This window comes from Talpa europaea (assembly GCF_964194135.1).
Source record: "Talpa europaea genome assembly, chromosome: 3".
In the NCBI taxonomy this organism is placed as follows: Eukaryota; Metazoa; Chordata; class Mammalia; order Eulipotyphla; family Talpidae; genus Talpa; species Talpa europaea.
In genome coordinates, this window is record NC_140069.1 from 149,328,392 (window position 1) to 149,615,005 (window position 286,614).

General features: G+C 52.3%; 3 protein-coding genes across 5 annotated transcripts; 2 read left to right on the forward strand and 1 right to left on the reverse strand.

Annotated features, from left to right (window-relative positions):
- Window positions 1-2,396: 2,396 nt before the first annotated feature.
- On the forward strand, window positions 2,397-13,426 carry GALNT11 (polypeptide N-acetylgalactosaminyltransferase 11; the record flags this gene model as incomplete). Of its 3 annotated transcripts, none has more annotated exons than XM_084229972.1 (11): window positions 2,397-2,682; window positions 4,437-4,560; window positions 5,854-6,020; window positions 7,314-7,439; window positions 7,601-7,850; window positions 8,504-8,621; window positions 9,667-9,819; window positions 10,777-10,995; window positions 11,851-11,955; window positions 12,981-13,118; window positions 13,295-13,426. In XM_084229972.1, the coding sequence occupies 11 exons, from the start codon at window positions 2,397-2,399 to the stop codon at window positions 13,424-13,426; spliced, it is 1,818 nt and encodes a 605-aa protein (XP_084086098.1). The 3 variants fall into 3 exon arrangements, with proteins under 3 accessions (XP_084086098.1, XP_084086099.1, XP_084086100.1); XM_084229973.1 differs by having other exon boundaries at window positions 7,604-7,850; XM_084229974.1 differs by lacking the exon at window positions 7,314-7,439.
- Window positions 13,427-20,720: 7,294 nt separating this feature from the next.
- KMT2C (lysine methyltransferase 2C) lies at window positions 20,721-201,718 on the reverse strand (the record flags this gene model as incomplete). Its single annotated transcript, XM_084230748.1, has 59 exons — window positions 20,721-20,813; window positions 21,814-21,922; window positions 22,097-22,170; window positions 22,423-22,539; window positions 24,604-24,772; window positions 24,971-25,113; window positions 26,094-26,230; window positions 26,756-27,875; window positions 29,067-29,171; window positions 29,502-29,641; window positions 30,659-30,908; window positions 31,661-31,797; window positions 31,891-32,069; window positions 33,599-33,746; window positions 33,864-34,005; window positions 36,122-36,325; window positions 39,339-41,030; window positions 43,803-44,035; window positions 45,833-45,896; window positions 47,392-47,470; window positions 49,607-49,718; window positions 50,733-52,537; window positions 53,554-53,846; window positions 54,244-56,148; window positions 56,498-56,680; window positions 57,743-57,816; window positions 59,348-59,562; window positions 59,801-59,933; window positions 61,586-61,711; window positions 61,813-61,845; window positions 62,024-62,152; window positions 63,496-63,600; window positions 65,831-66,011; window positions 69,702-69,832; window positions 72,848-72,967; window positions 75,363-75,491; window positions 78,025-78,237; window positions 79,115-79,180; window positions 79,643-79,752; window positions 80,579-80,743; window positions 80,952-81,133; window positions 85,593-85,697; window positions 85,899-86,000; window positions 86,610-86,726; window positions 88,722-88,841; window positions 96,527-97,131; window positions 98,615-98,686; window positions 100,071-100,184; window positions 100,961-101,112; window positions 101,500-101,669; window positions 109,943-110,057; window positions 111,876-112,047; window positions 116,066-116,228; window positions 130,140-130,249; window positions 131,267-131,415; window positions 134,732-134,932; window positions 136,941-137,079; window positions 155,053-155,141; window positions 201,558-201,718. The coding sequence occupies 59 exons, from the start codon at window positions 201,716-201,718 to the stop codon at window positions 20,721-20,723; spliced, it is 14,601 nt and encodes a 4,866-aa protein (XP_084086874.1).
- A 6,004-nt stretch (window positions 201,719-207,722) lies between these two features.
- Window positions 207,723-209,504, forward strand: CCT8L2 (chaperonin containing TCP1 subunit 8 like 2; the record flags this gene model as incomplete). The annotated part of the gene is made up of 1 exon (XM_084230749.1): window positions 207,723-209,504. The coding sequence occupies one exon, from the start codon at window positions 207,723-207,725 to the stop codon at window positions 209,502-209,504; it is 1,782 nt and encodes a 593-aa protein (XP_084086875.1).
- Between the last annotated feature and the right edge of the window lie 77,110 nt (window positions 209,505-286,614).

The following is a 286,614-nucleotide window of genomic DNA, read 5'->3' on the forward strand; positions in this document are numbered from 1 at the left end:
GCGATCTGGATTTCCAGGCAGCACCGCGCGTTTCTGTTTTTCTACGCGTTTGTCCGTTTTACCTACTCTGCGCCTCTGTTTCCTCCCCCTTGCGCATCTGGCAGCGCTGTCCGGGCTTGCTGGGGCCGCCGGGGTGTGCCTGTGTTGGTCTTTCAAAGAATCGACTTTGGCCTCTTGTTTCATCTTCATTTTCTGTGAATGTCTGACTGTGGAGTGTTCTTTTAATTTCACTGAGTTTATTCAGTTTTATTTTTCTAACTCGCTTTGTGTTCCGTGTTTTCTAACTTGACCACCCAGGGCTGTCCACTGCGCTTTGGCGTCACCCACTGGCTTTGAAAAGCAGCGTCTTCGCGCTCGGGCTCCGGGTGGGCAGCCCCGCGCGTGTCCTCATTTCTGTAGCTCGCTTTTTGTCACGGTGGGGTCTGAGGTGGGCTGGGGGCTGTGCCAGGCAGACTTGCGGGGCCTGGGTGGGCCCCTGGGGGGGAGGAGAGGACTTTACCCTCTCGCCCACTGCCCGTCCCAAGGTGGGCGGTGCTCGCTGTTCGGTTCAGCTCTGACTGTCACCCTGGCCGAGGGGCCTCTCCAGAACCCATCGAAAATCACACACACACACACACACCCACCGCACCGGCCTGCATGGTCTTTTCTCCTCAGCACTAACATTCAGCGTCCCTGCCGTGGGCGTCGCTTCTGGCCCGGGAGGGAGGCTGGGAGCAGACGTGCTGTGGCGGGAAGGACAGGGCAGCGAGGGTGAGGGCACAGCTGGGCAGCCGGTGGTGGTGGAAGGATTTGGATTTAAAATTGAAGCTGTCATTCTCCCAGTTTTGGTGAGATCGGGTGGGGAGTGTGACTTAGGGGGAGCATGAATCTAGAGGTTTTGAAGCTGGTTTGAAGGGTTCTGGACACCACCCAGTGCGCTGGGGCTGGGGCCCAGGGATACGGGAGCCCAACAGCATGTCCTCTGACTGCTGTGTCGGGGGAGGGACTGCCTGGCCTGCCGTCCTCTCGGAGCCTGTTGCTCTGGCTCCCTTCCATTCCGTTCTCAGGGTCAAGGAGGCCACAATGGAAGCGAAGGGACTGGGGTGCTTTGGGGAGGACAGTAGCCGTTCTGGAGTGGAGGGACTGGCTCTGGATGCGCTGCCTAAGAAGTCGGGCACCCGTGGGGACAGCCTTGTAGTGGGGGTGCTTCCTGGCCTCGGGGGAGGCTTTGGTTTTGTTGTTTATTTGCCTACCCCCCAAGCGGATCTTTTAGGAACTAACAACGGCTGTTTTAGGTGAAACCTGGTTCACTTGAACGCTGCTCTGCGTTCTTTGCGGCGCTGCTGTCTCTCCCTCTGCAGCAGGGCCCTTCCCCTGGCTCAGGGGACGCGTCTTCTCACGCATGGTCTGCTTTTCTGGGCTGCCCCCACGTGAAGAACGCCCGAGCTGGCGCTGCCGGCTCCCCCTCCCCCTCCTTCTTTGCGCTGGAGTCTTTTCCAGCAGCCTCTGGTGTTACCGTGGGGCAGACTTTAGTTGAGTGCTGTTTTTTAAGCTTCTGCACCGCATCAGCGAGGTCACGACGACTGGGCAGTAGACAGTCAAGGAACTGAGCTGTTTACCGACTGCTTTATAAAACTGCTCAGCTTCTGAAGGGAGGGTGGCTGGATGTTGATTGGGGATGGATCATCCTGCAGAGAGGCTGTCTGCATGGCGTGGCTCTCTAGGTTGCGTTCTCCTGCGCGTCCGCAGCCCTGTGCGCGCCTCTGCCCGCCTGCTGAGTGAGACTGCGCCCCGCGCCCTCGGAGGGCACCCGGGGAAACCTCCGAGAAGACCCGGGGTTCCCGGGGTGCCTCGGGGCAGTGCTGCTGCTCAGCTCATTATTTGGGGCCATCTAAGAAGGAAGATGGACTTATTTGAACTCTTCTAATTATGCTTTTGAAATGTAACTGCTGGATCTAGAGCAGGCGTCACAGCGGGTTTAATCTTTGCTCGGGAAGTGGAACGATTTTATCGCGTTGCTTGTTTTTAATAGATTTTTACGACCCTTGGGGGTAAGGGAGGCTCCGAGGGTCACGGTGAAAGGACCGGGACGGCCTGTCGCCCCACGTAGCGGCTGTATGGCCCGTGCCGGTGAGAGCCCGGGGAAGGAGGACCCGCCTGAGCCTGCGGGGATGGAGAAGGGTCCGTCCCTGGTCTGCCGGGCGCCGACCCGCGGGCCTGAGGCTTCGTTGTTGGGTCCCTTCTTTTTCTGCTCAGTGACCCTGGCGCACTGCTGGGGATCGGCTCAGGCGCTGCCCTGTGGCTTGGGCTTGCCGACTGCGGACTGGGCGAGTGATTCGCGGGTCACGGGGTGTCTCACCGCCTGCCCTTCTCTTTCAGGAAACTGAAGATGGCCCCCCCGCGAAGCTAGGTCTAGGATGGGAAGCGTCACTGCGCGCTACTTCTGCTACGGATGCCTTTTCACCTCGGCCACCTGGACCGTTCTGCTTTTTGTCTATTTCAACTTCAGTGAAGTGACTCAGCCACTTAAGAATGTGCCCATCAAGGGGTTTGGGCCCCACGGGCCATTCCCCAAAAAAATCTACCCCCGTTTCACTCGGGGTCCCGGTCGAGTGTTAGAGTCGCAGTTCAAAGCCGGCAGAGTGGACGGCGCGCCGGCGGATGGAGACCCCGCGAGAGGCGGCGTGAAGTTCTCCGAGCTGGGTGAGTGCGGGTGCTGCTCGGCCTCCGCGGGCTCGGGTGGAGCTCCCCTGAGTCCCGCGCTGCGGGGCCGCGGGAGCCTGTCCTCGCTTTCCCCGCGGATCTAGCTCGCGTGCTCTGGCGGGGTCCTGCGGCTTCTGCAGACTTAGTGGCGAGTGACAGCTGGCGTGTCCAGGTCTGACGGCCTGTTCGGGTCCCCGGGAGGAAACGAGCAGTCAAGTGGCTGGAAGGAAAACGGAGCTTGTGGCCGAAGATGCTGGCTGCCGGCATTATTTAACAAAGGGAAGAAATAGTTGACAGGTGACTTGGCTTGTAACATGACCTGAGAGGCCGAGTGAAGTAAAGCAGAACGCGGAGCAGAGAACAGAGGGCTCGCGGCCAGTAAGATGACCACTTACACCCCTGAGGTCTGGGACAGAGCGTGTGTGAAAACTCATGAAATCTTAGTGTAAAATCAACTTTTTTCTCAAAAAGTTACACTCGGAAGCAAGACCCCCCCGTGCATGTCTTTGCCACTGTAGTCCTCGAGCCCTCTCTGCGAACATTTTACGTTCGGGGTAAGTGAGCCGAGTCGAGCCCCTGCAGCCTGTGCGCAGCGCGCTGCGGCGATGAGCCACAGCCAACGGAAAGTTGAAAGTGGCCTCTCGGCTCCAACCCGCAGTCACTGACAGACAGTGGAAGCGGCTCCTCCGGGGCCGGCCGGGCTCGGGCGTGCCCTCCCCTGAGCGGGCAGCGAGAATAAGCCACGGGCCTTCCCCGGGGTTCAGTCCCAGCTCACGCGGGACACCGCCGAGGGCTGAGGGGAGGGCTCGGGATCTCCCCCAACGCGCGCGGTGTCGCTCTGACTCGCGGCGGTCGGACCGCACCATGCGGTGGTGCTGCCTCTGCCCGGCGGGCCGCCCCGCTGCGGTGTGAAAGCCGCCGAGTTCAGTTTTTTCTTAAAACCCGCCCGTAAACGAGACACGTCGTGACGGTTGTGGTCTCTGTACCTGACTCGTCAGCAGAGCGCCCTCCAGGCCCGTCCGCGGCACACTCGGCAGAGTTCCTTTCTCAGGGTAGAGCAGCGCGCCGCGCAGGTGACGCCGTCTGCCGGGCAGAACGTGACGTTGTAACAAGAATCATGTATCAGGACATCTTTATCAGAAGCTGATCTTTCAGAATTCCGTAGGAGCGAGGCCCCCATTTGGAAACTGATGCACCGAGGAGTATTAATTGATAATCTGATTTGTGCCAACACGCTCGGTGTTGGGTGCCAGCAGCTTTTATTTATGTTGACGAGGAGACAGTCTCACGCCCTGTGAAGGGGTTCTTTCTGACGGTCTCGGAACCGTTGGAGCAAGACTGTTCACGACAGGGAGAGGGTTAGCCTGTGCAGGGGTTCCTGCCCGGGAGGTTAATCCGAGACCGGATTTGGACTTTCATCAGAAAGGTTTCTCAACGGTCTTGTTTAGGGGAGAGGTTCATCTCAAAACTCGCCTGTAACTGTGGCCTGTGAGTCCACATGGATTAGATGGTAGTTTTTGTGGAAGAATCATCTTTTCTCTCGTCACAGGTAAGTCTTGAAAATACTCGTAAGATCGTGCCTGGTGGGCCGGGGCCGTTTATCCCTAAGGTACGACTGTCTTTCCACTGAGACTGCTGCAGGGTCTGCTGCCCTTAGAAGGCGGGGGCCACCCGGGCCGAGAGCCTGCTGCTGCCGGACTGGCGGGGTCGCCTGCCACGGGGCTGCCTCTGACTGCGCCTTTGCTCTCCTGCAGGCATGATTTTCAGTGAACGTGACCAGGAGCTGAGGGACTTGGGCTATCAGAAGCATGCCTTCAACGTGCTTGTCAGCAACCGCCTGGGCTACCACAGAGATGTGCCGGACACCAGGAGTGCAGAGTATGCTTCCCGTCCCTGCGGGCCCGCGCGCCAGGCGAGAGGGTGGTGCTGTTGGCGGCAGCCTCCATGGCTCGGGAGACGGGCCCGCTTAGGCTGCCCCCTGCCATGCTGGAACCAGAGGCCTCAGAGCTTGCTGTGTGGCTTTGGAAATTTAAGACTGTGGGACAAGGGGCCTCCCTGGTGACGCAGGGGTTAAGTCTCGGCGCTGTGAAGCTGTCCGCAGCCCCTGCAGCACAAGTTCCATCCCCAGCCAGGGAGTGAGCCTCAGGGCGCAGCAGACCTCTCCTGTCTCCCCGCTGCTCCGCTCAGCACTGGATTTCAGTCAGTCTGCCTGTTCTGCTCCCCGCTCTGTCTCTGGGGAATCCTCTCACCCCAGACCTCTGACCTGCAACCCAGCTCTTTATGCACAAATAAATACATCTTTAAAAAAGATTAAAGTTCGTGGAATGAGAAGCGCTCACTGCACTTAAAAGGAGCCCCTGCGCGTACGCTCGGTGTCCAGCACGTGTCTGTGACAGGGAATTAAAATCAGCGCATTTTACTCCTTTCACTTTCTGTTTTGTTTCTTCAGAGGCTCTTTATTTGCGTGGCTGGTCAGTCAGCCATCCCCACACAGGCCTTTGTGAGCATCTTCTCTTTGCTACATGCTCTGCTAGGCCTGAAGGACATGGGAGAGGTGGTTCCTGCATCCCCAGGACTTAAAAGTCTGATGGGGGAGGTGGCGGCGCGGGCGCAGGGTGAGGGCTCCGCTGGCAGCTGGCGAGCTGGGGACCCAAAGCCAGAGCGGGAGGCTTCCCAGAGGGCGAGGTTGAGTGGAGCTGGGTGGCTCGTTGGTTTTTCGCTGTGTGGGGTGTAGCACTGGGGCCGAAACCCCCATAGCTTGTCACGGGCTCGCACAGTTCGCCGGGCTGTAGGGGAGGGCGGGAGGCAGGGCGGGAGGCTCGGGTGCCCGGAGCACACGCAGCTCTGGTTTGCTGTTGCTTGAAGCCAGCTGGCGCCTTACCAAGGGCTGCTTACCTGGGGTCATCCAACTTATCTAGTGAGCAAAATAAAAATTGAAAACACAGAGCTTTATATTTGTTACTTGCTGTTGAAACGATTGAGAAGCTGAACGTCAGCCCCAGGGCTCCGTGGAAAACATGTAAGAACTTCCATAAGCAGAACACATTTGTACGGCGGGTACACCAGAAAAGAGAGGTTCGTTTTTCTAATGTTGACTTGAAAATAAGCCGAGTGGCAGGTTGGGACATGTGGCCTTTTCAACTGTTGGCATTTTCTGGTGTGTGCGCGCAGGTGCAGAGACAAGGCCTACCCGGCGGACCTGCCCGTGGCCAGCGTGGTCATCTGCTTCTACAACGAGGCCCTGTCGGCCTTGCTGCGCACGGTGCACAGCGTCCTGGACCGCACGCCGGCCCGGCTGCTGCGGGAGGTCATCCTCGTGGACGATGACAGCGACTTCGGTGAGGGGCCTGCGGGTCGCGGGGTCTGGTGGCTGGCCCCCTCCGGGGCGGACCCGCTGCAGCGCTGCCCGTTCTGTGGGGCGCGTGATCCCAGCGGAGCCACCACCAGCGGGTCGACGCCTGCTCATTGATTTCAGGTTAATTTCAAAGAAATTGCATGGTTTCTTCCTCTGCTTACAAACTGCTACCCAAATTTGGCCCTGAAAATTTTCCCCTTGGCTGACCTTTAAAAAATACCTTGTTTCAAAGTCGTATCAGCTCACAGTAAGTCACAAAGAGGTCGGGGTGCCGCTGCACCTGGTGTCCCCCCGTGTTCCCCTCTGAGGTGATCAGCCTGCAGTGTGCAGGCAGAGATTGCAGGGTGCCGTCATTTCACCCCGGACGTGGGTTCGGCCAGCACCCTGCCATCTGGGTAGCGGCTGCCCCTCCACCCAGAGATCTCCCTCGTGCTGCCCCTTAGATCACCCCACTCTCCTCGCCCTGACTCTTCATGGTCCCTGGCGCTCTGCTCTGTGCGTGGCGTCACGGAATGTGGCCTCATGCCTGCTCTCCCCAGACCGTGCTCCGACAGCCCTTCAGTCTGAGTGTTGGTGATTCCACACACGTTTTACACACCTTTCTTCACCGTAACATGGATCCTTCCTCAGAACGGGTTCATGTACACCACAGGAAGCAAGGGGTTTCATTGACGCTATTCATTCAGCTGTCGGCAGCCCTGCGAGAGCTACTGGCCCCCCGTTTCACGTGTGCAGGCGCTAAGTGACTTGCTCCCGGTCCCGTGCAGCTGCGCGTGAGCTGGAAGAGGCCCCTGGCCCCGAGCCCAGCCCCGCGCTCTTCACTACCGCAGCTGAGGGGGGCAGGTTACAACGTGCGGGGCTCCTGCTCCCCACGCCTCCGCTCTCGTCCACAGCAGAGCTGGTGTCCAGTGAACGTCACACGTCATTTGACCATAAAAGACACAGCGTGGCTCCTCTTGGGCCGCGACTCTCATGTGGTCTGCGGCCTGCTCGCTACACACACTCACCTCAGACGTCCTTTACGCCCGGGGGCAGCTGCTCTGACAGCGCAAGTGAGCGGAGAAGGTAGCGGTTCTGGGCGGGCGCTCCGGCCCGCCCCGTCACTTCTCTCCTTTCTCTTCCTTACGGGCGCTTCTACACTGGCCTTTTAAAATAAAGCACAAGGTTCTTCAGTATTGACTTGGCAGTTCGTTGCTACAAGAACCAAATGCAGTGTGAGAGGAGCTGTGAACTCTGTGCCTCTGTGCCTTGACCAATGATGGGCTCTCTGTTGCAGACGATCTGAAGGGAGAACTCGATGAGTATGTCCAGAAGTATCTCCCTGGGAAAATTAAAGTGATAAGAAACACAAAGCGTGAGGGGTTAATTCGAGGCAGAATGATCGGAGCCGCACACGCGACAGGTATGACTTCCTTCCCGGGGCGCTTCTCCAATGGAGGGCGGCCGGTCTGTGCTGGGGCGGGCCTGTGGCCGCGCCTGCTCCCATCCCTCCTGGCAAGAAGACCCCGGAAGAGGCAGCGAGGGAGGGTTTGATGTTGGGGTCGGTGTCCATTGCCTCCCCAGGAGACGTCCTGGTGTTCCTGGACAGCCACTGTGAGGTGAACGTGATGTGGCTGCAGCCCCTGCTGGCAGCCATCCGTGAAGACCGGCAGACCGTCGTGTGCCCGGTGATCGACATCATCAGCGCCGACACCCTGGCCTACAGCTCGTCCCCTGTGGTGCGCGGCGGCTTCAACTGGGGACTGCACTTCAAGTGGGACCTCGTCCCCCTCTCCGAGCTTGGGGGGCCAGAAGGAGCTACTGCACCGATCAAGTAAGACCCCCTTCTGTCTGCAGGTCCCACTGGGACTGCCGCGAGAGAAAATGTATTTTAGGAGTAACTCCTCCTCTGCAAGGAGCCACGGTGTTGGCCTAGTTCGTCCGCAGAAAATGAGTGCTTCCCAAGCCCTGTGCGCTCAGGCAAGTCCCAAGGAAAGAATGAAGACAGAGACGTCATCTGTGCCCTTGTCCGGGGTGGCTCGGGAGCCAGGTGGTTCTTGTGCCGCGTCCCTGGCCTCAGCCTTTCAGATGCAGTAGCACCCCTACCCAGTTGTGCCCCGATGGTAGCTGTTCGCTAGAGGGCAGACTCTTGAGAACCGGCCTCTGCCACACGCTTGAGTCCATCTCCAAGTGTGGACACGTCGCCAGGTCTCCCGTGGGGCCGTTGGTTCCAGCGGTTCTGAGACTGGACTCTCGAGAGGCGCTGAGTGATTCATTTCAGGTGAATTTCTGTCAGGAAAGTGGCCTTCCTCTGCCAGGGGTCTGGTGTGTCGTCGTGATCTAGAAAACGCAGTTGGTGGCCAGCGCGTTCCCCGGCAGTAGATGAAATGTGCCTCAGGGGTGTCCCAGCTGTGTTGAGTTTTGGGAAGGAAACCAGGTAGCCGGCTGGCCTTGCGGGGTCGGTACAGCGCGCCTCTCCTTTTCCAGGTCACCCACGATGGCTGGAGGGCTGTTCGCCATGAACAGGCACTACTTCAGTGAGCTTGGGCAGTATGACAGTGGCATGGATATCTGGGGAGGAGAAAATTTAGAAATATCATTTCGGGTAATTTTTTTGCATGTTCACTTACTGTGTGTTCAGTGGGATAGAATTTGCGTCCAAGGGGCCGTGTCCTCTGTAAACCCTCTGTGACAAATTGCCCGTAACGAATGCCACTTCCCCACGGGATGGCACAAGCGTACAGGAAGCCTTAGCTTTGTAACCTTTAAGAGGCAAGGAGCTGTGATAAAGTGGTAGCTGCGGGTACGGGACGTTTCAGCAGGCAAGTAATCTAGAGCTTTGTTCTTCATCGGTTTGTCTTACTGGATAATCCTGAAAACACGCGTGTCCATGTGTGTCAGATTGCCCAGCACCGCCCAGGTTCACGCCTGCTCTGGTCAACTGTTACCCCCCATTTCCCTCGCAGAAGTAGCCTAGTGTACATGGCAAGCCTGTCAGCACCCCATGAATGGCTTGCTGAATCCTTCGCAGGCACAGGAACCCCCAACCCGGGGAAGAATATCACTCCCACAATCTCTGCGGTTGCCGAGGCTGGGCCAGCAGCAGGGGAGTGGGGCCCTGGCGGGGGGTTGGGAGGGGTGGGCCACAGTCTCACAGCCTCCTTGCAGGCGTGCTCACGCCAGCAGCGCCTGTCTACACGTGTCGTCTTCTGTTTTCATGTGTGTGCCGACCAGTTTTTCAAAGGCGGTTTTTCCTCTGTAATCCTTAACCATTTTTAAGTTGCATTGATATCATTAGTTCAAGGTAATTAATTGAAATAACTGTAAGGTTACCTCAGAGTCAGGAACAAACTCTAGAGCAGAACTGAGGTCCTGGAGGTCTTCTGGACATTCCGCAACCCTGCGTAGAAAGCACGCGTGGATGTGCGCGGAGCGGACCCGCCCGGGAGCCTCCTGGCCTGGGCCCGAAGATCAGGTTTCCTGCTTTGCTGAAACTGGACTCTGGCCCCGGGTGGGCAGAGGACAGGGCTAGACTTACCCTTGGGTTTACCTGAGCAGTCGTCTCCAACAAGGGGAAGCCCCGCAGTTTCCTGAGCGCCTGTTACCACAGACTCGCCGCCGGGCGCGCTCACGGCCCTTGCTCCCAGCAGATCTGGATGTGCGGCGGGAGGCTCTTCATCATCCCCTGCTCCCGCGTGGGCCACATTTTCCGGAAGCGGCGGCCCTACGGTTCTCCCGAAGGCCAGGACACGATGACGCACAACTCCTTGAGGCTGGCGCACGTCTGGCTGGATGAGTACAAGGTGCGTGGGCGCTCCCTCCCGCAGGCCGGGGCCAGCCCACCGGCCCACCCGCTGCTGCACGCTGGCTTGTGTCCGCTTGACCTTTGCTCTTTTTCTCTCATTCCGAGTCTCTAGTTTCCCGACTGGCCACTCCCTGGAAGGTCACAGTTGACTCAGGGGAGACTCTGGTTTACTCCTGGTCCTGCGCGTGACTCCCACAGACCCGGGCCCCGTGGTCCCCCCGCTCCTGTGGCCTCGCACAGCAGGGTCTTACCTTGCCCGCCACGTGCAACCCTGTAGCAGTGATGCTTCACCCCTCCAAAAGGCGGTGTCCCCAGCCCTGCACTAACCTCCACCTGCATCGCCAGGGCAGCCGTCGTGGCTGTGGCGGAGGGCGTCCCGTCGCCCACGGTGATCTTGTGTAACCCTCGTCTTGCCTCAGCCCAGGGCGTGGCCTGCGAGGTCGGGCAACGGCTGTGCTCCGTGTCGTGAGGCACTTTCCTCCTTGACCAAGACGCCCCCCCCCCCGTTTCTCTGCCGATATGGGAGAGGCTCACAGTGGTCTCACTGTTGCCACTAAAGGCTTTTGGTTTTAGAAACTTACTTTTGTTGAAGGCATTTATGTCGCGGCGTGGAAGTCTATGATTTTTAATGAATAGATGTTTTCAATTTTAACTTCTACTAAAGTAGCAGCCGTGACACATCCACAAACCCTTGGGTCCCTGGGGCCAGAGTCGGGCCTGCCTGGCTCCCGGAGCCACCCTGCTGGCCTGACGTGGGCGCTGCGTATCCGCCATTTCTGAATCTCAGCGCCATCTTCCTTGTCGGCGATGACCAGCTGCGTGAAGGCTTTCTGTGGACATTTTTTGGCCATGTTAAGAAAACACTGACATAAATAATATTTAATCCTCGCATAGAATGACCTAATATTTATTAAAAACAAAAAAATGCCTGTTATCTGGCTTTTTTTAAATCCAGGAACAGTATTTCTCCTTGAGGCCCGACCTGAGGACCAAGAGCTATGGAAATGTCAGCGAGCGCGTGGAGCTGAGGAAGCGGCTGGGCTGTAAATCATTCAAGTGGTACCTGGATAACATTTACCCAGAGATGCAGGTGTCCGGGCCCAACGCCAAGCCCCAGCAGCCCATTTTCGTCAACAGGGGGCCGAAACGCCCCAAGGTCCTGCGGCGTGGAAGGGTGAGTGGCGCTGTGGGCGCCCGGCGTTCACGGCCGAGGTGTGCAGTCTCCCGCCGTCCTCTCGGGGGGCGGCTTCTGTGAGGGCGAGTCATTGCTCGCTTCCCAGAAGGCAGACAGGTGGTCCGCACGTGCAAGTACAGAGCGTCGGGGTAACGTGCGGGTGGCCGAGACAGTCGGGCGGCTGTGGACTGCTGGCACCGCTCTGGGCACTGCGCGGCGGGCACGGCCAGGCAGTGCCCAGTAGCCTCGGTGCTCAGTGCCGGAGACCCACCCTTCACGTCTCAGTTTCACGTCGCGTGTAAATTTTAGGGGCCTAGACGTGAACGTGTACGTTCCTACATCACTCCTCAGACTGGGCTTCTGAAGTGGAGTGTGGATATTGGGGTTGTCTGGTTTCCTCTTGTCACGGAGACGATGCTTCCCAAGGCTCTTTCAGGGAGTTGCCGCCTCTGGCAGTGGGAGCAAAACGTCCCCCTTCCTCCGGGCTAAAGACCGCGTGTGTCCTCACGGCTGAAATCCCCACCGCCCCGGCCTGACGCTTCAGCGCGGGTGTTGCACGGACGGGTGGTGCTGGGCTCTGCCTTTCTTGTTTCCTGGATTTCACTTTTAAGGCTCTTCGGGGCAGAGGTTTTAATTTTCTTCCTTGTGGATCAGTCAGCTTCTGTGTGTCTTGGTACAGGATTAGATTCTGTGCGATGCGCGCGCGGACGCAGTAAAGGGCCGTCTCCGTGGCTTCGGGGCTCCCGCCCTCCCTCCTCTGACGGACAGCCCCTCCAGCCTCCTTTTCTAGCACGAGGGGGCCGCTGGCCTTGTCCTTCCCTGGTGCGGGTTGTGAGTGCAGCCTCTTCGTTACAGCTCTATCACCTCCAGACCAGCAAGTGTCTGGTGGCCCAGGGCCGCCCGAGTCAGAAGGGAGGCCTCGTGGTGCTGAAGGCGTGCGACTCCGGAGACCCCAGCCAGGTGGGTGACGCCTCTGGGCTGGCGGCTGCTGACAGCTCACTCCCGAGGTGGGGGCCTGGGAGTAGCCCCCGAGATCATCTGATAGAACTGCTTTAACAGCGCTGCTCTGTCCCCTGGAACACCGTCGTCCTTTCTAGTTACGTAGAATGAACGGGTTAGAGTCGGCAAAGGAGACGCAGCCTTCTGGGCGGGAACATCCCTAGCGAGTGGACGTGCACGTCCTCAGGACACTGCAGCTCAGACACCCCTTTCGTGCGGGTTGGACCTGCTCACCGGCGCTGTCTGGTGCCCTCGGAGCTGTGGCGCAGAAAGCGCTGTCCTGGGCAGCCCATCTGCCTGGCAGCTGCTGTCACAAGACAGAGGCTCTCGGAGTAGTTTGTGCTGACGCCTGGGCGGGGGCTGCTCGTGTTGGCGGGGTGCGTGCTCCACGGGGTTCACGCCCGGTAGCTCAGGTCACGGGGAGGCGAGATGGTGGGATTCGTTCCGGAAGAGGTAAGTAGTTTGGGGGCACGGGCTCAGGTGTGGTCTGCCCTGTGCACACTGGCTGCTGGCTCCCACGTGGGGCGTCCGCGCAGGGAACCCCGTCCCGGCGCCGGCAGCGAGCCGGTCCAGCAGGCCTCGGGGGGAGGAGCAGGAGTGCTGAGGAGGGGGAACACGTCCTCCTGCCGTTTGCCCTTTTTGGCCAGTTTAGGCCTTTGTGCCTGGACATAGGCTGAGGCCGTAAGGGAGACTCTGTGAAGGATCACCTTCTACGGAGACGCCGACGCCGGGGTGTCAGGCTGAAATCCCAAGCTCAGTCCTAGGGAGCGCAGAGCACAGGCCGACGGCGTCACAGCCTGTGGCCGTGGCCGCCCGTCCTGAGCAGGGGCGGCCTGGCCTGCGCCCCGCCGCTCGTGACTCCAGTGTCGGGTTCTTACCCGGCAGCCCCCTGGGTCTGGCCTGCCCTGCCAGGCCCCGCAGACGAGACTCGGGGCGCGGTGCCGTCCGGACCCCGGAGCACAGCGTGGCTTTGCTTTTCTCCTTAGATCTGGGTTTACAATGAGGAGCACGAATTGGTCTTGAATAACCTGCTCTGCTTGGACATGTCGGAGACGCGCTCGTCAGACCCGCCGCGCCTCATGAAGTGCCACGGCTCGGGGGGGTCGCAGCAGTGGACCTTCGGGGTGAGGAGCTGGTGGCGGGAGGCTGGGAGTGTGGCCTAGGGGCCCGGCGCAGCCTGCTGGTGGAGTGGGCTGCCGGGGGAGGTCTCCTAAAATGTTGGCCTCTCCTGGATTTCCTGGCCGCTCTGGCTGTGTTTAAAGCGAACCCCGGTGCCGTCTCCCCCTCGTGCCTTTTCCAGAAGAGCAACCGGCTGTACCAGGTGTCGGTGGGACAGTGCCTGCGCGCGGCCGACCCGCTGAGCCACAAAGGCTACGTCGCCATGGCGATCTGTGACGGCTCCTCCTCGCAGCAGTGGCATCTGGAAGGTTGAGGGGGACCCTGTGGCCTGGATGGGCACCAACAGGCAGTGCGCCTCTGGGTGGCGTGTGCTCGAGGAGGACATGGCACCCCCCTGGGAGGACGAGGGCTGGTCGCCGGTCCCCTGGGTGCTGCAGGACGAGCGGGGAGTGTGGGGCCGACGGGGGAGCCGGAACGCAGCTCCGGTTGGCGCAGAGCGTGAGGCCCGGGGAGTGGACCCCCTCTCCAGACTGACTGGGGCGCCCCCCAGCCCTCTGAGCAGGGAGCAGCCGCCACCCGCGCAGGGCGCCGCCGGAGGCTGGTCCTGGAGCCTCCTGTCGCGAGAGCGGAGCAGACGGCTTTGCTTTTAACTGCAGGAAAAGGCATTTACAAGGTTATATTTAAGAGGCAGTAACTGTTATAAATTATTTTGTTGAATCACGGTACCCTCTGCATTAGAAATAAAGGATCCTTTTGATTACTTACCTGGCGGTTTCTGGCGTGCTGCCTCTCTGACCCGGCGTCCGGCCTTCCTGGCCTGCGCGCTGCGTGTGACGTGGCCACAAGCTTCTTGCCTTGAACGCTGAAGCCGACGTGTGGGAGCCGGGGTACGCTCAGCAGAGCCTCTAGGCAGACGCAGGGCGCCTCAGAAGATGTGCCTCCCATACAAAGAGGAACTTACGAATCCTCTGCTGTCGCGCCTGCGTTTCAAGGGAGGTTTTCATTTTTCTTCATAATCTCCCCTCAGAGCTCCCTTCAGCAGGCCAAGCTGTAGCAGATACGTGTTGGGTGTCGGGCGTCCCGTCCAGCCTGTTGTCTAGACCAGGTGGCACGGAGAGCAAGCTGGAAGAGCAGGGATGGCACGTTCGACCCAGCAAGCGCCATCACGTCAGCTGTGGCACGCCCGTGGCCTGACCGCCGGTTCGCGGCAGAGCGCGCCAGAGCAGACAACGCAAGGCCGGCGCTGCTGGCTGCGGGCAAGTCCCTGCACAGCTGAAGGCACAGCTGAGCTGACAGGACGGGAAAGCTCACGCGTGGCTGACAGCGAGGGAAGCTCCCCGGAGCCGTTCAGCAGCCCCGGGCAGGGCGGCTCACGGAGAGGGAGGGCCCCAGGTGCTCGGGCCTCGGCACAGCCCAAGACCGTATGGCGGCAGCGGGTCGTCGCCAGCTTGAGGCGGGCACCCTCGTGGCGCTGCCCACCCAGCGGAACAGACCACCTTGAACCCCACTGGGCTGGGCCAAAGGCAGCGCCCCCGTCGCGAGTGGACATGGACTCCCGTCCTGGAGAGGCATGGAGGGGGGGGCAGCTGGGCTGGGGCAGCGGGCATGCGGGCGCCGCAAGGCAGACGCGGGCTCTCGCTCTGGCGTGGCTGGCTGAGGGCATGAGGCGAGGCCGCAGCGGTGGCATCCGCAGCCAGGGAGCAGGGACGCTGGGCGCCGGCCCCCCAAGCCAGGGCCTCAGCCCGGGTCCCCTCCCCGCCCCCCTCAGCCCCCGGCCCCGCCCCGGCAGCCCCGCCCCCAGCGCGACTGTCCCGAAAGCGAAGGGTGACCCGGAGCCGGCCCCGCGTGCGCAGAGCGCCTGATCCTTTCCGTGTCCCCAGCGCCGACACCCGCCAGGAAACGGGCACAGCAGGTGCCTGCGGCCACACACAGCCACGCGAGTCACCCCCGGCCGCTTGTCGGGGCTCGCGTGGAACCAGAGCCCGTGCTCAGCTCCTGCTCGCCTCGCCTGGCTTCAGGGGCCTCCGGTGGGGGCCGCCGCCGCCCCAGGGACCGCTCCAGCCACTTTCCCGGCCGCCTCCGAAACATTCTCCCGGGGCGTGTGGACGCTGGAGCGTCTGAAGCCGGACTCGGGTCCGCGCTGCGCCTTCGGGGGGCGGGAGCGACAGAAGCCTGGAGGCTGCGGGCCACGCGGCTGCCCGCGCCGACGCGAGACTGGGCCTCGTGCTGCTGGACTGCGGGTCAAGCTCGGTGGAGGTGAACTTTGCCCTGAAAGGTTTGTCTGCGGGACGCCGCGGTCACGAGAGAACCCGGGGCCGGCGCAGCTGCCTCGGCTGGGGCTGGGGCTGGCGCGTGGCGGAGCCGGAGCGGCGCCGAGGACTGGCGCGAGGCGCGGCCTGAGGCGCGAGGGTTGGGGAGAGCCGAGCTGGTGCCCGGGAGACACGAAACCGCAGGCCGGAGGGCGGGAGCCCGGCGGGGCGCGGGTGCGGCTCACCTACTGGAGCCGGAGCCGGCCAAGGTGCCGAGGCGAGCATGAAGGCCGCACAGCCCGGCGTTAAGAGGAGGCGATGAGGGCGGCCCCGACAGGGGCGGGTGCACTCGGGGTTCCAGAGGGAAGGGGGTCGGCGGTGGCCGACGGGCTGGTGCTGGGGCGCCCCCCCGCGCCGTTCCCGCACGCGGTGGCACAGGTCGCGTGACTGGAGCCCCCGGGCCCGTGAGCAGCACCCAGCGCCCAAGGCGCGCAGACAGGCGTCCGGTGCCCGGACTAGAGGCCCGCGCGGGGGTCGGGCTCCGCAGCGCCGAGGCAGACGCGGGGCTGTCCGCCTGGCCCAAGGGCCTCTGCGAGCGCCTGACGACGGCCCGGCTGGAAACCGGGGGATTTCGCCCCCTCCAGGCTGACCGGAGGCCCGGGGTGGAAGGTGTGGGGGGTGGGGTCAGTCCTCGGGCGCCGGGCAGGCGAGCGGGCCCTGGAGGAGGCGGCCTGTCCTCCCGAGCCGCGACGCGAGGGTCTCGGAGACCAGCGAGTCCTGGAAGCCGAGTGGGCCGGGCCCCGGGGGCAGGGGGCAGGGAGCGCCTCGCAGCTGCGCCATCAGGAACCCCATTTTCAAAGTGGACGACGGCGCGAGCGAGTCACAGCAGCGCGGAGCAGCCGCCTCTGTCCAGACGGGCAGGCGACGCCTCGGCCCAGCGCCCGCCCGCCCGCGCCACGCCGAGAGCCACGTTTTCAGTCTCTGGTGACGAACGCGGCTGTGCCAGCTGGAGCCCAGCGCGGGGGAGGGGCAGCCCCGCGTCCGGCTGACGACGAAGGGGCGCAGCGGTGGTGGGTGCCGGCCCGGGAGCCCATGCCAGCCCCGCCGGTGACCCCGCATGTGGGGGTGAGCCCGAGACCCTCACTGGGCAGGAGGGACCCCCAACTCCGGTGGGGGAGCGCAGTAGCCTGAGCGCTTTGGGGACTGGCCGCTGCGGCTGCTTTTTAGGGCACAGCCTGCAGGGCGGGGGCAGGATGGCACCGGGCCAGCCTCAGGGCAGCGGAGGGGCCGGGCCAGGCGCCTCGTCCCCAGGGGGCCGCGCCGCCCACCAGTTCAGGGAAACTAAATTCTCAAGGAGCGGGTGCCAGGCCGGAGGCGGCCCCCTGACCACGTCACCTGAGGGGAGCAGCAGCCCCTGGACGAGGCCCCTGGGCTGGGCCCGCTCCCTGGGGCCTGTGGTGCCGTCGCCCAGCGGGGAAGACTCAAGGGGCAGGACCTGGAAGCCCACGGTGACAGCGCAAAAACTCCAGCGGCGGCAGAAGGAGTCTCGAAATGAACCTGGGCCAAGAGACAACCACTGAGGCGTCGAAGGAAACGGACCCGGGCGGCAGGAGAGGTTCCGCCGGGCCAGTTTTGCGGTTGGCGTCCGGGGGGCGGGGGCGGCTGGCTGGGGCCCCGGGACCAACCCCGCCACAGGGCCGGGAACGCAGGACAGCCTCCCGCGGGCGGCGGTCCCCTGCTGCCCAGAGACGGCCCAAGCCCCGTGAGGCGGGGACCCCCGGAGCCGCGGGTCAGGAGCGTGCGGCGTCCGCGCAGGCGCCTCCACTTGAGTGCGGCCGCGTGTCAGCCTCCGCGGGCCAAGCGAGGCTCGCGGGACGGCCAGGCGCAGTTGCGGGGGCCACACGGGCCGCCATCGCTCAGCCGCGAGGGGCGCAGGCTGGGCCCGCGGGGCAGCCCCCTCGCCGGTCGGCAGCACGGCTGGGGAACCGAACCGCCTGCAGGGTCCAGCGCGGGGCGCGCGCCCCAGCCCCACACACAACCGCGCTCAGCAGGCGGGGAAGCTCTCGGGCCGGCGGTACCGGCAGCAGCAAGAAGCCGCGGTGCCCAGTCGGGGAGGCCGCCCGAGCAGCCCCCGCCCCCACTCACCTCCAGCCGCTCCCCGAGCGCGGGCTCCGCCGGGTCCTCGCCACGCCTGGTGCCGTGCGGGTAGCGCTGGCCGGGCGCGGCCTGTCCGCAAGCAGGAGTGGGCCCGGCCTCTGCAGCGCTCCGGGCCCGCGTGGGTCACAGGCCGGGCTCCGCGTGCTGGAGGCCCGGCTCCTCCCGAAGGGACATCTCGGTCCTTCCACTCGAGCAGAAAGGGCAACGCCAGGCCTCTCCGCGCACCTCAGTGTCCTCGCAGGTGCTGCCGCGGGGCTCTGGTGGGGCTCTTTTCAGGGTGCCTGGAGCCGGAGTGCCCCGATGTGCTCCCCCACGGGAGCGGTTTTTCACAAAGGCCCTCCAGCGCGGGGAGACGCTCCCGGGGAAGGCCGAGCCAGCCAAAGACCTGGAGCGGCCCCGGGTGGGTGGGGGGACCAGGGGCAGCAGCGCAACTGCCTGAGCAGCCCCAGGCCACCACCTCCCGTGCCCTCCCCCCTGCATGCCACCCCCAGCCCCCCTCCCCCCCCGGGGCTGGGCTCGTAGCCTCGTCTGGGGTGGCCCAGGCACTTGGGTCCCCCACACTCGCCTGCTGGCTCCTGGCACAGGCCCTTCGTGCTCCGCTCCACGGTGCCGCCCTTCCTCGGGGCCTTGGGAGACCCGGAGACCAGGCTCTCGGGCTCCGCGGCAGCAGGGGGTTGTCCTGGCACTGCCACTGCGCGATCCAGGCCTCGAGGGGGCTCCGACCTGCATCCCGGGGGTGCTCCCGGCGCTGCTGCAGGAAGACGGGGCCCGGGGCGGCTGCCTCCTGCGTGCCCAGGGCCCCTGGGCTCCTTGGCCTGGCGGCAGGCGGCACCGGGAAATCTCCTGACTCGACTCTTGACGGTACAGGTCAGGTCTGAGGCCAAAGGCCAGGCTACCGCCAGGCCCGCCCAGCCAGGGCTCCCCGCGGGCTCTGGTTGGATGGCAGGCGCCCCGAGAGTCTACACAGCTCAGCAAAACAAAGCTTGTTGCTCTCGGGTGTTCACGAAGCCCAGAGGTGAGAGTCTGTTTAGAAACGGAGCGGGGTGTTCAGAGCAATTTCTCGTTCTTTAAGCCTCCTGAGACGCGTCCACACCCCCACAGCCAGCAGGCGAGCGCGTCGGGAAGCGCTGCCTCGGGGGGAAAAAGTCGACCAGGGCGCAAGGCCTACAGGCATCAACCGGACCTCGGCAAACACCCCCAAAAGTCGCCAAGCCCCGGCCTGCTCAGGCGCAGGAACAGACGCCCTCGTCGCCGCGAGCTGCGGACTCTCCTGGGAAGGGGCTGTCCGAGCCAGGGCCGCCGGGCGCCCGCCCTTGCGGGCCGAACGGGGACAGGCGCAGCCGAAAACCAAGCCCCGGACGGGAGGGCAGGCCCGCACCCCCGGCCGAGGGCTGCTGGAGGGGCCGGCGGCACAAGCCCGACCTCGGCGGCGGGCCCCGCGACGGAAACACCCCGAGGCGTCGGAGAGGCCGGAGGCCCAGCGCGCCCCGGCCCCACGGGCGCCGGACAGTAAGAGACGCAGGCGGCTCTCCGTAGATGTAAAATATTTTATTTGTAAATGGTGATCTTCTAAATCTGTCCACAAGTTCCAAAACCCATAACACTCTGTATACTTCAAAAAGGCCCACTTCGCCCACACGACGCACTATTATACAGAACGCAACAAACACTGGCGGGATGGCGGGCGCGGTACACGGGACGCGGTCCGAACGGCCGCCTGGGGGGAGTATGTACAGTCGGGCGCTCTGCCAGGTAGGGACGCGCCGGGCGGCCCGGGCACAGGCGCCCCCGCGCCGCGGCCCCCCCCCCCCCCGAGCGCCAGTACCAGAAATTTAAGTACAAAATAAAAAGCTAACCTGGTTCAAGATGCTGATTAAGTCTCTACAAGCAAACACAAAACAGTGTGTCCTTTTTTATTAAAGAAATGTAAACAAACGTCCATACAAACACATTTTAAAATTACATCTTTCAAAAGCCCGTCGCGGACCCTGCAGCTGCGAGCGAATCACCTGTGGTTTTTTTTTTTTTTTCGTTTTCAATTTCTGTGGAACTAGAAGGCTAGAGATTCCGCTTGCGCTCCTGCTACATGATCCTGTCGTGTTTACATGATTCTCGGCGGCTTGCAACGGAGTTCTACTCAAAACTACTTTGCTGAAGAAAATTTCAGCTCCATTTGGGTGTCTTTGAAGCAGTTATTCACAGTTATCACAAATTGTAAGCACAAAAAAACCTGACTCAAGAGTAGGGATGCGACAATATAATATGAAAAAATTAGTTTCCGTTACCAAAACAGCTAGAAAAGTCGTCGTCGGAGCAGACGCTCCGCCCCGACGGAAGGGAGGTGTATAAAACAAGTCAGTCCTAGTAGACCCCGGTTTCCAAAAAGCCCCCAAACGCTCCAGGTTGACATTTTGGTTATTACAGAACCAGAAGGGCGTGTTTAATAACAAAATTATATTGTGACATCCCCAGGAACATCGTGTAAGCACCCGCGCTGCTGCAGAGCCTGGTAGCATTTGGTCAATAACTATTTTTATACTGTCATTTTTCTCAAAATATTTACACGTTTGTACAAAGTAACAGGGTTGGTTAGTTCTGCAGGTAACAGCAGCAGCTTGGCTTTCCTCTAACTTTTATTTAAAAATAGCTTCATTCACTTACTCAATAATAAATACAAAAAGTTTCTCTTATTTTACAGAAATCAAAAACTACAATAAACTGACTCATGGAATCAAGTATTTAAATGTATTTAGTGCAAGTTATTATCCCTTAGCTCTAGCCCTAAGGAAGTCTCCCCGGTACATTCCTTGTTCAGTGGCGTCGACGCGTCTGCGACGGGGTCGGAGGGCCCGGCCCCTCCGTAAGGCCGCGGCCAGCACCCGGGCTCTCGCTCGCTGGTGATCTCAGTCTTACATTCATAGAGGCGCCCCGCGCGGCGGCAGGGCGGCCTTCGGCTCTTTGCCCCAGTAAGTTGCTCCTTAGTGAGACGAAAAGACGAAACGAAACAAACCCACCCACGGAAGAAAGGGAAAAGGAAAGAAGAACGAAAGTGCTGGGCCATCTGCGGCGCCCGGCCCGCCGCCGGGCCATGTCTCCCGAGGCCGCGGGGCCGGCGCCCAGAAGCGCGTTTGCAAAGTCATCGAGGGGGAAGGACAAGTCTGTCCGCCGAGCGCGGAGGGCGCGACGCTCCCGCCGGGCCGCTCAGTTCATCCACTTGCGGCAGTTGACGGCGCCGCAGTGGCAGGGGATCTTGTGCTGGTCGTCCTCGAAGTCGAACTTGTAGTCGTAGCAGAGCTGCCCACGCAAAGACACGGGTCAGCGGCCCGGCCGCCCCCCCCCCCCGCCCCTTCCCACCTCCCCCCGCACCCCCGCCCGGCCCTGCGCGCCGACGCCCGGTCAGCGGCCGGCAGAGGGGCGGCTCCGGGCCCGTCCACCCGGGAGCGGCTCTCGGGGCGACGACCACCCCCCAGCGCGTCACGGCAGCCTGAGGCGCACGGACTAGAGGCGCCGAGCACAAAGGGGCAAGACGCGGCCGCCTGGCGGGGTCTGCACCCACCCCGAGGCCGGGGTGCTCTGCGGCCCCCGCCCCCGCCCGGGCTCGCGCCTGCTTTCACGCACTTTCTCATCAAGGGGGACGCCGGAGACGGGCCATGGGCCTTGGGGTCGATTCTTGATTTAAAAAGGGGATCCCACAAAGATCACCGACCACACGCCCAACCCCGCAGCTCGGGGCACCGAGGGCTGCGGCGCCGGCCGAGGGAAGACCCAAGCTGGTCACCCCAGCAGAAACCAGGGCGCTGGCCGGGGGCTCCTGGCGGCCCCTATCCTAGGCCCACAGTCCCCAAGGCCCTGAGATCGGTGCTGACCGCATCTGTGAAAGACGAAGTCCAGAACCAGAACCAGAACCGTAACGAGCGGGGCCATCAAGACCCACAGCCTCAGCAGGGGAGCGGGTGGGCCGAAGCCACCCGGGGACCAAGGCTGCAAAGGTCCCTTGTCCAAGGACAAGGAGCGCCAACCGGCCAAAGCCCGAAGTCTGCTCCCGCGAGACCCGCGTGGGCCCCGCAGCGGCGCCCAGGAGCCACCAAGGCCCAGGACGCCCGCGCCAGCTCGGCGACAGCAGCGGGGCCGGCGCCGCCCTGCCCGGCGGGGAGCAGCCAGGGATGCCCTCCCGGGGCGTGGGGCTGACCCCGGGGCCGAGAGCGGCCAGCCCGGGGTGGGGGGAGGGGGCGGGTGCTGCGGGAGGGAGGGAGGACAGGGCGGCCAAGGGCCCCCCCCAGAGCCCACACGGTACCTCTTCTCCTTTCTGGATCCTGCGGTTGGAGCTGATGATGATTTTGTGACCTCGCTCGAAGGTCACCACTTCGGCCACGCAGTTGGGCGCACACGAGTGGTTGATGTACCTGCGGCCACCGTGCGGAGAAGGGCTCACTGTCGAGGCGGGCGGGGAGCTGCCGCTTCCAGCTCCCGGGGTCTCCCCGCGACACCGCCTGCCCACCGAGGGCTCGGCAGGAGCGCAGCCAGCCCAGGGGAGGCTTGTTCCCACCCCTCTGCCCAGGCCTTGCCCGCCGGCTCACCTGGCAGGCCCCCCGGTGAGGGTGGCGTCAATCACGTGGTCGTTGTCCATCCGGAACATGTACACGCCCCGGTTCTGCAAGACAAGGCGCACGTCCACGCTGGAGCCGAGGGCTGCCGAGCCAGAGCCGCGGCTCCCGACAGGCTGCCAGTCAACAGCGTCCACGGGGACGAGGGGACCCGCCGGCCGGCAGGGCCATAAGTCCAGCCCGTCCACAGCAGGTCTCCGGGAAGTGGCAGTGACCGAAGGCCAGGCTGGTGGCAGACACGGGACTCCAGGCCGTGGGGTCCATCCCGCACCTGCCAGGTGAGTCCCCGCCGCACGCACCTGGGACTCATAGAGCTTCTCCTTCCGGTTAGCGACCTCGTTGCGGATGATGGTCCCGATGTACTCGATGACCATGGTGTGCTTCTCGATGTCTCTGGCCGCGTACAGTCCCAGGCCCTGCGACAGCCCAGCGTGAGTGCGGCCCAGGCCCCGCGCCCCCGCCCCCAGGTCCCCCTCGCTGGACAAGCCGCGCCAACGCCAGCTGGCCAGGGCCTGACAGCGGCCGGGGCTTAGTCTATCCCACTGTCTCCAGGAGGGTTTCACAGAACTGATAGCTAGAGGGGAACCCCGGTGGGAGTCAGACAGAGTCCAGAGATGACCGGGGGTGAGGGGGGGGAGAACCTGGGAGCCGTCGGCTCCGGCACCCCCGGCCTGACCTCACGTCACGGCAAAGGCCATCCTGGGCGCGCGCTGGCCCTTTCATGCGCAGAGGAAGCCCACATGGGGTGCTATCCCCTTAGAAAGTGCCCAGAGGAGCCTCCCTGGTGGCGCAGCGGGTTGACCACAGCACTGTGCAGCTGTCCCCGGCCTCTGCAGCGTGGGTTCGATCCCTGCTGGCCAGGGAACTACCCACAGGGCGCAGCAGACCTCTCCTGTCTCCCCGCTGCTCCCCTGAGCAGTGGACTTCAGTGGATCTGCCTGTTCTGCTCCCCACTGTCTCTGGTGAATCCTCACCCTCCCAACACCTATGGCCCGTACCCTGGTTCTCGTAGGCATAAATAAATAAATCTTTAAAAAAAAATAAAAAAGTGCCCAGAGGCGCAGGGGCCGGCCCCAACACCTAGCCCAGCGTGGATCCCTGGTCATCACCAGGGTGAGGGGCCCGGCCATCCTGCAGGCCATGCCGCAGCGTCTTGGCCCTCAGGTCCACGCGGACAGCATTCCCTTGGGTGGGCCAGAGCAGGGGCGTCCCAGGACGCTGCGGATGTCCACTCCGTTCCCAGGCTGCACAGCGCAGGCTGACCCAGCACTGCCCACACCGGTGCTGGTCTCAGGTCTGGCTTGGCCCCTGGAAGCCAGAGACGACCAGGAAACACGCTTTGCTCTGAAGCCCAGGGCGCGATGAGAGGGAGTTGACCCCGGGGCAGAACCCGAGGCTGCCGAGGGAACACCGCAGGGCTCCCCGCCACCCCACTATACGCTGCACGCTCCTGCTCAGCGTCCAAGTGCCGGACAAACACCACGCTGACAATGGGGGTGGGGGCGGGGGCGGCCGCATCCGCGCCCTATTCCAGCCGGAGCCTCCCAACACAACAGTTCCCGCGGCAACAGGGCCGCGAGGGGCAGCCCCGCAGGGGAAGGATGCGCACGGGCTCCTGAGGCCACCCCCAAGCACCGGGCGTGGGCCCTGAACCGTCCTCTGGAGACGTCACGCGGCTCATCCGCTTCGGGCGGAGTCGGCGGAGAGGAAGCGCACCCTGCGTAGGCCGTGCGGGCGCAGGCGAGGATGCGGAGCAGTGCCCCGGCGGGCGGACAGCAGGTGCACAGCGCGACGCGGCACCTCCGCAGGGGTTGTGCACGGCGCGGAAGAGCACAGCCCCACCCGGCCAGAGCTGAGACGACGCTGCGCTCACACAGGACAGCCTCTGCGCACAGACTGCGTGGCCCGGATGGACACAGGCCACTGTATGGCCCGCAGGAGGGCAACCAGCTAGCGGCCAGCAGCCGGCACACTGCAGGGCCAGGACAGTGTCCACTGCACAGGGGAGAAGAGCCGCTGCCAGGGGGACTCATGGCCTCCACACTGAAACCTCACCAGGGGGACGTGGCTGGCCTAGACACCCCAAGGATACAAGAGACCCCCAAGCGCCCTGTGAGTGGGGCTGCGCCGTGAGTAACATGACCCTCGCCAGGGGCGCGACGGCCGACGACCTGCCACCGACACGCGGGGCGTTGCAGGGCCCAGCTCAGGGAGAAGCTGCTGCTGCCGACGGACACACTGCTGGGAGCCCGGGGAGACGGGCCTCCTGCCCATGGACGCAGCTGACCGGCAGGCAGGTGGGAGGAGAAGCAGATGACGGACGACGGAACTCCCCACGAGGCTTCAGCTCAGGGCTGACCTGAGCACGAGGAGAGCCCGGTGGGGGTGGGAGGCAGCACGGGACGGGGACCAGTGGGACTGATGGCAAGACCGACCCGTAGCTGGGGCCTTGCCACTGTCCTGCTGGCCTCCCCCCTCACCTGGATGCGGGACCGGGCCAGGTACACGTTGGACTTCCACTCGGTCTTCATCTTGCGGTACTGCGAGGACTTGGAGTGCACGAACTGCTTGCTGTAGGGCGCGTTCAGCTCCCCGGTGACTGTGCTCTGGAAGGACTTGGAGGTGCTGGTGCTGTTCAGGGTGTGGGGCCTGCAGACCACGGGCGCGGGGGACAGAAGGACAACTGAAGCTCCCCCGACGGGCCCAGCCAGGCCGCCCGCACCCCATAGCCCGCGCCCACACGGGCCCAGCGCAGCTGACGGCAGGGCTCGTAAGCGGCAGACAAGCCAAGCAGGAAGCCGCGCGCACGGACGCTGGGCTGCACTACGTGAAGTGAAAACAAAATACCTTAACACAAACCTCTTGACGTGCGCGCTCATCTTGGGCTCGGCGCGGGCACAGCCAGTGGGGTTGACAGCGAGAGGCAGCTCCATGAGGGGGTTCCGGCCGTAGCGGAAGGTGTAGTGCTCACACGCCTCCACCCCGGGCAGCTGCGGGAAGCACGGGACAGGGTCACTGCCTGCCCACGTGGCCCCAGGCTGACGACGGTCCTGAGAGCGGGCGGATGCCGGCCACCCGCTCGGGCCCCGTGGGCCACTGCTGGGGACACACCGGTCCCCAGCTGAACGCAGTGGGCCTGGCCCTGCACCACGCAGAAGGCAGGGACCATGTGCGGCTCGAGCAGCTGCCACCTGCCTGTGTCCCCCAGGGCTGCGGGGGCCACCCCTCCCGTGGTGAGGAACGCACACACTCACGCGCACACTTGCGCGAGTGACTCCAGCTCCCCATCCCTACAGCTTGGGCACCAAGTGCAGCACGTGTCATCTGCCTCCCTCAGCTCGGCTGGGGCTGGGGGCGTTGCTCAGTCCTGGGGTCGAGGTGGAGACGCAAGGTCGATTGGCAAACTAAGCTCTGGGTCGGCCTCCTGCGGCACGTCGGCCTCCTGCGGCACGTCCTAGGAGTCTGGCTCCCTGCAGACATGTGCAGTGCGTGTGCGCAGGTGGGGTCGTGCCAAGACACGATCAGCACGTGACTCAGTGAGGCCTTCCGGGTGTCCCCTCCTTCTCCAGGAGACAGGATCCCCCACCAGGACTCCCTGTATTCCTGGAAATGACGCCTTACTCCCACGCAGGTACCTACAGGTGCATGTGCAGACATGTCGCCAGACACACTGGTCTTGCACAAGACACCAGAGTGGCCATGGTGCCCACTGCCTGCTGGGCAGCTGCCACAGCCCAATGGCGGGACCTCCGCCGCTTGGGTGCAGAGCATGGCGTGGGCGGCAGCGGAAGGACAGAGGAGACAGCACCTCAGTGTTCTGCCAGGCCAGGTGCCGGCCCCCGTGCCCACAGCCTGGACCTGAGGACGGAGCCTGTCTGTGGGCCCCTGCGGACCGCCGGTGCCCACCCACACCTGCCGGTCTTTAACCCAGGCCCCAGGCGGTGTGTAGGGACGCAGGCGCAGTGCTCACCGACTCGGCGATCCGAGCCACCGCGGAGACCGTCAGGCCAAACAGGTCTTCGCCTCGCAGGTACGCCGGGAAGAGCTGGAGCATCTCCGACTTCTTCCTCACACAGGCCACGGGCTCCAGGATTTTATCCCACACACCTATGGGCGACAGCGCGGATGTCAGGACCAGGCCGCTCTTGGTGATGGGGAAGGGGCCGGGTCAGAAACAAGAGCAGGATGACGGGGAGTCTGGGGCTCCCGGCCCCCGGGGCAGGCGGGGACGCAGCCTCAGCCGCCTGGCGCCTGCTCACCACGGGGCAGCTGACTTTCAAGCCTTTACGGACTTCCAGGGAGGAGGAGCCACTGCACTGGGAGCGCGGGGCAGCGAGAGTGGCTGAGAAGGGGACTGTGTCTGGAATCCTCACTTCGCAGCGGCCGAAGCAGACCCCGGCAGGCACCCCGCTCCTCCTCCCTGGGTCGAAACACAGGACTCCGACGCTCCCGCTGGGGTGACCTTCAGAGTCACCTCCTACAGCCTTTAAATCAGCCACGGTGTGCCGCTGCCCACGGGGAGCCCCTGGCCTATGCCCAAACCCATGCGAGACGGTAGCCGCCAGCCCCCTGCGAGGCTGGGCTGAGCAGCGGGGGGGGGGGGGGGGACATGCAGCCGGTGGGAGGCCCTACCTTTCGGCGAAGTGTCGCTCAGGATGAGGTCCTCGTGGCCCTGCTCCACCACCCTGATGACGAAGGCGGGGCGCCCGTCCCGCTCCTCGATGGAGCACAGGTAGCGGCAGCGCCGGTTGGGGTAGCGCGAGCTCCAGTACAGGCGGCTGGCCTCGTAGCCCACGGGGAAGAGCGCCTTCGGGGAGTGGAAGGCCTGCATCTGCTGCGGGAGCAGCTGGCCGATGGCGTGGAAGATGAGGCTGCCCACCCGGAAGGTGTGGTCGCGTTCGCCGCGCTGCACGATGCTGGCGATCTGGCGGACCTCGTCCCGCTGCACGTACACCCGCCGGAAGACAGCGAAGTGGCTCAGCTCCTGCTCGTGGACGCCCTTGGGCCTGTGTGCCGGGCAGAGCATCGTCTTGTCCTTGAAGAACATGCATTGCGCTTTGATGGCGCAGGTGAAGTGGTAGATGTTGGTGCAGCGGAAGCGGTGGCAGCCGCTGGTGGCCCCCATCTTGTGGCAGAAGACGCACTTCATCTGCAGGCCCCGGCGCAGCGCCAGCTCCACGTTGATGAGGGCGCCCGCCTGGGTCTCGTAGACCTCGGTGGACCACAGCGCGCAGTTGAGGTGCACCCACAGGTCCAGGTCCAGGTTGAGCAGCCGGGCCGGGCCATCCGTCACGCCATCCCCCTCCTCGTGGCAGAAGCAGCACTTGCGGAAGTCCCGGGGCACCGGGTCGGGCTTCAGGGACGTGCCCAGCTTCTTCAGGAAGTCGTCGATCTCCTCCTCGCAGGGCGGCTTGAAGGTGCCCTTGGGGATCACGATGTGGATGCTCCACTTCTTCCACTTCATGCCCCGCCACTTCTTGCTGATGGGCCGGCAGTCCTCGAAGGCCCCGTGCACGGTCCGCAGCCGGGGCTTCAGCTTGACGGTGACCTTGAGCTCATCAGGCTTGGCCTCGACCTTGGCCGCTTCGAACGCAGGTGGGAAAGCGATGGGCGGCGAGGCGGGCGGCGAGGCCTTGTCCTGGAGCTGGGGCAGGCAGTGCACGTCCAGCGTGGAGATGTTGTTGCTGTACTGGTGAAAGGCTCGGGAAGGCGTCTCTTTTACAGGCGACGGTGGCAGTGAAGGAACAGAGTCCTGATTGAGACAGACCCAGGAAAACAACAGTGAGAGACTCTTGCTCACACAGAAGCCCGGGGCCCACCGGGCATGTGACTCTGGGGTGGGGCGGGGGTGAGGACCCCTGCAGGGAGGTCACACAGGTCCCTCGGTGGGTGTCTGGAGACATTCTGCTCCACGGCTCCCGCGGGCCCCGCCCCGCCCCACCCGGCAGTGGGGGTCAGCTCATTCAGTCTGTACAAGGAGCTGGAAGAATTTCTGCAAAGTGCCTCCCATTGCTTCTCCCCACCTCTCTGGAATTCCTGCGGCTTATCTTAGGCTTGATTAATTGGCACAAATGTCACAGGGGTGAGTTCCTTGTCAGCAGAGCAGCCATAGTGAATTTACCTGAGGCTGTCAGTACTGATCCAGCCGCTGAGAGGCGCCCGAGAGCAGCTCAGAGTGCCCTCTGAGACACAGGGTGTACAACCAGCAGGTCCCCATGTCCCAGGTGCCCCCAGCCCCCAGGCCCACGCCCAGAGCAGCAGGCACTGCCCAACACCCAGGACACTGTCTGGTGGGCAGCCCCTCTCTCCACAGGGGCTGGGGATCCTAGCTTAATGCCTGCATCTGGCCCAGGGCTCGGATCTCACTCCTCTGGGGGCCGCTAAGAGGAAAGTGTCTGCGACACTCTCCCGAGAAGGGGCAACAGCTGGAGCACTGAGGTGGAGGAGTGGCTGCGGAAGAGCGTCTCCCCATCCCCGCGTGAGCGTGAGCGTCACCTCGAGGCCCGGACCGAGGCGCTGAGGTGAGGCCTCGGCAGTGGAGTCGCACCGCGGCCCTCCCCGCCAGGGTGTCTGCATCGTGCCTTGTCCTCTAGGATGCGGGTGACCTAAGCGCTGCCTGCGAACAGGCTCTCTCACCAGGACGGGCGGAGAGAAAAGCAGTGTTTACACCTGCAGCCTGTAGCTGGGTGAGCAAAGTTAAAGACTGTAGTGTTCGTGTTTTAGCTCCCAACTTTGAAAGATAAAATCCAAGCCTTCCATTCTGATCAAACGGGCTGTGCGAGTTCAGTCTGCAACAGCAGCAGGAACCAGGCCCTCCCGGTGCCTGCATGGGGTGTTCCGCACAGTGAGCTCTCCGGAGGGAGGGGTTCAGTCCCACTTTTAGGCACTAGTGCATCCCGGAAGCCACTCACTCGGGCACAGCTGATCACCTGCCGCCCCGTACCTTGCTTTCTGAATGCTTTGCCTGCAGTGTCGACGCGTAGAGGACGAAGCAGTTATTGCTGCAGAAGACGGCGTCCCTCGCCCCACCACAGCTTTCCCGGGGGTCCTGAAAAGCAGCGAAGTGCGTGGGGTCTCAAGTCACAAGTTAATGAAAATGAGCCCTCTCAGTTACTGGTTTGTTGCGCGTGCTGTCCGAAGTCTAGGTAGCTACCTTAAAGCAAAAAGGCAGCACTGTGCCAACATTCAGCGCACCGTATTTCAGGCACAGAGAAAACAAATCTACCACAAATCTACCACTATCTGCCTGCATCTCGTATTTTCCAGGCCATGTGCTTCTCAGGACACCCCCAGCCCTCGCCCCAAGCCGCGGGAATGGCCTCTTGCTGGTGCAGGAGGGCCGCGGCCGAGAAGCCACCCCAGAAGGAATGCCAAGTACCTTGCCGGCAAAGGTCAGGTCTCGGAAGGTTTTCCGCACGCCACTCCCCAGCACGACCACCTTGCAGTGGGAGCACCACTGCGGCCCGAGAGCTGCGCCTTCTGCGGCCCCGCGGCCAGAGCCCCTGAACCCCGACAGGCCTGGAGGCAAAGGGCCGTGGTTAGTAGTGCCAGCGGGCCAGCCCCTTGGGGTCTCACGGCACAGGCCCAGGCCACACCCACCGAGAGCAGCTGGCTCCTTCAGCTGACGTTACGCTTATTTAACAAACATGCTGCAGTCTAAGCAGGGGTTCTGGAGCATCTACTGTGTGGGGCAGGGGGTCCTTGAGAGCAGGGCCCCAAGCTGGAATGTGGACACCCAGTTCCAGCAACTGGGCAGACACGGCCAGTCACCACAACAGACTGATGATGGTCTAAGAACCAAGAGTGACTGTGGGAAGAGACTCTGTTTAAGGGCCATCTAGTGAGCAATGGAGAAGGGTGTGTGCAAAGTCTTAAGTGTGATTTGGAAAGCTGAGAGTGGAATGAGGCAGGCCAAGGGTCAAGAGAGAAATGTCAGTCTGGACACAGGTATCGAAAGTGCGCGGCGTCCTCAGATATGTCGTCCGCACGGGCAGGAGGCAGAGGGAGGAGGGGAGATGTGTACAAGAAGTAGCCAGAGGCCACGAGGCCTCAGCCAAGGCAGGTGACTCTCAGGGAGAACCCCTTGGTGAGAGCTGAGAGGCCGAGAAAGCAGGGACGGGTGAGGCCCAACCAGGCCGCAGGAGAGGGAAGCGTTAGCACCCATGGAGGGGCCAAGCAGTAGGTGCGGAGGGCAGCGGCAGTGGGAGGCACTGAGAAAAGAAGAGGTGCCAGCTGCAGCGTGACGCAAGGAGCTGGTGGGACAGGAGGTGGGGGAAGCCGGACAGCAGCTGCGCAGGCACGGCCAGGGCGGCCTTGGGTGGCCAGTGGGGTGGATGTGAGCGGGTCCTGCTGGCCACCTGCCAGCACGCACGAAGGGCTGTCATGCCACGAGAGCAAACCACACACACGGTGATCTGCCAGGGGCCCACGCCAGCATGCTCCCGTCACAGGTACAGAATTAACTCAGTTTCAGGAGAGTAAGCTTAACTTTGAGTCAAGAATGAATGTGGGTCAGGAAAACGTGAACCAGCTCACCGTCGCTTGCTGGAGGAAATGGAACATTTGGCTGCTGCAGCCGGTAAGAGCTGGCTGATCTGGGAGGGTGCGCAGATCCTGGTGGAGGCCCACGAAGAAATAAATGCTGTCGATACTCCGCACCTGGGTTTACTCTGTGGCCACTGGCCACACCCATGGAGGGAGCATCCGGAGCGTTACTAACCTCATAGCTGTTAGGGATGCGGACGTGGAGCAGATCGGAAAATGCAGCCACAACGCTGCTAATGTTCTAGGACAGAAAATGAAGGCGTCACCGCCGGGTGGCAGCAGAGCCCGAAGAGACTCGGCCGAAGAGACCCGAGCCGCCTGCCTGCTGCGGGCAGTCTGCAGACGCGGTGCCTTCGCTTAGAACTCGAGTCTCCAGAGAAGCATGCTTTCAGGGACACACCCAGACAGAGCCCTTATCAACACCACTCCACAGGGCTCCCGCCACACGCCTCCCACAGGGGACAGGCGCCTTCTCGGGGTTTGAGCCTGGGATACACCCAGGGAGCGAGCCCAGCTCCCACCTCCCTCGGCAGCTCAGAAAGCCCTCCAGGGACCCCATCCTGTCATGGACAAGAGCCTGGCAGACATAAGGACTCGGGGTGCCGCTCCTGCCGAGTCCTGCTGAGGACCAACCCGCCAAATGTGCCAGCCCATGAGCCCCGGCACTGGCAGAGCTGAGTGTTTCAAGCCTCCTGCTCAGTGACCCAGGGCCTGCTGAGAGCACCCACTGCTCCCGGGACGTGGACTGTTCACGACTTCCAATCACTTTCTGTGTGTGAACAGTCGCCAGATGTCCCTCTAGAGTGAGAGCTTGGAGCTCACCCTGCCTCTGGCCTCTGCTTAGCTGAGGTCAGCTGGATGCTGCCTCAGGACTTCAGGGCCCACTGAGCCTGCCCTGCCTGCCCAGCCATGAGGAGGTGGGGGGGTGGGGGGTGGGGGTTGGTAGGGAGCACAGCATGTGCTCTGCACCCCACAGGGGGCTCCCCTCTTTACCTCAGCAGCTGTAGGATGCAGAGTGATCGCTACAGATATAAGACCCGATCTGGGGCCATTTGGGGATGAACCAAAAGGTGGTGCAAAAAATAAAGTGCCCGGCTCAGTTTTGATGTCATTTCTTCTAGATTCTGAACCTTTGAAAGGAAAAAAAGAAACAAAGAGGCAGTGAGAAGCAGAACACCGCAGCGTGGGCTGTAGTGTGGTGCTGAGCAGCCAGGGCAGCCTACCTTTGCCAGTGCTGCTGGGCAGGATGGGGATGATGGGGGACGGCACAGGCTCCGGGGGCTCCTCTTTGACCAAGGACAAATCTGGGTACCTGCTCACTTCCATGCCAACCACGCTCTCGGGAGAGGACGAGGGAACGAAACTGTCGGGAGTATCCCGATCGCCCGTGTGGTCCTGTGCCCTGGGGGAGGAAGACACAGCACGTGAGGCAGGGGCCCACTGCCAGCCCAGCCCCCACAAGGGGGCCCTGAGGCTGGAGGGACCCCTGTCCCCTGGCAATGAGGAGTCACAGTCCATTCAGACTTCAACAGGACACCTGGTGGGCAAACCCAGACCATGTCATAAAGTCACAGCCAGGGCTGTTTCCTCAGCTAAAGCGTGAGTGTGCCAGAGACCATGACGTCCTGGCCACGAATGTCAGGGTGAAGAAATGATGAACATCTACATCCCTGCAAATTCAGGCCCAAGGCTCCAGAAACTGGACCGACACCCACCCCTCCAGAGTCCCCGCGCTGCTGCTGAGGCCGGTGCGTGACAGGGCGGAGCTGGAAACAATGGCTTCTCAAAGTGACCAATAGGAGGGGACATGGGTCTAGTGCAAGAGGCCAGAGGTTGTCAGGGCGACCGCTGTCTCGGGAAGGAGGGAAGGAGCGTGGGACTCCCTGAGCCTGGGGCGCTGCCACCCCAGGAGAACGTGAAAAGCGGCAGCAATGGGAGCCAGGAGAGGCCTCCAGACAGAGTCCCTGGGAAAGCAGAGCTGGGCAGCTGCCGGCTTGAGGGCCCGGACCTGCACCCCAAGGCTGGTCCTGACTCCCTATGGGGCCAGCAGTAGAGTTGGACAGGCACTCAGTCTAAACAATGTCTCAACTCATCAAACAAGGCCGTTAATAATTTTCTAAGGGAGAATGTGATGAAGAGTGGACAGAACTCGTTTCGGAAGGATTCTCTACTGAAAGGCTGGTTCTCTCCAGCTAGAATCTTGGGGCTGAAGAACTGACACAGAAGTAACAGGCTGCTGGGTGAGACAGTCCGAGGCTTAGCTCCCAGCGGCGGGGTGCTTGCCGTCCGGGACTGCGGCTTCCTGCCGGGGATCTGCAAACATGAGTGAGCCGCACTAATAACTGACAGGGAGCAAGGACCCTTGAACGATTCCGTACTGCCTCAAATGTCTACTTCATTATTATTATTTGCTGAATTCCCTGTGTCATGTAAGATTTAAAAAAAATACACAAACCTATTATATTTAATAGTAAGAATTTGCATAAAATTTAAATTCTGTAAAAAATCATTCACCAGATTCTGCCCCGAGTGTTCTTTACACGCGCGCCCACAGGCATCGTCATGGGCAGGTATACGTGCTTTACAAAACGAAATGACAGGAGCCTCCCTGGTGGCCTAGCTAGTCTCAGTGCTACTACTGTGACAGCCTGAGTTTGCTCCCGGGCCAGGGAGCTGCCCACAGGGTGCAGCAGACCTCTCCTGCCTGCCCGCTGCTCCCCTCAGCAGTGGATTTCAGTGGACCTGCCTGCTCAACTCCCCTCAATGACTCTGTTTTAATTGCTCATCCCCACACCTCTGGCCTGTACCCTAGTTCTTCCACGCAAACTAAATAAAAATCTTACAGGAGTAATTCTAAAAAAGGAAAGGAAAAGAAAGGAAAGGGAAAGGAAAGAAGAGCCTGAGAAGCATCTGGGGCAAAGGACCAGGTACCTCAGCTCCTCCTGGTTGTTGTGAGGCGGCGTTGGAAGGGAAGCTGGGACATCCACGGTCTTCGGGCCCTGAGCAATAGCTCTGGCCAGCAAGTCCTCATGAGGTCTGAATGGCAGCTGAAATGGCTTAGGTCCCATATTTTTGGTAACTGGGAGAGCTAAGACACAAAACACGAAGAACTCAGTCAAAGCTAACACGTGGCAGAACACAACCATCGGCCTGCAGGGGGACCCTCCAAGGGGTGAGGTGGAAATGTGGGTCGTACCTTCGTGGCTTGTGAACACACCAGCCTTTCCAGCAAGCTCCTCAGTTGTTGCAAAGCCGTTTGCCATCTTCGGACAGACCATAGGAGGTGGTGTAGGAGGAAGAGAGGCAGGGGGTGTTGGAGGATTACTTAAATTATTCTGCTGCAGGAGACCAAAAGATTTTTAATTATATGCTACTGAGCAAATACGCAACGACCTTGCTAAAACTTAGCTCTGAGAACTGTTAGCACAGGAAAGCGGGGGCTACAGCAGCCCCTAACGCGTCATCCGTAAACACGCCCCAGGAGGAGGGGGGTGCCGGGCCAGGTGGCCGTTCAGCAGGACGAACGGCTGAAACCGTACGGACGTGTTACCCGTCTGCTGCTTTGCTCGGCTTGAGCACTCAGCTGGAAAGCTGAGAAGCAAATTACCAGAGCCCGATTCTATTCTGTATGATTCTTCAAGTATCACTGTGAGAACCAGCAAGGAACAGCTTTAAAATTCAACCAGTAAATGGAAAAAAATTCTCCGAAATTTCTTTATTAAATTCTCATTGAATTGTGCCCAGGTCTACAAAGGAAACTGGAGAATTTGCGGTTCTGATCCTGTAACTACTACTCATATCTCAGACATTAAACTCTGGCCCAAATCACTTAGAGGCAAAAGTAACAGCAGCGGCACTAAAACAGCTGAGTCACCGTGAATGTGGTTCCCTCCAAACCTTTCCCCCTGTCGCCACTTTGCCATGCATAGAGTCCTCTCTCAGAGAGTGATGGAATCTACCAGTAAATAATACCATGCAAGTCAAGTGCGAGGAGGAATTACAAATCAAAGATAAAGGATTTCATGGCGACCATGAAGTGATGTCAGAGCACAGTTTGCACAGAAGAGAAGACAGTTACAAGGGCCAGGACAGGTTCTAAGTGACAAGAAAAGCCAGCAGCGCAGACCAACGGAGCACCCAGAGGACTCCGGGGGTTAGAGTTTAAACAGAAGCCTCGGGAAACGTAAGGACACTCACAAATACTTTTGCCAAAAAGATCATGTCACACAGTCAGATGTGCAGTAGGCCATCACAAAACTTGGCTGAAACACCAAAGAACCTGACACCGTTCGATGCTATTTTAGCAGTCTCAGAATCGGTGCAGAGTGGGCAATGAGTGCCTACGTAATCAGATAAAATACTCTTTTTCCTCTTCATTTCCCAGGGTAATTGTGATTCCTAACCGCATCTCTCAGTCTCACTCTGTACTATGAATTTGGATTTACTGGAAGAGTGAATAAAAGCTAAGGAAGCAAACATCATCTCCACTGCGGAGCACACTGGACCTTGTCACAATTCGTGTTATCAACCCAAACCCATGTTACAAGCGCATCATCTGGCACAATTTTAACTTTTTAGTGCAACTCAAGCTTCCGTGAAACTTGGGGTTCAGACGTAAATGAGATGGAGCCGCAAGACAAGCCCTGCCAGCTGCTGGTGGCGGCAGACAACGCACCTTGTGGATGAGCTGGGAGTAGTAGTCAGAAACCCCCTCGAGGGCGGCGCTTCCGAAAGCTCCCAGAAGGCGAGTCCCACTACTGAATTGGCCGCTGCCGTAAGGAAGAAAGTGCGCAAAGTTCACTCCAATGACCGGTTCCATTAGAGGGAGCAGAGAGAGCTGCTATCGAAAAACACATTTAAGAGTAATGTACACGGTAAACACAACTGCCCCTCAGCGTCCCTAAGACCCGAGGCAAGTTAGTCAAACAAGGTTTGAGAAAAAAACAGATTTAAAAAATTTCCAGCATCAAATATGCTGGAATAAATGAACACGATCACAGAACGTCGGGGGGCAGACTTAAAAGGGGGCTTGATTCTCAGCTGCCTGAAGAGGCGCTGCTAGGCATCCACCATGAAACACACTTTCCTTCCAGGCTTAGGGCGGGTGCTGTGCCCACCTCCTCCACCCGGGAGTGAGGAAGCCGAGTCTGCCGCGGGGAGGGAGGCCCACCCGCCGCATGCCTTTGCACCCAGAGTGACAAACACGTGGAGAGGCGCAGAGGCTGCTCCTTCTGAGCCTCAGTGACCTCTGGCCACCACCGACCAACCCGTCTAGTTACAAGGGCATGCAGGGCCACCTTGCTTGCTGAGGTGTCTTTTTTCCCTGCAACTCTCGGATGAGGAGTGACCACAGTCAGCGACCACAGTCGGTCTAACAGGGCCGAAGAAGCATCTGGGGACTCGTCACCCCCCGACCCCCGAATTCGCAACGGGGCCGTGGCGAGGCTCACTCACCTGCTTCAGGTGGGCGAAAGGCTCGGAGTGCGAGTACAGGGCTTGCTTCTCCTCGTCATCCTTCTTCCTTCTTTTCGAGCGAGGTGCCGCCTTCTCTCCAGTCCTCTGAGTCCTTTTGCTTCGCTGCTTCTTGGTTTCACTGCCTCCATCTGTTTTTGGCACCTGGTTGCTGCCGCATCCAAAACCACTTTGTACTTGAGTCGGCTGATGTGAAGGAAAAGGTGAAGTAAGGGGACCACGCGCATGTTTGATTTTCATTTCATGTTGGTCCAGTCCCCTCCCTACCCCCATGACACATTCCTAACATGGAGCCAGAGAGAGGCAGGAAGAAGGGACAGGGCGTCAAATGCCCAGAGGGTCTCCGAGAAGGGTGCTTTCTCTAGACCTTATTCTCAAGCTCGGAAACCAAGCAAGCCGCCAGCTTGAGGAGAGGGCAGGATGCTTAGAAGGGGCCGACTTCCTTCCAGATGAAGCCCCGGTCCTCCGGGCCAACCTGGGGCCTGCGGAGATCCAGCCTCTGCTCCCCAGACACAGTGGAGGAGGGTATCTTAGTCAAGGGGTTGGGTGAGTCGTCTGGGTTCCCCTGAAAGGGGTGCCGGCTGCAGGGACACTTCACAGCCTGTGGGTGCTTGTGGAGAGACCAACAAATGCACACGACAGAGTCCTTATCCCAGAGCCCTGTCTTCCGCCTGACCCGGTCAACAGGTGCTGTGCTCTCAACTTGGTGATGGCAGACCTACGTCAGTGCTAGTCCACCTGTTCCTCCCTTCTGTTTACCTCACCGTGGGAGCACCTGTCGGCCACGGGGTCTGAACTCGACAGCTAGACTCAAGTGGCCACGACAGCCAGTAGGTTTGTTTCCTGTTTCTGCACTGCCTCTCGGTGGGCCTGAAGCTGAGTTTCCAGCCACAGTCTCCATCACTTCGGGCACAGACGGGGAGGGCCGCAGAGAGGCTAGATTTGTAGGCTGCCCGGCAGCAGCCCTGAGGACGCTGCACTCTTCCCTGGCCCTGCACAAGCCACACGGTCACACACACACCAGTCTGGCATGTTCCAGCAAGACATTTCTAACTCATGGACAACAAACCCTGAATTTCATACAGTTTTGCTCTCAGCCTGTATGAAGGAAGAAGGCAGGGGAGCAAGCCTGGCCTGGCCACTGCTGAGTGGGACCAGTGAGTTGCAAAGGCTGACCCCCAGAGTGGTAGAGTCAGTTTCAGCCGGGACTGGTTAGAAACACAGGCCCTCTGGGTCTCACCCCAGACCTGCTGGATCAGAACCTCTGGGAGGCCCAGTAGTCGCAATGACAAACCTCTGGGTGATTCCAATTAAGTTCTGAGAACCATAGGCTATGGCAAAGCCTTACCACACACAGGTGCACAGGAGTCACCTGGGGCCTGATAGGCAGGTCTGTGCTCACCTGAGGTCCTACAGATCTTAGAAAGCTCCCAGGTCAAGTTCAGGTGCTGCTCCCCAACCACTGCACTTTGGGGACCAGGAGCCTATGAATTTCTTACTGGCACTAAAAAGACTAACAATGCAGCAGACGCCAGCTCTGACCCTCACAGCTAACCCCAAAGAGCAGCTGTTACTGACACTTCATCGTGTCATCCAAGAGACTGAAAGTCAACAGAGAATCCTGTTCTCTGAAACAGTTAACATCTGCACACAGGGCTTCAGGAGCTTATCCGATCCGCCGTGTGGCTTGTGAGAGCCGCAACGGAGCCCAGCGGGAGCTCTCTTTGGTGGCTGTTTTCTAAGCTGACATCTAGCCTCTCCTGCGACAGTGCCACAGTGTGGAATTTTCTGGCCACGGGGAAAGGAATTTGCTCCTTGTACAGAGGCAGAAAACTGCTGGGGGCGGGGTGGGGCCCATGGGCACCAGCAGAGACAGGAGACTGGCTAGAAGTCTTGGGAGGAGAGGGCTCGGAGCTGCATTTTAGCAGATAAAAAGATGTCGGTCAGATGCAAAAAAGGAGAACAGAGGAGGTGGAAAGCAGCCCGGGATCACACGGTGTGGAGAGCTAGACAGGCACTTGGGGGTCCTCAGTTGTTCAGTGTTCCTGGGGGCACAGGTTGCGATGGTGACAAATGTGACTGGAGAAAGCATCACTACAAAGATTATATGACTCTACCAGGTCCACACAGTCCCTACCGAAGAGTCACACGAAGCAGAAACAAGGAGCAAGGCAAGCCAGCCCTTGCTAAGGAACAGCTTCATTCCTGATGCTAAGACGGCAAGTGCGGACAATGGAAGGTTCTGCTCCACCCCATCAACTAAAAAGTCAAGAGTTACAAAACCCAGCTTGAGAAGGACCGCAGGAGAAGTTTCAGCAACGGCCACGCAGCCTGAGAGAGGTGAGGAGGCCAGGCAAGCCCTTCCTGTGACCCGCATGTGCTGGGTCTGGAAGTACATCGAGGAAGTTTGGAGAAACACGGGGACTAGTCTTACTCTGACAAGATCTCTTCCTGCACGTGGAAAAAATGAAAGTAGATCAAGTAGGTCGCTTGATCACATAAAGCAGGCACAGCGATGCACAGAAGAGGACAGAGAGGAGCGTCTCTGCCCATCACAGTGCGTGAAGCACAGCAGACACCCAGAGAGTGGCCTCAGGCGGGCCTTGGGGAGGGGGGTCATTTCAAAGAGGCCAGTGGAAACCGTGTCCTTGCTGACAACAGACACGGCCCTTTACTTCTTGCGCCCCGATCATGTGAGGGCAGGCAGCGGCCGGCACCAGCTGTGCTCAAGGGGAGCAGGACCCCTCATCAGTGCCTCTGCTGCCTGGAGGCCGCGGGGTCTGAGCACAGTGCGCAGCGCTGGGAGAGAATCGCATCCGCCTGCTGACTCAGGAGTGGGCACCACCGCAGTCTCTGTGCCTTCTCACAGGTGTGTGGGTTCAGGAGGGACCTGCCACACACGGGGCGGGTCTTCCTGGGCTTCGGGAAGCCCAGGGGGCTTCTGGAACCACATGCCCCGCCCCCAGAGCGCCTGTGCCACAGGTGTTTAATTTTTGAACACCACTGTGAACAAATTATCACGTAACGTAGCTTTAAGCAAAGCCATGGGGCCCATGGGGGTACAGTGAATACCGACCCCTTAGAGCCAAAGGTGGCCATGCTGCGCTGACGTCAATGTGGTGGTGGGCGTTAAGCTGCCGTAATTTAAAACAAAAGCAGGAGAAAACAGAAAGCTCTGATTTCCACGAGCTGCACTTACCGAGGCCTCGGCCGGCTTCTGCCTCTCGGCCGGCTTGTGATCCTTCGCACCGTCGTCTTCCGGACAGACGCCGCCTTCGGGTTTTGGATTTAAAAGGGAAGATGCCTTTTTATTTTTCAACAGATGCTTTAGAAGTTCATTGCCTGAGTCTCCTTTGACAGTGGGGGCCCCTGCAGAGCAGGGAGGGCTCTGCCCCGAAGAGACGGGCTCAGCCACCAGTTTCTCTTCGGCCTGACCCCCAGCTTGCTCCTCCGGCTTCGGCCCATCTTGGCCCGGGCCCTGCTGGGGCTCGGCAGTCTCCAGCTTCACCTCCTCCGCCGCGGTAGGTGTAGCCATGGCCGGCCCAGCCACTTCTGTGTCTGCGTCAGGCTGCTGCTCGGGAGTCCCTTGCCGGAAATCTGCATCGGGCGGGTTGCGCTCCGACTCAGCGCCTGGCTGGCCCGCCACCATGCCCGGGGCGGGAGGACCAGCGGATCCCGGCAACTCCGGCTCACCCTGGGGGGCAAGCTCGCTGGGCGTGCTCACGGTGGGGGTGGAGGTGGCCTCTGAGACGCTGGGGGTCGAGGGGGCAGTAATATCCGAGTGGGGCGTTGATGGCTCCTTGGTGGATTCTGCATCATCATCTTTCTTCTTCTTCCTTGTTCGTTTCTTTTTCCCCTTTTCTTCTGGGATGATATCAGAATACAGCTGGATGAGAGACTGGGCTGTTCCGGGGAAACTCTGTCCATGGGTCCCCACGGGGTCCTGGCTACAGGGGAGGGCGCTACTTGAGACTGGAGGTGCTGCAGGTAAGGCAGCTGTGAAAGGGGGCCTGGCTGGGGACTGCTGGAAGCTGGCCCCGGAGAGACCTGGGTGGGCCGGCTTCACTGGGTGGAAGTCTGGGCTTCCGCCGGGCATGGAGGGTGACTCGGAAACAAAGGAGGGAGCTCCTATCTGCCTACGCTCACCAGTGGGCAGGAAAGTCTGGGTAGGGGGTGAGTTCATAGGCCCCTGGGGCATGTTCTGCGGGGGCAAGCCCTGCCCAGCTGGAGGCTGGTGCTGGGGGGACTGTTGGGGGGGCCTGGGTGGGGGCATGAAGTCACAGGGCAGCTCGGAGCCGTAGAAGGGCATTTGGGGCACGGGGGCACCGCGCGGCTCCAGCTCCAACCGCTGCTGCAGGGCCCGCTGTCTGTCCACCTCCTGCATGAGCTGGATGCGCTGCCGTTCCTGCTGCTCCCGCAAGCGCTCCTTGCGTTCCCGCTCCTGAAAGCCTTCGCTGAAGGGGTTGTTGTCATCGAATTCCACCCGCGGGGGTGGTCCACTCTGGGGGCTTGCATTTGGCACTGGCCCTGGGGTGGGCGTGCAAGCTTTTATAGGTAACTGGGTCACAGGGGGCTGAATCCTGGGGGTGCCGAGGGGGAGATGAGCAGGGGTGGTGGCTGGCTGCCATCCAGGCAAACTGGGCATCCTGGCAGGGCTTGTGTGGCCGGACAGGATGGCCGGGTGCTGCAGCTGCTGGGGCACCAGGGGGAAGCCGGGCTGGCTCAGGGTGGGAGGGGCAGCCCCCGGCCCCAGGGGCGGCTGTGGCTGGACCCCCGGCAGGACCCCGGCAGGGGCCAGTGCGCATTGCTGCTGCTGCTGCTGCTGCTGCTGCTGCTGCTTGATCCGGTAATCCTCGATGAGCTCGGCGTGCTCCTTCTGCTGCTTGCGGATCTGGACAACGAGAGTCAGCGTTACCCGTTTGTCCACACTGCGGTATAAAGCGGAAAAACTGGCTGCTGATCACGATGGGGCCTCCCCAAAGCACAGCTGGGGCTCAGGTGAAACCCACACAAAACAGAAGCAACACCAATGACCACCAGCTTCTTAACAGCAGGACTTTTCTAACGTCGTCTTTTAAGAAAATGTCTTTGTATGTGAAACATTTAACACCAGACTTGAAATACTTTTCTGAACTAAATATTGAAATCTTCCTTTCCAAGCTAAGTATCGTAAAGATCACATAAAGGCTGGAAGGAATTGGCTACTTCTGATGTCTTAGAAGTTATGTCAATGCACAGAGTTAAAATAACTCTGAACTCAAACGTCATTTGAACCTGACTGAAAAAAGTAGATTGGTAAAACTTCTTGAAATTAGTATAACGTAGTGAAAGAAAAATTCTGGAAAATGAACATGCTCTGGGCATTATTCTGAACAGTCTCCAGCAAACCTCCAACATGACGACTGACTGTGAAGGTTAATTCCCTCCCTCAGCCCTTGCAGCCACACGCCCGGTGCTGAGGGCTGATCTCCACTGAGGTGGCCCGGTCCTGCACATTCACACCTCACTCCGGAGACTGGGGAAGATCCTGGAGGGGACGACCTTGTCCCTTAGCGTCTGGAATCACGCAGAATCACGCAGGTGTTGCCCAGAGTTTTGACGTATGGACGGAACACAGTGATGGAACTAGCTTTTCCACTTTTTGCCAGATTCCAGGCAGACTAGCCCCTTCCCTGTGGCATCACTCCCTCCTGACCAGCTTGCTGGTCAGAGCAGAGGACTCACCACTGAACCTAGCACTGAACCAAGCACTTAGAACAGCACCTAGAATATTCATTCATGGCTTGCCCGGTCAGCATCACCAGGTTGTGGCAACCACACAGTAACAGATGATATACTCATTTTTCCAGTTCAGCATTAGCTTTTAAGTAGGATTTGCTCCATGGGTCTGCAATAACCAGACCCGGACCCATCATAGGTAACTTACAAAAATATACCAGAAGACAATGATAAAAACGCTAAAAATACTTTCTAAGAAATACCTGGCCTTAAGAGACTGTTTACCAGCAATAAACATGGGCCCAAGAATACCTTTAAAAGGAAAATAAAGCTCTTATTCTGGAAATGTGCTAGTTTTAAACAACAGCAATTAGATTATAATCATCTTTTCGTTGGTTCTTTATTTTGGAGGCTACCGCTTAGAGGGGAGGCAACTGAGCCCACATCCCGAGTTCAGTAGCCAGCTGAGACTGAGGACAGTGACCACCACAGGGCAGGCCAGTGTCCTCGCAGGAGGCCACTGCCACCGTCCGTGGCTGGAAGGAGCCTTGCGTCAGTGAGCCCAGGAGTGCAGGCCACGTGGGCACACCCCAGCAAATCTGTGCCCTCGGAGCTTCTCTTTCCACCAACGCTTGCATGACTTTTCAACTTCATTTTAAAAATTAAAACTGGGCCTCCCCTGGTGGCGCAGCGGTTGAACGCTGGGTGCGAGGCTGCCCGCAGCCTCTGCAGCGCCAGTTCGATCCCCAGCCACCGGTGAGGGTCCCACAAAATAAATGAATGAATGAATAAATAAATAAATAAATAAATAAAACTGACAATTAAAAACAAAATAGACTTTTGGAGGTGTACGATTCTGTGAACCTTAGCACGCTGCCACCACCACAACCAAGACGCGGAAAGTCAGCCAGAAAACCCCCTCGTGACAGCCTGTCATGGTCAAAGCCTCTGGGCCTGTCCCCATGCCCTGGCCACCCAGGGTCTGTGGCCCATCTTTCTTAGGAGCGTTCTGTAAGCGGAGAGGGTATGTAGCTGTCGGGACTAACTTCTTCTCAGCACAATGCTCTTGGGATCCTGGTTGTATCAACGGCTCATTCTTTCAGACCTCGTAGCCAGGTGGGCCACACTTTATTCAGCTATTCACCACTGAAGGATTCTGGGAGTGTCTCCAATTTTTAGTGGCCATGGATACAACTGCTATAAATACTAGGGTTACAGGTCTTTGCATGAACCCAAGTTTTTAATTCACGTGGGTGAAGACCTAGCACTGGACCTTTAAACTATTTCAAACACTATTACTAGTTTATTTTAAACTTCACTTCTTTTTAAATATAATTGTTACTCCAGTGTGTGTGTTTTGAGGAAAGCCTGGTTTCTGATGGATGGTAACAGCAAAACGGCCTTATTTTTCAAGACTGAGTCCTTTACATCATAAGATATAGCAATGTGTTTTAAAATCAAGATATTGAGAAGAAATCATAGAAACAACCATGATTCAAATTCTGTATCTGAAACTCCACTAAGAACCAGAGGAGATGGCAGAGTAAAGGTAAACTCCAAGTGAAAAGACACCTCTGGGTTCCCTGGCTGGTACTGCCCTCGATCCGGGCCCTCCCCACAGCTCTATCATCAAAGCCAAAACTCAGAACAGGTTTTTGGTGGTGGAAGGCATGGAAATCCCTGAGCTAGCCCCAGAGTTTGTAGTCGGATAGTGGAAACAGTCCTTCTAAGGATGAGCATCAGCCCTTCCATGGCATTCCCAAAGCCCATGGCTCCAGGGGGAGGACCAGGTTGCTTCCCACTCTCATGAGAGTTCTCAGGGCTTCCCCCCACCAGCTCCCCCCCCCCCCCCAATACGCTTTGTGCACCATTTTATCCCAAATCCTGCACCACGGCGAGTGACAGGCCAGAACGCTATCACTACAGCGATGTTGTTTGGCATTACCTGCTCCAGCTGCTTCTGGACCATGCTCTGCTGTTCGGTGACATGCTTCAGCTGCTCGGCATCTTCTTCTGGAAACTCACGCCCGGCTTTCTTGGCTGTACGCTGTTTAGCTGAAAGGGCCTTCTTAGATTTTCTGTGCGCACCAATTTGTTCTTCAAGGTATTTCTGCTGCATCTGGAGAAGCTGCTGGGTGTCCTGAAGCCACTCCTCATACTGCTTACGCTGTGAATCATCTGAGGGGAAAAATCAAAGATTCATCTGTGCTAAGTCTGCTGGGAGTTTGCGGAAAAGTCCAACACAGTGAGAGTTACACAAATTCATTTTATAAGGAAATGCAGTTTGACCATGACCTTGTCACAGATATTTTGAAAGCACAGTACTAAATTTCAGACCACAATGGACTATAAAGTAGAAGATTTCAGAAAAATATTTAATGAAGAAAGCAAGTTTTTAGGACAGGGTCATACAACCTGAGTAGGCCTCGAGTAAGCCCTCTGAAAGCAGGTGCTTTCAGCACGTGGGATGTTCTCACGACTGAGCTACCAGGTTCTCTGACCCACAGTCATACTGGGTGTTGTTACACATGTACGCTGTGACTCAGACCTACAGGCTGAAGAGACCGCTGGGCCGATCCCGCGCAGGGACCCAGGCAGGTCTGGGAGGGCGGCTCCCGCGCTGAGGGCCCTAAGCTTCAAACATTTCCCTGCTTCTCAACAGTGAGAGAATCTCCCACACTGGAAGGGAGGGAATCCAGAATGTTTTAGAAAGGACCAATCAAAATTTATGTTTTATAAGGAAAACATCTATGTTAAAACAATGACAATTTTATGACTTGTGTAATTTGTATTTGTGTAAATAAGCCAAAGTAAGGAACAACTAACCAAGTACAATCCTTCCTTCTTTTATGACTGTCACTAATATCTCCCCAAATAGTTATATCTCTTCACCTTGTACCAGGATTCTTTCTTTATTCTTTAAGGGCACTTTACTTCACTGATGCCAAGTCCCCTCCCCATCAGCCCCCAAAAAGGTTTTCTTATGGTAGTGAAATTCTGAATAAACCTTTTTGACTATCAAGACAAAGAAATTAATAAATACAATTCCAAGGACATTAGCTGAAAAATTACACCAATGTAAACAGAATATTGTCATACAGTAAGAATCCAGCCAAAGCCAATGGGCACAATAAAGCCAGAAAAAGCCAGTTGGTCAAAGCAGTTTACTTGTTTTCAATGCAAATGTGTTCAAATTATAATAGTAATAATTTATGCAGGGGTAGGTAATTTCAAAAGGTCAGACTTTGGGTTTGTTCCTAAACCCAGAAGTTCCAGTACATGTATGAACTTGAAATCTAGTCTAGTAAATTTGAAGGGCATTTTTCAAGAACAGGCTTTTTCACAAGATTTCAGAAGTTCTGCTTCTGGTAGAATGAGACCTACCGCAAGGAAAGCCTTTCTGGTTTCTGGAACCAGGAGAGCAGAGGTGAGCAAAATGAAAAATAACGGTGAAAAAAAGTTAGCTAAACAGTCTGAAGATTTCAGAAAGGTTCAGTTTGGGGAGAACTCGGACTGCTATTCTGAACCACCTTGGGGTCCCTGAAGGGAGCGAGGAAGAACTCGCGGGCATCCTGGACCACCTCCTTCACACATGCTGCCAGCCCCATCACTGCTAATCTGCGCCCTGGCACTCAGGCAGACCGTCGCTACGGCAACAGGTGGCTTAGCTCTACAGACTGTAAAGTGCCCGATCTACATACAAAACTGCAACAGTACTGAAGAGAGTGGGAAGATAGTATCTTCTGTATTAGAGTATTTATCTCTAACTGTAGTTCTTCATGCACAGAGAAAATAAAGCAATGAAAATACATGCCTTGAAGAAGAGACGCTTCATAGGGCAGTGGTGTTTCGTAGGAGAGGGCACTCAGACTAGAAGTAGCACAGCTAAGCTAACCCCATGTTTTGAGAAGAACACAGATGTAGTGCCAACAAGCAATCCCCAGAGAACATGTAACTTATTAGATTTATACTTACTGACAAAGCCTGGACCAAAATTTGGAGGATTAGGCCTAGAAATCTGATGTGTTATACTGCCATCCTAAAATAAGTAAAATTTACAAATAGGTTTATTCCACATTTCAGTTAAAGGGGAAAAAACTTTAAAAAAAAAAAAAAAGAAAAGGAAAAGAAACGGAAGGGGGAAACCCTCTAGTTTCCTACACCACCTTTGATTTTTATAAAAAGCAAAATTATTTAGTGTGACAACCTAATTTTTGAAAAGCTACAACTATCTCTAAACCACTATATCCTAGATTTCAAGTGAGTAACAATTATGTTTGAGGTAAGGGATGAGTCATCAAAAATGTAACAGTGGGGAAAAGCAAGTACATTCAGTGCTTAAGCAGAGGCCCACATAAAACCTCGCCTTTGGATGAAATCTACCTAGTCTCTTGTACAAGCACGGCCTATGACATGGGCTCCAGGGCTATTGGATTCCGCTCCACAAAACAAAGCCCTGTGTGAGCCAGGGACCCTCACATGCACAAATAAGATGACAAATACATATCGACTCGGGATTAGCCTTCCTTTCTGACTGCGTGTGCGACTCCCTGAGTGAGTGAACAAGTACGGGTGATCTTACAGCTCCCTGGCAACACTCGGATGGACAAAGTTAACTGATAAACAGTATTAACAAATATTTACTCAGTCGTTCTGATTTCTACTGGACGTGAGCTGAATATAGGGTAACAACTCTGAAGCACGTGCCACCAGTATCACACACAGTCCCTGTCACACTGCAGAGCAGACGGTGTCACACTTGACAATTCAGAAAACAGGGTAAAGAAGTTGCCCAGACTGTCACAGTGAACTTGCAGTGGGACTGGGGGTTGTTCTGAAACTCAGCTATGAAGGCAATGCTTTTCCCACTGTGTCAGATGGTGTTTCTCTCTTGTTTAATTAATGAAAATCATAGGACTATCAGCAAAATAAATTTAAAGCACAACTGACAGGGCAAAATAGGAAATTCCAAAAAGTCACAGAGAAGGTAGTTTTCTCTTATTTCTAGGCAGGTACATGGAAAAAAAAAAATCATTGGAGAAAACATGAAATGAGCAGTTCTGCTGTCCTGGACACTGCTTGACACTATTAAATACTTAGATCCTATACTTAAAATTATTGTAAGTGCTGAATATGCAAAAAACCAAATTATTCCAAGGAGTATATGGCACAGCATGACCACAGCTAATTAAAATGAATTGAATCAATATTTTCTACTGTTCAGAGCAGCTTTACGTGTTAAATATAATGGGTTAATTCCAAAACGCAGGTCATGACAAGGTCTGGAGTTGAAGGTAAATAAAAGCAAAACCAAAATCGCTGAGCTTCCCTCAGCTTCCCTCCACGTGACTCTCCATCCTTACACAGGGGAGTCCTTCCCAGAAATTATCACCCGCTTTTAACCTTAATCGGTCCTTCCTTTACAAGGGAGAAATGCCCTCCCGTCTGCTGGGCCCGCTCTGGCGGGTCTAAGCCCCACCACCTGCAGCAGCACCGCCAAAGGGCCTGGCGAGTGCTAGGGAGAGCAGCGGTACCTGAGCGAGCGCCTGCGGCAGGAGGTTGTGGCCTTCGCTGTTCTGTGCCCCGGGCGCTGCGGGGCCGGCAAAGGGGAACCTGGGGAGGAAGCACGCGTCAGCGACTGTAGAACCGCACTCGCCCACGCCCGGCAAAGGTCTCCTCCGCGGGAGGAAGCGTGAGACTGCCTCGCCTCACTGAGACTGTCCCCTGGGCCGTGTGAGCCCACCACACCACCTCCCCCGGCTCCCGGGAGGCCGCCTGAGGCTACAGCAAGGGCCCTCCCACAGGCTCTCTGGTAAGTGCCTCACGAGAGACCCTGACAACTGCTCCAGGTCTTCTGGATACAAAATATTGTGGTGTTTCATTATATAAAATGTGTTGTATCATATAAACTGAGATTATTTCTTGATCTCAACATTAGCCATTTCTGATAACTTAGATATTTTGTATTCAAACACAGAAAAAGTACCTTAATTAAGAAGTTTCATTTTTGTACATTTCTATATCTAATGCTAAATCAAAAATCAGTCACTGACCAAGAAGAAATCTCTACAGCTGCAAGTATCTGGCTAAACACTGTTCTAATCAGTCACAGAGCAGCCCTCAAGGCCCCAATAGCACAGGTGCGCGAAGCACCTGGCCCACAGCTCTCCTCACCTCTCGCCCACCCCACAACGCGCCGCGATGGGCTCCAGGTTCCTGGCTGCTGTCTCTCCCACCACACCCTCACTGGAGGAGCTGCAGGGTGAAGGGTGGCACGGTGTTCCACCGGCACATCACTCAGTCAGGGAGAGGCTGCCAGAGCCGGGGTCTCCTCCCGAGGCCCACCACGTCACCGCGTGCCCAGTGAAGGGCGGTGCCTTCTGACTCTTACTAGTGGCTCTGCTGCCATCACTGACAGACTCATTCTCTTCATGGCCAAAGGGGAGCACTTTCCTTGTGGGTCATTTAGGTTAAGGGTCCTTTAAAACTGCCACAGTCATACGACCTTATCTAAACTGGTTAGGAAGTAGACACACCCTAACTTTAAAGTTTTAATGACTATATTTCAAACAGTTGATTTCCATTATTATGCTGTTTTTGCATTTGCCTTCCAATTTTATTGCAAAATGTTCTGAGAAGGACTGTCCAGAGGTTCACAAGGTAAAAAAGTTAGCCCCCGTGGCAGACAACAATGCTGAGATGCTGCTCAACAGTGAACCTCTTTAAGAAATCACAGACTCTATGTGGGCCTGGTTCTTAGCCATCATTTCCAAACAGCCAATGAGGAAGAAATACACTTGTAAGGACTCCCGGGTCACCTTAAGAATCCTGGGTGTCTAAAGTTCACGTGGATCTTATATTCCTTTCCACCACCATCCTTACTCCTTTTTAAAAGACAAGGGCTTTAACAAGATAATGAGGCTGCGTCCCCACGACTGCGAGAAGGACTCTGGCAGCCACCGACACAGGCGCCGCTCAAGCTCCCACCCCCACGCGCACGCATGCAACGTCTCAGGGCCTCTGGCTGAACCCATGAGCCTGCCCCTCACAGGCAGAGCTTTCTCAGCATCCACAAGCACAACTTAGGCGACACTGCCCCGCGGCTCTTTCCTCCCCCAAGGGGGATAAACAAACACCCCAACTTCAATGAGTCAGAGTCAGGCAACTCTCAGTCGCGTTGAATGCACGCTTCCCATTTTTCCGCTAGCAGTTACAGGACTTACAAAATCTCCAATTCTTCACTTTAAATGTCTTCTTAGCTATTCCTCATGACTAGTCATGAAATACCCTATGCTCCTCAGTGTGGTTCCTTTGGTGGGATAACAGGTCGTTACTGGCTTCAATAAACTGCTTTCTCTCAACATAGCCCACTGACTACTACACCCTTTTCATCTTCTTATCCACTAGGGTGGAAGATCTCTGTCCCAAGGAGCTCTCAGTTAGCACTAACCATTCTAAAGGTATTTACAAGAACACAGGCTTCAATGTTTTCAATTTCCTTATTAAGTATGTTGTTCTTCAAGCTTTTCTGGGCTGTTTTATGCTTCCCTTGAAACTAATGAAATTTAAATCCTTGCATTTCTATAGCATTTTACAACTGATCATATTCAGCTGACATGACAGCCAATCTAAATATTTACTGTTCACTCCAAGAATATGATCTGAGTTTCTGTGTGCTCTTTCCAAGCACCAGCAATAACTTCATGAGCTTCGTGGCGTGCAGTAGGAATGTGAGACATCGCTACTCACCTGCTCATCACCATCGGCGGCATGCCCATATTGCTTTGTGCCATTACTTTATTTATGCCTTTAAGGGCCACCATTTTGGCCTTCATTATAGGATCTGTAATTGCATCAAAATCTGAAGGAGAAATATATTTTCAAGTTACTGATTTCATAGTACTTAGTTCAAGTCACACAAAGAGGTAAAATAACTATCACCGATATGATGTAATTTATAGATTCTTACTTCTTACTATTTAATAATCACTATAACAGGCTTCCACATGAGAGGGAATTACGAGATGTTTAAGAACCCTGTCTCAGTGATTCAGAACTGCAGGACTTTAGTGACTGACTCCCGCAAGAATTAAAATAAGACTAAATCAGTCTAATCAAGGGGGATCCTAACAGTCAATGATCTAAAGCAATGGAGTTTTTTCTCAGCGAACATGCACCAACTGTGAAATTACGCACAAGTGCTTCTTCAGGAATTTAATATCAGGAATGAGCATTTGCAGTTACTTCTAATATTAAGGAAATCCAATAACGCTGTCATCACTCCTTAGAAGTGAGGGCATATGCTTGCAATAAGGATACATTACTGAGATACGATGCTTTGCACGAAAACAAAAAAGAAATAGACCAGTGATGAAACTGGTAACGTGCACAGGACAGAATGTCAACTTCACTTTTTTAGTGTGTCTTTCCTTAGAATGTCAATTTTATTGTTTAGGAGAAAGCATCCTTTAAACTTGTGTCCTTTAACACTCAGGTGTTCTTACTACATTGCCATTTTGCAGTTTTTTAATTCGTAGGCCATTAGGAATAGGCTGATGAGCTTTATGAGGTTAAAAAACAAACTGCCAAGCTCACTGCTATGACAGTCTACATAATGGCTGCTAGAAGGAGCTAAAACAGGTTCTTGCTTCCACTGAACAGAGTCCTACACAACGGAACTGAGGGGATCTGATACTCGAAGCTCTGAGTATCAGGGTTCACCTGGGAGGAATCCAAAACTAACTGCTCTCACTTTACAGCTGAGGAAACAGCAGCAGAGCCTCAGTGCTCCCGTGCAAGTGCCCCTAAACCCAGCAATCTCAGCAGCACACGCAGCCCGCCCTACCCACGACTGAGGGGGGCCCGCAGTGCCTACCGATGTTGGGGAAAAAGGGCTCAGAGCGCTGCCGGATCATAGCCTGCATCTGTCTCTGCTGCTGCTGCTCTTGCCGCTCTTGGTCCAGAAGATCCTGCAGAAGTAGGGGCTGCTCCTCGAGGAGGAGGGGCCTCTCCCTGCCCTGCTGGGTCATCTGAGGGATCATCAGTTGCTGGTTCCCCGGTAGACCACTGGTCCCAGGCTGACTTGTCAGCGGCACTGTTTGACCGGCAGGTTTTCCAGTCCCAAAACTGTGGCTGACTGCTGACTGCCCCTGAGCAAACCCCGGATTTACCTGCAAACCCTGAGGGAAAGCATGGTTTACCCTGGAGACCACTGCCATGCTAGAATTCATGCTGTTATCCAAAACCTGTCCGGGCGGTGTCATCAAGGCCGGTGGCACGCCCTGCACTCGGCTGGATGGGGAGGCCGGCAGTGTCGGTGCTGGAGACCCCAAAGGCCCCACGTCGGCGGCGTCAGGCTTCTCGTGAGCAAGTAAACTGGAGAGAACAGGAGTCGATGCTGTTAGGCCACAAGAGGTGGTGGCCTCCTCAGGAGGCTGCTGGGTGGGGCCGAGGCCTGTGCTCCCACCGCAGCTGGGGTTAGTCCTCCTCTCGGTGGGATCTGCATCAGCTGGCTGGGAGGACGGCCGCTCACCCTCACTCCCCTCCACAGGGGCAGAAGCCTGCGAGCAGGGAGCCTCCCCAGAGTCCTTGGCCTCGTCACCTTTCTCCATGTCAACTCTGACGTCCCCTTTGGAATTCGGAGATGGTGCTTCGGTTTTTATGTCACTGCCCACGGGAGACTTTCTCCACGGCGAGTGTTTCTCAGGGGGAGCCGTGGTCTTGCTGTCCTGCTCCTTTCTCTGCGGGTCAGCCGGCGCACACTGGCCATGTAGCTTGTCGTCGATGGGGACGCCGAGGTCCAGCTCCTCGTTGAACATGCTCTTCTTGTCTTCCAAGTCGAGCTCCGGGTCTGTGTAGGCGATGATGTCGAACTCTCCTGACCTCAGGAGGTCATCCAGGTTGGGGTCGTTCGTCTCCAAATTGCCCAGAGTGTCCAGTTCATCTCCTTTGCCGTCCTCTGCATCTAAATTTAAATTTTCAAGATCTTCATCATCCAAGTCTTTGACTTCCAGGTCTTTAACGTCCAGTTCTTTCACTGATGGATCGTCGGGATCAAGTTTTTCTTCGAGACCATCGGACGTTTGCGTGGCGATCTGTAAATTATCAGACGCTGCTTCAGCCTGAGTGGCGGAGGACAAATGGGCCTCTGAAAATTCGCCACCTAAGGGCTGACTCAGAGACCTCATGACCATTGCAGACACGTGGACAGGATGGCCTTGCTGCTGCGAGGATGGCGGTACCGGCTCCATGCCTGGGTGCACGGGCAGCTGGCCGGGGAGGCTTGGGGGAGGTCGGGTCATGGGGTCTGTCTGTCGAGGGCCTGGAAAGTCGGGCCTGGAAATGAAGTTCCCATGTCTTGGGTGAGAAGATGTCTCCAACACGCTGCCAGGAGTGGTACTGAAGGGCAGCCGCGGCCTGCCATCCGGGGCCCGGTGCCTCAATTCGATGAACGCCTGACCCAGGATGTTATGCTGCGGCACCGGGAGACCCTGGGGTGGGAAGTGCTGGGCCAGCCCGACCGGGTTGCCCAGTGGCGCGTTATTTAAGGGCCTGGGCACATCCACAGAGAGTGACCGTCTCAGCTGCGGGGGGACCCCAGAGCCTGGGATTTGCTGAGGAGGCACCAGGAAGCGTTCCTGACTGGACATAGCACCGTGACCACTGCCTGGAAATCCAAATCTAAAAGAAGAAAGAAGCAAACAGTTTACATTCAGTATCACACTGAACTTGGACTTAATTGAAAAAGGACGTGTTTTAGATTTAAGGCACATACAAAATTATAGCTGAATACAATGACTTGACAAAACCCCAAATTACCACTGTTGCACAAAGCACTTGTAAAGTATCTGTGAATTCTGGGTGAGTGCCCCTGGCGGACACCACACCTGAGTCTTAACAGGTAACATAAATGAAGTCAGAGGAAGAGCCCCAAAGTGGATTAAGTCACCTCTCGTGAAACAAGCAGGGTCTGTCTTTCTGGTGTACCCTGGGGGGCGACCTGAAGAAAGCCTATGAGGAGGGTGCTGGAGTGAGGGTGTGGGTTGAACAAACTGTGACGGACTCATGGGCCCCTGTCCACGAGGAGGATGGGGGGAGAAAGAGATCAAGCACAGCAGGTGAGGTGGACACTGCTGTGACGATTAGTAAGTGAATAGTTATGAGACTAATTTTATTATTCATGTTCACAATATACTTTGTTCTAGGTAGAATTAAAGACAGCAATTATAATGGAGAAGGAAAAAAATGAAAATAAGGGTAAGACCACACCAGAGAGGTACATACTAGACCAATGACTAGGGAAATTGAAGCACGTCTAGGAGAAGCACCTCCTGGTCTAGCTCAGGAGCCAGGGGCTGGGGTCTTTCTACTCGCCGCTTCAAGAAAGGTTGCCTCTGGCCCACCTCGTCATGAGAGGCTTCCACAGAAAAACACCCACAATGACCATGGACTAAGACTCTGGAGAGGACCCTGCTCACTCATCACCGGGCAGGCGCTTTGCCTGGCAGACACAGGCGTCACAGTGGCCATGATGTCAACTTCAGAAAAGGAATGTCCTTAGGGGTGAGAAGTGACACTGACTGTATCTCAAGGGGACCAAGAATTAAAAAGCAGTAAGAACTTCTTGATCAAGAGTCACCACTTTTCACTCCTTTCATCTGTCAGCACTTAAATCTGGTACCAAATGAAAGCGTTACCTGCACCCATGTGGTCTCATCCCCATCCCAGGAACATCGGCAGGGTACGGTGCACGTGGGTCCTTCGGGAAAAGTGTGTATCGCGGTCCCAGAGGAGGGATGAGGGGTGAGCGGATGCTCCCGGGATAGGGGGGCGGGGGCCGAGTGAAGGGTTGGCCCACACCCTCGGGCTGCCAGTGCTGCAGGGGCCCTGGATGGGACACCGCAGTGGGGTCCGGTGCCCCTTTCTCCTGCCGGCCTGCCATCTTCTTCTGCTGCTGCTGCTGGAGAATGATTTCACGTAACTTCTGCCGCTGAAAAGGAAGAAACAAGTCACTGCATCGCTTCCTTAATGGTCGCGCTTGCTACGTGCACGGCCCGGAGTGTTCATGACACCTTGACGTTTTACCCTCTGAGGAAACACCAGTTACACTTAATGATGAAACAGGTCACGGCAAATTAATGGATGATTTGCCAGACAGCTACTGCGAAATGGAAAGTTTCTGTGTTTATGGGTCCCCCACAAATTCACCAAGATTGAACTCGGTTACGGAACAGCCTTTTACCAATCTCAGTGATTCCCCGCCGTGTGGCAAAGGGCACTGAGTAAGAGGATGAGACACCTGAGCACGTGTGCAGAAGTGACTCGGTCTGACGACAGGACATTCTCGGTAACATGGTGGAGATAAATGGGACACGCGTGGGGCTCACCTGCCTCAGTTTCTCCGTGTCTGCCTGAGACATATTCACAGTGCTCTGTGATTCAGAGATGCCTGCGGTGGGTGCGGGCCCCGGGAGCTGCGGCGCACCGGGAAACTGCTGGCCCTGAGAGCTCACTGGGGACTTGGAGGGTGTGCCGAAGGTCCCCGCCGACCCAGGTCGGGGCTGGTCAGCAATGTCACGAGCAACCTGGCTTGTTCCAAAGGTGTCGGATGGGGGCCGGGGAGTCACGGGGGGCTGGTCATAGGGATCCCGCGTTGCAGATGGGGAGACGCGGCTGAACGTGTCTGGCAGGCCAGGTCCTGGAGGCCGCGGCGTCTGGGCACACATATCGGGTGATCTGCCTGCAGGCCCAGGGACAGCTGCTCCGTGGCTCGAGGCTGCCGGCAGGAAAGGGTCCTGACTCGGCCCTGGCACTGGCCTCGTCAAGGAGGACCGTGCAAAGGCCTCCGACATCCGTGGCCTGGGAGCAGTGGGCGGCTGCACGTATGGGACAGACACGCCAGGCCGGGGCGTCCCAGGCGGGTGGGCATAGGGGTCCGAGTGCCTCTGAGCAGCTGTAGGCGGCACAAACAAGTCCGCTGCAGGGGGTGGGCGGGGGGTGGGCGGCTGCTGACTGTATGGATCCACCGGGGTGGGCCGAGGGGTGCCGGGAGGCTGCGCGTAGGGGTCAGGGTTGGAGCGAGGTGTTCCTGAGGGCGGGGGGTAAGACTCAAGGACAGGCCGCGGTGTCCCTGGGGGCTGGGCATACGGATCCTGAGAGGCTGGCCTGGACACGGCTCCAGGCTGGGAAAAAGCCCTTGAAGGATGGGCAAAAGACTCGCTCATCGCCGGATGTGGGGTGCCTGGGGGCTGGCTGTAGGGGTCACCTGACTGGTTGTGAGAGAAGGTGTCGACAGGTCTTGGTGTCAAAGCAGGCCTTTCATAAGGGTCAAGAGGCAACCGCCGCGGCGCTGTGGACACCGACCCATAAGGCTCCTGGGAGGGTGGAGGGGGCTGCATGGGTGTCTTGAAAGTCCCAGGGCCACTGTCCAGAGGTGCCGGTGTGAGCAAAGGCCGTGCGTACGGGTCCGGGATGCGTGGGCGCTGAAACACATCTGTCCGGGGAGGCGGTTTAGCGAAGGGATCGCTGCTTCCGGCTGCTGGAGACCCCTTCGCAGTTTGCTCTGGAACGATGGGGGGCCGGGGCAGGCCTAGGGGCTTGGGAAACTGCTCTGTCATCACAGGCCGGGGCGTGTCCGGGGGCTTGACATAGGGGTCTGTGTGAGCGGCAGTGGGGCAGGGGTCCCTGGCTGGGGAGGGCCGACCTCCCACAGGCTCGATCATGGGCGGGGGCCTGGAGACGGATGGAAGAGGGGCACAGCTTTCCGTAAGCACGGAAGTTCTTCTGTGAAAACCGTGGCCCGTCGGAGGTGGTCTCGGGGTGCCCACCATTTTCGCGTAGGGATCCATGGGGGATGGCGGGCGGGAGCTGGAAGACCCAGGTGAAAACACCTGCGGCGAAGGCGGCTGAGTGGGTGCCGGGCTCTCCTGGAGGGCCAGTCGGGATGGCGCGGGCGGCGGAGGGGGAGCCTGCGGTTTTACAAACACGTCATCGGAGGAGGTGGAAACTGGGGTGCTGGGCAGCTGCTTTGGGAACAGGTCTTTGTGGAATGACTGTGCGGGAGACATGCTGCCGTTGCCTGGCTGGGGGGTCAGTGGGCTCTGCACCCCGCTGCTCGGCGTGTCTGACCCGGATGGGCCGACGAGGGGTTGAGCATTGAGCTGCTGCTGGTGCTGTTGCTGTTGCTGCTGCTGCTGCTGCTGCTGCTGCTGCTGCTGCTGCTCGTTCTTCACTTGCTCGAGCTTCTGTGTGGCTTCGATCTTCGCCTGCTGCTTACTTTTCTGACGCATTTGCTGTTGGGACAGGGAAGAAAAAACCATCACACATTTTGCTGCATGTATGAGAGCAGCAAAAAGTTCATGTGTTTGATGTCAGCCACCACCAGACTGCTCCTCTGACAGGTACAAATTCCTCCAGGGCTGAGGCTGGTATCCTCAGGTCACTTCCTGCAGGTCCCGGGCAGTGAGGACAGCTCGATAAATGTCCTCAGCCAAATTCAGTGCACTTTACTGAGATGGGAAGTGGTCTGTTTTCAGTGTTTACATTCCAATAATAACTATATTTTAAAATCACAACAAATAGCTCTCATCTCAAAAAGCAAAAAGGCAATTTGCAAAAGCAAATTAAAAAGACACCACACACCTGTCTAAATTTCCATTCCTGCTCATGTTCCGACTCTCGCTGCTTTAATGGATCTTTAAAAAGATCTGAGTCGATACGAGAACTTGGGTCCACGCTGTCCGGCTGCTGCTGCCTTTTCATGGGGTCACTTGACATCTGCACTTTATTAATACGCAAAGCAGCTCTGTTATCTCTGGCTTTTTGCTTTAAAAAAAAGGAGAGGAAAATTATCTCCCAGTGTATATTAACATGCTTTAAGAAATAAAAACAAAGACTGGGGAATTTTATCACAGAATGAGCCAGGAAAAACCCAGTTTGACAGCTGCAAGGAGCTAATCCCCTGGATGGGGCCTGAGAGCCACTGGCTATCCAGCCACGGCTGCTGCCTCCAAGGAGGGAGTTTCCACGTCTGACCAGGCGAACGGAACCAAGATGTGATCATGGTGCTGTCAATCTTAGATTTCTTAAGACTTTTCAAAAATGGAAAACTTAACATCTATGTCATTTTAGAGAAAAGGCAAGCATAAATTAATCCTCCACATCTAAAATCGGGAATATTACACTGAACATTAAAGAAAATCACTGAGAAACACTAAAAATAGCCTATCATTATCTGACTACATTAGCCTGTCATGAAAACAAAACCATTATCAACACATCAAGCTTTTTTTTTTTTTTGCTTTATCTTGGCCATCACGCCCATGGACAACACAGGCAGCCAAGACAAAGCTGGAAAGGACCATGCGCACTTCCCTAACAAGGGTGTAGGTTTCATGTGCTTTAAAATGAAAGCACCAGGGTTTGAAGCCGCTGACGAGTTGGCTCTTTGGGAGGAAACAATTTACCATATGACTTGTGGATCTTATAAAACACCCTGGTAACTCCTGGTAGGTTCAAGCTTCAAGAGTTCCTCTGAAGGTCTGGTCTAGATAATATGCATCTTTATAAAACTTAATACAAAGAGCAGCTTATTGAGGAAGAAACAGAGGCACATATGGCCTCCAAGTTTAGAATTTTTTCAAAGAGAAAATAATTTTAAAGTGAAGTGAATTAATCATACTAATTTCAATCTTCAACATCCTAGTTCTGTTAATTAGCTTAAAATGTCACATACTAATGAGTTGCATAAAAACAAAACTATTTATTAGTTGTGCCAAATCTTAACATATTTTCTGAAATGGAAACCACCTTTTTATAAGCTAAGGCAACAGCAGTAAGATTTAGGTAGTGTGTTTAAAGATAAAGACACAGAAATTTCTTAAATACCACATATGGTGCTCTTTCCTGTGAACTTGCTTTTCTCCACAACTTAGCAATTTGCTTCACTCTAGTCGTCCAGTCTGCAAAGTAAGAACACCAAGCATATTTACTGAGTCTCACCGATGATGTGGTTAACAGAAGAACTGGTGGCCTGCTGATAGCTAATTTTAATGAGTAGTAATATATTAACTTCGGAGGGCAAACAAATATTTTCTGAATGATGTTTACTGCTTTAACAATCTGGCATGTAATGTTGGGTAGTTTTTAAACTAAATTAAAAAGCAGATAAATTATGACAAGAAAATTCTCTTAACCACAGAGATGCTACCAGAACCAAAGCTGATAGCTTCATGAAGAATCTGTTCTAAAAGAAGTCTATTTGGCTAAAAGGAAATAATCTTAATTATCAATAAGACCCTCACTTCCTTCCTTGAGAAGGAAGACACAGAAAAGGAATGATTTCAAGCCATTTCTATGAAATTCGGTGTCATGACTATTACATGAATTTGCCTGAGAACAGAGGTGAATGACAATTAAAAACTATTTAGTCTATTAAAATAAACCTTTGAGAAAGTCAATAAAAGTAGAAATCAGTTGATAAGCCAACAGCCTTATTAGCAAGAGGTTTCATGAGATTCTGGAATCACAAAGTACAAGAAAAAAGCAACTTTGAAAAAAACAACAAAAACTACAGCTCTGCTCTTGGAACCATTTGCACTGACACAAAGTGACTTAACACAACCCGCTGTGCTCTGGTAAGAGCTCACCGTGTAAAAACAAGCTTGAAGAATCTGCAATTTGCTTTGACATTTCTGCACAAACCACTGGTCTCTAAGTTAGATAAGGCAGCGCTGGACTTATTTCTATGCATAACAAGTAAAGTGCCACTAGCAGACCAAACTTTAAAAAGCATGGAATATGGGCCTCTCCCTAAGAAGTCCAGAGCACCCCCTACCCTCCAGCAGCACAGAAGAGCTGAGTGCTGACAGAAGTGACTGCAGGACAGTGTCAGCCCTGGGTAGAGTGAGCGACCCCCCAGCCTGGGTACTCTCTCATGTTGAACTCACAAGAACCAGCATGTGTTCCCAACTGTTATGTAAGTGGCATTTCATGAATCCAAGTATTTCATCCTTTGGTTAATCAGAATTCTCAATAACAGTACCCTGTACCCTTTGCTTCTTTCAAACAGCCTGGACAGCTGGGGAGAGGAGCGGTAACACTGAGCTAATTTCAAAGGGACCAATGCTAAGAACTGACTGGTGTGGCCTAACTTAGTACTTTTTGGTTTTTGTTCTACAACTTTTTCCCCTAGATTTGCACTTACAGTAATGTATCACTGATGTCCACATAAGTATAAAGACTGCCAGGCGCTGGAAAATGGATATTTCATTAACTGAAATTAACTTTTGGGAAACATGCAAATGCACACAGTGCCTCAGACAGAGGAAAGGCAAGCTGTTTCCAAGCATCATCAGAACCCTCACACTGCACGTTCACACTAGGTGCAGATGTACAAGGCCTCATGGACTCCCCATTCAGTGAAACCAAAACCATGCAAGGTCAGCACGTGGCAGAGAGGCCGACAGAGAGCACCGATGCAGGGCACCTTACCAGGGAACTCTTCCTTTAGGTTGGGGAAGTTGATATTTGTGTAGAGAACTGGAGCTACAGTTGCCATCTCGCCCAGAGCCTCTTCCTTCTCCCACTTGAGGGTGCTCCTCTGGGCGTTGGACATGGTGTCACTCTCTCCTTCCAGGGTGGCAGCGGGTGACGCCCAAGAGCTGGTAGGGTCGCTTGTCAATGGAGTAAATACTGGATTCTTATCCCTGGAAAATAATAAATACCTTTACTTCACACACAAGAAGTTAACTTTCTAAGGCCATGGTCAAGTACACGATCATCAAAGCCGCTCATCAGCTCAATGTCTGATGACTTTTAGCAAAGATCATAGTCAACATATCACACACTAGTATCACATGCAGTCATTTAAACAGACCAAATAACATCTTTAGAATGAAGTTACTATGTTCTACGTGGCCATGGAAAGTCAAGGTCCCAAAGTACCTGGTGTCCGTGTAAGGGGGTTGTGCTACAGTTGAGAAAGTCCCCAAACCATTTCCGGGGGGCAGAGAGTTATGTGGGAGGTGAGGACTGGGTCCAATAAGGCCATTCATGAGTGGCATCCGTGAAAAGACATCTTAAAATAAAAAAGAAGAAAATCCAGTTTGCATCTATTCATAAATAAAAAAGCAACTGAAAAACATCTAAACGAAAATTTAGATGCTACCTGAGAGTAGGGACTTTATTCAATATTATGCTGTAAAATACTGCTTAAAGAGTGACTTGGTTTTTATATTCTTTCTTTTTTTAAAAAAAGATTTATTTATTTATACAAGCACTGGGGTACAGGCCAGAGGCACAGGAGGGTGAGAGGATTCACCAGAATCAGAGCAGGGAGCAGAACAGGCAGAAGGACTGAAGTACACTGCTGAGGGGAGTAGCAGACGAGGCAGGAGAGGTCTGCTGCGCCATGTGGGAACCTCCCTGGCCAGCCGGGAATTGAACCGGTGCTGCAGGGGCTGTGGACAGCTTCACAGCGCTTTGCTCAACCCGCTGCACCACCGGGGAGACCCTTGGTTTTAATATTCTGAAATAAGGCTCCTGTAATTCTGTTTACTTCATCGTGGTAGATGTATACTGGAAATGTTTGTGTCTTGGAGTCTGACAGCCCTGGGGTTGAATCTTACTCATTACAAGTGGAATCTGTGACAGTTTTTGTAAATGACGATGCTGGCCATGTGGCTGAGCAACCTTGGTCAGCTGCCAGCACAGCACCTGGGTGGCAGTGCCCATCAGCTCTATGAGCCAAATCAGCAAGTTTTATCAAATACTCTTTCATGCCTTCATTCAAAATTTACAAAATTCCTTATATTTGACTCTTGTATTTGCTAAGACCAAAAAAAAAACAAAAAAAAAAAACAAAAAAAAAAAACGATGGGTAACTCTTAAATTGGCGCCTTCCCTAGAAGAGTCTGGAATAACAAGCAGTAGTTCATCCACCATCACCTATTAGATGATTACTGTTAAAAATACATTCTATTTTATCTATCTACTTGCAACTTTGGCCCCAGATGCACTCCAGCTCATTCACAAGCGCCAATAACCGTTATCATCTTCTTTCCAGAATAAAACCGACCCGTGCTTCCCCATAATTCTCAAGCATAAAACTCCGACCCCTGATGTCACTGTCTACTCATCTAAGCTCTGGTAATAAGCCATCTGTCCTCATTCAAGCAGTTTTTCAGCAGAAATGTACACTGTGTTCAGGTGTCTTCAAAAACCCATGCCAATAGAGCCATGCCCAAGGTGGTCAGTGCCTGGTCTCGCTGCTGACTCAAGACAGCGACTCCACGATGCTCTAAGGAGAGCAAGAGCCAAGCACGCAGTCTGGCCATATGACAGGGTTCCCACCTTCCCCTGAAGCCGGTGCTCTCGTGGCTGGGGTGCTAGGTGGGCAGGCTGGCTGTCCTCGGGGAGGAGGAAACATGTCGCCTACAGGCCTGTCCCAGGGTCTCGCCTACTTCCAGGTGAGGACTCGCCCTGCTCCTCACCAGCAGTGGTAGGCCCATGGGGTCAGGACCCATGCCCAGCCTCCCAGGACACCAACTCTACTCCGAGGGTAAAGCGGTGTGCGTTCAGGGAACCTCCACACAGGGTCAGTTCCCCACGTCTTACTGTCCCTGCTTCATGCCTATACACTGAATCAAACAGTGTCGTTGTCCTACCCCGCCTCCCCCTGCCGACACTCCCCCAACATAAACATGCTCGCGGAGCTGCCCGAAGACCTACCCGGGTTGTGCAAGGTCAGCAGCTGTGGTGCAGGGGGAGGAGGGGGCTGCGGCAAGGGGCTTGGCTGGGCGGCGGCAGGACTGAGCACAGCCGTAAACAAGTCTTCCACGTCCTTCCCGCCAAGCTCTGCAAGGGGACATTGTAAGGGTAAAGGTCAGATACTACCTCAGCCATCGCATGGGGCATGCCGTTTTCATAAACTGAAATATCAGAACACAAATAAATACCTGGAATTTTATATAACTTTCCAAGAATCGCTCCTACGGTAAAAGAAAGAAATGCAAAGATTAAATACAACTTCAACCTCCTGGTACAAAACAGCACTTATTTGACAGAAATTATCAGAAAAGTTAAATTCTAAATAAGCATGCAGAAACCCTCAAAAATCATATTTACGTGTGTCTTTTAGAAAGCCTAGATGTAGGGCAAATATTTTACCATCTGTGACCATTTTGTCTAGTTCAGGACTGAGGATCCCATCGAGCTGCTCTTCACTCAGCGGTCGTGAGCTCGGACCGATGCTCGGCTGAGGCAGAGCAGAGGGGTCATCGGCGACGGGCCCGATGTCTAGTCCAGCTAAAGAAGCGAGGTCAAGAGGTTAAAAGTGAGCCCCAAAACTCCCACGAGACGGCCACACGATCTCCGGGCATGAATACAACATGTACAGCGGTGGCCAGCACACAGCAAAGTACTCTGGGAGCCCCAGTCAGTCAGGATCCTGCTATCCGCGTGGACAGAGAATCAGTAAAAACTGGGCCCAGTGTAGGTGCCAACATGGGTGCTGGCTGTTATATTTAGGTGACAGTAAATGGACTCCTCAGGAACCGAAGAACACTTCTGGTTCTTAACTGCTAATTTCCACACCAATTAAAAGTAAAAAAGCACACTACATCAAGACAGACATCAATGAGAAGATTTCAACCTGTTATATAATTGCTTTAACTTGGGAAATAGCAATATCAACCTATAGTTCCATGGTTAAATGCAGTATGTGAAACAGAATGGATACATTCCCACTAATTAATGGAAAGTTCTAAAATCCCCAATTAAGTTTCATAAACATTGTCCTTCTATGAATATTACAAGCACAGATCACATCTCTGCCTACTCTATAGTCACAAAACAAGATGTAGATCAAATTTACCACACAGCACGCTTGGTCTGCAGGAGTTGGTTTTTAAGCATGGGTTTAAAAGTGATCTGTCATATATTGTCTTTTTTCATGCTTCCTTAATATCACTACGATTAAAGAAGTACAATTTTGATCTGCTCTTATTTAATCGTGTACTTGAAACGGCCTCTATTACATTTGGGTAATATTGTAATGTTACACACTAACAAGAATGTAACCACCACTGGGGAAAATAAACAACTACTGAGGCTGTGGCCCAGCCCAGTACCACCTCTAGCTGCCAGCAGGATAAGAAAGCCACATGTGGATTAGTGACAGTTAGCACTATGATGAGCAGCATGCACCTACGGGCTGTCTTGGCTGAAACCACTAGAGACTACGTCTACTCAGCCGTCATCCACCGCTCAGTGTCTTACCAAATGGAAGAGGTGAGCTCTCAACCTGGAAAGTGCATAAATCAAGACCTACAGGACCCAAACCAGATAGAATTGTTACCATGGGCGTGGGGAGAGAGGACCATGCAGCCAAAGCAGCAGCAAGATGCTGCGCGCCGTCCAGGCAGTGGGCCTGTTTCCGAGCCAGGTGGGAAGACACAGAAACTGTCACCCTGGCTATCCCCCTCCAGCAGCAGGAAACCCGCAGAGAGCGAATAAAGCGAGCTCTTGGACCACACCAGAAAATACTTTCACTTTGGAGAAAGGACTAAAGCTTGCTCCACATTCACACACCCACCCCGCCCCACCACAGAACATTCATGGGCAACAGCATCCATAAGTACCTGAATGATCAACTGACTTTGCAAGGTCATCTGAGATTATTCCAAGAATGTCATCATCTGTGTTTAAGACTTCAGATATATCAACTAAAGGGTCATCAGCAGTACCTACATATAAAAAGTACATATTTTAAATTTCAAATTTTCCTAGACATTAAATTCTCAAATGCCCTGCCCTCACTCAACTGGTTACTAAGTATCTGGAACACAGCAGCAGCTGGGGTAAGTGCTAGAATCCTAAGTTAAGACTTTTACTTCTATAGGAAAGAATATTTCATAGAAAAGGCACGCCAGTATTTCCATGTTAAAACGACTACACTGTTTTTGCTAATGCACATGAACAATAAAATAAAATTTGAAATAAACACCTAGGCAACAACAGTGGACTAGAATGGGACAAGAGACAAAGCCAATAAAATCATCACAAGTGGCATCGAGGAAATGAAATGTGGGAGGCAGCCCCACTGTGAGGCTGCTCCTTGTGAAAGCACTTCAGGCGCCCCCCGAGGCAGCTGGGCGGGGGAGGCCTGGGATGGGAAGCCTGGATATCAGGGGGCAGGCCTGGGGTGTGGCGAGCAGCAGTGTTGCTGCCTGGAATGGAAGGCGGCGTGGGAACAGAGACCCATCTGTGAGTATGTTCAGTGTGGAATGTGAGAAAATGAAAAGTCAAGGAGGACTCTGGCCCAATCAAGTAGGAAAATATTTACACTTGTTTACTAATTGTATTAAAGTAACAAGGGAACAACTGATTTTTTAATCCACTTCAAGTGCTCTTGGGGGTGGGGGGCATACAATTAAAATGAAGACTTGAGACTCCAGGTCAGCAGTCTTGGTGAGACACAAAGCACCTCGCTTCATCAAACACACTTTTTTCAAAACGGAAGCTAATGTGAATTTTTATATCCAAATATTAATAAACCTTTTGGAAAAGTGATTTCAGTAATATATTCTCTAGGTAACAGTTCACCTGGAAGAAAAATATTCTGAATGGTCCTCTGCGGGGTCACCTACTGTGACTGGTTTGAACAAATGCAATTCTACCGCACAAATTTAGATAACCTTTTTGAAAGACCATGTTGGAAAACTTGGCCCCTAACCTCAAGTAAGGGATTTTATATCTTATTAAACAATCATTAAAATTGCTGTAATGGCATGTATTGACAGGAATGTTAAAACAAACAACAGAAAGTCATCACTTATACGTCCCCCATTATAAAAAATGCAAGTGCATATAACTCCTATAAGTCTTCACATGGTGGTCAGGACCTCTGTAAGATGACACCCTTCAAACAGAGACACCCCTGGAGGCCTGGGGTCTTCGGTGCCACGTCCTGCCCCCCCACAACCACCCACGCCACGCTCACGTGGCTGAGGGGAGGAAAGCACCCACCACAGCAAGCTCAAGGGACAGCACGGTGACCCTGAGCCAGAACAGAGAGCGCCGCTGAGGTTCTGGGGCCTGACTCCCTGGCTGCTCACATACAGCAGGGGCAAGGCTGCCCCAATTATTCCAGAAGTTAAAGAAAAAAGAAAAAAAAAAAAAAAAGCCCGAGTTTCAACTCAGGATCATGCTATGTGAACAGAGCTGTAACAATTTCAGATATTGTAAGGCCTCCTTTGAGATAAGGCTGGCTATTTCCAAATTGAGTTCATAAAATTAAGAGAAATTTGTCAAAAAAACACTAACTTAATGCAGAAAAAGCCTGGAAAAGCCTGGATCCCAAGTGCTACATCACTGAGCTGACTGTGGCCAGCCGACGCTGGAATTTCTTCACAAACACAAAAATGTCCTCAGCTCCTCTTCCCCCTTTCCAACCAGTCCCCACAGGCATGACCTATAGGCACCGGTTCTCAGCGGGGTGGTTCTGCTGCCAGGGGTGTGTCATCCTCTCTGGAGACACTGCAGGTCGCGGTGACAAGCCAAGGAGGAGATGCCTCTCAGCAGTCCTCATGGCGCCACAGCCCCTCATTAGCAGCCACCCAGCCAAGCGCCGATGCTGACACTCTTCAATACCGCTTTTGAATCCCTATATAATTAACCAAGATCTAGCTCACCCTGAAGGCTATATACTCCTAATTCACCAACCACAGCCCTTCACACTGGTCCGTCTCAGGCAGTACAAACCAAACATTTTCCTTTGCAACTTCTGATTTGGGGCTAGTGACAGATGAATGAATTCGCCAAATCTTACAGATCTGCACAATTAAAATGCTTGTATTTACTGACTGCCATGCTTCAATGAAGCTGATGTTAAAGATGCATGACGTCAAACGAAAGCATGTCAAGGTCAGTAACAAGGAGGATGAACATCACATGGCGGGATGGGAGCCCACGTACCTTGCGCTCCAGGCTTCGCCGGGGTGGAGGACGAGCTGAGCAGTGGGTCTAAGGGAGGGCCCAAGAAGTTTGCGTTCATGTTTGTTTTATATGAAAGCTGAGATGCATCTTCTGACAGATTATCTAAACTTAGCTTGTTCTGTCTACTTGTGTCAAGAAGGTCTTTTCCAAAGAAAGCTTCCTAGGGATAAGCACATTTTAAAATGATTTAGATATAAAATTCTAAAATGACAACAGACACTTCTGTCATCATTTTTGATAAGGCAGGAGTAACAAAAAAGCTTGGCATGCACAGTACTGAAACTGAGTTTTAGAAATAGACAAACAATATGGAAATATCTTGTCAATTCCTTTATATAAAGTCCCCTTTTTTAAGAATGAGATAATTTAAGTTTTATTTATTTTTTTGCCCTACCTTATTTTTTTTTTTAAGATTTATTTATTTATAGAAGCACTGGGTACAGTCAGAAGCGCGGGAGGGTGAGAGAATTCACCAGAGCCAGAGGGGAGAGCAGAACAGGCAGAAGGACCGAGGTACACTGCTGAGGGGAGCAGCGGGCGGCAGGAGAGGTCTGTGCGCCATGTGGGACCCTCGCCTGGCGGCCAGGGATCGAACTGGCGCTGCAGAGGCTGCGGGCAGCTTCACAAACCAGTGCTCAACTGCTGCGCCACCAGGGGAGGCCCAATTTAAGTTTTACTAGACACAAATGAAATTATGCAAATAAAAAAACCCACACAATTTTGTTTCTAGTGACAGCAAAATAATAAAGAACTCCAGATTTATACCACGATTAAATTAAAAATTGATACCTTTATAATACTATTGGCACATTGATTCATCTTGTAACAAAAACTAAAGCTTCATGAATATTAATAATGTCAGATGACTTGGGGGGTATCCCAGTGTCTGATCTACAGCTTTAATATTTACATATCTTCGGTAGATTTACTGATCTCATATCAATTCATTTAACCATATTAGAGGTTTAACATGCTATAAATCCGAAAGAGGGTTTTATCAGTCATTTTCACTGTATTACATGTGCAAAAATTTACTGCTATTAAAGGCTCTTGGCTTTTTGCTCATTTACTTGTACTGAGAGTTCTTCACTTCAATATATTCTCTCTGCTGTAGAGATCAGCACTTTACGGGGTCCTTACAGCTTGAGTCTGCCTGAGACTTTCTGAGGACCAATGACGAGGAGAAGAGACAGCACCTGGGTCCTCTTTCACTTCCCTTGACTCAGGCAACTCCACTTAGTCTACTTCTACAAGGTATTGTCTGGAAAAGGGATTCTTCGTAGGGGATGATTCAGCAGTAACTGTCAGCATTTACGACATTCTTGCCAAAGAAACACACAAGAAGGTGCAAGCAGCATGTTTCTAACAATGAAAAGTATACACAGCCTCATGTCTAATCCAAGGCAAGTGACTGGAAAAATCACAGACGCCCACACAATAAAATACACCGCAGTTTTTTTTTTTTTATTCTAAAATGCAGAATACAAAGAAAGCAAGTTGGATATGTGCAGAACATGAAAAACAAACCAAGACTGTGGTGTGTGCAGAAATGGAATTTTTTGAAAGTCCTGAAATGATATACACCAAACTGCCAGCAATGCTAACTCTGAAAAGGAACTGAGAGCAGGGTTGTGAAGAGGAGGGCAGAGATGAAGCTGTGTTTGAATGGAAATTTTCTGCCTTTTTCGTGGACGCCTGGGATGACCTGAGTGCCACAGGCTGCAGCATGGTGTGGGCATGGCCCGTTTCTCACACCAGCAATGACTTTGTCATCAGGAGATGGGTGAAAGAGCTGAGATCGCTCGCTCGCTGCTTTCATCATGAATTCAAGAAATCTAAGACCACCGTGAGCGAGAATTTTTCTTTAAATGGGTTCAGGTGATTTTTAGTGCTATAATACAGTGAAAACTGTATTACTCTTACTATCTTGAGCCGGCCCACCCCTGGTCCTGACATAAAGGAGCATCGCCACTCCTTTCTAGGAGGCTCATGTGGTCAGTGACTCCAAGAAGCAAGTGGAGACGGTAGAACTCAGGGCCACACTATTAGAAGAGGCACAAGCGTTTCTACTGTTGGGAAGATGATACATTGATTTATAGTTGATCTGGTTACTGTTGTGATCAATGAAGGAAAAAAGCTTAAAACCTGTCACTGAATTGCTTGTGAGCTGTCACCACTTCCCCAACCAATGTGGGAAAATCAAACTGACATGGTAAGATGTCCGAGAAACAGTGCTGCCGAGGAGCATGGGGCCTACGGTAAGCTGAGCAGCACGAAGACAAGCAAAACTTTTCCCAGGAGCAAGGGACGCCCGGCACCTTGGCCACAGCCCAGGGGCCCACGCCCCAGACTCCGGCCTCAGCGTGGTCAGGAAGCCAGGCCCACCATTTCTAAGGGGTATCTAGCCAAAGCGTAAAATGGTCAGTTTTCACACCTTCAGAAACAGCTGCACTCAGCTTCCCAGACACAGACCACCTGCTCAGGAGGGTCGCCAGGAGGAGCAGGGGGAGGAGGGTGAGTTGTGAGTGTCGTCTCGATCCTCCCAGGAAGGACCGTTAAGGAGAAAGCAGAAAGTAGAGTAGGCGGCAACAAACAAGATGCAATTAAAGAAAATACAAATAATAAATGGTCTATTTCCTGACCAATAAAATTACTGTCATAGGCTAGAAAAAAAGGGCCTTTTGAAGGGAGAAATTACAACATTAACAGCAACATGTAAGGCGCAAAAGTGTACTGTACAAACGCACAATTCTCACTTCACCTTTCAGAACACATTTCTGAAATGTACAGTAGGTATGGTCACAATTTTATGATGAGAAAACCGAGTCAGGGTGATATTAAAAAATGACACACAGGTGAGCGGCAGCAGAGGGGACTGATGGCCACGACCTCCACTAGCCTGGGGGTGCTGGCTGTGTCCCAACAGTGGGCCCACTGTGCTCGCAGACAGTACCTGAATGTGTGGCTTCTATATTCCCAATTAGTAAAAAAAAGAATATTGAGGGAAGTTTGTGTTAATTGAAATCATCTTAAAACCAACTTAATGAGTAGCAGCTCAGGGGAAATATAAGGCTGAAAGAACCCACCAAGGCCACAGAAGCCATGACGAGGCACTTCTGTGGGAGAGTCAAACCAGACCAGCCATCACAGCGAGACTGGGGTGGATGATCAATGACCGTCTGTACCAACTTGTTTTCCGCACACGCAGTAACAGAGGCCCAGGAAGGAGGAGCTTCAAGGTCACAGTCTGGGGCAGCTGACCTGAGTTCGGTTTCTGACACAGAGCTCTTCCCACACCATCCCATGCCTCTGAACATTCCTGTGGCCTGATGTTTACAGTGAACTAGGAAGATTTTAATTTTCATGTCGTCTGTGTCTATCAAATGTAATCTCATATTTTTATGGTGTAACTCTTAGAAAACAAAACCAATTGTGCTCATATCTTTGGTTCACTGCGTCCCTGAAAGCAGAGGGTATCGGGAGAGCCAAGCCAGGGGCTGAAGCTGCTCTCCGCTCAGTGAGCCAAAGGGCCGAGCCACCAGCAGTGGCTCAGGCATGCCCGGAAGCGCAGAGAGCGCGGGGAGCCTGGGGTGGAAAAGCTTTCCCAGCCCAGTGTGCTTGTAGGTCTGATGAGATATTAAGAAGTGAAAATTGAGATAAGAACATGGGGATAAGAATCAAAAGCACAAAAATGATGCCCTAATTTTAAGAGCCCTGAAAGGTAAAAGTGACATTTATGACAGCTAATTAAAAACAAATATCAATAAAAATAAAACAAACCTACTTTTCAAAATTCAATACATTACATGTCTTTCATGACCAAAGTAATATACTATAAAGAAAATATTACCTGTAAATAGGCAGGGAAAGTTTCCTCAAGCTTATTTTTCCTCTTACGGTATCTCTTCTTGATTTTTTCAGTGTTATCAGTAATAGAAACAGGTTCGTCAACTAGAGCATCTGGTAGCTGCTCACTCCAGCCTGCAAAAAACTCACAGCTATGAATTTGTGGCCCTGAAAAAGCTCAGACAAACCCACCCCAGAGTGAGTTATTTATTCATTCATTCATACATATAAGAACTGGGGTACAGGCCAGATGTGTGGGTTCACCAGAGACAGAGTGGGGAACAGAACAGGCAGACTGACGAAACACACTGCTGAGGGGAGCAGCGGGAGAGACAGGAGAGGTCTGCTGCGACACGTGGGATCCTCGCCGGCCGGCCGGGATTGAACCGGCGCTGCAGAGGCTGCGGACAGCTTCACGCGCGGTGCTCAACTGCCTGTGCCACCAGGGGAGGCCCACCCCGGAGTAATTTTATATTTAACAACAACACACACACCAGTTCCATAAAAGCAAACAAGCCTTCTCTTCTCTCCTGCCAGCTCCACTGAGATGTCACTGACATCAACGGGGCTGATGGTAAGCTGAGCAGCACAAAGACAAGCAAAACTTTTCCCAGAGATGTCCCAAAGCCAGTTCATTAGTGAGTGTGAATTTTTATAGGAAGCTCATTCATGTCCATGTCAACAGCACTGGCACACCTGCCTACTGCCCACCGATAACTATTTCCTTACAAAGCAGAATGTGTTTTTTTTTTTTTTCCCCCTTAAACTTCAATACTTTATTACAGATTAAAAAAATGAAAAGACCCAGCACTCGCGAGTATCTGGGAGGCTGCCTGTCCAGGCCAGGCAGGGAAATTTAGTGGGTACGACCTTCTAGGCGTTAACTGGGAATATCCAAGAAAACTCCTTTTTAGAAGGTATATCTTACAATCCACCAACTTCCCATTTGAGGATGTACTGCAAACTCAGTATTTGCGTAACACATACTGTAATAACACAGGTCTACGTGAATATCCTCACACATGTGCTATCAATGCTCAATCTCAAAATCAGTGAAAAGAAAACAAAATTCCAGACAAAGAAATTAGCAAAGAAGCAAATACACCACAGAAAGGGGGCAGGAGGGCAAGGATGCTGCTCTCCTGCATAGGGGACAGAGGACACACCCCTCCTGCAGTTGCCCACACAGCCCTGGGCTGCACAGGTGAAGTGACCTGGGAAAATGACTAGAAATGATAGGTAAATGTTTCTAACATATTATCTGTAAGGGGACCAGTAATCTAGCCGGAAAATAGTCCTCAAAGGCCAAAAGCAAGCAAGCAGGAAACAAAGACAGACAGGTATCAAAATTTTGCTTGAATCCAGTGACTCTGAGTTCGAGTTTTCAGAGCCTTCCAAGAGGGGAGCAGAAGGCAGGCATCACGGTCCCTCCCCAGGTGGATTGCTCCACCACAGGTGCTCCTCACACAGGTGGGCTCGGTGCTCAGGGCTGGCTTGACAAGGAATATACCCTGGGGGACACCGTTCTACCCTGCGTCACTGACCCCCACCTCCCACTCCGTTCCATCACTAGCAAAAGGCATCGTTATCTTGTCACGGAATTCGGTGACAGGTAGAAAGGCAAAATATTTAAAAAATTAAAATTTTTCCTGAGAATTCAAACTCAGTACAGGCCAAAAATGTTTAAGGAACCTGAATTTATATGTAAATAGCATAGGTGAATCAAAAACCCCAAGCTAAGAATCAAGTGCAAATCACGGCAGCTGTTATTCCTGGCAGTAACAAGTGCACGCTCTGAAACAACAACCCACCTTCCATTCAGTCCTCAAAACATTCAGAGATTGTTCTAACGAGTAAGAGCTCACATTAACAAAATTTTAACAGCCCTCCCCCCCCCCCCCCCCCCCGCCGGCACAACGGTTGAGCGCTGGGCTGCGAAGCTGCCTGCAGCAGTGCCGGTTCGATCCCCAGCTGCCGGCGAGGGTCCACGTGTGGACTTCTCCTGCCACGCCCGCTGCTCCCCTCAGCAGTGTATTTCGATGGTCTGTCTGTTCTGTTCCCCGCTCTGGCTCGGTGAATTCTCTCACCCTCCCGCATTTCTGACTGTACCCAGTGCTTGTACAAATAAATAAATAAATAAATCTTTAAAAAAAAATTTTAACATATATGTTTGTATGTATCTCACACAAACACAAGCCAAGAGATGCAGAGTACAGTCAGCTGTGAAAAGCTCTTAGCTACTTTATCTTCTAATCTGGTACGTGAAGAAGAAAGAGACAACTGAAACTAGAGGACCACTCTGTAAAGAGAAATTACAAAGTCCTGAAATATCGAAAAGGCTGCACATGGAATTTAAAAACTCAATGGGTGACTCTGGGCGAGACAGATGAAAGAACAAAATAGTCAACTAGAAAAAAAAAAAAAAAAGAATTGAAATGATGTAGAAGCCAAAATAAAGACAGAGAGGTAAAGTGTGAAAAGGAATCTCAGGGAATGGTCATACTAAGTCACACTGGAAACGTCTTTACAAGCAATATGCTGCTCCCACTCTTATGACTTCACAGGTCAAACGCCACCCCACAGTGACGGAAGAGGTGTGTTCAGAGCACGTACTGAAAACACCTCACTTTTCTTTCCATTCCATATAATACATTCAAATTGTGAGCACACAGCACACACCAGTTACAAGATCTTCATTAGAACAACCTGCAGATTGGAAAAGGAGCAGCACTTGCTGAGCAGAGCCTGGGGCAAGGCAAGGCCTTGGCTTTCTTTTCCAACGGCAGGACAAGAGAATATTAATTGGAAGATGTTATTTCTAAAACATCATTTTGTTTCTGTTAAAAATTGTCTGGGTACCCTGTCTTTTTCAAACAAAAAGCTTAAGTAAAGGCTTCCAAAATACCTTATCTAACTAAGTGATTTAGTCCCTAAACTTTGTATTTAACATGGGAAGAAAAACTTGTTAAGAGTCTGCTGGATTTACGTCCTTTCATCATCCAACCCAAGTTCTGCATCACAGGTACAAGCTCTCGGCGCTCAAGCCTCCCAGGAGTGAGCACAGTAAGCGGTGGCGGCAGTGGCGGAGCGGACCGTTCTCTCCTGCAGGGGCAAGCCAAGGGCGGGGAGGTCCCCGAGCCAGTGCCATACCATCGTCTCTGCCGGGCAGCTGCTCAGACATGGAGCCTGAGGAATCTTTCCTCATCACAGATCTCTTGGTTTTCCCTTGCCCGGTTCGACTTCTTTGCCGAACCATAAATCCACCGATACCTGTCCAGAAGAGAAGAGAGTTACCTTCATCAACAACACAGTGGGACATGGGCTCGTTAAAAACCAATCGTCACAGTTTCATGCAAAGTGCAAAAGTTTGGAATAAGCAAATCCGTCAAAACTGTCTTTCCTCTATCACTGACCAGACAGGACTGAAATCCATCGAATGAGAAACACCACACGCACGTCCTCTCCCGAACAACAGCAGAGCAGGTGCTGAACGGGGGGGACACTGATTTCCTTAATGAATACCAGCAGCTCACATCAACATTCACCTTATCTGGACAGCGGCTGGGAGGAGGCCAAGTAAATTAGATGAGCCAAGCAAAGGCAGCATGACCTCGGGGATGCTGGACGCAGTTCTCCCCAGTTAAGACCGTAGACCCAAGACATCGACTGCTCTGCTCTTAAGAGCGAGCAGGGAATCTGGAGCCAGACTGTGCAGTGCTAGTTCCTACCTGACTCTGGGCAAGCTATTTAAAACTTCTCAATGCTTCACTTGCCCCACCGGTAAAGCCGGGTGATGCATAGCCCCTCAAACGTGTTCTCAAAACTAAGTCCACAGGTGGCAAGTGCTTGGCGACATGCCTGTCAGTCACCAACCGCTCTGTCCTGACACAGCAATTCAACAGCAGCCTCTGTGCCCAAGCAGAGGGCGACCTCTGGGTGAGGCTGAGAAGGGAATCGCAACCAGGAAACAGGAATCCCCAGAAGAAAGCTGCAGTGTCTCACGGGGTGAGTGTGCCCTCCCCTCCTAGTGAAGAGAGGCATGCGCCCTGCTCCACGATGCCTTGGCGGAAGTCAGTCTAGGTCCTGACCGTAGAAGGGCCCTCTGTGAAGGCGCCCTTCTGGGGTTTGTCCTCACACACCAGAATGCACAGAACGCTTGGCCCTATCAGTGAAATATGAGCAGACTGTACAGATGCAACTGGACATATTCTTGACTAGGAAAGTATTAATAAACTGCCTTAAAAAAAGCTCCAAGGTCTGCACTATATTCATTTCAGTAATTTTTTTTCCAATAAGGCTTTATTTATTTATTACAAATAAAGTCTAACAAGCAAGACTGCTGCACCCCCCCCCCTGCAGTGACCTTCAGGGCTAATGGCTGTTGCCATGGTCCCTGAGGTCCGGCGTGGGTAAGGAACCATGCGCGCAGGGGGAGAACAGCAAACTCCCTAAGATGCAGAGAAGCCGAATGCCTGCCAAGAGATAACGACCACCAGAAGCCGCCACAAAGATGGTTAAAAGAAATGCTGACCACCTGGAACCTTATCTCGCTTTCTCAAGGCCCACAAACTTTATTCTGCTACAACTGTCTCTCTAAAATCTTTCCTTTTTCTGGTCATTGATTGCTAATTAAAAAACATACATAGTTTAATAATTAGGCTAATGCAAATGAAACATTACTAAACACTGTGTAATAATAGAATTGTTAGTTGAATAATCTTTCTATTATGTGCTTGACTTTAGTACATATGCTATTAACTGCATTATAAAATAAATTCACCCATGACAATTAATTATGAGTAAAAATGAGTAGGTAATAGTGATAGTGCAACTAGAAAATAATTATATAGAACAGTAGAAAGAATTTATAGCCTGTCCAATTAGGAATGAGGCTAGGTCCAGATGTAACTTCGGACATAAATCACTGCCCTGTCAATTAAGCTAAGCTTATGAGCAAACTGATCTATTTGATGTTCACTGTTCCTATGCCTTTAGAAAAAACATATATATACTGACCACTAGCTTAATAAAGGCGCACTCAGATTTACACTCTCTCTTGAAGTGTGTCTGTTTGTCATTTCTTTAGCCGAATCCCTGACCACCCTGCGCAGTCTCTCAACCCTGAGATGGCCTCATCGTCTACTGCTGTGCTGGTCCGCGGCACAAGACAGTTTCACTCCCCACCCTGAGGCGGAGGGAGCAAAAACCGGCCGCAGAGCTGCTGGGCCTGCATGTCTTGGAGGCACGGAGCCTTCCTGCCCCTCCGCGCTGCACGTGCGTGCTCCTGCATTAGCAGAGGGAGGTTTAATAAAACATCAAAGGATGAGAAAGTGAAAGCTAAAAGTTAAAAAGAATAGCAAAGGCACACATCATGTGAAACAGAAATGACTTCCAAAACTCAAGGGTAAATAAAAGCCAATTTAGTAAACCATTATTAAAATGGCTTGTGATAAGGCATTAAATAATTTATTGTGGAGTATCCACATACCAAACAAAAGGGATTCATCACCTAAAAAGCGTATTTGAATAGTTCAGTTCTTGAATCTATACACACCAAGTTTCACCCTGTACTTCACCCTGATCAGTTCTAACTGACCCCTCGACACTGCACTTCTCCTAAATCAAACCCAAGGCAACCATCCGCAATGCCAGCTCAGACACGTGCCTGGTCTGTATGGTTTCCTCTTTCTCTTCTTGACACCCTCTGTTGCTTCCACTCCTTTAGCTTCATCATCCACGGCTTCCCGTTCAGGACTAGATTCTGACTTTCCATCACAATCCATAAGCTCGCCTTCTAGAAAAAAGCAAACACACAGATGAAATTGGAAAAACCTATAAGATGCCAAATCATCCCCTCACAGTGGCACCAAGCCTTCCTGCTTGTGTCTCCCGGGCAACAGGGAATGCAGAGGAAGAGACAGGGAAGAGATGGTCACGGAACTCAAGCTACTTGATGCCCTTGCGAACGAGAGGAGAACCAGAGGTGGGTATGACGGACTGTTCAACAGCTTGTATTTAACAAAGTATTTTCTTGCTGTTAATTACGTCTCCACGCCCAAGACCCCAAGGCTACTGTCCAGCCACAACTCTCCTCTGTGCCCCAACTAAAGCTGCAGTTGGGTATCACCCTGTTACTGAAAACTACGTCCAACACTCAACCACTGGTTTAAGATAAATCTTTTTCCTTCCTAGGTGTCACCCTGGAACAAGAAGCTGGAATCCTGGGGGGCAGCCTTAACAATTCCTGATCTCTTTTCTCCCACTATCAAGGCTCCTCAGAATCTCTCGAAAGCATGTTTTTCTTCACTACCTTGTCAGTCCCACTTTGACTGACTGCAATACTCTTTTCCTCCCCCTCCATCCCCTACCTCCGAGCTTACCATCTTCTCAATCAGTTCTTGATCAATTTTCTATCAAAAACCCTTTAATGTCTTCCAGTGGCCACAAAATAAAGACCAAATTGTAAGACCAAATCCCAAGGGTCTGTTGTAGGCTCTTGGGCTTCATTTCCCTCTACCACATGGGCGCTCTCTAGTTTCTTGAAAGCATCAAGTCCTTTCTTCTAATACTTCGCCAACCTCTGCCTTCCAGCTACTCAGGTCTGAGCACGGCTTTCTCAGAAGCCCTGGCATTTAGACAGGCCTCGCCACAGCTGCAAACTCCCTTGCGGCACTGCAGCTTCCTGCCCTGCTCTCTCAAGGGCAGGCTCCTGCTCAGCCTGCTCTCCCTGGGAACAGGCATCAAGACTCTCATCACCAGTCACACCCTCAGGATGGTCATGGCCAGATGTTCAAGAAATATGTCACTGAGAGAAGGCAGTCATGAAAGCACATTGTGAATACAGACGCTCAAGCTCAGAGGAGAACGTATGTTAACACTGTGGTTGAAACAAACCTTCCCAAGCTGCAGTGTTTTACACTGTGCTATCAGAGACAAAGCTAGCAAGTAATTTAAGATTAAACTGTTCTCCTCTCAACTGTTCTAAGTGTTACACCAAACACATACCTGTGCTGCCACAGCAGTGATCGTTCTTTGTGACATCAGATGGCTGGCTGAGCACAATTCCCTACCAATCTGATAACAAGAGCTCCATTTAGTGAAGACTAAGCCAGGAAAAAGATGTATTTATTTAACAAAACCAAACAAGCACCAAAGAGACCAAGTGTTTGTCTTAAAAGAAACCCACCTGAAAATTAATGAGGTTAAGATGGTAGATTAAATTCATGCATCTAATTTCACTCTCACGAAACCCTAAGAAAAACAGTGATGTGACCAACTTTCAAAAGATAAACCTATAAAAACGGGATTTTGGAAGGAGAAAGCAGAAAGATGAATGATAACTAACTTAGGAGATGCAAATTCTCAGTTCGGAGTGAAAAGAACAACAACAACAAAAAATCCCCATTTATAACACAATTCTTAAAAGGCTGAGGAACTGGCAGAACCAGGCAGCACTGGAAATGGGTGGGAGGAAGCTGAAACAGAGAATCCTGTTGGTATTAGGTACCAAAATCAGACTCCCCAAGACCTCCTGCCCAGCCCCAAATGTGGGAGCCATTGTTCCGAATGGTAAGACTCGGGGCTCTGGAACAACTTTCAGTGGGACAGGGGTGCGGCGACTGCTGACGGGGCCAAGCACATAGGCACACTCAGTGCTGACACTGCCGCCCGCTCAGGGGCTTCCCCACTCAGCTCCAGGGATGCCAGCAGTTACGCCTCTGGCCAGTATTGGTCCCTCACTTAATCAGGCCGACATCAAGGATGACCTAATGGAATGTCAGCAACAGAGACCTGAGCACATAAGAAGAGCCCACCAGACCACACAAGAGACCTTCAAGAAAGCTAAAATCTTCTGAGAAGAAAAAGAATACACTCGAGGCTGAGCAGGACCGCATGCGATTGAACATGTGAAGGGAGAAAAGAATGACCTGGAAGTTACCACATCATCACTGAACACTGCAGAACTCAGCTAAAAAAAAAATCCCGTTATTCTGATCAAGAAAATGTTTGTAAACAGCTGGTTTATGATGAATATCTGACTACTAACTTCCACTTGAAGATCAATGTCTACTTTAGCCAGTTTCGAGCAAAGCAGGGTTGCTCTGTTGTCCGGTTCCCCGAAGCCCAGGCACCAAGTGCCCCTGGGATCCTTGGGATTTCCGCCATCCACTTTGTCCAGAAGGACGCAGAGAAGCCTGGAGAGGTGCAGGCCCAGGCACCGCTCACTCAGTGGGGCAGGCCACCTCAAGGGAGCTAAGTGAGAGGAGGCGGCCTGCTCTACAAGCTTTAACTCCTGCCAACACATGCCCAGGAAGGCCGCGGGTCACCTCGACTGTCGTCCATGTCGCCGTCCCTGGAGTACTCTGACTGGATGTCCGGAGGGGTCTGAAGGACAGCCACGCTGTTCTGATTTATGATCTTCAATTTCAACTTTGGTTTTGACCGTTTTCTTCTTGGAACTGTGACCGTGAGGCTCTGCAACTGAGTCATCCCCGATTCAGTCAAACACACGCCGTCCTGGGTGTAGGTCTTGGGTGGATCTAAAATCACAGCAGCCCAATCATGCAAATGACAAGTCTCACCTCGGTTTTGACTGGTAAGTGGATCAGCATTTCAAACACACTTCAAGGGAGTGTGGCTTCTCTGACGCACCTGTCCGCACAGCGCAGGAGTCATGACCTACCAGTCAGCACTAGCTCAGACAGACCAAGCAGCCACACTTCCTTGCACTATAGGCGGAAGGTTGCATGTTTTTAATAAATGGAAATTCCTGGCATTTCTATTTTCAGGTATCCATGTAAGGGTTTAGAAAGAAAGTGCTGAGCTAAAGGCAATGCTTTAGTCAATCAACTGTGAGTCTCTGCTGGAGCGTCCTATCAGCCTGCAGGCTGAGGTGCAGCCACATGGGAGACCCACGAATGCCCAAGAGGCCCACCTGGAAGCCCAACACTGTCAGGGGAGTGATGGCAAATTACCTGCACAAGGTGAGTGAGATCAGGAAGTAAGAAAGAACAGTATTTAGTAGGGCTATCATGTTATTCAGCATTCTAGGCTGCTCTATTCCAGAAAACAGTAAGAGGTTGAGTTAATTCTAAAGGAATCTGCCCAGTTACTTTCTGCAAATGAAAACCAAGCCCAGTGATATGTCAATGAAACCAAAGCAAATATGTGCGGTTAATGGGTATTTTAAGAGCCGTTATTTTCACTGCCAGTTTGTTGAGACTTAAGGAAAACTTGTGCCACTAATGCTGCACAGAACATTTTACCATCAACTCCGGGAATGACCACTTCCATGGGGGCATTTACACCCAACACCCCACACCAAAGCAGATTTCAGGTGACGTGTGGCGCGTCAGTTATGTCAAACAATAAGCATCTGTAGGCTTTTTTGTGAAGACAGTCAAGTGAAGTGTTTACCTAGCTCTTTGACTTTCGTAACAATCTGTGCTACAAGTGAAGATTCGCAGCAGTCCGAGGAAGGCACTGAAATGGAAAACAAAAATTCGCCCATGTTTTTCAGAAAAGGTACAGTTCATTTAATGACTCACATGTGAGAAACATTTCTTATTTCTGTACCTGTGTTACTCAAATAAATGTTTTAACAATCAACAGAGCTACAGGGTGGCTCTGAAATAAGGAGTAGTAGTAAAGGAATCACATGCCCACTAGCATACAGGACCCACAGCGGATTTCCACACTGTCGGTAACTAACAGGACTATGAGTTGTGGAAACAAAATTATATTTCCTATCTAAAATGCATGCTGAACTCACTCCTCCCTTTATATAAGTGAACTGTTACAATATGTTAATGGGGTAATAAGAGTTAATTTATAACAAAAAATAACTTCTTTTCATTAAAGACTCTGCCTAAGTAAGAGTTTCAGGAAAAAGGAAGGGTGGGGGGGGGGGGCGTGGCTGGCGGCTGAGCCTCCCTGCACCCTCACCGCTGGATGGGGGCATGAAGGGCCGGCACACGCTGCAGTCGAACCCCACGTCTACCGCGGCCTCCACCTCCTCTTCAGAGCTGAAGTTCTGACAAACCGCATGCATCCACCTAGAAAGACCACAAAAGCACATTAAAACGAGGAGGTGTTTCAAGAACAGTTTCCTTCTGGAGCAGTGTGGAGCCCCGTCATCTGACACTGGCCCCCACCTCGAGCGCCCCAGTTCCATTTCAGCCACTACTGCTGACCCACGGCCCTTTCCAGGCTGAGGAATGACAAGCCCTGGAGGGACATGGGGCATAAGGCATGAGGCTGTGGGTGTCGTGCATCCGCAGAGCCAGCATCCCAGAGACCCCGGGACATGGGCAGGGCGTGAGGGAGTAGCGGGGAGAGGGGGAGTGGGAAGAGTCAGGGGCACACGTAGAAGCACATCTAATGGAGCAACCTCCGCTCACCAGAGTGACGCCCAACGGTCTGGGGAAATCACAGGGCGACCCTGTCTTCGGACAGGGACAGAAGCAGAGTCCTGAGAACCTGCGCTACCACCGACGTCACGTCTCGGACGTCACATGTGCATGTGCCTGGGGCGGGCGCGCAGCGCCCACTCTGGACAGCTAGGATCTGGACCTCCGAGGAAAGACCATGGAGGACCCTCCGCAGAACCAAGTCAGAAACACCCCAGAGAAAGATGCTCCACAGAAAACACCCCAGAGAAAGACGGGCCATGCAGGCAGAGGGTGTGATGCCAAAATCCCCAGTTAAAAATCCTAAGTCTGGAATTGAGACAAGACAGGAAAGTGTGTGCGTCTCTGACTCACCAGGAACCTAGAAAGCAGAAGTGCGCTTTCTCCAGCACCGGAGGGAAGAAGGCCCCCTTTTGCCACCTGCAGAGCGGGGGGGTGGGGAGGGGGGCATGGAACAGACACACGGACATACCGGTCGCACTGCCTGCACTGCAGGATGAGGTCCTCCTCCCGGTAGCTGCGGCAGCAGATGGGGCAGACAGCCAGGCTGGCGCAGGGCCCGCACTGCGTGTAGTTGTTCTGCCACTCACACCTCAGGCCCGCCGAAGTGGCCCCGCAGTGTCGGCACCAGACGCACCTGAAAGCAACAACCCGGCTCAGTCTCGTGACTTGGCTGCTGCTGCAGAAACTACATGAGCCCAACAGGCGCATCCTAGTCTCCTGCCAGGGGCATCTACCACAGTCAACACGTTATGCAAGTAAGTCGATGTGGCTAATTTTTGAAAAACTCATGTGAGAACTCTGGGAACTAGGGAGGCTAAGGGGGGATGGAAGTCCTCGAGCACCATTTGCACTTCCAGCCTCCTTTGGGAACGGTCTGCAGCGGGGGGTCCAGGCAGTAGGTGTGGTAGCTGATGTCGCAGTCGTCGCACAGCAGCAGCCGCCCCGGGTCAGTGGCCTTCCCGCAGGCCTCACACACCGTGCACTCGAGACAGCGCCAGCCCTTGCTCAGGACCACCTTCGTGATCTGGAAGAGAGAACCCTGTGACTCACATGACCCTCACTGCTCATGCGGGCTGCGTCTGGAGCTGCATTTGCACAAGAAGCAGGCAAAGGGCCGGCCACGCGGGGTGGGTTCTCACGCTGGTAGGGACCCACCCCCGAAAAGAGCACTCCAGACAGTAGGGCCTGTCCACGCAGCCACCACCCTGCAGGTGTGGTGGCGTATTTTAAAGGAATCAAGTCCATTCTGTTGTGCATGTGACTCTGGGCATGCCCTGACAGCGCTTTCACCTATGATGTTTCACACATTCATGCTTCTGAAATGTGTGTGCACTGCATAGGACTATGTGTTAAATCAATATAAAATTGCTTAAAAACAAGGTAAAACCTGAGTTCGCAAGGACCTCTTAGGACCTTGGAGGATTTTAGGCTCTGAAGCAAGGGATTCTGAAGTTCACACCCATTCCTCTGCTTCAAGTCTGCATCAGCAGAAAAAGTTGAGACTCTCTGTTCTTCTGAAAAACACCTCAAAGCTTTCGTACTATTTAATATTAAGAATTTGGAATCAGATGAAGGCTCTCAAAAGCCTGGAGCTAGAGAGACAGGGCCACAAACACGGTGACCGTGTGCTGAGAAGGCAGGTGACCCAGAAACAGATCGTGGAGAAAAATGCCTAAAACCCTACTTGAGAGAAAAGTAAGAGTTACAGTAACAGCTACCAAAGAGGCATCAAAGTATCCAACTCTGGATGCTGTATCAAGCAACAGTTTCCAATCTACCGAAAATTATTCTGCAGGCCACAATTTTTCACCTGCACAAACAGTTAAGTATGGAAGTTTTGCTAGAATGCCTTTTAAACGTACTAGGACTCAAAATTCAGCTTAAAAACCCCTTCTGGGAAGTTCCTCAGAAGGTGGGGAACAACGTGAGGGCAAACGCCACGGAGAAGAGAGATGTGGGGTCCAAAGAACAGTGAACCCGACATCAGACACCAGTCCAGAGGTTGAAGGTTGAGGGCTGAGCGGGAGACTTAGAAGCTAGTGGCACACATCAGAACAGGGGAGAGGAGCAGAGAGGGGCTGGGAAGCTCCCCCCCAAAACAGGTCCTTGCCCAAAGCATCTGATACGATCCTACTTCTATAGCAGGTTAACAACAAACAAAACTCAAAAAAGATCATAAACCATTGCTTTCTTCTCGCTGTTAAAAACTCACAGAGCACTACTCCAATGGCCCAGGAACATTCCCGGAGTCACAGCCAGCACTGTTCACGCCAATCAATGCAGCACAGACGCCACGGCAGGCTGCTCAGACAAGGCGCCGGGATGTTTCATCAGCAGAAAGCCAACAAAACCTACCACAGAGAAAGCAGTCTCGCGCCCAGTAGAGCTTGCCGCTTCTTGCGGGGAGGCTGGGAGGATCCGGTGTGGGGGCCAGTGGGAGATGAGGGAGCAGAGAAGAGGGAGCCTGCTGTGATCACGGGCCGCTAACACTTCTGACTGTCAAGCGTGCGCTCTGTGAGGCAGATCAGCCCGTTGGCTTTTTAAATCAGGCTTAGACTGTCAAGTGATGACGTTCATCTGCCCGATGGGAGGAGAGGCCTCAGAGGGAGAGCAGAGAGAAGCAGCCGGCAAACCCACTCTGCAAAGGAGCCAACAGGAAGCCCTCTGGACGCTGCAATGCACACAGCTGGACAATGACCACAGTCGTGCGGAACCCGCCAGGCACGTGCAATGCAACCTTATTCACAGAAACAGGCAGAGGCCTTCTCTGCTTGGGCAGCGGCTGCCCAGTCCCTGCTGAGAAGACAGGCAAATGGAGCAGACACACCAGGGCATCTCACGGCAGAAAGGTTTTCCACACCACATCTTCTTACCAAGTTGTCCCGTGATCCTTGACAGCCTACTCTCCAGCTGCTCTGTTCAGCCCTCGTCACCACACGTGAACAGGCCTCAGGCTCACGCCAGTCAGCCGAGGCCCTCACTCCCCTGGCCCCGACATCAGGCGTGCTGCCCGACCAATCTGCAGAACATCAGCCTCTGAACAATTTCTTGACTATCAGATTCTCTCTAACTATGGGTTTCAGGGCTCTCCTATCAACTCTTTTTTCTCCTACTGAACTGGCTATTTTAAAGAACTTTTTCAAATTAGGTTTGACCCAGAGTCCATCGATTATACTAGATGTGTTCTGCCAGAATTCACCCGCCTCTGGCTGAGGAGGAAGGCAAGCCTGGGATGACATTAGCTGTTTCTCTCTACACGGTGGGTATTTCTTTCCACTACATGGAATAACTGGGATGGACCCTTTCCATCATGAAGCACCATGAAAGGATGGAGCGTTTTGCTCAGATCTTGGACAACAGTCAGTGCCAGACTGTGGTTTCTGCAAGAGCAAAGCAGGCACAGTGAGTCCTGTGATGTTCTGCCTGTTGACATTTTCCAGAAAGCTGCCCGGGAGACAGACCTCCACCAGAGCACACTGGCCTCGCTGACTTCAGGACACACGACAGCGCTCAGGGAGGCCAGGAAAGCTGGAATGTGAGGACTACTGGAAAGGAAGGCGTGACAGTGAGGAAGAGTTCCAGGAATCAATACAGGGCCCCGAAGTCTGTGCTGAGGGCCAAGCGACACCTCTAGGACGCCAACCAAGGACCCACAACAAGGGTTTTTACATTGAGAACTACCGGAGTTCACATGATGCCAGAAGACATCTGGCTGTTGACCAGAGCAAAAAGACACAGTGGATGGAAGGGTCTGGGGAGCAGACTCAGACCCCACAAAGGCCATGATGGCATTAGACCAGTGCCAGAGCAGCAGCAGGCAGACCACTAGTGTGCTCTGGGGGCTCCTGGTGCGGCTCAGGTCAAAGCTATTTTCATAATAATCCTAAGATGTTACTTGTCTTTTTCACTTTGCTCACTGCAAAAGTTGTAGAGCGGCTTTGTGATGCATCACAACATTATGCTGACAACATACAAGCTGTGTGTGTTTTAAAATATTCCCAATAATTACAATATTCAGTAATGATTAATCTCAGAAAGAAAAAATCTAGGAGGTCTTCAATAATTTTTAGGTGTTGAGGATTCTATGACCAAGAACTTTGCAAATAGCCAAGTCACGGAGGGCTGGCCCTCAAGGTCCATCACAGAAAAGATGACACATTTCAGGAGGTTCAAACATCCCCAACACCACCTGCCACAGCCAAAGGCAGCATTCTCTGAAGGAACAAAGTCCAGACTCCCAACAGCAGACCATCACACTCCACAATGCCCACAGTTCAATAAAAAATTACGAGAAGACCTACCACGAGAACGTTGGAGATGATGAACTTAGCAGACAACCACGAATATTACAAGTAATTGAAAGGAAAAATTAAAACCTGTAAGGTAACTAAACTATAAAATAGAAATGAGATTAAAAAGACAATTATCTGATTGAAAAACTCATGTGATAGGCTTAAAAACAGATGGGACACTGCACAGTAGCAGAGTTTGGGGAAATGTATAGAAACCAGACAGGCTAAAGCAGAGAGAAAAAGTGGGAGAAATCAAGAACTCCAGCGATGGGTGACAAACCATGCGATTCTGCACAAACATGACGAGATTCCAGGAAGGGGGAATCCTGAGACCCTCGCAGTCGATGGGAGGAATCAAATACATGTGTATCTTCACAAATAACAGCATCAAGAATGTTCTCAATTAAAATCATGCAAATAAATACACATCTAAAATGTACATAATCTCTAGAATTTGAGGCCACAGTTTTATAGGAGTCAGCTTCTTGAGGAATCACTTTCAAAGCAACATTTAAAGCACTGTCCCAGGGCCCGCCTGGCAGTGCAAGGGGTTAAGCACCACACTAAGAAGCAATCTGCAGCCTCTGCAGCACACATTCCATCCCCGAGCAGCCAGGGAGCAACCCACATGGCACAGCAGACCTCTCCTGCCTCGCCCGCTGCTCCCCTCAGCAGTGTGTTTCAGTCAGTCTGCCTGTTTTGTTCCCCACTCTGTCTCTGGTGAATCCTCTCACCCCCCGCATCTCTGGCCTGTACCCCAGCTCTTGTATGCATAAATAAGTGAATTATTTTTTTAAAGATTTATATATTTTATACAAGAGCTGGGGTACAGGTCAGAAGCGCGGGAGGGTGAGAGAATTCACCAGAGCCAGAGCGGGGAGCAAAATAGGCAGACGGACCAAAGACACTGCTGAGGGGTGCAGCGGGCGAGGCAGGAGAGGTCTGCTGCGCCATGTGGGGTTCTCCATGGCTGGTGGGGAATCGAACTGGTGCTGCAGAGGCTGTGGACAGCTTCACAGAGTGGCGCTCAACTGCTGCGCCACTGGGGAGGCCCATAAATAAATGGATTTTAAAAAATAAAGTAAAATAAAATAAAGCACTGCCCCATACATATAATGATCCAAACACCACGAGAGGGCTTGGGGACCCGAAAGTGGCTGCCAGCGGGAAATGACAAGGACATGCACTCACCTTGATGCTGACGCAGTACGGGTGGTAGCACTGGCCGCACTGAGAACAGGCCAGCAGCCTCCCCTCTGCACCCTGGCCAAAGCTGCCACATACCACGCACATGTCCTGAAATCAGAACATGCCAACATTGTTTTGACTGGAGATCAACCTAAGAATACACCTGCCCGCTGGCTTCCTAATTGAAAAGAAGCCTGCTAAGCCGGTCTAGCACTCATGCTAGCATTAGATGACCTCGGTGCACATGGGACAGAACAGAAATGGGCAAAGACAAGTTCAAAAGTGGAAAATGAGTATTTCGGTTCAAACCTGATGCAACGTGAACTTGTCACTGCTCGAGAACAGCACCACTGTGTTGTGCATGGAGTTTTCTTCCTCGTCCTTATTTGATGAAATGTCGGCAGCAGACACCTATAAAAACCAAAATACACAGACAGGAAGTTGTATCTTTCACTTGCATTATAATGAAAAGTTTAAGAAACACTTAAAATGCAATTTTTGCCAAGTTCTACACCAAAAATTTCAAATTATATTACTGTGACAATACTACCATAAAGCTGTAAATCATGACATTATTCATTCTTTAGAATTAGAAAATATTGAAAAAACATAAGCCTGTCCTTAGTAAGACTTAATGACATGGAAGTTCTAATCAAGGCACAATTGTAGTGTGTGTTTATTTGTATACATGCATCACGCTGGAAAATGTCAGGCCTGCCACGTGGCTGGCCCAAACTGAGGAATGCTTAAAGTGAAAACATGGACACACCACATTTCAAAGACTTAGCGCCAAAGAAGAATGCAAATACAGCTCACAGGCCATGCTGCCTACATGACACATCACACACTGAAATGATGGCATTTTGGGTCTACTGAGTGGAAAGTTAAAATTAAACGTCACCTCTACTGATTTCCTTTCTTAAAAGCCTCGGCAAAGGTATTTATTAAAAACAAATGCAAAGCAGAGAGAGTAAAGCACAGTTAAAAACCCAGCCGCACATCCGCGTGACCGGGCCTTACCCCCGGCATCATCAGTGCGCCGGCTCCACTCTTCAACTTGGACCTTCCCCGGCCACCTCGCCCCGCCAGGCCGGCGCCCCTCGGTCTCCGCTTTCCCGGAAAGCCTGACCCGCGGCCCTGCAGGCAGAGAAGGGCAAGTCAGCAGCTCGCAAAATGGCAACAACATTCAATACAAATGTGAGAAAGAACGTTCACTAGATATCACACCAACACCTGCCCCTTCTTTTACTCTGATCACATGACACACTAAGAGACCAGCTTATTAATTTTCTCTCAGTATGTATTCTACAAACTAGAAATATAAGATGCCCATTACCTCAGACAAGTCCTGGGCCTGTCCCTGCGAATCCTCCCCCCACCGCTGGCCTCACCTCTGCTCCTGAGCTCCCCTCACTCAGGCCTCCCGAAAGCAGAGCTGTCGGCATGGGGCAGGAGGGGAGGGCGGGCCAGCTGACCTGAGCAAGCACCGCGCTCCACTCTTGCCCACCTCCCCAGGTCACTGCTACCCCTTTGGGGTAGTCCAGACGCAGAGCGAGCCAGTGTGCTCCAGCGCCCATGCTCTTAACCACTAGTCTATTCTGCCCCATTGTAGCATGAAAGCTAATCATTGCTAGTGTACAGCAGCATTTCCCTCTGCTGTTAAGTGCTGGTTTTCCTCACTGTAATAGCTGTCTGTCTAAAAGACAGATAGTGCTCTGCATTCTGTCACAGTATCCCAGGGACAGTTTATAGGAAAGCTGATAAAAGGGTAAAAAAGCGGACTTTAAACCATTACTTGAAATGGATTTTAGTTATATGAATTTTGATGCACAAGAAAAAATTCTCTGGGAAGATGTTAAATCTCCTGAAAATTTATCAAGTGTGTAGTGGGGTGATTTTTTTTGTTGTTTTTTTTTTCTGGTTTATATTCACACTTGCATATTTATAAATGAAAAAAGCTAGAATTTGCACATATTTGTGTACATTCACAATTATTAAAATACTCAGAAAAATCCTTTCTGATATTTTTCCTTTAATGAGTTAAATAATATGTCACATCTCCAACTGATGGTACGTAATGCAGTTTGAAATACCCAACACATTTAGCAGAATTGTCTCCAAGTCAAATATACTGAGTAAGTGAAACACAGAGGAGGAAGGTGTCTTTTTTCCCTTCAGTTTTAACTAATATGGTCAATTTCCAGGTCTCAAATTGCATCTCCTGTCCTGAGATCTCTCCAACTTCCCTGAGTGAGGGACAGAGTAGGGTTGTAATGGACAGTTTTCTTTCTTTTAAATAAAAGAGCTCAAGTCAATGATTAAATAAAGCGTATACTTCAAAAACGGTCAGTCTAGCCTTCTTTTATACTCTTAAAACAAATACTCATTTGAATTTCAGTATCTTGCATGGCAAGAGTAAGCTGAAACATAATTTGTCCTTTGTGACAGCAAAAAATGCAGTCTAGAACCGCTCTGAAATTGTTGGTTAGTCTGAATTAAGCCTTATCTAGAATTATATAAAATATGGAAGACAAAAACTGCCTTCTTTAGTCAGTAAAATACACATTTTCAGATGATTAACACTTTTTCCAATTAACGTATTACCCTTCTAAAGGCATCAAGTATACTTAACTCACTTTGGAGAACTAGCAGAATCACCCACCAATGACATGGAAAAGGCACCCCCCACCCCCGAATCTGGGGCTATTACCACAGACAATGAAATCTCTGCAATGCTACTGTTTCTTACTACAGTAATGTAGTTCTGCTTTTGTGCTTTACTAAGTAGTGGTGTGTTACAGTACCATGAATAGCCAAGCCCTTAATTACTTTCTGGCCTATGTAACCGTGATTCCCCCTCATGGAAATACTGGTAACTACAACATAAAAGAAAGTAACTACCGAAAAAGGTATTAACATTTTACACTTAAAAACAGTCACATAAATTGCAATTTCCTACGAAATAGATTTTAAAGTACAAGCATGTTGCTTCTTCATAGTAAAGATTTTATATTTAAAAAGTGGCCCTGGATGCTGAAATATTTACCTAGAAAAGATTTACTTCTTAACTTTTTCTTGGACAAAACCAAACAGAAAGAAATGATATATGAATGTAAGTGCAGTTTTATTTACCACTTTGACGCTCCAAATGGCACTGCCAGGAAGCTGCCTGGGTTTAAAAATTTCCCGGCCTTCTGAAAAGTCTGGGGACCAGGAAGGTGGGCTCACTGTATTATGGGTGCTCCAGGCCCCCTAGGATATGGCAGGTGAGAAAATAGATGTATAAAACTCAGCAACACAAAAGGTCAAAGCAGCAACTAAGGAATTTTAAAACAGCAAAAACAAATGCAGACGTATGGAATTTAGGACGAATTGCTTCAAGGTAGGGAAAATAAACTTTTCACTTACAGTGACTTTATACTTAAGTGTTTGCAGCTATAATTTACATAAACAATACAATGAAACATTAAGAATTAAGGTTTATAAGGTATCAGCATTGTCCAACCAACAATTAAAGCACCAAAATAGAAGTGAATCAAACACTAACAATTAGGACTACAGGAAACCACTTGCGCATTATTCCTTCTAGCAAACTATCATTCCACTAGGAAGGAGAAAGGAATAACCTTAAAGAATGTTCTGCGTACCTAGTGCTATGAACAAGCAAAGCAGGCAGAGGATGGAGCAAGGTGATCAGACGGAGGCATCACACCCCTCAGGCCACGCAAGGCCAGCCCCGCCCTGCACGGACACACCGCCATCCCTGGCACCTAGTTTGCTCTGACGACTCTTCCGTCACACTCCCCCCCTCTGCAAGTGTGGGTCTTGACTTTCACTTAGGTAAGTATCACACTAAGATAATATCCAAAGGAGGAACTTGGAAAGTGAAGAAAGGTTAAATTAAATTGTCCTAAATTTGCGAATTAAATGCCCAAAGTACCTATTATTTATACAGAAAAAAGTATCTTAAAAGTTTATAAAATCAAGGCATTGTACATCCCAGGAACCAGCCAACAATCTGATGCTCAACAGCGTAAAGAAAAATGTTTACTTTACAAAGATTTAACATTTTAAAGAAAAACACAAAACAAATGTCAAGCGATAAGGACCCTGACTTAGGTAATGCAGCTGCGCGCCCTGTAATTTACCATCTCAGTGACTGGAACTGTAGCAGCACAGTACTTACCAGGTTTCTAGCACATTAACTAAAAGTGATTACCGACTAACCATAAAACTACCATTAGAGTTTAACCAGAAATGGGAGTTTGACTACCTTTGGCGGGAGGAGACAGTTAAGGGAGTGAGTTGTTTGGGGGAAAACCACCCAGGAGAGACAGGTCCGCTTAGTCCGCCTCCCCTTGGCTCAGCCGACAGCCCTGCTGACCCTGGGCACCATTTGCTCACCTCCCCATGCCCTGGTCTATAGTCACCTCAGAGTGGCTGGAGTCTTTTCTCCCTCCTTCACTCTGCCCCTCCAGGTGGACATGGCACAGCCCTCTCTCCCAGCGAGGCTCTGGTATCCACAGCAGCGGCTGGACACCCCATCCCCACTGGCACCATCAGACACTCGGGCTGGGCACGCCCAGCAGCGGGGTCACCTCCTGAATCCACCCCTCCATGCTGCCATGTTCTCAGCCCCGAGTTCCTAGCTGTTTTCACATCCATCCCGGTGCTCCTGCTTTGCCACAGCACACCTCTAGAGCCCACCTTATGTTACCCAGATCTCATGCCAGAAAACTGGGGTCACCTGGAGTGTGCTCCTCCTTGTCACTCGAAACCACTAGCAAATTGGAACCTTTCCAAGGCTCCTTCTCTGCATCCCTGGCAGTGGCCGGCCAGGTCTGCGACCAACCCCCCCACAGCCCATGGCAGGGCCCCTGCTCCTCACCTCATGCTTCCCCTCACCTGCAGCCAGAAGGGCATACCCGACAGAGTGCCCCTTGGCAGTTCCTCTTGCTCTCCACATAGACCCTCTCCCGCCAGCCCCTCGGCCTCTCCTAGGGCTCTCGCTGCACCCTGGCTTCCCAGAACCCTTCAAGCACACCCAGTTCTTCACTTCTCAGGGCCCCGCTGACTCAGGTGACTCCAGCCTGGCAGCAGCTGCTTCCTGTGATTGTTCAGATCAGCCTAAAATGTCTTCTTCAGAGAGGCCTCAGTATTCGAGTGAGCTACGGCCTCCCTGACCACAACACACCTTGGATCTCTTCGCTGACCACAAATTGGGGCCATATGTTTTAATGTTTATGATTATTTAGTGGAAGGGAGGCATAGGCATGAGTGATATCCCATTTTAGTCCTCAGTGCCTCTGTGAGGACAGCTGCTAGCTTACGTCCCAAACTCCTCCTAGGAGACTGCTTAAGGTTACGACAGTAGACAGGCTTAAAACATGCCATGAGAAGTCATGCTCTCAGATAGTATGCTATTCATAATTTAGAATGTAGTTTTGATGCCAAAACAGCACCTCATTTTCAAAAGCATGCACGCTTGGCTAACACGCCAGACACGATGGAGGGCTCCGTAGGTCAAGGACGTCTGGGTGCCATGTCAAGGGCAATGAGAAACCACTCAGCTGCTATGGTGATGAGCTTGTGTCATAAAAGCCTCAGCACGTCCATTATGAATTTTAATAAGCATTGTATCTTAAGACAGTGGAGATAGATTGTATGCAGTTTTATAGGAAGTGAAAAAAAATTAATATTATTCTTGGATATTCTGACAAAGAAATTACCTAACATATTCTTCAGACCTTAAAACTAAAATACAGCATGATTATTAACTCCAGTTATAACTCATCCTTTGGATTCTTGGCTTTCGTGGAACAGAACTCGCATAAACTGGTCAGGGATGTGCTTGTCTGCTGACGGCAACATGGCACCCGGCTGGCACTGTCACCCCCACACCTGTGTCTACCTGTTGCCTCCGGACCACAGTTTGGTGAGAGCCCACACTTTCTGTCAGCACTTATTAAACATCTCCTCCTGCTGAGGGGTCTTCTTGGGTGCATACATGCATCAATGCATCAATTTGACACACTGTAGCCTGGGACAAGACATACTAATTCTTCTACCAGTTTTAGTCCAGAATCTTGGATCTCTCCCCCACCCCATGCCCACAATAAAAAAAAAAAAAATTACCTACCTACTCAATATACTTTAACTCTTAAAAATTATCTACAAACTGAATTCAGAGCAAAAAGGTTCAAAAATCAGCCATCCAAGTTGTAAAGAAAGCTGAACAGAATCAGTGTGCTATCAAATCTGCTAGAAACCTTAAAAAAAATACTACTTGAACTCGAGTCCAAGAATACTTATAAAGCCCCAAACTGTTTAAAGGTAGTATTAAACTTCTTTCTGCTTTGAGGCTAATTTCTCAGTTAAATGAATAATCGCGTGAACTATGCAGCTGTTACAGGACTGTGGGGTAGGGAAATGAGACTAACAACAGCAGGAACAGAGGCTGGTGTGGACAACCTCCTATTTGGTGTCATATCCTGCTGTCAGCTTTTTTTTTTCTTAAAGATTTATTTACTTTTTAATACAAGAACCGGAGTACAGGCCAGACGCGCGGGAGGGTGAGAGGATTCACCAGACACAGAGTGGGGAAGAGAACAGGCAGAATGACAAAATGCACTGCTGAGGGGAGCAGAAGGTGAGACAGGAAAGGTCTGCCTCGCCATGTGGGATTCTTGCCAGCCGACCGGGATCGAACTCGCACTGCAGAGGCTGTGGACAGCTTCACAGTGCGGCGCTCAACTGCCTGTGCCACCAGGGAGGCCCTGCTGCCAGCTTTTGAAGGGGGTCATGGTCACGGTCACTGGTCCAGCCCAAGTATCCTAACCTGAGCCTCAGTTTCAGGAGTGGGCAGAGAGGGACTGAGGTCCTGCTGGCAAACGCTGGACCTGGAAGTCCCAAGTCAACTTCAGGTCCACTCCCTCCCGACATATTACAAAACCAAAACTGCTGTTAGCAGGTGAATCTAAGTCAGGCAAAGTACGAACAAGGGAAAGGACAACTTTCCCGAAGAGAAACAGAAGTCCTAAGAATTTGTCATCTGGTACCTACATTTACTTGTCCACATTGCACCTTTCATTCCCCATCAAGAATAGAGGATAGATATTTACTAATGAAATCTTCTTTAGTTAACTGTTTCTGAGATAAAGTATCAGATATGAAGGTTTTACCATTTATGTATCCAAGAATGGATAACTGTGATTAATAAGGTGGTATGTTTTCCATTAAGGAACGTAGCATCATTGTGCATACAGTATATCAAGCGATGCTTCAAAATTCAAGCTTAATTAAAAACTGGATATGAACTAATTTATTAAAAACTGATTTTCTTAGGGCCTCCCCTGGTGGCGCAGCGGTTGAGTGCTGGGCTGCGGGGCTGCCCGCAGCCTCTGAAGCACCGGTTCGTTCCCCGGTGGCCGGCGAGGGTCCCACAAAAAAAAAAAAAACAAAAAACTGATTTTCTTATTTGTACAGTGGAACTCACAGATCTGGCTTAAATGATTTAAAGATTGCTTTTTTTAATCTTTAAAACAAAACCAACAGTCAACAGTGCTTCTTGCTAAGATATTTGCATTTACAAACCAGAAATAATGTCCACTATTAAAAAGAAATTGATTACTTGTATTGGTGGTCAACGAAACTAAAACCCTCCACTGTAGAGGTGAGATTTTCTCTCACAGGAATAGATTATGAAATTGATATATTAATTTGAAAAACAACATTCTAAAAGCTTGCAGTACACAGTGTGTTATGGAATCCTATGGTTCATCGCAGTCACTTGAACTGAGGAGGACGAGGACACTGTTTAACAGTGCAACAGAAAACGCAGCAGCACTCTCTTTGGAAACAAACTATCGAAGAAATTTCACCTTTATGAGTACCTCTTGTCAAGTATCAGTTTTAGTACTTTACAGAAATTTTAAACTTCCATCTATAAAGTCAGCAAAAAAAAAAATTCTAAGAAAACACTTGCAGAATTTGAAAGTTATCAAAAGATAATAGATGACTTATTCATCATGACATTGTCTTAAAATATTTAAGACCATTACACACACACAAAAAAAATCACTTCACAGAAGGTGGAATAAAAGCTGCTGACACGACCACGAAGCTCTGGGGCCTGAGGCGCAGGCGGCAGGCGACTGCCACAGATGGCCGGAGGAGAGGAGATGAGACGTGCAGACAGGTGAGCGCACGGGAGAGGCCGGGGCAGTCACCACTCACTGGATCTCCAGCTTAGAGCAGGTAAGCGCAAGTGCGGGCTGCATGAAATGGGACAGACACCAAAACACACCTGCTCTGCTCAGAAGTGATTAAAAAATTCCACCCCACTTCCCACTACTTGTTCAGAGCATTTTTGTGGCCTGTGCTCGAAGTGTAAAAATAGTAAGAACAGGGATGCTCTCCCTGGTTCGGGGCCCTTGCTGCAGAGAAGGTGAGTGGAGACCCACCCCAGGCGGTTTTAGCACAGAGGGGTTGCTGCGCTGGGGAGTCTATGGGGCGCTATGCCGTCCCTTCCGAACCACGGCCCAGTCTGGACATGCCCATAAAAATCCTCTCAAAAATAAGAGGTTGGAATATATTTAAACGGGCAGTTGGTATAAAAGATGAGTCAGACGCAACCTGTCCCTGAGATAGCCTGCAAGAGGGTGCACCCCTCAGGGCAGGCCCGGGCTGCACGAGCTGCCCGGGCGCAGGTAACAGCTCAGTAACAACATCTACTCCACAACAAACTCTTCCACGGAAAATGCATAGTATGAGACCGAAATTTCGTGTGCTTGCCTCTCCCACAGGGACAGCAATCCCACGTGATCAGCGTTTCCTATGGTCCTCCAACAAGTGGGGTGAAAGCATCTCCTCCTCTTTCTGGGATGATGCCTCAAATTCAGAAGTGACTGCCACAAACGCAAACGCTTGCATGCGTGGTCCCATGGGCTGTACCCTGACCGTCTACAGTACCCTGAACACATGTGGGGCGCAGTGTTGGCCGACAAATGCTTTCATTACCATCTGTTTTAAAATGTGCTGTAGGAGCAGCTGGAGCAGTAGAACACTTCCACTTCAATCCGTAAAGGTAATGAAAGCAATGCAACACTCTTAGTTTATCCATTTAAATGCGTGTAGAATTTCTCTTAATTTCATCAATAGCTTTGGTCCTAAGTTTTCACGTCTTTTTAAATGCTCTGCCTTGAACAGCCCTATGTGGCTCCAATGTCACGAGTCTGAAACACACCTGAAATACGTCAGCATGTAAACCAAACATAAGAGATTTTGAATAAATTGGGTCAAATACTAAGATTTTTTTTCAGTAGAACTACTAGAAAAATTTGTATTAGACACGAGCCTTGCATTTTACTTCTACTGCCAGCAGTGGCTTATCCACCTCCTAACTCACAGCCCCGGATAGCAATGATAAACCTGATCACCTGCCACCTAGTACGTCAAATCTCAAAGCCTTCAGGCTTCTCAATTAATTCTTAGAACAGTGCATGCAATACTACAAAAACAGTTGTGATAAAAATCTGACCCCGGTGAAGGAGAATTTAACCAACTAAATGTACTGTCCAATTTGGTTAGGATGGTATTCTCTACACTGGTAAATGGTCAAGACCACAGTATTTGGAATGGCAATTAACAGAAATAATAATCCTAGTGGTTTCTCAACTGAACAGGAGTTGCTAAGGAGAGATACCAGTAAAATTTAACTGGAATATTTAAATATTTATAACACAACAACCTTAAAGCATGTAAGCATCTGATCCAAAATTAAACTAGAGACTCAAACTCCCACTGCTAATGTCTATTCAGATCAAAACTACATTATTACCATAAAGCTAAAAGACATACTCACAAAAAAAAAAAGAAAAGACAGGACAAGACTAAGGAGGAGAGGTGGGTGGAGCCGAGTCCCTCCCAAGCAGTCGGAACAGGTCTGGAGGAAGGCAGGCGAGGACTTCCCGCAGCTGAGGCGCCTGCCCCCGAGAGCAGTGGGCCAGGGGCAGCTACTGTGCCGTCAGTTATCGCGGCATCTTAGGAGAATGAAACATGTGGATTTATAGGACACTAATTTTCACATTAAAATAAAGTTCAATTTAGTTTTTTACTGCTGTTACAATCCCTACATTAGATGAACAAGGTATAACTATTCCTACAGAAAGACTTTTATCACCAAAAGCAATTTAAATCATGACACCTAAAACTGCCTATTCCCAGGTGACTGAACAACTGTAGCTGCCTGCATCTTGCCGTTTGTCAGAAAGCAGGCATTCCGTCGAGTAACTAATGCTCCACTACCGCACCTGTGCTTCGCCTCAGTCCCACGTACATCCCATTTAAGCAGCACTGAGCTTGCCCTGACGGGTAGAGACCCACCGTACTTAAAACAGTGCAGGGAAGAGCCGCCTTGGTTCCCTGAAGAGCAACAATATAATTCTTAGACTTTTCCGCGAAGCTATTCAAGTAAGTCCCAACATGAAAATACCTCATTAAAAGACAGGAACAGAAAAATCAAAATGAGGAATTCCCTAGCAGAAAAAAATCCAAATGTAACGAATATCAATAGACACCACATTAGAAAAGCAGAATAAAGATTAGTTACAGCAGACCCAGACTTTACTGTTTCTTTTCAAAGCTCTATTTTCACTGTGGCACAGAACTAAAAATTTTACTAATGTCCTCTGTTAGAAACTATCATCAAACGGATCACATCCACATGACCCATCTAAGTTGAAGTTCCAAGGAAGCTCGCTTCTGGCTGCACCCCGCGGTCCTGGCTCCAGCGCTGTTTTTCCACAGTGGAAGGCAGGAGTCCCCTCTGCCAAGCTTCTCCTGAGGACAGAAAACACCCTCCCACCCAAAGGACACCTGCACCCTTACTTCATGTACTGCCCCACATCCTCCCATCAACCACACAACAACCGCCCTACCTGTTTGGACCGAGGCCGACCGGGAGAGAATTTCCGTTTGGTGATAGCTGGCTTGCCCATGCCAATTTTTGGAGTGACGGAGATGTAGGTCGTGGACATGATGCCCCCCACAGATGCGCCGAGGGCCGAGGGGAGGCCAGGCAGCACGTCCACCGGCGGCAGGTCCGAGCAGGGTGGCGGTGAGGAGGGCGCAGCGGCCTTGCTGGCATCGGCTGCGGAGGGGAAGGCTGCCTCGGTCTCTGATGGCAGCCGGTTAGCGCTGTCATCCCGGCACAGGCCCTCACTGCCCCTATGCTCGGCCGCAGAGGCTGCCTCTGAGTCCATGCACGCAGAGGAAGACTCGGAACCATCCTGCTGCTCCGTGCCCTCCTGCACCCTTTCCACAGCCAACTGGTCCTTGGAACACAGAGAAGTACTTTCCTCACACGGGGACACTGAGGCCTCGGACAGGACAGCAACGGAGGCCACAGGTGCCCTAGGGGGCCTCGACTCCTGCGCAGGCACCGCCATCTCCGGCTCCACCAGGCCAGCCTCTGGCATGGAGGACCGGGGTGCCAGGGCTGCGGCCAGGGCCTGCACGTCCAATCTGTTCTCACTTCGATCATCTTCACAGACAGGTATCGCTTTAGGAGATATTTCTATTTTTTCACTATCAACTTCATGAGTAATTTGATTTTCCAATTCAGGATTCGTTTTGTCTTGGGATGAGTCTACAAAATGTGGAATATTTATGTTAATGTACACATGATTCAAAATCTCTACCTATGAGTAGGTAAAAACATTCATGTCTTTTAGGTGTATAGCTTTGTACCCCGAAGAGAGTAGAGTTAGGTAGAAAAAAGGGGGGAAGATAAAAAGAGGGAAGTTTTCCTCAAAATACACCTTTGGCTAACCCATGCCTTAAGTCACAAGGTGGTTAAGGAGGGCAATGATCAAGGTAATGAAAGTTGAAAACACATGAGGCTTGCATATTAGAATCAGTCATAGACCAAAACACTTTTAAAAAAGAGCTTCAGAGTTTAAGGCAAATTTTGGTATGACTATTGAGGAGTGTTAAAACAGAATTAACTTGCAGCGATTCTATTCTACATATACGTTTTACAATTTGAACACTTACAAAAGGATTCAAAATTTTGTAAGTAAAGCTATACTCATTTTACAGCTAGGAAAATGAGGCTCCATGGTGTTACATGAGGTGCGCATGTTAAAGCCTGGAGACTAGTCCAGAACAGAGAGCTACTGGGTATGGTCCGCAGCCTCCCATGATGCACTTTTTGGGATAAAATCCTGTTCATCCTCATCATCTATAACCAAAGATACTAACTTAGTAAACGTTAAATCGAGGTGCTGGCGTGCTGAAGCTTTATTCCAATCTTGTTAAAAAGTAACAGAGACCCGAGTGACATGAGTCCCAAGTGGCTCTACTAAACAGGGCCACCTAAGATAAAGGACATTCATTCTCAGTGCCATTAAGGTCATTTCTAGGTTATATTGTTAAGAGGAGAGAGATACAAATTTCCTATTTTACTAGTTACCACAGTGACTGAAATTCATCTATGTTCTGATATCAAAATGAAATCTCACTTTTCATTCCCACTTTACTGAACGCTGATTACAGCTGAGGAAAAGTGGGGAGGGAGAGGGGAATCAAACAATAGATTAGATCGTACTAAACAAACCAAAAATTCTTCAAATACACTTAATATAAAAAAGGAAATGATTTTTTAAAAAGTGAAACTGAACACACAACACTTCAGGGTTTAAAAGTGTGTGCTGTGGGGGGAAGCCAAGCAGCCCAGGCCCGTGGGAAGGGAAGCCGCCCCGGCGCCCATCCGTGCTGGCTCAGATGCAGATCTGAAGCAGTGGAGTCAGGCTCAGCCTCAAGTCTGGCCCAACGATTCCAGCCAGTTAAGAATGAGTATCTGACTTAGCGACTCTTCACAGAGAAGAGGACCACCCTCACAAACAAAGCCATTTCTTTTTAAGAAAAGGATCATCACAAGGAAAAGAGCACATGGTGAATGAGGCGGCAGCAGGGTAGGCAACTCTGGCACCAGGACATGAAAGGTTGAGACGGGAGCAGCTTACCAGGCGGGAGCAGGTCCCGAGTCTCCAGGCTCTGTGGTGGGTGGCTCTGCTCCCCAGGGTGGGCCCCGGCTGCTGTGAACGACACATTAGGGGACCCCTAGTGGAGTCCGCAGGTCCTCATGCGCCTCAAGAGCAAGCTGAGCTACAGCTGCCCATCCCCAACATAAGCACTGAACGCTATTTATTACTAAGCTTCTGGTAGAAGAAATTAGGACTCAGATCATACACTCAAAGATGCACTATTATAAAGTTATTTTTCACGAAGTACATCTTTCAGTGAAATTAACTTAATCTCAAAAAATCTGAGGCTTTTTATGTGTACACTAAGTTCCCCCGCAACGTCCTCAGTAGGTCCTTAGGAACAGGCTTTAAGTGAAAGAACTTCTAGCAAAACCCAGCTGGCCACTAGTTAACTGATACCCACAAGGGTTAAGTGCTCGTGCTCCTCAGGTGCTTCAACTTACATTTCACTGTGATAGTCAACAGAAATTTTATTCTTTAGCTCAGAATGAGTTTTTCTGTTGTTGTTAATTAAATCAATTATTACTTTGTTTTACTGAGGGTAAACAGGACATATTTCTGATCGCAGAATCATCAAAATTATAAAGGATCCCAACACTCCTGCTGTTAACCTATTGTGTACATTCATTCTTTTCACCCCTTCACTGTTTCTCCAGCTCAGGGTCAGTGGTGGCCCAGGCCACTGAGGCGCGTTAGCAAAACCCACACACACATTACCTGAGGGGGGGGGGGGGGGCGCGCGACACAGGGGGGAGCGGGGGATGGAGAGCCCAGAGAAATCCATGACAGTGGACTGGGCTGGAATTCATTTCTTTCCTCATCAATGATAATGAAATGACACTGAATAAAACGATGTTATTCTAAGACCGGCCACACGATCTACATCAATATAACGATTTTGTATACAATCCCACGTACTTTCGGAGGGGCCCAAGATTAAGTTTAATAAGTAGTTTTTCCAACCTGGCTTCTCACTAATTTCAAATCTTCAGGGACAGTAATAGCTATTATCAATATTGTTAAAAAGCTTAATTGAAGTATCACCGAAATAACTTAAATAACCCTCAACAGGACTGCTGAGACAACCTAAAACAATAAATTTTATTATCTCAGCATGAAACATCTCATCATCAGCAACAGCTCTAGTTAGTAATTACAAGGAGAACTAAGGAATGAAAAAACAAATTGCTTTTTAATGAAAACCACTCCATCCCTAAACAAAGTTTGTATTTATGACTAAAGCTAGGCTACAGTTGCACAACAGCTATACATACACCCTCCCTATTAATCCTGCCTCAGGTTATTTTACTAGAAAATCTAACATCATGGCTAAATCTAATTTAGGATACTGAAATTTTTAGTAGATGTTCACACATTCATTCTGTACACTGTCCCCCCGCCCGAAAACAGTGCCCATTAGCAAAAACACTCTCACCATCTGGAACAATTCCAGGTATGGGCTCCTTGCCGCTGGCATCTTCAGCCACCGCTGGCTCCAGAAACACCACACGGTCCTCGGTCCCTTCCATCTCCATCTCATTGTTATAATCTTAACAGAAAATTTATTCTTTAGCGTAGAATGAGCTTTAGCATAGAATTGTTAACTAAGTCAACATTTTACTCTTTGCTCTAATAAGAGTTAATTCTCACCCCAAAACACTTTATCTTCAGATTTTTCAACTCTGAACCAAAAATGCATTTACATTTTTAAAAACACAGGAAATATAATGAACTAAAAGGTAATAGGCATGCTATTATTTTGAAAAGCCATCTCACAACTGTATAGTGATAGCATCCTGGATACAAAAGGTTATTGTGACGTGTCTACTAAGCCCCTCACCCAAGATAAAAATGGGGCTTTTATAGAAGCTGCCGTCCATACTGAAGAGAATGAACACCAGTCTGGTGAGCTGGTTTGTTCTTCGCCATCTGAGAATCTTGGTTTATAACCAACAGTATGCTATTAAAAATATTCTACATCTGAACCAAATGTTTGGCTCAAGAGGTGAGAATTAACATTTAAGACATTATAAATGAAGCTTGTTGGGAGTAAAATAACCCAAATTAAGGAGCGCAAACTAGGCAATAGGCCAAACACTGCAGAACTTCCGCTGCTGGCTGAGGAAGCAGAACTGCGAAGAAGCAAGTGCGCTGCTGCTGCGTGTCCAGAAGCCGTCGCTGCACTGGAGAGGCCCGCAAGCACCTGTACCTCAGGGCTGAGAACTCAAGAGTAAGAGGGTCTGACACAGGCCCCACTGTCACCGATATGCAGTGTTGAGGACTGGCTGGTGCCGCACCACAACAGAACACTGATCTCAGGCTCACCTGCAGGGAGTTCGGCCATCTCCACCTCATCATCCGGCTGTAACGGCTCCATGTCAGCGGCCAAGTGTTTACAATACACGCAGACGTACAGCTCTCTGGGCTGGGTGTCCAGTTCATGGTCTGCTGGCCTGTCACATTCTAAGTGAACCCATCTGTAGTGAGAAATACATTCAAAAGAAACTTTCAGTCAAGTTAATACCCTGGGAAAAAAGCAACTGCTAGAAAAACTGAGCAGAGAGGGGTTAATGATGACAGAAGTGTTCTAGAGGTTGGCACTGGGGAACATTTTTGGCTATCATTTTTAGTGTCGACGTGTTTTTTTCCTCCATATTTAAAAAATACTTCCCCGTTACTTTCTCCCTCACAGTGTTCTTTCTGGTCTTCCCTTCGCCCATTTCCTTTCCCTGTGCTTCTCAAACTCAAAAAAGCCCACCTCACTGCACCTGCACAGCCCTCGCCAGCAGTAGGCTCCGAGATTGGCTCTCAGCGACTGGCACAGAGGAAAGACAGGGGGACGCGTCTCGAGGCTGTGCTCTCACCTCTTGCACAGGTGGCAGTGAAGCATGTCCTGCTGCAGGTCCGGGCGGAAGCACTTCCCGCAGAGCGGACATAGGTCTCCCTGCTGCTGGTAGCAGCTGTCACACACCAGGCAGTTGTGGTGCCACTGAGGGCTGGACCGCACCCCGCACTCGACACACACTCGGCAGTTCTAGACACCAGGGCAGGGGAACAGAAGGTGCATATTACGCATCTGTACTGCATTCTGGGGAAACTTTCTGGAATCAAATACTTGTAATTAGGCTTTTATTTTCATGACACTGATTCAGGTTATATGCTTTTGAAAGCGCAGTTTGCTTTGAACATCAGAGACACCACTCAATTTGCACTAAAACCTCCAGGGAAATGTAAATAGGGCTAGAAATACCCAAGAAAACAAGTGAGGAAGAAAGAAAACCAAGAACAGAGCAAAAGCACAGCACATTCCAGAACCAAGGAGCAGTCTTAGTGGGACAGGTCATTCCAGCCTCCACTGAGAAAGCAAACCTCATGGGAAGGGGCCCTGCTTGCTGCCGCGCAGCCTGGGAGTGAGAACCAGGCATCCATGTAGACGCAGCACCAAGACCTGCCCGAGACGGCTTGGTGTGTGACACTGAACATCACCACCCAACACCACAGCTCAGCTACGGCTTCTCAGGACAGACTGGCACTGCTATTCTCAAAGCAGAGCTGCACACAGAGCGGGGTTGGGGTGGGGGTGATGAAAGCCAGCGGGGCACAAGGTGCCTGCCTTAATACCCAGGACCAGCTGACCACAGGCTCTCACAACCACTCCAACTTCCCAATCAAAAAGCCAACATGGGCGCCCCTAGTGGCGCAGCGGGTTGAACACAGCTCTGTGAAGCTGTCCGCAGCCTCTGCAACACAGGTTCGATCCCAGCCGGCCAGGGAGATGCCCACATGGCACAGCAGACCTCTCCTGTCTTGCCCGCTGCTCCCCTCAGCAGTGTATTTCAGTCAGTCTGCCTGTTCTGTTCCCCGCTCTGTCTCTGGTGAATCCTCTCACCCTCCTGCGGCTCTGACCTATACCCCGGTTCTTGTACAAATAAATAAATCTTTTTTTTTTTTTAAGCCAACAAAAATAAGAATGTGAAATTATTAGGTTGATAGGAAAGAGACGCTCACCCAAAGAGACACCAGGAAGAACCACAGATCTGCTCATGTTTCACAGATTTAAAGCAAATTCACTCATACTAATGCCAAAAACCTACAAAATTAGCAAACAGACTCCAGAAGCAAATTAAGAAATAGAATACGCAATTTTCTATAATGTGTCTACAACAGATGTCCAGGTAGAGTTTATATAAGAAGCTTAATGATGATTAAATAAAAAGTCTATTAAAATTTACCATATTATTAGGCTTGAAAAGGAAAAATAAGCAACTACGGTGGCGATGAAAACCTGGGCCTCCCTGGTGGTGGCAAGGGATTAAGACGCAACTATGAAGCTATCCACAGCCCCTGCAGCACGAGTTCGATCCCCAACCAGGCAGCTACCCACATGGCGCAGCAGACGTCTCCTGACTTGCCTGCTGCTCCCTTCAGCAGTGTATTTCAGTTGATCTGCCTGGTCTGTTCCCCACTCTTGTCTCTGGTGAATCCTCTCACCCCCCCCCCCCCGCCCCAACACCTCTGGCCTATACCCCAGTTCTTGTATACATAAATAAATAAATCTTTAAAAAAAAGAAAGAAAGAAAGAAAGAAAAGAAAACCCATTCCTAACAACCACCACTCTGCGGAGAGGTCGCCCTGAGGGGCCCGCACCTCTGACACTGCAGCATCTTCCAGCTCACCCTGCAGCAAGGCCCCGCCAGGAAAGTCAAGGGGCAGCGCAGGGAGAAACCAGAAAACCAAAACCTGAGCAAATGGGGCAAGACGGTCTTTTCGTGAACTGTTTGCACAACTGCACAGCCAACTGGAAAAAGGCACCTCCCAGCCCCCGCGAAGATCAACCTCACGCAGATCAGAGAGCACAGTGAAAACCCCAGCCTTGCACACGTTAGAAGAGCCAAGCACTCCAGAAACCCCAGTGTTTAGGGAGGCTTTCTAATTTTAAGTAAAAACATCCAGAAGCAACAGAATGAATAACCTGACTACATAAACTTGCAAGACAGAAAAATAACATTGGCACGTGACTAACTGGAAGAAAATCCAGGCCTCATGTAAGGCAGGGAAAGGCCGCACACACCCAATATATTTACTCTTGCACGGGAGGTAGAGGGAAGTCACACGCGGGAGCAGAAAACTCACAGATAGGTAAAACTGACCTGTTAGGGACTAGCTTCAAGCAACAGAGAGAAAATTAAACACAGAGGTGTCCAATTTTTCACCCAGGACAGGCAACAATTCCAAGGGTGAACAGGACAGCACGTGGGATGTAGGGAGCGAAGTTCTCTCAGACATCACTGGTGCAATGCAGGGTGCCGGGCCCTGCCAAGGGAGCCTTTCTCTCTATCCAAACAGCAGACACACGTGCCCAAGACCGCAGCCCCACTTTAGGGGTGCATGCTCACCCCAACAAGAAACATTAAGGTACAGAGGGGAAACGACCCAGCTATCTACGCAGGGACACCGACTGAATAGACGCCAGGGCGGCGGCGCGGCTGTCTTATAAATAATGATAAAAAGAGGCACGAAGATGTCGTCTGTGAACTGCTAAGTGACTGCCAGGTTTTACCAAGGGAAAAAAGAGCCTATGTAACACACTGCTGGGAAAGGGAAAATAACAATACAACTGCTCCCCATTACAAAAAAAAAATGCAGGAAGGAAACAAGTGAGTTAATGAGCTTTTATGTACATTCTTTAAGTAGACCTTTTTATGTAACTTTTGAAAGCATGTTGCTATCCTACACAGTGAAAAAACTAGCATCAGAAAAGGGGATAAAACCCAGTGCTGAGAGCCAATCTGAAGGGGTTTGCTGGGCTGTGCTACTGAGGGAACGCGCTGGGGCCAGGATGCTCACTAGGGAAGTGGGGGCCTCACTGGGGAGGGGGAAGTGGGGCAGTTACGAACCATGTGACATGTGTGGGTGCACAGTGCTGGGGTGTGTGAGTGTACACACGCAGACATGTCCTGTGCAGCCTGCTGACCTGGCAGCAGCAACATGCCTCTGCAGGGAATCGCCTGCAGCCCACCCTGCAGGGGAGCCGATGCCCAGCCGACAGGGAAGGAGCCTGAGCTGGGAGCACCCGCCCTCAAGCATGCAGAGCTCCAGTAAATGGACAGGGCTGCCACACAGACGTGGGAGCCAGCTGGAAGGAATGGAGCAACTTGAGCATTTATTACGTTACTTAAAATAACAGAGACTCCTGAGCCAACACAGACAATGTGTACAGAAACCACCATGTGGAGCAGAGGCGGTCTCTTTGAATCAGGAAAAGGAAAGGGTGTTCGAGAGCTGGGAAAACCTTGCTTTACAGCCCCAGGTAAAAACACACACCTGCAGTGGTCCTAAAATCTCAAAGGGAATTCTGGGAGCAAAAGATTTACCGAGTCTTAAAAGTGCCTGCTCAGCACTGTTTTACAAGATATACCTGAAGAGAATAAACCACAGTGGAGATCAGGTAATGGGAACTGGCATCACCTGAGGAAGGTAACGCACCCCGGCTACATAACCACAAATCACAGACACATGGGGCCCCTACAGGGGGGTGAGGGTGGGGAGGGGGCCGGGGGCATCCTGGGAGTGTAATGAATAATGAAGAACTCTGTCAAAACAGACAAACCAGCACTTAGGAGTCAAGAGACAAGGCAAGAAAATGGACAGCCCCCCCAAGACTAGATCCCAGAAGCTTCAGGGAAGGGGTGAAATGCCAGATGGGACTAAAGCGAAATCCGAATGGATCAGATAACAATACCATATCTACGGAAATGTATGAAGTTGGTAACAGTGCTGAATGTGTAAGAATATCCGTTACTAGGAAATACACCCCGAAGTGTCTCCCCCAAGAGGATTATCTGGACATGCACTTCAGCCCGGGTCTCAAATCCCAAACCCCTAGGGCGGGGTCAGTACTTTTAACATTCTCTCCATGAGGAAAACTGGCTTAGGAACGTGTGCCACAGACCCTTAAGAGAACCTGGAGAAACGGAAATGTGACTTCACAGCCTGATCTTTAACCCACATTCTAACGCTTCCAAGAAATTAAACAAAAAAGAAGCAAGCAGCGGTGTCAGCATGCTGTGAAGGGCTCCGCCACCGTGTGCGAACAGCACGGGACTAAGACACGCAGGGCGAGGTTCTCAGAGGACACGCGAGAAACAAGCCAGTAATTCCGGAGGCATTTTCAGAGAGAAGGAAAACCAGGGCAAAGATGGTACTGAAGAGCCACAAACAAAAATTATATAGGCGTTATAAAAATTACCTAAGACTATAAATAAGGTTTTTTGTTTTTTGTTTTTTTTTTTTAAGGCAAAGTTAAGCAACACTTCTCCAGCCTTTCCACGGGCCTGGCTGGAAGCCTGCCAGTGGCGCTGGAGTTCCAGACAACACCAGTTATCACAGAACCAAGATCAGACACATCCTGGGAGATCCTCCAAAGAATGACAAAAACAAAAGACTTTCAAAAACTTTCAACCAGAAAAAATGACTAAACTTAAAAAAAAAAAAAGTTTTCATCCATGATACAGTAAGCTGAGAAAACTGGGGGGGGGGGGGGGGGGGAGACCTATGCAGAATATAAAAAAGTCACAACATGAGCTATACCAGGTTTCTATGTGTGAAGACAACAGTGTCTCAGGTACGTAGGATTTCAGAAAATTTATAATGATTTTAACAGGAGCATATCCAAGACTCAAAACAACTGGGGTTAAATGAGATTGCAATTAGAGGAAATTGATTTTCTGCAAAAATAAGGACAAAGTTTATGGTCTGTGTTAATTTCATTAAAGGAGACAAAAGACAAAAAATATTCCCATGTCTTAGTTTTCAAATGGAAGTAAGGGAGGAAAAGTATTTTCAACTTTTATAACAACATTCATAAAATAAGGTTCTGAATTGCAAATCATTGCAAGAAATAAAAGGAACAGAAAAAATAAAAGTTTGCACTAAAGCAGTCAAGCATTTCAATGATAACCATCATTCTAAATAGTTAACTCCATTAAGCCTTTTTCAAAAGACACATTTAAAATGACTCTTAAGGCTCCAAAATAAAAAACAAAAATGTGAAAAGCTCACATTCATCTGGCAAACTAAAGCCCTATGTGGCCACATTGTAAGGCAAAGCGAAGACCTGGTCCAAAAAAGGAAGGATTACACAGGATAAAGCAGCTTTATACTAATAAAAAGCACATTATATTAACACGCCAGCCTAACCAACCACGAACAACTAACTTTAATAAAAACGTGAGACACAAGAAGAAACTGACATGGAAATTATAGTGGCCACTTTATCGATAACCAAGGAGGGGGTCCAATTAACTCGTGAAAAGCTAAGGAAATAGGATCCGGTCTCAAAATAAAATTAGTACACGAGAATACTACCCCTTAACGTCACTATTTCAAGTACCAAACTGTGTCAAGAAGAAAACTGCAGTGCTTAAAACCTGGAACCTCCCCCTTTCCTGGGGACCACCCTGTTACAAAATGACATGACTAAATAGGATTAAAGCAGAAATGAGCAAGATTAAGCACAATCTTGAAAAAGAAATCTGTTAGTGGCTCAGAAGTACAAGGATAGAGCTACAAGTTGGGATGCAGCCAAAGCTACAACAAACAGTGCATTTATAGTCTTCAATACCCTTTTATCCGTAGGAAAGTAATGAAATGACGAACCCAACGTCCTGTTTCAGGCACGCAGACAGACAACCGGGGCCAGAGGAGCGGAGACCGAACCGGAGCACCCGCAGCCGCCGCCCCAGCGAATCCGCGCGCCCCGCTGGGCCCGGCCCACGCTCACACCTGCCGGCAGTTACCCGGCGCCGTGAGGCCCCGCCCACCTGCCAGGTGCAGAGCCCGGAGGCGGCCAGGCCCGCGGGCGCCTGACTCCACCAGGAGAGGCCGAGAAGGCACGCGGCACGCAGCCCGCAGCCCGCAGCCCCAGGGCCGAAGCTCCGCCCAGGGACCTGCAGGGGAGCACACAGGGCGATTCTCCTAGGCAGTCAGTTAACTGAGAACCGGACATTACACAGAAACGCCAATCTGAATAAGTGAAATTTAACCTTCTGGGGTGCCCCTGTGCAGACTTTGCCCCTGCCAGCATTTGTGTTTATGACGACGTCAGTCCCACATGTGGTCAAAGACAGGTAGGTGGAAGACTCCAGATGTTTGTTACACAGTAAAATCGTGGTGGCCTGGGATGGGGGAAGGCCTCATCACCCCAGCAGCGCCTCAGCAGCACATAATGAGGTGCTCGAGGGCTGGGGAGCCATCATTCACGCCCCACTCAACACGGACTTCCAGTTACAACCTATGTTCAAGGGCTCGTTGTTGTGCTTTGAGATCTGATTGTCCTGAACTTCTAAACAGTCAAGGCATTATAAATAGTTTTTAATACAAATACTGATAACAAAGGCCATCTTTATACATCATTATTAAAAGTCAAAGAAAAGATTTCACACTGAATCCATGCTGAGAAAATATTTTTGTTACCTCCAATGTTGGCAATTTACTTTCAAAGAAAATTTACTTGTTAGATTAAATTAATATTCACTTTTAAATTCTATTTATTTTAAAAGTCAGTATAGTTATTGTCGATAAAAGAATGCATGCATAGCTTCATGTCCAGTTTATAAGATTCAGATTTTAAAAACTAAGATTTCCCACGGAGGGTGTACAGGGATGGCCTGGGTCCAGAGCTGTTTCTCAGGATCTGTACCCTAATAAATGAAAATCACAGCAAGAAATATTCCTTTGCCAGTGTAGACAGAAAACCCTGGTAGGACGAAGCACTGGCGGAGACTCCGCATATGTGACAGTAGCCTGAGTGTGGGTACCAAGTCACCTCCACAAGTCAGTCAGTCAACTGGGACGATTTGTTTCACCACTGGGCCTTGGTCAGCTCTCAACCTGGAGTTTATTAGTTCACCGATGCATATGTCAAAGGAAGCACATGTCCCTCTGATTGACGACACCTAGAGAACATTCCCAGAAAGTCCAAGTAAACACTGTCTGTGAACACCTTCACACAGAAAAGGCTGCATTTGGTCACTTGAGAATTAAAGGCAAACCTGAGTTACTCTTATCTTCTACTTGCACTTAAAAAATTCCAATTTTTTTGTGCTTCCATGGACAAATAATATCACATTTATTGTTCTCTACTTAATTCTGCACCACCTCTGCCTAGTGTATGGAGGTCAGAGCCTCCGTCAACCCTGGGAAAGCTGGAGACCAGCACACTGCACCCCAAGGTCATAAGATGAGTTCAAAACAGGGATGAGGGAGGGCCAGTGACTAAAGGAATAGCTGGAGGTTAAAAGTAACTGCAGAGTCATCTTCAAGAGCTGCTATCTTGCTTAAGCAATGAAAAAGAAGTCTGTAGATATTGTCTAATGCTCAAAAACAAGAGCAACCTTAAAATATCTAAGTCAAGGGCCTCCCTAGTGGCACAGGCAGTTGAGTGCAGCACCATGAAGCTGTCCACAGCCTCTTGTAGCCTGGGTTTGATCCCAGTCGGCTGGGGAGACACCCCCATGGCCCAACACACCTCTCCTGTCTCCCCGCTGCTCCCCTCAGCAGTGTATTTCAGTTGGTCTGCCTGTTCTGCTCCCTGCTCTGTCGCTGATGAATCCTCTCACCTCCCACACATCTGGCCTATACCCCGGTTCTTGTATACATGAATAAATAAATCTTAAAAAAAAAACTAAGTCAATAGTCACAAAAATTACTACAGGGGAGATACAACATACCCAGATACAATGATTCCAAATGTTTAATACAAGTATAGACGGAAACACATGCCCACAGAAATATACATACATGTAAGATCACTGTAAAATCACCTCCAATCCAATGTAATGCATTTCAACTCTGGATTTTAAATAAATTGAAAAATCTACCACTGTGTTTCAGTCTCCTCATCGGGGGATGCTATTTCAGAGGGTTACTGGAATGACTTAAGATAAATCATACATAGACAGCTGCTGATCCACAAAGCACCATACTTGTGTCAACTGATGGTGAGTGTGTGTGACGGTGTATGACTATGTGTGTGCGTGTGCGTGCGCACTGTCCACAGGGAGTGATTCCTTGGGGACACTGAAGGGTAAGGACATGTTCATTTTCTTAAGGGTGATGATGGTTTCATGTGTGTCAAGTTACATTACAGGCCTTAAGTATGTGAGTGTCCTGTTTGCCACTGATACATCAGCAAAGCCATTTTGCAGAGCTGATGGCAATGCAGATTCAAATAGGCACTTGGCTGGTCTGCTCCTCAGCAGAACCACACACATGATATTTTTCTTAAAAAAAAAACAAACTACTTACTTTGCATTTCCAGCCGTTGGTCGGCACGGACTTCATAACTGGCTGAAGGCAGAAAGTGTGATACCCTTTGTCACACGTATCACACACTAGCATCTTGCTGTCTTCTCCCGATTGTCTAAAAAATAAGACAGCATGAATGATGCCTCATCTTCCAACTCTGCACCATAAGTAGTCATGAAAAGAACAGGTCCTGGGAACTGCCTGGTTCACAAATACCTTGGTGTGTGATTTGTCTGTAAACAGCTACTGACAGAGGCACTCCTAGGGGCTGAGACAGACAACTCCCAAAGGCCTCTACAGTGTTCCCCTTACTGAATGCTCCCTATGGTGAACCTGTTTTAAGTCTTTTCGGCTTCCTCCGATGAATGAGGGGTTAAGGTAAGAGAAATGACGAATCTTTGTACACATCTCCTGTCCAACCATGCTCACGGGAAGGCGCTATCGCTGACAGCTGACGCCATGTGGCAAGGAACCAGCCAGGCGGGGGCATGGTAAATGGCAAAGATGCTGTTCTAGCTTGAGAAGACCAAATCTGGCATCAGACCTCAGCTTGTGTTCAAATTGCTGCACTTCTAGCAGTGTGGCTCCTGAACGACTTAGTCGAGTTTCCAGGTATAAAATGGGGATGATAATCAAAGATTACTGGGAGAATTAAATATAATCCTGCTTGAGGAGCGCCTACTATCCATTAAGCTATTACTGCTAAGTAAATGGGCATAAGAATAATTTGTCATAATCATTAAGAAAGGTTAGGTTTAAAAGCCTAAAACCTTTACCTACCAGCTCTTCTCCCACCACCACCGCCCCCCCCTCCCCAATGCCCAACATGATCTCTGCCTTGATTCCTGGCTATTCATCACTCTTAGATACCAAAAATTTAATACAAGAGGAGGCGGAAAGAAAATCTGGGGAATGCATGAAGAGGAGAGAAAGGAACCTCTGAAAAAAAACTGAGGATAAATGGAAGCGAAAAGGAACATGGGTTAGTTGGCCTCTAGTATGTCTTACTCAGTTTAACATATTCTACATATTAAATTGCCTGTTTCAGCTCTTCAGCTACATGGAAAGATGTAGAGGAAAAGCAATTTTTAGGAATTTCTCATATTCTTTCCCAAGAAACAAGGCACCAAATCAATATTGAATGGTATCTTAATTTTTACCCAAATATCAAAGCACATGAGGCTATTATTCCACATAATTCTAGGATATTGATGCTTATTGTGATCAAATTAAACTAGAAATAAAACGGACTTCAGCATTAGGCTGGGCCTAATTCCTCCTAGTTACAAAGTCCTCAGCATTGTGATCAATTCAAATACTGCTGTAGATGTTGGTGACATTCCCAAATCAGCACGCTGTAATTAGTAGCATGAGAGAAAAAAAAAATCTCAGTAGAGTATGGAGAAATGACCAAAGGATGGGAAGTGACTGAAGAGGTAACCACTGTGGACACCAGGTGCCACGGGGAACATGTGAGAACCCGAAGGGCACTGTATTTCAGACACTTCTAGAGCCTCTGCCTATAATGGACATTAAAGATATCACTGATTTTTCAGGTCACTCTGAAAACTATCTCCAGAGTGACAGTATATTCTCCTGCTAAATTTCTTCCCCAGTCTCCCTCAGAAGAGGTGGCTTTATTTTGCTAATGCTTATTCGTTTAAGTTGTTAATTCATTTAAAGAGTTTCAGCAAATTTCAGTTCGCTTTTTAGGTCACCAGAGAAATGTAAACCTTTTAAATTACTTTAGACTTGTGTCAGAGTCACACAGATATGAAGAAATACCCACTGCTGTTTTAGTTTAGACATGACACAGGCGTGAGCGGGAGCCCCACAGGAAGCGCACGCTCTTCAGCACCATGCGCAGGGCACAACCCCTGCTCACAAGCCCCTCCAGCACAGCGCACACCCAGTGGTGGAAACGGGGACTTACTTGCAGTTCTGGCACACCTTGCACTCGGGACATTGCCACCCTGCCCGTTTCAGTGGTGAGGCCGCTATGTCCAGGCACAGCCCGTGGTAGTGCTGCCCACAGGTGGTGCAGAAGAACTGGTCCAGCAAGTCCCCCGGGCTGTCGCACACAGCGCAGTTGGCGTCTTCCTTCGCTATGGTCACAGTGGAACAAGGAGAGCGCTTATGAGAATCAGATATTGACCTGACTTTACAGTTTCAAAATCACTCAAGGAAACTGGCCTGGGAATCTTCCAGGCGCTCCAAGTCGTCCACACTGAACTGACATTCAGTCAGAATCAGGCCTCCATAAACTGCCATGGCCTCGGGCTAGTCACATCAAATCTCCTCAGAGGGTTCGGCGACTACCTGTGCCCGCTGCTAATGGAGGCCACAGTGGCTCCTACCTAATTCCGTCTCCCCAGCACTAGCGAGGTGAGCATGCTGAGCACCTGGTCAATGCCAGTTGTGCTTGCTGGAGAGAACCAACCAGGAAAATACCAAGTGAGAAACACTATGCAGTACAAAACAAACATTTTATTTGGATGTTAAATATATTGTGAAATGAACAAAATCAGAGACAAAAATTAAGAAATGTTAACATCAGTTAGATTAAAATGTGCACAAGCAGACTAATTTTTATTCAAATCATATAAAGTTTTCTAATACTGGGAAATAGGAAGGAGAACATTAAAGGTGAACACGACATCTTATACACAAATACTGTACGTCAGACACGAGTCAATGTTCCTCTATATGACCTGTCTGTTGTAGAAGCGTTGAAATCTACATAATTACGGACATCATGTATACCTAAATGTGGATTAGGAGAAATGGCACTGTTTAATCCTTTTACCATCTAAAGCAAAAAATAAATGTTAAATATAAACTGCCTTGTCAAGTACACAGTTTAAATTCACGCATATCACAAGATAATAAAGAAAATAATGTAATCTAAAATTATACCAATTTGATGACATATGTAACTATAACTGACACATATGTTCTCATCTAAATGGTCTGACTGGTGGATTACCTTAAAAGTGTTTTAAATTGTGTTTAAGTCTTCTCTCTCTAGCTCTCTCTCACATCTCATCAGTTCTCTCTGGCTATAAACCCTCTTTTATCCACTTCCTTTTTCCAATCAAATATGTCTAAACAGTAATAATCTATCCCTTGTATTTCCTATAGAATTGGCAAACTGACTCTACAGACCACAGAAATCTGGCATACAGACTTTTTTAGAGTCCTTTAAAAATGGCAAAAAACATTCTTAGTTGAGGGAATTGCAAAAACAGATAGAGCATGTAAGACTGAAACGAGGGAAACAAGGCTGGAGCTGCACACCCGGATGAGGTGAAGGGGTACAAGCTGAGGGATGCCATCGATGATTGGGGCCGGGAGTGAGCTGACAGCATCCTCCAGCTGCAACCCTGTGAAGCCCCTCACTGCACACAGAATGAAATCCCAACCCCTTCCCTTGTTTGCCAGGCCTGGCCATCCCCTAGTCGACAGCACCTGCCCGGCACAGTGACCAGCTGTCTGTCCATGACCATGCCTGGCACACCCCCACAGCCTGGGCAAAAGCTCTGAATTCTGCCTGGAATGTCTGATCTTGCGGGGCAGGCTCCATGCCCTTCCACTTTCCCTGAGAGGCAAAAACCGCTCAGCAAGTCCATCTGGCTCTGGCTCCTGAACAGACACTTGATGCTAAATTCCTGATGAGGCTGGTGAGGCTGGTGTACACTTGCATCCATAGAGGAAATAACTTTGGGGCCCTAACCACCATTGACCTATGACAGAACACCCCTAAAATTATTTCTTATGGAAATTTTCACCTTCTTCAAAATGCAGTCTTTGTTGGGCTTCTTTCGAAAGAGGTCCATGTTTGACTTGAATCTTAGGTAAGAGGTACAATAACTAGCTTTTCGTAAAGCAATTAATACATACAAGGTCTAACGCTACATGACTTTCATTAATTACTATCATTAAACCACTATAATAATGCTGTCAAGCTATTCTCATTTTTAAAACACAGGTACGCACTTGGTGCTCTGGCACACAATTAGGACAAGTAGAGACGGGTGCAAGACCTCATGGAGAACTTCGCACACTCACATTTACTGTCACACACCCCACTGCTATATTCCTATGCCCTGGGATAAGCATCAGACCGCTGTGTGCTTAGATGATTAGGACCCTCGAGGAAAGGGACTCAACTGGGCTTTCACTGTATACCGCTGGCTTACTTTGAGGGCTTGTTTTTCTATGCTGCAAGGCAGCTACGTGTAGTTTTTTCCACTGCTGCACTGTGTGTCAATCCAGTGTCCGGATCCAGTGAATTCTTGCATTTCACCACTAACCAGGTGACTGCTCAGATTCCCTCCTTTGTGTCCATGGCTGGAATGCTCTGGAGCCAAATGTGTGGCTTAGTTCTAACAAGTGTGTGCTTATGCTGGACGTCTGTTCTCACCATTACCTTCACATTTAGCCTCCCTGATTTTCCAACAGTCAAACATCCTTATGTCTGGTGTACCATCCCCGCTGTGCAAGTACCCTAATCTGCAAGGGGCAGCGCATGGCACCAGAAACTTCAGTGCAACCTGCAGCCCTGTGCTGCCAGCACCCACCTGCGCCCGCCTGGCAGCAGACCACCTCGCCTCCTGCCCCTTATCTTATTTTACAAAGTGATGTCTGACCTCTTACATGTAAATGAGATATACACTACTAGAACAGTCTTCAGCAGAAAATATTAAGTACTACTTTTAGTACATTAAATAATAAAATTTCTGACATTAGAAACAGTTACATAAAAGTTTGCAAGATGTTTACTGATGTCTAAGGCAGAACTTAGTACAAAGGCTGCTACACTTCAGATTGTTTCATACCCAGCAATGTTTTCATTTGACTGGCAAAGCGTATTAAACCAAGCAGAATATAATCAACTTTGATGACTGACATCATAATTTGTGAACTTAGTGAAGTAATTCATAGCATGGCCAGGGTTTAATAGAATACAATCCAAAACACTTGTTTATAAAGGTTTAAATCTCTTATTAGCCTAAATACAATTTGAAATTTCAGTTTGCTTTCCTTTAATTTACGTGTGTATCGTGATTAGGGGCAGTATGCTTAGCATACAGACATAAAATAATTTTAACTGAAGATGAAATTATAACACTGGATAAAGATAAAAATAATGATTAGGAACTCTAATAGCACTTGAGGTTAGTTTCAGCTGAAGGAACAATATTTATGTTCCCCAGAGCAGGAAAAGAGCCTTTATCAACATTGCTAAGAAACAGGTAAGAGTTAACAATTAGAAAACTAAGAGGTGACATGAAAAAGATTGAATAAAATGTCACAGAGATTTCGCGATGAGAATGGAAATTCAGTTTCCCAGTAGGGGAAGACCCCAAGCAGGCATGCTCACTGGAGATTCGCAGAGTAAGAGAAAGAAACAATCTCTGTTAAAGGATAAAGTAGGGGAAGTTATAATTTTCCATATAAAATAAAATTCAATTATTTAAACATTCTCACTTAATTACAAAATGCTACGTGGCACAGGAAAACCGAGGATTGCAGGTAACCAAGGTGGGCGGCGGAGCAGCAGCCCCAAGATGGCCACGTGAGCAGCAGGGCCTGGTATGCGATTTCCAAGTATTTCAAAGGTGTCCGGAGTTTCTATTAATACACATCCTGAAATAACACCTGAGCAGATCATCTTTCTAATTCTCCAACTGGGTGGTTTCCCTTCCTAGTGCCTGGCTCCACCGTGCACACTCGGGCGCTGTGCGCACTGGCCCTGCAGCTCCGGGCAGTGTGACCTCCTGCCCCGTCAAAGGTCCTTCTCTGCAAACGGGCCTTCCCTGGGGGGTCGGGTCCCCGCCAGCAGACACCCACGGTGGGCTGGGTCTGGAACACACCTGTGTGTGAGCAGTGGCCCCAGAGTCCTTCCACATTACTTAGATAATGTTTCTAAAGTGAGAACAAAAACACAGCACACAAACTATCTTTGAATTTTTAAAGAAATGATGTTTGCGGATTTAACGTCAGCGGCAAGCTGATACCAGCCCCCAGCCCCGGCAGGGGACCCCTGGTGTTATCAAGGTGAGGTGCCATCACCTTCCAGTAGGGCAGAACAAAACGCAAGGCATCCGCGCGCGCACTTACACCTCTCGGGGGCCTGGTCGATGTGCTCGGGGCAGAGCAGAAAGCAGCGCCTGGCGTCCTGGAAGGTGCCGGCCCCCGCGGCGCACGGGTAGTGGTAGGCCCGGGCACACTTGTCTTCACAGCATCGGATAGTGGCTCCAAGGTGCTTACAAAATGCACAGCGCTGTAGGGCAAAGGAGAGACGGATCTTTAGGAAACTTGACTCAACAGACACTCAACGTGGGGCTGGGGAGGTTCACGTGAGCACTGCTGCAGGGACGAGCCAGCTCTGCAGGGCGTGGGTTAAGGGACAGAAAGCCAGAGAACCCAAAGATCTCTCAGTTCAATGCTCGACACTGTTCCGAGGCATTGCTGCCGGCTAGAACGTCAGCTTCATGGGGCTTTTTCTTTCTAGTACCCTTGTCAAAGCCGTACAGTGGAACATCTTTGTTAGTAGTGTGGCTTAGCAGCACCTTTCTCCTGAAGGGTTACTCTGATGATATTTAAGTTCCACAGTCCAGAGGTCAGACAAATGCACAGCATTTATAAAACCTCTCCCTCTCCACCTGCTGAAAAGCCACTGTGACGTGAACTCGTCAGTCACAGACCAAGCGGACAAAAGGCAGGCAAGTTGCTGGAGGGACGGGCACACACCTCACCACAGCCATGCCCTCCCCGGCATCATCCGGGCTAGGAACTCACAGGCAAGCATGGTCCCGGCTGTCCTGCCCACGCCCTGCCCCAGCCTGCCCCTCCAGCCCCACGGGGAGGTGAGAGCGGAGCACGAAGCCCCACAAAGCCACGAGAACCAGCCGAGGCGGCCGGGAGGGCCGAAGGCAGAGGAGCCACCACAAGCTGCGTTTCCTCACTGGGCCCTCCTCAGGAGGGTGACCCTGCTCTTCCCTGCTCTGCTGAGCCCACTGGGGTGTCGCTGTCTCTGGGGAGCCTCAGCAGGTGGCCTGCGGCACAGCAGCCCCAGGGGAGGCCTGGCCGGCTCACAAGGCAGCGTCACACTCTACCAGAAGCCGAGACCTGTGAGCAGAGGAGATGGGTCGTGCTGTCTTCCCATCTGTGTCACAGAAAGACCCTGGTAAACGGGGTTCTCAGTGCCAGGTGGGTCGCTGACCTGCTCATGCAGCTTGTGAACAACCCTGGCGCAACAACTGACGTCACATGGACAATCTGGGAAAACCGAGGCTCCTGTCACGGGGTTTGCTGGTTCTGGCCCTGCCAGTAAGCCAGAGAACACCCTCATTTTACAAACGTTATTAATTTCAACGTTTTCCTTGTAAGCCTACATGGTACCATGGGCACGAGCTCCTCCTCAGCGCCGCCACACCGTCACATCTCAGCAATCCAAGTGTGATTAGCAGCATTTTAGTTTTATATAATGGCCACAAATTCACATACTAATATGCATTCTTTTTGTTTTTTTTATTTAAAGCGCTATTGCATTGGAAAGACCAAGAAAAAGATATAAAGTCTTACATTCTCTTCATTGCTAGAGGAGAATAACCAGCTTTTCCCTAAGTGAACATATTTTTATGCCATGACCTCCCAAGGAATCGAAACAGCTAGTTCATAACAGAACCAGAATTAACAGTATGTGTGCACGGCACAGGCAGGCGAGACAATGTTGGGGAGGACAGCGAATATATGTGTCCAACCAACTGCTGGAAAATTTTTCATTAACTTATTAAATATGAAATAATTATTTTATATGTATTATTGTTAAAATCAAGTTCCTCCAGGGCCTCCCCTGGTAGCGCAGTGGTTGAGCGCTGGGCTGTGAAGCTGTCCGCAGCCTCTGCAGCACCGGTTCGATCCCCGGCCGCTGGCGAGGGTCCCACATGGCGCGCAGACCTCTCCTGTCTCGCCCGCTGCTCCCCTCAGCAGTGTATTTCTTTGTCAGTCTGCCTGTTCTGTTCCCCTCTCTGGCTCTGGTGAATTCTCTCACCCTCCCGCACTTCTGACTGTACCCAGTGCTTGTATAAATAAATAAATTAAATTTAAAAAAAAATCAAGTTCCTCCATTATTTTTATAGCATATGGCAAGTTGGACAAGTCTTTTGTGTTAAGAATTTTGGCAAATGAACTACACTGACATATTTAAGTGTATAATAAAGAAAAATAATTTAAGCTGACCCTTCCCCACTGTCCTTATCATTTTAGAAACATCAACGTGTTCTCTTCATCACATTTGCAGTAGTAACTGACCTGACATTAGCAAAACCTCTGTGAGTGCTTTTGGGACGAACCCAAGTACTAACTCACGATGACACAGAAGACACAGGGGTGAAGGAAGGAAAAGAAAGTGCCAGCAGGTTGAAATGATCCCCCAGACCATCTGTGCTCGTGACATTGCCAACGAGGTGTTTGGCAAAGACCTAGAGACTACCCTATCATTTTGAAACAAATAAAAAGCGCTAGTAGAAAATTTGTAGAAAAAAGTTTTTCACAGAGCCTCCCTGGTGGCGCAAGGTGTTAAGCACCGCACTATGAGGCAATCCGCAGCCTCCGCAGCACAAGTTCCATCCCCAGCCATCCAAACCCACATGGTGCAGCAGACCTCTCCTGTCTCGCCCACTGCTCCCCTTAAGCAATGTACTTCGGTCAGTCTGCCTGTTCTGCTCCCCACTCTGTCTCTGGCAAATTCTCTCACCCCCCGCATCTCTGGCCTGTACCCCAGCTCTTGTATGCATAAATAATCTTTAAAAAAAAAATTTCCAGAAAGAACTTCTCTAACAACTTCTCTAACTCTCATCACCTACCACATATTCAAAGTCAAACAAATATAAATCAGCTAACAATAAGAAAGCTAGTATTTGGGGAGATGAAGGTAAGGCAAATAGGGCTAATCAATTTATTGGAATCAACATCCCAAACTCCTAGAGAGCATATTGTTTGTATTTCTACATTCTTTAATCGTTCAAAAAAGAGGAGAAAAAAAAGAGAAAAAAAGGAAAGTGTTACAGTATCTTTTGACATTAGTTCAAGAACATACTCCGGGGCCTCCCCTGGTGGCGCAGCGGTTGAACGCTGGGCTGCGAAGCTACCCGCAGCCTCTGCAGCGCCGGTTTGTTCCCCGGCCACAGGCAAGGGTCCCACATGGCGCGACAGACCTCTCCTGCCACCCGCTGCTCCCCTCAGCAGTGTATTTTGTCAGTCTGCCTGTTCTGTTCCCCGCTCTGGCTCTGGTGAATCCTCTCACCCTCCTGCGCTTCTGTCTGTACCCAGTGCTTGTATAAATAAATCTTAAAAAAAGAAAAAAGAATACACTCCGGATGCCAACAGTTCACTAGAAAAAAGAAAGGATATTTCAAATCTATAACACAAAATAAACAGAATAACAAAATTTCAGAGGATTAAGGTTAAAGATGAGTTATGAAACAGTAACAAAAAGTTTTACTTATTTCAAAGGCCACTCATTAATTATCAAGTATTTATCCTGTATCAACTATGGCTGGTATGCTAAATGCTCTAAGAAACTTCAAATATATTTAGTTTTTTCACACACCAAACTGTATCAAATCTTTTACCTAACTTTTCTCCTTTCAATCAGCTGGGATTCCTCCAGAATGCAGCTATAAATAGCAAAAGTAGAAGAGAAAATAGCAAAATGAAACGAAATGAGAAACTGTCCTAAAAGGTCTCTTATGTGTTTTACAAGAGTATCAGAAGGAGTTAAATAGGACTACAATCAGAAAATTTATTCTAAATTTTATTCTAAAATTTATTCTAGAAAATTTATTCTAATAAGAGTTGGTACCTGCTGAGCATAATCTCCACTTAACAGATAAGGGGGGAAGACAGAGCCTCAACCTCAACTCCACTAAAAGCTGCACCCCACAAAGCACCTTGTTAGTGTGTCACATTTCCTCCAAGACAGAAAACACCGGATTCACTTCAATGTGTCTCACACCTAGCAACACTGGGGTATTTTTTATATTATAAGGATTAAGGGAAACTCCTAGGAGCCTTCCCCCTCCACCAAAAAAACATCATTTACAAGGAAAGGTGAAGTGTTGCTTATATTAGCAACACTGAATACAAAAGCAAAAAAACAGCAGTATCTTCCCAAAGTCTACAAAAAGTATTTAAAACTAAACTTCTAACATTTGCTGAGTGAATAGTCAAGTCCATAGACAATAACACAAAATAGTTCAATAGCACCTTTCAAAATGCGCAAATATGGGCACACACCTTACACATATACATGCAAATATATTCCATGTATACATGTGTACATATTAAAAATCAAACAAATTATAAGCTAAGCGTGCGTGTGTGAGAGAGTGAGCTTGGGGCATAGTGGCATAGCAAACTCAAAAATAAAGAGCTGGGGTAGAGGAAGAGAAACAAAACTATTAACAAGCAAGTGGGTATAATGCTGGTTGCAAAGAAAATAGGATCTGACAACAAAGCAGCAAAAACAGCAAAGATAAAGTTCACACTAAAAATAAGTCTTACATCACAGTGTAAATTCCTACAGACCAACCAGCCATTAAAGATTATAACAAACTTCTATGCCATCCTGTATAAATTCATGGATAAATTATTCGACTTTCACAGAGCTCTCAGAAGAGGCTAAATAGACATGAAATATTCAGTGACAATGATCAAGCTTGATTCAAATTTACACAAAATACACAAATGTCTCTATTCTAAAAATATTGAGAACACATATACAGTCTGTTCAAATGTATATAGAATTTAAATTCACTATATAAATAACCATTAAAAAAAATTCACATTTGAACCAGATATTTGATCATTTTTCAAATTAGGTTTTTTTTTTTAAAGCAAATACATCCTAATAAAATGCTAACTATAAATTTGCTGTAAGGATAAGACCCCAAATCATCCACTAAGCAGAATGAAAACTCCCTGTTACCTAATAGCAGTCTTTTAACCAAAAGAAAAACATGTATTATTTTTCAAATGATTCAGTAAGAAACCTGTCAACGTGTTTGAGATGTGATAAACGAGGTTCAGAGGAAAATATACACAGCTTGAAAAATGCAAAACACAAGACCAAAGAATAAAAATATGAAGCTAGATTTAAAAATTGAAGGCAAAGTGGGGCGGGGGCCGCGCGGGGCCGGACGCAGGGCGGGCAGGGGCCCCCCCGCGCCGGCGCGCCCTCACCCCCGGCCTCCTCCGCTCTCAGAAAAAAAAAATAAAATAAAAATTGAAGCCAGTAAGAGTCAGCAAATAGTTACAAGGTTAATCATCTAAGGTAAAGTAGTAAAATTTAGGAAAATGTTATTAATGAGATTCAGGTGTTTAAGTCTCTAGCCAAAGAACTAGTGTTTGCTTATAAAGATATGCCTGAAGTAGAAGTGAGTAAAATGAAAAACCACCCATCAAATCATTTTGCATCTAAATGGGCCTGAAGTAACGAGTGTCTTGATGAGTGATTTCTTCTTGTTCTGGCCCAGTTAACCATCTAGTGTGTATACTACTAAACATACATTCAAATCTCCGCTGACAAGAGAACAATAAACAACACCCCAAAATCAAGTGGAGACTGCAGAGAATGAGGTCCTCCCCTCTCCGACCACCATACTGCGGCTGCCCACGAATCTTCCTACCCGTGTCCCAACACTGCAGACCAGGCCCCCGCTCCTCAACAGGATGCCTTTGGGGGCAGACTCCACCATGGGTTCCTCCCCTCAGGGGTGCCTTCGACCCCCAGGGGTGCCACCCAACCTGCAGCAGGAGAGCCAGCAGGCCAGAGCTGCTGCCGCATGGACAGCAAGCAGGTCCTGTGGTGGGCATGTTGGGTCACCCCCCAAGACCAGCTAGTCTAACCGCAGGATTCAAGAAAGGGCGGCTTCCTCAGGCTGGTAGCAGAAAAGGCAAGTTAAGTTTCCCCAGCGCCGGCCTGGCAGTCAGGTGTCCTGAGCCTGCTGAGACCCAGAACAGAGCACAGGTGAGCCGGCCCATGAGGGCCAAGCACAGAGGAAAGCCACTAGGTGACGTGGTTTTCAGCCATCAGATTGAAGGGGGCCATTCCACAGAGAGAGGGAACAAACAGAGCAGGCACCTCAAAGCCCTCCATGGTTCGATCTCTGCTAACCACGACCACATTAAAAATTTGCTTTGCATTTCGCTTACATTACCTATGGTCTTCCCTACTCAACACTGTGAAGTGAATAAATGTTTTCAATTCCATCTTAGAAATGAAGACACGAAACCTCAGACTTTCCGAGAATGCGCCTTCTCCCTATGAGGTCAGGAAATAGCCAGATTCCTAGCTGCTACAGATATATGTAAATCAGAAGCCCTGAATAAATATCCCCGTGATATCTATAATCTTTAACATAACCACAAATAAAACATGAGTAAATCTTACTGTATAAAACTGAAACTTTTTTATGGTAAAAACACACACATCTCAGAGAAAGTCAAATGACCAAAAATAAATTTTTTAATAGCTGGCATTTTGATATACTAAAGGCTAGGTATAGTGGATATAATTTTAAAGATGTATTTATGCATACAAGAAGCAGGGTAAAGGCCAGAGGTGCAGGGGTGAGAGGATTCACCAGAAAGAGTGGGGAACAGAACAGGTGGATTGAATGAAATACTCTGCTGAGGGGAGCAGCGGGTAGAAAGCAGAGGTCTGCTGTACCCTGTGGGTAGCTCCCTGGTCGGGGATCAAACTCGTGCTGCAGTGGCTGCGGACAGCTTCATAGATTGCATCTTAACCCCTTGCACCACCAGGGAGGCCCAAGTGGATATAAATTTATATAAATCATAAAGCTTAAAATCTATAAAAATGAGTATAATCTTAAAACACAATCTTAGAAATGCACACTTTACAGAAGTGCACATGAGGAGCCAAGTTGGCCGCCAGGGGGGCCTGTGACACAGGGTTTCGAGAGTGTAATTCCACCCCAGCAGCCAGGCCAGGCAGCCACAAGAATGACCCTGTGCAAGACTGACAGCCCGTTTCGGGCAGGTATCAATGCTCATGGGTGATTTAAAAGTTAGACTCCCTGGCCACACTCAGAGCCAGGGAGTGAGAGAAGAACTGAGCTGGAGTTCATCATTAGTCAGTCAATTAATGCAAATTTCACTGACTGCCTTCTGTCTCATTTACACAATCACTCTCATGTAGGTCCTAAGAAGGCAGCTACCTCTGGATGAAAATTCCAGGAGCTACTGCTCCTCAGAGTCTACAGAAGAGATACACTAGAACACTTACAAGACATGATTCAGAACAGCCCCAAAATGCTAAGTTCCCACTGCCCAACAGGAAAGCGGGTGAACTATGGTGGTGGAGGGTAAATGAGTTCATCAGGCTTTTTTACACCCTTCTGCCACTAGTGTGGATGCCCGGGGCCCAGGGGTGTGGGTGCGGGGCACGAGCGCCTGTGACTATGGACACCTGGGCCCAGAGAGCACGTGTGTGTGTAAGTGCTCACGCCTGTGCCGAGAAGAGGGTGAAAGGCGGCGGCAGCACAGCTGAGAAGACCACTCTTAGCGGCGAGACCCCGAGGCAACAGAAGACCACAGTGACGCCAGAGACACCCAGGAAAGCTGACGATTCGGGGGAGCAGGGAGGGATACCTCTAGGTCTGTTTTGTAGCTGAATACACGTGTGCTGTGAGAATACGAGGCAAGTCTAGGGTTTGTTTCCCATGTGCACATACTCAGTCATACCGGCATCCTGCTTGGAGTTACCCCTTGGGCTGTCTGGCCCCTTGGTCAAAAATAAACCACACGTTGCAAGGAGATACTTTCAAAAATCATGAATTCATATGGGTATTTTCCATTTAATTCAACGGCACTTTATAACATACATTAACTTTATTTTTTTTTTTAAAGATTTATTTATTTATATAAGCACTAGGTACAGTCAGAAGTGCGGGAGGGTGAGAGAATTCACCAGAGCCAGAGCGGGGAACAGAACAGGCAGACTGACGAAATACACTGCTGAGGGGAGCAGCGGGCACAGCAGGAGAGGTCTGTCGCACCATGTGGGACCCTTGCCGGCGGCCAGGGATTGCACCGGCGCTGCAGAGGCTGCGGGGCAGCCTCGCAGCCCAGAGCTCAACCGCTGCACCACCAGGGGAGGCCCACATGTTAACATTTTTTTATTGCCCTGTCCTATCTATAATCTTTTAATTTTCCCCCTAGCTGAAAAGGTAAAAGAAAAATTATATGCCTGTGCATGGATTTAAAAGAATCCAAAACAGGGCTTCCCCGGTGGCGCAGCGGTTGAGCGCTGGGTGGCGAAGCTGTCTACAGCCTCTGCAGCGCCGGTTCGATCCCCGGCTGCTCCCCGGCCACCGGAGGAGAGTCCCATATGGCGCGCAGACCTCTACTGCCGCCCGCTGCTCCCCTCAGCAGTGGACTTCAGTCCTTCTGCCTGCTCTGCTCCCCGCTCCGGCTCTGGTGAATTCTCTCACCCTCCCGCACTTCTGACTGTACCCAGTGCTTGTATAAATAAACAAACAAACAAACAAATAAATAAATAAATCTTTTTTTTTTTTTAATAAAGAGGCATGTATTTTTTTTATTTATTTATTTGTTTGTTTGTTTGTTCGTTTACACATGCACTGGGTACAGTCAGAAGCGCGGGAGGGTGAGAGAATTCACCAGAGCCAGAGCGGGGAGCAGAGCAGGCAGAAGGACCGAAGTACACTGCTGAGGGGAGCAGCGGGCGGCAGGAGAGGTCTGCTCGCCATGTGGGACCCTCCTCTGGTGGCCGGGGAGCAGCCGGGGATCGAACTGGCGTCGCAGAGGCTGCGGGCAGCTTCGCAACCCAGCGCTCAACCGCTGCGCCACTGGGGAGGCCCCAATAAATCTTTTTTTTTTTAAAAAAATCCAGAACAACCATTCTGGTATAAAACATTCAAAGCTAGTAGATCAGTAATGAGCTTTAATATTATTACTGTTTTTTGTTTTTTTTTTTTTTGCATCACCTTTGGAGTCCACTTGTGGTTTGCAGCTAGTTGGAGTGGCTGCAGCTGCCAGCTGAGACCAGTGTGACAGGCTCAGTCCAGCGACGTAGAGGTGCGGCATACTCTGCTAGCAGAGAATTCCGCCCCAGCCCAGCAAACATACTGCCTGGCCATCTAATTGGATAATGACAAAACCCAGCCCACTGTGCCTCTGAGGGGCTACACACATAGCCTGCACTTCTCCTTCCTTGTGGCACTATGACAGGTGTGTGCCGGCAATAAAAGAAACGGATGATGTGGGGGCATAACTGCAAGGCTCCAGTGCTGATGAGCCATCACGGTCAGCAGCATGCCCAGCAGCAATGCCAAGCACACACAGCCTCTGCAGCAGCTGCGTCATGGGCCACCACCGGAGCAGCAGACCCAGAGATGGCACGCCAGTGCCTGAGTGTGGCTTCGTCCAGCAAAGCTTTACTTATGGACAACGAATTGTGAATTTTCTATGCTTTTCATGTGTGATGAACTACATTGTCTAACACTTTAGCTATACAAAAACATAAAAGTTATACTGGTATAAACATTGGTGGTATAAACGCCGGTGGTAGACCGGATCTGACCTACAGGCTGTTATTTGCAGGTTTTAGGGGACCCATGTCTACAGTATTAAATGGCCCCTAACCCTATCTTCATCCCAAGTGTACAGTTTGCCAGAAACTGCTTCTCAGTCATCAGCTGGTCTTTTGTAAGCAGGGGAAATGTCTCTAGGGAAAGAAAGTTCAAGACTGGCTGACCTCTAGGCACAACCCTCCCCGATGGGTTTTCACTCCCTCAAGTCCTCACCTCCCTGCCCTTCTCTAAGGCCTTTAAATATTTCATTGAAAAAAAAAAAATATTTAGCTTTCTAACTGTCCTCGGGGTAGAGCTACCTAACACAAGCTTCCTGCTGCAGGTGGCAGTGGAAGCAATACCTGCTCTGCAGACACCACGCCTGGCACGCTTATGTCAAGCCACAGGGTGCCACGCGTCTCTGGACAGTAAGCACACAAGCACAACGCAAAGATGGTGCATCTAACATGCTCCCAGGTCGAGCCCTGGGACTTCGTGCTAAGCATCTGATGAAGTGACTCCATAATTGATCTTTGATGCTGTCCCTATAGCATTTTAGAGTGAAGAGATAATACAATTTCTTACTGTGCAAAAAGAAAGAACTGAGTCCAGACAGGCAGCATGACATGATTAAAGTGTCAGTGACGTTAGCGCACAACGTCAGAAAAAGAAGGTTCCTGAAACTCCCCCATTTAATAATGTTTTCTTTAGACAATTCTTTTAGAAGCCCTAGTAACACAAACCCCATTTCGAATCATTGGCCAAACCTCCTTAAGTATCAACCCAGATGCAGTAATTCCTAGTACACTTCCTATCATTTTTATCTCATGCCACAATCACCTCTTCATGTTCTGCTGAGCCGCAACCGAAGGATCACGCTCCCCTCGTCTTCTGTCCTCTGTTTAACGTTCTCCACTGGTGGTCTGATCTGCTGTCACTGACTCCAACCCAGACATCGGGTCCCAACAATTTTCGTGAGTTTTAAAGCTGAGCAATTTCAAACCAATTTCCCCATTTGCTACGTAGTCAGGCTGAAAACGACAGACCCCTACCTGCAACCTCCCACCTCACTGACCCCTACAACATTCTACCTTCTCATCTCACATATAAGACCCAGATTCAGGAATTCACTGGCCTTTAATTATAGGAGCAATCCTAAATGCTTTCGTCTTCACGTGAACCTCTTTCAATTTAACCACAAAAGGCGGGAGAGGTTCAGGTCAATAAACACTGCTCTTAACAAACTTCATTAGTGAAACCCCTCACAAGGCCGTGCAACCTAAGGGCACCCCCACATGCACCGCGCCACCGGCTCTCCAGGCATTCTCCTCTCCCAAGCCCACACATCCTCACATTTCAAATCTTGTTCAAGGCCCTCTGTCTAGACCCCCTCATCTCCAAAGAACTCCAGCGGTGGCCCCTCTGGGGCAGGGAGGACGGAAGGAGGAACATGACCGGCCCTGAATCACGGGTTCTTGGTTTGTCACACTCTTCCCTCCAGGAAAAGATAGGTAAGACGCCCTGGGAAAACACTGAGAAACCATCTAAGGTGCAGAAAACTAAACTGCCTGGTCAAGAATCCACTCAACAACCCCAGGGAATAGACAAGCTGCCCGGATTCCTGCTCCCGCGGCTGCTGTGCCTGCAAGACGCACCATCGCCACTAGAGGCCAGCAGTGCCTCACCCCGGAGCCAGCCCTCCCGCCCAGGGCACCGCGCTGAACCAGGGGTGCCTCTGGGCCCAGGTACCTTGTTAGGCAGGAGGGGAATGACAACCCAAACAGGTGTTACCCAGGCCCTCAGAGCACTTACAGCCCCGGTGGGGGAGGGAAAAAGACTAATAAAAGATTCACACAACCAGTGTGATTTACACAGGCCGGTAATGGACATAAGGCCAGACACACTATCCAGTGAGCCTGTAAAAAAGACGTGCACAGCTCAAATTTAGCAGCGCAGCGCCACCTTCCACGCGGCCGGAATCCTGCTCACCTCCATCTCAGAGGAAAGGCCTGAGTCTAGCTGCAGTTTTTTCCAGTATATGTCATAGTTTTTAAAAGAAGAAGACAAAGACAGGGAGTCCTCAGTAGAAGGAACGCATCACCTCACAGCCATTTTCTAATCTCAACCACAATTACCCCAATTTACTTAGTAACTACCTTTTCACCTCCTGTGATAAAAAATACTGATTTTTACTTTGAACAAAAGGGTTTCAAACATACCAAAACTCGTTAGAATAACAAACAGATCAGAAAACTTCATGCCCATGATTTTTTGGTGACAAACTGCTGCTAACAAATTTAAATTATTTCTGGCATTAAATCTCAACAGAAATAGTTCCAAACATCTGTTCTTAAACTGGTCAACCCCCAGCAAGTTTCCTTAAGTCATTACATTCTCATTGTTGAAATGTCAGCTTTATCTTACAGAGGTAAATTAAATGTTTATTTTCTTTGAGAATAGGGCTAAGTATCGTAATACAGTCAGCCACATGGCAACATGATAAAGGTCAACAATTTAGAACATTTGTCTTTGGGCACAAAATAAAAATGCATTCTGAGTCCAATAGCATTTCTGAGAACCTTCTGAGAAACCACAGATCTTCATGGCTGCCCCTCCCCAGTCGCTCATGTATAACCACAAAGGTTCACTCTCTTCTGGAGGTTATTCTGGGTAATGATAAATTCCATGAACCTGCACAAAGATAAGCACACCGGTGATTCCTAACACTTGGGACACTCCAGGCTCCTTCTCCAGACTCCCAGCAGGCAATCCCAGCTGAGGGACACACCACAGCCAAGGACCGGCACCTGGACAGGTCTCGTTCAGCAAGGAGAGAGGCCTTGGTTCTCTCTGAGGAGCAGGACGCACGTCAGTGCTGCCACCTGGGCTGCTCACCTGGCTGTGGTATCAGGTTCGGACAGTGCAGGTCCAGGGAAAGAGCCGCCGAGACAGCTGCCCCCAGCCCTTCTGCCTGCCCTCCCATGTCTGCCCACCAGTACTACTGCCGAGATAGGTCCAGAGAAGGCAGGTCTCTCCATTCTTTGCTCAGGGGACATGGATTTGGTCTCTAAATCTCATTTAACTTATCTGTAAGCACTTAAAGAACAAAACGTTGTCTCCTGTATAAAACAGCAAGGTGCAGCAAGCTCTCTACCGATAGTGAACAGGCCAATGACCCACAGGTATCCACACCAACCCACAGCCAGGCTCCCCTCACAAAACACTGAGAACCCCAACCCAGCACCACAAGTATACCTGAGACCTTGTTCACGGCCATTCCTACAATACTTTTTTTTTTTTTTTAAAGTGATGTGTTTCTTTAAAAAGATTTATTTATTTATGCATACAAGAGCTGGGGCACAGACCAGAGATGGGGGGGTGGGGTGTGTGTGTAAGAGGATTCATCAGAGACAGAGTGGGGAACAGAACAGGCAGACTGACTGAAACACACTGCTGAGGGGAGGAGCGGGCGAGTCAGGAGAGGTCTGCTTGGCCCTGGGGGTTTCTCTCTGGCCAGCCGGGGATTGAACTCATGCCGCAGGGGCTGCGGACTGCTTCACAGTGCGATGCTTAACCCCTTGCACCACCAGAGAGGCCCCCTACAATACTTTTCAATGTCACAAAATGATCCAAAACTACTTCTGAATGAGTCCAGGAAAGAAAAGGGTCTCATCCATCATCAGTCTTCCTCTGGACATTTATGTATGTCCTGACTGTGGATTTCACTATTATGCTCGTTGCTCAAAATTTGGAAACAAGCATTTCAATCTAATATCACATTTCCAAAACACACACAAAACTTGAAGCGAGTCACTCACCTGTATGAGCAGACCACCCAGTAATCAGGGTAAGTCCAATGCTATAAAAACTGAGCAGTTACTCAAATCTAAGTTCTTGTCTCTATAGACTGCTTCAAGTTTCACCTACGTTCACTCCATGAAGGCCCCTACCATTTATTTGGTCAAAAATTCCTTTGGATTGGCTAGTTCAGTGCTCCCAAATACCCCTGTCAAAAACCAAAGGAAGTTTGTAGGTAGCAAAGCAAATTCACTGCACAGGATTGGCTGCCTTTACAGATGGAAGGTAAATGTTACATTTCTTTTTTGTGTGTCATTTTTCAAAATTACATGAAAATCACAGAGAAAGCTTTGGACAACGGCAGGCTGCGCACATGACACTGCTTGGGGACAGTGCCAAGATACACTGAACAGCCAGCCCGACTGAAAAGAAATACTGAAATCAATCTTGAAAATATCAAATGCAGCAAGTTGGCAATGTGGACCAAAGACCTGTCAAATCTTGTCTCTCATTTTAAACTTTCATCAAACTGTTTTGTCCTAAAACACAGTCATTCTCATTTCTATAAATGCCTGATTCAAATGTAAAATATTAATTTTTAAAATTTACATTTATTCACAACTTAACAAATTATGTTGTGTTTTACAGACTACTCTCGAATATAAATTAACAACTGCCCATTTTAAGGGTTTTTGCAGAACAATAATTATTTCATAAATAATTCCCACTACAGCAAACACTATTAAGTGTGGTAAATGCTAGTTTCCTCTACTTACTTCTGTGCTCCCTGAGACAACAGCTCTGTCCACGCTCACTGACAACGGTTCTTCCGTCTGGCTCCCTCCCAGTGACCACTCCACACAGCGGTGATGGGCCCAACAAGTGCCTAAAGGGGTAAACGTGAAAAGGAGCAGATGACTGATCATTAAACATATTAAAGCGGACAGCAAAGACGTGAAACCCCAAATCACCTCAAGTGCATGCAGGGGCGACGGCTTGGCACACCAAGGCTGAATCAGAGCAGGCCACTGCACGGGCAGCCCTCTGGGCCATGGCGTTAGCTAGGAACTCGTGAGAAACATGAGATCTCAGAGCACAGCTAAGAACCAGACTCAGAAACTCTTGCCGCAGTGCCCAGAAGCCTTCCGTAAAACTCTCCAGGTACACACCGAAGTTTAAGAACCACCGAGTTAGTGATTATTTCTTTAGCAAAAAAGAACTGTTTTTAGTCATTTCTGTTTCATATCATAAATATGCCTTGGGAGCTATATGAAAATAAAGGACATAATTTAACATGCTATTTGACCAACGAGATGTGTAACAAACTGCACACGCACCCTCTTCTCCCTCCCATGCCAGGAGTGCACGTGGCTGTCACAACAACTCAGTCTTTAAGCCATGACAGAGCACTCGACCCTGCCTGCCAAAATGCAGGCTCAGCCACAGAATGAAATTTAGTCCAAATACCAACAGTGCCATGTCCTGTTACTGCTACCATAATAAGGGGTCACGTACTGTGCTAAGAGAACATCCGCAGGGCGAACATCGCTAACCTCATCCCCAGGTCAAACCACCAGGCTGCCACGCCTCCCTGGTTCTAGGGCCCCTTTAAAATTTTCTCTTTCCTCAATCATCAGATGGCCCCGGCTCTGCTGTATACACAACAGCAAAGTGGGAATACTTGGGAAAGCACGTAGCCCGGCATCGACATCAGGTGCTACATCGATCAGGTAAATAAGATCAGACAACTGGACCTAAGCAGGTGTACTTAACAATGATGTTTTTTAACAATGTGATCACAATTATTTCTAGATGAAAGGTATTTACTACTAAACTGATAATTCACTAAATTTAAAATGCTTATATAATCAAGAGGAGGTTCTTTCTGAAGACTGGCTCATACCTGTAGGATCCAGCAAGGCTTCTACAGCAATGGCATCTGGAAGGCCAACCAGGCTGAGTTCGTCCCATAATTTACCAGCCTGCTCCTCAGAAGCAGTCTGCGTGCTCACGCTCACACAAGACACTGTGTTCTGCTGAGGAGATCGCTCTCTGGGGGAAATAAAGGTGAAAATTAGACAAACAGGGCCTCCCGGGTGGCGCAGCGGTTGAGCGCTGGGTTGCGAAGCTGCCTGCGGCCTCTGCGGCGCCGGTTCGATCCCCGGCTGCTCCCCGGCCACCGGAGGAGGGTCCCACATGGCGCGCAGACCTCTCCTGCCGCCCGCTGCTCCCCTCAGCAGTGTCCTTCGGTCCTTCTGCCTGCTCTGCTCCCCGCTCTGGCTCTGGTGAATTCTCTCACCCTCCCGCGCTTCTGACTGTACCCAGTGCATGTATAAACAAAACAAACAAACAAACAAATAAATAAAACATGCCTCTATAAAAAAAAAAAAAAGAAAGAAAATTAGACAAACAGAAAATTGTTTCAATTTATGACAAATAACGATGTGTGGCCAAATCAATTTCTATTAGGTATAGGTAACTGTAAAACTTCTGGAATTCACCATTTTTATTATTCATAATATAATATGAAGCTGGGTGGCTACCCCATGGCCTGTAACAAAAAGGAAGTCTCCCTCAAGTCCATAGAGGAGTGTTACAAATTACAGTTGCAAACTTACTTTGTCATTCCATAATTTTTTAAAAAACTGACACTCTAAAATATTCTGGTCAGACTATTTTATCATGTAAAAAGAATACTCCCTTTGGCTTACTGAAATGCTTTTAAAACGTAACCTGATCATAACCATTTAAATTTGCTTTTTCATCAAGAAGGGCTGCCATGTCAGAGCCAGCAGTTCATTTTGTGTAAAGAAAGGTTATTTCCAGGGTAAATGTGAGAGGTGGGGGCAGTGGGAGGGTAAGGTGTCACTTGGGGTCCCCAGTCCTGGACACGGCAAGATAGCTGGCCTGAGGTACGAAGCACACGTTCTCTCTACAACGACTGCTCAGTCAGGAATGAGACGCAGAAACAAAACAGCAGCTCAAGGCTGAGAGTTAGCAGTGTAACAGCAAAACCTACAGCATGGAAGCCAAGACTGAGCAAGACAGGGACACCTGGGAGATCCCAGGCCCCACACAGCTCTTAGGATTGACCGGGGTCATCAGGTAAATGCTCAGGGCCAATAACCACTCATGCTGAACATTAAGTGTGGGAATGAGGTGGCCCAACTGTCCTAAGTATGTGACCCAGTCACAACTCTGAACCAACCCCCTACTGAGAGCAGACCCTCAGCCGGCGCATCTGGGAACTGGACACCTAGTAAGAGCAGTCCACACTGCAGCCAGCACACTAGACTCTACGCCTGGACGTGCTGAAATGTAGCAAGAATTGACACATCCCAGTGAGCAGGTCTAAACAAGTAGTTCTAAATGTCAAATCATACAAAAGTAACCAGAAATGCTTATGTCCAGCATTTTAGAAATGCACTCACTTTTTAAAAAATTTAGCCTGCTATGCTAACTTTAGGAGAAAGTTCTCATTTTAACTGCCCACAGTGAGATGAGAATTTTGCCCTGTAACATCCATTCCTACAAATATATTCATTATTTATCACTGTTATTTTGTGGGAGGAGGGAAAAAAAGATTCCCGTCTGAACTGTTTTCTTTGCATCGGTATTTGGTGGCAGGGCTGGGCACATGGGTATAAAAACCAATGGAGTGACCAGCCCCGCCTATGACTGACCAGGCCCTAACCAGCAGTTGTGCCGAGAGCCTCCCTCGGGGTGGTGTGCACATCCACTTCAGCTAGTGCTGCTGTGACCCCTAGGCAACAGCAGCCCGGCTTGTCAAGAACAGCAGGGCAAGTCACCTGAAATACATCCCACAGAACTTTCGGCCTTAACAAAAGGTAAGAGGAAGAACCTTGATTATGCTCTTCTATTTAGTGCCACCAAGAGGGAAAAAGTACTTTTAAAAGTTCCTTTTCAATTAAAAAAAAATTAACTGTTTATCTGGCTTATAGCTCATTAGCAATGTATTTTGTAAATGTTTAAAATAATTACCCAGATAAATTACCTGTCTATCCCTAAATGATTCCCAAATTTTATAAATTTCATTCCTAAGGTTCATTAAATAGTTTATCATTACTTAATAACTTGGTAAACACTAAGTATATATACTGTCATTAAACCAAGGTTACTTTTACACAATTATCTTAGCCCATGCAAGTTTTCACTAAAAATTAACTTAGCTCATAAAATAAGTAGGTGAAGCCCCACTGGCTTGCCCGGAATCAGTGATTCTAAGATCGCCGTTACACAAGGTAGGCCATGAAGCTAAAGCGGCCCGGTCCAGCAGATTTGCAAATCACTGGTGGACATGAGTGTGCAGGACTAGAGCATGTTTTCTTGGGACGTGAAAGTGCAGCTGACCATGAGCGGTGCCCACAAAGCCTCAAGACTAAGCTCCGCTTCTAAGCTCCCTTAAGCAGTTCCACCTTAAATTCTTTTTAAATATTCTCATTCTTGTTATTGTTTCATTTCCTACTTCATGTCTTCAAGGCAATGGCAGCTGTCCAAAAGAAGCAGCCAATCAAGCAAGAACGCGCACAAGGCCTGGTGCTGGGTCTGGATGGGGGCCAGGGGAGGCCACAATTACGTCATGCCTCCAGGGGCAGGGCTGGCCCGCCTTCCACACGAAAGTAATTTCTACACTTTCTCATGGAACAGAAACTTCTACTCTCTCAACCTCCACAGCTAAGCTCACATACAAAGATGGTCTTTAAAGAGAACTCTAAAACATGTAACAAAATTTAACTCAGAAAGAGAACATGCTAGACAGGGGTTCTGAGCGGCTGCGATGACTGTCCACGCTGGACACACACAGCTCCATCATTCCTACTTCACGCAAGGGGAGGGCATCTTCTTTAACGTATAATGGGTCTTCTTGGCATACAATACTTATGAAGTTAAAACTGTCATCACAAGAGCTTATGGGACAGGTCAACATTCTCTGAACCCTAAAACTAACAAAATAAATGACGAACGCAGGCCATGAGTCACTGTTACCCTCTCACAGACAGTAAAAACTTGTTTAGAGGAAAGACGACCTCAGGTTTTACCTTCTTTCCACTCACATACAAATTCCATCAACTACCTCTCAGCACCTAAGCAGCTGCAGTAAGTTTTTAAAATTTTCCTCTAAAAGTTAGCTTTTGTGATCACACGGATTTGGCTAATGTACAGTTAAGACAACAATCTTTTTTCTTAAATGAGCAGCTTTGCGGAAAGGCGTGTCTGTGCTGACAGTGGTCAGAGGCTCCAGGGGGCTGAGGAGCCGCTCAGGAACAGCCTCGGGCTCCCACACACACACACTGTCCTGAGAATGAACTTTGGGTGCGCCCCAACATTTACATTCAAAATGGCTCACTTTCTCTGTCCTCTCTGCTTCCGTGGTGCTGAGTTTTGTGTCTTCTCGCAGGTTCCGTGGCTGTTGTCACTGGCGTCCTTCTTGTTGGAAGGTGGGTTCCTCCCTGGCCAGGTGAGCCCAGGTGTCCCCCGGAACAGCTTCAGGTCCCCTTGTCCCAAGGAGCTCTTCTCGCCACAATAACAAAAGGCGCAGAGCTGGTCACTGGTGGGAGGCAAAGCCGGGCGACAGAGAGGACAGAGTGGTTTATTCAACTGTTGTAAGGGACAGGCCGCTCCAGGCAGTCATGCTTGAAAATTCAAGACTGTTTAGTGCAAACTGAGCTTTTAGACACGCCTGCACCATAAGAACCGTTAAGTCTGGTAGCAATTGCACACTGGTCACTCTCCTGGCCCACAGTATAGCTTTTAGAGTGATAACCAGAACAAAAAATACTAGTTTATTCTTGAAAAAAGAATTTTCTTCTAAATCTAATTCAAGAAAATCAAAGTATGAAAAGAGAATGAAAAAGGCGAAGCTAAGGCTAGGAAGAGGGCTCTCCACAGCAGGCGGGCAGGAGGCTGTATCTGACTGCTGACGGCATGCTCACTCTGCATGATTTTGCACGTGTTGTGTATACGCATGTAATAGGCGCGCACACACGTACACAGTCCATCTTCAGAAAACTAAAGGCAACTAGGAAAGAGTTATTTTTGGTTTTGCCTAAAAGAAACTACTAACTGAATCTTTCACTAGCATTTTAATTTTTATCACTTTCTAAGCTATTAAGCTTCCATTTCTTTCAGCACGCCAGATGTCCAATCTGTTTCTTCCCCAAAAACATCACCTACACAGAGCAGCCATCAGAATGGCAGATGCTTATCCACGACACAGAGCTATTGATGAAGCAAAGGAGCTCGGGCCTGCACTGCACACCCCACACCGCTCACACATGGACGAAATCTTCCCGGGCTTGTAACACCTCAGAAATCTCACCACAGAACTGAGCCACAAAGTACTTCTTCTTATAGAAGTACTCAAATAATCTGATGAATAATCAGGAAAGGTGGGAGAGGCAGGAAGGTAGGGGGAGTCACCCATCTGTGTGGTTTACAGTTGATCCCGAGGGGGAGGCCTGTCCTCTGACGGACATGGTGAGGTGCGGAGACACAGACCCATCCTCACAACAGAAACCCACCTGGGCAGAAGCATCGCCTGCCTGTGGATGAAGCACCCGCTCAAGTTAGGAGGAGGCCACGGCGTCCAACAGGACATTGAGGATTCAGCAGGAGGTTCAGAGATCGCTGAAGGGCCAGCGAGAGAACACAGAACATCGGAGGGCCACGAACCCGTGCCCTCTCCACCCCTCACCAGGTGAGGTCCTGGAACACCTGCAGACCAAGCCTGGGGGACGGCGGGGAGGGGGGATTGGGGGAGGGTAGCAGCCGCCAAATAGGTGAGACACCAGCTCCAGCCACCCCCTCACTCTGCCCAGGGAGCAGGCTAAAGGAGGCCAAAGATGCAGTTGCAGGGCCAACAACCGAAGGGGGAGCAGCGGGGATAGGGTAGGACCTCCACCTGTAGAAGCTGGGACCTGGGCCACCAAGGGCAGAGCCCACGGAACTAAAAGGCACAGCTGCGCTAGGAAACATTCTGGCACTTCCTTGACAATCACCTCTCCTAGGTGAAAACCTACATTTATACCAAACACTGAGCGTGAATATTTATCCCAATTACATTCATGACTGCCCAGAACTGGAAACTCCCCAAGGATCCTGCTGCCAGGAAATGAATAAACGAGGGGGGCAGGGGCCCATGAAAGGAGCTCCAGGCAACAGTGAGGGGACGGCGACCCAAGCCCGCCACCGCATGTGGCCCGCGAGCCGAGGAGAGGCTGCGACCGAGAGGACTAAGAGTCACAGCAGGACCTTCTTTAACAGGCGGCCTGGAAGAGCAGGTGAGCCCTCAGGCCGGTGCTCCTCTACTAGGACCGCAAGGGCGGTTTCAGCCTGGCCCCCGGGCCCAGGGTGGCGGCCGGGACATGCCCTGTGACAGCCCGCGCAGTCCGACCCCAGCTACAGACAGCGCTGCCAGCCCCAAAGTTAAAGTGACTGAATAATAAAACCCCACCCAGATCACACCCGACGCTTGCGCCCTCTGCATCCCTCTGGGGCCAACTCGCTGCCCTCGTGCCTCTCACTGACCTCCCGCCCAGCTCCACGCGTCCGCTGACCTGATTTTGGCTTCCACGCCAACAGAGACCAGGGAGCTGGCGGATTCCTCGGACACAGAGCGCTGAAGGCCTGGGGCCAGTTGCCTGCTGCTGTCCACTTCTGCTCCGGCATCCTCTTCTGCAGACTGCTCTTTGACTTCTGCTTGATAGTAAACAAAAGAACAGGTCATTTTTGCTTTGCCACCGGCATTTGGGGAGTTATTCCTAAAGCCCAAGTTGCAAAGGAGAAAGGACAAGTGACAGAAAGGACACGCCAACACAGCAACGTGCACATGGCACAGCCGCGCTGGCACCGAGTCCACGCAAGGGGGTCACCACCACAGCATGCCCAGCGGGCTCCTCTCAGAAATGACCACTAAGAACCTTATTTTCAGGGTCACAGCAGTTTTTCTTTTTAAAGATTTATTTATGCATACAAAAGCTGGAGTACAGGCCAAAGGTGCGGGGGGTGAGAGAATTCACCAGAGACAGAGTGGGGAACAGAATAGGCAGATCTACTGAAATACACGGCTGAGGGGAGCAGCGGGGAGACAGGAGAGGTCTGCTGCGCCCTGTGGGCAGCTCCCTGGCCAGCTGGCAGATGGAACTCCTGCTGTAGTGGCTGCGAACAGCTTCATGGTGCTGAGACTTAACCCCTGCGCCACCAGGGAGCGCACCAGGGAGGCCCCAGGTTACAGCAGTTTTGTCTATAGAACAAACATGTTTCAATGTGACTCCCTAAAAGGCTTCTTCACAACTTTGCGAATCAAAGTTCCCATTAGCTCAGAGCCCTCCCTGTTTCCTATGGGTCTCCCTCTTCCCAAAAGCTGCATCACAGAAAAGAACACACCCTCCCCCTGCTGCCTTTTGCGATTATCTTCCAGACACCAACCAAACCCCTCGCTCACGCTCTTGGGGAGGAGGGGAGGGCCACCCTGAGCAAAGTCTCTGCAAGCCCTCTTCTCTCTTGAATGGATGCAGCGATGCCCACTTAGTGTTTCGCCCACATCTCTGCACATGATCACACCCCCACCCTGAGGGGCCCCCAGTGCAACTCCATGCTCTTCCTTCAACAATTTCCCTGACTCAAAACTCGCTTAGACCTTTCTGCACCATGCTCCCCCAAACCCCCCAGAATTATTACAATTCTCCGAGTTCTTCCTTTCATCACCAAACTTCAGGAAATGGGATGTGGTGGGTCCCAGTGCCAGCCCTGCCTGTACCTACCTTCCTGACCGGTGCCCAGGTTCCCCAGCTGTCTCCCCACACCACCCCACAGGGCCTCCAAGGACGCCTTCTTCCCATGAGTGGGCGGCTGGCTCTCTTTGGTAAGCAGGGAGATAGAATGGGGACCGTGGGCAGGGCAACCCCAACACCTGTCACACCTAGTACCCACTCTGCAGCCTGAGGTTACTCACCTCGGCCTCACGCAAGCACCTGGAAAAGGAGAAAAGGCCCCATCCCGTGGGGCTCTTACGGGAGAAGGTGGCCCAACGCCCGCCCCAGAACAGGCTCCTTCCAGTTCCCAGATACAGTCTCTGCCCTGATGGCTTGAACGAGCCCTTCTTTGAAGAACTTGATTATTATCCGGGTTTCAAGTCTCCTCTGACTTACTGGTTTGTAAATCAGCATCTGGAGCCCTGACTCCTGCCAGGGCCAGACCACGTTCTCACTGATTCTGGATACGCCGAGCAGCCGCCGGCTCCCACCCAACTCCACCTCACTCCCACAGCACGTGACGCAAGTCTTCTAGATTAAAAGTGAAATTTACAGGAGGGTTTTGACAAATGAATAGTTTTGAGAACCATTCACTGTGTGGTCACAAAAACTACCAATAATTGTAGATCCTGTCAGATCACAAAATTAATGATGAAATGAGGCAAACGGATGGTTTTGGTTTTTCCTTTAAAAATAACATCTCTTTTTTAAATCGAAATTTGAAAGTGGAGCATCCGTCAAGGGTGTGTGGGCCTCTCAGTCACGGGGTCTGCTGGCGACCTCCAGCGCAGCGCTGACACCAGTAACTAGTGTCACATCTGCAAATGCAAAGTGCACTTGCGTCAAGGAATGATTAAAAGAGCCACACTTCTTAGAGTATAAAAAAGTTAAAATTTCTACATGACAAAAAAACCTCACAAACAAAATGAAAAATTTCATCACGAATTGAAAGAAAATACGGTAACCTGTAGCTCCCCTCAGCAGTGTACTTCGGTCCCTCTGCCTGCTCTGCTCCCCGCTCTGGCTCTGGTGAATTCTCTCACCCTCCCGCGCTTCTGACTGTGCCCAGTGCTTGTATAAATAAATAAATAAATCTTTAATTTAAAAAAAAAAAAAAGGAAAAAGGAAAAAAAAAAAAAAGAAATCCAAATCCCAAGAATGTAAACCCCAGCCCGGCAGGCGCGGGCTCCCTAGACAATGGACACAGGCTGAGGCCCACCCCGCCACCCCCTCCAGCGAGCCAGGCTTCAGGAGGCCATGACTGCCCAGCAGCGACCGTCCCAGTGCCTCGCGGCTCTGCTCGGCTGTTTCTCACAAATGGCAGTGACTCAAGTGGCCACGCATGCCCACATCCCCAAGAAGCCGCACCTGTGTCTCCCTCCTGTGGACTGGGACATGAGCCTCAGCCACCCCACGCCAGGCTACAAGCGAGCCCTGACTCCAAGAGAGCAGAGACTGGGGGGGAGGGGCGTGCTGGCCCATCAAACAGCACGTTGCTGTCCCGTCTGCCTGGACCTCACCAGAAACATCTTTACGGAAGGGAAACATTAACTTGCTCTACTTAAGCCTCTGCTGTGTGGTGGGGTCTCTGTCACAGCCTAATCCATGCCAAGGGATCACAAAAACTGATATTGGCCGTGGGGGACCCCATAACCAAAACTTAAAAACAGGTGGGGTGGGGTCAGCCAGTGAGAACGGTGTCTCTGGGACTGGGAGACCAGGGGCCCTTTATATGTGGCGGCCAAGCACAGGGCAGAACAGCATCCGCAGTCACAGGCTGGGGCCCGTAGGTTCGGGTTCACGCCCTTTGAAATTAAGTCCTGCATTTCAGAAAGGGGAAAAACATTTAAAAAATAGAAAAAGAAAAAAGAAATGGCATCAGGACCAGGCCTGAACCCCAAGGAGGGAAGGCCAGTCGAGCAGCTGAGGGTTCGCTGCCGTGGGCTCCCGGCCACTGTCGCTGCAGCCCAGCCATTGCCTTGAGCTGGTCTACACAGTAGGGACTGGTGCGTTTGGGTTTGGGTTTTGACTTTGTTTTGGTTATTTGGTCTTTATGGAGTTGAGGCTCTTACGTCACTTCCTAGGGGACAGGGATGCCCAGTCCCAACTCAGCACCAACTCACTTCACACTGCAGAGGAAGTGAGTTGTAGCGACAGAAGGTAGCTTCTCTCACTGCCCTGCGTGGTGGAGCGGGTAAGGGAGCCCTACAAGGCACCAGAGTCCGGCAGGAATTGGGGTCCCCTCATGGCCCAGCCTAGGTCTTCAAAGACTTGTCATCCACGTGCGCCCTGGGCTCAACGACTAAACCCAGAGACAACGGAGGGAATGATTCTGACCCAGTACTCGGCTACCGCCAGCGCACTTCTGAAAACGCCGGACCCTGGACACCGTCTCAGCTCACCCCCGAGCTAGAGGCCCGGTGCTCCCCTGCTCAAGTGCCCGCGGTCTCAAACCGTGGAGGTGGCGCAGGCAGACTCTCGTCTGCATTTAACAGTGTCGGTGCGATCTTTTCCTCTGACACGGTGGCCCCAGTGCAGCCTCCCCTTACTCTGCAGCTGACCTAGACCACAGGCCAATTTGGCACAGAGCCAGGGAGGCAGAGCTTACCAATGGGGGTGGGGGTGGGGCGCGCTGGTTCATCCCTGCCACCACCACCCCCACCCTGTGCTTATTCAGCTCCCCCAGGTGCACACGGTGGCAGCACCTACGCTGGAGCAGCATCTCTCAAAGGAGATTCTGGGGACAGTGTGTCCAGCTTTCTGGCAGCACCTTTGCGCTATCAAATCTTGGGGCACAATGGTAAATGGGGTGCAATGCAGGTCACACCCAAAACCTGCCCCAACAGTACCATACCACCTCTCCAGGCTCTTACTTCCTCCTAAGAAGTTGGCTTCATGACATGGAAACATTTTAAATTCGTAACACAGGTTGCTCACCGTGTTGGTAAAAATCAAAGGCTTGGAATTAACGGGGGAAGAATTCGCACGGCAGCTCGGTCACTAGCTAGCAATGTGACCTTGGCAAGTTACAGAAGCTCATCTCAATTTCAGTTTGCTAATTATTTAGAAGACAGCTAACTCCGCCTACCACGAACCACCCCTAGGAGCAAACAGGTGGGATTCGCAGAGCAGTGAGCCCGCCGCTTCGCGCACCAGCGGCATGGCAGACGCCATGTCCACACTCACACACCGTGTCCTAACCATGTGTTACTTCCACATCTAGCCGGTTTCAGGCTCTTGATGTCATATCGCATACTATCAAATTGTATTATGGCAAGTCACAGGGATAAAGAGATCATCTATTTAGTACCTCCTGGCTCCACGGGGGAGTTAATAAAGCATCACTGCAGAATGATATCTTACCAAACAAAATTTTGAGCAACTGTGGCACCATGCTGGTAACCATGACAGTTGCCATGAGGAGCCCTAGATCCGTAGTGGGTCTCGTCAGGAGACAGGGAATGGCCACTCAGGACCCAAGGCACAGGGAATTATGGGAACAGATGGGGTGTGTAGCTTAGAAAGGCTTCAGTAAGGCACCAGAAGTCCAGCTAATAATATGAAGGACACACAGATGCATATCTAGTAGTCCACTCACTTAATTCTTCACTTTAAAAATACATATTCTCGTTTAAACGGTAAACTGACATACAATAGTTAAACAATAACTCAAAATGACACAGGACAGCCACATATGAAAGAATGAAACTAGACCATTCTCTCAGCCATACACAAAAATTAATTTTAAATGGATTAAAGGCCTGGATATAAGACCTAAAGCCACAAAATACTCAGAAGAAAACACTGGCAAGACACTCCAGACGTCAGCCTTAGAGGTGTTTGTGGGCCTGGACTCCAGCAGCGAAGGGACAAGCAGCAAGCGGGACTACATCAACCTACGACGCTTCTCACAGCAAGGGAAAGTGCTACACATCAACATAAAGAGGTTAAACTACTGACGGGAGAAGACATTTGTACATAACACAGCCAACAAGGGGTTAATCCTGAAAATACATAAAGAACTCACAAAACTCAACAATGAAAAAACGATCTTATTTGAAAGTGAGCAGGGGATCTGATTAGACACTTTTCCAGAAAGGATCCACAGGTGGCCAACAGTCCCGTGACAAGATGTTCATCACGTCTCACTATCAGGGAAACGCAAACCAGAGCAACACCGAGACATCGCCTCACACCTGTGAGAAGGGCTATCTTCAAAGACAAGGAACGACAAGCGGCGGAGACGAGGCCCCTCGTGTGCTATTGGTGGGCTCAGTAGCTGTAGTGGCCACGATGGAAAACAGTGTGCAGATTGCTCAAAAAATTAAAACTTAAAATCCCATGATACAGTTATCCCACTTCTCGTTATTTATCCAAAATATAGAAAAACGCTCAATCAAAAAGATATGTGCACCCCCATGTTCACTGTAGCATTATTTACAACAGCCAAGAACTAGAAACAAACTAAGCACCCATCAAATGACTTCCGTGGATTAAGTGGTGATATACGACCACGGCAGAGTATTATTCAGCTATCAAAAGATGAAATCCTGCTATTTACAAGAACCTGGATGGACTGGGAGCATATGTCACTGAATGAAGTAAACCAGACAGAGGGAGACACACACTATGATTTCATTCATATGTGATATACAAACACGACAAAGACACCCACGAGCTAAGGAAAAGAAAGACAACACAGACTTTGGGAGTGTGGGGTGATGGGTGGCCACCAGAGGGGAGGGAGCAGAAGGAAGGGCCAAGTGGGGGCAAGCACAGGCTGGAGAGGTGAAGGGTGGCTGGGACTCTGGGCGGGGAGTTAGTGCGGTACAGACACACGTGCCGAGAACACCAACCACCAGAAGTATGGCGCACGCCAGGTCACAGGGGTGAGCGGCCACGCAGCTGCCAGAAAGCAGCTCAGGCTCCAGCACCGCAAGCCCAAGGGTGCTCTTCCTCCACCACACACTGGGGCAGGGCATGTGCCCAGCGCATCGTTTGATGACGAAATTAGGGTTGAAGAGAAATGGTAACAGCTCTAGTGTGGCTGCGACCGAAGCATCACTTGTGGCGCTGGAGATAGAAACCAAAACTAGAGTTTTCCTCTTTATTTTCCAAGCACAGCTGATAAGATGACAGAGAGGACATCTGCCTCACAGTCAAGTTCATGCGAATAAAACACTGGGGTTTTGGACAATGATGAGATCAGTTTCCTCCAGTTACATAATTATTTGAAAGGGGCGTGTGTGTCCACAAATACATCCAGCAGAGCCACCCACATGACAACAGATGTCAACACTCCCCCAGTGCTGTGTGATCTCTCGAGGCAGCCTGTCTAATGTCTTTAAATGCACCTGAGCAGTGCTTCTGAGACACTGGATGGAGAACCATGTCTTTATACTGACCATCCAGATTCAGAACTCGTGACACCAACCTCACTGTGAACACGCAACAGACAACAGGGCGAGCGCACCTCCGTCCAGAGAGCGGGCTTCCTTGCCACGCTCAGCGTCCGCGAACGGACCCTCATCGCTACTTCAGCATTACAACAATCACTAAACTTGCTGCTACCTTTTATAATTTAAGTGCAAATGAAAGACAGCACATTATAAAGTTAGCCATCTGGCCTTTTTTTTTTTTTAAGATTTATTTTTTTTATTTATTTATACAAGCACTGGGGTACAGTCAGAAGCATGGGATGGTGAGAGAATTCTGGCCTTTTTTGATACTGTTTCAATATAATTGTTTACCTTTGCAGCCTTGTGTATTTTCACCTTATTCATTTCAAACCACTATTTAGAATAGAGTCTGCAAAGGAGTCAGGGGCAAGAGTGTCCCGTGCCGGGAGATGCACCCTACTGGGCAGGATACCCTTCAAGAGCAGGCACCACCGCTGCCTACACGCCCAAGTCCATCACAAAACACGGATGAGGTTCAATCACCATTTAATGGATTGACTAATTAATCATATACTATGTTAAAAATGCAAGCAGGTAGTTCTGTGTACATTTACATTTATTTTCGTTAATTAAAATTATTGTGGAGAAGCGTGGTTGTCCTAGGAGTGCGAAGAATATAATTCGGGTACTGTATGAAGACTTGCAAAAGCACAGAGAAAACTGCACAAAACATTCACGGCCGCGACCGCTGCCGCTCCACACCCGCGTGCGTCCTTAGTGCCCGAGCAGCAGGCACAGCCGCGCTTGGTCAGCTGCTGAGCAGAATGAACCGTACTTCTCTCTCTAACTTCCTTTACCGTCACAGAACTTTTGTGATGCTTCCCTGCTACTAAGAAGACAGAAGACTGTCTAAGAAGTTGGGTGACCGCGTCCTTTCCTTCCACAGACAGGAGCCCAAATCCCCACAGTCAGGATCTCCAGGCACGTTTCTGTCTTCTAAGTGTCTGTGTCCTCTGTACGCAAAACACGTGGTCGACAACGAGCCACCACTGGAAACTGCAACATCTTAGTTACTAAGCTTTATTCACTAAACTACTTAAAATACTGACGCTGGTTAATGCTATGAGGACTTTCATACTCTCCCACGGCTTGGCTTGGGAAGATGAAAATGTGAGCTACCAAAAATTAGAAGTAAAAGCTGAAACATCATTTTCTCTAGGAGTTAAAACTTTTACAGCTAATTTACTCTCCTTACATTCACCCCTAGTTCCCTAAGTTTTCACAAATATTCATTACTGTGATCATTTTTATGTGATTTTTTAAAATTCAGGTACACAGACCCAAGGAGACAAAAAGGCTCTGCATGCTAGCATCCAATACTGAGCAAGAGCCCAAAAACCCCAGACATTAATTAAAATAGCTATTTTAATAACATGCTTTAATGGACAGTGGACGGCCCAAGAATGCTGCCCAGGAGCCCTAGGCACACACAGGCTTGTGGCTCCAGAACCTGAACTGTTCACTGTTGTGCCTGAAGAGTGAGAGCTACAGGGAAGAAACTGCGAGAACAAATCAATTAGAGAACTGAAAGCAAGAGGAGCCACACAAAGCCACAATAGCACTCAAAAGAGTGCTGGTCCCGTGGACGGAGGGCTGAGGAAACACACGAGGGACTAAGGCAGCGGAAGCGCCAGCAGGACAGGCAGGGTCTCCTGGGTGGGATGGAGGGACAGACTGCAAGACTTCCTGGAGGGAAGAGTCGTGAACAAATACCCTTCAATAGGCGAACGCTAACACAAAGTGCGCTGCATCTGTACAACAACAAAAGGCTGTACTGACACATGAACAACTGGGCTAACCTCAGGTGTTGGGATGCACCAAAGGGGCCGGCTCGGGGGCGACGTGCTGTATGACATCATTTACAGGGCCTTTTTCCAGATGTTACAGTGAGAAGACCAAATCAGCGGCTGCCAGGGGCTAACTCGGGGGGAGATATGACTTTAAAGGGATAACGCAAAGGAGTTTTGGTGATAGAACAAGCAAAATCAGCCCAACAAATAAGAACTTCTTAGGGCTTTTAGTGAGAATCTTTGCTTCCAAAACTGCCAGACTCAATGAGAGATAAAAGATGATTCGGCATCCGTCTAGGTTTATAAGTACAGCACAAGAGCTTAAAAATAAAACCCCTTCCCATAGAAGGGAGGGACGGTGAATATTCACAGAGAGAAGAGGCAGCCTCAAGAAAAGGCTCGAGGAGCTGAGCGACTGTCTGCAGGGAGGAAGCGAAGCGGGGCGCAGGGGGCCTGAGTATGCACTTCCTCTGGGACTGCATGTCAGCCAGGAACTGAGAGGCTGGCAGGCTGCTAACAGTGGAGTCTGTGGGTAACTAACTTGTCTCTGTCAGGATGTAGAAAGAAAGAGTCAATGAAAGTTTTCACTGACATTTTAGATTCTAGAGAAAGAACTGATGCATCAAGGATAACTGGGGGTTTCGAAAAGTCTGTAACCTAGAGAAATTGACAAACCAAGTCACAGATGTAATCAAAACTGTCAACTTGGGGGACAGAGGAGAACAGTTAGTTGCTAGCTGCCGGTGAGTGAAGGTGACAGGAAGACACAGTCACAGGGAACACAGTCACAGCCACACAGGATGAGTAAGTCCAGAGACCAGAAACATGCGTGGCAGTGAGAGGTGCAGGGTGAGCAGACTCCAGCCACGCCCCTCCTAGAAAAGACAGGGACACGTGAGGAGACCTACTGACTGCCAGGGCTGCACTGGCCAGCTCACCTGTGTATGCACATCAAATCACGGTGTCCACAAATACACGTTATTTTAATTTTAAATGTATTCGGTAAGATAAACATGGCATTATTATTTTTAAAAGAGTGAGGTTGGTCAAATGTGCTGTCCAACTGCTTATTTCCCCAAGTACCAAAAAGTCAGTAATGAGGGCAAAGGAAAATATATTACAGAACGCATTTTTTTAAAATTCAATGTGTCAGACTTAACAGCAGTTTTATTAAAAATTACAGACAATTGAAAATGTTTCAATTACAACTATAGAAATTCATTAGCAAAAGTGTGTGAAACAAAACAAAATTCTATGGCAGATTAAAGTTGGTTGCAAATGGTGCTATTGCTCGCACCTGAGGTGGCGTCTCCTCCTCCTGCTGAACGTGGGCTGGCCAGTGGATGCCCCAAGCAGCAGGAACAGCACTGGAGATGCCAGGCATCCCCACGAAGCCCCAGGATCCACAGCCGGGTCCTAACCGCCTTCTTATCCCACAAAGGCCCTAAGATGATGCCAAGTATGTTTGGGGCCCAGCCAGGTCCAGTCTGGTACCCATCCCATCAATACACCAAGTAGGAGATCCTGGGCCCTCCAGACCAGCCTTAGCACCAGTGAAGAGATTCAGGTGACCCCAGCTGGAGCTCACAGAGCTGCATGCTCAAGCCCTACAATCGGTGACCCACAAAATCCCAGCATGATGTCTATGTCTCAAACAATTATGTTTTGGGGTGATAAGCTATGCACCAATATAGAACTGAAAAATTATTTTTAAAATTCTAGTTGACACACTTGTAAATTACCACTGGATAAATGAAGAAATAAAAAATCAAAAAATAGATGAAGATAAACAAAAATAATGATACAATCTATCAGAACCTATGAGACACCTCAAAAACAGTACCAAGAGTACATAGCAATCCCGGCCCACATCAGGAAACATGAAATAAACTCTTGACATCTCACTGTGAAACCAAGGCAACCTGAGGGAAAGGCCTGGGGTGGGGGCAAGAGGGGCCAGTGGGCCAAAGTTGAGGACCTGGTCACAGAGAGGGTGTGAGAGCACATATCTGTAGTGGCCTGGGCCTATTTCCCCCCCTCCCCCCAGGAGAAGATATGAAGATATCAACCTATTTTACCACAATAAACCTAACAGGGAAAACATACATAAATTTGTGTTTGAAAAATGTCTTCTTGCTAATCATAGACTACATATATATATACAGATGTGTGTCTGCTCCACTGTCTCCTCACTCTAGGACCCAAACTGTCCAAGCTGCGACCAACTCAAACACTGACACTGGAAGAAGGGTTCTGCCCTAATACAGGCATGACCCAATGTGATTTCCACCCACAACCCACCACACACCACTCATCAAAGGCCGGGAACAGCAATTCCATCATGTATCCAGCAGAAGAGTCAGAACTAGTAACAGAGAGTCACACAAGTAATAGCCACCATAGGTATATACAGCTGTAAAATAATATACTAAATTCACTTTAAGAAATCTCAAGGGGGGCCTCTCTGGTGGTGCAGGCAGTTGAGCGCAGCGTGAAACTGTTCGCAGCCTCTATAGTGCCAGTTTGATCCCCGCTGGCCTCGGAGCAACCCACATGGCGAGCAGACCTCTCCTGTCGCGCCCGCTGATCCCCTCAGCAGTGTATTTTGTCAGTCTGCCTTCTCTGTTCCCTGCTCTGTTTCTGGTGGATCCTCTCACCCTCCCGCGCATCTGGCCTGTACTCCGGTTCTCATATAAATAAATCTCAAAAAAAAAAAAAAAAGAAAGAAAGAAAGAAATCTCAAGGGCCTCCCTGGTGGTGCAAGGGGTTAAGCACCACACTATGAAGCAATTTGCAGCCTCTACAGCATGAGTTTGATCCCCGGCCGGCCAGGGAGCAACCCACATGGCGCGGCAGACCTCTCCTGTCTCGCCCGCTGCTCCCCTCAGCAGTGTGTTTCAGTCAGTCTGCCTGTTCTGTTCCCCACTCTGTCCCTGGTGAATCCTCTCATTCCCCCGCATCTCTGGCCTGTACTCCAGCTCTTGTACACATAACTAAATAAATCTTAAAAAAAGAAAAGAAGAAAAGAAAGAAACCTCAAAAGAAAAAAAAACGACAGGTGAAGACAAGGCGAGTGAGGGACGAACTCTCACATGGAAAGAGAAGACTGGGACCAGCGAGCTGGACGGAGTGTGTGCAGGCTTCTTCCTGGTGCCGTGGCACCGGCGCCGTCGAGCATGAGCAGTGACAGTCGGGATGTACAGACAAGAGTTGTAACACTTTCTAGCGTAATGACATCATTAAAATTTCCAATCACCGTTTATTATATCATAATTGGGTCAAAAGGAGCTAATTACAGTTACACGAGCTTCACTCCAATCCCACCCATTTCATCAAGCACACTGACAGAACAGAAGTAAAAACTAATGTTGAAAGTCCCCACCACCATTAGCAAATCAACAGGCCATAACTTCACATTAATAACTGGACCAGAAGACAGTCTATGAATTGTATGTGTGGTCTACCAGATTCAGACATGAATCTACCAGATTCTAAGTGTCAAGTAACTAAGGAATCAAACCCTGTGCTTGGGGAGAGTTGAGGTGGGGAGATGTTTTGAAACAGTCCAGGGCATCCTACACTTCTCAACAAGAGTATGACTGGACGCCGCTCGTGGACATGACTGAGGGCAGTCACAGAGCGGGCATGGATGGTGTTGAACACTGTGGGCTTAACTATGCCGACAGATAAATCTGAGGCATTTCTGTGCTTCTGCACAGACAGTAACTATATTTTTCATGACCACTGATTAATAAATAGTTCATCAACCTATAAAAGAAAAGGCCTTACCTATAATATATGCATGTAAAATGACAAACAAAAGGATGCTGGAAGCGACCAGAGTCCCAGCTGGATTAAAGGAGCACAGAAAGCACCACTCCATCTACTAACAAAATGCCAAACAAGCTGAAAAATCACCAGCTCTTTTTAGAACTGTAAAGAAAGTCAAGTCCTGGGACAGCACTGGAAGCACAAACAGGCCAGCCCATAGGATGGAGATGCCCTGAAGCAGAACCGCTAAAGGAACCAGCGCTGGGCTGGACACCTGGACTGGGGCTGACAATTCATCTGAGAGAAAAACTCCAGGGAGACCCCACACACTTTTAGCTATACCTGCTGGAGCACTACCAAATTCTAAGTGCTGAATAATTTAAGAAAAATCCCCTGTGCCTGGGGGAGGGGGTGTTATGAAACACTTGAGAGCATTCCACGCTCTGACCAAGGTCTGTCATTGCGATAAACTGTTACACTGGACCCCACCCTACTAGAGCTTCCTTAGAGCACAGTGACCCAGAGGTAGGGAAATATTCAACCCCATCCCTCTCATCATCCCACCCCACCTAAAAGGGGAGGGGAAGACAGAAGCACACAGGAAGCTCACAGAGCAGAGGCAAAGATCGAATACAAGACTGAGCGCCACTCACAGCACTGCCCGGTGCTGCCCTCCAAGAGCTCAGCACCTGAGCGTCAAAGGCCTGTTACCCAGCAAACAAGACACTGAGAAATTCAAAAGTGAAAAACACACTAACAAGAATGAAAAATTCCTCAAATGAGCATCTTCTGAAATAGAAAACATCTCAACAGCAACCTTCAAAATGGTTAAAAAAAAAAAAAAAAAAAAGGAGGATGAAAAATGAAGACTGGAAAGAAAAAAAAAAAAACAAAACAGAAGAACATCTAAAAAGTGTGGGACAACGACAAAATGTCTGACATGTGCCCCGGAAATGCCAGAAGAAGAGAGAAAGAAACAGCAAAAAAAGTATTAAATAATGCTGAGAACAGCCCCAGAGTAACGGACAGCAGCCGCCCACCAAGGAGCACCACGCAGGGGCTACACACAAATCACAAAGGGCAGCGGGTGCATTCAGACCACAGGAAATTACAGGTGAAGAGGAAAACTGACCTACAGAGGAACAAACAGGCTATTGCATCTGCACAGAAGACAGCAGCACAGGGCACACCTGCTGATCCCACGCGACCACCCTCCCTGACACCAGAAACAGACACTGCATGGAAACAACACAGCTGCAGACACTGTCTCACGAGCGCACATGCAAACTCGACGAACGGGCTCCAGCAACGTACAGAGCAGGTGTTATACACTATGGCCAAGGGGCTTTCTCCAGGCATGCAAGGATGGCTCAACGTGGGAACATCTATCAACTGTACTCCATCTAATCAATAAGCTGAGAGAAAAACATCACATGATCCCACGAAAAGGCATTTGACAGATTCAGAACTATCGTGACAAAAACTCTGAGTAGGGTAGGAATAAAGGGAAACACCCTCAGTTTGAAAAAGAATTGGTACCAAACCCACAACCAACACTGTATTTCACGGTAAGAAAACACAAGCTTTCCCCCATCACCAGGAACATGGCAAAGATGTCCCCGCTCACGACTCCTTTTTGCCATCCTCTGGAGGGTCTAGTTAAGACAATAAGACTAGAAAGGGAAATGCAGGTACATTGACTGGAAAGAAAAAATAAACGGCCTTTGCCTGCAGATGTCATCAATGTAGAAAATCCAAAATAATCCACCAGAGTTTGAGGCTGCAGGATGTACACTAATATGAACAAGTGGAATAGGAAATACATTTAAAATGTCATTACACCAACACCCCTCCCAAAAAATGCAACACTTGTATAAATCTATCAAAATATGGGCAAGATCTGTATGATCCAAACTATAAAGTCTAATGAAATAAATCAAAGAAGAGAAACAAGTCGGTAACATCCCAAAAGCCTAGTTTTTATGTCTCATCTGCTTTTTCCTTAGAAAGAATAGGGAGTCCGCAGAGAAAAATCACATGATCACAAAAGTGAGCTTTTAAATGGACTAAAAATTTATATTCAAATGCAGGCAGAGAGAACTGAAGATGGCCCTGAACAATACTATTGCTAAAGGGTGGTGAGCGCCAAAACATTCTGAGATGACACAGAGGCTGCTCCTGCAGCCCCCTTTTGCTGGCGAAAGGGCTAACTCCAGTGAAAACATAAATTGTCATTGCAATTGGCTAAATCTTAATTGGCCAAGTATGATGAACTAGAACAAGTTTGCAAAGGCCTGATTATATAACGATTCCCAAAGAGAAACGGAATTTCTTTTCTCAAGTAACTAGTACTTCATTAAAGTTGATTTTATTCATAAAGGAAAATGCACGGAGACGACGAACGGCCACCACCTCCAGACCGCGGAAGCTTCCCCACAGAGCTTAGCGCCACAGCAGCCCGATTTGGGAGATACCTCGATGCTCTCCCAGTGGCCACTTTACAGGACACACCCCCTGACAGGGCCGCGGTGAGCAAGTGTGCTCAGATTACTGCACATCGCCAGAGCAAGGCGTGGAGGCAGGGGACGTACAGGAGACTTTCCAATAACCCTTGGATCTGGAGACTTGCAGAGGTGTTAACAGCGGGCAGTCACCTCCAGGGTGCTTTCAAATTGAGACACATTTATGAAACTCTTCTTAGCCTGGGGTTACCGGGAGGTTGACAGTTTTAACAATTATTAATTGTTCTTTACCCTTTCGTTGCTATTCTCCTTATGCGTTCACTTAAAAAACTGGACAAAGGTCTTTCCAAGGACAAAGACAGAGGAAAGACAAACACATTCCATTTTATTTAACTTTAGTATGAAAGGCCAGGATTAAAAAAAAAAAACTATCTGCTCCTGTTAATGCCCTTCACATGTCACTGGCGACAACACGAGAAGCCAGTGCTAGCGCGGCGGCGGCTCAGAACACGTGAACAAGGCGAGAGTAGAAACGGGCATGGCTTCCATGAGTGCTGCTGCGATGCGCATCGAGGGCTGCAGGCCGGGGCGGGGAGGGGGGGCGTGTATGGACAAGCGAGAGGATCCCCGCCTCACAAGCCAAATGCCAAGAAGAAAGTAAAGCAGAGGCAGGGGAAAGTAAAGACGGGGCAGTGTTGGGGCTTAGACCGGCTGGTCAGTGCTGGTCAGGAAAGGTCTCTCTGAGGAGAGCAGTTCACTAAAGTAAGGAGTCAGCGCTGTGACTATCTAGGAGAAAGGTGTCCCAAGCAAAGACGACAAAACGTGTAAATATCTGAGGAAGGAATGGGATTGGTGGACGATGGGAATAGCAGGGAGGCCAGTGCGGCCAAAGCCCAGTGAGGACGGGAACAGAGGACAGCTAGTCAAGGTCAGTTAGTGCGGCTTAAAGGTCAAGGTATGGGCTTTGGGTTTGATTTTAAGTTCACTGGCAGCTTCGGATGTGACGGGAGCGAGGGATCAGGCTAGCTACTATTGAAGACAGGGTGGGTGAGAGCAGCAAGGCTGTTCCTGAAGAGCCCATGGAGGAGTGGACGGGACGTGGCAAGTTGTGGAGTGCAGCAGAGGAAGAGGTAAAAAGTGGCCGAATCCAGGACATGCTGTGAAAGTAAAACCCGAAGTGTTTCCCAACAGACCCCACATTTTCAACCTGAAAGACACATGACATCATTCACTGAGTTAGGCCCGCGGCCTCAGGGCCAGAATGACGTCTCTGTAGAGGCAACGTTGGACTTGAGCTCCTCCCCAGATAGCTAAGTAGCCAGCACATCGGTGACACTTAAAGCAACTGAACTGAAAGGCCACGTAAGGTGTGAGAAGGTGAGCGGAGCGAATGAGGGGAGACCAGCGAGGCAGGGGACCACGAGAGTGCAGCAGTCTCAGCTCCACGGGGCTGAAAGAGGTTCACTCCCAGGAGGACCACGACAGCTGCAGTAGACAGAGATCTCGAGCTGGTCTTGGCAAAATGGGGTCCTGGGTGACAGGACAGTGACGAGAACACTCTGCAGCACGGGAAGAAGTCTGCCTGGGGCAGGTTCACCGGCAAAGGCCGCGGGCTCCGGGTTTTTTGCTAGAGAAAGGCAGCGAAGTAGAAGGGTAGCTGGGCAGGGGTGCCGGAGAGGCAGCTGACGCACATTGCCAGAGAGGAAGGTGCCAAGCCTGCAGCACACGAGAGGGCAGCAGGAGAGCCGCCTTGGTCAGCCCAGAGACCCACCCTCCTCACCAGCAAGGGAGGCAGGAGAAGACGTGATGGATGTGGGGTTTCTCCTGATGGCCTCCTTTTTACTCTTCTCTGACATAAGCAAGACCATCAACTGAAAAATGAAAGGTGGAAGGAGGTGTCAGAAGCTCGGAGGTAAGGCAGGCAGGGAAAGAAGCGTCCTGGGGCAGGGAGAAAAGAGTGGAGTGAGTGGCCATCGTGACCCCTTGAGACCCGGGGCCAGGCCTGGCGTGACCGTCAGCATGTCCACCTTGGTCTCCAGCCACTCTCCGCTGCCAGATGCAGAGTCAGGGTTGTGCTCTCAAAAACAGAACGGTGGGCAGGTGGCAACAGAGTTCAGGGAACACAGGAGAATGAGCTGAGTGACAGGCAGAGGATCCAGTGAGGAAAGGAGAGGGGCCAGTCCCGCGGCGAGGCCGCTGGATGCGAGGACCGAGCGTGGGCCCTGAACCATGAGGTGCAGATACTGGCAAAAGAGGAACGCCAGAGGGTAGGCTGGCTGCAAGAGAGATTCTGGACGTGCAACAGCAAGAGCCCTGCTGAGAGACACAGAGCCAGGCAGAGGTCCAGGGCGGGATGGACGCGGCTGGGACCAGGGCCCTCAGGGAACTCAGAGAGCCAGGAGTTCTGGTCATCAAGTAGACACGAAGACTGAGAATGGGAGCAGCAGAGAAGAGAGTGGCGGGGCTAGCCCTTCAGAAAATGAGGGAGCGCACCCAGGAAAGTCGCCAACAGCAGCAAAAAGCTCAGTCTAAAGAAACACGAAGTCACCCACACAAGGAAGAGCCACTGAAAGACTCCCCACCAGAAGCGCAGTACTCCACACAGACAAAACAAGGAGAAACACCACATGACAAAGGACAGCTGGGACTACATCGCTCCAGCGCTGAGTCACGTAGACACGGACATCGTGGAGGGTGAAGGCAGGACGCTGGGCCCCACCTAACCAGACCCTTTGGAAAAGAGGGGTCTGGACTGCGGGACGTGTGAATTACAGCTGTTTAACAGCAACTCATTTGACAACCAAAAGTATTTTGCAGGTAATTATTAAACGATACAGCAAATCCGAACTTTCCTCTAAGAGCTTCACTTACTCTGCAGGCATCAAGGAGGAGACACCCACTTCAGAGAGGAGGCAAATTTTCGCCATCCCACAGCTAGGGACACTGACAAAGATGGCCCCCCACAAGGGCAACCTCTCAAAGCAAATGAAATCTACAGCCTTCAACGATGCAGTAGCTACCTGGGGCGCCTTCTCTACTCTGTGCAAGTGAACATTACAAACAGGATTCTGCAAGGCGCCAAAAGTCCAGCTATCCAGAAACTATTTGATTTGGCTTAACCTCCCACTCCACGATAATATTCACTCCGGGAACACAGGTTTAGCTCACACACATACGGAACAACAAGTCTTAAACAAACACTGGAATTACTGTTCATTCCAGTTTTAATTTAGCTTTAATAAAATACTTCTCTACGGATACTAAACAATTTCTACTAACTCAGAGCAGGCGGGGGGGGGGGGGACTTAGCATTTTACTTTGTCATCATTTATCAAACTATTTCAGCAGACAAAAATTTCAGAACTCAGCATATAGACAAATGCTAGCTATAAAAATTGTGTACATTTTAAAAATTTTCAGTAAGTGTTGATACCTGTTTCCATAATAGTTTCTGTTTCTGCTGTCTCCAGCCCATCCATACTGTCTTCATCTTCCACTGTAGTTTTTCCTCTACTACGAGGCCTACAAAGAAATAAATATAGTTAAATGCTAAAGTTTAAGGTTCAGAATTATACTCACATAGTGCAGAAGCTGAAGGTATACAATATAGCCTGGACAATTTTTCCTAATATTAAAATTCATAGTGTAAAGCCAAGAACACCCCTTTGCACACGCACGCATACACTTCTCAGATAGGGACAAAATAGAATTAAAATACATATTCAATTAATCCAAAACAGGCAGGAAAACAATTTTAAAAAGGGGGGGGGGGAGAGGGACAGAGATGGACAAATGCAAAACAATGAGCAAGAAGATACACTAACTTAAACTCATCTACATCAAAAAACATTAAGTGCCCATGGTCTAAACACTGTAATTCAAAAGCAAAGATTTTCAGGGCCTCCCCGGTGGCACAGGGTTAAAGTTTCAGCGCTATTAAGCTGTCCCTGTGGATCCCTGGCCAGGGAGCTGACCCATATGGCACAGCAGACCTCTCCTGTCTCCTCTCAGCGGTGTATTTCAGTAGATCTGCCTGTTCTGCTCCCCACGGTCTCTGGTGGATCCTCTCACCCCACCTTCACCCCCTCCCCACACCTCTGGCCTGCACCTCGGTTCTTGTTTGCATAAATAAATCAATCTTTAAAAAAAAAAAAGCAGGGCCTCCCCTGGTGGCGCAGCGGTGGTTGAGCACTGTGCTGTGAAGCTGCCCGCAGCCTCTGCAGCACCCTTTCAATCCCCGGCCACCAGCGAGGGTCCCACATGGCGCAACAGACCTCTCCTGCCGCGCCCGCTGCTCCCCTCAGCAGTGTATTTCGTCGGTCTGCCTGTTCTGTTCCCCGCTCTGGCTCTGGTGAATTCTCTCACCCTCCGGCGCTTCTGACTGTACCCAGTGCTTGTATAAATAAATAAATAAATCTTAAAAAAAAAAAAAAGGCAAAGAATATCAGACTAAAACAGGCAGGACCCATGATGTACAGTCCATACAATATATACCTCAAATATAAAGACCCTTCTAGAAGAAAAGAAAGCTACAGGGACTGTATTAGTAAACAAAGTTGCCTTCAAATAAACAGCATAAGATCTACAGATAGATACTTTGTAATGATGAAAGCTTCAATTCATCAAGGAGACAACCATCATAATGCCTGCACAAACACTCAACTTTCAAAATACAGAAGGTAAGGAATTACACAGGTATACCCAACATATGCAGTAAGTGGCATCAGCACGCAGCAACATTAATAAAGACTGAGCAGCATTAAGGTGGACCCAGTGGACCCCCTTTTCAGAGCTCCTCAACAACAGAACACCCACTCTCTTCAAACTCATGCTCTGCACCGCAGATGCAAAACAAAGATCAGCAAATCCACAAAGACAAAGAATATAATCTCTGGTCATAATGGAATTAAATTGAAAAAGAAAGCAAAACAGATGTACACAATATACTCAAATATTTGGTAAAACAAAACAAAACAAAAACAAGAACACAAGTCAAGTCCCATAGTCAAGGAAAAAAATGACAAGGGAACTAGAAAATAACCTTCTACTAAATGAAATTGAAAACATGGCTTTTTGAAATTTTAAACTTCGGGTTAGCAGTGCATGAGGGAAATTCATAGTTGTAGATAGTTATGTCAGAAAATAAGAAAGCTCTCAACTCTAATAAAAATGCAAGCCTCCACTTTAAGGAATTAGAAAATGGGCAAATCAAACCCACAATAAGTAGAAGGAAAAAAATAATAAAGAGCAGAAATATAATATAGAAACACAGTAGTAGGCATTTTTTAAATCAACACAACCACAAGCAAAAAATAATCAAAAAAAGAGGGGAAAAGTCACAAACTAACAGAAAAATGCAACGTCACCACGAGTGACACGATGCACACTGAAAGCATAATGTAAAAATATTATAAGTGATTTTATGACAATAAATCAACAATTTAAATGAAATTAACAAAATCACTGGAAGGCAAAAATACCAAAAAATTACACTGGCTAGAAACAGAAACTCTGAATAGCAAAATACTCTTTTAAAACTGTGTAAGTATAAATTCTACAAAGAAAATTCCAAACTCTGATGGGTTTACTGAATAATTTTACCAAACTTTTAGGAAATAATACCAATCCCACATTAGGTTCAAGAAATAATGGGGCAGGAGCATTTCTAACTCGTTCTATGAAGTCAGCATTATATTGACAGCAAAATCAAAAGAGGACACTATGTAAACTGTTATCAATCATAAATAAGCCTATTTCATTGAATTAAAAAAGCATCATTCTGCCACCTTTTTACAGATATCATAAATGGTCATACCAAATCAAAACAAGAATAATGCAAGAAAATTAAATTACAGCCTGTTCTTCACTTTTAAAATACACACTAAAACTCTCAAACAAAAGATTATCAAAAGGTTCCAGGTCTACATAAGACAGAGCAATATAAGCCGAAGTGTCTCGCCTACTATAAAACCTGGAAGTGATGCATAAGACAACCACTTGTGTTTCCTTAAAATCATATAATAGCAGATTGATCGGGAAAAGACTCCCCTGGCCTGAACTCCAGGCAGCCTGAGCCCAGAAGCCAGTGTTGCGGGGGACTGGCCGTGGTGGCCGGACTGAGCTGACCTGTGGTGGCCCACAGTGGACCGGTCCTAATTACTATCACAAAGACTTTAGAACTGAACTAAAAGCCCTCTGACCGGGCTCCAGACCAACCAGTTGGTAACTGCACACAGTACAAATGTAAATATGGCTGCAACAGCTTTGAATACTAAACTACCATGTCCCAAAAAGATGGGTAACACCTGTAGTCTGTGCCGGCCCAGGTCAAGTACCTGAAAAAGCAAAAATATCAACAATCCCCCAAAGAGACTTTGAAAACCCATCTGCTCAAAACATAACATTCGAAATGCTCAGGAAGCTATCCAAAATTACTCGGTATACCAAAAATGACAAAAATATCAAATCACATTAAAATATACAGTGTACAAATGGCCAATGACAAAATGACCCAGAGATTGAGCTTACCAGATGAGCTTGTTAAGACCGCTATTACAAAATAACTGTCCAAATGAGCAATTCTGAACACTCTTAAATTTTATAACAGAAAACATCAGCAAGTAGGGGCTCCCTGGTATCGCAAGGGGTTAAACACCACACTATGAAGCAATCCACAGCCTCTGCAACACAAATTCGATCCCCAGAAGACCAGGAAGATACCCACATGGCGTAGCAGACCTCTCCTGACTCGCCCGCTGCTCCTCTCAGCGGTGTACTTCAGTCAGTCTGCCTGTTCTGTTCCCCGCTCTGTCTCTGGTGAATCCTCTCATCCCCCTGCAACTCTGGCCTGTACCCCAATTCTTGTATGTATAATAAATAAATCTTTTTTTAAAAAGCCATCAGCAAGTAAATGAAAGATAAAGAACAGAAAGAAAAAATTTAGAAAAAAATAACAAAAAATAAAAAGCACACTAAAAACAAAAAGCAGACCTAAATTAAAACATTATTAATAATTCCATTAAACATAAGTGATCTAAATACTCTAATTAAAATATGGAGATTGTTAGACTCTATTTTAAAAGTATGACCCAATGGGGGAAAAAAAAAAAAGTATGACCCAACGATATATACTGCCACATGAAACTCAATTCAATGATGATATATTTAAGGGAACAGCTAAACTATGAAATGCTAGCCAAAATTAAGCTAGAGGGCTTCCCCGGTGGCGCAGCGGTTGAGCGCTGGGTTGCGAAGCTGCCCGCAGGCTCTGTGGCGCCGGTTCGATCCCCGGCTGCTCCCCGGCCACCGGCGAGGGTCCCACATGGCGCGCAGACCTCTCCTGCCGCCCGCTGCTCCCCTCAGCAGTGTCCTTCGGTCCTTCTGCCTGCTCTGCTCCCCGCTCTGGCTCTGGTGAATTCTCTCACCCTCCCGTGCTTCTGACTGTACCCAGTGCTTGTATAAACAAAACAAACAAACAAACAAACAAATAAACATGCCTCTATTAAAAAAAAAAATTAAGCTAGAAAAGCTTTACTAATAGCATACAAAGGAGACTTCAAAACATAATTTACCAGAAACGAAAAGAGCCATTACATATTGATAAAGAGGCCAATTCACCAATAACACATACTTCTAACTCTAAATGTGCATGTACCTAGCAAAACTTCAAAATCCATGAACCAAAAAGAATGGCAGAACTGAGAAAAACAGCTCCACAATTATACTGAGAAACCTCACTCCTTTCTCAGCAACAAATAGAACTAGTAGAAAATTAGCAGGTACATACAAAAAGCAGGCCTCCCTGGAGGTGCAAGGGCTTAAGATGCAACCTATGAAGCTATCCACAGCCACTGCAGCACAAGTTCGATCCCCAGCTAGGAAGCTACCAGCTACAAGGTGCAGCAGACCTCTCCTGACTTGCCCGCTGCTCGCCTAACTCACCCGCTGCGCCCCTCAGCAGTGTATTTCATTCAATCTGCCTATTCTGTTCCCCACGCTGTCCTGGTGAATCCTCTTATCCCCCACACACACACACCTCTGGCCTGTACCCCAGTTCTTGTATGCATAAGTAAATGAATCTCTTAAAAAAAAAAAAAAAACGGAATAGGGCCTCCCCAGTGGCGCAGCGGTTGAGCGCTGAGTTGCGAAGCTGCCCGCAGCCTCTGCAGCGCCGGTTCGATCCCCGGCTGCTCCCCGGCCACCGGAGGAGGGTCCCACGTGGCGCGCAGACCTCTCCTGCTGCCCGCTGCTCCCCTCAGGAGTGTACCTTGGTCCTTCTGCCTGCTCTGCTCCCCGCTCTGGCTCTGGTGAATTCTCTCACCCTCCTGCGCTTCTGACTATACCCAGTGCTTGTATAAATAAATCTTTAAATTTAAAAAAAGGCAGAATATACAAAAAGCAAACAATATCATCAAACAACTGGATCCAATTAACATTTATAAAATACTCCACCGAGTAACAGCACAATACACATTTACAGCAATGTACCTATAACGTTAATCAGTATAATATCCTGCAACACACACCAAACCAAGTTCTTAAAAATGTAAATCATAAATCATAAAATGTATGTTCTCAGATCATAATGAAACTAAACTAGAAATCTTACTGATAACACAAATATCTCCAGACAATTCAAAATTAAACAGCACACTGCTAAATAACCCATAGACCATGAAGAAATTGTCAGAGAAAGTAGGACATATTCTGAATGAATGAAAATGAAAATACAGTATATCAAAATGTATAGACTACAGCTAAAACACTTGTTAGGAATAAAACCTGTAACATTAAAAGCTTGTATCAGAAAATAAGATCTAAAGGGCCTCCCTGGTGGCACAAGGTGTTAAGACGCAACCTATGAAGCTATTCGCAGCCACTGCAGCACAAGTTCAATGCCCGGCCATGGAGGTGACCCATATGGCGCAGCAGACCTCTCCTGTCTCGCCTGCTGCTCCCCTCAGCAGAGTATTTCAGTCAATCTGCCTGTTCTGTTCCCCACTCTGTCTCTGGTGAATCCGCTCACCTCCACACCTCTGGCTTGTACCCCAGTGCTTGTATGCATAAATAAATAAATCTTTAAAAAAAAAAAAAGATCTAAAAATCAACTATCTAAGCTTCTACCAAAGTCACTAAAACAAAATAAAAACCCAAATGTAGCAGAAGAAAATAGTCAAGGACAAAACAAATTGGAAACAAAATATAAAAAAAAAATCAATGAAATCCCATATGTGGTAAAAAAAATTCATATCCAGAATTTAGAGAACTCCCGAAACTTACCTACAAAAATTTTTTAAATGGGCAAAGGATTTTAAGAGACATTTGTCCAAAGATATGCATATTGCCAATAAGCACATGAAAAAATAATCAACATCTCTAATCTTTAAGAAAATGGAAATCAAAACTACAAAATACCACCTCACACTCATTAGAATCGCTACTATTAAAAAAAAAATAGTGAACAAGTATGGTGAGGCTGTAGAGAGACTGGAGCGCTCATGGGGTGCTGGTGTGAATAGACAATGGTATAGTGGAAACCAGTATGGCAGATTCTCAGAAACGTAAAAATAGGCATCTCCCTGGTGGTGCAGCGGGTTGAGTGCAGCGCTGTGAAGCTGTCCACAGCCTCTGCAGTGTGGGTTCGATTCCCGGCCAGCCAAGGAGAAACGTGGCATGGCAGACCTCTCCTGCCTCGCCCGCTGCTCCCCTCAGCAGTGTCTTCAGTCCATCTGCCTGTTCTGCTCCCCGCTCTCTCTGGTGAATTCTCTCACCCTCCCATGTCTCTGACCTGTACCCCAGTTCTTGTATAAATAAATCTTAAAAAAAAAAAAAAGAAATGTAAAAATAAAATTACCACCTGATCCAACAACCACACTTCTGGGTACACATTCAAGACCCGAAAGTCTCAAAGAGATATGTGTACACCATGTTCACAGCAAGAAACTCACAACAGCTAAACAAAAGCAAACCAAGTGCCCACCCAGAGAGCAATAAACCAGCAAAATACGGGGCAGACAACAGACTGTTATTCAAGCTTAAAAGGAAAGCGGTTCTGATACAGGCTGCGACTTGGGTGAGCCGTGACATCACGCCCAGTAAGAAAGAAAATTCCGACATGATTCCACTTACATGAGTCTCAGAAGCCAAATCAGGGAAAGAAAGTAGAATGGTGGGTGCCCGGGCGTGGGAGGTGGAGGAACTGGAACTGGTGTCTGATGGGAAGAGTTCTGGGGAGGGGTGGGAATGGCCGCACAACAGGGCTGCACATACTGCCACTGACCTCAACACTGCGACATGGTTTGACAGCAGATGTTAGGAGTGTTTGCCAGTTTTAAAAATTGCAAAAGAGGCAGCTCTCCTGCCCGCCTATGACTGTGCAGCTGTTTCTTTTCACAAACCTTTTCCCTTTGCAAACAGCAGTAGCCGCTCTCCTGCCCACCTGTGACTACGCAGGTGCCTGTCTTTATCTTTCTCCTTTTCCTAATAAACCTGTCCTTCTCAAGTGTAAAAGAAGAAAGAAAAATTGCAAAAGAAAAAGGAAAACGCATCTAACTATAAAAATTATCTCCCCTAAACGACATCCATCTCCTTTCAAAGGGCCCCAAATGACAAGGACAGGAACATTCATTAGGCGCCTGCTGCGTGCCAGGCGTCACGTGAACACCTAAAGAACATCACTCACCAAATCCTCCTAACCACCGCACCAAAGATGATGCTGTTTCCACTGTACAGATCAGGAAGCTGAAATTCAAACTAGTTAAGTCAGCCAACGTCACTTGCATTCGTGGAGCAAGCCACAGTACAAGGGAGGAGAACCATGAACTCCTGATGAATGTGTCAAACTACTGGCTCCTCTTAAATATCAATTTAAAAAATAATAATAAACATTTGTCGGTGGCAGGGAAGCCAGCTATCTAGGGCCAATCCCCATACTTGCTACCCCAAACGGTAACTTCATACAGAATTCTACTACTAAGCCCCTCGCATTTCAAAATGCGCAAGGTGAAAAAAGCTCAGAGCCCTCTCTGCGTCCCAGGACTTCACTCCATTGGCCTATGACACATCAGTGCAACACTGACACCAGTGCAATCTCTCCGGCAACAGTAGAGATTGGATGCAGAGACTCCAGTGGCTGTTTCCATCTACCAAGTCCACAGTGGCGCTGTTCACAACAGTCAAAAGGTGGAAGCAACCCAAGTGTCCACTGGCTGAGGAACAAAGGAAATGTGGGCGCTCCGTACCGTGGAATATTACCCAGCCCTTAAAAAGGCAGAACCCTGACACATTGCGTGAATAAGCCTCAAAGACGTTACGTCCAGGGGCGGTGCCAGTCACAACAGGCAACTGCCGTGTGACTCCCCCCGCGGGCAGCGCCCAGGGCAGTGAAATCCAGAGGCGGAACGCAGAGCAGGGGCTGCCAGGGGCTGGGGTGGGGGAGACAGTTACTGCTCAGTGGGCGCGGCATTTCCACCCGGGGAAGACGAAGTTCTGGAGACAGAAAGCGGTGAGCGTGGGGGCCGCTACGCAAGGGGCCTGGAATCCGCGCTGCTGAGCCATTTACTTTAAGAAGTGGCTAAAATGCTAAGTTACTGTCCCGTGCGCCTCACCCTGCTTCAAACAAAACAATCAATGAAACCAAAATCATCTCCTTTGGAAAAACCAATAAACCTGCCAAGCTTTATAGTAAAACTAGCAGAACAGGGGAAGGCACCAAGCTAGCGCACGAGCGGAGAAAGTGGGGGTTTCGCCAGAGCCCAGGCAGCAGCAGGGCCGAGCGCCCCGCGGCCCGACTCGCGCAGACGGTCACCCGCCCAACTGCCCCGCTGGGGGTGGGGGGGAGCCCCGACCGCAGGCACGAGCGCTCCCGGAACACGGGGGGGGGGGGGGGGGGGGGATTGGCTTCCCGGCCCAGTTCCCGCCCAGCCGGACCGCACAGCACCGCACAGCGGGGGCCCCACGTCGCTCCACAGGGGGCACCGCCAGGGCGCGCGGCGCAGCGACCTCTGCCGGCCCAGCGTCCCCACACGCCAGGCCCAGTCCCGGGACCAACGGCCGGTCCCTCGGGACGGGGGCGCCGCCGGGGCCTCAGCACGTGCCGGGCGCTCACCCAGGGGCCCCGCGAGGCCGCGCCTGGGGCGGGCGGGGAGACGGGCCGCGGGGCCCGAGGCCGGGGCGGCGCCCCCGGACAGAGGTCACGGGGGACCCCCGCGGGTGCGCGGACAGACACGGCCCGCGCGGCAGGGACGCAGCCCGCACATTCACGGGGTGACGCGCCGCCCGCGCCCCGCTCGGCTGAGGGGCCCGAAACACCATGAGGCGGAGGCGCCCGAGCTGACGCAGAAGGCTCTGGAGGCCGCAGCTTCACGCGGAAGCGCGTCGGGGCGTCTGACGCAAGAGGGCTGCGTGTGCGCGTGCGTGCGGGCGGCGCCGTGGCCCGTGGCGTGCCGAGTGCGCATGCGCGCAGTGTCCCCGCGGGGAGCGCGAGGGACACCGGGGCGAGAGGCGGCCGCGCGGACGGGGGCGTCTCCACGCGGGGCCGGAGGCCGCAAGGCGCGGCCCTCACGGAGCACCAGTTGGGGCCGCCGCCGCCGGGCGCCCACCCTCTCCAGGCCCCGCGTGAACAGGCCCGCGCCTCCCACCGGGCGCCCCAGCCCTCGGCCGAGCTCCGGCGCCGCCACGCCCGGACACGCCCCGCACGCCACGGGCCACGGGATCGGCGGCCACGGGATCGGCGGCCACGGGATCGGCGGCCACGGGATCGGCGGCCACGGGATCGGCGGCCACGGGATCGGCGGCCCGCGCCCCGGACGCCGCCCTGCGCCATGATCCGAGGCTCGGCCTCGTCCGCGGCCCGACCCCCCCGCCGCCCACCGGGACTCACCTGCTCGGGCACTGACCCCTCAGAGACGGCGCCGCGCGGGGGTGTGCGGGGATCACAGATCCTCACTAGAAAATGCGGACGACGTGACCGGCCATTGAGAGGAACCGAGCGGGGCCCTGCCTGGCGGGGCAGGGCTGTCTCCGCTCTCCGAGGCCGTCGGCAGCCCCTGCACCACCAGTCCAGTCCCCGGCCACAGGGCGCACACACCTCTCCCGTCTCCGCTGCTCCCCCAGCCGTGGACTCCAGCAGGTCCGCCTGTCCTGCCCCCCGCTCTGTCTCTGGGGAGTCCTCTCAACCCCACAAGCCTCTGGCCTGCACCCCAGTTCTTGTATGCATAAATAAATAAATCTTAAAAAAAAAAAGAATAAAGTGGCCTGTAAACATGAGACCTCCAATCTTACCAACTATCAGAAATGGACATTGAAGCAAGACAGTATCATCTGACGTATCAAATAGGCTGAGTGGCAACACCCTTGCGGGCAGGTTACTGGAAAACAGACCCTAGCGGAGTGTAAACTGGACAACTGTACCAAAGTGCCCTAAATATAGAGCCCAGAATATAGCTCTTATTTAGTCTTCTGTGTCAGAGAGCTGAGAAAATCATCTGGTAATTATAAAGCCTAAAACACTATGCAAGAAATTGTTAGGGCAGGATTTATGCAGCAATGAGGACATTATAACCAAAGCAAAGAAAAATCAAGAGTAACCATGTTCCCATCAACTAGCCGGCAATCATCACACCAGTTCAGAATGGGCGTGATCACTCACACCGGCCTCGGCCCGCCCCCCTAACAAGCCAGAGATTTTTATGTGCAGGTGCCCCGACAGCTGGCAGCACATGTGGTGTCCACATGTGTGTGCCAGGCACTAAGGTTTCACAAAGACTGGACAAGAGTGAGGGTGAGACAGGCATCACAATTACCTAAAATAAAAATAAAACCACTTCAGAAATACCTAAAAATATTTTCATTATTCTTATTTTACCACTCTGCAATCAAAGAGCTTACAGTACATACAAAAATTTGCATTTGTTCAAAAACCAGAAACACATAGAAGAGATCCATGTAACATCAACTTTTCAGAAGGTCCTCGAATTAAAAATGAGCAACTTTAGCAACTACTTCACCTGAAATTTCCTTTTAAATAAATCTTGAGGGGGGTGGGAGGGGAGGGATTGGGATCAGAGGGGGGGGGTTGCAATTGTAAGGGGAATATAAAAATAAAATTTATTATTTAAAAACAAACAAACAAATAAATAAATCTTGAGGCAAGGGAAATGTGGGACCTATACTTTCCATCCAGGCGCAAAATCTGGACACACCTAAAAAAGCCCTAAAAATCAGCCCTTTTTAAAGCTATTGACCCGGTCTTTTTTACCTTCTGGTGTCCTAGTGAAAGAGTTCCACAATAATGGTCCACGATGTACAGAAAGAGAGAAAGGAAGCACCACGGTTAGTTACAGGGGCAAAGAGGGATGCATCATGTACAAAAGGCCAAAAATGAAAACTGCACCAAACTTCTGAACAGAAATATTGCAAGGAGAAAACTACTCAAAATAAACACAAACATGGAAGGGGTTAAAGGATCTAACGGACGAGCACAAAAAAAAGATGGCAGAAATGAATCCAAACATACATCCGTGACTATGCAGCCTGTGAATGAACCCTTGTCTCCAGCGGGAAGACAAAAAAACACCAGACGAGATTTACAAACAAAAGTCTCGGGCCACGAGGCGACTGAGGGCAGATGAGGAGAGAGAGAGAGGAGAGGCTCATGTGCTCAGTCTCTCAACAAGTGAGGGCTGACCAGTGCTAACTCCCACTGAACATGCTGGAAAGTCCTTGCCCTGGTCATGCCCAGGGCTGATGGACGCTGAGCCCCCAGGAACAGCCAGGCCCCGGGTGGAAGCGTGGACAGGCTGGGCGCTGGTCAGTCCTGCCAGGGGAGCTGAGGGCGTAGGGCCTTTGCAAACACACCGTGTGGCTTTTCACTGCTGGAAATAAAAAAGTGTATTTCACATTGGGACCAAGGACACACATGAAACACTACACAGGAGGAAGGCGACCTTTGAAAGAGGAGGGCCAATTTTAGGAAAATAGTGGGATTTCTGTACGTATCACAGGGATGCCGTCAATTACCCTCTTAAGGTGCAGCAAGGAGGATACTCCCCAGGATGAAAATCTGAGGCTTAAGCAGGAATGTCGAGGAACACGAAGTGGATTTGTCACTGTGTTGTTTTTTTTTTAAAGATTTATTTATTTATGCATACAAGAGCTGGGGTGCAGGCCAGAGGTGTGGGGGGTGGGGGTGAGAGGATTCACCACAGAGTGTGGGGAACAGAACAGGCAGATCCACGGAAATCCACTGCGGAGGGGAGCAGTGGGGAGACAGGACAGGTGTATTGTGCCATGCGGGTCAGCTCCCTGGCAGGGATCGAACTCACGCATGACAGCTTGATAGTGCTGAGACTTTAACCCCTTGCCTGTCACTGTTTCTAAATAGACTGTGTGAAAGGAGACAGTGGCGTCTGGGAGGCGGGGAGAGGGGGCCGTTCAGGCTGAGGCGGATCAGCGACTGTGTCTCGGCAGATAAACACTCAGGCCGTGATTCCCAGGGCAAGCGCAAGAACGATGCACAGAGGCTCTGACTACTGGGGGAAGCATGAGCGAGAGGAAATCGGTGGGGGGCGAGGGGGGCTACTCCAGAAGTGAAGATGTGCTGCACGAGCAAAGGCAAATCTGGGGGAGAGGGGGGATGGGGGAGCGGCCACAGGCCGCAAGAGTCCTGGCAGCTCTGCAGCCTCCCTCTTGGCGCAAGGGGTTAAGCGCCGCACTGTGAAGCAAATAAGAAGCCTCTGCAGCCCAGCCGGGCAGAAAGCAACCCACAGGGTACAGCAGACCTCTCCTGTCTCGTCCACTGCTCCCCTCAGCAGTGTGTTTCCTTAGATCTGCCTGTTCTGCTCCCCACTCTGTCTCTGGTGAGTCCTCTCACCCGCTGCATCTCTGGCCTGTACCCCAGCTCTTGTATGCATAAATAAATAAATCTTTTTAAAAAAATAATAAAAGCATGTGAACACACGATGGGCGCACGCGAGGACCCAAGAGGGTCAGACAAGACCTCAAAGGGTCTCGCTGGAGGGCGGAGGATGGGCATGTGGTGTGGTGGGGGGCAGTTTAAGGGACAGGAAAAACTGGGGGATGACATTCCATTTCTTAAACTGTAAGTGCTGCTGCCGACAACTGTGCAGTCATGAAACCACACGGAGGAGGAGGGAGCATGAACTCTCACCACTGAAAATGCTGAAAAGGGAGCTCACCCCCATGGGCCCCACCCTCTCAGTGCCCCTCCAGTGCCTGGCCCCCCACGGCACTCAGGTGCCAGCCCCATTACTCAAGCTGTGACTGCTCCAGGAGCTGGAAGGGGGGGGGGGGTTGTATTCTTTTTGGTTTCTCTTTCCTCACTGGACTGCGTCTGCCCAGGACAGAGCAGCTTCCTGTGGGCTCCCGCCCCACAGAGGCTGCCAGGACCCTCCCCCGGACAAAGCAAACACTCAGGTGTTCATTCACTTCCGCCCCATTCTGGGGCATGTGCTGGGGGGTTGGGGGGTGGCACCCAGCTCCTGGCAGCCTGGCGGGTTGCACAGACACTGCGGCCCGAGGTCTACTACGAGATCGAACCTGTTCTCAGAGATCTAGGGTTTCCGGGGTCGGCATGTTAATTGTGCTCTATTTTCAACTTTAGTTAAAGATACAAACTCACTTCCTTTAAAAACTCACAAGCGGGCTGCGAGGCCTACCGCAGCCTCTGTAGCGCCGGTTCGTTCCCCGGCTGCCGGCGAGGGTCCCACAAAAAAGAAAAAAATAAATCCTCCCCTTCATCCTCCAGCTTCTAGAAAGAACCATCTTGGCCTCCCCCTCTGCTCTCGCCTGGGCCCATGGACCCCACAGCACCCCCACAGCACCAGTGGAACCCCTTTAGCAGGAGTCGTGTAAAAAAAATATCCAGTTACCTAGTGAAATGCTGATATTTAAAATCCAGAGTTTGCTTCAAGTAGCCGGGACAGGAGAGTGACAGGACAGTGACTGGCTGGCAGGGTGGAGGCAGCTGGGAGCTGCGGGAGTCTGGGGTGCGGGACCCCCAGCCAACCGCCCCGCTCCCAGGTCGCTCCCAGGTCGCAGGTGCCGGGGAAAGAGCGTCTGGGGCAGCAGGTCTGGGCGCCGCTGACTGAGCCAACCTGTCACCCACCCCAGTCGGGGACCCACTTCTATAACACGGTACGGACAGCAGCCCAGAGGGGACGCGAGACCCAGACTCGGAAGGAGGAACAGAGGTCTCCACGGGGAAGGCAGACCAGGCAGGGCAGGCGGGGGCGCACGGTAGGCTGGGGCTGGAGTAGAGAGCAAGAGCTGGGGTGTGGGGGGCCACCCCCACTGTCAGTCTCCACGACTTCTCCTGTTCTGAATCCCAAGCCAAAGCTGATGGTTTGTCTATTCAACAAGTATTTGGGGACGAGCTGTGTGCCAGCACTGTCCTCACTGAATAACCCTGTCTGTACTCCAGACCAGTGCTTCTCAACTGGGGGGCCCCTGCCCCCCCCCAACTGACAGTGTCTGCAGACTGCTATCAGAAGAGTCCAGAAATGCTGCTAAACGCCCCTCAGTGCAACACAGGCCGCCATCTCACTACCCCCTCACCCCTGTCCCTCCAGGGCATCAGCCAGGTGCCCCGGGCCTGCAGCCCGCTGTGCAAGGGAGAAGCCCCACAGAGCAGCCGGCTCCACTCCACAGCACCTGCACCCGCCCTCAGCGTGGCCCTTCATCCCGCTTCCACTGGACACGCAGGTGCTGTCCAGTCACGTGGCAAGCAGAGATAGACATAGCACGAATCTTGAGATTTGGCTTACATCATTTTATAAGCTGCATTTCACGATAACTTTTAGAAATAAAAAAGCTGCTGTTCTCAGCAACTCGGGCTAAGGGCTTGAGCAGGGCTCACTTGTTCCCTAACCACCAGGTCTCACCACATGGGGCCTCAGGGCGCCAGCACCCCTCTCTGTCCCACACCTGTCTACAATACCTCTCGGTTGCTTTTTCTGGGTTCTCTACTGCCAGCGCCCCTCCCCCACCCCATCCCACACACCTGCAAGGCCAGCTCCACCTGCTCATGATCCTGCCAGGTGCGCTCACACAGAGAGCCCTCCACGCTCAAGGCCACAGTCCGCCTCTCCTAGTGCTCCTCCCACACCCCTCCGGCCCCAGGAATGCCCCTCTGTGCCAAGATGACTTATTTTGGGGGTGTACCACCCTCGTCAGAGAAATCAGGGGTGCTGAGGCTTTATTTCTGATGACAGGCATACTTTCAACTCAGAAGAGCAATAAGGGGTCACTGAGAGGGAACCCTAATCTTCCCAGAGGTCTTTCTATGAAAGAGAACCCCTGGCTTATGCCACTGTCCTTCTCTAGACGCTCCCTGTTGGCCCTTCCACCTGCCTGAACTCCTCACCCTTCCAGTCTGCCGCCTTTCAAACAACTCTCCACGCGAGCCACTCCCCTGCCCTGCAGCCCCCACCCACCACACGTGGGCTCCTGGGCCCCACAGCCGCGGGGCAGTGAAGCAGCCCTTGGTTCTCACCAGTTCTGCTTTGGATCCAGACAGCGACACAGATGGTTGATTCTGAGCGGGGACAAGGGGCCTCACATTCCCAAACCAATGTTCGGTGCTCCCTTCAAGACCACAGCGCCCAGGGCAGGCGAGGAAGCAGGTAAGCAGGTGCACTTGTGTCGTGCCGGCGGAGTACAGCCTGGCACGGTCTGGCTACAGTGAAAGCTGCCGGTCTTAGTCTTCAAAATCAGTGAAACCTGCGGCCCAGGAAAGCCGCACGGGAACACAGCACGAGTAAGTGATGGGGCGCACAGAGGTTCAGCCGTAAGGACACGCGGCTACACTTTATTTCTAAGCCTCAAAGACTGAGAGGGGGGAAAAACTTGCTCGTCAGCAGGAGAAGACCACTCAGAGACACCGTCCACTTACGCAGCCGCTGGGTCTCTGGAGCTGTGGCGGCCGATGTGGAGTGGCCGCCACAGCCGTGCTCAGGGGGCAGGATGCACAACAGGAGCCTTTACACCTTATTTTGCCCATTAAATAGTTTCTTGTTTTCTGAATGGTTTTACACATATCTGTAAAAATTAATCTGTGTGTATGTGTAAATAAAATATACCACAAACAAGAGTTTGAAGCCTTGAGATGATGGCACAAAATATTTCCATTTTCCCCGGCTGATGAGTGCTGATGTCGCTGCGGTCATTTTTTTCCTAGCCTAGTGAACATCTTCAAGGACCACTCAAAGCTGACTGACTATGTCACAAACCCTTAGAATGAAACCTTGTCGTCTGTGGGAAAAACACTTCGGGAAAAATGCGCCACCCTCACCCCACCCCGCCCTGGGCCTGGCGTCGCCAGGGCCCAGGTACCCCCGCTTGGCTCCAAGTGACCTAAGACGTGGGGAAGCAGGGCCTGGTCAGGGCTTAAGGCATGGGTGGGTGTGGGGGCACACAGCAGGTAGGGGTTCACCCACGCTTCACTGAACAATCCAGACATGGGGGGGCCGCCATGGGCTGCCTCCAGGGCCAGCGACGAGGTTCACCTCCCCTGCCTCTTCGGGGAAGGGGGACCAGGCGGCCCCGGGCATTGCTCACCTGCAAGCCGGGACAACAGTGCTGAGAACAGCGCCTGGCTCTGGGCCACCCAACCCCTCCACGCACACCCGCTATCTCTGGCACCGCAGGCACCAGCAGCTGGGGTGGGGGTGGCCTTCCCTTATCTGCGACTTTCCAGGCACTTCCCTGCAGTGACAGACACACAAGTGACGAGGACCTACTCACATCAGGCGGGAAGATACTCTCGGCCCAGCGGCGACGCTGCCCTCCGCTATGGGGCAGGAGAAGTCCGGGCACCAGCCTGCCCCGCCCCACCCTGCCGATGAAATGACAGGACCACAGCTAGGACACCATGGTCTGCAGCCACCGGCGGGCCAGGGGGAGCCCCACCATGAGTGGCAAGTCACAACGAGCCAGGTACATGGGGAGCCCCCTCAAGAGGCCACCGTGATAGCAAAACTGAACCTGATGCTGGTCGAGCCTCCGGCCCCTACCCCGGGGACACAAGCAGCGAGACCCAGGACGCGGGGCCTCTGCAGGCACGAGACCGGCTTCATCAGCAAATACCCAGCATGGAAAAGGGAGTGATGACAGGCAGGCCAGGAGCGAACGTGTGGCCGTGGGTCCTCGGGGCCTGCAGGCAGGGGCACTGCAGGGGCGGGGCTGCGGGTGGTTTTCAGGGGAGACGGTGGCTGGCTGGCTCTGGTTCTTTCCAAGTCTTTGCTTTTTAGAAGCACGCTCAGAAGCGTCTCCGGCGGGACCCTCTGCGCAGGGGACAGGAGCCACAGGGAGAGGGGCTGACAGGCACAGCTGTTCACCACGGGGCGGGTCACCCAGGCACCCCCACAATGTGCACAGGACAGTTTTTCTATGATAGAAACTTTAAAAACCAGGAAGAAGGGGTGCTGGACTGGCTCCAGGACTGTCTGTGCGGTCAGTGTTAAAAAACAGCAAAAGAGGACGTCTTGGCGGACTTGCTGGGAATGAAATGAGTTCCTGACGTTACATGCTCACTACTCCTCAAACAGTGCTCCAGAGACCTCAATGACAGTCAAGTTCCTTCATCTCTCACACACCCCACAAACCCCGCTCCACACCCGGAGCAGACTCCACGGTGATGGTCTTGCTCAGCCACCGCGCACCCCCCGCCCGCACCTCCCACTTCCCCTCTCTATGTCTGACTTTCAGACAGCGGCAGGTGGGCAAAGTGATCGGGAGCACCAGGCCCAGGGCCACCCAAACCTCCTGCCTTGCCTGCGCCCCTCCGCCCAGCAGCCAGGTGGGTGTATGTTGCCCCGGCATCTAGGAGGCCGGCGCCCGCACAGCTGAGGGCAGGTCAGTTCACGTCCCCGTAGAATAAACTGTGACAGGTGAAGCTCCTGAGGCTTCTGGGCTTGAGTTAAGCAGCCAATATAACTTCCACTTTTTCTTGCCCATCGTGTCAATCATCACTCCTCATCGTGCAGATGAGACTGGAGAGACTTGTGGTCATACGGTGACTAAATGGGGTGTCCACGATTCGGGCCCCCATCAGTGCCCTCTAAGATCCCAAGACCAGTAAGTGGAAGTAGGACTTCTAATTTACAGTGGACAGACTTAATACAGAGTTTTGTCAAATACTCCTAAAAATATCATTTTCATTTCTTAAGAGTGACTGCAGAAGCAAAGTGATATAAATAGGCCCCAAATGCTTAAGCGGTGCCTTACAAGAGACAAGAGACACACAGAATGAGACACTTCTTTAAATGCCATGTGAGTTCAAGTGGCCACTTCCTTCTCAGTCACTGCACAAGCACTAATTTCTCATCCACCTTTTCCTTTTTGCTTTTACCAGAACCATCACTGTTTACTGACAGCTAAATAACATGACTGTATAATATTACTAGGCTTTAAACAGGACTGCGAAAATCACTTGATTGCAATCACTCCTGAAACATCCTGAAGACAGTGTCAGCGCCCCAGGAGGGGCAAAGAAAGTGTCAGAGCCTGGGCTCCTGCAAAGACCACAGGCCCAAGCCCCCCCTCCTCTGCGCACGTGGCTCATCTATACCCAAGGCACCCCGGAAGGGCCTGTGCGAGACCTCTCCAGCAGAGCCCTCGGGACGCAGGACTGAGCTCCTGATCTGCACCTCTTGTTAGAACCTGAATGCACTGCGTGCACATACACCTGTAGGGTAAGAAATCCTCCAAAGACACACCTCCAGCTCACTGTGCTGCAGAGACGCCCATATATGTGGACCATCACGTGGCCCAAAGGCCGGGGGAGACCCACCCTTTATAAAGAACGTGTCCTTTGGTGGATTTCACCCCAGATATGAGTATCACCCACAGACAAGACAGGTGTTCACGCATTACAAGTAAATTTCCTAAATAGACACACACACATACTATTACGTGTGTCCTAATCAGGAGATTTTGAGAATAACTGATCAAGCACATTTTCTTTTTGTGAAGCTTAGTTCTAACCTGAAGAAAACCCAGAATTCTATCAGGAAAAAAATATACATTAGGATTTTTAAAAAGTTGTCATTTTGGGCTCCAACGTCATGATGTTTTGAGGGCTACCTTAGTACTTCAAATGTTTCACACCCTTCAGGAGAAAAGAGCAATTCAAAGTCAAATATATTTTGTCAAGGACCTCGGTGTATCCTAAGCACTATTCTAGATTCATTAATGCAAGATTACAGCACATTCATCAAAACAGCATTTGTCAAGAGCCCAGAGTTGGTTATTATTGTAATTATAATATATTAAGATAAATGTTCCTTAACCTACAATTTTGTGCAACTACATGATAAACAGGAGACAAATGTTTATTACCCAGGTTTACCCAGGTTAACAAAATTGGGGAAAGATATTGATAAAACTATCCAAAGAAGCACATGGACTAAATTATATTTGGCTAAAATGTTTTTAACCCACTTGTTTAAATATAATAAACTTTGATTGAAAATTCAAAATCAAAAGGTTGCTAAAAATAGTCACACTATGAAGAAAAGGATTCAGGGAAAGTGACCATCTTTTTTTTTTTTTTTTTTTTTTTTAAATGGCAAGTTTTTAGAGGACAGGAGAAGGGGAAAGAAAGACCTGCGCAGACACAGGCGGGCGGCCTGACAAGAGAACTGCGGAAAGCTCTACATTAGACAGTGGTGCAGGAGAGCCCCTGCCGAGCATCAGCACCTTGACTGACAAAAGAGCTCCTGGGGGGCTTCCCCACGAGAAACAGGCTCCCGTGGGAATGACTTTTCGGCAGTATCCCGAGCATCTCCCCGTCGTCCTTAAGGGCTGCCCAGTATTCTGGGGGAGACGGCCTTCTCAGTGGGGACTTCCTTGCTAGTCATCACTTTCAGAGAGCAGTACGTATAATAAAATTGCCGATCAGGTATGGAAGATGATTAACCCCAACTGAAACTATTTTAAGGTGTGCACTTCTTTATTCAACTTATTTAAATAAATCAGAAATAGTCCTACCTCCTAGCCACCAGCTCCATGGGGCATTTAAATTTAAATACTATTCAAAATCCAGCTCCTCAGTTGCACAGGCTCCCTTCCCAGGGGCTGCCACGCGGGCGAGGACAGATCGGGAGCACGGAGCCCGGACAGGGCACACATCCACTCTCCCTGGTCAGCACTGGCCTAGAATCGAGCAGGGAGGCCTCGATAGGACTGACACAAATTTCAAGAGACAGCAACCCAAAGAAACCCACCCTCTACCAGCACTGGAAACTGGAGACACAACAGAAAGCAGAAATTTTAAAGAAAGAAATTGAAAAGACAGAATTGTATGTTCAGATGGTGCCTACCTGGGTGGGTTAGATTTCTTTACTATATTTAGACGAGAAAGCTCCATTATTAATCGTTCTGGCATCTGAGGGCAGGAGGGAATTCAACAGCGAGCATTTTACACCCACCCGCTTACAAACAGGTAAGGAGCTGCTCGTCACTTTCTCATCGGGAGGATTAGCTGTCCCTGGTAACACTGGCAGCCCTGAGCCAGCGAGCAACAAAATTAGGCCAGTCTTAATTTATACCTCAGATTTAAGAGTCTAGACAAAACCTTGCCTGAGTTGGTTTACAATTTTTTAGATTACTAAAAACCTGTGATCTCGAGACACCACCCGGGTAGGGGGTCCTCAGGCGTGATGAACAATCCCACAGCAAACCCTCCGTACATGCACGGCATCCAGGAGCTCTCTCTCTAGAAAGTCATCTCTAAACACGCCATCCTGAACATGACCCCCAGGCCCACGTCTGCCTGAGCCAGGGCCTCTGCGGCTCACACAGGGCGGGGCAGGGCGAGTGCCCACCCAGGGAGGGAGAGACATGTGGACGGCACCCTGGAGCACCTGCCACAGGGAGAGCCGGCTGGGCTGCGGGCAAGGACTGGCCCCGGGGGCCAGCCAGGTGAGAAGCTGGGCGAGGGCACAGATGCCCCTTGGAGCACCCAGAGAACCCCACCCTTGCCAGCCCCTTTAGCCCCAAAACAGTGTCAGGAGTTCCTGTTGTTTCTGGCCCCCTGGGTTTCTGGCCTCTGCTGTGCTGAGCAGGGACCGCTGAGGGCCCTCCCAGCGGGCCTGGCGGCCTTCCCCGTCTCCAGAAGAGGACCCAGCACTGGGTTGTGGGCAAGCTGCCCCCGCCTCTCGGCCTGGTGAACACAGGGGTCTGGGCACACCTGGAGGGGCAGGCTCCCAGCTCACCCCCAGCTCACCCCCCCCTCCCCCAGCGTGGCTGGCCAGGGCTGACTAGGGCCTGGGTAACCAGTCAGCAGCTGGTAAGGAAAACCCTCTTCCCACAGCACAAGCAGCTCCCCACTCACTCTCGTGGTCCTCTCACGTCACGTACTATCAGAGGAAAAGATGAAGAACGCGCACCCCGATCTTCTCAGAAGCACTGTGAGCCCCTTGCAGCTGTACCCCCTGCTCTGGACCCACCTCCCACTGGCTTCCCTTCAAAGCAGCACCTCTTCCCCCACCCCAATAAATCCACAGCCTGGCCTACCCTGTGTGTACAGCCCGAGGGCTGGTGCAGCCCCCTTCGAGGACCATCCTCTCCCCGCCCTCCACTTCGCTGCGGGCCTTCTGCAATCACGTTAAGCCCATTTCCCCGACTTTCCATCGCTTGTCTGATCCACCAGCCACCCCCCAGCAGACACTGCACCCGCCACAGGCCCTGGGTCTCTACCCACAGCTCCTCCTCAGCCTCTGGCCTGACCCCCCAGGAAACCACGAATGCTCCCTGGCAGTCACCTCTCGAAAGTGTCCTCCTCAGCCACCAGCCTCCCACCCTCCCGGCCCCTAGTCCACCCGGACTTCCACGAGTCCAGGGCCAGGGCGCCATGCTCCCCTGGCCCGAATTTAAAAACCCAACAAAAAGTTGCCACATTAAATGGCATCACGGGGTAGCCGCGACAGCAGCGCGTGCCATATTCCAACCACAAAAGCCACACCTTCTCTCACCAGTGAGCATGTGAAACAAAATAATTACATCAGAATAAGATTTTTGATTTTTAACCCGCTCCAGAAAGGTGCAGGAGGAGGTGGAAACCGGAGAACTAGCGGTTGCAAGCGCAGAGCAAGCGACCAGGCCGGGGGGGGGGGGGGGGGGCGGTGCACGGGCATGGTGAGCGGTCAGGGCGGCAACCGGCACCACGGTCGGCCCAGGCAGGCCAGACGCATGTGGCCACTGAATGGTCTCGGAACAGCGACGAAGAGCCCCCCGTTTTTCAGGTAAATAAACACAGGCTCAGAGAGATCAAGTCAGTGGCCAGGGCCACACAATTAGGAAGCGTAAGTGCTGAGACTCGAACCTGAGTCCGTGGGACTAACACCCCGCGCTGCTCGACACTAAGGCGCCCGAGCACCTGACAGACGGCACACACCGGCTGTGGCGCTCGGCGCAGGGTGTGAGCAGAGCAGACCAGAGGAGCCGCCCTGCTAAGGCCGGGTCCCCTCTGCACGTCCTGGACAGCCCTGGCTCCTGCCAGAGATTTTCAAGCTGGCTCTTCACTTACATAAATTAAACTGAATTCCTCAGCAGCAGGAGGCTGTGAGTTAAGGAGTGTGCTGGGAAAGTGCTACAGCAGAGTGCTCGGACAGGGGCCCAGGCCGAGCGGGGACTGGAGAAAGGTCGCTGTGGCCTGACTATCCCACGCACAGCCTTCGCAGAGCCAAGCAGAACTGCACCCGCTGCGCTTCATTGGGGCGCGGGTCCTGCAGTGGCCGCCACGGACGCCAAGCGTCCTTCCACACTGGGCGCTGCGACGGCCCCGCCAGAGCAGAACACACAGAAGACATGCAAACGCCCGCCACGGCCAGGAGCGTGGCGCCGCAGGCCAGCGGCACAGGAACAGCAGCTCTGCTCCCCTTGACAAGGCGGTGCGCCCCGGCACCTGGATGGGCCCTGACAGGCGGGCGCCGGCGATCTAACAGAAGCGGCAGGAGCCGGGCCGGGCGGACCGCTCACTGGCAGTGGCCCCGAGCCCACCGCTCCGTCCCTGTCAGGGCGTGCGGGCCACGCGGAGACGTGACACCCGGCACCTGAGCCCTGCAGCTTCCCGCCCGGGCGCCACCTGAGCCTTCCTCTGCCCACGCGCCCGCTCACCTGGCCCTTCGCAGCCAAGGCCCTCCGTGGTCAGGGGGCTTCCCAGAGCCACCTCCCTGGAAATCTACAGCCCTACATTGTAGGGCTGAGAGGACCAGGCTCCTTTCTCGAGCACTAAGGCACAGACTCAGAAAACACGAATAAGACAATCTGATGGATCATTATACTCAGCCTCCTGGAGAAAATCCCGCTACACAAACTTTGGTGAAAGGAATCACGCTGCACAGCACACACACTAAACTGATGTTCCCTACGAATCGACACCAAAGCCCCGGCCCCGAAATGACAGAGTGGATGCGTCCTCGCTTGGAGGTGCCGGCACCGGTTACCCGGTGAAGGACACAGGGGGGACGGGCCGCAGGGAGACCCTTGCAGCAAGGGCCTTAAAAGCGCAGAACCTGGCGCTGAGTGTGGCCCTGGCCTCCCGCCAGACCTGTGTCACAGCGCACACTTTGGAAATGGAGATGCCCCAACTCCCCCCACCGAGCTCTCTCTCTCGTCTCTGCCTCCGTCAACAGGAAGAACATAAACTTGTCTCACCACCCCGGGCTCTGTGCCTCCAACGTGGAGACCCAGCCAGGCCAGCCTCGGAGACCTGGAGAGTGTGGAGAAGGGCCTCCCAACCCCTGCTCGGGGGGAACATGGAGGGGACAACAGTTCTTGGTGAGCCACCCGCGCCCACAGTGAGTATCAGTGATGAATCTTTCACAAAAGGCAAGTAGGAAGCCCAGACTCTCGGTCAGGCCCCCGCACGGGCAGGCGTGCAGCAGGCCTTCTCTCCTGAAAGCCGGCATGCTAAGGCTGGGCCTCCCCAGCAAGCAGTGCTCTCAGCGCCCCGCCAGCACACGCAGGGGCCACCCAGGGCAGCGCCATGTGGCAACTGGGAGGGGAAGCAGGCCCCACCCCTGCCACCCACCAGTGCTCAGAACCTTCCGGGTGACCGTCTCCAGCGTGGAAGATGAAGGGAGACGGGACTGCCAAGGAAGCCCGGCTGAAGACCTGCCGGAGGCTGCACCTTGGGGGCTGGGAGCGACAAAGAGGGGGCGTGGGGGCACCGCTGTGCCCACCCACAAGACCACGGACGGGGTCTGACAGAACGGGGCAAGCAGGAACCAAGATGAAACGACAATCAGCCCGGCGTCGCTCAGCGCCGGAAAATCTGTAAATTATGCAGCAGCCTCTGTGTCACCTGCCCCCACTCGTGACTCTGAAAGGATTTGTTCATTTCAACATTGAAAAAATGGTCTTGGAGTTAAAAAAAAAAAAAAACATTAAAATATATGGCTGGGGAAGACTTAGAAGCAATTGTAACAAGTGCTTATTTTAACATGCAAGGAATATTTACAAACCACTTTTCTAGGGAAGAGAAGGCCGACCCGACAAGAGCCGCGGGCCAGGCCCAGCACCCGCCCCGCGGGTGGCCTCATGCAGGCCGGGGCTGTGTCTCTGGGTCAGCTCCGGTCCACAGAATTGAGGCGGTGCCCGGCATGAGCAAGCATGTGGTCCCGAGGCTGGGGCAACAGTGTGCGCTTTTTTAAATGATGTGTCTGTGCTAAAATATCAGGTCCCGGGCACACTGTGGCACACCAGGCCATCAGCCGAAGGGCCGGTCTGTGCTCACATGCAGGTGTAAGCTGGAGGGGCTCGTGCGCCGGAAGAGCGGGTAGAAGGGGTGGCCAAGCCTGACACCCTCTGAGGATACCCCAGACTGCACCACCAAAGGCCCTCCACACAGTGGGCGCCCCCCTTCTGACAGCCCAGGAGCCCCCACACATCTCCACGCTCGTCAGGAGAAGCACAGGATAGACAGAGGAAGAAGTATTATTTTTAAAGTCACTTTGGATGGAGAGATCCCTTTCTGAAGAAGAGAAAGGATGGCTGGGGGAAGGAACAGGGGTGAGCGTGGGGTTGGCACTGGAGGCGCCAAGGTCAGAATACCAAAGACCCCAGCTTCACCCCGAAGCCTGCCTGCTCTCATGCCCCCAAGAGCTGTCGGTCCTTCCGCTGGTTCTTCGACCCGTGAGGAGCAGCACTCAGCAGACCTGACCTAAAAAGCCGACAAACACAAGGGAGACCAAGAGAAGCCGCCACAGAAGTCACCCCCAAGCCAGCGGGTGAGAGGGCAGCACTGCTTCAAAACCAACAACCACCGTTCCCTGGGCTCCCCAGAACCCAGGCCGCTGGCCCGCAAGGTGAGAAGAGGGTGCCTGGTGGGGGATTCTTGAAAATCGTAACTGACGGCTGAAGTCGATGTGCTGAGATGAAGCTGAGAACGCGCCCAGAGACACAGAGAAAGGCAAGAAAGGGAGAAGGACAGTTCTGGGATCCAGGAGCCAAGAGGCGCCCGGGCGGAGCAGGGGCCAGACCGGCCACCAGGGAGGGCCCCGGCACGGCCGGGAGTTTCCGCTAACAAGGAGCTTGCCGGGGAACCAGAGCCCACCCCCGGGGCCAGAGGCCACAGCAGCAGTGCTGGCCTGGACCGGACCGTCCGGTCGCCCCGGAGCTAGGGAGGCCCCTCAGACCCGGCAGGAGCCAGACACTCACCTCCACGGGCTGGCACTGGTGGGAGCCGCGCAGGGCGGGCAAGGAAGGGAGAGGCCGAGGAAGAGCCCGGTGGGGAGAAGGCGAGGAGCTGCAGGGGCCCGGCAGGGCAGATGGGGGGACGCAGGCAGCCGGGGTGGAAATGAACAGGCCATGGACCTGGACAGAACGAAAGCGGCAAACCAGACAAGAAAATGACACCCACAGAGTCGAGTGCAGACACAAGCCCCCAGGAGCGGGACAGGTTCCTCCTCGCCATCATGCAGGGAGGCCACAGCGCCCGGGCCCACTCACGGCCATGGGGCCCAGCCCCAGGCAGTGTGGAGGGGCAGCCTCCAGCACCTGTTCTCACCCCCAGGCAAAGGAGAAACGGACTGAGGGCAGGAAGGGGGCAGGGGAGGCAAGGAGAGGAGCAGTCGCGCTTAGGGCCTCTTGCTATTGAGAAATCAAGGCAGAAGCTGCGACAACGAGAACAGAGAAACCAAACCGGACGGACTACAGCCGCAGAGGAGGGCGGCGGCCTGAGCAGCAGAGACCAACCTCAACTTGATAAACCCTGAAATGGGCCTCACAACAGCATCTGAAGCAGCTCTTCTGGAACCTTCCTTTGGGGAGGCCCCCAGGGGTGAGAAGGGGGAGGTGGGCCTTGCGGGCTCTTTTAAATGGACTTCAGGAAAAACAACCTCGAGGACGCTGAGCACAAGGAAAACAAGGACGCATCCAGCCCGCGTTCCCCACAACACACGGACAGAGCTGGATCGGCTTCGGGAGCCCACACACCCCCAAGTGCCAGGCTCCACAGACAGCTTCAGAGGGTCCAGGCAAGCGGTCAAGGGCAGGGTGGACATCGCCAAGGGGTCTGGCCAGCACTCCACGACAAAAACTAGCCACACATTTAGTTTTCCGCATTTCAAGCACCAAGCCAGAACATTCCTATTCATTCAAGGTGTCTCGACCTTAACACGCACTTCACCATAAATGCGGAAATGGACTCTTTAAAACCTTCTTCTTTAGGATTTATTGGTGTTAGTGGTATACAGGGATCTGATGTCACGTCTAAACTCACTTCAGTTTTCATTCTATCTTCTCCTTTGTACTTTTTACAAGAAACTTTTACAACTAGACTTGCCTTTGTAATTTTTACAAGAAAATAATTTCACTATGTTTTAGTCTGTCAGAACCTGAAAGGGGAAAAGTATGTTCTCAAATTTATATATAACACACAATAGAAAAGAGTAAATTGGCATTTATTACAAGCCAAAACAAAAATTCAGTTAAAACAATGCCTGTTTATACTAAACTACTCAGTCCGCAGCAGGATGGAAGCTACAGGGAAGACCAGCCCCGAGTCTAGGAGACGCAGCTGATTTAACCTGTGGTGGAAGAACTAGGAGCCCTGGCAAAGACGGTTCCAGGAAAATCTTGAGAGCCACTGCTCTTCCCAGATAAAAGGGGTTTTACTTTTGGTGGGGGTGAGAGTCCTGCTGCCGGCTTTCTTTGGTAGGAGAAGGCGGCTGTAACCTAATGGCTCATGGCATCTACTGTTCTCTCTGACAATATTCTACTCCAGAAATAAAAGACTTTCGGGAATTAAGTCTCAGCACTATCAACAGCCACTGCGGCACGAGTTCAAGCCTCGGCCAGGGAGCTGACGGACAGGGGGCAGCAGACCTCTCCTGTCTCCCCGCTGCTCCCCTCAGCAGTGTGTTCCAGTAGATCCTGCTCCCCACTCTGTCTCTGGTGAATCCGCTCACCCCCTGCACCTCTGGCCTCACCCCAGTTCTCGTATGCATAAATAAATAAAAATAAATCTTGAAGCCCCCCACCTTCCCATTTTCCACAGAAGGAGACAAAACGCTACGAGAAACATTGAGAAAGTAATTTACCAAACTCTTCCCCAGTCAAAATACGGGAGGGCTACTGGTTGATTTGACACTTCAGAGAAATTACATTTTTGTTATTAACATGAAGTAAAGAAAAGATGGTCCAGTATTGTTTAGTATTATCACCTAACTTAGAAAGCGGGCACACGGGGTCTGGCTGTATCACATTAGTCTTATACTCATTTTGCATTTTGTCCAGAAGCTAAAACACATCGCAGGAAGCAACGATAACAGCAGAATGACTTTATAACAAATATGACACTTTACATCGGGAGCAGCAACTGTTTATTCTGAAATATACATAACAGTAAAAATTCAAATGTATCTTATGAAAATACATTGTTTCCTAACCAAGGGTTCTTCCTTGAAACAGAGCACAGCTCAGCACCCAACCAGGCGGGGCTCAGCGTCCTGGGTCAGAGAACAGTGGCTCTGCCGTTCAGATCCCGGAGAAAAATAAAGGTTTTTTTTTTTTGTTTTTTGTTTTTTGTTTTTTTTGAGAGAAACAGGTGTAATCAATGCTCCGGGGGTAGCCGTGTTGGACGAGGCAACAGCTCGGGTCTCACTGCAGACATACGCTGCCCCTCAAGTGTCGCTTGCGAGAACATGTATTCATCACTCAAATTCTTTGTCTCTCGGCTTGAACCAAGTTCTCTAGAACACGTTAGCTGCGTAATAGCTCGGGCTTTTAAAATTTCTTCTGCTCTAATTAAATCCTAGCAGATTTACAGGAGTGATGTCGAAGTGCTGGTCAAGGGACTAAGGGTCTCAGCTACTCATTTTTCTCCCTGATTATAACAACAGAAAACACAGGAAGAAACACGGTGCCAACCGCGCCGAGCGCCGGGCGGGAGCGCGAGTGTCCACGCCGAGAGTGTCCACGCCGAGAGTGTCCACGCCGAGTGTCCACGCCGAGCGTGTCCACGCCGCGACGGCTCCGCAGCACGCCCGCGCCTCCTGCCCTCACGAGAGCCAGGCGCCCCCGCGCCCCTGCGCCCCCGCGCCCTGCGCCCCGCAGCGCCCGATCCCGGCGCGGCCGGAAACCCACCTGAGAAACTCGGCGAAGAATCTCAGAACCAAACCCACTTGCGAATCCGGAGCACGACGGCCTCGGGGCTGCGGCGCTGCCTGCTCACCGTTGTCGGGGCTTCCCTGCGACGGAGGCAGGGCCCGCGCCCGGCAGGCCCGCCCGGGGCCTCGGGGCGCTCAGCCTCGGGGCGCTCGGTCCGGGGCGCTCGGTCTCGGGGCGCTCAGTCTCGGGGCGCTCGGCCTCGGGGCGCTCGGCCTTTGTTTACTTCCAGCAGCGCCTCCCGCGGGCCTGACCGGCGAGGACCCGCCAGGAAACCGAAACTCGGCGTTTCCGCGCCTCCCCGCCCTGCGGCCCCGCTGCGGGTCACCCCCCGCCGCACCCCGGCGCGAGGGGCTCCGCCGCCGGAGCACCCCCCCCCCGCCCCCGCCGCTGCACCCCCGCTGCACCCCGCCGGCCGGGAGGGGGCGGGAGAGGCGCGGCGAGGGAGGAGGCGCGAGGCAGGCACCTGGGAAGGGGGACGGGCGCCCCAGCCAGCCCGGCAGGCCCGGCCCGGGCCGCTCCCGCCCACCGGGGCCGCCGAGCGGGGCCGCCGAGCAGAGCCGCGGGGAGGCCGCGCGAACAAAGGGGCAGCCCGGCCGGAGGGCGCGCCGGAGCCTTCACAAAGCCCCCGCGGAGGTCCCGGACGGAGGTCAGACCCGGCCGGCCCGCAGAACCCGCAGGGCCCCCAGGACCCCCAGAGCCCGCAGAGCCCCCAGAGCCTGCAGAGCCCCCAGGGCCCCCAGGGCCCGCAGAGCCCCCAGGGCCCCCAGGGCCTGCAGAGCCCCCAGATTCCCCAGAGCCTGCAGAGCCCCCAGGGCCCGCAGAGCCCCCAGAGCCCCCAGGGCCCGCAGAGCCCCCAGATCCCCCAGGGCCCGCAGAGCCCCCAGAGCCCCCAGGGCCCCCACAGCCCCGCAGACCTGACCAGGCCGCAGGAGCTGCCCCGCAGGGGCTCGCGCCGCGAGGAGAGCTTGGTTTTCACAGGTGAGGGAGCTGAAACCAACCCCCCAGATCCGGACAGGCCGCGGCGCAGACAGTGGCCCTCGCGCCTCAGGTGCCAGCAAGCCCGGGCCCCTCCGCATCCCCCGAAGCGGCCCGGAGGACCAGGACGCCGCTTAGACCCGACTCAGCCGTCCTGGCTACCCAAGAGTCTCTACCTCTGAATCTAGAGTTTGAGGGCGTCGCTGCGGGGAGAGGGCAGTGGGTCCCCAGACGCAGTGGGGTCGGGCAGTGAGAGCTCCCAGCCCCGGGCCCTGGAGCGGCCCCTCTCCAAGCTGCCCAAACCCGCTAGAATTCGGACCAAAGGGCTTGAAGGAGTGAAGCTCTACAACAGCACCCAGGAGGCAGCCAGCCCTTCCACAAACTGCTGACTGTGGCTACATGGGCAGACTAAGTTGATAAAAAACCAAGCTTGTTGGTCAGAAGAAAAGGAAAAAGTAGAAGTCCACGCTCATAACAAAGTTACTGTCATCCCAAAGAACCGTGAAATTCTAGTTTTAATTTTAGAGAGCTAGTGACTACTGGTTTTTACTTCCACTGCAATGTAATTGTTTTCAAATATGAATAAAATTCTATGTAAGTTTCAATCCCAACATTTTTTGTTCTAATTCTGTTAAATTTACAAGTCTTAGAAAATGTACATGGAACACAAAGGTTTGGGCCTCCCTGGTGGCGCAGGGAGTTAAGCGCCGCACTATGAAGCAATCCGCACGAACTCTGGGCACGAGTTCGAGTTCCATCCCAGGCAGGCCAGAGAGAAACCCACATGGCGCAGCAGACCTCTCCTGTCTTGCCCCCTCAGCAGTGTACTTGGGTCAATCTGCCTGTTCTGTTCCCCGCTCTGTCCCTGGTGAATCCGCTCATCCACCGCATCTCTGGCCTTTATCCCAGCTCTTGTGTACATAAATAAATCATTTAAAAAAAAAAAAAAAGAAACACAAAAGTTTGCCGATGATGAAAACTCCTCAATAAAGCTTAATAAAAACTGTGTTAGAAACATCATTTCTATTTATCATCCATTAATTAATAGGCTTCCTTCAAAAAATGGTCTTGGTGTTTGTGTCCTTCCACCAAAGCACAAAACTAAGCCACACGATGGCTTATTCTGTCCAACAGACCCTGGCAGCGGCAGTGAGAGCGATCAAGTGCCACCGGCCTAATCATGGCTTCCCCTCAACCTCTCCCCGTGTCCCTCACACCCCCCAGAACCTCCCCCAAATCCTCAGCACCCCCTTAAGTCAGCACAGCCGCTGCAGGGGCAGGGCTGCAGGCCTGAGTGGAAGCCTGGACTCCTCTGCAGCTGCTCAGTATTCAAGGGAGAAAAAACAGTTTAGTGACAGAGGATAAACAAAACCATCCTGCATTTACAGCAGGCGCCGATCTCTGGCTCCCAACGTGTTCAACGGGTGTGCACTAGGGCTATCAAACAGGTAACTTCTCGGTACTTTTGCTGCTGTCAGGGACAGGACTGCCAGCTCTGGGTTACTCAAGAAACAGGAGTGAAACATGATTGTAACTTAACAAAGTTTCTCCTCCCAGGACTGTGTCCTACTAATGAGACAGAGAACAGGAAAAGAAAATGTTTTGCCTTTCCAGAAAGTCAAAAATCCTAACGCACTGTTCTCATAATCTACAAATATTTTTCTTAATTCTTTCTTATGAAAGAATAAAACCATAATGCCCTAAAAGAAATAAGAGAACCTTAGTGCACAAGAGACAATTTTCTACATAATCAAAGCAGGCAAGGCGCTTTACGCAAATATTTTAGAATTATATTTTATAAGGTTATAAAAATATAACCTTGTATTTTATAAGGTTATAAAAAGAGCTTACACTAACCATATGAAAAACAAATATGAAAAACATTAAGAACACACCCCCCCCAGCCAATAATCTATGAACAAAGTAAGATCGGGCAACTCCTAAGAAACACAAATAGTAAAATTCAAGAAGATTCCACTGCCCCACCAACCAAGACCGTGAAACACTGAAACTGAAGTACTGTGTTTCAATTATTCAACTAAGTGTAAGAGAAGTAAATACACCATAAATGACCATGAAAAGTTTTGCTCCGCCATGGAAGCTCAGTGAAACTGGCCGACCACACACTGCCGCTGTCACTGAGGCAGATACAGCCCCTGCAGGCCGCCGCAGTGTCACATAACACACACCACATGACATACATGCTAAAAAATGTAGCTCATTTGGATTCACTTGTAATACAACAAGAGTCCACACTCAGTAGGCAGTGGCCAAGTGCAGGCCACTGTTCGAAGGCTTTCTGAACATGGAGCCTCTTTTGTTCTGAGTGACTCTGACCGGGGTTTTACTGGCCTTCCGCTTTACAGGTGAGTAAACAGACTAACAGGCAGAGAGCGAGATGCTGAGCCCAGGAAGGGGGCAGCAGAGCCCACGAGCCCCTCACTGCGCATCCAGAAGCCTCAGACACTTCTCTCCTCTAGCCGGTGGCCTTCTGCCTATTGACACCTGTGCTACGGGAGGGCCCGCGATGTGGAAGGCCTTGACCCACGACCACGGCAGCACATGAGGCCAAGCACCAGGGAATGGCACTCATGGGGAGGGAGGAGCAGGGGCGACTGGGAATGTTCGTATCTTTATTCCATGGAATGTTATGCACCCTTCAAAAATGTGATGATTGACAACTTGGACATTTTCTTTTCCATGTTAACTGGGCGCGTGGGCTACCCGAGTCTCTCCCTCAAGAATACAAAGAAAACAAAATGTGCACGGGGGAAAAGCAGGCGGGAAGGGGAGCTGGACGAGAACATAACAAACAGCCTGGGGCCACGCATGTGGCAGGGAGAAGTCTGCACCTCCCTTGCTCCATGTTCTAATTTTCTGCCAAAAATATACAGTTTTAACTAAAATGTAAGTGACTGAAATAACAGATTTCTACAATTAGAAATCCACAGATTAGATGATGACAGCACAAGAAATTCAGGCTGAAATTGAAAGACAATAATGTTTTGACATGTTTTAGTAAGTAGGATAATCCAGTTATAGTTAGAATTTTTTCTAAAGTTCTGTGAGAACATCTCCCCAGCCAGGCTGATTTTAAACTCAGCAAAGGTTCACTGAAGCTCCAATCAGCACCATCCTCTCACCAGATTCCCAAACACTGGGCAAGGCCAGGCCTCTACCCGACCACTGGTGCTTCCTGACCCAGGGAGGGGGAGGGGCAGCGATGGAGCAGGACCCACAGGAGGGGTGGGGGGTGAGAGGTGACACTGCCCCAACAGATCAGTCACGTGGCGCGCGGGCAGTGAGCACCTGAACGTGTTTCTTAACCTGAAGTGACCCCTCAGCCTTCGCCCAGCATCATGGCACACAGCCGCACCTGCTGGATCCTAGGCCTGTCCCCAAAACAGCTCCAGGGCCCCCCACTTGGCGCCAGGATCCCCACCCAGCACCCAGCCCTGCTGCCCACAGAGAACGGAGAGCAGCCAGCGGGCTCCGGGAGAGGAGCCTTCAGGGGGAGGGGGCGCAAGAGGCCGCCGAGGCCTGTGTGGCCCAGACAAAGGGAAAATAAAGGCAGAGGGACGAGGCCAGGGCAGCGGGGCACCGACGCCTGACATACCAGCGACTTCAAAGGGACACAGGCACTGCGGTCTGGCCCCAGCTTCACCACCTAAAATCCAAATCCAACAAAAATATTAACGCAAGACCATGGAAACCCTTGCTGCGTGTTTACTGGGAACAGGAGGCTGAAGCCTCCGTCACCACCGACAAGAAGGGCACCCTAGGGGGCAGGCTCCCCGCAGGCACCCTGAAGCAGGGGAGCAGGTCCTGCCTTGACACAGGGGCCGGCACTATTATCTGAAGTCATGGACGTGCACCCCGAGGTAAATCAGGGCAGTTAGGTTCATGCTGGAGGACTTCACCCACCTCACCCACGTTCGAGGTATGTCCTTGGGTGAAGTCACAGCACAGCTCCTGCCCAGTGGCTTCCTCTGAGAGAGCAGATATGACGCCCCACTCACCCCCTGAACTGCCCTCAAGGCCCCGCCCGTCTGCCCGGCCATCCCCTTCCTGGGGGCCCCCGGGGGGAAGACAAGACCCCCCACTCTGGGTGCTGCAAACCTCCTCACAGCTTCCGCTGGCCTCAGGGGGCCACGCCACCTTCCCCTTCAATGACACACTGTGTATCCCGCCTCAGGTGCGCAGGTGGTCGCGGGCAGAGGGTGAGGAGACCCTACAGGGCCTGTAGTCCCCGGGTTTGCACCCACCCCACTCCATGGCCCCACCCCACTGTCTGTCCCAGGTCAGCCAGGCCGTTGTCCTCTTAATCCTCCTGCTTAATCCCAGGCTACTTAATGCCAACAATGAGCAGACAAAGCGCTCACTGTGTGCCCAGCACCACCCTGTGCGCTGGACACACGCGAGCTGCTTTCATTTCCACGGCAACACCCCAGAGCCGCCACCGTGGCACCAGCAAGTCATCGCACACTGTTCTGTGTGGACACTGCACAGCTTCTCCAAGGGAGATGCAGCCACTTGTGGGAACTCCACCTGCCCTCCCAGGTAACCCTCACCTGAGTTGGAGAAGGAACAGTGGCTGGCAGGAGCCGGCCCAGCGCACAGCCTCGGAGTGGGCGCCACGTCCAAGCTAGGGCCTGCTCTGGGGTGTGCATTAAGCAACTGATCAGTTAAAAGAGATCGGGCCTTGCTGGTGGTGCGGGGGCTAGTCTCAGCGCTGCCAAGCTGTTGTGCATGAGTTTGATCCCCGGCCAGGGAGCTGACCCACATGGAGCAGCAGACCTCTCCTGTCTCACCCACTGCTCCCTTCAGTGTGGATTTCAGTAGATCCGCCTGTTCTGTTCCCCACTCTGTCTCTGGTGAGTCCTCTCATCCTCCCGCGCCTCTGGCCTGTACCCCAGCTCTTGTATAAAAATAAATAAATCTTAAAAAAAAAAGTGACTTGTTTGGATGTAGAAGATCCTGAACAAACTACAAAAACACCTGAAGGTCCTGAAGAACCTCCAAAGGCAGTAAGACCAGGGTGTGAGTTTAGCAGGACAAGCGTGTCACGCAAGGTGGAAACACCAATCCAACCCAGGGGTCAAGCCCCCACGCTCCCCGCCTTAGGCAGGAGCCTGATAAAGTCAGCCCCACCAGCCACATGCAATGCATTGCTACAGACATGCAAAAATATTACTGAAATCCAGAAAACAATTCCATTAACAACATCAAAAGGAATTAAATTCCTAAGGAATAAATGTGCCCCCCTCACCGGCTGCCCCTCCCGGTCCCTCTTAGGAACAAAATTGACCGAAAAAAGACCACAAGGCCTGTATATTGAAGTTTATCAAATGATGCCTGAGGAAATGAAAGACCAGAGGAAGAGACACGTGATTTCCTGCATTGGGAGAGGCGGGAGCAGTTACCCAAACCTGCTCCAGAGATTCACGGAATCCCTACCCAAAAATCTCAAACATTCTTTGGTAGGAACTGGCCAGCTGATCCTGAAATCTATATAGAAAACATAAAAGACTAAACAGGCAAAGGAACTTGCGGGGGAAGCCGGGGGATCATACTGCCTGATGGGAGGACGAAGCCCCAAGTCCGGGGCACAGTGTCCTGCGATCTGGCCGGCCCCGGGCCCAGGTGGGGATCGTGGGCTCTGGCATGGGCCGGGCAGTGGCACCCGCCCACAGAAGCACAAGCGGAGTCGCCTCCAGGGGCACGGGCCGCCCAGCACAGCCGGCCACGGCCTGACACCGCCTTGCCTGGAGAAGCGAGCCCAGGAGGTGGGGCGCAGGGGGCTCAGACCTCACCCAGGCTAGAGAACCCCACGTTAGGGCCTCCCTGGCGGCGCAGCGGGTGAGCGCAGCCTGTGGAGCTATCTCCAGCCACTGTAGCACGAGTTCAATCCCGGGCCAGGGGCTACCCACACGGCGCAGCAGACCTCTCCTGTCTCCCCACTGCTCCCTCAGCGTGTACTCCAGTCCGTCTGCTTGTTCTGCTCCCCACTGCTGCCTCTGGTGAACCCACACCTCTGGCCTGTACCCCAGCTCTCGTATAAATAAATAAATCTTTAAAAAAAAAAGAAAGCCCCACTTAGAAGACCCCGCATTTCCAACCCCGCCATAAACGCAAGAAGAGCAAGGGCGGCGGGAGAAACACCCGCCTCGAACGGGTCCACGGCCCGCACCGGAGGGCGGCTTCAGGCGGCCGGGAGCACCCGCGCCCCGGAAGAGCGAGTGGAGTGGAGGTCTGGGGCTTCGGGGGGGGGGGGGGGGGGAGGGGAGGGCGCAGGGCCAAGCATGACTCCGCTTGTGCTTCAGGGGCACTCGCGTGGGTGGCCTCTGTGCCTTTCTCCCCATTTTGCAATGAACCTCAAATTGCCCCCACAGGTCAAGTCTGACAGACACAAAAAGAACACCTATGAGTCAAAAATAAGACACAAAACCTCCCAAAATGGGGGACAGATTTGATACCTCGCCAGCAAAGATACAGACAGAAGTGATAAACAGTGGGAAGGGTGCGCAACATCACGAGCGCTCCGGAAATGCAAATTTAAATTTAGCAGAGGTGTCAGGGCCCCCCCAGGCTGACCGGGGGCAGCAGGCCGGGCCAGGGGCTGCCCGGCTGTAAAAGGGCGGGGGCACTGTGGGAAAGTTCAGAAGCTTCTCCAAAAGCCAGACATACTGACCACGCAGCGGCCGCGACACCCAGGTGTCTCCCCAGAAAACGGAAAGCGCCTTCCACACAGACTGTCAACGCCGTTCACAGCATTAAGGAGGCCAAAGGCCGGAAATGACCCCAATGTCCATCACTAGCTCCTGGCGATGCAGAGCGGTGGAGGCAGTTGGGGGTGCTCCTCCTGGACACCCCCTGGCTCAGGGCCCTGGCTGCTGTGGTGAGAGCCAGGGCGGCACCAGGTGCCCCCACCAGTGCCCAGGAGCCATGGAGAGAGAGCAAGCTCAGCGGTCAGGCTTGCCACAGATGCCCAACGTCCGAACCTGTAAACCAAGGACATTGGGATCGAACTTCGGGGTTCCTTCTGGTCCCAGAGAGGGGAACTGGATGATGAAAGCTGGCAAATGTGATTAAACACGCAGAAAGCATGAGGTTAAATCCGTTTGGGTCCCTGGGTTAATCCGGGCCACGTGACAAACTGGCACAGACGCCACCAAACGCCTTCTGGGCACCGTCCGCTCTTCTGTGGTGCCCACCAGGAGCTCCCAACTGCCACGCAAACTCCAGGTCCCTGATTTGCTTCCTGTCCTCATGTAATCACCCACTTCACAGGAGCTTCTTTTTCTTTCTTTCAAGAGTTCTTGGGCATTTTTCAACTTCGCTGAGGTGTAACTGACAAAACTAAGGCACGCGAGGCTCCCTGACCACAGACCCCCACGCGGCTCATCCACCAATGTGCCACCTTCTCGGTCTTTTTCTTTGGTGAGAACTTTCAGGCTCTGTCCTCTGGGCAAATTTCAGCTCCACGCTGCAGCATCGCCCCTGAGGCCAGGGCCACCCTCCGCACCCCCACGCTGACCTCACTGAGCTGAACGCTGGGCTGGGGCTGCTTAAAAAGCAGAGACCAGGCTCAGACACAGCTGGGCGCGGGCGCTGCCAGGCCAGCCGGGGCACAGGGTCCACTCCTCCTCCCTAGGAGAGCCTGTCCCCGCCCCACAACGGGCTCGGGTGCTCGCCATTTTTAACTCACCCACTGGAGCTATCACTCCTGCTTCCTCCGCTGCGCCCGCCCCGGGGCAGGCCTGAGGTTCCTGTCGCAGCTGCACTGCCTGGGGGAGGCTGTAGCCAGGTCAGCTTTGACTCTGCTTTCTCCAGCGCACAGCCCACTCAGTGACATCTTCCCTGACGCCAACCGAGAACGAAGAGGCAAAGCGGCCCGCTTGAAGATAACTTGATTGCTTTAAAAACTTACTTTGAGAAAAGACAGATTTAAGTCGCTTTTAATCATGAACATCACACAGCAGCAATGTCTGGTTGCTTCCCTGCTTTCCTGAGGGTGAGAGGAAAGGAGTGTGGGGTCCAGCAGAGAGGGCAAGCCGAGCCCCAGGCTCTGTCGTCCGCAGCCTCACGAACACACCCTGTCAGTGTGCTGTGGCCCAGCAGTGCACACATGGCCACAGTCAGCTACGGGTTAAAAAGAAATATTCCCAAATCAAGCCTGTGAGTTTGTGGGCTGAAATGCTGCCCCCCCCCCCGGGGGGTGTTCATCGGCGCCCTTCACCACCTACTCCAGCTCTCCCTCCAGACACAGGCCTGCACATCCCCCGCGCCTGAACCAGGCGCTGGGTGGAGGACACATTTTGGAAACGCAGCTCCGCGGGTGCTTCTGGAGCCTTCTGTAGTTGGCACAGCGCCACACACTCCACCTGGGTCTCTCTGGCCTTGGCAGCTGGGGAGGGGCTGAGACGGGTCTCCCTGAGCCTGGGTGTGGACACGGCAGAGCAGAGCTCAGGCCGGGTGGTGGCCGGAACCAGCCTCCCCTCGCACACTTGAGGCTCCATCACACCTGCGGGGCCAGCAGCCTCTGCACACCCCGCCCCCGGTCTGGAGGACGCCCTGCGCACAGTAAGGCCTCGGGTCACTCTGGAGCCTTCTAAAGAGGGAGTGTACTCCTGATGTTCTTAAAGAGAAAAAATCACCACCCGGCGGTGAACAGAATCATCAGATATTTGCAATGAAAAGACTATGAAGCCTGAAGCAACTGCACCTACCAAGGGGTCAGGTGCGGGAGGGCAGGACACAGATGGGGCATGACCCCCGCCCCCCGCCCTCAATGCTGAAGCCAAACACCGCAGCTCAAGTCCAACAGAACCGTAGCCTGCGGTTACCGGCCCCCTGGCCCTCCTGGCAGCCCAACGCGGCCACTCTCGCCCACAAGAAAGCCGAAGCCACCGGGGACTCTCAAGGCGGCGGCAGCTCCTGTGTGTCCCTCTGCAGCCAGGAGCAGTGAGTCAACGCCTAGCCCCCCAGCTCCACTGGGGGAGCTGCTACTGGCAGCAGTTTTGCAGGGAGGAGGCGCACGCCTGGCCTGTTCTGCCTCCGCCTCCTCCAAGACTGCAAGGCCGGCTCCGGCGGCCATGGGGGAGGCCGAGTGCCAAGGCCAGGCCCTAGAAAGGCCGGGCTGTGAGACACCAGGTAGTGGCCTCTTAGACAAGCCGCCGTTAGTCTCGGGCTTTCTGTCACATAAAGACAAGCCTAATTGGACCCAGGAGCACAGTGTTCTGACACAGGATTCCTGGCTGTCTGCGTAAGTCAAAAAGGGAGAATCGTACCTTTTCGAGGGTTGATGTTCACAATTATTTATCTTCCCACTACACGTTTCCTAACTATAGTCCAAGCTACGCGGAGACTGTTTTTTTAAATACCATGTAGATCCCCCAGTAGTAAAAATCCATCTCTGTTTCAAAATGCCTCAGAGACAGAAGCAGAGCAGAGGGTGTCTACACCAGCGCAGCCCTCGCGCCCCGCTGCACAGCCGGCCGGCACGCTCTCTGACAGAGACCCCTGCTCTGTGTGTGTGTCATGTGCGGCGGGGCCCAGCCGGCCGCCTCCTCTGCTGCTTCTCCTGGTGGTCACTCTGCGGCCATACTCACCGGCCACCGGCTGGGACACTAAGAAGCGAGGAGTCTCTTTTCATGGAGTCTGACCTTGCAGGGCAACGTAGGGCTCCTACCTGGGCCTAGGTGGAAGCCGCAGGCTTCGGAGCTCCAGGCCCAAAGCACCACCATTGTCTGTGCCGCGCTGGACTGGCTCAGGCGCATCGCGGAGCTAGGCAGGGTGCCCTGGCGCTGACCACCTTGTCCCCTCGACCTGCTGTACAGGCTACCACCCCGAGCTCGGCCTCTCGCTGCAATCTCCCTGGAGCTCAGGCCCCTGTAAAGTGAGGGGTGACACTAAATCTTGGAACTCTCATTCTCAGCACCGAACTCTGAAGAGTCTCGCCACAGGAACCAAGCCAGGCAGACCTCGGGGATAAGAGCCTCGCGATAAAGAAGATCACTATTCCTTACCCTGCCCCATAGTGTTCTCTCTTATGCAACTGGGTGCTGACCGCACGTGCGTGGGGGTCGCCCCGAGCCCCAGCCCGGAAGGGCCTTCTCTTCTAGGTCCCTGGAAAAGCCAGACGCCAGAACCAAACCGCAGTGCCTCCCTGCGCCCGCCGGCTGCCTTCTCACGCGCGGGCCGTGTGGAGGCGGGAGGGTCCAAAGTGACCCAGAATAAGAAACATAAGAAATTATTTTCAAGCCACTTAACAAGAAGCCACACAGGGAGAGACCTGCTGATAACCCGAGGCCAGCGGCGGCATGAAAAGTTCACTATGACAACACTCACGTCTGGGGAACGAAAAAAATTTTAGTGATTGTATGACAGCGTGGCCACCGCCCTGCCCTGGGGCCTGCCTCGGGGGCCTCTGGTGAAACTCATAACAAGACAGATCCTGCAGGCAGATCCGCTGACCTGGCTTTGCAGGGATCTGTTCAGAGAGAAGCCTTTACAGTCCCCCCCCACCCCCCAAGCCTTCACTAACGTATCGGTGTGAGCCCTGGTGTTTCTAGAGCCTGGCATCTCGTCACACATCTGTCATCACCCCTTCTCTGATACCAGGCTCACGCTTGATCCACGACCGTCGAGGACAGCGGCAGTGACAATACCAGCCAGTCCTGGGGAGTGCACCGGACGCTGTTCTAAAGCCCACACTCGTGAACGCTCAGCGCCTCCACCATGCTGCTGCGCCCACCGAGACGGGCGTCGGGGCAGGCAGTGAAGCAGCTTCCGGAGGTCAAACAATTAAAAAGTATAAGACAATGGGACTCTGTGGGGCTATCAAGCTATCCTCATCCTCTGCAGCACGAGTTCAATCCCCAGCCAGGGAGCTACCCACATGGCGCAGCAGACCTCCTGTCTCCCCGCTGCTCCCCTCAGCAGTGGATTTCAGTGGATCCGCCTGTTCTGCTCCCCGCTCTGTCTCTGGGGAATCCTCTCACTCTCTGCACCTCTGGCCTGTACCCCAGCTCTTGTATAAATAAATAAATAAATAATAAATCTTTTTTAAAAAAGTAGTAGATGGAAACCAGATTTGAGTCTGGTGATCTTGGATCCCAAACCTGCAATGTTTCCAGAACTCGGTTTTCCCGTTTGTTTAAGAAGATTCTGGTTTGAAATTTCTGGCCTTTTAAAACTCACACAGAGGCACAACCCCCCCACCCCCAGCCTGGTGTCTGCTGGGCACTCCACGTCACTGCTCGGGTCTGTGTGCCTTTCTCCAGCACAGGGTCATCACCGCTGATTTGCAACTCGGGAAGTTTCTCCTCCAGACAACAAACGTGTCACAGACACCTGCCCACATCAGTGGCCACGGCGCTACCTCTCTGCCCTGATAAAAACCAAGAAAGCCACTCAGGGATATTTTGCTCTTGTTAGTTTTTCTCCAGTGATTTTCTACTTTTTTCTGTTGCCAGGAGCACTTGTACCAGGAAACTATTCTGGTTCCCTTCTCATTTTTACAGGCCTCCTTGATCTCTTTTCAGTCCTCATGAGGTACGGAAGCATCCTACTATTTCCACATGTTCTCAAGGATTCTAGGCAAGCCCCGTGTTAACCACCTGTCCTAAGCTAGCTAAACCCTGGGCCTCGACCCCAAATACCTAGACTCCCAGGCATTTCGAACTTTTTTTTTTAATTTATTTATTTATTCATACAAGCACTGGGTACAGTCAGAAGCGCGGGAGGGTGAGAGGATTCACCAGAGCCAGAGCGGAAAGCAAAGCAGGCAGAAGGACCGAAGTACACTGCTGAGGGGAGCAGCGGGCGGCAGGAGAGGTCTGAGCGCCATGTGGGACCCTCCTCCGGTGGCCGGGGAGCAGCCGGGGATCGAACCCGCGCCGCGGAGGCTGCAGGCAGCTTCACAACCCAGCGCTCAACGGCTGCACTACCCGGGAGGCCCCATTTCGAACTTCTTGACATATAAGCCAGAAACTTCAAAATGTCTCCTCCATGCTGCCCGAATGCTCTCGTCCATTCTCCCTGTCTCCTCTGCCTGGATCACCTCACGCCACCGCTACTGCACCAGCCTGTCCCCTGGCCTCTAGGACGCCTCTGTCAGTGGGGCAGCTTCTCTAGGCATGCGCCGTGCGCACCTGAGCCTCTGCATTCAAAAGTAGAAAATCCTACGCTGGACACAAAGCACTCCTGTCCAGGAAAACTGCAAATCTGTTTTTTAAATCTTTAACTTAAAACATAAAATAGGGCCTCCCTGGCAAGGGGTTAAGTCTCAGCACTGTGAAGTTGTCCACAGCCACTTGAGCACCAGTTTGATTCCAGACCAGGGAGCTGACCCACAGGGCGCAGCAGACTTCTCCTGTCTCCCCACTGCTCCCTCAGCAGTGTGTTTCAGCAGATCTGCCTGTTCTGCTCCCCACTCTGTCTCTGGGGAGTCCTCTCGCCCCTGCACCTCTGGCCTGCACCCCAGCTCTTGTAAGCATAAATAAATGAAATCTTAAAAAAAAAAGCATGAAATAAAATCACCTGGGCATAAAGCAGATTAAACCTGGACCACAGGTGGGGTCTGGCACAGTGCTTTGGAGCCTAATTAACTGAAACTGTTTAAAATTCAAAAGATTTTACATAAAAATTCCAAGTTTCCAGGGCCTCCCCTGGTAACACAGCGGTTGAGCGCTGGGTTGCGAGGCTGCCGGCAAGGGTCCCACAAAAAAAAATAAAAAAATAAAAAATAAATCCAAGTTTCCAGAAACATCTCCCAGTGTCCTGTGGGGACCATCCTGTCCTGGGAAGGAGCCTGAAAGACTCCCGGGGGAGTTGGGGGGGGGGGCGGGGGGGGGAATTCCTCACCAGGATGCCCCCCCATTTGGGGTCTTCAGTGTCAGCTGTCATTCTGTATCACTCACGGGTCCAAACCCCCAGCAGTGCAGGGACCGTCACTGCCAGCCCCAAGCCCACCTTCTGCCTCTTTTCCAGTCACACCCCAGCAGGGCCTTGGACGGCCTTCCCCAGAGTCCATTCACCGCCACCCCGACACGCCCTCACCTCCTCTCACTCAACACACTCACAGGATCCATCTGTTTCTACCTCAAGTTCCGCTTCCTCTCAATCTCTGAGGACCCCTGGGCCACAGGCACCTCCCTCCACAGCTGACTGGGCCCCCAGCTCTTACGTGCTCTTTGAATAACATGTACCAAGTGAAGACGGAAAAGCCACAGGAGAGCATTCCTCAGGCTGCTTAAGCAGTTTCAGTACCTGCGCCTAGTAGGTGCTTACTGTTACCACAAGATAAATTGCAATAGCCCAGTCAAACCCGTTTCCTATTTTTTACAGGAGGCTTTTTCTGGAGAAAGTGCAAAAAGAGCTGTGTCATTGCTGCTCCTCTTGCTGCTCCTCTTAACTCGCGTTAAGTCCTTCAAATTCTGCAAAGAGAGACACTGACACTTCCAATTACAAATTCAAGGCTGGTCTTTCTGCTAAAGCGTCCGACTAACCACAGCATACATTTCCATGCAGGCCGTCACAAAAGAGAAAAAAAGAAATCATCCTGTTTCGCTCCAGAACTTCTGCAACTTGCACTGTGAAGTTCTAAAACTAGTCACGAGCACAAACAAGAAAGAAAATTCTAAAGGAAGCAGGGATTAATCAGCTTGTTGAAATTTTAAAAAATGGGCCAAAGCAATTTCTTTTAAAAGGGAAACAAACAAACACGCTGAAAAGCTTTTCCACACAGCAGCTAAAAATTACGTTCACTTCCAATATCTCATCGATTAAAAACTACATCAGATCACAGAGAGGGCGCCTGGCACCCCCCACCAGGCTCAACCACAGAGCAGCCAAAGTTCCCCATAAACCGGCCCTTCTAGTTCCCTCCTCTGGAAGGTGCATGAGGTTTCCTGGAAGCGACTAAGGGTAAAGGTGAGCCGTTCACAGCCCAGAGGAAAACTGACTGCGGCCTGGGGGATAATGTGCATTTCTGCCAAAGGGTGTCTTGGCCCCCCAGCAAGCTGTCCACAGCCAGGCTTGCTGGGCTGGGCGGGGACACAGGAGGGTGTGTTGACCTATTATTCTCAGAATGGGAAGATAGATTGTTGATTCTTATAAACTTACACGGACATCCGGGTCTGCCAAATTTACATATTAATAAGCAATATGCTGAATATAAAATTGTGCAGGAGGCTAGAAATACCATCTTCTCAAAAACACACAATTCACATGAATAAGCTCAACAGGACAACAGCGAGCTCCCAAGAGCTCAGGTGAGAGAACCACCTTGTAAACCGTAAGAAGGCTCCCATCCCAGGACCAGCTTCTCCAGTAAATTAAAACATTTCAGGGCCTCCCTGGTGGCTCAAGGGGTTAACCACCGCACTACGAAGCAGTCCACAGTCTCTACCGCACGAGTTCGATCCCTGGCCGGCCAGGGAGAGACTCACGGGCGAGGCAGACCTCTCCTGTCTTGCCTGCTGCTCCCCTCAGCAGTGTCTTTGGTCCGTCTGCCTGTTCTAATCCCCACTCTGTCTCTGGTGGATCCTCTCACGCCCCCACCTCTGGCCTGAACCCCAGCTCTTGTATGCATAAATAAATCTTAAAAAGAAAAAACAAAAAAACACATTCCAGGGCCCACTAAGTGCCAGAGGCCAGCAATTATCAAAAATTTCCATTCATCTAATTTACTGAAACATAGAAAATTACGAATATTACGAAGTTTTATTGTCTCGAAAAACGCGAATAATGGAGAAATCTCCGAAAGCTACATGAACGCTTTTTTATTAAGCTGAATTATAACGCGGTGAGTGTGTTAGCCCTCATATCCAGGTCCGAGCTATAAAAATGAGAAACTGTTGGGAGGTGCCTACAAACGCGGGCCAGCACCAGTCACCCACTGCGGAGTCCTTTTTTGCCCATCCTGTGTGACATCACTGGCTGTGCCTACATTTTCTACAATATCGCTCGAGGTGACTTTCTAATAACAGCCGTTGCCCTCCAAAACGAAAGAAATTCCGGGTATAGAGTTTATTTGAAAAAAGTTAGTAATCATAGGGCCTCAGAAATCCTATCCCCACCACCTGCTGCTTCTGCGCACCCCGCCTCACCTGGCCCCAGCCCCAACATCAACTTTGTGGACTGTATTTTTCCTCGACGCCCCCACTGAACACGCGAGTGCACGTTCTCAGAAGGGAAGAACAAGATCGGAGCTTCAGGAAATGTCCTTAATATTAACAGAAAAATAATCAACGTTAATAGGAAAACAGCCACACGGCCGGCACCTGCCTGCTCTGGGCACCTCTCCAGGGAGGCCTGGGGCCGGTAACCGGGTCACCCGCCGCCCTCGCTGCTGCCGACTTCAGACCACAGACCGCCGCCGCTTCACGGCTCCCGCCGCCCTGCACACAACGTTCCTGTTTATTTGCCTACTTTCCAAACTCTGCCTCTAAGATGAGCGGCTGCGGTACAAGATTCTCGATTCCTGGTAGCCTCCACAAGTTCAAGCACCAGTTAATGTAAAACCGGGAGCCACACAGCCTGCGCCTTTTAAACATCACGAGACGTAAGATGTGCTGGTACGGAACAAGAAAACGCTTCGGTTGTTTACCTAAAACGCAGAACTTGAAGCTCAGAAAAGCCCAGCCGGCAGGGCAGGCCTCCGCTCCGAACCCGGACGCCAAGTGCACTCCCAGGGCCGGCGTCACGAGGCCCCTCTCCAGGAGGACCCGCGCCCGTGCGGCCGCAGCGCCCATTTAAACACACCGACGTCCCGCGGCTCACAAAGACCGTCCGGCGTCACCTCCGCGGCGAGTATTCCAGGCCGCGCACCGGGGCAGCTACAATCTCATTTGCATTTGCTACACGTCGGTTTCACTTTCGCGGCCTCCCCCAGCCGGGGTCCTCCCGCCGCATCCCCGGGCCCCGCGGAGCCCCCCACCCCCGCGCCCCGTCACGTGCTTCCGACGCCCCCGGCGACCCCGTCCCTCCGCGGACACGCCTGGCTGTGGGGCTCACCCGCGAGTCTGGAACCCCCAGGGCGGCCCGGACTTACGCTGCCGCGAGGGCCGCCGCGGCCATTTCAAATCTGCGCGAAGCCCCCGGGGGGCTCCGAACCGGCGCGGGGCGCGGGGCCCGCACGGCGAGGCCGGCGTCGGCTGCTCGGGCTCCTCGGGGGCCGCCTTTCCCCGCGCTCGGGCCCCGAGCGACGCCTCCGGGGGCGCGCGGGGGCCCGGCCGCCTCCTTCCGGCGTAGCCGGGGCGCCGTCGGGGCCTGCGGGGCGCGGGCCGGGGCGCGGGGCCGGCGCGCTCGGGGGCGGCGGCGCGCGCTCCACGGGGCGAAAATGGGAAGCGCGGCCCGCGGCCCTAATATGGCTCATCGGCGCGGCCCGCAGGGACGCCCGGCCGTGCGGCTCGAAGTTCCCCAAACTCCGCCTCCGCGCGCGGGGGCAGGGGCCGCACCTGGCCGGGCCGGGGTGCGCCCGCTCGCCGCCCCGGGGCGCGCGGGCCCGGCCTCCCCGCGGCGCGCCCGGCCCTGCGGCCGGCCCGGAACACGGAGGCGCGCAGGCCGCGCGGGCCCGCCGCCCGGGCACCGGCAGCCCGGCGAGGGGGGCGCCCGCCCCGCGCGCCCGGCCCTCCGGGGGCCCCGCGCGCCCCGAGCCGGCCCCGCACGCCGCCCGCGGGAGGGCGCGCCCGGCCCCGCGCGGGATGAGTAAGCAGGACGCCCGCGCTCCCGGCCCGGCGCCCCCCCGCGCCCCGTCGGGCGGACGCCCCGCGCGGGGCCCGAACTTCCCGCACGCGGCCGCGGCAGCGCGACGGCCGGGGCGGCGCCGGGCGCGGGGCGCGGGGGAGGGGCGCGGGGACCTGCTCGGACACCCCGGCCCGGCCCGGCCCGGCCCGGCCCGGCCCGGCGGCCGCCGAGTTGCAGGGGCGCCCGCGCCCCCGCGGGGCCCCGCGCCCGCCCGCCCGCCCGCCCGGCGCCGCCTCCCCCCGGCGGGCGCTTTGACAGCTCGGCCGGCGTCCCGGGCCGGCGGCGCGGCCGCGGGGCTCCCCAGCGCGCAGGGCCAGCGCGGGGCCGGGAGCGCCCGGACGGCCGGCGGCGGCGGGGGGCGGCGGGCCCGGCTCAAAAGTAAAGTGCGGGCGCGGGGCCGGCCGGGCCGGGCCGGGCCGGGCCGGGCGGGCCGGGGCGCGGGGCCGGCGGGCGCCCCACCCCCACCGCGGCGCGGGGCGCGGGGCGCGGGGCGCGGGGGGCGCGGGCGCGGGGGCGGCGCGGTGACAGCTCCGGCCGCGCGGCGCTGGCGCCCGGCCTGGCTCCGCCGCCCCAACTTACTTCTTTCTGGCTCTCGGGAAAGGGGAAGCGCCATCTTTGCGCGGCCGGCCCCGAGGTCTTTTGTCTGCGGCGGCGGGGCTCGGGGCCGGGGCGCCCGGCTCCTCCGGGGGGGGCGGCGGCGGCTGCGGCTGCTCCGCGCTCCGGTCCTGCTCCGCCGACATCCTAGGCGCCGGGCGGGCGCATGGGGCCCGCGCCGCCTCCGGGGGGGCTCGTCCCGCCGCCGCCGCCGAGGCCGCGGCCGCCGCTGCTGCTGGGGCTCGGGCTCCGCGGCTCAGCGCCTCGCATCGCCCGGCGCCGCGGGGGCCGCCGCCGGGGCCGGGAGAGGCGGCAACATGGAGCGGCCGGACACGCACTCACTCGGCGGCGCGCTCGCGGGCGGGCGGCGGGGGCGGGGGCGCGGGCGGGCGGCGGGCGGGGCGCGCGGAGGGCGGGGCGCGGGCGCGGCGGGCGGGGGCGCGGGCGGGGCGCGGGGGCGGGGGCGCGGGGGGAGGCCCGGCCCGCGGCGCGGGGGGCGGGGGGCGCTGGGGCGGCGGGGTGCGAGGAAACCCCGGGCCGGGGCCGCGGGGCGCGACGGGGCGAGACGGGGGTGCGGGGGGTGCGGGGAGAGGCGGGGGCCGCGGGGAGAGACGGGGGCCGCGGGGCGAGATGGGGGGCCGCGGGAGGCCGCGGGGCGAGACGGGGGCCGCGGGGCGAGACGGGGGCCGCGGGGGGCCGCGGGGCGAGGCGGGGGAGCGGGGGCGTCGGCGAAGTTTTGACAGCTGGGCCGGGGGGGCCGGGGCCCCGCGCGGCGCCCCCGCCCTGGCGCCCCCGGGCCCCCGCGCGCACACACGCCCACACGCGCGGCCGCCGCGCCGGGGTCTCCCCTCGCCGCGTCGCGCCCCCGCCGCGCCCCGCCCCGCCCCTCCCCCCGCGCCGCCCCCCGCGCCCGCCGCCGCCCCCGGGGCCCGTCCGCGCAGGCGCCGCGCGCGCCGCTGACCTCACCGCCCGCCCCGCCCCGCCCCCGCCGGCGCGGCCCGGAGAGCGCCAAGCCGCGGAGCGCGGTCCGGGATCGGGCGCCGGCCGGGGGCCGCGCCGCGGGGAGACGCGGGCGGGCGGGCGGGCGGGCGGCGCCGGGGCGGGGCCGCGAGCGCTCCGGGAAGCTCCGCGGGGCCCGGGCGCCGCCGACAGCGCGCAGGCCGGACCCGCCGGGCCCCGCGGGGACTCGCCCCCGCCGGCCGCGACGGCGCGCCGGGCCCGGCCCAGGAGCGCGGCCGCGGGGGTGCGGGGCGGGCGGGCGGGCGGGCGGGGCGGGCGGGGCCTCTGCGCAGCCGGGCCCGGCCGGCTCGGCCGGGGGAGCGACCGCGTCCGGGCGCCGGGCGGCTCGGCCTGCGCGTCCCCTCGGGGCCGCCGGCCGCGCCCGGGTTCCGCCACGACGCGGGCCCCGCGGCTCCCTCGCGCCGGCGCGTCCACGGCCCCGGAGCGGCGCCTCGGGATTCCCCGCGGTCGGGAGGCCTGGCGGCCACGCCTGCACGTGGGGCGGCAGGACGGCGCGCCCCGGGGCGCGGCGCGGGTTACTGCTGAGCGCACGTGGGAAACGCGCCCCTCCTCGTCCATCTTCTCCGCGCGCGACCCCGGCGGACGCCGGCGAGGGCCCCGGGTGGACCCGGCCGCCCGTGCGGGAACCCGGAGTGCCGACCGTCATCGCCGGCTGCGGGCACCTCGGCGCCGCCCACCCGGGGCCGGGGAGGCCGTGTCCGCGCCGCAGATCGCAGGTCACTCCTGCAGGAGACGAGTTGTGAAAGGAAGCGGCCAGGGACTGAGAACAGAAAATAATCTTCATAAAATGGGTAGGAGCACCTGCAGGGTAGACAGAGGGGCCGCCATCCCCCTTGGGCGACTCTGAGCCCCCTGACTCGGGGGGCCGTTTTGCAAGGAGCCTAGTAGGCCAGTCCCAGGGAGGTTATCTTGGGCAGAGCAAATAAAATACACCCCAGGTGCAGGGAAGGGCTTCAGGAGACTCATTCAATGTAAATATTGTCCAGAGGCTTTTCCAGCTCCCTCGTCCAACATCCACACCTCCCCGGGTTCAGGCAACTCGCAGAGGTGACCCCAACAGTTGGGGTGCACATGGGTGCACCTGTGGTTTTTTAGCGATGCACCTGACACCACGTAAGACTGTCATGTGAGGTCAATAAAAAATATAATAAATTTTTAAAGTGTTTACTTACACAATGGCAAGAATCCAAGAGGCAGATAGCTGAGATCCCTCAAAATTATAAGATCAAAAGGCCTGAGCATCTGAATGAAGGACCAAGTGACAAAAAAAAAATTAGAAATCTACTCTGTACTAAATAGACATTTTAAACATTTGTCTTAAATGATGGCACCAGAGCCAATGGCCATCCCCCGAGGGCTGGCTGGCAGGGCACTTTCACTTTCTATATTACATTTTTGTAACAGGTACAGACACATTTGCAAGAGCACATGTAGTGTGATCACAAATGTTTGTTAGAAATCTGAAACATGGGTGGAGCAAGGGTTGTTATCAGCAGGAAAGAAAAGGAACATCTCCAGAAAGTGGGAGCAAGGGAGCGTCCCCCAGGCCAGCACAGTGGCAGGGCCGCCACCAGCACATGCAGTGCCCACTCGCAGCGCCCGCCACTGACCCTGTCTTCACCTGTGGAGCCCTCGATGGCCTGGTTTTAGCTGAGTGTAAAACGTCATGAGGCCTTGCAGGTCCACCGTGGGCCCAGCTCCCTCGGCCAGTGTCCAGTGGCTGTTATAGGAGTGTCCTGAGCACCAAGTGCACAGCCAGGCCCTGCTGCTTTGTGTGCACGTTTTTGCTATTGAAGTTGTGCTTTCAAGGGGCATCCCTGGTGGCGCAGGGGTTAAAGTCTCACGCTATCATCAGCCACTGCAGTTCTAGCCCTGACCAGGGAGCTGACCCACATGGCAGCACAGCAGGCCTCTCCTGTCTCCCCTCTGCTCCCCTCAACAGTGGATTTCAGTGGATCTACCTGTTCTGTTCCCCACTCTGTCTCTGGGGAATCCTCTCACCCCCCCCCCCCACCTCTGGTCTGTACCCCAGTTCTTGTATGCATAAATAAATAAATTTTTTTAAAAAAGAATTTCAGTCGCTTCAATGAGTGTGCTTAAAACGAGCTCTGGTTTGGTCCAGGTGCCTTTTTAGATTTGAAAGTCGTGCCGCTTCAAGAATGCAGGCCGCATGCCTGTGCGTCAGGGAAGGCCGCGGCGAGAAGGGTGTCCAGACTCCTTCAAAAGCCGTCTGTGCCTGCGAGCAGGCGGGGTCGGTCCCACAGGCCAGCCTTCTCTATAGCCATGAGTCTTGTCCTCTGAGGTCCCCAGGTTAAGCCTGGCAGTACTTAGCAAGATAAACACAAAAAGGCAAGCAGGCAACTGAAAAATAAACATGGAAAAGTGTACAAATAGAAAGATTAAATATTTACATCCATTGTGTACAAGACCATAGTTGTAAAAGAAATGCATCTGGGGATCTGGGGGAGGGCAGAAGTCAGCCAACAGGATGTCGGTTCGGAAGGGGGTGCCCAGAAAACTCCCTGCCAACAAGTGCCACAGATGCCCAGAAACTCCCTCTCCACACACCCCCTTCTCTGCTCATCTCTGCGGAGATACTAGCCCACTGACTCTTGGATTCCTAGGGCCTGCTGCCACACACGGAGCAGCTGAAGACAAAGTTTTCCTCTCCCAGGTTGGGTGGCGCGGAGCCCAGACCCGGCCCCAGGCCTCTCTGCTCGGGCAGTGCCGGCCCTCAGCTTAGAGACGCGCCATCCAGAGCGGCCTCTGTGGGCCGTGGCCACCGTCCCTGGGCATCCGGTGACGTCGTCCTGCCTACCTGTGCACCGGCAGGGCCTCGTCTCAGTAATATCCATAACGATCCCATGTCCAAGCAAGGTCATTCCGAGGCCGGGGAAGGGTGAGGGACTGGGGCGGGCGCCCTTTCAGCCCAATATAAGCAGCAGGAGCCACACGGGAGCCGTCGGGCCTGGCCGGTGACACGTGCGCTATCGGAACCCGGAGCCCAGTGGTTAGCTGCCTGCAATTACTTCTTGGCCCAGAAACATTTATTTACCTTTATTTTACATCTAATCAACTTGTCTAAAGGATAAATAAAATCAAAGTGAGTTTAACAAGGACACTTAGTCAAAAGTAAACTTGAGACCCAGCAGTTCCAGGGCAGCCGCCTCTCCGGGGGTCCAGTGCGAGCTGTGCGGGGCCGGCCCCGGGCGGCGGACTGTGTTCACCCTCACCCTGACCCGTGCTGTGCAGGCAGGCAGGCGAGGCGCTCACCTGTTACAGGTTACACACGTTCACGCAGAGGTGTTTCAGCCTGAAGTCGGCATTCCTTGGCGTGGCCCGGGTCCCGAGGACACCGTCCCCGCCGAGCCGCGGCCCTCGTGTCCCGTCCGCCCGCCCGTCTCCTCCCCACGAGCTGCGGCCTCCAGCGCTGTTCCTGCTGGACTGCAGGCGTCCCTGTTCCCTTGCCCATGGCCGATCGATTCCTGCTCCTTTTCGTACTTTCTTTAAGCTCCCTCTTACACTCCCATCTGACCGCCACGCTTTCTCAAGACCACAGCTGCTCCCCGATGCTTCTAGAACAACGGGGCTCCCCCTCACCACGGCTCTCGCTGTCTGTCCCTCCCAAGCCTGGCGGAGACAGCGGCCATGGTGCCCAACTCTCCTCTCATCCCGGCTGCTTAGCAGCGGCTCGATGCACAGCTGGGGCGTGAGTGGGGCGAGGCGGGAAGGGAGGTGGGTGTGAGGACAGGGCACACGGGCGCCTCCTCTCCGTCCTGCTGGCACTGGGCGCGTCTCAAGAAGCAAGCGTCCCTCACCCTGCCGGAGCCTTCAGGAGCCCGGGCCGGAGAACAGCGCCCGTTTCTAGTGGGTTGTCCAAAACCAGGGGGTGAAGACCATCCTCCGGGGCCTTCCGGCGGGCATCCCCTTGGGAACATTTCTCCTGCCGAGACACCACGGAGGGGGATGACTAGGGAGCAGCAGGGACTAGTGTCCCGGGGCTCACGCCAGGCTGTTCGCCCACGGCTGAGCTTGGTGGAAACTGTACCAGCGATTCTCTCTGGCCTAGAATTCTGCGCGCCCCGCACCTCGCAATTTTCCTTTTAACTTTTCTATTGAACGGTTGTTTGCAAAGAAAAGGTCTTTAGCCTAGTTAGTTCAGTTCACTGTGCCCTTCCCCGTTGTCACGACCACCTGGCGGCTGAAACACTGGCGCTGCGCCGGCCTGGGCCTCGGCTGGCACCCTCCAGCCTCCCCCTCTGCTGCTAGGCAGAGTCGGGGTTTTTCCACCCAGGACGGTCCGGCTCTGCTTCCCTGCCTCAGAGACAAAGCCAGGCTTCCAGGCCCCGCGGCCAGCACCCGAAGGAAGTGTGTCCCGGGTGTGCCCTGCGAACTGTCCCCCTGGCTGGTCCCTCCTGTCCTCAGAACATCTCACTTGGTGGCAAGAAGTATCTGCTAAGCTAAGCAGCAGCCACCCTGGCCCACCAGGCCCTGTGTGTGTGTTGTGGGGGGGGAGGGCGCGGGAGGGCGGGAGGCAGCCAGCCCTGAACCTCAAACCCCGGCCCTCACCTGGCTCTCACCTCCCGCCCGGGGGCGCAGGGCGCTTCCTCCGCCTGTCCCTGCCAGCCTGTCCGTGGGCAGCATTGGTGCCCCGCATCCTTGGCTCCCTCCGCGCCACCTGCCTCCGCCCCGCCGGGACAGGCCCAGAGACCAGCGAGGCCCGACGGCACCGAACAGCTGAGCCCGGGCAGCGGGACACAGCGCGCGGCTCTCCGCGCAGCAGCCCGAGCCAGACAGTCCGCAGACATTCCCGCCCCGGCGCACCCGGCCCAGGGGCCGCCCCGCGGGGAGTGGTCGTGGCTGCACCGGGCCTGGCGCGTGGGGTGCACCGCGCCTCCCGGCAGCGCCCCCCGCGCCGCCCTCTGTGACCTCACCCCCTCGGGTTCCAGGGCCGCTCTGTGACTTCATCCGGAGATGTTTCCGCCCCGCAGCCTCAGAGGCCCGGGCGGGCGGCGGCGGAAGGCTTAGCCGGAGCAGGCAGGCCCCCCTCGCGCCCCCTCGCGCCCCCCTCGCGCCCCCCTCGCGCCCGCCGCGGCGCGCATCCAGCCAGGCGCATCCGCGGGCCGGTTCATGGGCATCCGCGGGCCCCTCGAGGAACCGCAGAGGGCAGGGGCCGGGGCGCCCCGCCTGGCGTCCGAGGGGGGCTCCGCAGCCCGCGGGGCTTCCCGCTCTGCGCGGGCGATGGACCGGGGCTGCCAGACGGCGCGGGAGCTGCCCGAGCGCCTGGGGCCCGACCGGAGGAGCCGGGGCGAGCCGCAGAAGCCGCTGCTGAGCAGCCTGCCGGCCGCGCAGACCCTGGCCCGCGTGCTCCGGCCTTGCTACGGCCCGCACGGCCGGCAGAAGCTGCTGGTGACCGCCAAGGGCGAGACGGTCTTCACCCGCCACGCCACCGCCATCCTCCGCGCCCTGGAGCTGGAGCACCCGGCCGCCCGGCTGCTGCGCGACGCGGCCCAGGCCCAGGCCGAGCACTGCGGCGACGGCACGGCGGGGCTGGTGCTGCTGGCCTGCGCGCTGCTGGAGCAGGCCGAGCACCTGCTGCAGGCCGGCCTGCCCCGCGCGCAGCTCCGCGAGGCCTACGCCGCCGTCGTCGCCGAGACGCTGGCGCTGCTGCCGGCCCTGGTCTGCCACTCGCTCGGGTCTCTGGAGGACCCCTTCTGGGTGCTCTACTCGGCGATGAACACCCACGCGCTGGCCCAGCCCCAGCACCTGGCCAAGCTGGTGGCCCACGCCTGCTGGGCCACCCGGGAGCTGGACGGCCGCTTCCAGCCCGAGCGCGTGGCCCTGTGCGTCCTGCCCGGGGGGCGCCCCGAAGACTCGTGCCTGCTCCCCGGGCTGGCGGTGAGCGGGCAGCCCCGCGGGCTGGTGAACATGGTCGTAGGTGGGGCCAGGGTGGCACTCTTCGCCTGCACCTTCGGGCCCGCGCAGACCCAGGCGCAGGCCACGGCGAGGCTCTCCAGCCCCGAGGAGCTGCAGGCCTTCAGGAGAGGAAGCGAGCAGCTGATTGAAAAGCAAGTGGGCGAACTGGTCTCCGCCTCCATTAACGTGGCTGTGGTGTGGGGGCAGATCGACGAGAAGACCCTCGCCCAGGCCAACAAGCGCGGCATCATGGTGGTGGAGGCCAAGTCCCGGAAGGAGATGGCCTACCTGAGCCAGGTGCTGGAGACGCCGCTGCTGCCCTACATGCTTCCTCCAGGGGCGCCCGGCCAGTGCCAGCGGGTGTACGGGCAGGGCCTGGGGGAAGACCTGGTGGTGGTGTTCGAGTGGGAGTCTCGGAGCACGCCTGCCCTCACCTTGGTCCTCAGAGGGACCACCAGGGACGGGCTGCGGGGCGCGGAGCTGGCGGCCTACCAGGGCATCGACATCTACACCCAGCTCTGTCAGGACACCCGGCTGCTCCCGGGGGCCGGGGCCACAGAGATGGCTCTGGCTAGGATGCTCTCAGATAAAGGAACCAAACTGGCAGGGCCCGAGGGTCCAGCATTCCTGGCGTTCGCCCGAGCCCTGCGGACTCTTCCAGAAATCCTGGCCGAGAACGCGGGCTTAGCCACCTCGGAAGTGATGGCAGAGATAAGCGGGGCGCATCAAGCTGGGCACTACCTAGCAGGAGTGGGAGCCGAGGGGCTGATCAACGTGGCCCAGCTACAGCTGTGGGACACCCTGATCACCAAAGATCAAGGGCTGCGCATGGCAGCCGCTGTGGTCATCCAGCTGGTGACCATAGACGACATTGTGGTGGCCAAGAGAAGCCCCGCCCTTCAGCAGAACCTGAATCCAGAGCCAAAGAAAGCAAAGAAAGGCTCCTCTGTGGGGAAAAACATCTTGGGAAGGCATAAGCAGCAACATCCTCAATAAAATGGGAGCTGCCCGGGAGGGCACAGCCCCCACCCCGAAATGCGTGTCTGCCTTGCGTATTGCCTCCACCTCTAATTCTCTTAGATAAAAGCAGCACCAAGGGCAGTAGAGAAAAGTCCTGTGTGCTGACTTACTTGCCTGCAGAAGCTCGGCGTCTGCGGGTTCCCGATCCCTCCATCAGACGCTGTTCCTTTCCTGCGTGAGAACAGGGTTCAATTCTATTAAAGACCTTTAAATTGAGCAGCTGCTCTTTTGAGATGGAAAAAAAAAAAAAAAGTCCAGGAATCTCTTCCCAACGATTTGAGTATTCCCTGCACGATAGACTAATATATGAGAATCTCTGTCTAGAAGCCACTTTAGCAATTTGAAAATATGAGTTCCAGCTCATTCCTGCTGGGAATTTCTTTCTTTTTTTTTTTTTTTTGGAAAAAGAAGGGATTATTTTGAGATTTATTTATGTATGCATACAAGAGCTGCGGTACATGCCAGAGGTGTGGTGGGGGGTGAGAGGATTCACCACAGACAGAGTAGGGAGCAGAACAGGGAGACTGACCATGGTACACTGCTGAGGGGAGCAGCGGGGAGACAGGAGAGGTCTGCTGCGCCATGTGGGCAGCTCCCTGGCGGGGGATGGAACTCGTGCTGCAAAGGCTGTGGACAGCTTCATAGGTTGCGTCTTAACTGGCTGTGCCACAAGGGAGGCCCAGAAGGGATTATTTTGAAGGCAATAATAAAGAAGGAAATTGAGCTGTCAGAAATTTTTTTTCAATAAACCATTCTTAGCATAGATGACAAAAGGGAAGAATACATACCTCAGGCCTCCCTGGGGTCTAGGGGTTAAGTCTCAGCACTATCACCACTGTGGCCTGAGTTTGATCCCCGGCCAGGGAGCTGACCCACAGGGCACAGCAGACCTCTCCTGTCTCCCTGCTGCTCCCCTCAGCAGTGGATTTCAGTGGATCTGCCTGTTCTACTCCCCACTCTATCTCTGGTGAGTCCTCTCACCCCCCACACCTCTGGCCTACACCCTAGTTCTTTCTTTCTTTTTTTTTTTTAATTTATCTAGGCACACAGCTGGGATACAGGTCAGAGATGCAGGGAGTGAGAGGACTCACCAGTGACAGAGTGGGGAACAGAACAGGCAGACTGACTGCTGAGGGAAGCAGGAGAGGTCTGCTGCACCATGTAGGTCAGCTCCCTGGCCGGCCAGGGGATGGAACTCGTGCTGCAGAGGCTGCAGACAGCTTCATAGGTTGCGTCCCAACCCCTTGCGCCACTAGGGAGGCCCCACCCTAGTTGTTCTACGCAAAAATTAAAAAAAAATGCATACCTCACAAGAGCCCTGGGGCCACGTGTAGGCCGGGAGAACTGGGAAGCACCTGGCAGCAGGATTTCCCTGCGGGGCTAGGACAGGTGGCCCCTGGGCCTTCAAGAGCGCATCTGAGCAGAACTGGGAGCAGAGCAGCACACCTGGCCCAGAACTCTTTGCACGGTGAGCACCCATGTCTCCCCTCTGGGAAAAGAGCAGAGCCGGGGCCAGACTGGGGAGATGGCAAGCTCCCGGGTCTTAGGACAGTAAAACAAAAGGCTTTAACAATTGGAGAGAGAACATGAGTCCAGCAACAAATGACTTAGAGTGGGCGTGTCAGCAGCCGCAAAGAAAACCAATTGCCAAGATGCTTCTGAAATTCACAAGAAGTGAAATCTCAGGAAGTTGTTAGTGGACCAAGGAAAGCAACCAGAAGTGCACGGAACTATGCTCGCCACCGCCAACTCTCGACTCACAAAGCAAACACGCACCTCCTTTGCCTTCCTTGTTGTTACAGTGAACATGAGTACACGTGTGACGCCTCTCCTGCCTTCACGTCCTGTGCGGTGTCAAATTCCAAATAGTGGTGGTGAGACACACTGTTGACTTTAAAAAGCACTTTTTTTTTTTTTTTAAGATTTATTTATGCATACAAGAGCTGGGGTACAGGCCAGAGTTGCAGGGGGGTGAGAGGATTCCCCAGAGACAGAGTGGAGTGCAGAACAGGCAGATCCACTGAAATGCACTAACGAGGGGAGCAGCGGGGAGACAGGAGAGGTCTGCTGTGCCATGTGGGTAGCTCCCTGGCCGGGGATGGAACTCGTGCTGCAGTGGCTGCGGGCAGCTTCATAGGTTGCCTCTTAACCCCTTGTGCCACCAAGGAGGCCCTAAAAAGCACTTTATATGGATGTTGTGTAAAAGCACAACAAACTTAGGAGGCACTTGGTTCTCTCTCAGTTGCAGGAGACACAATTGAGCCTCAGAAAAATGAAATAATTGGCCAAAGTTTCCGAGTCAATGGAAGCGGGAAGCTCGGTCTCTGGTTCATGGTTGTATCGCCTCGACATCAGCCCCTCTGCGGAGACACGACCCTCGTGACTACGAAGACAGGATGTCCCAATATGGCATGAAAGATGAAAAAGATGAAGATGAAAATGATAAAAACCATGTCCTTTTGGTAAAATAAATAAGATGCCTTCTATTCACATTTGAGTTAGAGGCCCAAGACACACCCAGGTCACACAATGAAACAGTTTATCCTAAGTTTGACACACAAGGGATTTTTTGATCATTTATTTGGGAGAAATCACACTGCAACCTTCCTCACCATGCCCTTCCCCCCAGACACACAGGCCCTCACTCGCATTCTAACGGCACCGAGGACAGCCTCTCCAGGGCCAACGAGGTGCAGCAGACGCACAGTTAACAGGCTTCTCCTGAAAGCTTTAGAAGTACCCCTGAAACTTGTGTCTTACGGGGCATGTTGGGGAGATCTTGGAGTTCGTGCTGCTAAGGTCGCTGAATTGTCCTGACCCTCCTGCCCCCCCCCGCCCCCGTCCCAAGACCAGTGGGTCAGCACTTCCACTTTTTGAACTGCCAAATAGCAGGTCAATAAATCTCCTTGAGCCACCCAGGGCTGGGTTCCCCCTCTTGCAATGTAAAGAACATTAGCTGGGCCTCCCTGCTGGCGCAAGGGGTTAAGTCTCAGCGCTATGAAGCTAGCGGCAGCCACTGCGGTGTGAGTTCGATCCCCAGCCAGGGAGCTGACCCACAGGGCGCGGCAGACCTGGCCTGTCTCCCCGCTGCTCCCCGCAGCAGTGGATTTCAGTAGATCCGCCTGTTATGCATACAAGAGCCTCTTGTATGCATAAATAAAATAAATCTTTTAACAATAAATAAAGAACATCAGCTGCTCCAGAAGGGAAGGGAATGGTATGCCACGGGGGGGGGGGGGGGGGGGGGGCTGGCTGACTGCCGTGAGGAAGAGGACCCAAGGGGGAAGGAAGTCTAAGCCACAGGGGTCTGCTGTCCGCTCCTGACGGCCCCGTGAGGGTCTCCTCCTCACAGCCTGTCTTCCGAGCGCGCGTGTCAGAGCTGCAGCGTCTCAGCCTCCGCGCACACGCCCCAGGTGGGGTCTATTAAAGTCTGAGACTGCTGGCCTGAGCGGTGACCTCACGAGCTGTATCCTGGTCATGCTGAGAAATTGAGGGGCGTCTTTAACCACCTCTTTAAGGATCTTTAGTCTCTTCAAGGATTTAAGAGTCTTAAATCTATAACTCAGACATCAAGTTGTTTCTTTTCTCTAACTGACAATGGAGAAATTGACCAGAATGTGACCTCCCGCTCACAGCATCCAGATCCTGCCTCTGAGGTGACGGGATCAAGGGCGCCCTGAGAGCAGGCCCGCGGAGCTGGCTACATATTCCTTTCCCAAGACGCGCTCAGGACTGCAAGTCGGCAGGGACGCGCGCCAGGCCCCTTGCTGCTGGTGGGCTCCCCTGCCCGGGCAGCGCCAGGCCCTTTGGCTCAGCGACATGGCTTTATGGGGCTCGGAGCTGATCTGAGACGCAGAGAAGCAAAGCAACGAAATGGGGAGGAAAAAATAGGGAAGGAAATGAGAAGTGAGTCCCCGGGAGGAAGACGACGGTGCCTGGCTTGCCGGGGGCTGAGTCAGAAGAAGGGCCCCACCCAGCAGGCCCGGAGGCCGGGCCCAGGCCCAGCGATTCGGGGAGACCGAGTCCTGGAGGAAGTGCCGGCCCCGCCAACCTCAGGAAACCAAGTGGGGGAGACGGAAACACAAAGCAGGAGAGCGTGGCCAGTGGTCTGCTCCGTGCTCAGTGGACTATGGGGGCGCCTCGCCCACCTGCGCGGCCAGGCCCTCCCGCAGAGCCTGAGCTCAGCCCGTGCAGCTCCCTGTAGGGCAGAGGCCCCCCGAGCAAGAGCGGAAATGCAGGGGTGGGGAGAAAACAAAACTCTGAGACCCACACACCTGGAGGGCCGGAGAGGGAGTCACCGGGCTCAGGGCCCAGCGAGTCCATGTCCAGCTAGCCGGAGAGACACGCTGGACCCTGTCCGCACCGGCTGCGCTGCCCAGGCCACGCCCAGGCCGCTCCTTGCTCCGTGCCCCCTTTTCTTTCCTTATTGCAGCGTCATTCGTTGCCCACGCTGCGCGTGGTGGAGGGGAGCAAGGCCACGGCTTCCCCAACGTGTGTCGCCACCTCCCCCATCCAGGCCTCGCAGTCCTTTACCTGAGGCCGCTGGGCCTGCTCCCGCCCCTCTGTCCCCACCTCACCCTCCCTGCCCTCTGCTCGCTTGCCTTCTGCAGTCTGATTTCTAGGATTGATGTGGGTTTAATTTTCTCACTCCCTTGCGCTTCCCTGGAGCGCCACACGAGCGATCCTCCCGTCTGGAGGGTCTCCTTGCTGCCTCAGCATCACCCGCTCCGGCTCCAGCCGCATCATCGCAAAGAGCAGGAATTCATCTTTTCCTTCTCACAGCTAAGTAGTATGCCACTCTGTGTACACGCCACGTTCTCTTAACCCTCGGCCCAGTGGCTGGCACTTAGGCTGTTTCTGGACCTAGACTGCTGTCTGTGGAGCCGCAGTGAACGCAGGGCACATAGGCCTCGGCAACCATGATTTTGCACTCTTTGGGTAGAATTGCCGGGTAACATGGCAGACCTATCTTTAATATTTTGAGGAACCTCCGTACTGTTGTCCATGGGGCTGGACCAGCCTGCGTTCCACTGACCTGCTCCCCCTTCCATTCCAGCTTTTCTGGAGTGGTGAGTGTGGGGGAGGCTCTGACATGAAGGCGTGCCACTGTTGACTCTTTCCGGAAGGCTGTTGCCCTCTGTGACCACTGAGATTCCCCCTGGTTAAGGGGGCTCCTCCAGAGAGCACTGTCCCTGTGGGCAAAAATGCCAGAAGCTGGGCCTCCCTGGCGGCGCAAGGGGTTAAGTGCAGCACTGTGAAGCTGTCCGCAGCCTCTGCAGCATGAGTTCCATCCCCGGCCAGGGAGCTACCCACAGGGCACGGCAGACCTCTCCTGTCTCCCCGCTGCTCCCCTCAGCAGCATCTTTGGTCCGTCTGCCTGTTCTGCTCCCCACTCTGTCTCTGATGAATCCTCTCACCCCCAGCACCTCTGGCCTGTACCCCAGTACCTGTAAGCATAAATAAATAGATTTTAAAAACATCAGTCCCCATCACACACACACTAAAGATCCTCCTTCCTAGCTGGGGAGAGAGGAGGATGTTCCGAGGGGTCTGAGAACAGAGAGGAATCCCTGCTTCCCACCTGGGACCAGGGGCCTGTGCCAGCTCGCTGGGGTCGGGAGGGGGAGAAAGGGGCCCGGAATCGCTGGAAGCTGAGCCCTCCCTGGGAGTAAGGGACTCTTTCCTGTCGCCCCGAGAAGGAGAGCAAGGGCTGATGACTTTATGGTCTGGACACACAGAGGGAAACCATGGAGGGACTAAAGTTACCCGCCAGGAAGCATCCCACCAGCAGCACAAAGGCTGGAACGTCAAGGTCATTGAGTAAATGGAAAGACATCCACACAAACTCCCTGCACGTGGGGTTCTGGGCCCGAAAACTGTGAAGGACTGAGTGAGAAATTCAGACGCGGCCCTGCCTGCCTGCTCCGTGGCCGCCGGCGGCCCCAGCGCTCAGGACCAGAGCTTAGACGCCGAGGCAGCGGGGGTCCCCCCGGCGCGAGGCCCGGTCTGCTGCAGTTTCATCCACAGCACGGGGTGAAAGGACTGGCTGTCCAGCACGTGTCCTTCTCACTCACCCAGCGCATCAGATAGGAAAGGTGGGTCCCAGCAGTCCAGGGAGGAGAGCCTCACTCAACTCACCGAACTCACAAGGAAAGCCTCTCCCTACGGAGACAGTCATTCATCTTTCTTCAACAGCGTAACACCTGTGCACCCTCTGGCTCCAGAACCCTGCCAGGGCCCCGCTGTGCCACACCCACATTTTGGGTGGCACTTTCCCTCAGAGCTGTGAGCTGTCTGGTCCCATTTTCTCCCCCGTGAGGATGCAAAGGCCCAGGAGCTTCACGTCTCACCCCTATATCCACTGTGATAAAAAAATCTTTTTATATTGACTTTATTAATGCAGTTGGTTTGCAAAAGCTGTAATGCTCCATTGCAATATTTTCATTTTTTAAAAAGATTTATTTATTTATGCATATAAGAACTGGGCCGCCAAGGAGGCTGTGCCACCGAGGAGGACCTCACAATGTCTTTAACACTGGATTTAATTTCTTTTTTAAAAAAGATTTATTTATGCATTCAAGAACTGGGGTACAGGCCAGATTCGTGGGAGGGTGAGAGGATTCACCAGAGACAGAGCGGGGAGCAGAACAGGCAGACTGACGAAATATACGGCTGAGGGGAGCAGCGGGGAGACAGGAGAGGTCTGCTGCGCCATGTGGGTTTCTCCCTGGCCGCCAGGAGATTGAACTCCCGCTTAAAAGCTGAGGACAGCTTCATAGGCTGTGTCTTAACCCTTGCGCCACCAGGGAGGCCCCTCTCTGCCCAATTTTTAATCAGATTGGTTTTTTTCCCATTGACCTGTGTGCTTTTTTTTTTTTTTTTTTTTTTAAGATTTATTTATACAAGCACTGGGCACAGTCAGAAGCGCGGGAGGGTGAGAGAATTCACCAGAGCCAGAGCGGGGAGCAGAGCAGGCAGAAGGACCGAAGTACACTGCTGAGGGGAGCAGGGGGCGGCAGGAGAGGTCTGCGCGCCATGTGGGACCCTCGCCCGTGGTGGCCGGGGATCAAACCGGCGCTGCTGAGGCTGCGGGCAGCCTCGAAACCCAGCGCTCAACCGCTGCACCACCAGGGGAGGCCCAGACCTGTGTGCTTTCTTCATTAAAATTTAAAGTCTTTATCAGATGCTCGTCATCAGGCCACAAAGGTATCCCGTGCTAAAGTCAGGAGAGCAAAGGGTTCCTTACACTGTGAGAATTTTGCTTTTGCTCTGTGCTGTGATGGGTACCATGCAGTAGAGAACATCAAATACTGACTTAAAATTGTGAAACATGAATGCAGTAAATATTCAGAAAAATATTCCTACTTACCTTGTTACCTTTTGCTTCATTTTTCTATTACACGTCGATTAGGTGTAATTGCTCTTCTCCTTCCTCTCACTTTTTCATTTCTCTGTGTTCTTTGTTTTGCCACTGGTTTATTTCAAGCCTCTAGCTGTATGTTTCACGCCCATTTATTTTTTTTTTCTGGTTTCTACATTTCTGTCAATTTCTATGTTTGCATTATAATGAGTAATTGACCTTGATCTTTTGTTGCATCTGTGACTTCTTGAAATGTTTGCTCAACCTTAGTCTTTATCATCTTGGATGGTTGATTTTCTCTGTCAGTTTCAGGAAGATAATCCCGAACCTCCCCCTGAGGTCTGGATTTCCTATCCGTAAACTAAAGTTTTCTTCTTTCATTTATTCACTCTTTACTGGTGTCTTCAGCTTTTTACCTTCATGTTTTCCTCTTCTTTTACCCACTGAACCCTCATAAACTCTTACTTTGGACTCACCTGGATAACAGGCTTCTTCTAGAAGTGCTGGCAGCTACAGTTTCCTTCTCATCCCGCACGGCAGAAGTGAACTGGACTACATTTCAAGTCACAGCCGGGAGTAGCCGGGTACAGCTGATACCCGCAATGTGAGCATGTATCAGGCACCAGCCCAACATTCAGAACTGCCTAGAGGGCCTCCCTGGTGGCACAGGCGGTTGAGCGCCGCGCCGTGAAGCTGTCCACAGCCTCTGCAGCACCGGTCCTATCCCCGCCGGCCTGTGAGCGTCCCACATGGTGCGCAGACCTCTCCTGTCTAGCCCGCTCTCCTGTGCCGCCCGCTGCGCCCCTCAGCAGTGTACTTCGTCAGTCTGTCTGTTCTGCTCCCTGCTCTGTCTCTGGTGAGTCCTCTCACCCTCCCGCGCATCTGGCCTGTGTCTCTGGCCTGTGTCTCGGTTCTTGCATGCATGAATACATAAATCTTAAAAAAACAAAACAACTACCTAGAAACCAGAGTTCAACTTGGTCAACACAACAGGTGCGGAACGCACACCAACCAAGCTCTGCAGGGTGAAAACACCCGCTCAGCCCTCCTGCTGTGGACGGACTGGACTGCGCCCCAGCTGCCTCCTGGGGTGCACTGGATCCCTCATTCCTCAGCGGGGGCTCGGCTCCAGCACCCCTGTCAGCCTGGCCAAGCCCATCTCCTGCCCACTCTGCCCAGGCCGCCCCTTCCCTTCCCTGTCAGGTGTCCTCACCTCCTCCCTCTCCTGCCCTGCTTCCCTGGAAGTGTCCCTCCCTGCTGGTCTCTCACCCGGAGGGGCTGAGCTAACTCAGGATGGCAGACGGCCAGGAGCGCAGGGGACCTCCTCCTGGTCTCAGGCCTGTCCTCTGAAAATGAGTCGCTTTCTTCTTTGCAAATGTCACTCAAGGACAGGTAACTTCAATTACAGCCGACTCCACCCCCAGCCCCGCACGGAAGGGAAGGGTCACTCCCTAATGGTGGGGCTGTCACGCCCTGAGTGCAGGGGTCACGCCCGCGCCGCAGCCTTCCCACCCCTGCCCAACCCCACACCCTCCCGCTCCCCACACCCTCGACAGCCGCACCCCAGCCGCACCCCTCCCCCACAGCTCCCCAACCACACGCTCCCCCTCCCTACACCCTCCCCTGCCCCACACCCTCCTCCAGCCCACAGCCTCCCCTCCCGCCCCGCCGCGCCGCTCACCCCACCCTGCCGCACCCTCCCGCGCCTCCTCAAGCGCACGGTTCACTTCTGGGAGCCCCGAGTCCGCAGGAGGGGCTCCCCGCCGAAGACCCGCGCTCCTGCTGCCTCCCCGGCGCGCGAGAGGGGGGACGCCTCCCCGGCGCGCCCGCCGCCCCGGCGTGGACGGGACCCGCCCTAACCCCACCCGCCGGGGAGAGGCCGAGCCCCGCTGCTCGTGGCGGGGGCGGGGGTCCGCCTGGGCCGAGCGGGGTGCGCGCGCGGCCCCTCCCCTTCCGGGCGGGTGCGAGGCCCTCGGTGCCGGGCCCGGTCGTCCGGCCGCGCGCGGCCCCGGCGGGCGGGTCGGCCGAGCGAGTCCCGCGGCGTCCCCGGGCCCGGCGCCCGCTGGCAGCTGCGCCCACGCGCCGCGGCGGAGCGCGCGAGGCGGCCGGGCCGAGAGGCCACAGGCCCTGCGGGGCCCACGGGGACTGCGGGGCGCGGGCGGCTCCCGGCTCCGGGGCGCCGCCGTGGGGAGCGCGCCGCCCGGACCCCGAGGGCGCGCGGGGGGACGGCGGGGGGCGGAGGAGGCGGGGGCGGGGGCCGGGCTCCCTCCCCGGGCGGAGGGCGGGGCCCGCGCCGGGCCGCCCCCCCCGCGGGGCCGCCGAGGAGGAGGCGCCCGCCCGGGGCCGGCGGCAGGTGCGCGCGGGGCGCCTCGGGCCGGGGACCGGGCTCCTGGCGGAGGGCGCGGAGCCCGCAGCCGGGAAGCCGCGCGTGGCCGGGCCCGGGCGCGCCCCCAGCCGGGACGGGGGAGGCCGCGCGGCCCTCGGGGCACTGGCGGGGCCTCCCGGGGCCCGCGGCGGGGGGTCCGGGCGCGGCGGGGCGGGGCGGGGGCGGCCCCGGGGGCGGGGGGCGTCGCGCGGCAGGTGCGCGGCAGCTGCTCCCGGGGCGCGAGGGCCCGTGGCGAGGGCCGGGCGCGCGAGCAGAGCCGGCCCGGCTGGCCTCCGACCCCCGGCGGGGCCTCCCGCGGGGCCGGGCGTCGCTCCCCGCCCGCCCCCGCCCCCCCGCTGCTCGAGCTGCCCGAGGGGCCAGGGGCCGGCGGCGTCGCCTGGCTGGGCCGGGAGGGGCGCGGCGGGCGGCGCCGGGGCCCCCGCTCGGGGCGGACACGCGGAGGCCCCGGGGCGCGGGCGGGGCGGGCTGAGGCGGCCCCGGGCGGCGGGGGGCGGGGGGCGGGCAGAGGACGCTTCCGGCTCCCGAGCGGACCAGCGGGCTCGGCCCCGGGCGGCGGGGGCGGGGCGCCGGCGCCGGCCAATGGGAGCGCGACCTCGGCGGACGCCCGGGGGCGAGGGCCAATGGGAGGGCGCGCCCGGGGGGGCGGGGCGCCGGGCGGCGCCGGGCCAATGGGAGGGCGAGGCGCGGGGGGCGGGCGCCGAGGCCCATCGGCCAATCGCCGCGGGCGGGGTCGCGCGGCCGGCCCGGGCCCGGCTCCCGGAAGGCGGCGGGGGCGGGCCCGGCGGACGAGCTGTCAGCCCAGGGCGGCCGCGCGGGGTCACGCGCCCCGCCCCGCCCCCGCCCGCGAGGCCCCTGCGCCGGCGGCTTCCTCTTCCTGCGGGGGCGGCTGGGCGGGGGGGGGGCGGCCCGGGGCGGGGAGGGGGCCCGGCCCGGCGGCACGCGGCCGGCCGCGAGGGAGAGGCCGCGCGCACTGCTTGGCGCGGAAGGACCCGCGGCGGCGGAGGGATTCGCACGCGCGCAGTCCGCGCCCGACCTGGGGGCGGGGGCCGGCGCCTCCCTCCGCGGCCGCCACCTGTGCCCGGCGGCGCCGCCCGCCCCTCCTCCCGGCCGCACCTGCGCCCCCGGGGAGCCGCCCCGCCCGCCGCCACCTGTGCCCGGAAGGGGCGCCGCCTCCGGCCAGCCGTCACCTGCGCCGGGCGGGGGCCTCCCCACCGGGCCCCCCTCACCTGCGCCGGGCGGGGGCCTTCCCCGGGCCCCGCCTCACCTGTGCCGGGCGGGGGGGCCTCCCCACCGGGCCCCCCTCACCTGCGCCGGGCGGGGGCCTTCCCCCGGGCCCCACCTCACCTGTGCCGGGCGGGGGGGCCTCCCCACCGGGCCCGCCTCACCTGTGCCGGGCGGGGGGGGCCTTCCCCCGGGCCCCACTTCACCTGTGCCGGGCGGGGGGGGCCTCCCCACCGGGCCCGCCTCACCTGTGCCGGGCGGGGGCCTTCCCACCGGGCCCGCCTCACCTGTACCCGGAAGGGGAGCCGGCCTCAGCCCAGCCCAGCCGTCACCTGTCGCACCCGGGAGGGAGCCCGCAGTCCACGCCAGCCCAGGCCGGTCCCTGCCCAGCCGTCCCCGCGGGGGGTCACTCAGTAACAGGCCGGGTGGGTGCCGGTGGGAAGGAAGCGAAGGCCTCGCGGCAGCCAGCTTTCACCCAGGCCGGGGGCTTGACCCCCCTGCGAGGATGCGCCCGGCTTCCAAGGGGGGGGGGGTGTCCGTCGTGTGGGGTGGCTGCTGCAGCCCCATCTCTGGCGAAGCAGCACTTCTGTCGCCGCCACGGCTCCATGCACGTTTGCTCAGGACGTGGCATCGGGCGGACAGGCCACCGATGCTTTGTTTACTCTCAAGCACTTGGCGGTGCCAGGAATGAGCCCCCCATAGCCCGCCCAGCCAGGTGATGCACTGTGTTATGTGAAGAACCACCAAGTCCTCCACGCCTCCCAATTGTGTACATCTAAGAATAAAATGTGGATTGAAATTGAAGGCTATGTTTAATTTTTTCTATAATTTCTTGAAGGTTTTTTAAAAATATTTATGCATATAAGAACTGGGGTACAGGCCAGAGCTGTGGGGAGTGAGAGGACTCACCAGACACAGAGCGGGGGCAGAACAGGCAGGCGGACTGAAATCCACTGCTGAGGGGAGCAGTGGGCGCCACAGGAGAGGTCTGCTGCGCCCTGGCTGGGGATGGAACTCAAGCTGCAGAGGCTGCAGTTTCATAGGTTGCGTCTTAACCCCTTGTGCCACCAGGGAGGCCCCTTGAAGTGTTTTTTTTTTTCAATATTACAATGAAATGAACAAATCTTACGTTTTTTTATTCTAATAACATTCCTTTAATTATCTTAAATATATGAAAGCACCATCTTCAATCATTTGCATGTGTTTATATGCAAAATGCTGTGCTCCAGCATTTGTATGACTTTACCAATTGCATATTTCATCAGAAGAATTTTAAAGTTCAGCCTTTACTTAAATGCATTTCTGCTACCTCTTTGGGAAGAAAACAAAATACCATATTATATATGGTATGTACGAAATATACATATTTAAGTTTTTTTACAATAAAAAAATTTGATATTTATGGAGGAACATGGTCATGAAGAAAGACAACAGGATAAAATTTTTAAAAAGAACATGTCCTTAAATTCAACATATAAATTAACTTCTCATTAATTGGCAGTAGCTTCATTTATGTGAAGAACTACCATACTTACTACTCTATAATTATTATCAGTAGAAGGTTATAAAATTAAAATCTAACAAAACAGCAAAGGCCCTTTTTATGTAATATCTTTTCATTATAACTCTTTCTTATTGCAGCTAGTTTATTCAACAGTGCTGGACACACTTGGACTTCACTCTCAATATAAAAGCAGTAACTTCTTATTTCAAAAGTTTTGTTATCAATGCCCATTGAGAGGGTATTGGTATTTGTGTGGTATTTGTCCTCTTCTTATTTATTTTTAAATTTGTAGTGGGAGTCACATTGGCTTATGACATCGTACAGGCCTCGGGTGCACAGCACCAAAAATCAATGTCTGTTCTACGTTATGTTCGCCACCAAAAGTCTAGTTTCCATCTGATACCACTGAGCCCTTTCACCCAATTTACATCTCCTGCCTTTGGCCTTCCTTTTCCCCGTGGGTAATACTCACTAAGAAGCCACTACGAGAAGTGCTTTCTTCAACCAGCAAACCACTAGATGGTCAATAATCGTTCCCTCTGTCAAAGGGGAGACTGACGGTGAGCGAGGCGTCCCCATAGGAGACTTGCACGCGGAAACGCAGCCACTGGATCTCTTGCATCAGTGCGTGAAACTGGAGTGTGTTCAGTGTAAAGAAAGCGTGATCCTAAACCATCGTTGCGCACTGTGGGTTGTGTTTCACTCCCTTTAACAACAGGTAGAAAACAGTATTTTCTAAAAATTGATGTTTTGATGAGACGTGTCACCTCTTTTATTTTTTTTTGACTTTTAATTTCATAAGAAAGCTAACTCCTTCCATTGCTCTCGTCAAACATGAATATTAGAAATGCTGTGCCTTCATTTTTCTTGCTAGCAAGTTCTTGCAAACAGATTTGGGAAATTAATCATTTATAGAGGAATTGCTATTTTGTGTAAACACTTCAAGAATAATTCCCACCTGTAAGGAGAATTTTTATAATTCCTCCCAAAATCTCCTGCACCATTTTATTTCTGAGTAGCAAGTGAATTTCCTGGACAAGAAGGAACGCGCTGGCAACTTCTTAACTTTTGGGGAATGAGGACCGATGGCTCCCCTTTGGTGAAGACCAGCCTGTGGCAGCCCAGCCTGGGTGGTGGTGGGTGGAAGTTCACCTTGGACCAAAGGGTAAAAGATTCTGTGGGTGGGAAGTTAGCCGCCTGGCGTTAGAGGCTGCAAACTGTGTCTGCAGATGGGTCCAGCTGACCCCTCACCATGGTTAGGGATTTTCAAACTAACATCCAAGATGTTAAAAATGGGAGACTTCATGGGCCTCCCTGGTGGTGCAGGGGTTAAGTCTCAGCGCTATCAAGCTATCATCAGCCACGGTGCCACAAGTCTGCTCCCCAGTCAGGGAATGACCTACATGGCACAGGAGACCTCTCCTGTCTCCCCGCTGCTCCCCTCAGCAGTGGATTTCAGTGGATCCGCCTGCTCTGTTCCCCACTCTGTCTCTGGGGAATCCTCTCACCCTCGCACCTCTGGTCTACACCCCAGCTCTTGTATGCAAAACTAAATAAATCTTTTAAAAAAAAAAAAAAACTGTGTGCAAGCAACAATCTCTTTCACTATTAAATTTCTTGGCTGGACTGGGAACAAACTTTTAAAAATTAAAAGAGAACTGCTAGGCATCCCTGTCAGTTTCAACTCAAAGCAAATCAATCAGCACAAACGGAACCGCGGTGAGTCCACCTTGATTTTCTACTGTACTTGTTTTTATTTAGATTTCATGGGAGAATTTTGTTGCTCTGGACAAAACTGTGTCCCCTGAGCTGCTATGTTGAAGCCCTGACCCCCAATGTGACTGTATCTGGAGACAGAACCTTTAGCAGGTGACTCCGGTTAAATGAAGTCACAGGGTCACCCTAACAGGCAGGATTAGTTTCCTTGTGAGAAGAGGCCCCTGAGAGCTTACTCAGTCCCCTCCCCAACATGAGGACAGCCCCTGGGGTCTCCACTTGGTTACGCACTGGAAAGACTTGGGGGGATGTTATCAATGTTCTGAAACGACTGGAAACACAACGAGATGCAGCCATCGGGGTGTCTTCATGCTCTCAGCAGAGGCTCCTTCTCCAGGCCTTGGCTGCAGTGAGCAGGGAGCACCCCAAGTGTGCCTTACCTGGGAGGGGCTCAGGGCTCTGTCCCCTGCCTGGTCCCAGTGTTCTCCCTTTGGCTCAAGCACCCCTAAAGCACCCTCTGGCTTCCCTCTGCTTGTTCTCAAGTGGACACATGCTGCCCATCCATGCTCTGATCACAAAGCCCTCATTCCAGAAGCCTCCCAGCTGCCGTGGCCCCGACACACGGCCATGTCTGCCCAGGAAAGCTGAGCCCTGGGCAGTGACACCCTCGTTGCTTGACGGGAGACAACCCACGGCTGCTGCCCTGCCCTGCCCGTGACCGCAGCGCCCTGCCCTGGGCCTTGCTCATGCCGGGCACGGACACTCTCCCGCTCTACTGACCCACGTACTCTGTGTTCAGCCAGAGCCGCCCCATCTCTCCTGCGGGGAGCAGTATTTTTCTCTTCTGGATTTTTTTCAAATATATCTGTTTCGTCAGAGGATGGCTACAGGGAAAACAATTTGCAAATGAATGAGTTCTTTTTCTGCGATTAATAGTCAAAGCTGATTACAGCCTGTCCTTGAAGAAGGCAATTGCTTTATAATGTTGGTGGGAAAAACCCAGAAAACCCACCACAGCAGAGGGGAACAACACCCGCCGCCCCTCCCCAGGATCTCTCTGTGATTCGTTGTTTCCCTTAGAGTCACAGCTTCCTCAGGCTGGCCACACAGAGGAGGGCCTGGGGTGCTTGTTTAAAATACATATCGTGGGCCTCCCTGGTGGTGCAGCAGGTTGAGTATCGCGCTGTGAAGCTGTCCGCAGCCTCTGCAGGGCCGGTTTGATTCCTGGCCGGCCAGGGAGCTACCCACATGGCGCAGCAGACCTCTCCTGTCTCCCCGCTGCTCCACTCAGCAGTGGATTTCAGTAGACCCGCCTGTTCTGCTCCCCACTCTGTCTCTGGTGAATCCTCTTGTAACAGGGTGGTCCTCAGGAAAGGGGGAGGTTCCAGGTTCCCTGCCCCACCCAAGGAAGGGTGGAGCTGAGCAGGAAGAGGGGAAGCTGAAGAAGAGACTGAGGAAGGAAGCAGGATGGAGCCAGGAGACCTGGAGGAGACGCATGGAGCCTAGAGACACGTAAAGAAACTGCGCTTGTCTTTTGGTCGTGGACGGGGTGACACAGATGTGGATGAGACCCGTGGAGAGGTGACCATGGCAGCTTTTATCTTGATGTTGATTTTGCTCTTTTCCTTCCGGGCTTGTCCGGTTGTTTGTGACCCTTTTCTGTGGGTCCCCACTGGAAGATGCTTTAGACTTGTGGCAGGCCTTGGGGCCTTGTTCTGGGCCGATCCCATATGGATGGACTTTTACCCACGAGGGGACGGGTAACTTTGGGTTCTTCATTTAGAAACTAGACTCTTTGCCTTACCTGTATTGTTTCCTAGTTTTATTAAAGTTCCTTCCCATTAAGGTCTCATGTGTTTTGTGTTGATGCGGCGGATGGCAGAACCCATGTAGAATAGGCAGGTTTGCGGAGTTTGGGCTGCCCCCTTTCCCTGTCCTATAACACTCTCACCCCCAACACCCCCGGCCTGTTCCCCAGCTCTTGTATAAATAAATAAATCTTAAAAAAATAAAACACATACTCCGAGGCCTGGCCCAGAGATCCTCGGTTTGAGAACTGAGGCTCTAGTGTGAAGCTGCAGCCATTTCCAGAGGGTGTCCTGTGGGGCACGCTTTGAGACACAGCAAGTGAGGAGCCACTTTCTTATTTCCTGTCAGTCTGAGCCGGGAACAGACTTGGTGAAGGGAATCCAGATGGGGACAGCAGCCTGGCCCCCGGGGAGGCGGCTCTTTCACCAGAGGCGGGAGGCCTGAGCTGACCGGCCAGCCGGGCCTCTGCGCTGGGGACAGAGGACCGACTGGGGACCGCCAGGTGGAAGAGGGGCCCCGCCCGCGGCTGCCCATTCCTGCGTGACGACCTGGGGGTCCTTTTCCCAAGAAGCCGGACCCGCCGCCTTGGCTGCGCTGCTCCAGGCCGGTGACGACACTGAGGTTTGGATGACACTTGAGGCTCGACAGCGTCTGTGACTCTACGGCCCCGACTTCGCCCCTGACGCAGTCACTGAAGCGGAGAGAGACGTGGGCGCTGCCGTCTGCGGTGGCAGAGACGGGCGGCGCCAGCTCACCCCGCAGACGGTGAGGCCCAGACGTGACTTTCCAAAGAGGAAACCGGGCTCAGGCCCCAGCCCACCGCGCCCCGGCTCCCTGGCAGGGTATTGCAATAAACCCGCCTTTTCTGTGCTCAAAAAGCAAATGAACAAATACAAACAAAAATGTGAAATGGAACGTGTGCCTCGTGGAGAAGGCGCAGCGCTGTCCAGGTGTGGGTTTGGAGACCTGGGGACACAGCTCCCTGTCAGGGGTACACACAGTGTTCCCCAAGGAGCGAGAGTCTGCCCCCCAACCCCCAGTCCTCAGGTTGACATTCTAACGCCCAGTGTGACGGTGTCCAGGGTGGCCCCTGGGAGGTCGGGTGGCCAGGCGGAGCCTCCTGACTGGGACTGCGCCCTTCTAAGAGGAGACCCGACAGGCTTGCTCCTTCCTTCCTTCCTTCCTCCTCGTGAGCTTGTGGCCAGAAGTCTCCCCTCTGTGGCCCTGATCTCCAACTCCCAGCTTCCAGGGCTGCCCCAGCCTCCGGGGCCAGGCGGGCCGTCCCCACAGACACGGGTGAGGATGCAGAGTGAGTGGGCGCCTGTGCAACGTGGGCAGTTTCTGTGCGAGATCCCCGCCCCTGCACTAGAAGCCACTGTGGAGACTGAGTTCACATCTCGCCTCCAAAACTCTCTCCCTTAAGACGCTCCCTGACTTGGGCCTCCCCTGGTGGCGCAGCGGTTGAGCTCTGGGCTGCAAAGCTGTCTGCAGCCTCTGCAGCGCCGGTTCGATCTCCAGCCAGAGAGCATTCCACATGGCCCAGCAGACCTCTCCTGCCTCCCCACTGCTCCTCTGGGCAGTGCATTTCAGGGGAGCTGCCTGTTCTGCTCCCCACTCTGTCTCTGGTGAGTCCTCTCCCCCTATCACACCTCTGAACTATACCCCAGTTCTTGTATAAAAACAAATACATTTTTTAAAAAAAAGTATTTTTTGAGAGGAGGAAATCTTAAGCTTCTCCCTCTCTTTTCCCAGGCTACTACTATCATATAAAAATAAGAATTCAACACAGATGACAATACTTACAAAATTTTTGTAAAGGGGGACCTCCCTGGTGGCACAAGAGGTTAAGATGCAACCTATGAAGCTGCAGCACCTATGTGCCTCTGCAGCACGAGTTAGATCCCTGGCCAGGGAGCTACCCACAGGGCGCAGCAGACCTCTCCTGTCTCCCCGCTGCTCCCCTCAGCAGTGGGTTTCAGTGGATCTGCCTGTTTTGTCTCTGGTGAATCCTCTCACCCCCATGCACCTATGGCCTGTACCCCAGTTTATGTATGCATAAATTCATATATTTTTTTTTAAAGATTTTTTTAAATTTTATTTTTATATTCCCCATACAATTGCACCCCCCTTATTTTGACCCCAATCCCTCCTTTCCCCGCCCCCCCACCCCCCATAGTGTGTCTCTGGTTCATAGTTGTTTGTTGATTTTGATTTTTTCTTATAGTTATTCTTTTTCCTGGTCCCTTATTTGGGTTTTCTACATTCCTGCTATGAGTGAGACCAATACATACATCTTTTTAAAAAGAATTTTGTTAAGGATTGCTATGTGGAACTTTCCCTATTTTTCCCAAATTCTTTGCTATAAACATACTCAGTTTTCAGAAATTGATGAATAATACTGTCAAATTGGGGAGGAGAAAAAGTTTTCCCCAAGTTCTAGTTATAACCACGCCTCTGCGGAGAAGCGGGGGAGGACAAAGAGGCAGTTAGACTTTCTCTTTCCACCTTGAAAATTGCTTTAATTTTTATGCAAAAACATGCTGTAGGGGCAGGACTGGACACAGGGCAGGTTTTCTGATCCCATGCAGACCGGGTAAAGGAGGAGTCAGAGTCCTCAGTGGTTTTGCAGGTTTTCATTGGGGTTCAGCAGGTACGTGGCAGGCAGGGGTGCTGAGGGGCCGGGAAGCTGGCAGGCCTCCCAGCCCCCAGCAAGTCTTCACTATCTGGGCCTTCTCCTGGCCTTCTCTCGGCTTCTCTTCGGCTTCTCTTTCGGCTGCTGCTGGCGTCCCCGTGACGCCGCCCTTAAAAGCACAGTCTTAGCTCAGCTGAATCCCATCTACCTAGGCCCACACCCTACTCCAGGTGCCGCCATCAGGCATGCGCTCAGGACAAGGACCCATCATCTAGCCTGATGGCGGAAGGGCAGAAAAGCCTGATATTTTCTTTACCCTACATCGGGTAAAGGAGGAGTCAGGGTCCTCAGTGGTTTTTGCAGGTCTTTTATTGGGGTTCACCAGGCATATGGCAGGCAGGAGTGCTGGGGGGCCGGGAGGCTGGCAGGCCCCCAGCAGGTCTTCACTCTGGGCTCTCCGGCCTTCTCTCGGCTTCTGCTGCTCTTGCTTCTCTTTCGGCTTCTGCTGGCGTCCCCGTGACGCCGCCCTTAAGAGCCCAGTCTCAGCCCAGGTGAATCCCATCTCCCTATGCCCACCCCCTAGTCCAGGTGCCGCCATCAGGCATGCGTTCAGGACCGCAGGGATCCATCATCCATCCTGATGGCGGGAGGGCAGAAAAACCTGACATTTTTCCTCACCCTACACATGCCCTGCTTTAGTAATAAAAACATTTTAATTGAAAAAGCGTTCTCCCCCTTGCTCAATTTCTGGAGAAGAGAATAACCCAAAGCATGTGCTTCTTTGTCATCGTAGATGCTTTTCAGAAATAAACTACTCCCAGGTAGCATTTTTACAATCAAGCAGGTGCAAACCCTAGATGTGGCTCGGGCCTCTCCCTTCTCGAAGGCTAACACTTTCTAGATCCCGCAGTGACCAGTTCCAAGGCACGACCCGACTCTCCTCTACACCTGTCTTCCCGCCTCGAGGGCCGGCCCCCGACAGACCAGTACGCAGGGGAAGAGAAAGCTCAGGAGCGTCTCAAAAAGCACGTGGAAATTAAACACCCATTTGTGATCAAAATTATTAGAAAGTTAGGAATAGAGAGAAACTTTCTCCACTGTACAAAATTCAACAACAGGTATCAGAGGGGACAGGGACATTTCAGTTGCATCCTCTAAGCACAACTGGCTGGTGCTGGAGGCTGGGTCCGGGGGCGTGAGGGAGGAGCTGGGGGCAGGGAGGTAAGAAGAGTAAGAGAAGAATCACCACCGTCACCGTCTGCGGTGAAACACCGGTCTGCTAAGAAACCCAACAGAACCAGCGAGCTGTCGGCAGAGCGGCGGCCCAGCAACAGCGCCAGGTTCAAGATGAACGCAGGGAGATGGTGAGCGTCCGCATCAAACAGTAGACGTCAGTAGAATGTTTAGTGTAAGGGATTATGAGGCTGTGATAGGAAAGAAAGTGCAAAGATGGAAAAAGAGCTCTAAAGAGAGCCCTGAAGGGCCTCTGGTCTGCCGGGTGGCTGGCCAGAGCCCATCACAGCTTCCAGGCTGGCAGAAGTAATCTTGGGGTGTGCAGGGGGCCAAGGCTGGGGCGCACCTGGGGAAGCAGGGGCTGCCGCAAGCAGGAAGCTGCTGGGCCTGGTGTCCCGTCGGGTGACCACCAGGATGGGGCCGAAGTCTGGGGGCGTCAGATCTGCAGAGAGCCTGGGCACTGCTGCGAGTGCTCTTGGGGCTGGGGGCCCCCCAGATGCAGAAGATGAAGTGGAGAGAAGCCAAGACAGTCTCAGAGGGCTGCAGGGATTGCTGCGCAGCACGAGACCTCCCAGGAGCTGGAGCTCCGGGTACTCCTCCGCTCACGCGGGCAGGCGAGAAAATGACCACAGCCTGGGAAAGGCTCCTCCCCTAAGGAGCAGGAGAAAGAATCCAGGCTCACGCGGGAGGGAAATAGTGGCTTTCCCACCAGCGAGTGAGACAAGCATTGTACTGTAAAGGGAATCAGGAAGAGAATCCAGAAAGGGAGAGTGTCCGTGTGGAGAAGACTGCGTCGGAGACCCCAGGCTGCTCTGGAGTCCCAGCTGATAAAGTCTCCGAATGCTCAGTGTCCTAGGACGGGGCCCAAACTGTCCCCAGTAACTCGCCGAGCCCAGGACAAAGTGTAAGAATATTTAAAAAATATAAGACTGGTACCCAGAAGGTAAAATCCACACTGTTGAGCTGCCAGTAGAGAATTCCAAAACTAAACCAAAAAATAACCACAACCAGGCACACAGAGAACAGGGTAGAACAGTCAATAGTGACAGAAAATTGACAATGTGACAGACGTACAGACAAGCACGTTAAAACAGGTAGTGCAGTTAACTCGATTATTGTGAGGGCTATTTTGCAATATATACAAATATTGGATCAAAAGTTTTATCCCTGAAATGAATATAATGTTATGCATTAATTATATGTCAATAAAAACATGTTTAAGTCTTGGAATCTTTCGCAGTTGGAAATTACTAAGAAATGTCAATTGAGTTTATTATCCAGCACTGATGTGATCACAACACATGCACACGCACACACGCACACACGCGCACACACACACCCAATGACTCTGACAGCAGCTCCGTGAGTCCAGGGCATGGAGGGAATGAAAGCACTTTGGGGAGGAGGAAAGGTCTGAACAGGACTAGAGTGAAACACTGAGAGGGGAAAAGCACGGGGCAGGAAGAACAGATGCGACACTCCCGGAAAAAAGGCCAATAGAAGATGCCAATAGAAAATATCCACAATGAAACACGAAGAGAAAAGGGCCTTTAAAATAAACCACATGGGGGCCTCCCCGGTGGCGCAGCGGTTGAGCGCTGGGTTGCGAGGCTGCCCACGGCCTCTGCAGCGCCGGTTCGATCCCCGGCTGCTCCCCGGCCACCGGAGGAGGGTCCCACATGGCGCGCAGACCCCTCCTGCCGCCCGCTGCTCCCCTCAGCAGTGTCCTTCGGTCCTTCTGCCTGCTCTGCTCCCCGCTCTGGCTCTGGCGAATCCTCTCACCCTCCCGCGCTTCTGACTGTACCCAGTGCTTGTATAAATAAAAACGAACAAACAAATAAATAAAACATGCCTCTATAAAAAAAATTAAATAAATAAAATAAAATAAACCGCATGTCAGTGAGAACTTCCATGACCCCACACACACGGAAGTGGAGTCCCTCTAGGGAGGGGAGAGAGGTGGGGAAAACGTGAAAGATAATGGCCAATTTTTAAAAGAATTTGAGGAAAACTATAACGCCACAGACCCAAGACACTCAATGAACCCCAGGCAAAAGAAACAAACAGAAAGCTAGGCTAAGGAGCATCACAGTAGAAATATGCAACATTCGTGTTAAAGAGAAATCTCGACAGCTTCGAGAGGGCCTCCCTGGTGGCGCAGGGGTTAAAGGCAGCGCTGTCAAGTTGTCACCAGCACAAGTTCGCCCCGGCCAGGGAGCTACCCACAGGGCGCAGCAGACCTCTCCTGTCTCCCGCTGCTCCCCTCAGCAGTGTGTCTCAGTGGATCCACCTGTTCTGTTCCCCACTCTGTCTCTGGTGAACCCTCTCATCCCCGCAACTCTGGTCTGCACCCCAGTTCTTGTATGCATGGATGAATAAATCTTTTTAAAAAAAGACAGAGATTGAGACGACCAAGGGAACATCAGCGGTGTGTTCTGCTCACTTGCTTCTTAGTGTTTAACTGAGTTTCTTAAGAGCAGAAAGCTTCCTCACTGCTGGAACAGTACTTTACACATCCCTGCTGTATAATCTGGTCCATTCTTTTTTTTTTTTAAAGATTTATTTATTTATTTATACAAGCACGGGGTACAGTCAGAAGCGCGGGAGGGTGAGAGAATCCACCAGAGACAGAGTGGGGAGCAGAGCAGGCAGAAGGACCGAAGGACACTGCTGAGGGGAGCAGCGGGCGGCAGGAGAGGTCTGCGCGCCATGTGGGACCCTCCTCCGGTGGCCCGGGAGCAGCTGGGGAGCAGCCAGGGATCGAACTGGCGCTGCAGAGGCTGCGGGCAGCCTCGCAACCCAGCGCTCAACCGCTGCGCCACCGGGGAGGCCCTAATCTGGTCCATTCTGTAGGCTACACACTTGGTTTGTTTTAACTTCTTAGTTCTGGCTGCAGGGAGGGGAGAAACGACACACTTTCTGTCAATTGTTTGGGAAAATTTCTTACTATGGAAATGATCAATTGAGCAGTGATCTTTGCAAGGACAACAGAGAAGTTTTGTGACTGTCTTTGTATCGCGCCGCAGCCAGTACGTCACAGATGAAATGAAGCACGTTCTCCCCGGCACATGTGCTTCTTTGTTAGCAATAGAACACCTGGTGTTCTGCTGGGCACATGAATGAATGCCACAGAGCTCAGCCCCTTTCCCAGCCTGTGTGTGCAGCTTTGGAAGTTGGTGGTTTCTAGGAGAAGGCAGGAGCTGAGCAGCCATCTTGGGCCAGTAAGGCCAACCCAGTAACACTTGGCAGAGAATCTGAAGGAGGAACCAGCATTTCAAACACCCTGGAGCACAGGCCTGGCGCTGGCCACCTGCTGGGATGGCACCTGAGAAAGAAGTGGGTTTTCTCTACCCAGCCAGCCAAGAGGCTGTGGGCATTCGCACCCGTAGTAGGTGTCTCTCTGCTTGCTAGAGACGCCGAGTGAGTTCCTTACAAATGCCAAGCTGGGGCCTCCCTGGCGGCGCAAGGGGTTAAGGTGCAATCTTTGAAGCTGTCCACAGCCTCTGCAGCAGGAGTTCCATCCCCAGCCAGAGAGCTACCCACATGGTACGGCAGACCTCTCCTGACTCCCTGCTGCTCCCCTCAGCAGTGTGTTTCAGTCAGTCTGCCTGTTCTGCTCCCCACTTTGTCTCTGGTGGATCCTCTCACCCCCCACACCTCTGGCCTATACCCCAGTTCTTGTATGCATAAATAAATCTTTACAAAAATAGTAATAATAAATGGCAAAGTTCAAACTGGACCCAGATCTGTCTTTCTCTAAAACTCTTGTTGTCAGACAATTACTCTTCTTACCATTAATGTTTAGAAAAAAATGAGGGCCTCCCTGGTGGCGCAGCGGTTGAGCGCTGGGTTGCGAGGCTCCCCGCGGCCTCTGCGGCGCCGGTTCGATCCCCGGCTGCTCCCCGGCCACCGGAGGAGGGTCCCGCATGGCGCGCAGACCTCTCCTGCCGCCCGCTGCTCCCCTCAGCAGTGTGCTTCGGTCCTTCTGCCTGCTCTGCTCCCCGCTCTGGCTCTGGTGGATTCTCTCACCCTCCCGCGCTTCTGACTGTACCCAGTGCTTGTATAAACAAAACAAACAAATAAATAAAATACGTGCCTCTTTTAAAAAAAAATTGTTTAAAAAAAAAAGAAAAAAATGAAAGCTGCTCTATGGAGGGATTTGCAAAGGATACTGAGTCAGAATATCAATAGCCACTAAGCCTTCGGCAGCAGCTCTGGATACATATTTAAGCACATCTAAGAGTTAAGGCTTTTGAAGGGAGCATTTACATGGGAATGGAGACATAAGGTGAACTTAAACCACGGAAACAGAAGAGGTAGAAGAAAGGACCCAGGGATCGATATTTTAACGTCAGGCAGCGTTTTCGTCCTTCATGGCCTGATATTTGCCACGCCACACAGTGTGCTGACAGTTCAGGGAAAAGCCACGTTTGCCTGTACAGCTTACAGCTCTGGTTCTGCAGCGGGAGTTAAGCAAGCCTGCTCGGGGAACGTGACCTGTCCTCCCGCTTCTGGTAGGAAACCGGAGGAGGAGGCCGCGTGAGGGCGAGGTCACGGAGCGGAGAGCCCCGGCCTGCCCCCAGCCCAGTGGCTCTCACCGCAGTCCCGGCTGCTGCGGGGCTGGGCGGGTGGAGGCGAAGCTGATTTCTCTGGCTCCCGGGGGCGGCTGTGCTGACCTCTCCTTTGCCCTCCTGCCTGCCTCCTACCTGCGGGTCAGAAATGTGAGCCTGGAGGGCAGGAACTGTGGTGGGGGGGGGGGCGGGGGGCGTGGTGCCTTGCATCTGGGAAGGGTGAACCTGTACAGTGTGTAGAGGGAGGAGGGAGGAGGGAGTGAGGAGGGAGGAGGGACGGGCGAGGGGAGTGAGCGGAGAAGCCACCAGACCAATGTGCCAAGCCCAGACTAGGGGCGGGAGGCCTCACTTCTCACCTAGAACGCCGGGTACCTGGGTTGTGGGCTGGGCTCAGCCAGCCGTGGGGCACCTCCCGCATCCCTGAACGGTCAGGGGCACCCAGGTGGGGAATCTGCCCCAGGTGGCTGCAGACAGCCTCGTGTGAGTGCCTCCTGCAGGCCCAGGCTCCTGTCCACCGACTTCACTCACCAAGCAAATCCAAGATCTGCAAGATGAAGGCCGCAGAGCACTAGGCCCAGCATGGGACAGGGAGCCGGGCCCTGCGCCTGTCCGGGCTGCTGGCCTGCTGCCCGCCCTCGGGGGGGCGGGGGGTGGTGGTGGTGGTGGTTTACGGTTTAATTCTTGAGCAGGTAAGGCCAGGCCTGGCCACCGGCTCCCTCTCACACCGCAGGAGTCTGAGGCCTCGGGCATAGGCAGCCCGCCTTGAGTGCTCGTTTGGTTGAGCAGGTGGAGTGGGGGTGGCCGTGGAGCCCCCCCAGTCTTACCCTTGCTCCGGAACCTGTCTTAGAAGGCCCGGGGTACAACAGACCAGACGCGCTCAGCGCAGACAGCCCCGCGGGCACGGAGCGCTGGCCCCAGCTGGCTTTCTTTCCTTTTCTCTCTTTCCACCTAAAACTCTCTTGCTAATCCTCCCCCAAAGCAGAAATCCGTGCCCTTCTGGGGACCAAATGCCCTGGGGGCGCCCATGGGGCTGAGGAGACTGGCGAGGCTTCTGGGGGCAGAACACTTAGGCTGGGGGTCTCCGGGACAGACAGCCGCGGCAGGGGGGCGTTGACGAAACCTCACCCCAGCCAGCTATGGATGTTTCCAGGGATCTGAGGGGGGTCAGAGGGATTATCAGCCAGAGGCGGGGCAGAGAGGACTTCCAGTCACAGAGGGCCCCCGCACCTGACCCCAGGGCCACCCTGTTGGCAGGAGCTGTCCGAGGGCAGCTGTGCTCTGGCGGCGCCGGCTTGCCCTGAGACCGCCCGCCTTGCCCACGCAGGCGTCTCCCTTTCGGTTTTTTCTTTTCCTTAATAAGGCCGCCGTGAGCCGATGAACGGGGCCTCCCGCCGGCAGCGAGGCACAACCAGGCCGTGGTCCCCCCAGGGCCCGCCGCGACAGCTCTCCGCAACGCGTCCATACGAGACCCTCATCTGTGGCCTTTGGTGGCTTCCGTGGTGCGAACACTCCACCGCGCCCACTTCACACCAGTGGAGACGCACCCCTGGGGCGTCGGCCCCTCCCCCCCCAGCAAGCAGCATGAGCGTCTGTACAGCTCAGCGCACAGGCCGCGCCGCAAGCGCCTCAGACGGCACGCGGGCTGCCGGCCAGCGGCGATGGCCCCGCTGAGTTTGGCTTACAGGGGCCGGGGCCGCCGCGGGGGTGGCAGTGGGCAGGACGCCCCTGAGAACCAGCAGGGTGCTGAGTGGACACCTACGAGTCACGGTTTGAAAGGTGCAGAGAAATTCCCGGCGAGATAGCCCGGCTGCTCCCGCGCAGCACCGGGAAGAGCCGCAGGGCACGCAGACCAGGGAGTTCCTCTGGAGAGGACACGACGACAGAGCGACCCGTCCCTCCTGTGTGTTAGTCTCGTCCATCCCGGGTCCCCACATCTTCCTCCCATTGCCCTGCCCAACACCATCACCGCCGTCACACCCTACTGCGGTCTCGGGGTGCATCAGCCTTGGTCTTACTAACTCTTGGAAGGATTCAGGCATCCCCATCAGGGCGACGTCACTACCAAGTAATGATTTTTTCTTTTTTTTAAAGGCTTACTTTATTTAAGCACTCAAGGGCTGGGGTGCAGGCCAGAGGTGGGGGGGTGAGGACTCCCCAGAGACAGAGTGGGGAGCAGAACAGGTGGATCTACTGAAACACACGCTGAGGGGAGCAGCGGGAGACAGGAGAGGTCTGCTGCGTGCGCCCTGTGGGTCAGCGCCCAGGCGGGGGATGGAACTCAGGCTACATGGCTGGTGATAGCTTGATAGCCTGATAGACTTTAACCCCTGCGCCACCAGGGAGGCCTCCAAGTCATTCTTTTGAGAGCTTGGGAGTGGGTGGAGGGAACTGTCTGGCTGAATCTGCTGAGTGCCTTTGGCTCGACTTTTCACGGGCCTGTGCCTCTGTGGGAATCGCTCTCCCTGCAGTGAATGCCCTTCCTTTCTCTAAGCTGTTAGTGTGCGGGACAGGACAAAGCTCCTATAGAATCTCTGACATGACGCCTCCCTGGTGGTGCAGGGCTTAAGCACAGCGCTGTCAAGTTATCACCAGTCACTGCAGCGTGAGTTGGATCCCTGTCCAGGGAGCTGACCCCCAGGGCACAGCAGACCTCTCCTGCCTCACCCTTGGCTCCCCTCAGCAGTGGATTTCAGAGGATCAGCCTGTTCTGCTCCCCACTCTGTCTCTGGTGAATCCTCTCACCCCCACCCCAGCACCTCTAGCCTGTACCCCAGTTCTTGTATGCATAAATAAATAAATCTTTAAAAAATTTGATATCAAGGAGAATATCAACATGAGAAAGGAAAAGATACAAGTATGAAAAGCATATATGAGGAAAATGTCCATACATTAAAATTTCATCGAATAACATTCATTTATTTTAAATACATGCAACATTCTCATTGCTATTTAAAAATAGGATGCAGAAAGACGATTTAGGAGGAGTAATTGTTTGGGAAAATCAATTTAACATCTCTTTGCTTTCCATTTCTGTTGCCAAGAGAGCTCATGCTGTAGCTTCTGATTCAAGCAAAGTGTCTCCAGAAACCTTTGGATCCCCTGTCACTGAGCCCATCTGCTTTTCCCGCTCTAAATTCACATTGTTGCTTAATGCACTTACGCATTCTCTGACATTAGGTTGATTTCCCCCACTCCTGTGATCTAAAATCACAACTGGTATTCTTTGGATTTGGATTCATTTTAGAAAATGATTTTTAGCTTTTTCAAAGCCTTTATGGTTGTAACCAGGGTGTAAAAAAAGTAAAACTTAAAGCCTAATGATGCAAATGCGCGTGCGTGGCTGCGAGCCGGGCGTGGGTGCACGTCAGGGATGGAAACGCATGGCCGTGAATCCCAGTGCGGTTAGAAGAATCTCCAGTCCAGCCAATCGACTCGCCCGAGGAGATCTAGTAGGAAGGCCGTCGTGACATGAGCTGGGAAAAGGCAAGCCTAACAATCTTTTTAAGAGTTATTTTATTTATGCATGCATGCAAGAGCTGGGGTACAGGCCAGAGGGGTGTGGGGGGGGGGTGAGAGGATTCACCAGAGACAGAGGGGGTGCAGAACAGGAGGATCCACTGACATCCATTGCCAAGGAGGCAGCGGGGGGGGGGGGCAGGAGAGGTCTGCTGGGCCCTGTGGGTAGCTCCCTGGAGGGGGTTGAACTCAGGCGGAAGTGGTGACAGCGCTGAGTCTGAACCCCTGCACCCCCAGGGAAGCCCCCCTTCTGACTTTTGTTTATGTGCATGATGCTGAGACCTGCCACATTAACAATGAAAACTGAGAAAACTTATAAATCACTATTAATGCCTGGTAAAGGATGGAGAATAAATCCATTCTAGAGTAAGTTTAATTTCTATGAAAACTAACCACACTTTCCTAAACAGCACAAAGGGACATTGTTCTACCTCTGCACAAATCTCTTTAATGTCTGGCTTGTGACCGACCTGGGTGTCTACCTGCTGCTACGTGCCACCTGTCACCACTCTGGGGCCACCGGCCTGCGGGGACGTACGGTGACAGACGGTGAAAGGGGCGCTGAGCTCTGGGGATGGGAACAGTTTGGCCTTGGGGGTCTCGGGAAGCGGGTTCCTCCCTGGAGACGCCGAGGAGGCTTCCGGGCGGGGGATGCCAGGCCCTGGGCATGGGTGGACCCTGGCAGCGTTTTGCAGGCTCCATCTCATTCTGTACCAGGGTGGTCCCCAGGAAAAGGGGAGGCTCCAGGTTCCCTGCCCACCCGAGGGAGGGTGGAGCTGCGCAGGGAGGGGAGGAAGCGGGAGAGAAGCCTGGGGACGGCAGGAGGATGCGGAGCAGGAGGAGGCCTGGAGGAGCCTCGTGGAGCAGAGACGCGTGAAGAAGCTGCGCTGGCTTCCTGGGCCTGGGCGGGTTGGGACAGACGCGGGTGAGAGACTGTGGGGAGGGGACAGAGGCAGCTTTTGTCTTGGTTTTGATTTTGCTCTTTTCCTCCCAGACTTGCCCGGCTGTTGCTGACCCTGTTCTGTGGTCCCGGCCAAAGGTGCTTCGGACGGCGGCAGCTTTCGGGCCTCAGACGCTGCCTGGCTGGACATTTACCCACGAGGGGCCGGATGACTTTGGGTGTCTGGTTGGGAAACCATATTCTTCCCCTTTTCTGTATTACACGCTAATTGTATTAAAGTTCCTTTCCATTAAAGGTTTTATGCACTAGATTATGATTTTGTCTTTTTTTTTTTTAAAGATTTATTTATTTTTATACAAGAGCTGGGGTACAGGCTAGAGATGTGGGAGGGTGAGAGGATTCACCAGAGGCAGAGCGGGGAGCAGCAGGCAAGACAGGAGAGGTCTGCCGCACCCTGTGGGTATCTCCCCGGCTGGATGGGAATTGAACCCGAGCCGCAGAGGCTGCGGACCGCTTCACAGAGCTGCCCTCAACCCGCTGCACCACCTAGGAGGCCCTGTGTTTTGTCTTGATGCCATGATGGTAGAACTGATTTAGAAGAGGCAGGTTTGGGGGTTTTGTGGTGCCCCTCTCCCTGTCCTTAACCATTCCATCCTACAGACCCCTCCCCCCAGGCTGGCCTTGCCTGCTGTGCAGACAGGAGGGTAGACCCAGGAGCTGAGCTCGCAAAGACCCAGGGCCAGCCTGTCCAGGGGGTGCGGGGACCCAGCCTGTCCGACCAGTCTTTGTCCTAAACCAGCGAGAGCCCACGCTGTGCCTTTTCACACGCTGCTTCCTTGGCCTGCCCTTTTCTTTCTTTGGTCAGGTGAAAATTTTTTAATTTGAACATTTTAATAAATGTTCACAAGGCAGAACAAAAGGCAGCACTGCAGGGGCACAGCTCAACAGGATGGCACAAGGGAGATGCCCTGTGGTCTTGGCTGGTCAGGGGGGAGGCCCGCCCAGGAGGCCCCGCCTGCTGTCCACTAAGCCCACAGCAGCCGCGGTCTGAGAGCCCAGCGTCATCATTCTCTCTCCCTGCGACGCTTGGGGACAGCTGCAGGAGACGCCAGGCCTGCCCTCCACCCCCGGGGTGCTTCTGGTGGGGAGACCCCCGCCGGGCCTCCTCAGTCTGCCCGGCCTGGAGGGTGGCGGGAGTGGAAGGGGCGCGGGCGGAGAGCTGACTGCCCGCTCCTCTGGCTGGGGCTCTGCGAGTCACAGCAAGCTGGACGTCTGGCCTCAAGACCGGAGCAGCCCGCTGCTATGCTTGGTCTTCCACTGAAGCATAAGGTAACGTCATGCAATATTTCATAGGTGCAGGCTGCCTCACTGAGAAGCAGGTGACCACACCGCACTGAGCTCACCTCGCATTGCCCCGGGATTCGCGCCACCCCCACCCCCCAGCCCTGCTCACCACCCATCGGCCTTAGTCGCGAAGTTTATGTTGCTTGATCCCGCTCATCGGCTGGTGCGTCTTCTGAAGGGAGGTCGAGCGTTGTCACAGACAAGGCGCAAGTCGCAGCCTTGGACATGCAGCCATGTCGCGGCCCAGGGAATAGCTATCGACGGATCGACGGCTCGAAAAACCCAGCACCGGTGCCTTCGGGCCAACAGATTCTGCTTGAGCAAACGGAGTCCCGCTCCGCTGAGCCCGCCTCGAGATGAGGCCTCTGTCTTGGCCTCTGAGAACCTCAAAACCACAGCGCTGTTCACAAAGGCCAATACGCGGACACGGCCCGCGAGGCCGCTGACAGACGAGGCACGGACACGGGGTCACGACAGACATCGCTCAGCTGTCAACCAGCGCAAACCCCGCGTGTGCCACCACACAGCTGGACCTCAGGGATGAAGCCAAGTCGGGAGAAAAAGCCAAGCGCTGTCCGAGTTTAGCCACACGTGGACCAGAAACAAAGCCAGCAGGCGACACCCAAGGACTGGCGCAGAGAGGTTAGAGCAGGGGAAGAGGCCGCGGGACGGGAGGGACAGTGAGGGGCGTGGGGCGCTGGAGACCAGAGCTCGCAGGGGGTGGCCGGTGTGTCCGCTGTGAAGGGGGAGGCCGGCCGCACTGTACGTCAGTGGTTCCTCAGCGAAGAGCAGAAAAGGAACTGGCGACCCTTGGCAGTTCTGGCCACCCCTCGCGCTCGGAGGCCGGAGCAAGCGCTCGCCTGGTGCAGCAGCCCCAGCGCCATGTCCCTGGCAAGCCCAGCCCCCTTGAGCGCCTGCCTGGGAGAGCCCAGGCTGCCAGGAACCGGGTGGAGATTGGGCCTCAGCCGCCCCCTCCGTAGCTACCTCTTGCCTCTTCTCCGACTCTGCTCAGCCCCGCGCGGCCCCCGCTGGCTCCTCTCCCTCCCTTCGTTCTCCGCAGTCACCTCTGCAGAGGGAGCGGCGTTCAGGTCACGCTGACGGCCCTTCCTGACGGCAGCAGCCTGAGTAAAATCTCTCTTCCACCTACGCTACCACCCTGTTTCCTGACGCGCAGTGAGTGCCCCGCGCGGTCGGCCAGGAGCTCCAGACAGCCCTGCGGGTGCCTCTGGCTCCGGGCCTGTGGGGCTGCAGCCCGAGGCCGCACTCATCTGAAGGCTCGGCAGGGCCGGCGGGAGAGGGGCGCTTGCTGGCACGGCTGTTGGCTCAGCTTTCCCCGGGTGTCCCACGATGCAGGGTGCCCCGCGGCCGGGCGGCTGGCTCCCCAGGGAAGGGTGGGCGGGCAGAGCTGCAGTCTCTCCTGCCCGCACGCTGGGCATCTCACTGATTCCACCGGCCAGCCTGATGGTGAGGGGGACTGGGCGGCAGGGATCATGGGGGGCCGCCTGGAGGCTGGTGGCCGTGACCAAGTGTGATCCGGGTCGCGACCTTGGGCAGGTCACCGTTCTGGGCTGGAGGGGGGGGGGGCTGGACCTGTCCGTGGGGTCCCGCCCAGCCTTGCTGGCCCATCTGCCAGGCGAGACTCACTCGGGGCAGGAGAGAGTTAATGTGGTCGCAGAAGCGCTTCTCACAGAGCATCTCCTCTGCCAGGGGCTGGCCCAGTTCCTAGAAGGGGGGCTGGCTGGGGGAGGGGCTGCAGCTGTCTGGGTTCCCATCACTTCCCTCACTTGCGGTCAGGGAGGTGGGAGGGCACAGAACAGGTGGCTCCGACGGGGCTGGCTGGGACCTGCCCCAGACAAAGGCCCGGACTTGGAGCCGCAGAGGGGCGCGGGCGCTGGCGGCTGCCCCAGGCGCTGGTCCTGCTTTTGCTCCTTTTCGGAGTTTTCACCTGATTAATGATTCTGTGCAAGATGGATTAAGCCGCTGGACTCTTTCTCCATTTGGCAGTGCCAGCTCCCCCGTCCTCTTAACACTGTTTTTGGCCGGCCCGGTCTCCCCACCCCCAGCTCTCGGGACAAACCACGGGCCAGGGTGGGCTGGGTTGGCCCCGGGAAGGGCAGCCGCAGGGGCTACTCTGGGGAAGGAGCTCCCCATGCCAGCCGGGGGGCCCCAAGTCAGAGTCTCCTCGGTCCCCTCGTTTCTGCTGACGACCTCGGGACATGCCTTCTGAGCCAGGGTCACGCTGCGCGGCCAGGGCTGCCTCCTCACCGTGCCCCCCACCCGCAACAAGCCGAGGAAGACACGAACAGCCCCACAGGGCAGCGGAGGGGGCCTGGCTCTTAAGGTGTGAAAAAATATCCTCGTCTGCCGCCCTCCCTTCCTGCCCTCTCTCCCCGCCCGACCTGCCCAGAGCAGCGGCCGGCAATGGGGTCGGGTGGGTGCCTGTCCTGTCCTCCCCGCTGCGCAGGAACCTGCTGGCCTGCCGCGGGCCTTGGGGAGCTGCTCCTCTGCGGGAGCCGGGGGCCCTGCCTCTGCGGTGGGGCTGTGCTGCCCCGCTCAGTGCCACCCCCTCCCGCTCCCCTGCCTGCCCTGCTCCCGCCCTTCGCCCCCTGGTCGTTATTCCGCTGGGATCCCAGGGTCTCCCTCCAGAGAGAGCGGGTGGTGGCGGGCCCTGCCGACTCGGGGTGCCAAGCGCCCGCGGCCAGGAGCCTGCACAAAGGCCCTTTATGCAGCCATGGCTCCCTTCCCGGCTGGGGCCCGCACGCAGTTCCCTGTGCCCTTCTTGGGTATTTCTTTTCCAGCTGACTTAGTTGTCACAGTACTCGGGCTGGGAGGGAAGGCTCTGGAGCGTCTGGCGGGAGGGTCACTCCTTGCCCTGCCCCACACGGCCGACTCCCGGAGGTCGAGGGCTGCATGTCCCCCGCAGCGCCCTCACTCCCGGCCGCTCCCACGAGGGGCAGAGGCAGGGCCTGTCCCCTAGTAGCCGGGCGTCCCCGCCGAGGGCAAGCCTAAACAGAGTAGGGCTGCGCCGGGTGGGTGCCTGAGAGTAACAGGATAGCTGGGCGCACTGCCGAGACCCGGCGGGGGCTGCTGCCCTTGAAGGAACGGCGGAGGCTGGTCCCCTGGCCTGCACCTGTCCTCATGCCCCGGGCCCCAGGCGCAGACCTGATCCCGCCTCCTGCCGAGGCTCACGGGCTCACCGGATCGTCGGGGCAGGGACACCAGACGTCGGCTTCATATTCTAAAAACATTCCCAGTAAATCCCGGGCATGCGTAGACAACGGGTGTGCCATTTTTGAGGTCCTAGATTTCAGGGGGAAACAGTAGGGAGGAGGGAGCGCAGAAGTGGCGCAGTAAGGCCAGGCTCCCGGTGCGGAAACCCACACGTGAGGGACGCCCGGGCGAGGCCTGGGGTGCAGGGCGGCGGCACAGTGCCCTGGACGCTGGGGGCGGGCGCGGGCAGGTTTAGCTCGTGCTCGGGTCGTGCTGGTTAGCGTTGGCCGGATCTGACCAAAGAGGAGCACGACGGGAAAGGAGCCGACCCAGGTCTGGGCAAGGCCACTGCTAGGTCAGGCTGGGGAGCTCCTGCCCACGCGACTCGCAGACACCCAGGCTCTAGCAGTCCTTCCACAGGCGCTGCTCCCCTGTCCCCGCCCCCATCTGTCTGCCCAGCCCCTCTAGCAGCTCCTGGAGCATCTTTTTTTTTTTTTTTTAAAGATTTATTTATGCATACAAGAGCTGGGGTACAGGCCAGAGGTGTGTTGGGGGGGGGTGAGAGGATTCACCAGAGACAGAGTGGGGAGCAGAACAGGCAGACTGGCTGAAACACTGCTGAGGGGAGCAGCAGGCGAGTCAGGAGAGGTCTGCTGCGCCATGTGGGTTTCTCTCTGGTCGGCCGGGGATGGAACTCGTGCTGCAGAGGCTGTGGACAGCTTCACAGGTTGCGTCTTAACCCTTTGCGCCACCAGGGAGGCCCCGGAGCATCTTTAAATCCCGCCACTGAAGGGTTAAGCTGGCATCCTGGCGTCCTGGTCAAACATTTCACAATTACCTCCGGCTGTAGCAGCGACTGTAATGTGTGCTGGCAGAGAGATCTGGAAGGAGCTCTGCTGTGGCAATGCTTGAAGGTCTTTCATCGAAACTGAGTGAGTCTGGTACAGGAGTGGGGGCACTAAGCTCGTTCCTAGACATCGAGATTTGATCTATTAACATTGGCAATGGTTCCAGGCCATCTTGCCAACAAAGTCTCCGAAACTGAAATCGCATGAAACTTTCCTAGTTCCTGCTAGGGCCACATACGCCCTTTCCTTTCTAAAGCAGCAAATTCACTTAAAGATAATTAAGAAAAGATTGATGGGATTTTGGAATTGTAATGAAAAATATGATCTCATTAGGAAGTCATGAGTCAGGGCCAGGCGCTCTGTCAGATGTAGGCACTGCTGCATAATTAGAAGGAGCTGATGCACGGGGAGCTAATAATGACGCGAATTAAAAAATTAAAATGGTTTCCCTTTATACTTTTTGGCTGTGCTAAAATCCTTCCTCTTACGAAAACTGAGAGAGAGAGATCTCTTTCACAAGAACCCTCTCGAATGTGCGTTGGTGAAAAAGAAAATGGTGGCAAACAAAGTAAAAGCACTGGATAAAACCACTGAATCCATTTTCAAGTCCCATCAAAGCTACTAGACTCGGGCCTCCCCGGTGGCGCAGCGGTTGAGCGCTGGGTTGCGAAGCTGCCCGCGGCCTCTGCGGCGCCGGTTCGATCCCCGGCTGCTCCCCGGCCACCAGAGGAGGGTCCCACATGGCGCGCAGACCTCTCCTGCCGCCCGCTGCTCCCCTCAGCAGTGTACCTCGGTCCTTCTGCCTGCTCTGCTCCCCGCTCTGGCTCTGGTGAATTCTCTCACCCTCCCGTGCTTCTGACTGTACCCAGTGCTTGTATAAATAAATAAAAAATAAATCTTTAAAAAAAAAAAGCTACTAGACTCACATGATACGTTCTCCTTCTCTCTCTTTCAAAATTACATTTATTGAGGTAATGTTGGTTTACAGCACTTTATATGATTTAGGGGGACAGACTCACACCTCTTTAGATACACATCACCCACCACACTCACCACCAAAGCCCCACGATCCTCCGACAGAGGCCATTGGCCCTCCCCTTGATTTACTCCCACCCCAGTTTCCCCTCTATAGCCTCAGTTTTACATTCCGATTTCTAGGGTTGGTTTGTTCTTTTGTTTCTTTATATCCACAAATGAGTGAAATCATATTTGTCTTTCTCCTGCTGACTTATTTTGCTTAGCATCATCCTGTCCTATCCCCTCCATGTTGTCACAAATGGCACCTTTTCATAGCTGCATAGTATTCCACCACGTCAACAGACTACATCTGTATCCTCTTGTTTGTTGTTGGGCATTTAAGTTGTTTCTATAGCTGAGAAATATGCTCATTCATTTATCTTCAGAGGACAAATATACACCTGAGGTGAGCACTTTTTAAGAACATATTTTAAGATGAATAATGTAAGCTCCACATACTCTCTGATTTGAACCACAGGATGAATAAAACGGTTACCCTTCAGAAGAGACACACAAGTTCAGACAGGCCTCAGATGACACAAAGAGGATGGCAGACCCCTCCCTGCACGCCCAGTTGGGGGCCTCCGCTCCCTGAGCCTGGGTTTTCTCTGTAAAATGGGAATACCAAGACCAACCTCTCAGGTTTATTATGTGGATGAAAAGAAGTAGCATTTAGAGAGCAACATGTATGACAATCCATTTCTTTCCCCCTTTCCTTAGGAGCCTGACTTTGTTGACATTTGAAAATGAACAATTTCCCTTCTTCCAGTCAAAGGAGCAAACGTGGCAGCATCTCTGCCAAGTGAAGATGCAGGGGAGCCGAGGCAACACAGGCCCAAAGAGGGTGGAGGACAGGACCAGAGCCCCCTGGGCCATGGGGGGATGGGCTGGATACTTGCACGTTGCCCAAAGAAGATGATGCGGACGCGGGCTGCGCTCCTCCATCCACTGTGGAGACACGGCCACCTTCTGTCCTCGGCCCTCGGCCCCAGCCCCGCCTGGGCTCCCTCCCTGAGCCCACAGACCAGCGCCTTCGTGGCAGGACCTAGAGCCCCTCTGCTGGGCCTGCCCCGGGCAGGTGGTGCCTCGGGGTGGCCACAGGGACATTCTGTCAAATCTCCCCTCGGTATGTGCAAGCAGGAAGGGGCCTCGTCAGCTGGCTGGCGGTGGGGCGAAGTTGAAGAGGAGAATGGACGCTGAGGGGAGCACGGAGCCCACGTTCTGGGAGGAGGAGGAGCACGAAGGGGACGAAACAAGACTGCTCTGGGGGACAGGTGTGGCAGCGCCGACCTGCTCGGCAGCGAGGGCAGGAACATGACTCGTGTGCGGGAGAAGGTCTCTAACTGGGGAGCTTCAGTTTCGCTTATGTGGGAGGCGCTGGAGACTTCCGCACAGGGGCCTGCGGGGAGATGGACCTTGAGGTAGCATCTACGCATGACAGGAACGTGGCAGAAACAGTGGAGAGACCGTAGTCCAGGAGAGATGTGGCGGGGAGGGGCTCCCTCAGGAGGTTGTAAACGGCAGCAACGAGGGGAAACGGAATAGAAGATTACACACTGGAGCAGACGCGCGAGACCCGACAACCAGGGGAGCTACAGCCCCTCACGAGCTCCGCATAGAGATCCCCGCCCAGTGTCACGTTACCCCCACCTCTGGTCTGCCAGGAACCTGTGTCAGGCAAACAAGGTCTGGTCATGCAAACCCCTCGTGACAAGGACTGAGGTCCGAATGCTCTTGTTCTTGGCCACCCACCAGTTTTTCTGCACCATAACATCTCAACCCCAGTGTCAACTCCTCATGCTCTTAGGGTTGTGTTATCTTGCCATTCAGTTGTTTTATTGCTCAGCCCTCCTCCTCCACGCCATCTATGCACACCCTGGCCACCCTCCCACAGTCACAGGGTCTCAGCACTGGTTTAATCTGCCATCCCCTCGCCCTGGTGACATCAGCACCATCTGAATAATCCATACAAAACCCTACCCCAAGGCTCCTTCCCCCCCACTTCCCTAGTCTTCACATCCTTTCTCTTTCAGGTAACCTGTTCCAACGGTGCCCCTGAACCTCCCTGGAACCATGGAACCACGGCCCAGTCAGAAATGCCACCCTCGGATTCTCCTACCTTGCCCTCCAGCTCTTTCAAGCCACCACTGCCACCTCCAGCACGACACGAAATACAAGGGGAGGATGGATGTCTCTCCTCACTCCTCACTCTAAAGGGGAAATCTTCAAATCTATTAAGTATATTTGCATAATTTATTAAGCATTTACATGTACCCACTGGTTTTTCTCCTTTGCTGGTATGCTAAATGACACTGTATTTTGGCAAATCAACTTTATGTCCATGGTATGTACCCAAATTGGTCATGCTGCACTAGCTCTTTTTTTTTTTTTGAAGATTTGTATTTATTTATTTATGCATACAAGAACTGGGGTGTAGGCCAGAGGTGTGGGGGTGAGAGACAGCACCCTGGCGGGGGATTGAACTCAGGCTGCAGTGGCTGCTGATAGCTTGATAGCACTGAGACTTTAACCTCTGTGCCACCAGGGAACCCTCTGCACTAGCTCTTCATTCTTTTCCAGAATCAATTTGGCAATAGTTTAGTTGGCATTTTTTGCCTCTGTGTTATGAATGATATTGGCCCATACATAAACTTTTGTTTTTTTTTTCCCATGTGCTATCCTTAATAGATTTTGGTACAAAGTTAAGAGCCTTACATGAGTGAAAAACATTCTTTTTCATTTATCTGGGAGAGTTTCCATGAGACTGGGTTGTGTCTTTCTTATATGTAGAGTTCATAGAAAAAGACATCTGGGCTTGAAAATTTGGGTTGTTGTTGTTTTTCTTCTTTTTTTGAGGGAAGGTTTTAAATTACCAATTTAACTTCAAAAAAAAATAGTCATGGGGGCCTCCCCTGGTGGCGCAGCGGTTGAGCTCTGGGCTGGGAAGCTACCTGCAGCCTCTGCAGCACCAGTTTGATCTCCGGCCGCCGGCAAGGGTCCCACATGGCGTGCGGACCTCTCCTGCCGCGCCTGCTGCGCCTCTCAGCAGTGTATTTCGTCAGTCTGTCTGTTCTGTTCCCTGCTCTGGCTCTGGTGAATTCTCTCACCCTCCCGTTCTTCTGACTGTACCCAGTGCTTGTATAAATAAATAAATAAATCTAAAAAAAACCCCAAAACAAAAAAAAAAACCCTTCTCTATTAAAAAAAAAAAAAGTCATAGGACTTTTCAGGTTTTCTATTTCTTTTTATGTCACTTTTCCCATAAAATTTCTAATCTTTTACATATGATAATTGTAATTATTATATCAATACTTATAATAATTATTATCAATTATGTATTATTATCAACAGATAATTGTTACTGTTGACTATCTGCAAGATCTGTAGTAATGTCTCTTTTTCCATTACAAAGAGAGGTTTCTCCTCTCTTTTTTTGAGCAATTTCAACAGACATCTATCAATTTAATAAATCCTCCTAAGGTCTTATTGATTTTCTCTACTTTGTCTTTTTCTATTTCATTAATGTATATTTTTATTGATTTTCTTTTATCCTTTCTACTTTCACTTGTTTTCTGCTATTCCCATTCTAATTTTTGAGATAGATGCTTAACTTATTAACTTACAATCTTTCTTTTTTTTTTTTTTAATTTTTTTTTTATAGAGGCATGCTTTATTTATTTGTTTGCTGGTTTGTTTGTTTTGTTTATACATGCACTGGGTACAGTCAGAAGCGCGGGAGGGTGAGAGAATTCACCAGAGCCAGAGCGGGGAGCAGAGCAGGCAGAAGGACCGAAGTACACTGCTGAGGGGAGCAGCGGGCGGCAGGAGAGGTCTGCACGCCATGTGGGACCCTCCTCTGGTGGCCGGGGAGCAGCCGGGGATCGAACCGGCGCCGCAGAGGCCGCGGGCAGCTTCGCAACCCAGCGCTCAACCGCTGCGCCACCGGGGAGGCCCACTTACAATCTTTCTTTAAAGTAGCACTTAAGGGGGGGCGGTGCAACATGGCGGCGAGGAGACGCTGCGAGTAAGATCTCCCATTAAAAAAAGTTAATAGGGAGGAAAAGCGGCAGGTCCCAGTGAGAACTGGGACACGGAAGATAAACGGACGACTCCAGCAAACTGCCCAAAGAAGAAAGTTGCCATAAAAGAGGACGAGAAGGGAGGGAAGCGCAGAACCCTGCTCCCCTCCCCCGCCCACAGAGGCGGCACTCTCCGACCGGCAGAGAGGAGGGAAACAACAAACCAAAACGGCCAACAAGAAAAACGGACACAGCAAGTGGGAATGTGAGTGGAAAGGAACTATTGCAGCCACCACACCCCGTGAACGGGAGCTGTGGAGAACCCTGCAGGATCCGCCGCGGAGGTGAGCTCCAGGCGCCATTAAAGAGAGCCCCGCCCCCCAGGAGGAGACCAGCACCAGCACACAGCCCCGGCCGCCCGGTAAGCCTGCGCGAAAGCGGCGCTCGGATTGCAGCTGCCCAGGTCCCCGCGCCTGCGACCTAGGCTTGCGGGGAGACGGCGGGGAGACGGCGGAGGCCCTCCCTGAGTGAGCAGGAACAAGGTGCCCAGGCAGGGGAGCGGGATTCAAAAGGCGCCATTCCCGAGCCACTGATCTGGGCTACAGCCCGCGTCCTGGAACTGAGGGCTTTGGAACTGAGACCCGGGGCACGAAATTAGGGGCGTGGGTTCCCCACGACGGTGGGGCACAAGGCAGACACAGCACCCCAAAGCCGTTGAGGTGTACCCTACCATCCCCGCTCTGCTCCCTGTCCCACGGGGTGGAAAATCAGCTCCCCAAGGGCTCTAGGAGAGATCTCTGGCGCCACCTAGCGACTTGAAGCCAGCAGAGGCTCCTGAAGGAGCTAGTGGCCAGCTGGGGAGTTAGCCCACACCGGGCCCCTTCCGAACAAGTAGTCTGAGCCCACAGGGAGAGCGAGCACCCACAGCCGGGGCAGACCAGGCGCGCAGAAGAGTGTGCCTGAGACCAGACGCGCAGGGAGTGTGTCCCACATCACCATTTTAGAACAGGGACATTTCTTCAGTAAAGACTACCTGCAGAAGGCTTCCTCAGGAGCCAGAGGTGAGCGGGGGAAGTTTGCCCACGCCAGACCCCCTCTGGCCTGCAGTCCAAGCCCAGAGGGGGAGCAGGAACCCACCGCCGGGGCAGACCAGGCACACAGGGGAGTGTGTCCCCACATCGGCATTTTAGAACAGGGACCTTTCTCCAGTAAAGACTGCTTGAAACTGACAGATGACTCCTGGAGGAACCAGAGGGGAGCAGAGAAGCCCACCCAAGATGCCGGCCAGTCCCAACAACACAGTGTCCCAACGCATACGGCAAATTAGAAAACAGACAGTAGGGAGGAGAAGAACCACACGCAACCTAGCAACTCTCCAGAGAAAAAGCACACCACAAAAAGAAAACCAGCCCCCAGATTGCAACAACAATAACTTGGAAGAATTTCTGAGCCTTCCAGAAAGAGAATTTAAAATTGCCGTGATTAAAAAACTGACAGAAGTCATAAAGGAAAACAATGATAAGGGAAAAATAATCAACGATCAGAAGAATGCAATTGAGTCCCTAGAGAGGGAAAACAATGGTCAGAAGAAAGAAATTGAGTCCCTAAAGAGGGAAGTAAAAGAAATGCAGGAGATCAAAGAATTAATGGAAGAACTAAAGAATTCTGGGAAAAGCAATGAAAGCAGAATAGATGAAATGGAAGAACGAATAAGTAATCTTGAAGACACAGAAATAAAAAGAACCAAAACAGAAAAGGAAAGAGAAGTACGAAGGAAAAAGAATGAGGAAAGACTTCGGGAACTATCTGACTCCATGAGGAAAGGAAATATAAGAGTTATAGGAATACCAGAAGGAGAGGAGAGAGATATAGGAACAGAGAAAATATTCAAAGAGATAATTGAAGAGAACTTCCCAAATGTGAAGAAGGAGCTGAAAATTGATATACAAGAAGCAAGAAGAACACCAAACTTCCACGACGAAAGGAAAAATACAGCAAGACACATAATAGTAAAGCTCCCAAGAATCCAGGACAAGGAAAAAATAATGAAGCTGGCAAGAGGGAAGAAACAGATAACATTCAAAGGAAAACCAATCAGGCTGACATCAGACTTCTCCGAAGAAACACTACAGGCAAGGAGAGAGTGGAGGGACATAGTCAACAGACTCCAAGAAAACAGATGCCAACCAAGAATACTCTATCCCGCAAAGCTCTCCTTCCTCTTTGAAGAAAGAATATGGACCTTCCCAGACAAACAGAAACTCCGGAATTTCATTGCAACTAAACCCCCACTCCAAAAAATACTACAAGGAGTCCTAAAGCCAGAACCTCAGAGGGACGAATAACAATGAAAGAAGGCCAAAAAAAAAAAAGTTATTAAAAGAATAAATAAATAAAATCAAAGGAAAGACAAACACAATGGCAAATTGCCGCGGACCAGCACAGTGATGGACGATGAGGCCGTCTCAGGGTTGAGAGATTGCGCAGGGTGGTCAGGGATTCGATGAATAAATGACACACAGACACACTTCAAGAGAGTGAAAATCTGAGTGCATCTTTATTAAGCTAGTGGTCAGTATATATATGTTTTTCTAAAAGCATAGGAACAGTGAACATCAAAGAGATCAGTTTGCTCATAGACTTGACAGGGCAGTGATTTATGTCCGAAGTTACACCTGGACCTAGCCTCATTCCTAATTGGACAGGCTATAAATTCTTTCTACTGTTCTATATAATTATTTTCTAGTTGTACTAACTATCACTATTACCTACTCATTTTTACTCATAATTAATTGTCATGGGTGAATTTATTTTATAATGCAGTTAATATCATAGGTACTAAAGTCAAGCACATAATAGAAAGATTATTAAACTAACAATTCTATTATAACACAGTGTTTAGTAATGTTTCATTTGCATTAACCTAATTATTAAATTAGGTATGTTGTTTAATTAGCAATCAATGACCAGAAAAAGGAAAGATTTTAGAAAGACAGTTGTAGCAGAATAAAGTTTGTGGGCCTTGAGAAAGCGAGATAAGGTTCCAGGTGGTCAGCATTTCTTTTAGCTTCTGGTGGTCATTATCTCTTGGCAGGCATTCAGCTTTTCTGCATCTTAGGGAGTTTGCTGTTCTCCCCCTGCGCGCATGGTTCCTTGCCCACGCCGGACCTCAGGGACCATGGCAACAGCCATTAGCCCTGAGGGTCACTGCAGGGGGGGGGTGCAGCAGCAAATACAGATGTTAACATATCAATATTAACTCTAAATGTAAATGGACTAAACTCTTCAATAAAAAGACACAGAGTTGCAGCCTGGATTAAGAAACAAAACCCAACCTTTTGCTGTCTCCAGGAAACACATTTAGCTACAAAAGATAAAAATAGGCTCAAAGTTAAAGGATGGAAAACAATCCTACAAGCAAATGGACCAACAAAGAAAGCAGGAACAGCTATACTTATATCAGATAAAACAGATTTCAAACTCAAAAAGATAAAAAGAGACCCCAATGGTCACTACATTATGATCAAGGGGACAATACTTCAAGAAGAAATAACACTCATTAACATATACTCACCAAACGAAGGAGCACCAAAATATATCAGACAACTGTTGTCCTCTCTGAAAACAGACATCAGAGAAAACACATACGTAGTGGGAGACTTCAACACACCACTATCAACAATGGATAGATCAACAAGACAAAAAATAAGTAAAGAAACCAAAGCTCTAAATAAGGACCTAGAGCAATTGGGCTTAACAGACATCTATAGAACACTAAACCCCCAAAAAACGGAGTACACATTTTTCTCAAGCACACACGGATCATTCTCCAGGATTGATCACATACTGGGGCACAAGACAAACATCAACAGATACACCAAGATTGAAATCATATCAACCATCTTTTCTGACCATGAAGGCATCAAACTAGAAATAAACCATAAAAAGAAGGCAAGGAACCTTCCTACCTCATGGAGATTAAAAACCACACTACTGGAAGACCATTGGACTAATGAGGAGATCAAAGAAGAAATTAAAAAATTTTTTGAATTGAACGACAAGGAGGACACCAATATCCTAAATGTATGGGATGCAGCAAAAGCAGTAGTAAGAGGAAAATATATAGCAATAGAAGCTCACATCAAGAAACAAGAAAGAACGCAAAGAAACAACCTAATCTCGAAGCTCAAAGATCTAGAAAAAGAACAACAAAAAAACCCCCAAAACCAGTAGAAGAAAAGAAATAATAAAAACCAAAGCAGAAATAAATGAAATTGAAACTAAAAAAACAATCCAAAAGATCAATGAAACCAAGAGCTGGTTCTTTGAAAAAATCAATAAAATAGACAAACCCCTAGCCAGGCTCACAAAGGAAAAAAGGGAGAAAGCACAAATAAACAGGATCATCAATGAAAGAGGAGAAATCACAACGGACACAGCAGAAATCAAAAGAATAATCAGTAACTACTATGAACAGTTATATGGAAACAAGTTTAACAATCTAGAGGAGATGGACAAATTCCTACAACTCTACAATCACCCAAAGCTAGATAAAGAAGAAATAGAACACCTAAACAGACCAATTACAAGCAGCAAAATTGAAATGGTAATCAAAAACCTCCCCAAAAACAAAAGCCCAGGACCTGATGGATTTACAAATGAATTCTACCAAACATTCAGAGACGAATTAGTGCCTATCCTTCACAAACTCTTCCAAAAAATTGAGAAGGAAGGGACAATACCAAACACGTTTTATGAAGCCAACATTACACTAATACCAAAACCGAACAAGGACAACACAAAAAAGGAAAACTACAGGCCAATCTCCTTAATGAACACTGATGCAAAAATCCTCAATAAAATTTTAGCTATCAGAATTCAACAATGTATCCATAAGATAATTCACCACGACCAAGTAGGATTCATTCCAGGGACACAAGGATGGTTTAACATCCGAAAATCAATCAACGTTATCCAACACATCAACAAAAAGAAATATAAAAACCATATGATAATATCAATAGATGCTGAGAAAGCTTTTGACAAAGTGCAACACCCATTCATGATAAAAGCCCTTGAAATTCTTGGGATACAAGGAACATACCTCAACATCATAAAGGCCATCTATGACAAGCCAACAGCCAGTATCATTCTCAATGGTGAAAAGCTGAAAGCAATTCCATTAAGATCTGGAACAAGACAAGGATGTCCACTCTCACCACTGCTTTTCAATATAATACTGGAAGTCCTAGCCAGGGCAATAAGACAAGAGAAAGACATCCAAGGAATCCAAATAGGAAAAGAAGAAGTCAAACTATCACTATTTGCAGACGATATGATATTATACATAGAGAACCCCAAAAACTCCACAGAAAAGCTAATTCAACTCATCAATCAGTTCAGTAAAGTGGCAGGATACAAAATCAACACGCAAAAGTCAGTAGCCTTCCTATACACAAACAATAAATCTGAAGAAGAAGAAATCAAAAAAACCATCCCTTTTGTTATTGAAACAAAAAAAAATCAAATATTTGGGAATAAATCTAACAAAAGAGGTAAAGGACCTATACAAAGAAAACTATAAAACACTGTTAAAAGAAATAGAAGAAGACACAAAGAAATGGAGAGACATCCCCTGCTCATGGATTGGAAGAATAAACATTATTAAAATGGCCATCCTTCCAAAAGCAATATACAGATTCAATGCTATTCCAATCAAAATTTCAATGTCATTCTTCAAAGAAATAGAACAATTATTGATGAAATTCATATGGAATCACAAAAAACCCCGAATAGCCAAAGCTCTCCTGAAAAAAAAAGAAGGGAATGGAGGCATCACACTCCCAGACTTCAAACTATACTACAAAGCCATAATCATCAAAAATGCATGGTATTGGAACAAGAACAGACATACAGACCAATGGAATCGAATAGAAAATCCAGAAATAAACCCACAGATTTATGGTCAACTAATCTTTGACAAAGGAGCAAAGACTATGCATTGGAGCAAAGAAAGTTTGTTCAATAAATGGTGCTGGGAAAACTGGGTCGCTACATGCAAAAGAATGAAGCTTGACCACTACCTCACACCATACACAAAAATCAACTCAAAATGGATTAAAGAACTAGACATAAGACCTGAAACCATAAAATATATAGAAGGAAATATAGGCGAAACACTACGTGATCTGCACATCAAAGACATCTTTACAGACACATCACCCAAAGCAGTGATAGTGAAGGCAAAGATAAACAGCTGGGACTACATCAAATTAAAGAGCTTCTGCACAGCAAAAGAGACAATAACAAAAACAAAGAGAAACCCCACCAACTGGGAGAACATTTTTGCACCCAACACTAATGATAAAGGACTGATCACAAAAATCTGCAAAGAGCTGATGAGACTCAACAACAACAAAGAAAATAATCCAGTCAAAAAATGGGCAAAAGAGCTAAAAAGAAACTTCTCTGAAGAGGAAATGCAAATGGCCAACAGGCATATGAAAAAATGTTCAACATCACTTGTCATCAGGGAAATGCAAATCAAAACTACCATGAGATACCATCTTACACCAGTGAGAATGGCACATATTAAAAAAACTAGCAACAACAAATGTTGGCGAGGGTGTGGAGAAAAAGGAACTCTTCTGCACTGTTGGTGGGAGTGCAAACTGGTCCAACCACTATGGAGAGCTGTGTGGAGATTTCTGGACCTACTAAACATAGAGCTTCCATATGATCCAGCAATTCCACTCCTAGGGATTTACCCAAAGGACACAGAAACATCAATTCCAAAGAACACCTTCACGCCTATGTTTATAGCAGCACTGTTTACAATAGCTAAGCTTTGGAAACAGCCCAAATGCCCAAAAATAGATGACTGGATCAAGAAGATGTGGTCCATATACACCATGGAATATTACTCAGCATTCAAAAAAGATAAACACATGCAATTTGCAGCAACATGGATGGCGCTGGAAGGGATCATGCTCAGCGAAATAAGCCAGAAAGAAAAAGAAAAATACCGGATGGTCTCACTCATAGCAGGAATCTAGAAAACCTAAATAAGGGACCAGGAAAATGAATATAAGAAAGTGAAAATCAAAATCAACAAAAAACTATGAACCAGAGACACTTTTAGGGGGGCGGGGGTGGGAGGGGAAGGATTGGGGTCAGAATGGGGGGGCTGCAATTGTATGGGGAATATAACAATAAAATTTATAAAAAAAAAATAATAAAGTAGCACTTAAGTCTATAGGTTGTCCCAAGTTATGCTTTATTCCCCTGGACTTATATGCAATATTTTCACTATTATCTAGTTTGAAAAATTTAATAACTTCCACTACTTTCTTTCTGTTAACCAATGAGTTACTCAGGATTCTATTTCTTACTTTCTACCGATATAGAGATTTAAAACTTCTATTCATGATTTCTAGCATAATTGCTTCATGGCTAGGGAACGCGTCCTATTTCAATCATTTGACAATTGTTGAGATTGTCTAAAAGAGGCAGGACGTGACCACTAGTTATAAATGTTCCCTGTGTGTTTGAAAAAAGTATACTGATATTTGGAGGTATTCTGTTTATATCCCTCAGGGCAACTTCTTAACCTCATTGTTCAAGCCAGGTAGCTAAGACATATAAGTAACTTAGATAAGTAAAATGAGGTGGGTTTTTTTTTTCCCTCTCAAAATAAACTGCATTGGATTGACTACATCGTGTACTTATTTATTAATAATGGTGGCTTACACTTATGAGTTTCCCTTGGCTGGGCACTGTTCTAAACACCAAGTATCTGTTTATAACCCTACTAAGTAGATATTTCATTGTCTCCATTTTACAAATGAAGAAAAATTGAGGCATAATTTGCCTAAAGTTACACAGCTAGTTAGTGTTTCAACTAGGTAATCTGATCCCAGAGCCCAGACTTCTCCCTGACTGTAGAGCTATCCTGTTTTCTCTTCTCTCTCTCTTCCAATAAAGACTTTTCTGGTTCGGGCCTCCCCAGTGGCACAGCGGTTGAGCACTGGGTTGTGAAGCTGCCTGCAGCCTCTGAAGCACTGGTTCGATCCCCGGCCACCAGGTGAGGGTCCCACATGGCGTGCAGACCTCTCCTGCCGCCCGCTGCTCCCCTCAGCAGTGTCCTTCGGTCCTTCTGCCTGCTCTGCTCCCCGCTCTGGCTCTGGTGAATTCTCTCACCCTCCCGCGCTTCTGACTGTACCCAGCGCTTGGGTAAATAAATAAATCTTTAAAAAAAAAAAAAAGACTTTTCTGGTTCATTGGCTAAAGTATTTGATCCACCTAGACAATCCAAGAGTCAGTTGTCTCCTGGAAGAGCTCAGGAAACACAGGGCTTCTCTTTCCTGTTCTCAAGGACTCCCTTTGCTCCTCTCCCTTCTGTGCTTGCTCTGTTACACTGCAGTAGTTGTTTATGGACCAGCCTCTCTTGGGGTGGCCTCTGTGAGCACAGATCCTGAGTAACAAGTAGTAACTGATCCTGAGTAACAAGTAGTAACTGAAAGAATCTAAAAGCTCAGCAGTCTTACAGGCATAAACTCAATGCCATACATCTACTTTAAAAAAAAAAAGATTTGGGCCTCCCCGGTGGCGCAGCAGTTGAGCGCTGGGTTGCGAAGCTGCCTGCAGCCTCTGCAGTGCCGGTTCGATCCCCGGCTGCTCCCCGGCCACCGGAGGAGGGTCCCACAGGGCGCGCAGACCTCTCCTGCCGCCCGCTGCTCCCCTCAGCAGTGTCCTTCGGTCCTTCTGCCTGCTCTGCTCCCTGCTCTGGCTCTGGTGAATTCTCTCACCCTCCCGCGCTTCTGACTGTACCCAGTGCTTGTATAAATAAATAAATAAATCTTTAAAAAAAAAGATTTATTTTTATTTATTTATGCATATAAGAACTTGGGTGTAGGCCACAGGTGTGGGGGGTAAGAGGACTCACCAGAGACAGAGTGGGGAGCAGAATAGGCGGATCTACTGAAATACACTATAAAGGGAGCAGCAGGGGAGACGAGAGATCTGCTGTGCCACGTGGGTCAGACCCTCCCTGGCAGGGCATCGAACTCATGTTGCAGTGGCTGTGGGATAGCTTGATAGTGCTGAGACTGTTTTTTTTTAAACATTTATTTATTTTTATACAAGAGCTCGGGCACAGGCAGAGGCACGGGAGGGTGAGAGGATTCACCAGAGACAGAGTGGGGAACAGAGCAGGCAGACTGACTGAAATACACTGCTGAGTGGAGCAGCGGGGCGACAGGAGAGGTCTGCTGCGCCATGTGGGTAGCTCCCTGGTCGGCCGGGATCGAACCCGCACTGCAGAGGCTGTGGATAGCGTCACAGCGCTTCTGCTGCAGAGGCTGCGGATTGCTTGATAGTGCTGTGCTCAACCCCTTACCACCGGGGAGGCCCTGATAGTGCTGAGACTTTAACCCCTGCACTACCAGCAAGGCCTCTACTCCTTCTTCTCTGCCTTTTTTTTTTTTTTTTTCGATTTAATGGACTGGATTAACAGAGCTTTGATGGGCTCAATGAATCAGCAAACAGTCCTACATACAGGGAGCCCTAACTGACTCAGCAAAATTGCAGTTGGCGAGCTCTGTCCTTCATTTTGGAAATGTGTCTTGAAGGTGTCCTCCTGCTGCTTCTGTGACTCTCACAAGTCCAGGCACCCACACATCTTTGTCCCGTCTAGCTGTTCTCAAGATGCTTTGCGCCTGGCTTGTCTTCAGTGTTGGAAAACTTGACAAATGGATTTGACTTTACGGTTGAAGAGCATCCAAGTCTTTGGTCTGTCGTGTGTCCCAGGTGGAGACGGGACTCTGAATGCTCCTTTTCTCAATTGGCAAAATAAGAGGATGGAGAGACAGCAGCCTCTCTGTCGAGTCACATGTGCTCGTACCTGCTTTCCCCGCACAGTTGTATTGACAGTCCTGACAATGTTTTCCTGAGGCAGATATTCTATTTTTCCCATTTCGTGGGCCAGAAAAAAAGGCTGACATGCCATAGCTTCAGCTCTGGTAAATGGCAAAGCTGGGGTAAAGCAGGCTTTCATGACACGGCTCTAAACTCCCCACTTTCGTAGACCACAATAGTTCGTGAACTGGAAGGTGTGGCCAAAACTTGAGTCCAAATTATTAAAAATTTTTAAAAAGATTTTTATTTATTTATGCATACAAGAGCTGGGGTACAGGCCAGAGGTGTAGGGGGTGAGAGGATTCATCAGAGACAGAGTGGGGAGCAGAACAGGCAGATCGACTGAAATCCACCGCTGAGGGGAGCAGCGGGGAGACAGGAGAGGCCTGCTGAGCCCTGTGGGTCAGCTCCCTGGCCGGGGATCAAACTCAAGCTGCAGTGGCTGGCAATAGCTTGATAGCTTGAGACTTTAATCCCTGTGCCACCAGGGAGGCCCCAAATTATTAAAATCTTATTGTAGCATTCAGTATCGGGAAAATAAGTGAGGAGATACTTTTGGACACAAGGGACATCGTCTCTTAAAATGACATCACCTGATCTCTTATTTATTTGGGTTTGGTAATTGTGTAGGTAAGAAAATTGGAATGGATAGGTTAGAGAGTCCCTCAGGCCTGCTGCCGACCAGCTCAATGCTCCAGTGACCAAACCAATTATCCCTCCTTGGTTTTTACCAAAAGACCAGAATTTTGTCAAGTATCACTCATCCTTCCGCTAGCAAAACAAATTTCCCACTATTCCCCTGAGAATATGTGTATCTCAGAGGGGAATAGCTGTGGGCTCTTCTGAGCTTTCAAGGAACTGAATGGGGAGCTGGGGTGGGGGAAAGCTTCTAGAAAGTGTAAGAAATACTGAAGGGGAAAATCCCTGGGTAATATCTATGTCAGAGTGATTTGTACCAAAGTCAAATACCCTCAGACATATGAACATTTGCTCTTGAAAGTAATAACATTACACATATATTTGTGGGTATTTTTATTAAAGGTTAATAACAATGGTGCCTGCATTCAATGTAGCTGTTTTTTTTAAAGATTTATTTATTTATGCATACAAGAGCTGGGGTACAGGCCAGAGGTGTGGGGGGGGGGGGTGAGAGGATTCACCAGAGACAGAGTGGGGAGCAGAACAGGCAGATCTACTGAAATACACTGCTGAGGGGAGCAGCGGGCGAGACAGGAGAGGTCTGCTGTGCCATGTATGTTGCTTCCTGGCCAGCTAGGGATCGAACTTGTGCTGCAGAGGCTGCAGATTGCTTCATAGTGCTGTGCTCAACCCCTTGCCACCAGGGAGGCCCTCAATGTAGCTTTTTTAAAGAAGTGGCTTTACCATAAGTAGTGTTAGTATGAGCTTCAGTTTAAAATAATCCAAGCTGGACTGTTTACAATAGCTAAGCTTTGGAAACAGCCCAAATGCCCAAAAATAGATGACTGGATCAAGAAGATGGGGTCCATATATACCATGGAATATTACTCAGCATTCAAAAAAGATAAACACATGCAATTTGCAGCAACATGGATGGCGCTGGAAGGGATCATGCTCAGTGAAATAAGCCAGAAAGAAAAAGAAAAATACCGGATGGTCTCACTCATAGCAGGGATCTAGAAAACTTAAATAAGGGACCAGGAAAATGAATAACTATAAGAAAGTGAAAATCAAAATCAACAAAAACTATGAACCAGAGACACTTTTTGGGGGGTGGGGGGCGGGAGGGGAGGGATTGGGGTCAGAATGGGGGGATTGCAATTGTATGGGGAATATAAAAATAAAATTTATTAATTAAAAAAAAATAAAATAAAATAATCCAAGCTGGGCCTCCCTGGTGGCGCAAGGGGTTAGCTATCCGCAGCCACTGCAGCACTAGTTCAATCCCCAGCTTGCCAGGGAGGTGACCAACACGGTGCAGCAGACCTCTCCTGTCTCCCCGCTGCTCCCCCCAGCAGTGTATTTCAGAAGATCCACCTGTCCTACTCCCCACTGGTGAATCCTCTCACCCCCTACTCCTCTGGCCTGTACCCCATCCTGTATGCATAAATAAATAAATCTTTAAAAAAATAATAATCCAAGCTGTCGAATAGTGCCAGGGTATTTTGTTTGGAAAAATACTTAAAAGGGTCTTCCATGATGTGACCGTTGGCAAAACTCTCAATTCTCTATGGGTCTCAGTTCCTTCAACTCAGGGCTAGCACAGATGACTGGAAGAGTTTCTTAGAAGAAATTCCTCTTAGCTGGAACAGTCTCTAATACCATGGATGATATTTCTATGGTAATTTATCCACTCCCTAAGCATTGATTAATTTTATTGTTAATTCCTTCAAATACGCATTTGTTAAGTTCACCTACTAAGCACCTCTGCTCCACGCTTGGAGTAGATAATAAGGATGAAAAAGACACCATCTCTTCCCCTGAGTTTACAGGCTGATGGAGCTGCACCTCCACTAAAGCAGGGCTGACCATGGGACTGAAGGCGAGGCAGAGGCCACCTATGCAGAAAGCGAATCTACTGACTCTTGTAGTTTTTATTCTCCTGTTGTTAGGGGGAAAGGATGTCCTGCGATAATCCCACACAGGCTTTGTGGACCCCACCCCCACTCCAGACTAAAGCCATCAGGACTTTGGGAAAGACAAATCCCATCACCACCAAAGGGAGGGTGGCTGGGACCTGAGGGTGGAGTTGGGCAGCCAGGTTGGATATAAAAACCAAACACGTGGGCCTTGGGGGTGCTCGCAATCGCTCGCCTCCTGGCTTCACCGCTCCTGGCTGGCGGCCAGCTCTCAGGGCGCCATTTTGGGATTCCTGATCGACGGATCGGGTAGGACTCATTTAAAACTTTGTCTCCCACTTTTCTCCCAGAGCTGTCCATTTCCTCATTTCCCCTTCCCTTGTCAATAAACCTTTTACGAACCTTTCGCGTGTGCCTGTGTTAGGGGGGAAAAGGCTGTCCTAAAGCTAATCCCATACAGGTTTTGTGGACTCCACCCCCACCCCAGGCCAAAGCCAAAGACACTGGGAACTCCACATCCCATCACCACCCAAGGGAAGGTGGCTAGGACCTGAGGGTGGGGTTCAGCAGCCAGGTGGATATAAAGGGCAGACACGTGGGCTTTGGGGGGTCCCCCATGTTGGCTCCCCGCCAGCTCGCAGCGTCCGGCCAGCTCTGAGAGTGCCTTTGGGTTTCCAGGTCGGCAGATCGGGTAGGACGCATGAAAGACTTTATTTCCCTATTTTCTCCCTGAGTTGTACATTTTCCTTATTTCCTTTTCCCTTGTCAATAAACCTTGTATGAACCTTTTGTGTGTGTCCTGCAGTGGAGTATTCATAAGTCCCTTGTAAGCGCGCGGGTGAGGACCCACAGCCAGGAACCCGTTCAATATCGGGGCTGCTCTGTAACAGCTGCAGCAGAACACTGATAAGTCCTTTTAAGCGCGCGGGTGAGGACCCACAGTCAGGCACCCCGTTTTGTATCGGGGTTGCCCTACAACACTGTGACTTAATTCCTTGGTTTAAAGCAGCCCCGCGCCTTCTTTGGAAGGCTTATTTACTCATGGATAGGTGTTGACTCTGTGTCTGTTGGGCACCTGGTTAAGTTTTGCCTTCACAGAAGGTTCCCAAACAAGCCTGGGAAAAAATGGATTAACCAGCGGGAGATGTTGTATGCTATTACTGTGTGATCGATCCAGGCCTGCAGACCTACTGTGTGACAGGGCCATGCCTGCAGAGCTTCCTGCCATGAAGACTTTATTTTGGAGGAAGCGCTCATAGAACTACGCTGTGCAGCCCCCCCCTTTGGGTGAACCTACTGGAGGTCCCTCAGAACCTGTGAACATTTCAGGGAACTAAATAGAAGCGATTCATGCTTGTGCCTTTAACCTCTGAGAATCAGTTGAATCAATACTAGAATCAGAATATTGTACCTAAATACTCTTCCCAGAAACTTGATTGAAAGCAATCTCATTCTTGAGGTGGTATCCATTTCAGGAGAGTATTAGAATATTAGATTAACGCAAGTTTAATTTTTAAGGTCTTATAAAAATGGGCCCCAGTGTTCACCCAAAACAGTGGTGTCGTCTGATTTATTAGAAATAAGGCTGTAATTTCGGAGTGAGTGATGACTCTGCTGGAAGTGAATGGGCCAAAATAGACTAATTGGATGAAGTGGAAATTACAGGAATTTGGAAATGGAGCTGATGAAAACGCAACCAGTGCTAATCAGAGGCTAATTATTCTCCACTGGCAAGATGGCCACCTGGGGGTGTGAGTGACTTAAAGACGGGCCAGTGAGCAGGCGCTGGAGGGCCCCAGGGGCGCCAGGCCTCCGCCCAGGGTGGACTTTTCCAAGGAACTTGTTTTCTGGGAGTGTTTTTGATTAGCCAAGAAAAGTTTCTGGGCCTGTTGCTCTTGTTTACGGATGAAGGGCTGCCCTGGGGGCCTGGGCTCTGGGCACAGCCAGGCGAGGGCTGCGGTTTAGAGGATGACAATTTACATTTGTATGGGACTCCCCGGAGGACTCAGCTCCAGGAGGGCTGTTGTTTGCTTGCTCCTCTCCTAACTACATTTTAATGTCCAACGATCAGATTCCAATGAAGGAAACAATAGAGGGAGAGGCCTCTCTGGGCTGCGCTGAATGGGGGGTGAGGGTGGGGGGCCTGCAGGTCCTCGGGCCCTGCGGGTGGGGTCTTTGTCATTCCCTCCCCCTCACGCTCCTTTTCCAATTTTGGACTCAACTGCCCGACCGGCTGCCTCCAGCGTGTCCAATCCACAGGCCTCGTTTCTCCTGCCACAGGGATGGCTCTGTCCAAGAGCCTCCCAGGCCCTGAGTTGAGGAACCGCGTGGGTGGCGCCATCTTGGGACTCCCCAGTAATGCAGGAAGTGGGCGCAGCTCCCTGAGGCCGGGTGGGCTAACACGAACCCCAGGACGCCCCGCGGGGAGGGTGGAAGAGTCTCGGGCTCTCCCACTCCCAGCCCCGAGCCGCTCCTCCTAATCTTGCCGAATGTTTCTGCAAGTTAATCACTTGACATGTCCTCAGTGACCATTTTTTAGGCAAAAACTGAGTTTCAGTAAACTGACTTACGGAGACCAGAGGTCAGGTCAGTGTGGAAATGGCTGGAAGATGAACCAGAGCGCCCCTCCTCTGCCTCAGGGACCCCCTTCCTCAGGAGTCCGGGGTCTGGCATCACGCAGTGGGAGGGGGACAGACAGACCCGAGACACTTCCCACCGTGCACCTGCAAAGGCCGAGGACTCCGCCGGCACAGAAGCTGCACGGCCTGGCTCGCAGGCCACCAGAGGATGCGGCACCGGGACCCCAGGGCACATGTCTGCTCCTAGGCACCTGCTCCAGGGAGAGCGAGAAGGACCCACGAATTACGAGGACCTTCAGGGTGTCAGGGCAGAGCTGCGGTGAGAAAGTGAGAAAAGGGGGCTCTCCGCCCCAGGAGGACGCAGCGGAGTCAACAGAAAACCCTGGCGACCCTTTTGTAATACACACATGACGCTCGTGAAGTGAGGCCCCAAGCCCCAGGATTCAGTATGAAAACAAACCACTATTTTCTCCTTTGGACAACGCGGTGCTGGGCTGCCTGCGAAGTCGGGGTGCGGGCCGCTCCCGTTTACTTCTGAGTCTGTGACATTTAAAGTTCTTTCTGAATTCAACAATGACAATTAATCGGAAAACAAGTTATTTTTAATTAAAAATAGGAAGGCAAGAATAAGCAGAACATTCCACAACAGAGAGCGCCGGGGCTCCCCCGGGCCTTGCACTGGCGCAGGGGGCTCCGGGGACAGGCGATTACGGGTCCCCTCGCCATTCCAGCGAAAATCCCATCAGCACGCGGCAGTTTTCTCCTAAAGGGGCTGTTGTGAGGGAGCCCCAGGGAGGGTTGTTTCCACTGTCCTCCAGCGTGTCCACGGGGTCACACCCGCGCGGGGCCCGAGGAGAGTAAGGACGCGCTTAGTTTCTGTCTCGGCCCATGTTCCTTTTTCTTGAATATTTATTTATTTTTGCAGAGAAGAACTGGGGTGCAGGCCAGAGGTACGGCGTGAGAGGACTCACCAGAGACAGAGTGGGACAGAACAGAAGGAATCACTGAAACCCACTGCTGAGGGGACAGCGGGGAGACGAGAGGTCTGCCGCGCTGCGTGGGTAGCTCCCTGGCCAGGGATGGAACTCAGGCGGTTGTGGCCATAGTGCTGGCACTGAACCCCTAGTCCCCCAGGGAGACCCCTCCATGTTTCGAAGGCGCTGATGATGTTATAGGACAGGGAGAGCAGCAGCCCAAACCCCGCAAACCTGCCTATTCTAAATGGGTTCTGCCATCCGCCGCATCAACACAAAACATAGGAGACTTTAATGGGAAGGAACTTTAATAAAACTAGGAAACAATACAGGAAAGGCAAAGAATCTAGTTTCTAAATGAAGCACCCAAAGTTACCCGTCCCCTCGTGGGTAAAAGTCCATCCAAATGGGATTGGCCCAGAACAAGGCCCCAAAGCCTGCTACAAGTCTAAAGCATCTTCCAGGGGGGACCCACAGAAAAGGGCCAGAAACAACCAGACAAGCCCGGAAGGAAAAGAGCAAAATCAACATCAAGATAAAAGCTGCCATGGTCACCTCCCCACGGGTCTCCCCCACATCTGTGTCACCCCGTCCACGACCAAAAGACAAGCGCAGTTTCTTCACGTGTCTCTAGGCTCCATGCGCCTCCTCCAGGGCTCCTCCTGGCTCCATCCTGCTTCCTTCCTCAGTCTCTTCTTCAGCTTCTCCTCTCCCTGCTCAGCTCCACCCTCCCTTGGGTGGGGCAGGGAACCTCCCCCTTTCCTGGGGACCACCCTGTTGCAATGACACTAGGCTGAAGCTCATACCGAGGAATCAGCCTGTAGCCGCAAGCCCAGGTGTGGCTGAAGACGGTAACGGGCAGAGATGGGAGAAAGCTGGTGGGGTGGGGGGGAAGAGGCCTGGGTGGAGCGCCAGGGTCAGATCCAGACAGGTCCTGACTGGCCCCTCGGCCTGAAGTGCCCGAGCCCCCACCCCTCCCAGGCCTGCACCTCCTCCTAAGTCCTCTGACAGACACCAGCCACCCCCTCCATCACCCACGCGACTTCTCCGCCAAGCTCTCATCACACCTGCTACGTTCTTGGTTAGTCAGTTTATTTTGTCTCCCCAACAAGCCTGTAAACTCATTTTGGGCCACAGAGCCTGGGGCTGGCACAGCAGGCCTCCGCTAACCACTCACCATCCACAACGCTGGCTGTTCCAGCATCAGGGCTGGGTGAAGTGGCGTGAATGCCTGACGTGAAACATCTTTTCTTTTTAAGATTTATTTATTTATTTAACAAGCACTGGGTACAGTCAGAAGCGCGGGAGGGTGAGAGGATTCACTAGAGCCAGAGCGGGGAGCAGAGCAGGCAGAAGGACCGAAGTACACTGCTGAGGGCAGCAGCGGGCGGCAGGAGGGGTCTGCGCGCCATGTGGGACCCTCTCCTGGCAGATGGGAATCGAACCGGCGCTGCAGAGGCCGTGGGCAGCTTCGCAACCCAGCGCTCAACCGCTGCGCCACCGGGGAGGCCCCGTGAAATATCTTAACGCCGGCATGCAACCTCAGGCCCTCCCGAGACCGACAGGCAGACATCTCCCCGCTGTTCTTCACCAAATCCTCATGTGGCCGCCTCCTCTGCTTGTCATTTTCCAGGCAGCCCACGCTCACCCGACCCTCTGCCTGTGACGTGCGGGCACCGGCGGCCACACTCTCCTTTCTGTCAGCTCAGTCCATGCCTTGCTTCGATTTTCCCTTCAAATCTGGCTTGCGAGGGTTCCTCCTTTCTGTCATCATCAGGGGTGCTTTTATGTCGGTGTAACTATTTCAGGCCCCACACGCTGCCCCAGAGCCCAGGCCTGATGTGGCAGTCACCAGGTCAGTGACATCTGCCGGTTTCTCAGTGCCCCCGTCCATGCTTCCTTCAGCCAGCGACGCCCCCCAGTTTGGGATCCAGATTTAACATCAACCTGCCGCTTCCCCACTCTGCCTGTGTGGCTGCTTAGAGCTACGGTGACCCAACTTCCTGTTGCTCAAACTGGGACACTTCCGAGTATAAAGCGGCCCCGGCAACGCATCTGCTGGGTCAAAGGTGTAAACTAGGTCATGCGGGCACAGCAGGACATTCTGTCGCCCTGTTTGGGGCCCAGCTCAGCACCTGCAGCTCCAGTCAGTGACGAGAGCCTCACGTCCCCAGGGCAGCTTTGGGCTCAGAGATGGGCTCTGGGCTTTGGGTTCAAAGCTGGTGGGATGCTGGGGGGACGTCGCTGATAACTTGGGGGTACGCAGGTGCTCTTTCCTGCTGTGTTTGACATGAGAGGCTTGAAGGCCTGGAGCTACCGCGGTGCCTGTGTCTTGGGAACCTCCAGGAAGAAGCCTGCTCTCGGGAGGCCCCCTCTTGGATCCCGTCCTCCATGCTGTGAAAAGGTCACGACAGGAGAGGCCCCCACGGGCTCCAGCCGCCAGCAGCACCGCCCGCCCGCGGTGTGCGCGCCATCGTGGACACCTGTCCAGCCACAGAACCGCGGACGGCGAGTAGCCGGTGTCCAAGCCGCTGGGACTGGGGGGGTGGGGTGTTCCGCAGCAGCAGCCGAGAGCCGGCACAAAGGAGAGGGGCAAGAGTGAGCGTGACTCCCCCTTTCCTGGGGGGGCTTCCTGGAGTCACCCCACAGCGCTTCTGCTTCCTCTCGTGGGCGAGCCCAGCCACATGCACACCGACTGCCAAGGAGGGGAGACCGCGTCTTCCAGCGCGGCAGGAAGGGGCCAGTGAGAGCTCCTGGGGCACTCAAGGGAGAAAGCGCCGCCGGCCACGCTGCCTTCCCGCGTTTGAAAGGAATTCCAAGGGACCAAGTTCACCTCCGTCCCTGTTCTCAGCAGCCGAGGCCCGCAGCCTCTCGGGCGAGGCCTGCAAGCCGCCTTCACCTCCTGCTCTCCCAGGCGAGGAAAGGTGGAAACAGGAAGAGTCTGCGCGTGGCTCACGCACTCGGGGCGACGCGAGCGACCCCGCGGCCTTGTCCTGCTCAGGCGCGGGCGGCAGCTGACCCTCCCGGCAGAGGGGCCGGCTCCGGCACTGCTCTCGCGCACAAGGAGCGGCTCTTTGTCAAACAATTCTGTTTCTAAACAAAACATCAACCGTGACATTCAGTTCGGGTGTCTGCGCTGAGGCCCGTCGGCTCTGCACTCGTGCTACGGCATCACTTGCAGGGGCTTTTTGTTCTATTACAGCAGCTGATTCATAATCAGGAAAGTCCGCACGCCAGGCTGACAGTTACCCCCTGAGCCATGCTGTGTACAGTGGCACCGTGACGTGGCGACCTGGGACACTCTCCCTTTACAGCGGACCCACTGAGCTCACCCAGCGTTTCGGCCGCCACAGAAACGCTGGGGGAGACGGGCGCAGGACCCCGTCAGAAAGGGCTGTCAAGGAACTGACGTGCCTCACCCTCGCAGGTGACCCCCGAGAAGTCCTCTGCGTGGGGGTTTCCATTCCCGCCTCTCCAGGAGGGTCTTTGCACGCCCTACGGCATTGTGTGATGGTCGACACTTTGTAACTATTTAGCGAGTGAATCAGTGAGAAATGCAAAAATACATACAAAATAACCTCGAAAACAGAGAAGCTCTGCCTTGGCACAGGGACACTTGCCTGGAGTGGGAACACGGTTCCCCTGACAGGCGCAGGGTCCAGGCCACTCTCCAGCAGCCCCACTGGACACCCCTCTCGACCTGCCACCCCGAGCGCCTCTCGTGCCAGCTGCCTCTCCAGGGACCTCCCTTTGCCCTGTGCCACGCCGGGCCCGGCCCCGTCCCTTCCGCGAAAGGAATCAGACACAACAGCCCTTTACTGAGCATCGCTGTGGCGTCCTGGTGCCCGGGGAGGCGTAATGAAGGCAGCGCAAGCGCAGAATATGCCCTTCGGGAGCCCACGCAGCACAGGGAGAAACAGGCGGATCCACGCAAAGTCACAGTGAGAAGACGCAGAGGCCGAGAGGCCGCGACGCCGCGATGTGGCCAGCCGGGGACACCCTGCTTCCCCGGGACGAGTCCTGGGAGGTGGTGTGAGCCAGGGCACGGCTCCCTTCCTCCGGGCTCTCCTCTCCTCCCGCGACGCCCAGGGCAGGTGCGCTCGCTGTCTTTGGACTGGGGCCCTCAGGGGTACGTTGAAGGGGACGGCGACGTGAGTTGACCACACAGTGCGCGCTGATTCCTGGTTGACGAGCGGTTCCTCTCTGCTCCTTCTGATTTCTCTTCCCTTGAGGTTTGGGTTTCTGCAGCAACGTGTTTAGGTTCCTCTTCATCTTCTTGGCGTTTTGACAGTGGGCTTTGCTGCATGTCTGCCAGGCACGCGGCAGGGCCGCTCGCTTCTCACGAGCGCTGAGGAATGCAGGGCCCGCCACCTGCCTTTGCAGCGAACACTGTTTCCTGATTAGCTCTTCAAGCCACCACGGCTCATCTTTAAGGCCCTTGGCGATTGTAACATGCTGGTTCACCGGAACGTGGCTGCGGCGTCTCCGTTTCCCGCTGCTGCTGCTACTCACGCCCTCAATTTAAAGTGCACAAGTAACACTGCCCCGTGGCTGTTGCAAACCAGCCTCCTGCTCCAACCAAGCCGGCACCCCTCAGCTCCCGCGCGGCCACTGTCAGCGGACGTCCCTCGGCTGCCCGCCACGGGCCCCACAGCTTCACACGAGCAAGCAGGTCTCCTCCTCCCGGGCCAGAGCAGGGCCCTGCGAGTGTGGGCTCCGAGCGTGGGCTCCGAGGGGCCACCTGGCCACAGTCCATGGAGCCAATTAGCTTCTTCCTCTTCTCTGTGGTTTTTCATGAATTATTTGTTCTACTTGAAAAGACCTACTTGGCAACTCGTAGTTATACTTCCAGAGCAGCGTGGTGGTCTTAGCATTTTGAGATGATCATTAATCCTTTTGACAATATGCTGAGGGTAGGAGTTAAGTCTCAGCGCTATCACTGCCATGGCCTGAGTTCGATCCCCGGCCAGGGAACTACCCACAGGGTGCAGCAGACCTCTCCTGTCTCCCCGCTGCTCCCCTCAGCAGTGGATTTCAGAAGATCCACCTGTTCTGCTCCCCACTCTGTCTATGGTGAGTCCTCTCACCCCCCGCACCTCTGGCCTGTACCCCAGTTCTTGTATGCATAAGTAAATAAAAATAAATCTTTTTTTTTTTTTTTTTTAAAGAATATGTTACAAACTAGGCCCCTCTGCCCTTCCAAATGCACATATGAAGACGGGCTTTGGGACAGAACTCCAGCGGCTGTACACTCAGGCCTGTACTCTCAGCTCCAGAGAGGCCCTGAAAATCTTATTCGAGACTCAGTTCAAATATCGGCTTCCCCGGCAGCCTCTCTGGCTCCTCTACAGGACTCGCCTGTCCTCGATTGTTATCATAACCACAGGGGACATTTGTTGGGTCCACCACACCTTAGACATGTTTCAGATCTAACAGAATTTTACTTGTTAGGGGTTTCATGACTATTTTCACAGACGAGGAGTCTGAAGCTCGACCAGTGTAACTACTGGGGACCACAAGGGGCGAGGGGCAGGGCAGAAATATGGTCTCTGGTCCGTATTTACAGGGACCAGCCCTGGCGGCCCTCATGTCACTTAACCTTCTGGGGTAGTTACTGTTAACCTAAAATTTCTAGAGGCCATTAAAAGGCAAAGCATGTTTATTGGGGATAAAAAAATTACCATTTGGGGTACACAGATTCAGGTAGAAACCTAAAATGTGCCCCAGGGAGGGTCAGAGACAGAGGTTGGATGGTTTGTTTTGGTGAGAAGAGGACGATGAAGTTAGTGGTCACCGGAGTGTTCACTAGTGTTAACAACCTACTTTTGGTGATATGCGATTGGTTACTGATTATAATCTCTGGCCAAAAGTCTGCCATCCCCAGCTCTCACAAACATGTCTGCATTGCATGATTTTTTTTTTTTTAAGATTTATTTATGCACGCAAGAGCTGGGGTACAGGCCAGAGGTGCGGGGGTGAGAGGTGAGAGGATTCACCAGAGACAGAGTGGGGAGCAGAACAGGCAGATCTACTGAAATCCACTGCTGAGGGGAGCAGCGGGGACACAGGAGAGGTCTGCTGTGCCCTGTGGGTAGCTCCTTGGCTGGGGATCAAACTCGAGCTGCCGAGGCTGCAGACAGCTTCATAGGTTGCGTCTTAGCCCTTGCGCCACCAGCGAGGCCCTGCTTGATGGCTTCTTAAAACAATCGCCACTCAGCCCAGTCTCAGGTCTAGCTAGCTCGGGAGACAGCAGCGCCACTTCTCTGCGCTGGCCCACTGCGCCAATGAGAACGGGCCCCTCAGACGCCAGCTTTTCCCAGGCCGAGCCCAGGAAGGAGGGCGGGCTGTGTCTGCTCACCTGCATTCCCCGAGTCTTCCCGCCCCAGTTTCTACTGAGGAGACTGCCGAATGCACAAGTGAGTACTTGGCTCATTCTTCATGCCCAGCATTTTACGGTTGCTGCCCACTCAGTGCCTGGTGCCCACCAAGCAGTGTCCAGCAGGTGCCACAGCCCTGGGGATTTCTGGCTTGAGCTCCCACAGGGTAAACGCCCCCAGTTAGCTTCCAGCCAGACGGCATGGGCCACACGCAGGCTACCAGGCCCATGCTCCTCTCTTAAGGAAGGGAGGAGGCCCGCCTGTCCAGGGGCCTGCTGCTCTTCTCCCTGCTCGTCAGGCACTTCTAAGGGGAGGCTGGTGGGTTTAGAACAAGTTCCAGAAACAAACTAAACAAAGGTGCAGATTTCAGTCACTTTGGGTGACAATTCACCCCCATGAACACAGCTGTATTGTTTGGCGACTAGGCAGCTTGAAATTTAGGTTGAAAAGGACTCGTTTGGGTTCTTATGCGGAGACTAGGATGCCCTCCTGACTGTCCCCCTGGCCCAGCCTATGGTCAGAATTAAAAGGGTGACATTTTTCGGCTTTGGGACGTCGCTGAGGTGCTGACCGAAATATCTGGTGTGTCGTCCATGCAGCCGACTCTGGTCCAGCCATATGTGGTTCTGGTTCTGAGATTCGGGAGGAGATTGAACACAGATCCCCCAAGTGTCGTGAAAGCAATGATTCCATCCTTCTCCCCAGACCCGAGGACCTGTCCCAACCGCAGCGCCCGGCCAGCACGACGGCAGCGGGCTCCTCGGGGCTCCTAGGAGACGGGGGTCCTGTCAGACCTGCTCCAGGAGCCTGGCTGGGGGCAGCGTGCAGAGGGCTGTTTGCCCGCTTCGCCAGGCTTCTCAGGACAAGCTTAGAGGCAGAGGCCTGAGCCACAGGCAGGAGAAGGGTTAGCAGCCACCAGGGAAGACCAGGAACCCTCTGGGCCGCGTCTCTGCAGGCAGCTGAGCAGAAAAGAGACTGTAGGTGGGTGCATTTGGGAACTTTCTTGTTTTCATTTCTCGGAGGCTTTGTATGAGGTCACAAAGGCCACCTGCTGTCTGCCTGGGCGTGCCAGGCCCAGCCCTGGCCTCAACTTTTTTTTTTAAGGCTCAAGGCCCCGGGGGCCAGGCTCCTGGAGACTTGACCGCTGAGCACCGGCTACCTCGGCCAGTCCTTCTAGATCCACAGCAGGGAGAGGAAGGCCCGCCAAGTCCACCCCAGCACCTGCTACAACCCCAGGAGCAGCCCCTTCCCGCAACCACAGAGAACCTGAGACGCCGAGTCGTCTGGAACAGACCCAGCTTCTCCCTGCCCCTGCCGGGCCAGAGGCGAAAGCCGATGTAATTATGTTCAGCTGCAATTTACTCAGCAGCGTGATTAATCAATTAATTATTCCTTTCAGCCAGCTCTTCGGGAACCCCACCGAGGGCGTGCCATGTGCTTGCTTGTATTGTGGGAGGAGCCAGCCCAGGCCAGCAGAGGGACCATGGCAGGGGCCAGCTTCGGGGTGGGGAGCCACCTGGAGTCCTGCCCCCCCAAACACACACACACATCTTAAGAGTTCTCAGGCTTCTGCCTGGCTCCTCCACCTTCAGATCTTCCTCATTCCCCCATCACAGTCACCTGGGGCCAGATGGTCCTTCTCGAATTTTCTGTAGGTCAATGGAGTGATGATTTTATTAATTTTTTTTTTAATAGAGGCATGTTTTTATTTATTTATTTATTTTGTTTGTTTATACATGCACTGGGTACAGTCAGAAGCGCAGGAAGGTGAGAGAATTCACCAGAGCCAGAGCGGGGAGCAGAGCAGGCAGAAGGACCGAAGTACACTGCTGAGGGGAGCAGCGGGCGGCAGGGGAGGTCTGCGCGCCATGCGGGACCCTCCTCCGGTGGCCGGGGAGCAGCCGGGGATCGAACCGGCGCTGCAGAGGCTGCGGGCAGCTTCGCAACCCAGCGCTCAACCGCTGCGCCACCGTGATGATTTTAAAGTGAAACTGCCTGAAGCCTCGCTCGCCTCTAGCCCGCAGGGTGCCCTCCTGAGGAGAGCAAGCAGCTCCAGGCAAGGAGGTCCTGGGGGTTGGGGAGGAAAGGGGTCTTCACCGGCCTCATTCCTGTGCCTCCAGCAAACTGGAGGCAACCCCAACCAGCTGCCATCCTCTTGCCTGGAAAGGCTGGTTCTGCCTGGTCACCTAGCCCTGTCCCTCCCACCGCCACTGCCCCTCCCGAACAGCCACCCCCACAGCAAAGAACAGAAAAGTCTAAGCCAAACGAGCCCTAGAAATCTGCCTGAGAACTCAGCCTCCAGGGGCACAGCAGGGAAGGGCAAGGCAGGTGTAAGGGCAGGAACAGGACACAGGGCAGGTTTTCTGATCCCATGCAGACCGGGTAAAGGAGGAGTCAGAGTCCTCAGTGGTTTTGCAGGTCTTTTATTGGGGTTCACCAGGCATATGGCAGGCAGGGGTGCTGGCTGGGGGGCTGGGAGGCTGGCAGGCCTCCCAGCCCCCAGCAAGTCTTCACTCTATCTGAGCTCTCTGGAGTTCGTTCTGCTGCTTCTCGGCTTCTCTTTCGGCTTAGGCTTCGGCTTATACTGCTGCTCCTGCTGCTGCTCCTGCTGCTGCTGCTGGCGTCCCCGTGACGCCGCCCTTAAAAGCACAGTCTTAGCTCAGCTGAATCCCATCTCCCTAGAACCACACCCTACTCCAGGTGCCCGCCATCAGGCATGCGTTCAGGACATCATCTATCCTGATGGCGGAAGGGCAGAAAAGCCTGATATTTTCTTTACCCTACAGCAGGACTCTGGGGAGGCCTATGGGTGCACGGTTGTGCGCCCTGTGTGCAGACCTGCTTCAGAAGGGGCGACCCTGTATCCCTCGGTCGTACAGTGTGTGAACCAACATCACCACATCACAAAATAATAATTCAAACAACAGGACAAGGCCCCCTCCTCCGGGCACAGCAGGCCCTGCCCCTCCGGCGCCCCCTGACTCACCCGCTTGCTTCAGTTACTGGCTTATTTTCCTGCCGACCCCAGCGCCTGGAGTGTCCTTATTTAGATATCTGGCTGGGGGCCCAGCTTAGGGTTTGAGTTACAGGAGCCCACCGCAGGTGCTGGCTGCGCGAATTCACCTGGGAGGCCTGATGACACGTCTGGGCTCATAGTAGTTTGGGTTTGGAGTGAAGGCCGAGCCTGGGGTCTTAGAGCAGCAGGTGGATCGGGAAGGGAGAGCGGTCCGGAGCCGGCTGGCATCTCCCCAGAGCTGGCTGGCATCGGTCCGGCAGTAATAGGCCCTGCCTTTGTGGGTCTGGTCGCCCCCAAGAGGTCAGCCAGGCTTTTTTTTTTTTTTAAGATTTATTTATTTATGCATACAAGAACTGGGGTACAGGCTAGAGGTGCGGGGTGGTGGGGTGAGAGGATTCACCAGAGACAGAGCGGGGAACAGGAGGAGTGAAACACTGCTGTAGGGTAAGGAAAAAGTAGGCTTTTCTGCCCTCCCGCCATCAGGATAGATGACGGAACCCTGTGGTCCCGAATGCATGCCTGATGGAGGCACCTGGACTAGGGTGTGGGCCTAGAGAGATGGGATTCACCTGGGCTGAGACTGGGCATTTAAGGGCGGCGTCACGGGGACGCCAGCAGAAGCCGAAAGAGAAGCCGAGAGAGAAGCAAAAGCAGAGATCACCAGAGAGCCCAGATAGAGTGAAGATTTGCTGGGGGCTGGGAGGCCTGCCAGCCTCCTGGCCCCCCACTACCTCTGCCTGCCATGTGCCTGGTAAACCTAAATAAAAGACCTGCAAAAACCACTGAGGACTCTGACTCCTCCTTCACCCGGTCTGCTGGATATTAGAAAACCTGTTCTGTGGTCTTCCTGACCCTACACTGGTAAATCCCAATACAAGCCTGCAAAAGCCACCGAGGGCTCCAGGACTCTCTCCTCCTCTACCCCGTCTGCTGGATCATAGAAAAGCTGCACTGTGGCCCATCCTGCCCCTACAACTGCTGAGGGGAGCAGCGGGCGAGCCAGGAGAGGTCTGCTGCGCCATGTGGGTAGCTCCCTGGCCGGCGATCAAACTCATGCTGCAGAGGCTGTGGACTGCCTCACAGGCTGCATCTTAACCCCCTGCGCCACCAGGGAGGCCCCAGGCTTTTCTTAATATGCCCAGAACAGGCCTCTTCCAGCGCCCCCTTGCTTTGCGCTAAAGGCCAGCGGGGGCCCTGAGAGCGGGAGTCTATTAGCGTGACTGAAAGAATGCAGACGGTGTCTACTCTGAGCCGCCCTGGGAGCCTTCGCCCTCAACCCTTTCCCTGACGCCAGCCCGCCCAGCACACGCTTCTCGGGAACATGTTCTCTCGGTCTAAGAAGACAGGGAGTAAAGACGTCCCCCGCTCCTCGTCTGTCATGGAAAGTCTCCCCACCTCTCCTTGACACCCCAGGTTTTTAAAGATTTATTTATTTATACAAGCACTGGGCAGTCAGAAGCGCGGGAGGGTGAGAGAACCCACCAGAGCCAGAGCGGGGAGCAGAACAGGCAGATCGAGGAAGTACACTGCTGAGGGGAGCAGCGGGCGGCAGGAGAGGTCTGCACGCCACGCGGGACCCCCGCCGGCGGCCGGGGACACCCCAGGTTTTTAAACACAGGAAAAATATCCCCAGGCTGCCCCATTTCTCTTTAGCATTTACGACCATACATATGTTAGTAAATTTTGGCTTTTTCTCCTACTAACCTGGCTGATGTTAATTTTTCGTTCAGTCACAGCGGAGCCCAGAAGGGGTGGGAGGATTTCTACTGCACCTTGATGCCTTTAAATATCTGCAACTCTCTTAAGAAATATATATCATTAGAGCATGCCCAGCCAAGCTATTCGTAACTTCCCTGGAACGGGGATTAGGAAACTGCAAGGCTCCTTCTTGTGCTTGCTCCTCGCCTAGCAGTGAGCTGGAGAAGTCCCGTCCCGTCCCCCAGGGCGGCTCCGGCTGGAGGGAGGAGGCCTGGGCGGCGTTCTCCTGGCTGCTGGCACCGACCTGCTGTGGGAGCCGCTGGCGGAGCCGCTGGCTGAGCTTTCTCCAGGACACTACTGCCCTGGACTAGGGGGTTTGCCATTTTATTTTATTATTTTTCATCTCTAGGCCATGGAGCCTGTTCGCCTGATACCCAGAGCCCTCTGTTGGGTGGAGCTGCCGGGAGAATCTGTCTGAAGTGCATGAGGCAGCTGAACATGGTGGAAGAGGCTTGAGGGCCTTGGTAGCTGCGAATTCCGGGGACTTGATTCTTGGACGGGCCAATGCTGCTCTTTTCGGAACCAGCCTTCTCTCTTCATTCTTTCCATTGGCATGTTGAGAGCTGGCATTGCTGGCAGTGTCTTTAAACTCCACCTTAGCCCCGGGGTATGTGTCCCCGTGTTTTCTGTCTGTGGATGCTGCAGGCACTGGAGGGTGGTCAGGCTGACTTCTCACATTCTGCACCAACGGGGAGAGTCAGGGAAGAGGAAGACATGCAACGTGGGGGCTGATCACCCGTCTCCCAACCTTTTCATCAGGGGATATCATGGCTGAAATGTACATGAATGGGGAGAAACCTTAACCAGAACAATCCAGTCTGACAGATACATGTGGAGAAGAAGCATCACCTCTCTTTCACCCAAACGTGAGGGCTGATTTTACATCAAAGAGGCATAAGTTAAAAACATGAAATCAGCTGAGCCTATTCCTGTCCTTTGTCATTGGTGCCATTCGCCATTTTCCAACTCCCAGAGACACATGTTTTGATGCAATTGTAACTGTCATTATTTTTCAAATTGAAATTTCCATTGCAGAGCCTTCCTAGCGGCCTAAGGGTTAAATCTCAGCGCTATCGCTGCTGTGGCCTATATTTGATCCCGGACAGGGAGCTGACCCACACGGCGCAGCAGACCTCTCTTGTCTCCCTGCTGCTCCCCTCAGCAGTGGATTTCAGAAGATCCACCTGTTCTGCTCCCCACTCTGTCTCTGGTGAGTCCTCTCACCCCTGCATCTCTGGCCTACACCCCAGTTCTTATATGCAAAAATAAATCTTTTAAAATAAATAAATTTCTATTGTAATCTCAGTTAAAGTCTCAACAGACTTTTTTGTAGAAATAGACAAGCTGATTTTAAAATTCATATGGAAATGCAGAGGACCTAAAATAGTTGAAACTTCAAGCGAGAAAGCTAAAGAATCACATTATCTGACTTTAAGACTAATTGTAAAGCTACAGTAATTAAGATAATGTGATACTAATATAAAAACACAGAGCAGTAGAAGTTCAGAAACAGACCAGACATATACACTGACATCAATTAAGTTCCCTTTTATTCCAGGTTTGCTGAGTTTTAAGTAAGAATGGATGGCATTTGTCAACTTCTTTTCTTCTGTATTAAGTTTTTTTAGTCTGTTAATATGATGATTTATATTGATTTTCACATGTTACCCCAGCCTTGCATTGATGGGATAAACACTTGGTCACGGTGTCTTATCCTTTTTATATATTGGTATATTTGAATAAGAATTTTGGCATCTATATTTATGACGGCTGTCCGTCCGTCATTTTTATTTTGTAACGCCATTGGTTTTGATAACAGAATTGCTGACCTCATAGAATGAGTGACCTCATAGAATGAGTTGGAAAGTGTTCCATCCTTTTCAATTCTCTGGAAGAGTTTGTGTAGAATTACTACTATTTATTCCTTCAATATTCAGTAGTATTCAAGTGTGCATTCCTACCCGTGTAGGAAAAATTGTGAAAGACTGAACTGGACCCAAAAGAATCCAGGGTGTATGTACCCTGACTAGCTCTAGTTTCTAGGCTAGCTCCAGGTTTTATTCATCTTTGAGCTGTGTTACAATAATTGTAGAAAACCGGTAATAATGTGTAAAATAATTTTCTCCAAAGAAATGGAAGTTAATTGTGGCTGGTGGAATATCATTTATTATTGCCCTGTGGACAGACCTATTTTGCATATACTACAAAATCATTATGTCAGCGCCTGTTGTTTGAACTATCTTTTGAATCAGCTGTAACATCTTTGTAGCTCCCCCATCAGTTAATTGGTTACATGGAATCGCTGACCTGTGTTCATTTTATATGTCACAAGAATAATAATTTTACCTTTTCAGTGGTCCTTTAAAATAGATGAGAATTCAGTATAGGCTTTGTTTAATAGGCAGCTTAGCTGATAATGATGTACAAGATTACCACTGTAAGTGGTGAAGATGACACCAAAGTTCTTTTAAGATGAAAAAGAAAACTGGAATTTATTTTCTCATCTCTGAAAAAGGTATTTATTGGGATAAATTCTAAGTCCCTTTTCCATCCTAACTATCCAACTTCAAAATGAACTTACTTCAATTTCCAGAGTTCACTGTCATTAGCTGTTAAAATGAGATGGTGACATTTTCTCTCCTCAACTCAGATAATTAAATAAGATAATAGATTTGAAATGTTGAAAGTGCAATATAAATCTAAGGGGTTATTATCTGCTTCACACTCCATGGAAAGCAAAGACAAAAATTCTTAAGCCTCATTCTCTCATTTGTGCCAAGAGTTTAAAATTTGCAATCTTTAATCTTCTACAGAACCTGAATGAGCTGATTTGAATTTTACTTTATATTTTTTTCATGGAAGAAGAAGCATCATCTTAAAATTATTTTCATCCTAGCTTTTAAATAGTTTAGAATGATATTAACTTCCAGAACTAGAGACTGAAATAGACTGGCTGCCTCGGGACTCCCTCAGGTGCAGCTCAGCTGAGTGGACGGTGTAGGGGTGGGGCCATTCTCATTTCGACTCTGCAATTACTTGGACAGGTGTAACGGATCCTTCAGAGTTGCCGTGGCACATTTCCACAAGGCCAGGGCTGCCCGAGATCAGGGCTCTCCTCCCGCGGCCCCGCCATGCCTTCCTCCAGGTTACTGTGCAGTCACTGGTTGGGGGACCTTAGTTGGGGCTTAAAAAGCTTTAAGGTCTTAAATTTGACATTTCCCGCGGCTGTCGCCGTTTCTGTCTGTGCAGAGAAAACCCAGCTCCAGCGGCCCGCGAGTCCCGGCAGATGGGCTGAGGGAGGCAGGTGGACAACAGCCGAGCCCTTGGCGCCAGGGCTTCCCAGGCTGGGACAGAGTGGGCGCCTCTCCTCCAACGCTACCTGAGTGGGCAGCTGACTCTTAGACCACAGTGTCCCCAGGGAAGTAGGGCCTCCAGTTAAGGGGAAGTACAGATCGCCTGCACAGCGTGTAACCTGAAACCCAGCAGCAAATACCAGTGGGGTTCATTCTGGAATCCTACTTGGCCCCCCATTCTCCACCCCCTCACCCTGTGCAGGACCAGGCACTTCTTTATCGCTTCCCAGAGGCTGCTAATGTCCACGCGAAGTTAGGTCCAGAGACCTTCCATGTGTGCAGAGGATTCAGCCTGAGACCGTGTCTGCCTTATTACACGACCACTCACTGGGCTTCAGGAAATAATCTTTCTTAACTGTGGAGGTAGACAAAAACGAGAAATCATGACTGGTATATTGTTCTGAGATGCTGAGGACCTCAGCACAGAGCTCCTCTCGCTGCGAGTCCTCAGCCCGTGACAGCCCAGCCTCTGACTGGTGGCCACCGGGCCTGTGAAGCAGCCGACAGCTCCTGCAGGCGCGACCTACTGCCTTGATGATGCCTTCCTGGGTACAGAATTAATGACAAAGTTTTATTTTATACTACAATTTGGCTGTGGGCTGATGCGTCTTCAGGTTGGGAAAAAAAAAAAAAGCCCCTGGAAGAGCGTGATGCAGAGCAGAGAAAGGAGGCAGGGCCAGGACAGCTCGGCGGAGGTCACCGAGGACCTGCTCTGTGCTCGGCAGTGACTGGAGGTGTCAGGAGGAGCAGCAGACATGATTTTGCTCTCAAGGGCTGTCGATGTTTTGGGGAGGCGGGGCAGAGATGCCACGGAGGTGGTACTGGTTTGCTGATAGAGACAGGAGGGTGAGGATGGGGGCCCTGGGGGGTAAACTGACAGGGCTTGTTCTGGAATGCAGACCTCGAAAGCATATTTTGGACCCTGTTCCTCTGGGACAGGAAGGAGGAAGCTCATGAGGGTCCAGACACATATGTATTTCTAGGATACTGATCCTGAGCAGAACCCAATACGGGCCCGCTCGGGCTCATCCACACGTGCTGGACCGGACGGGAGGCCCATCAGTGGTGACACCCACAAGCCCAGTAGCAGTAAACGGCCCAGGTTCATGGGAACACTTATTCCCAGCATGGGGCTGAGACACTCAGAGACTGGCTGAGGGGGCAGGGCGCGCTTGGAAAGGCACTGCTGGTTGAAGTCCGGGTCATCTAACATTAAAGTGTGATACTCCGGGGCCTCCCTGGCGGTGCAGGGGTATCAGGGCTCCAGGGAGCTACCCACAGGGCGCAGCAGACCTCTCCTGACTCCCCCTGCTCCCCTCAGCTGTGGATTTCAGTGCATCCGCCTGTTCTGCTCCCGGCTCTGTCTCTGGCGAGCCCTCCCCTCCCCGCACCTCTGGCCTGCGCCCCAGTTCTTGCGTGCATAAGCAAATGAAAGCAAATCTTAAAAAAAAGTGTGATACTCGGAAGCATATCAAACATCTAAAATCCCGTAAGTTCCTAACGATACTCAAATGTTTTTTCATCGCTTCATGATGCGGCTGCTCGGGCCACCAATCCATTCACTGATTTGGTGTAAATAAAGGGGGGGCGTCGAGCGTGGGCGCGGCCTCTCCGCGCACCGGGGTCTCCTCTGGACACAGGCTCCGGTGCGCGCCGCCGGGGAGGGGACGCCAGGGCTGCCAGCGCCGTCCGGGCGCGGCCGGGCCCCAGGGCAGCGGCCACTCCGAGCAAGGTCATCCCCGAGCCGCTCGCTGGACGCCGCGGCCCAGGCCGCTGGGGTGCGGTGAGAACCGGTCCCCCAGGCCCGCGCGGGCGGCTCGGGCTGGACTGATTTAAAGATCAGACCCACAGCGCGGAGGGGTCCCCCCGCGTCTCAGGGGGCAGCTGCTGCGCGGGGAAGGTCTGAGGCCCGCGCAGGGGGCCTGGCGCGAGGATGCTCTTCCCGGGGGCGCACGGGCTGCGGCGGGAGACAGGGATGGAGTCAGGGGCGGCTGGAGGGCCCGGGAGGACGGGTCTGGTCAGTGACTCGCACATCTCTTTTAAAGAACGTTTTCACCACAATAGTTCAAGTGCAGAGGAAGGAGCCCGCGCCTCCAAACTGCCAAGGAGAACCAGGGCACGGTTCCGTCCAGCGCTCCTGTTCTGACATGAGGGGAGCCCCGCATTAGAGCATGGGGGGGGCCGGGAGGGAGTGACTGGCCCAAGATCACCTCCTCTATCAGCAGCAGAGCCGGTCCTGGAACCCCGTTGTTTCTAACCCACTGCTCGCCCTTTACTATTCTTCCGATCTTGCTCTTCCCCCTAAAGTGGTCTCCGTTTCATGTTCTTTCATTCCCTATTTATTCTTTTTCTCAGTTGGATGCTTTTGGTTTCTTCCCTCTCTTTTAATTATGCAAACTTCCTATGCTCCAGGGTTGGGCTACGGAAGTCCTGGGGTGAGCCGGCCTTGCCACAGGTGTCAGGCCCAGGGACTGCCGCCTACAGACTGAGGGCCAGGCGCACACACGGTAACCGGAATCCCATCCTAGGAATGAGGATCCCAAACTCCCTACACTTGATGACAGGGTTAAGTTTTCTGCAGCTAACAAGGAAGAACTTTAAAATCAAAAACCGGATCCTAAAAACTCTTGATGTTCAAACGTTCACATTTTCTTTCTACGTAACTCGGCAGAAAATCCCGTGTTTCGGCCGTCTGGCCATCTAGGTGGGTTGAAAGCAGAGGACCAGGAGACGCCGGGTGTCACAGCGCCGCTGTCGGGAGCACATGGTCGACTGGAGCAGGACTTGCCGCGAGCTACCCTGCTTTCTCTCCGCTGTCCTTCCTTGACCCCTGCTACCAAAGAATCCCCAAATCTCCGAAGGCCATGATTTATTTTCAGAGTGAATAAGGACTCTACACTGAACAGTCAACCACCGTATAAAGTAAGGGATAGAACAGAGTCAAGAGTTCTTAAAGGGAGAGGGAGGATTAAGAGAAGTGGACTAAAGTGACATGGCAGAGAAGCTAGGAAGTCCTGAAAGCTCTCAGGTGAAAACAAACAGGATTTGAAAGAAGGGCAACGAAAAGGTTAAAAATCTGAAATCCTAGCCAACCAAATCCTTATCTTTCACATTTGAATAAAGCAGAATACTGTTAAAAATTAGGATATCTCTCCACTTTTTACACATCCTCTTATGGTACATATTTTAACAGTTTTGTAGATACATGTCCTTTGGATATATGACTTGCAAATATTTCTCCCATTCAGTGGGTGGGTTTTCTTCTCATTTTCTTTCTGTGGCTTGTTGAACCATAAAAAAGCCTGAATTTTGATGAAGGTGAATTTATCTATTTTTAATTCTGTTATTTTTTCTTCTGTGCTATTGGTTTCCTAAGAAACCACTGCCTAACCCAAGGTCCTGAAGGTATTTGCAGATGTGTTTTCTTCTGAGATTCCTAGTAGCTTACTTCTCCCAGTTAGGTGGATGGCCTGTTTTGGGTTACATTTTATATAGGGTGTGAGGTAGGGGTCAGCCACCACTCCGTTGCATGTGGTAGTGTGGGTAGCCCAGCATGATGTGTTGAAAAACTCTTCTTTCTCCTCTGAATTATCTTGGTAACCTGTCAAAGGGTTTTATTTCTGGAGTCTCAATTATAAACCATTGTTCTATGTGTCTATTGTTTCTCTTGTGTTTATTTGCAGTACTAATTCCCAAGGCTTAACATGGTGGAAAGCAAGAAATAGGTCAGATGGAGAGGATGGAAGGAACACTGCTTGCTGGCTAAGATTTGGGGAAGAATCAGAGTACTGCACAGCTCTCCACTCTGCATCGGGAACACCATTGGCACCAGTGCTTTTACATAGGGTGCTGGCTTCTTGGGCAGAGACGGAAGAAGGCACTGTGTTGTTTACTGGGTAGGCCTCCCAGGATTGGGGAGATTCTTTGGTAAGGATGCGTGTGCCCCAGAACCTAGGAAACATGAAAGGTCATGGCTCAGGAAGTCTAGGAGCCTGGTGAGCTGGCCAATATGGAAACTGTGGCTGTCAGGCCTTCCTGAATTCTTGGGAACTCTAGAAGCTTTTGGAGTTGTGGGTCTTCATTCCATGTTATTGTTTGTAAATAACTAGACTAACTCTTAAAAGTTCATTTGATCCTACTCTCCCTCTTGATTGGCTTATTCTTTAGTACCTTGAAGTTTTTCCATTTCTTTTTCTTTTTCCTTGTGAAATTGAGTGTGTGGTTGTGAAATTATCACCACAGTAAACCTAGCTACCACCATCTGTCACCAGTTACACTATTTTTTTCTTTTGATGAGAACTTAAAAATCTACTCTCTCAGTAACTTGCAAATATGTAATAGAGCATTAACCATAGTCACCAAGCTGTACCTCACATCCCTGTGACTTATTTGATAACTGGAAGTTTATACCCTTGACCCCCTTCAGCTATTTTACTCACCCCCCACCCTGTGCCTATGGCCGCCATCAACTGTTCTCCATATCTACAATATGAGGGTGTTTTTCTTTCTTTTTTAAGATTCCACATGTAAGTGAGATCTTATGGCATTTGTCTTTCTGTTTGACTTATTTTGCTTGACATAATGTCCCCAATGTCCATCCATGTTGTCAAAATGGCAAGATTCCAGTGTTTATTATGACAGAGTAACATTCCATTATTTACACACACACACACACACACACACACACACTCTCTCTCTCTCTGTCTATATCCACTCATCCATTGAGGAGCAATGTAGAAAATGCTATTGGAATTTTAATCAGGGGCCTCCACGGTGGCCTAGGGGTTAAGTCTCGGTGCTACCACCGGGAAGGCCCATGGAGATGGTCTGAGTTCGATCCCCGGCCAGGGAGCTGAGCCACACAGTGCAGCAGACCTCTCCTGTCTTGCCCACTGCTCCCCTCAGCAGTGGATCTGCCTGTTCTGCTCCCCTCTCTGGGTCTGGTGAATCCTCTCACCCCCAGACCTTTGGCCTATACCCCAGTTCTTGTATGCATAAATAAATAAAATAAATCTTGAAAAAAAAAAGAATTTTAATCAGGATTTCACTGAACCTGGTGATGCTTTGGATGGTATGGTCATTTTAACAATATTAATTATTTCAATTCACGAGCAAAAATCTTTCCTCTTATTTGTGTCTTCTTCAATTTCATTCTTTAATGTCTTACAGTTTTCATTTAACGGGTCTTTTACCTCCTTGGTTAAATTTATTCCAAGGTATTTTATTATTTTTGATGCCAATGTAAACGGGATTGTTTTCTTACTTTCCCTTTCTGCTAGTTTGTTGTTAGTCCATAGAAATGACAGAGTTCTGTATATTGCAACTTTCTGAATTTATTACTAACAGTTTTAGCAAAGTCTTTAAAGTTTTTTATATATAATAGCATGTCATTTGCAAAGGTTCGACTTCTTCCATTCAAATTTGGATGCCCATCATTTCTTTTTCTTGCCTAACTGCTCTGGCTGGGATTTCCTGCATTACATTGGATAAAAGTACTGAGAGTGGGTATCCTTTCTTGTTCCTAGTCTTAGAGGAAAAGTTCTTTTTTTTTTTTTTAAATAGTGATAGGTGATTTTTTTCTTAGAGTTTTTTTTAAAGATTTATTTATTTATACAAGAACTGGGTACAGGTCAAAAGCGCGGGAGGGTGAGAGAATTCACCAGAGACACCAGAGTGGGGAGCAGAACAGACCAAAGACATTCCTGAGGGGAGCAACAGGGAGACAGGAGAGGTCTGCCGCGCCATATGGGAATCTCCCTGGGGCCGGGAATGGAACCCGTGCTGCAGAGGCCACGGACAGCCTCACAGCGTGGCGTTCAACCGGCTGCGCCACCGGGGAGGCCCAGGAAAAGTTCTAATCACTTCATCATTGTGTCTGATGTTAGCTGACTATATTACACTGAGTCATTCCCTTTGTTAAGTTTTTACCATAAGTGGATGTTGAATTTTGTCAAACGCTTTTTCTGACTCTATTAGCAGGTCATATGATTTTTATTCTTCAGTTCATTAATGTAGTATATTGATAGATATGATTTTTCTTGTTGAACCATACTTGCATGCCTGGAATAAATCCCACTAGATGAGACTGTATGCTTTTTAAAATGTATTGTTGAAGTCAGTTTGGTAGGATTTTTTGTTGTTGTTGTTGTTGAGGATTTTTTTCATCTGTGTTCATACAGCAATACAGGCGTGTATTTTAATTTTTTTGTTCTTATCTGCTTTTGTAATCAGGGTAATGCTGGCCTCATAGAATGAGTTTGGAAGCCATTCTCCTTCATTTTTTGGAAGTTTGAGAAGGACTGGCATTATCTAGTCTTTGAAATGTTTGGTAGAACTGTTCAGTTATTTTTTATGATTTCTATTTCCTTATTGACATTCTACATTTGATTAGACAGTGTGAGCATACCTTCCTTAATTAAGCATTTAAAATTTTTTGATTCTTTGAATATTTGTTATAATTGATTTGATTTTTGCCTGCTAAGTCCAACATTGGGCTCCTCTCATAGACAATTTCTTCTCCCTGACCTTTTTCATGTGTATCAGAAGAATCAGTCATTTTTTTTCCTTAAAAATCTTAGCTAGATAACACATTGTAGTAACTATGGTACTGATTCTCCCTCTCTCAGCCACAAGGCCTGTTATTAGATTATTGTCTTAGACTTAGCTAGATTATTTTACTAATATCTGTTTTCTTCCACTATGTGCTGCCTTTGAAGTTATTCATCAGAGGGCAGAGCCTTCAGCATCAGTCACCTTTATTTTTCTGATCTCTGTGAAGTTGTCTGCCTTGTTTGGTATTTCACTCAGCTGTTGGTTCTCAGTAATTGCTGGCAAATTGCTCTATTGTTTTCAGTAATGTCCTGGGGCAAAAATTTCGCTACAATCTGATCCAATTAAATTCAGGTCCCTTTGTGGCCATTCTTGGAGTTTTGTTCTGATCCCAGGAGGGCTCTTCTTGGTTGTCCTGTGCCCTGGTTCTCTCTGGTAAATTCCTGGTTCATTGTTCTACTGAATCTACCAGCCTGATCGCCACTACTTTGGGGAGGATGCGCAGGCTTCAATGTCTTCACTTTCTGGCCCCAATACTGCAGAGCCTACTGGAGCTCTCTGTTGTAATAGTTTGCCTCTCCACCACTACTCTGGAGCTATTCTCAGAGGGACAGTGCCAGCTTCTAGAGAACAGCTTCTGTTTCATAAGCAGGGCACGGAGTGAGCACAGCAGCCTCTGGTCTCGGCTTGTCTCCCCCGTCCTAAATCCTCTGCACTGTG